This window comes from Solanum verrucosum, unplaced genomic scaffold (genome assembly GCF_900185275.1).
Source record: "Solanum verrucosum unplaced genomic scaffold, falcon-dt-bn FXZP01000261.1, whole genome shotgun sequence".
Classification (NCBI taxonomy): Eukaryota; Viridiplantae; Streptophyta; class Magnoliopsida; order Solanales; family Solanaceae; genus Solanum; species Solanum verrucosum.
In genome coordinates this window covers 8,447,473-8,669,812 of record NW_026019969.1, presented here as the reverse complement: position 1 = coordinate 8,669,812, position 222,340 = coordinate 8,447,473, and the positions used below count along the sequence as shown (strand labels likewise).

General features: G+C 33.1%; 22 protein-coding genes, 1 long non-coding RNA gene and 3 pseudogenes across 37 annotated transcripts; 12 read left to right on the top strand and 14 right to left on the bottom strand.

Annotated features, from left to right (window-relative positions):
- Positions 1-4,923: 4,923 nt before the first annotated feature.
- On the bottom strand, positions 4,924-9,010 carry LOC125816850 (cytochrome c). Its single transcript, XM_049496493.1, has 3 exons — positions 8,811-9,010; positions 7,493-7,626; positions 4,924-5,268 (listed from the first exon to the last, which is right to left on the bottom strand). Exons 1-3 carry the CDS (start codon positions 8,920-8,922, stop codon positions 5,176-5,178), a joined length of 339 nt encoding a protein of 112 aa, XP_049352450.1. The 5' UTR covers positions 8,923-9,010; the 3' UTR covers positions 4,924-5,175.
- A 2,155-nt stretch (positions 9,011-11,165) lies between these two features.
- Positions 11,166-13,124, bottom strand: LOC125816840 (uncharacterized). The gene is made up of 2 exons (XM_049496478.1): positions 12,980-13,124; positions 11,166-12,844 (listed from the first exon to the last, which is right to left on the bottom strand). The coding sequence occupies exon 2, from the start codon at positions 12,577-12,579 to the stop codon at positions 11,383-11,385; it is 1,197 nt and encodes a 398-aa protein (XP_049352435.1). The 5' UTR covers positions 12,580-12,844; positions 12,980-13,124; the 3' UTR covers positions 11,166-11,382.
- Positions 13,125-16,346: 3,222 nt separating this feature from the next.
- LOC125816852 (COX assembly mitochondrial protein 1) lies at positions 16,347-17,290 on the bottom strand. The gene is made up of 3 exons (XM_049496496.1): positions 17,118-17,290; positions 16,677-16,781; positions 16,347-16,571 (listed from the first exon to the last, which is right to left on the bottom strand). The coding sequence occupies exons 1-3, from the start codon at positions 17,160-17,162 to the stop codon at positions 16,476-16,478; spliced, it is 246 nt and encodes an 81-aa protein (XP_049352453.1). The 5' UTR covers positions 17,163-17,290; the 3' UTR covers positions 16,347-16,475.
- An 858-nt stretch (positions 17,291-18,148) lies between these two features.
- Positions 18,149-18,873, top strand: LOC125814972 (bifunctional L-3-cyanoalanine synthase/cysteine synthase 2, mitochondrial-like; annotated as a pseudogene).
- A 1,221-nt stretch (positions 18,874-20,094) lies between these two features.
- On the bottom strand, positions 20,095-57,509 carry LOC125816833 (protein FAR1-RELATED SEQUENCE 11-like). Of its 3 annotated transcripts, none has more exons than XM_049496469.1 (4): positions 57,454-57,509; positions 23,472-24,482; positions 21,419-21,862; positions 20,095-20,899 (listed from the first exon to the last, which is right to left on the bottom strand). In XM_049496469.1, exons 1-4 carry the CDS (start codon positions 57,481-57,483, stop codon positions 20,288-20,290), a joined length of 2,097 nt encoding a protein of 698 aa, XP_049352426.1. In that variant the 5' UTR covers positions 57,484-57,509; the 3' UTR covers positions 20,095-20,287. The 3 variants fall into 3 exon arrangements, with proteins under 3 accessions (XP_049352426.1, XP_049352427.1, XP_049352425.1); XM_049496470.1 differs by having other exon boundaries at positions 23,472-24,439; XM_049496468.1 differs by lacking the exon at positions 57,454-57,509 and adding an exon at positions 25,668-25,814.
- On the top strand, positions 30,037-72,900 carry LOC125816843 (uncharacterized). Of its 4 annotated transcripts, XM_049496485.1 has the most exons (17): positions 64,881-64,930; positions 65,086-65,165; positions 66,701-66,814; positions 67,343-67,402; positions 69,407-69,475; positions 69,554-69,649; positions 70,260-70,343; positions 70,435-70,553; positions 70,635-70,736; positions 71,010-71,126; positions 71,485-71,553; positions 71,710-71,776; positions 72,134-72,187; positions 72,262-72,354; positions 72,468-72,530; positions 72,618-72,653; positions 72,760-72,900. In XM_049496485.1, the coding sequence occupies exons 2-17, from the start codon at positions 65,148-65,150 to the stop codon at positions 72,880-72,882; spliced, it is 1,284 nt and encodes a 427-aa protein (XP_049352442.1). In that variant the 5' UTR covers positions 64,881-64,930; positions 65,086-65,147; the 3' UTR covers positions 72,883-72,900. The 4 variants fall into 4 exon arrangements, with proteins under 4 accessions (XP_049352440.1, XP_049352439.1, XP_049352442.1 ...); XM_049496483.1 differs by lacking the exons at positions 64,881-64,930; positions 72,468-72,530; positions 72,618-72,653; positions 72,760-72,900 and adding an exon at positions 30,037-30,062 and having other exon boundaries at positions 72,134-72,274; XM_049496482.1 differs by lacking the exons at positions 64,881-64,930; positions 65,086-65,165; positions 72,468-72,530; positions 72,618-72,653; positions 72,760-72,900 and adding exons at positions 30,037-30,062; positions 30,219-30,298 and having other exon boundaries at positions 72,134-72,274.
- Positions 30,684-36,862, top strand: LOC125816176 (uncharacterized; annotated as a pseudogene).
- LOC125816857 (uncharacterized) lies at positions 36,978-37,351 on the top strand. The gene is made up of 3 exons (XR_007442244.1): positions 36,978-37,011; positions 37,099-37,134; positions 37,239-37,351. It is a non-coding gene; the product is annotated as an uncharacterized LOC125816857 (long non-coding RNA).
- LOC125816853 (COX assembly mitochondrial protein 1-like) lies at positions 39,233-40,045 on the top strand (annotated as a pseudogene).
- Positions 49,770-50,445, bottom strand: LOC125816854 (COX assembly mitochondrial protein 1-like). Its single transcript, XM_049496497.1, has 3 exons — positions 50,362-50,445; positions 49,935-50,037; positions 49,770-49,831 (listed from the first exon to the last, which is right to left on the bottom strand). The coding sequence occupies exons 1-3, from the start codon at positions 50,404-50,406 to the stop codon at positions 49,770-49,772; spliced, it is 210 nt and encodes a 69-aa protein (XP_049352454.1). The 5' UTR covers positions 50,407-50,445.
- Positions 52,780-57,028, bottom strand: LOC125816170 (protein FAR1-RELATED SEQUENCE 11). Its single transcript, XM_049495761.1, is given in 3 exon segments — positions 52,780-53,487; positions 53,977-54,417; positions 56,051-57,028. Coding segments are annotated over 3 exon segments (1,929 nt in total). The 3' UTR covers positions 52,780-52,977.
- Positions 72,901-73,979: 1,079 nt separating the features above from the next.
- LOC125816828 (pentatricopeptide repeat-containing protein At1g10270) lies at positions 73,980-77,890 on the top strand. Of its 10 annotated transcripts, none has more exons than XM_049496461.1 (4): positions 73,980-75,806; positions 76,482-76,643; positions 76,812-76,836; positions 77,005-77,890. In XM_049496461.1, the coding sequence occupies exons 1-4, from the start codon at positions 74,036-74,038 to the stop codon at positions 77,657-77,659; spliced, it is 2,613 nt and encodes an 870-aa protein (XP_049352418.1). In that variant the 5' UTR covers positions 73,980-74,035; the 3' UTR covers positions 77,660-77,890. The 10 variants fall into 10 exon arrangements, with proteins under 10 accessions (XP_049352418.1, XP_049352416.1, XP_049352419.1 ...); XM_049496459.1 differs by having other exon boundaries at positions 76,921-77,890; XM_049496462.1 differs by having other exon boundaries at positions 76,482-76,836; positions 77,005-77,044; positions 77,273-77,890.
- Positions 77,891-79,316: 1,426 nt separating this feature from the next.
- On the bottom strand, positions 79,317-83,613 carry LOC125816056 (glycosyltransferase BC10). Its single transcript, XM_049495649.1, has 2 exons — positions 82,930-83,613; positions 79,317-80,262 (listed from the first exon to the last, which is right to left on the bottom strand). The coding sequence occupies exons 1-2, from the start codon at positions 83,479-83,481 to the stop codon at positions 79,621-79,623; spliced, it is 1,194 nt and encodes a 397-aa protein (XP_049351606.1). The 5' UTR covers positions 83,482-83,613; the 3' UTR covers positions 79,317-79,620.
- Positions 83,614-91,102: 7,489 nt separating this feature from the next.
- Positions 91,103-92,486, bottom strand: LOC125814971 (uncharacterized). Its single transcript, XM_049494403.1, has 3 exons — positions 92,166-92,486; positions 91,374-91,718; positions 91,103-91,111 (listed from the first exon to the last, which is right to left on the bottom strand). Exons 1-3 carry the CDS (start codon positions 92,484-92,486, stop codon positions 91,103-91,105), a joined length of 675 nt encoding a protein of 224 aa, XP_049350360.1.
- An 11,845-nt stretch (positions 92,487-104,331) lies between these two features.
- On the top strand, positions 104,332-111,191 carry LOC125815547 (chloride channel protein CLC-c-like). The gene is made up of 7 exons (XM_049495040.1): positions 104,332-104,643; positions 105,649-105,849; positions 106,521-106,698; positions 107,515-107,777; positions 108,548-108,817; positions 109,587-110,715; positions 110,963-111,191. The coding sequence occupies exons 1-7, from the start codon at positions 104,444-104,446 to the stop codon at positions 111,050-111,052; spliced, it is 2,331 nt and encodes a 776-aa protein (XP_049350997.1). The 5' UTR covers positions 104,332-104,443; the 3' UTR covers positions 111,053-111,191.
- Positions 111,192-112,501: 1,310 nt separating this feature from the next.
- On the top strand, positions 112,502-126,842 carry LOC125816267 (dynamin-2A). The gene is made up of 22 exons (XM_049495851.1): positions 112,502-112,793; positions 113,318-113,368; positions 113,510-113,630; positions 113,764-113,853; positions 114,247-114,308; positions 114,394-114,508; positions 114,646-114,988; positions 115,281-115,428; positions 115,961-116,062; positions 116,162-116,281; positions 117,193-117,276; positions 117,357-117,484; positions 118,192-118,276; positions 118,911-119,043; positions 121,275-121,351; positions 122,199-122,255; positions 124,250-124,394; positions 124,483-124,640; positions 124,997-125,110; positions 125,187-125,254; positions 125,531-125,703; positions 126,558-126,842. The coding sequence occupies exons 1-22, from the start codon at positions 112,650-112,652 to the stop codon at positions 126,716-126,718; spliced, it is 2,679 nt and encodes an 892-aa protein (XP_049351808.1). The 5' UTR covers positions 112,502-112,649; the 3' UTR covers positions 126,719-126,842.
- A 746-nt stretch (positions 126,843-127,588) lies between these two features.
- On the bottom strand, positions 127,589-134,959 carry LOC125815828 (uncharacterized). Its single transcript, XM_049495383.1, has 12 exons — positions 134,801-134,959; positions 134,270-134,416; positions 133,913-134,086; positions 133,567-133,649; positions 133,259-133,457; positions 132,277-132,398; positions 131,517-131,583; positions 130,594-130,644; positions 129,356-129,408; positions 129,013-129,223; positions 128,627-128,797; positions 127,589-127,870 (listed from the first exon to the last, which is right to left on the bottom strand). Exons 1-12 carry the CDS (start codon positions 134,858-134,860, stop codon positions 127,808-127,810), a joined length of 1,401 nt encoding a protein of 466 aa, XP_049351340.1. The 5' UTR covers positions 134,861-134,959; the 3' UTR covers positions 127,589-127,807.
- Positions 134,960-135,965: 1,006 nt separating this feature from the next.
- On the bottom strand, positions 135,966-142,863 carry LOC125816307 (NADPH-dependent pterin aldehyde reductase). Its single transcript, XM_049495894.1, has 5 exons — positions 142,551-142,863; positions 140,813-140,882; positions 137,169-137,362; positions 136,513-136,685; positions 135,966-136,270 (listed from the first exon to the last, which is right to left on the bottom strand). Exons 1-5 carry the CDS (start codon positions 142,803-142,805, stop codon positions 136,201-136,203), a joined length of 762 nt encoding a protein of 253 aa, XP_049351851.1. The 5' UTR covers positions 142,806-142,863; the 3' UTR covers positions 135,966-136,200.
- Positions 142,864-145,129: 2,266 nt separating this feature from the next.
- On the top strand, positions 145,130-153,079 carry LOC125815910 (zinc finger CCCH domain-containing protein 5). The gene is given in 11 exon segments (XM_049495484.1): positions 145,130-145,556; positions 146,675-146,827; positions 146,954-147,091; positions 147,270-147,428; positions 149,015-149,107; positions 149,791-149,907; positions 150,229-150,303; positions 150,492-150,715; positions 151,900-152,749; positions 152,751-152,821; positions 152,823-153,079. Coding segments are annotated over 11 exon segments (2,481 nt in total). The 5' UTR covers positions 145,130-145,160; the 3' UTR covers positions 153,028-153,079.
- Positions 153,080-155,420: 2,341 nt separating this feature from the next.
- On the top strand, positions 155,421-163,182 carry LOC125815458 (DExH-box ATP-dependent RNA helicase DExH9). Its single transcript, XM_049494933.1, has 14 exons — positions 155,421-155,728; positions 155,956-156,156; positions 156,246-156,464; positions 157,178-157,516; positions 157,853-157,957; positions 158,202-158,312; positions 159,126-159,376; positions 159,766-159,889; positions 159,975-160,257; positions 160,336-160,490; positions 161,091-161,240; positions 161,323-161,555; positions 162,237-162,498; positions 162,779-163,182. Exons 1-14 carry the CDS (start codon positions 155,462-155,464, stop codon positions 163,055-163,057), a joined length of 2,979 nt encoding a protein of 992 aa, XP_049350890.1. The 5' UTR covers positions 155,421-155,461; the 3' UTR covers positions 163,058-163,182.
- Positions 163,183-163,525: 343 nt separating this feature from the next.
- LOC125816111 (uncharacterized) lies at positions 163,526-164,056 on the bottom strand. The gene has a single exon (XM_049495704.1). The coding sequence runs from the start codon at positions 164,009-164,011 to the stop codon at positions 163,526-163,528; it is 486 nt and encodes a 161-aa protein (XP_049351661.1). The 5' UTR covers positions 164,012-164,056.
- A 725-nt stretch (positions 164,057-164,781) lies between these two features.
- On the bottom strand, positions 164,782-165,443 carry LOC125816071 (non-specific lipid transfer protein GPI-anchored 30). Its single transcript, XM_049495665.1, has 2 exons — positions 165,087-165,443; positions 164,782-164,968 (listed from the first exon to the last, which is right to left on the bottom strand). The coding sequence occupies exons 1-2, from the start codon at positions 165,403-165,405 to the stop codon at positions 164,874-164,876; spliced, it is 414 nt and encodes a 137-aa protein (XP_049351622.1). The 5' UTR covers positions 165,406-165,443; the 3' UTR covers positions 164,782-164,873.
- A 3,013-nt stretch (positions 165,444-168,456) lies between these two features.
- On the bottom strand, positions 168,457-175,125 carry LOC125815478 (auxin response factor 1). The gene is made up of 15 exons (XM_049494956.1): positions 174,816-175,125; positions 174,105-174,249; positions 173,490-173,608; positions 173,148-173,243; positions 172,995-173,051; positions 172,736-172,888; positions 172,548-172,632; positions 171,956-172,046; positions 171,695-171,859; positions 171,106-171,225; positions 170,900-170,975; positions 170,336-170,501; positions 169,801-170,258; positions 169,481-169,671; positions 168,457-169,094 (listed from the first exon to the last, which is right to left on the bottom strand). Exons 2-15 carry the CDS (start codon positions 174,148-174,150, stop codon positions 168,953-168,955), a joined length of 1,965 nt encoding a protein of 654 aa, XP_049350913.1. The 5' UTR covers positions 174,151-174,249; positions 174,816-175,125; the 3' UTR covers positions 168,457-168,952.
- Positions 175,126-184,628: 9,503 nt separating this feature from the next.
- Positions 184,629-196,451, top strand: LOC125816087 (mitotic spindle checkpoint protein MAD1). Its single transcript, XM_049495680.1, has 16 exons — positions 184,629-184,921; positions 185,885-185,984; positions 186,617-186,777; positions 188,001-188,198; positions 188,266-188,358; positions 188,690-188,806; positions 189,678-189,925; positions 190,599-190,770; positions 191,102-191,212; positions 191,300-191,503; positions 192,283-192,445; positions 194,280-194,370; positions 194,453-194,522; positions 195,590-195,718; positions 195,907-195,945; positions 196,173-196,451. Exons 1-16 carry the CDS (start codon positions 184,742-184,744, stop codon positions 196,260-196,262), a joined length of 2,166 nt encoding a protein of 721 aa, XP_049351637.1. The 5' UTR covers positions 184,629-184,741; the 3' UTR covers positions 196,263-196,451.
- A 9,977-nt stretch (positions 196,452-206,428) lies between these two features.
- Positions 206,429-211,352, top strand: LOC125816085 (protein NRT1/ PTR FAMILY 4.3). Its single transcript, XM_049495678.1, has 6 exons — positions 206,429-206,761; positions 207,007-207,224; positions 208,074-208,514; positions 209,503-209,636; positions 210,163-210,500; positions 210,598-211,352. Exons 1-6 carry the CDS (start codon positions 206,605-206,607, stop codon positions 211,125-211,127), a joined length of 1,818 nt encoding a protein of 605 aa, XP_049351635.1. The 5' UTR covers positions 206,429-206,604; the 3' UTR covers positions 211,128-211,352.
- Positions 211,353-214,604: 3,252 nt separating this feature from the next.
- On the bottom strand, positions 214,605-220,168 carry LOC125815751 (uncharacterized). Its single transcript, XM_049495299.1, has 8 exons — positions 219,935-220,168; positions 219,014-219,082; positions 218,303-218,419; positions 217,608-217,690; positions 217,405-217,480; positions 216,450-216,635; positions 215,889-216,017; positions 214,605-215,021 (listed from the first exon to the last, which is right to left on the bottom strand). Exons 1-8 carry the CDS (start codon positions 220,007-220,009, stop codon positions 214,857-214,859), a joined length of 900 nt encoding a protein of 299 aa, XP_049351256.1. The 5' UTR covers positions 220,010-220,168; the 3' UTR covers positions 214,605-214,856.
- Positions 220,169-222,340: the final 2,172 nt, after the last annotated feature.

Below are 222,340 nucleotides of genomic sequence, written 5' to 3'. Positions count from 1 at the left end.
ATTTTTATTAAAAAAAATAAAAATTGATTTCAATTCTTTATTCCAATTTATGAATAATGGAACAATATAGCTATGCTCAACTTATTTTTTTTTAATAATCGAGCCCGTCCTTTGAACCAATCACAACCTTCTAAATTCGGGGAATAATGGTTCCGCCCCTCTACCTTTCTCCACTTAAATAGCAGGCTTCACTTTGCATGGTATGAAACTTGAACCTGCGACCTAAGTCATAAATCCTCCACCTTTAGCCACTCAACTTATTTTGATTCCATTTTATTAAATATTCTCAAATGGAAGCATGTATATTAAATAAAATAATATCCTCAAATAAAATATTTCTTTCATCAATTTTACTACCCATTGAAAAGAATATTTTTCAATGATGTGGGATGGAGAGCGTATATTGTTATTACTCCGTGTTTCACTTTACTTGAATTTTGATTAAATTTTAATACATCAAGAGATTTTTTTTTTTTTTAATATTATTATTATTATCATTAACTAATTACATAAAAACATTAGAAGTCAAATGTAGATTTTTAAAACATAGTTAATAAGGTTAATTTAATAAAATAAACCTCTAATAATGTATTTTTAAGGAGAATATCAAGTCAATATGTGTTAAATAAAACAAAACGAATGAAATAATTTCGAAGTTTTTGCATGCATTTTAGTTTTTATCTATTATTCATTTAATGAAAATTTATTGACAAAAAAATTCAGATCTGATTCTCTTTGCATAAATATAAAGAACTTTGGTCCCACTCCACACAAATTATATAAAAATTAAATTTCTTTTACGGTATAATTTGTAAGATATTAATATAAAAATGTAAAGTTATACGTCACATATAATTATTTGTTATTTTGAATATAATATATTTTCAACCACCCAAAATTAAAAGCCACAAAGGCATATACCGACATTTATGCAAATAAATAACCAAGCATTTCTTTTCTTGTAGTATCAATCCATTGATTTTATTCTCACATTATATTACTCCTTTTCGTTCATTTTTATTTGTTATTGTTTGACATATTTATTAAGAAAATAATTATTGATATAGGTATTTAATCACATTAACTCTATTAATTAATATTTAATATTACATCTTGAAAAATGATATGGAAAAATAGTATTTAATGCTAAGAATAAAACAAAGAAAATATTTTCTTTATATATCAAAAGTGATAAGTAAAAATAAAAATTTCTTTTAGAAATAAATGATAAACAAAAGTGAACGGAGAAAAAATCTTTCTTTAATAGTAATAAAGATCCTTTTTGCCATCCCATTAACTTTTTTAGGCAACCTTATTAGATATTTTGTCATTGCACGTGCCTAATAGTAGGAGACTAGAGCAAAAAGGACGATTCTAAAGCTATCAATATGAATTGGTCCACCCCATTTGGGCTAGTCCATGCAGATTATGAAATTTAATGAGCCAGGCTTGGCTAACTCATTTCTTTTGTGGCCACAAATAGTTGGTCCGACTCATTAGTACGTCGGTTGTGAGCCATGTCGAATCAGTTTATTTTTTAAAAGTATATTTTTAATTATTTTTAAATTAAATTATAACTTAAAAATATTAACACAAACATACACGATTACCTAACAGGCTAATATTCTCAAAAAATTGTTGTTAGTTATTTTTCATTTTTATAAACAAAAATAAAATGATATCAATTCTTTATTCCAATTTATGAATAATGGAACAAAATAGCTATGCTCAACTTATTTTTTTTTAGTAATCGAGTCCGTCCTTTGGACCAATCACAATCTTCTACACTTGGTGGATAATGGGTCCTCCCCTCTACCCTTCTCCACTTAAAAATTGGGCTTCACTTTGCATGATATGAGGCTTGAACCTGCGACCTAAGACATGAATACTCAACCTTTTGCCACTCAACTTATCTTGATTTCATTTATTAAATATTCTCAAATGGAAGCATGTATATTAAATAAAATAATATCCTCAAATAAAATATTTCTTTCATCAATTTTACTGCCCATTGAAAAGAATATCTTTCAATAATGTGGGATGGAGAGAGTATATTGTTATTACTCTATGTTTCACTTTACTTGAATTTTTATTAAATTTTAATATATCAAGAGAGATATTTTATTATTATTATTATTATCATTACCATTAACTAATAACATAAAACATTAGAAGTCAAATGTAGATTTTTAAAACATAGTTAATAAGGTTAATTTAATAAAATAAACCTCTAATAATGCATTTTTAAGGAGAATGTCAAGTCAATATGCATTAAGTAAAACAAAATGAAATAATTTCGAAGTTTTTGCATGTGCATTTTAATTTTTATTGATATTATTCATTTAATGAAAATTTATTGACAAAAAAATTCAGATATGATTCTCTTTGCATAAATATAAAGAACTTTGGTCTCACTCCACACAAATTATATAGAAATTACATTTCTTTTACGATATAATTTGTAAGATATTAATATAAAAATATAAAGTTATACATCACTTATAATTATTTTGTTATTTTGAGTATCAGTTATTTTCAACCACTCAAAATTAAAAGCCGCAAAGGCAAACACCGACATTTATGCAAATAACCAAGCAGTTCTTTTGTTGTAGTATCAATCCATTGATTTTATTCTCACAATATAGTACTCCATTCGTTCATTTTTATTTGTCATTGTTTGATTTGACACACTCATTAAGAAAATAATGTAATTGATATAAGTATTTTATCACATTAACCTTATTAATTAATGTTTAGTATTGCATCTTGAAAAATGATATGGAGAAATAATGTTAAGAATAAAACATAAAAAATATTTTCTTTATATGTCAAAAATCACAAGTAAAAATGAAAATTTCTTTTAGTACAAGTGAATAGAGAAAAAAAATTTCTTTAATATAATAGTAATAAAGATCCTTTTTGCCATCCCATTAACTTTTCTAGGCAACCTTATTAAATATTTTGTTGTTGCACGTGCCTAATAGCAGGGGAGTAGAGCAAAAAGGACTATTGTAAAACTATCAATATGGTCCACCCTATTTGGGTTGGTCCATGCAGATTATGAAATTTAATGAGCCAGGCTTGGCTAATTCATTTCTTTTGTGGCCACAAATAGTTGGTCCGACTTATTAGTACGTCGATTGTGAGTCATGTCGGATCAGTCTATTTTTTAAAAGTATATTTTTAATTATTTTAAAATTAAAAATATTAACATAAACATCAACAAAATATCTTCATTTTTATCTACAATATATAAGCAATATAATTAGTTAAACATTAAAAAATAACTAAATTTATGAAGTACGTATAATATTTAAATGTACACAGAAAAATTATTATTAATTTGCGAAAAATCATACAAATCGATTTCGAGTAGCAATAAGTGTTTGAATATTTTTATGAATGATGCAACTTTTATACTTGGTGAAAACATGTCCACCAATGATGAAAGATGATTTTGACGATATAGTAGTAATAGGAATGCTAAGTACATCACGTTTGATGATTCTAAATTTTAATATTTAAAACTTTATATAAATTTTGAGTTTAAACTTTTGTTGTTTTTAATGCTCTATTTTATTTTTTATTGTATTTTTATTTAGCCCATGGGCTGGCCCAATTACTCAAGTCACATAAACCAATAGACTTATCCGGATTGTACTAAAAAAACCTTTTCTAAATTAAATCATGAGTTAGGCTAGGCCGGCCCATCAAGCCAATCCTATATTGACGACTCTAAGGACTGCTAATAACGTTTATATCGTTGTAAATGTACACCAACTTAAAAACTCGTTTGAAAGTAAATACAGTAAAACTTTACTAAATTAATATTCGATAATTAATAATCTTTCTAAGATAATATTTCTCTGATTTCGACTTGGACTAATGGAAAAAATCACTCATTTAGATAAGATAATAAGATTAATATATTTTTAGAAAGCCCCCAATGCATACATGGTCCCATTAAGATTATAAATTAATAATTTTTTAATAGTACAACTATATCTAAGACAATTGATTTTCTTGTGTTTTAAAAAAATTTAAATTTAGTTGAAGTTTATCTATAACTTTTTTTATTACATTCAGAAATTCCAATGTTGCTACGACTTTAAAAAAAAATTTAGTGCATGTGGAATGATATCTTTTGTATTCATATAATATTTTACGTATTTGATATGACATTGTTGATGTTATAACACTTTTTAAATGAGAAGTTGCATATGTAGTTTATTCTCTTATCATCATATATTGAATGTTTTTAGTAAAACTACAATAAATAATATTTTATTATTAAAAAGCAATGAACATTATTTATTATGAATATTTTTTTTACAATGAATTACACAAGGAGATTATATTTTATATGAATTCAATAAATATGATACATAATTTAGTAAGATACACTGATTTTGATATATTTATCATATTTTATGTATAATAAATTTATTTTTTGTGTAATACAATAAATATAATGCATAAACTAGTAAGATATAATAATTTATTAATTTAATGCAATCAAAATGGTTCATTGAATCTCACAACACCGCTTATATTAATAAATGTTAAATTTACCGATTAAATAATACCTCTATAATATAATAATATTTCATAATCCCACCGAGGTTTAAAATTAAGGTTTTACTGTAGAATGATTTCACAATCTTCAACTTAAATTCTTTTCAAAATAACATTCATATCCGCAAACGTGGAAATGATCTTAAAAACTTGCAATACTTCTTTGAATTTGAGCTCAACCAAATATTGTGCATACAGATTACCAGACACAGTAAGACGCCATCGAACTTTTTTACTTGCATTCTAGAAACCAGCAAGTAGATACAGATTTTCAGGCAAATGCTAGAAATTTAAGCTGTTGGGATTCAATCGTGAAATAAGCAAAACTGGTGATAGAGATACCAAAAATTAAACTGGATAAGAAATAAATAAATCAGGCAGTCATAAGTAGGTCAAGATTTAATGTGACAATAAATGACAAACTCTTGGACAAAATTCCTTCAAGACTGGCTTAGCTCAACCAGAAGAATGGCATGACACTGTATTTGGTTTTATTTAAACGGGCAAAATATGCCTTTCAAAATATAAAATGAGAAATGCTACCAATGGACGACTCCTGACCACTAGCAAAAGTATTATAATGTTCCAAAAAGATCATCTTCACGCAGTTGCTTCCTTGAGATAAGCAATGAGATCTGCCCGGTCCTGTGGCTTCTTCAACCCAGGGAAAACCATTTTTGTCCCAGGAATATACTGTACAGAAAATGTCTGAGTCAGCAATTAAGCATAGTGAATATGGAAAGAAATAGTACTTCTATCAAATATGATCCTAGGCACATTCAGTTGTGCCTCATATTTGTACCACAAGAGAACTTAAAGAACAACGAATTGTGGCTGGTGTACAGCGCAAAAGCACAACAAATATAAATCAACATAAATGGTTAAATCTAAAAAAGACACTACACACTTCATTGCAGCAGTTGATTTAACTAATTTTTATTCTTTTGAATCTGCAGAAATAAAACCCGAGATCATTTGAGGGAAAAAAGTACTCCCTGTGTGTAGGTGCCATCATGCATGCTTTGAACTCATATGTAGCTTTGTCCACAATTATGTTCATTTCTAAAGTAGGAAAATAGCATAATCCCAGTCAACTCCACTAAATGAATACAAGCCATCATGGCAAAAAGACATAAAACTAGACTCCATTCCAACTATCCCTTGTTCCAACTTTTCCTTGGAGCACATTTTCACAAAATCTGACCGCATAAAAAAGAGCCTAACACAGTTAAAGAGGCCTGGAGTAAAAAGCTTAAAAAAATGATCAAAGCACACAGTCCTCTACTTTTGCGTTATTCAACCCTAACTTTTCATGGCCAAATTCTTCCTTGGATTTTTCAAGCCAAACACTATCGAAGACACAAGTAAATAAAACCATGCTCCCCTAACCACTCATGATTTTCAATTAGATGATCACACACTTCAACACACTACCAAAACAAGTTTTAGATTCATGTACTGCCACCCATGATCAAAATAATGCATACATGCTTGGTCCATGAAAAATATCAGAAGCCCACTTCTTTATCTTTTGGTTGTGTGTGGTGTGCGTGTGCGTGTGTGTGATGTGTGATGTGTGCTGTGTGGGTAGGTGCTCCACACTTCCACAAATACCTTTAATGCCTTGGACACTAAAGCAACTAAGTTGCTACAGATTAATGCATCTTCAATCTCACTTAGTGAATAGTTAGATGTTGCTATCTCAATGCAAAAAGCAGTACTTACACAAATTGCTACCCAAATTTCCCTATCTATACTTGTCTATAGGTGCAAAGATCTCATAAAAGACTTGCATCTTTAACTGATTTAATCATTATATGGACCCAGGAATTATTTCTTAGATAACATTCCATAGACAAAACCTTGAATCAATCATTTTTCACGGAGGAGAAAGCATCCATACATTTGTTCATCTACATCAATCCAGGAGGTTCTTTACACAGATATCTCTTATCATAGCTTCGTTTCAGGAGAAACCAAATCATAAGCTATTTCCTCTCTACCATAAATTGTTGCTATTTCTGCACCCCTGTCCAGTAGTAGTGTTCCTCCATTTGCTCTAATTCCACTTTCTCAACATCAACTTTCAGCTGAGAGAGCATATACAGTACTTCCATATAAAGGTAGGGTTTCCTCAATGCCCTATCTACCTACCCATCCAATTATTTTCACACATCTTAGCAGTACATTGATATACATCCACATCCTTCACTCAAGTAGGTAATGGGACATGCAAAAACCTGAGATCGTGACTTCTAAAAAAATTTAGTATCAAGGACAACTAGTCATTATGATCTTTCTCGTCTGAACGGGGGGAATCCAAGTTCCGTATTAAAAGAAACAAAAATTAACGGTTATCCAAGTTCCACAATTAATAATAGACTTACAAAGAACTTACGGTTTTCCAAGTTCCTCAAGAATATATGGTCTCTTTACCCCAAAGATCAATGAACAATACAGAGGCTTGCTTTGCCAGCTGAAGTCCTATTTTAAGTAGGCTACGGATTTCGCAAGCATAATCTACATTTAAATGGCTAGCACCTCACTCTACAAAAGAGCCTAATTTTTAAATATATTATTGCAGTGCTAGCACCCAACTATAGAAAAGCTTTCAGCAGATCCAGGAAGGGAAAAAGAAAATCAAAGATTCATTCTTTTAAGCAAATAACAATGTTATCAAAGGCACACTTGAGCCCTGAAGCAAGTCGCAAGACGTGTTGAGCGCTTTGCCTCGCTTAATGTGAGGTTCAATGTAGTCATACTGTCATACAGGAATATATAGACAGCTGAAATCCGACAAACTAAAATAATTGTCAAGGAGACCTCATAGCAAACAGAAAACACATACAAGTGAAGCAGTAAGACCACTCTTCACAACACAAAATCAAAGTCATACACAAGCATAGATGAATCTTACCTTCTTAGGGTTGAGCAAGTAGTCATATAATGTATTCTCTCCCCAGGTCACAGCCATGTTTTTGTTTGCATTGGAGTATGAGTAACCTGCAGTTGTACCAGATTGTCTTCCAAAGAGCCCATTCAAGTTGGGTCCTGGATTTGGAATAAAATTGGATGTGTAAGAAAATTTTGAATGTGCACACATCAGACATAATTCCCGACTCTTTTGCAATAATACATGCACAGGGAGGAAAACCATAAAGTAAATTGTATGCTCTAGTATCGGCCATACGAGAACACAGCAAGAACGAAAGAGGGAAATGACAGGCAGAGACAAAAATGATGAAGACTCAAAATCTTTAGAAAAAGCTTAAAAGGATCTAACATTCTACAGTGATTAGAATGTTAACGCATCCCGAACTAACTCAAACTATCATCCACCCACAACCCGAGCACTTTTAGTCAATTCAACAACTTATGCACACATGAGGATAATTGAACATCTTGCTAGCACAGCTTAAGTAAGTTCGCATCAGTCTCCTATTATCATGACCACCTTAAATTCATTCTACAAATATAATGCACTCACAGTTCTATCAGAAAATCTTGGGACTTATAATGGATTAGAAGGGAGAAATTCTAAAACAAACACAATAAAAGAAATGTCAAGCTAATCAACATACTTGAATTTTACTCCATTCAGGAGCTCATCGAAGGAAACTGATGGACCATAATTATTCACTAGTTACATCCTCCATGTAAAAACTAAAAAGAACAAGTTGTTTAAGCCGTATCCCATATGACCTACTCTGCGAGTTTAAACTCCAGGAGAAAATCCTTTCCTCCTACTCTCACTACCTAAACCAATTTAATCCCTTGTCTATAGATCAGGTCTCAATAACACCACAGCATCAGCAGTCCTCACAAAACCATTTAAAATTAAAACAAACACAAGGACTAATTAGATCAAAGGCGTCTACAGATCAGTTCAGACATGTGAACAATGAATCAACTATTAAAAGCTCAGATCCACGCTATGGATAAGAAGCTGATAATAAAAAAATAAAAAAAAAAACTCCGTAGAAAATCAGGTAGCAAAAATTCATCAAAATCAAAACACCATGATCTTATAGTCAAAGAGATCTATAGCAACCAAAATTACTCATATGTGAAGGTAACCATAAACCGCGCCACAAATCCACCTGACATATAAATCTCATACACATAGAACACAGATCTATAATTAACAATAAGCGATGAATAAACCCTAAGAACAAAAAACACCATAGAAACTCAGAAAACATAAATTCGCGTATACAAACAGGAAAAATATTCACCTTGTTTGTGACCAGCTCCTTTATCGACTGTGTGACATTGAGCGCACTTGGTCTTGAAGATCTTTTCTCCGGCTTTTGGATTACCTGGTGGTGCTTCCCCGAAAGATGCCATTTCTCCGACTTTCTACACACGCAGATGAGAGAGAGAGGGGGGGTTTGGCCGTGAGAAATAAAATAGGGAAATTCTTCTTCAAATGTGAGGGTTTGATATTAGGGTTCAATAAATACTCTTATAGCTTTTCGGGTTAGTGAAAATGAAAAGTGGAACGTGTCTCGAGGGCCGCGGCACGCGTAGACTGTTTTAAAATGACAAAAACGCCCCTAGCTTGTGTTTATTGACTTCCGTGAATTATCAACAAAGTTTAATTGTAAGGGCACGTTTGGACAAAACTTTTATTGTTGCTTTTCTTCAAAGTTTTTTTTTTCCTTCTTCATTTCAAGTGAAAATAATTGCCTTTTTCCAAAAAATAATAAATATCGTTTTTCTTAAAATATATGGCCAAAAAGGGACAAACACTTGCAAAAGAACATTTTTTTATACAAGTTTCTCTTCTTCTTACTTCACATATGTTTTTTAATAAATAATTTAGAGGTACTTTTTTGTGAAAGTTTTATGCGATAGAATTACACATTGTCATGCCAATGAATAAGACTGAATAAATTTAAAATCATATAAATAATAAAGAGTGAAAAAATATGATAGCCAAGATTTAAGATTGTTTTAAATTTCAAGTATCCATTCCCTTAAATTCAAACCAAAAAAAGTAATGTTCAAAATTGACGTTTAGAATATGTTGAGGACTTGAGGTTATATTGCACTTCAAATGTATAAAAATCATCAGTCTCATCATTTTGAACTTATTTTTTATTACGTCTATTGAAATATTTTATTAACTTAAAAATGAATTCGATAAACTTCAAATAAAAAGTTGATATGTTATTCATATTGGCTTCTTCTACTACTATCACTACTACAAAACTCTAGTTTAAAATTGATTAAAAGAAATTCTATAACAATAATTGTTACGTTATATAACAATATATATATTTTGAATGACTCTCATTCTTTTACGCAAAATTTTATGTTATCTTATTAGTCAAACGTTACAACCTTGAGCTTTAACTCAACCTGTTCAATGAACACTTCTAGTAAGTGCTTGCTTATGTATCATCAAAAGAATTGTACATAATAAGGTTTATGGTCAGAATTATTTTATTAAATATTTGTTAAGCTATGTATGTCGGCTAGCCAGCCATATTTCTTCACAACGAAGCAGTGACCAGCAACTTGTTAATATATTTAATTCTTTTGAGTTGTCAAATGAATTTTTTTGTTTTAACTATTTAGAAGAGATATGGTCAGCAGTTTACATTAGTTTCTTAATTACTCATCATTCACCACATTTATTTGAACATTATTTATGGTGGAACTAATGTCACGCTCAAGTTAAAAAAGGAGATGACGAATGATAAACCGTAGTACAAGTAGTTAAAAGAAAATATTAAATACATACGACTTTATGAAAACAATGTTAGTTGATATAACTCTTTGTAAAATGTAGTAAAAACATACGAACCAAATTTTATGATTAATATATATATTTTATTTTTATAGGTCATGCATTAATATTCTTGTATTTGGTTTTCCTTTTTTAGAAAACTTAACAAGAGTGATAATTATTTACGTATAACACTTGACAGTGTGCTACTGCCATGCATCTTGTTTACAAATTAACTTCTTTTTTTTTTATCCATAAACCCCTTTATGCCTTATTATATGCTGCAAAACAAGAGTTCACACTAAGGCCCGTTCGGGCGTAATTATTTTTGAAAACTCAAAACAGCATTAATGTTATATTGAATTGATTTATATAGTTTTGACCAGTATTAACCGCAGACGCAAAATAACTTTTAACTTCCAAGTGCTATTTTTTGGGTTAAATATCACATTATTTAGTTCGAAAGAAAAGGAATGGAGGCAATTATCTTCCCAATTTCTCTCCCCATCTTTTTTACTGAACCTCTTCAAAAACACCAGCAGTACCATATGAAAACACTCGTCTTCTCCTTCCACTATTTTTTCTAATAATTTCTTGTCAAATATTCTACCAAACATTTAATCTGAAAAAAATAACTTAGAATCAAGTAAATATGTGGGGATTTAACATAGATCACAACATCGATTTAACGAGTAATCAGGAAACCTTGATAACTACCTGGAAAAGAAGTACCTAGATGCAGAAAGCCACACAAAGGGGGTCCGGGAGCAAAATTTGGTTCGTATAATAGCCATTCTCCAAAGGTGTATATGCAAGCTACAAACTATTGGTTGACATTCAGCAACTAGGAAGAACACACAAGCGAAAGAACACTTTATACAAGCACCATTTCGTTAGATTTCACCTCTCAAATCTTGTTTGCAAGTCCTAGTTATTAATCAAAAATGTACCATAACATCAAAATCACTCGGATATAATGAACACAAACAATTTAAAACCCAAAAAAGTGACCCTCAGTTATCCACCACCGTGAAAGTAATAAGAGAATACAGGAAAGATACAGCCAAAGAAAACTATAAGGGACCTTGAGCTTGTGAGGGTGGAGGATGCATAGGCCAGCCAAGAAGTTGAGGTGAACCAGGAGGTGTTGAGTGCTGACTAGGAGAGAATACACTTAGTTCCACAAAAGCCACCCCTGAGGTTGCATCCTTGTCCGTTGTTCGAAAGGAGATGGATCCTCTCTTGGTTGAGGCAGCTGAATTTCTCCCAGGACTGCTCACCATACTTCCTCCAAGGGTACTTTGGTTAGCAATTAGAGAAACAGTATCATTTTGTTCATCACATAACCTTCTCCTAGCCTCTATATCCCTCTCTGAGCTCTTCTTCAATGCTAAACAATCTCGCATGGGCATGACAATGAGCATGAACATGCCCATCCCAATACAAAAAAAGAAGGAAACAAAACCCACAAATGCAAGAGCTTGAAAAGGTAAATGTTCTGGCAGTGTTCTAACAGTTAAACCGAGTAATAGAACCCTTATAGGAAAGAAAGCTGAAACTGATAACACTAGCATGTATACTCTCTTCTGCAGACTCCTATTGATAACCAAATGCAGGATTCTTCCACCAAGCCAGAACAAATATGCAGTTAGCATGATGGCAAAAAGACCAAGGCAGAAAGTACTCAACAAAGGGTAAGTGCACAGGGCAACATCATTTTCAAATTGCTTGACTGGACTAGTGAAATAATCTGGCAAGTGTTTCAAGCTATTCTTCTTAAGTTGTGGTCCAGCCAAAATAAGCACGAGCTGTAGAACAAAAACTGGGAGGCAAAAAAGAATTATGTATCCAACTGTTTTGCCATTCCATTTCTGGCTTAAAGTTCCCGACTTCTGTAAGGATGCGCGAAGGAGAAACACAACGGTTAGGTACAGGCAAGGTTCTGCAAAACCTAAGCTCGAAACAATGTAACACTTGCAAACAGTTTCCTGCCATCTGAAACCAAAAGCATTCAACAATCTTCCTTCCCCTCTAATCAAGTTAAGCCGAACAACCTCTCCAAATCCCCACCAAATTGCAAACAATATAAATACAATCCGGATAATCCAAGGACCATGAAAATAACCAAGCTGATTGTAACCTTGCCCACGAATCTTCGTATGAAAGTATATCAAGTACAGTATACAAGACAAGCCAGCAAGTACCAAAATTGAAACAAGTATAATAGTAATTACACCTAGTGCATCAACAGCAAATCTCGAATAGGGCATTACCCAAACCACAAATTGCACGCATGCTCTCTGACAGCATGGAGACCTGAAACCCCTCTACCACCTGAAACCCTCACTCCTCCCTCCTCCACCACCTCGAAATCACAGATTTAACTCCTCTCAATCTCTCAACCTCAAAACTACCATATATCAACAGTCTCGAGATCTGATCACCAACCACCCCGCACACCAAAAACACCAATTCCACCCTCCTTTTTTCAAACTTCTTCAACAATGAACTCTATCTATGTTCAACGTGATTTCCCTAAAAACAAAACCGTACACAAAATGATCACAGTCTAGACATATATAAAGTAGAAACAGTGCATTTATCTCTAAACAAACCCTAAAGCAAAAACAGTACGGATACATGCAAAAATTAGATCAAACGAAAGCTTACCAGACGGAGAATCTTGATCTGAAAAGCGCAAATTCTGAATCTTCTTGTATCCAGTGAGAATCGGGAGAAGAAGAAAAAAACCCTAAGTACAGAAGAAAAAAAAAAGAAGAGAGAGAGGATTGATGGAAGAGAAGAGTGAGGGAAAATGGGGGAGAAGATAGAGGGGGGTGTGGGGGTAGTGTGGTAGGAGAGCTTTGTTGGAAACAGGCTGTCGCCAGCGAATAAACCAAACCCAGAATTGGAAATTATAATTGAGATTTATAATGTTTAAATGTGAAATATACAAAAATATAATGAAAAAATGAAATACTAAAAATAACAGGCTGTATACAGCTGGATGTTCCGAACCTATAGCTTTTGTAATACGTCCGAGTCTAGTTGTCAAACCTGACCCTGGCGGCGTTTACGGTGAATGTTCTAACTTTGATTTTTTTCTCTTCCTTTTTATTTTCTGTTAAAAAAAATAGAATAATCAATAGTAATATGTTTTTGAAGATTATTTGTTTGACGTTAATTTTAAAAATCCATCTTTAAATATTTATTTAATCATAAAATTTAATTTATTTGGAAAATCTAATCTTTTAATATTTTTAAGACGGTGTTGGTCATAATTGTTAAACTCCGAAACACATTTGACAATAAAATTCAAAATTTGACAATAAAACTCAAAATTTGAAGAATACCAAAAAGTCATGTACACTAAAAAATTCAAAAACAATTTTAATTTATATTCATGGCCAAACACAGCTTTAACTTTTAAATACCATCATTTTGAAAATAAAAACTATTTTTTAAAAAATATTTTTCTAAATTTCAACTTCAAAATCTATGAGGATGAAGGACATTGTACAAATATTTTTGGTCATAGAGTTTGAAAAATATTATAAATTAAGTCTACTCATAAAATAGTTTTAAGTATTTATTTATTTTTAATGTTAATCTACAACATGATAAAATAATGAGTGAATTAAATTGTACTGGTGGTGTAAACAATAGTGGCACTATCACTTTGTATAACTTTAGATAAATACGCTTATAGCAAAATGATTTTTTCTTTGCTCATTTAGAGTAGTAAAACGACATTAATTAATGTGTTGATTTAACAAAAAATATGATAGAATTAGTTGAGATACTTTAAAAATGTAGGTTGCGAATATTTCCCTTGATTTGAAAGTATGCTCCAATAGTGGCCAATCATTGGCATTTTATTTTATTTTTTATATATTCTTTTTATATTTGACAAATTTTGAAAGGTTAATCGTGCACGTATTGTGATTCAAATTTTGATACGTAATATATCTATGCTCGATTCTTTTTATTTGAATAACAAGTTATCAATTCATTTTCTAATCGAATAAAAGTGTTCTTGTTACAGTAAGGCATGAACCATGTTGTATGTCCTCCCAATTGAACAACGTTTTTTCTGTTATATCGAACATAAATCATGATGTGCGTTCAACTCACATGTAGCACGTGAACAAATCATGAACGAAATATGTTACTTTCTTACTTAGGAGGAACAAGTGATAATTGGAGATTAATAATTTTTTTATGACAATTTATGTCGTATCAAACACATTAGAAAAGCAAATATTGAAATTGATATAATCTTTAAAAAAAAAAAACTTAATAATCAAAGAAGATTTCTTAAAATATGCTCTATTTTTTAAACACCTAATTCCCCAAAGTAACTTTAAATTTGTTTCCATTATTTCAAAGGAAAAAAAAACAAAAATAGAAAATAATGTAAAATGCCATATGAATACCTTTTTGGAATATTTCTGAGTCTTCCAAAACACTACAAAAGGAGTGATGCTATTCGACTTTGTATGGGGATTTTAGATTGGAAAATGAATTGGTGGCTTGTTTATATGAACTTATATAATCCTTTCTTATGAGCTAACTTTTGAAATTGAGTTAGTCGATATGTCATATTTTTATATAGTATCAGGGCCAAGTCCATTTCTGTTTGGACTCTTAGTACACGCTAAAGTTGGATGGCTTGAGCACGAAGGGGTATTAAAATTGATTGAAGGTCTACTTATATGGACTTGATAATCTTTTTCTCATGAGTTAACTTTTGCAGTTGAGTTAGATCCATGTGTCATAAGTATAATTCTTCTTTTTCATGCAACAATATTTGGCAAAAGACATATCGGTTAATCCAAATCAGATTAATTCCTAATCCATTTCATTTTCTTTTGACACTTTCAACAAAGATAATTTAGCTTGTGGAGGGAACAAAGTTTGGGTTAGTTAGAAATCCAAGACTGAATAAATCCAATATTAAAATTTTATGAGTTAAAATTTTTTTACCTTCCAAGACTAAATTCATTGCATTCTTGATATTATATATGGGTCTAGAATTTCCTGTATATTGATATTATATATCTTATCCTATGTGTGAAAAATGATGTGTTAAGCTTTGACACATTGAACTTTAAAATTTGAATAGGAAGATTCTGTTTTAAGCCATGAAAGTTTCTATGTAGACAGTGATACCACCATAGAGACCTACAACACTTGTATATGTCCCAATTTTGGCATCTCATAATTGCTTTTATATCAAGGCTTAATTTCACTTGATACCTTTCACCTCCTACCAATAACAATATCCAGTGCCCACCAGCAACAAGTATCATGTAACTCTGTCCATCAAGATTAGGACAAATGGGAAAAATCACCTAGTGTTTTTTGTCTCAACGAAATTGAGCATGAGACCTCTTGATTCTCAACCATTTCGTTGACGACTAGGTCACACTATTAGATGCTAAAATTGGTGTTAATTACCAGTGGTGAACTTCTAAAATAGAAACAAATTTGGAACTCTCAAACCTCCATTTGTGTTGCAACAGGAAGAGTTATTACTCACGTTTTTTATTTTGAAAGGAATAGAAATAGTGTTCGATTTAAATAACAGCAAGAGTCCATTAAAAGATCACATTGGTCATCCTACAGAAACTCTATTTTTGTGGTGCAAATTCATGGCAAATATTCATCCAACTGGCCATCAACACGAGCTTAGAGTTTAGCATGCACTGCAGGCTCCAAGTTCCCAAAAAAGAAAAAAAAAAACTTGGCATACAGCTTGTATTAGAACAATTCACATTTGCTTTGTCTAAAAATATTCAAACAAGGTTAATGTTTGTGCTGGATCACCTTGCACGCACCTCAACTAATACTAAGAGGCTAGCTACCTCCCACTAGGAACATTCTATCAGTTCACACAATTATTTCAGTATTTTGATGTTTGACATTTTCCAGGCACCAAAATTGAATGGTCTGATAAGTTGCTCCTGTAATTTATCAATTCTTGTGTCTATACATCTTATTTCACTTTAACTAACTTAAATAATGGAGATCGACGAAAACATCAGAATAGACGAACGACAATTCTATTCACCAATCTTTCTCTGATAAATCCCAGTCGTTAAGCTTTCCTTCGTGTGTTGAAATATTGCACAACAGTGTCTTGTCAACATAACTATTATCAGATTCAAGATTGCATGTCAGCAGTTTCTTTCCTGTAAGCCTGGAGCCTCTCTTTCAACTTCTTGCTCTGTTCAAAATTTGCTTTCCTCTTTATAGCTTTCTGCAGAAGGACATCATATTTTTTTAATGGCTCATACATGAGGAACACTGAAGATATGTTTTCAAAGACATATAATTTCCGAATAGGTAAAGCAAGAAACCTTACTTCCTGCCTAAAGCACCGGTCAAGCTTTACTTTCAGTTCTGTGCATTGCCCAAGGAATTTCCCTAGTGGGTGGTCTGTATGACATTTCTGAAACTCTTCAATTATCTGCACCACGGCGACATAACCATCTTTAGTGTATTTGAGATGTTTTGGCAATTATTTCTTGAAGTTAACCAATAAAAAGAACAAATTAATCTACAACTATGATATACACACGACAAGACTACATGTCAACTAAGTTGCACTGACTCTTCACTTTTGATGTCACACCCGTGTCGGATTCTCCAAAAATACAATACTTTTGGCGAATTCGACACGCACCCGTTGACATTTTGAAGAGTCCGAGGAACATAGCATGTCAATGCAAATAAACACATGCAAAGGCAGTGCTTCAAAAGCACAAGATGAATCTAATCTAATTTAACAATGTGAGAAACTTACATCAGCACATAAAGGGTGTCTATGTAGAGTCAAAGGTGGATGCATCTTCTTCCCTTGAGTTCAAAACCTATAGAAGTAGGAAAAATTTTCAAATAAATATTTCCCCTTCTCCATGAAGTAAGAGAAACATAAAGAAAAAGAAACAATAGAAAAGAGAGAAGTATCAGGAAACAACAGCATTTCGGTTGTACTATCCAAGACCGCCACATTCCAAATGTTCATATTGACTGTCAATCTTCTAGAAAGATTTTAACTCAAGATCTTGAGGACTTAGACCCTTATTTGTATCAACCAATTTTTCAGCCCTTGTGTTTCATGGCCTACTTTCCTCTGCAGTACAATGCTGATAATCGCCTGGAGAATAGTCCATGGCATGGAGAATTTGTTTGATTCTCCATACTTCAAACTCCGATCAAAGAGACGGGAGATGATTAACTGTCCACTCCTCTTGGCCAAATTCCAATTAAACCTAAGCTTATCCGAATAATCAAACCTTGACTATTTTATACAAAACAACAACACTAAAGGACTGCACTGATACCTAACTTAGCACTTGTAAACCTCAATTATATAAAGGAATCAATCATCAGCCAGAAACGTAAGATAAAATGAGGGTTATCCTAAAGTAAAGACATATAAAAGCTACTAAACAAATAATTTTAAGGCAAACTGGCCAATAAAGTAAACTAAACAGCTAAAGCAAAAGAAAATTATCTACTTATGAGTAAATGGAAAAAATATGCAGAATAAACTTATATACTCAGTCAGTCTAAAGCCTCTATTCATATATGAATAAAAATGTATAATCTTCATAACATGATAGAAAACAAATAAGTAAAAGGTATTGCATCAGTCACAAATGAAGGAGAAATTTTCACAAGTAATTACTTATATGTAGTTTGAAAATTGATTAGTTTGGTCTTAAAATCTAATACATCTGGAAATTAAAACAAAACAATGGCAACAGATTGAGCACACAGTTATTTTGATCTCTGACATGCTAGTTGATTATTATTTATAATTAGAGGACGTTGATTGAGCAAACATCAGGAAATATGGGGATCAGTATAGCATTTATGGCAGCAATGAAAGGCTAACAAAATGGTTTTGAAAATGCCTTCGTACACGAGCATGGAGAGGAGAGGGAAAATGATAGCATTTAGAGCCTATTTAATCCTCATCGATCCAACCTAAGGAATCAGAGACCTTGTTAAGAAGGCTTATGAACTTTTGGAATCTACACCTAATGCTTTCATGCTTCAACAATTCTACAACCCTGCAAACACTCAGGTAATTTTAAGAAACCTAACTTAATTAATGTATTCTCTATTTTACTACAGAATTCTCAATTGCTTCATATTGAAAGCAGGATCATTTTGACACAACATACCCTGAAATATGGGAAGAAACTCTAGGTACATATTTTTCATGGGAATACTGGTGTTGGACAATATCTTAAATCCAAAAATCCTAATGTCAAGTTAAATATATACTCTAATGTAGTACTCTTGATTCCTCGAGCGGTACACTTCCAAGATAATCCCATGTCAAGAAATTGAGAACAATTCTATGTCAAAAATAGTTAACGTTGTGCTTATATGGACTCGAGCCAACTGAAAGTAATATGCTGAATGGTGGAAAACCAGGTCCTCATCAGATAACGGGAAATGGGATTGGATTCAAGCAAGATATCCTTGACATGGATCTAATGGAGGAGCATCGACACTGGAAAAGTAGTGAAGGATTTCCTGGCTAAATATAACCAAAGTTACAAAATCCCTTGGAAACGAAGTTTGTGATTAAGATATAACAGAGCTAATAAGTGAATTTCGTGCCGAAGAATCAAGGATTACCTCAACTAACAACCACGTATCAAGTGTAATTCCACAAGTGGGGTCCGGATGCAATGATTATCGATGGAAAAAACCTAGGCTTGAGGAATCACTAAATAGCAGAAGTTGACACATACCAACAGTTAGCAGAAGAACTTTCCTCCAAGACAGGACTAATTCTGTAATTAGTTTGTAACAAAAGATAATACTAACAAAACGCCATTAGGGTCAGCGATTTTCTAAAGCAAAATACATGAGAAAGTTAATAAGTAGAGGCACCAAACAATAATTATCCAAATTAGTAGTTGTCTGTACATATGTATGTGAAGGTCACATTAACATACTCATGTAAGAATCTATTAAAATTTTACCCACAAAACAAGTGCAATAAGAGAAATTAATTGCAGAAAACAATTACCGCGAAAGAAGTAGACACCTGATTACAAGTGAAGACAGAGTATGACAAGGAAACTGAGAGCTTGAGTATCACAAGAACGAAAAAAGTCGGCAAAGTAGCATCGCAGATTGCAGGTAAAGAGTCGGTGAAAAAAATGTGAAATGCCTAAAATACCCCCCGGACGACCAAAGTTACATTGACCGCAATACCCTTGGCCCTTATTTAGAATGATGATATCTCATATCTCATATTATTTGTCCATTTTTCCTTTTATACTGCCCTAATTTTCTTGAAACTAAACAATATTTATAAAATGGATTTTTTTTATAATTATCTCTATCTTAATTTTGTAAATTAACATGTAATTTGGTATTAATATTTTTAGTAATGTGGAACAGAAAGAGTATTTTTACAAGTGTAAATCAAATGTTTATGGCAATTTGAAAATGGGTAAAAATCGTTCACGCCCAAACTTTGCTTTTAAAATGACTTCTACACAAAAAAATATTAAACTGTGTACTTTAACTAGACGACACGACTTATATTGTTGCACAAATGAAAGTTACAACTAATCATAGCAGATTATTGAAAGAGTAATCGATCAATGAGTGCGAAATACCAGATGATTATAGAAAGAAAATAAAAAACTAGTAATACATCCTCAGAACATGAAAAATCGGATTTCTTTTCTCCCATTGTTATTGGAAGAGATTTCTTTCAATTTCAATGCAAAAACAACTACTCCATCTAAAGTAAATATTTGTATTGCCTTTTTCATGTTTTTCCCACAGATCTAGTAAAATCATAATCTGCAAATATGTCATATAAAGGGTATCAAGCCAGCTCCCAACTCTTTATACACTAGCTAGACAAGTTTCCCTACTTTCATCTCTTTTGTCCCTATTTTCTACAAGAATTCTGGATGTAATCAAAATATTTGTCTATCTCTGATTTGAGGATGACTCTCTAATACCTTGTGAACAAATTGGTTGTTCTCTTATCCTAGATAAAAGGATTGACACGTTCTCTGTTGCAATGTCAAGACGTTCCCTGGACTTTGCTGATTCTGTTACTAGAGTAGAAACCATACTCTGCAATAACTGAACCCTCTCAGTGTGATCACTTTGAGTATTCTGAAGAGCTTTTGTTGCTGGTGTACTGATTCGTCGCCACCGGTGTGGCAGATATCTTTCTGGTATTTGGAAGCAATTTCCTGTTGAAAGAACACGGAGAGCATGGCGACAAAGAATTCCAGAGAACTCAAATTGATGGCAGCTGCAGCTTACGATGCCCTCTCTTGGAACCCAGTAAACTTTCCGTCCACCCTCAAGTTTTGTATGATGTCGGACAAGGAAACCATCTTCCATCTGGAATGATGCATAATGGGCAGCCAAAACAAGTTGTTCTTGAAGCTTAGAGAAAGCAAATGGTGTCAAAACTGTAGCAGCATGCGCTTCCATGGGAGCACCTGTTTTAAGGCATATATTTTGTAGATTTTGCTGCATAGTCTGCTGCTCTCCTGTTTGATCCTTGAAATCAACTGTAACAGCCACCTGATAATCAAGACTATGTAATTCAGAATGGAGATCAATTTTACTCAGTAAAAACATATGATGAACCACCCTGAGATGTTGCAGTATACATGCTAACTTTTCAACTATAGGCCCATCTGTAACATTTCAGTAATGACCTCATGTTTCCTATACACCATCAAGTGAAGTGTGTATAAAACTAACCTAAAATAACTCTCAAGGGGCAAGGGGAGGGGTGGGAAGGACCAACCGGATAGCAGTAACGGCATTCATGACAATTGTCATGACTGACAGTTTTCATCCTTATACTTGAGAGTAAGGATTATCAGGAAGCAATCTGTGTTTAAACATCCTGCCAATTTTAACATTATGAGTAACTTTGGCGGCGTTGTAGCAGATATCAAGCTTCACCTGAGATATCTAGTCCCTAACCTTCATCTGGCTTTGAAGTGGTCAAGAGAAACTATTTAGCACTTTAAGAACATTCTACCCCTACCAGTAAAAATAAACAGGAGCACAATTAAGGTCTAGATAACATACTTGTTCCACAAAATGTGCTAGCCGGCTTTGTGCACTCAGAAACCGCTGGATAAAAGCATTGATTGACTTTGAGTGGCCTGTCGTGGTCATACCGGCAAAAAAGTGGCTCCTAAGGTATGGCAGTGCCCACAGTGATCTCAAGGCAAATAGACTGGCAATATGCCTGTTTGTATGCAGTCCGAATGAGTTCACCATGTCTCTCCAACCCAACTCAAAGTCCTCCACAGATTCCAAATTATAGAGTCGGTTAAACTCAGCCTTCCACTCGTTGTAGCGCTCTCCTAAAACAGCATTAAACCATGATGGGTACTTTGCTACGACAAGCCAGATGCAAAGGGCATGCTTAGTCGTGGGCATCTCCAAGTTAATCGCCTCTTTGAGACACATGTTTTGATCAGTTAGTACTGTTTGTGGAGCCTTCCCATTCATGAACGCCAAGAACACCTTACACATTTGAAAACATACAAAGTATCAACAGAGATTCTGAAAAATTGTTAATATACTCATTTGTGGACACCATTTCATATTTGTCTTGCATATTCTCTTCTCTTTTTCTCAAATTTTCTTTTCTCCTTCAATTGGAGCAGGAGCGGATAGTAAGCTGAGAGGCTTTAAAAATATTCCTATATCCAAATGTTAGTACCACAAAAGCTAAACAGTATTAACTGAGATAAGCGATATCAATATTATCTGATCTGCCAAAAAAAAAAACTGTTACAGCAAGCATTTTCCTAATAGAAACTATTTATTAAAACCATTAATAATTCCTGCCCTTTCAAGACACATTTCCATTATTGCAAGCCCATATATGTTGAATTTATTTTTCAAGGAGATGCATCCAAATTTCCTTAAACACTTGCATAGTCTAATCTTTATAATACCAACAATGTTACTCTACGTTCTTAAATACTTGTCATCCTTGCTAAAATTAGATGATCCACAATAGTTGTCATTTTAATAAACCAACACATAATTAGTTATTTGTTTCCACCTTTACCCTTAGTCATAAATATGGAGAGATATTAATGTGGTGCAAAACAAAGAAGTATTCAATAGACAGGATAAGTAAATATGGATAATCTAGTCAAATTACCCTCTATTTAATGTTTATTTAAGGGGTGTGGAAAAAAACATGACAAGTATTTATGAATGAAGGGAGTATATGAGAGTGAATGTTGGGTCGGTAACGTCCAACATATTCACAAGATGAGTGGCGTTGAGGTGTGAATGCTAAGTTGAATGTGTACTCATACATGATAAGAAATGGCCACATTCAACAAAAGTTACGAGTAGCACACATCAAAGCTAACTTCGTTGGTGCAAAACTATGGTGAGTAAAGGTGTTAAAGAGGGTACGAAGTAGACCTAAAATCACATGAGGAAACTGTCATGAAAGACCTACAATCTCTTAGAATCCACACAAAAGATAGAGCACAAGAGAGAGAGATCTATATAGGCGACATTTATTAGTTCGGGTCCTATCCGAGATTCATATGCCACTAGGGAATATAGAAAAATGCCTATTATCCACCAGTTTTATACCATGTGATACTGACCCTCGGGATTTCTCGGTTATCAACAAATTATAAAGAAAATCTGATACTTCATTGTTGTTATTATTATCATTATTTATGTATAATATGGGTCTAAGATGAGCTTAAATGGAGCGGCAGGTTCAATGAGGATTCATATAGTTAATCCCAACTTGCTTGAGACTGAAACGTAATTGTTGCAGTTGTAGTATTTATGGAGTATGATCTTGCAGTTGGTCACTGTTACTTACCTAGAAGCATGGAAATTCTGACCAGACACATTATGAATCATAACAAGAATTTGAATCGTCAGTAACTATAGATATCCAAATGTCATATGCATAAAATATTTCAACTATATTCTGTGTTTATTTTCAATCATTTTTATTTTTTCCTTTACTGGAGAGGGTGGGGAGTTACGGTTTTTAAAGAAGGGTAGGGATATGAGTAAAATTGAAGGCCTCCAAGTAGGCCAATGGTTCAGAAATCAGCAGCATGAAATTGTATATTCCTGCTTTTACCTTCAAAGCCCAAGAGTAGGATCTCAAAGTTTCCTCTCGAAGAAGAACACAACCGAAGAAGCATGGCATACCATAGTTGTTCACTCCAACCCATATCCCAAGTGGCATGTCAAAAGCAGTCAACCGATGAGTTGTATCAAAGACCACAGCATCACCAAAAATGTCATATGACTGGATGGATGAAGCATATGACCATGCAATATTTTCCAATCTGTTGTTGGAATCTAGTGAAAAATCATACTTGAAATTGGGATCCTTTTCCTTAATGTTTCTACACATTCTCAACAAGTCTATGCTTTCATCCTCAGGATCCACCTTCCTGAATGACTGCAGCAAATTTCTGACATCCTTCTCAGTGAATGGCAAATAGCCTGGTTCCACACCCTTCTCTAGCTCCATAAGCCTCATCATTTGCTGCACTGAAATTCCTGTTTTAGCAAACATTAGAATCCGGCTCCTGTCTGCATCTGATATGCTGCGATATGCAGGAAGAAAGCGTACTTGATTTGGCTCTAGAAGTTCATGATTATGGTGGTTCATAAAACCAGTCACTCTCCATTCAGGCACTCCTAAGTCAGTTGTCTTGCTTATCCGCATATATGCTTGGCATCCACAACGGGAGGACTTTCTGTTCCTCTGAGGCTTACTATCGTTAGCAGCTTTGACAGGAGTGTTGCCTGCACGATGACAAACAAAATAGCGTCTTGTAAGTCCTTTGCCGACACCAGCTTTCCCTTCTGTGCGGTGACGCCTGATTGAAAAGCCACAGCCTTTCGCAAATTCAGCATAGAATTCATAAGCAGCGTCATGATTGGGAAATCTTTGTCCTATATATGGAACTGCATCATTAGTTGTCTCCAGAGACAGCCTTGTTTGATCGGGTGATTCCTCAGTGCTGCTTGTATCATCCAAAGATAAAGATCTCTGATCTGAGGGATCACCATAAAGCCCCATCATGTGCCCAGCCTCTTCAGACATTATAAACTTGTCAAGATACTGCTCACTACAAACCTAGAACCATGTCTAATTTTTTAAGTCACGCAGATAATGTAAGAGTTCAACAAAATGGTTGTGTTTAATATGTTACAATATATATGCAGAAATAAATTATGTTATTAGTGTTACAGATATGTAGACCTAGTTTAACTAAATATAGATCAAAGCGGAAGCCAAAAGAAGCACTAATTGAACAACTCAGAGTTCATTTGGGAAAAGACTAACATAGCAGCTCATATCATGACACTTATAGACATTCATACACATAAACAAAGAAATACAGAATAGACCACTTTTAACAGATTATTACATTAATTTTCACATTCTATTTATTGTTTTTCACCATCAACTCCACTCAAAAATCAACAAAGAAGTTGACTTTGACTCTCCGTCTAAATTCAAATAATTTAGAGGTAATGTCTATCAACCTATAGTATTTCCAAAGGACAAAAAATTAGCAGTATAGGCCCCCGTTTTAACTATATATATACACACACACGTGTACACATGCATGCCTGTTCATTGATTGCACACAATTTTCCACGATGTAAATTGGTGAGTCAAAAGAACTTACAATATATAAAGCAATCAGTAAATTTGAAATAGACGGGTGTGGAGGTCACGGATTAGGATATAAGGGTAATAGGTAGCAGAACATTGTCTTGATGTCCATTCATATTAATCATAGTATTGCTCCTTTAATTTCTTATCCTTCGATTTATATTATTATCAGTTGATTACTTGTATCTCAATTATCATATTGTTTTGTTGTAGTTTCTGTTCTATTACTATATGTTACTTTTTGGAACTGCTAAGGACTATTTTTCCTTGAGACGAGGTCTATCGGAAACAACCTCTCTACTACGACTCTACGGCAAGGGTAAGCACTCTACCCTCCCCAGACTCTCACTTTGATGGTAAATTTGAAATAGTCGATTTAACTATCACAATCGATTTAACTTGATCCTCAAAACAAATAAACAAAAAATTAACAATGTGTAGAGAGACCTAATAAAAGCTCATAAATCCTACAATCAACTCAACTTTTTCATACATTTTGATAATCAACCAAGTCCGAGTGCAATAGAACTCTATAACGTTTACAAAAATCAATCGTATAAATAAAAGGTTTCATTATAGAATTCGATGTAATGCAGTCCAAGCATTGATCAAAGCACCGAAAAATTCAGCAGTACTTACAGAATCAGAGAAATGAACCAAACGATTCATCTAAAACATCACCATTCAATGATTTTCCATAAAGCTGCTGCTGAAGAATTTGTGGTTTTTGATTATCCGTTGGGAGTTCTGTTTGAGAGAAGAAAAATGTTTAAAAGTGGAGAAAGAACCCTAATTTGCGCAGGTATGTGATGAGACCCTTTTATACCGCGGCGCACGTTTAAGGGAATTGCTCTATTTTGTTGACAGAACGGCGTCGTTGTTGATATGGTTTAAAATTTTGAGAGAATAACCAAATAGTCCTTTTAAGATTTATCAGTAGATACGAGGAGGTGAATTAGGACGACGACGAGGGCGAGGGCCACGTCCGACGTCGGCTGAACAATGTGTGTAGGCCATATTCGACATCGGTTGAACGATGTGTGCAGGTCATGTCCGACGTCGGCTAAACGATGTGTGCAGGCCACGTCCAACGTCGGCTGACCGATGTGTACAGGCTGCGGACGATGTGGGCAGGCCATATCTGACGTACGTTGACCGATGTGTGCAGGCTACAGACGAGAGTCCGAAACCAAAAGGGCAACAATTTTTTTTGAAAATTCCAAAAGGTCAACTCAATTAATTATGAAATCAAAAGGGTAATAATTTTTAACGCTGTGTAAATCAGGTTTTCTAAAACGAGACTCAAATTCCAATGAGCCTTACAAGGCTCAAATTCCGATGACCCTTGCAGGCTGTTATTTAAAAAAAAAATATTCTCGTTTTATTTTCTTGTGAAATTATAATTTGGTTTATTCACTTGCAGAATGATAAAATTCAGCCTTCTTTAGTCATACGTTATTTTGGTGGAAATGCCCTATTGATGAATATGTTGAAAACATGAGAAAAATTATACTTCATATCAAGGTAAACAAAAAACAATATACTCTTTAAATAATTTATAGTAAACATGAACCATGCATATATGTTGGAGTTCGAAAACTTCAATTTTATATATATAATTTGTAAAAAAATGATAGAACATATAAGAGACATGATAGAAAATATAAAAGACAACACTTTTAGAGATTATCGTCTGTCTTGATGCGGTTGTTATTGTTGTTGTTGTTTATATCTACTGGTTCCACAAGTGGTGGGTACGTGTGGCCTTGTTGTTCTTTGAAGGTTGTTGAAAAAAAAAGTGTAAATGAAAAAAGAGAAAAAATAAATTTAAACAATTTTTTGCGGATATATTATAGTTTATTTTTTATATCTGTAATTTTTTTGGGGCATCTATAATAAAGTTTGCAATAAAATAGGTGAAAAAAATTTGACTATGAAAATAAAAAAAATCAAATTAGCCGTTGAATTAAAAAGTAAAAAGTGTGAGAATGACCAAATATTTATTTCTCTGTAGAAAAAAAAATCCCAAGTTTTAAATTTTTATAATATTTCTTATTGTATAATTTATTTATTTTCTCTAATATTTTATATTTTATATATATTAGAAGAGAGAGTTTCAAAGGCTGCTTATTGGTCATTCAATTGGCAAGTGGGGATAGTTTTGTCATTCCAACTTCTCAAAGTGATAAGTATTGCATAGAAAAAATTATACTATCTGCCTTATTATTTGGACCTTCTTAACATCTTTAGAAAAAACCCTACACTTTTCTACTAAATTACATATTATGCCTTATATCATTGAGTATAGTGGGGTCCATTTAATTTTACAGTTGACACGTATACAATGATAACTTTATTGAGTTTCTATATATTCTCATTTTTATTCTCTACATATTAAATTGTTTAAATTTAATATAGTTAAATAATTTAATAAAATTTTATTATTTAGCTTTTATATTCAAAACAAATTATTTTTTAATATTATATATATCATTAAATAACTAAATAAGATTATTAATAGTCATATTTATATTTTTAAAGTATAATTAATAAAATTATTATTTTTTAAATAAACTCCTAATAAATAATTTATTAAGAAAAATGTCAAATTAATTTAAATTATTTCTTTTTACTTATATAGAAGAGACGGTTTTCAAGTTTTGAGCAGTTTCAACATGACTGTCTTTTGCCATTTTTATAAAAGAATAAGGGTCTGTTGGTCATTTACACTACCAAACTGATCAATAAAGGTTGCATACGTGTCTTAATACTGCTTTGGAAGAGACACGTAGCAATGCTGCCAAACTGATGTGTATTTAGGACATTCCACGAGAGTTGATACTCTGTCTCTCTTCTTCTTTATTTTGCAAAGCAAAAAAAATCAAGTTTTTCTGCTTGGTTTTCCTGCATGTGTTGTTGTTGTATAGGTAAATGATTATATTGTTATTATTAAGAAATGTACAGTTTTTTGTTATCTTTTTCTGCTTTTTGGTAATATTTTTGGGTTGTGGTTTTGAAATTTCTCTCCATCTTTCATAAATTTTAATGAAAATCAAGACCCAATTTGATTTTTCTATTTTAGATCTGTAGGGTTGCCGGCTGGACTATAAGAATTGCGTCTTTGTTGAATTCAGAAATTTGAGATGCTCTTTGCTTCTCTGTTTCGCCTCAAATTTGTCTTCGATGTTGCTGTTGATTTTTAATAAAAACAAGTGAGCACCGTAAGTGATTGCATATACACTATTAGTTAGTCTAATCAATAAACTTGCACCATGAAAAGGTTAATTACTTTCTTTCATCATTATATATGTTTTATTTTTGTATTCTATTGGGGCAAAAAGAAAGTTGAGAATTGCGGAGGAATACAATAAGCCTATCATTGTTGTACTTGTGTATAAGTAGCAATATCATTCCTTTTAACATATTGATTCTAAGCTCTTGGGATGTCCCACACAATTTTTTTCCGTTGTTCGAGTTAGATTTGAGAAGAGGTAAAACAGGTTAAAGTGTTTGACACTTTCAAGACATAGTTCAACAACAGTTCAATGTAAGTTTTTTTTTGAACTCTTGAATGTATCATTTGAAGTGATTCTCGTATGTGCAGGGTGTCTTTACTTTGGACATTATAATCTATTCCTCAAAAGGCCTTCGGTTAAAAGAACACAAAACTATGATAAAAGACTATAGATCTTAAGCCATAATTGAAGTCACAAAATTAGACTATTCCATTATAGTACAAAAAATCTTTCATTTTATAGATTTTGCTGGGACTATATATATATATATATATATCTTCGCCTTTCTGTAGTTGTGGTTGATAGTTTGTTGCATTTACTTATATTACTAGCAGTGAAAGTAGTTTGATTATTGTGATCAATATACTGCCTTAAAGCTCATATAGTTTTTCAGAGTATTAGGATATATGAGCTACTTGAATTGTGTAAAATAACTACGTTTGTCCTTTTCATTTATTAATCGATGGATTGGAGGTAGTTTGGAGATAGTTTTCTGTATCGATAGTTTCTGTACAGTCAATCACTTCTTAGTTTACCAATAAAGACGTGAATGATGAAGGAACTTGAAATCAAAGTAGTGCCAGTCTGCGGTCATTTTCCTAGATGAACCACAAGAAGATTTGTGCTTGTGTTTTCTTTGTGAACTTAAAGAATAAACTCGACAACTTCACTTGTATTTGTGTTTATGAATTTGTCTCTGCTTTGGCCGACCTTAGAAACAATAGCTATCTACCTAGCCTTATCAGCCTTGCAGTTGGTTCTTAAGTCATTATATTGAAGTAATTGTACACTTGCTTTCATGTATGTACATACCTCCTATTTCAAGCAATTGTGATTTGATTCTTTTCCCAATCTTGTAATTTATGAATAATATTTTTTCTTTTTCTCTCATATGTATCAGGTCTTAATCTTTTGATCAAAGATCAGAACAACTCAATCTGCATCTCAGCTAACTTTCTATACAATGTATCACATTTTGTTATTATGTAAAATACGTGTACATAACTATCTTGTAAAACTTAGTTCCTTAAAATATCAACAAACAATTAATATGCAAGGTTATCTTACGCTACATACTTGTAATCTAACTTTTAATTGATATCAAGTTATGATATTTATTATAGAAATCATTTCGTCATTTCAAAAGAAAGAAAAAACTTATTTTATAGAAAAAATATGTTGCAAAAATTTTAGCTCATCAAATATAGAAAATTAACATTTTACAGAACACACCGATAGATTCATCAATTCTTTTTCTCCAATTTCACGTAAAAACAAATTTAACAAAAAAAAAAAAGAATATTACATAATAATATTGGACCCGTACTGACACGAGCCATTACTTTCTAGTAAGTAAATAAAGTAGTATCTGTCTACTTGCTTCATTAAAACAACTTTCTTCTATCTATCTTTATTTATACACCTATATATAATATATACATACAGCAACTGTATGTAGAGGTCTGGTTTCTTGAAAGATTTGAAGAGGAGCGACATCGTTTGAGCGGTTTTGAAAGTGATTGAATATTCAAAACATCCTTTTTAGTTCATTCTTTCTTTAGAATTTGGTTTTTCTGTTTTTGATCCGTTGCTTTACCTATAAGGACTATTCGACTTTCTTTCTTTGAAAAAGTTTATCTTTTTTGTCTTTCTTTTTTTCTTACCCTTTTGTCAGCAAATCTTGATAACAAAGACCCTTGTTGTGGATTGGTTTTTTGGAGCTTTATTCATGCAAAGATGAAGTCTTGGAACACTGTAAGTAACCCCTTTTCTTCTTTGTTGGAGTTGTTTTGGATTAGGGGTGGTGGTGGTGCTGGGGACTAATCAAGATTGTTACAGTTTCAAGAATTCAAACTAATCTTTTTTTTTTCCTCTTTTGAGGTTGTTTCTGTCTTTTAAGTATAAGTGCTGACTTGGGTTTTGTTGGTTTCTTGTGTTTGAGGTTGACAAGGTTAATGCTGTTTTTTGGGTTGGTGAAAAGGAAAAAATATAGATGTGATTTTTATTTTTTAAAAAAGAGAAGATTTTCTTGTATTTGTTCTGTTTCTTTCAAGTTGATGATGGGAATTTGAAGGGGGGAAAAGAAGTAATGCTATTAAATTGGGAAAATTAGACCTGTCTCTTATTAATATAGGATTACATGGTTAATGCTGGTTCTGAGGTTAGTAAAAAGAATACAACAATTGTGGATTTTTGAAGAAGAATTGATTTTTTTTGTTTCTTAAAAAAAAAGTGGTGTTGAAGGGAAAAGAGAATCATTGAATTGGGGGTAATGTAGAATACTGTAGTATATTGGTACGATAGGAAGGGTCAATGGTGTCGCTTTCAATTGAATGTTATGATAATTAAATGGCTATCCGAACTTCTATCGTCTCTAAGTATTTCAGGCTGGAGGAGTAGGGAGGTTTTAATTGTTATATTCCTGCATCTATTTCCCTTAGTTTTTTGTAGTTCCCTTTCACAATTGATCATGGAAGAAGCAAAATTGAATTTGTGCATCTGGAAAGTTGGTTTGTTTCCTAGTGGATCACATTAGGTTGTGTATTCAGTTAGGTTAGAGTTAAATTCTTTTAATTTGGTTCCTGGGCCTAATTAAATTAGATAATGGATAATGTCATTAGGATTACGAAACACCTCTAACTTGAGCTTTGTTATGTGATTACTTCATAAGGTGATTAGTACTTGAAATAACCAAACACATATTCTAGAAAGACAAAGATCAATTTGCTTGAGCAATTTCTGTCTCTCTCAAGGCCTAAACTCTTGAAGCTCCAGTTTGTGTGCAGCAAATTTGTTAGTGATTTAATGTACACTTTATAAGCCTTGTTAGTAAAACCTCTATGGCTTTATACTAATCTGGAGTTAACTTAACACGGGATACTTCACCAAGTCATCCTGGAAACTCATTTTTTACCACTTCGAATAAAAAGAAATATGAGTAAATGATTCATCAAGATACTCTGTCTACTGTCTATCCCGGTTGTAATTTTGTATGACTACCAATATGAGAGTGTATTATATCTCTGTTTAAATTTCTCTTTTTCTATTTTGTGAAAGGTAAAACTAAAATTTATCTGTTTAAAGTTAATAGTAAAAAGTGAGGAGCATATAACTATCTTTAATACAATAGTGCTGGAGAGTTTTCAGTTAAAAAAAAAGTGGATATGTAGTTTGGATGGGGAAAAGACTAATTATTGTATTTCATTGCTAAACATTTGAGACTATGAAATTTGTTCTTCTATTTAACGAGGTTTCTTGTGCTTGTGCTATTTTTCAGGAAGTGCTTTGATGGCTAAGGATTTCAGGGTATAATATAGCTATTACATTCAATTGCAGTGGCCCCATTTTGGTTGTGTAGAACTGATACTGGATCACTTACTTGGAATTTTTTTCTTTATCTACTTGAATGATTTGATTGATTGAAGTGTTAAAGTTTTTATCACTTGCACTCACCCCGTAAAAGCAAGTGAGCTGGCATTAAAGGTGTCATTTGCTTCAGGATGGATGGACTATTATAAAATTTTCTCTTCAGATGCATTTTGGAATTTTCATAGAAGAAATAACCTAAATAGCATGCCCACTCAACTGTTTATCAGATGTATAATATATGTATCTAACCATATATAACCATTGTACAATCTATGTATACTGGCTAGAAAAAGTAAACAATGAATCCGTCTAGCTATTTGTGTAAAAATTCCTAGTAAGGGACATCTAAGTTAACATTAGTGGACTAAGCAGCTATGCTGTTACTTCTATAACCAAAACTATTTTGTGTAACCACTCAGATTTTCTTTTAATATAAGCTTTAACTACTAATTTGAATATTGCGGCTTTTTCAGGTTTTACAATGAACAGTACAAAGCAGAATGGATAATGTGGAAAATGCGAGGTTTGTTTCTTCAGAAGACAGCTTTTAGTAATTGTGTTGTTAGATTTTCTGAAGTTGTTAAGAAGTTGCCTAGTTTCTAGTTATACTTACCTTATATACATCAATTCACATTCACAAAATACAAAAGTGTCAGTTATTGAGTCCTTTCGTATTTACATCCGATCTTTAGCTCGGATCTCACTTAACCTTGGCTACTAATAAAAAAGAAAAGAGAAAAAAAAGGAACCTTAGCTTAATTTACTGCACCTAAAGGAAAGAAGATTTTTTAAAACCTTGTTATCAGTATGAGTTTTACTTTTCCGAGGTTCATTTCACTAAATCACCACAAAGCAGTGTAGGTATTCTTGCCAGTCAAGCTGATGCAACAATCTGTATAAAACCGTATTTATTCTTACACTGAAAGTCTAGATGAAATAAAACATTTCTTCAAGTTTGTCGAGCTCTTCTAGTTTACTAGAAATATCTTCTATTCCTTTCATCCCAAATTGTCTATGAGGGTGTATGGGCTTACTTTCGGTACTCTTTCCTCTCAGTTCTCAATTTCCTTAATCCCAAACTTGCCTAGTCTTTTCCCTCTCAAATTTGTTACTTTTCTTCTCCTTTTTTAAATTCTATTTTTTTATCTAAAGACTAGAAATCTACAACTAGAAACTGAGAAACTTTGATAGTGAAAAGTGAAGTTGACTGTGTTTCTCTTTCGTGTCCTCCCTTCCATTCAGCTTTTATGTGTTCTACAACTTCATATTTTGCTTCTTTTATGTTACCATAGGAGCTATCTGTTTGATTGTAGGGGTTTGTTACTACGTGCTCTAGACTTCGTAAAGTTCTTATAGTGGTTTGGTACTCCTATGGATTTGAAGAGAGGGTGTTGTGCAGGTCCTCTCTTTGCTCTCCTTGAATTCCTTTGCCTATGCTTGCTACCAAAGCAAGAACTCGACGAATAAATGTACAATGTGTTTTGCTATGTTCCTTTAATGATATATTATAAGAAAGCTTAAGCGGCACAACTTAGTTTGAGATTTCTGTTTATGCATCATATTTCTTAGCTCTCTTTAGGACTTCACCTTTACGATGGAGATTCCAAGTTGACTTCTGTAATGATCCTTGGAACAAGCACATATTTGAATTCTGTATCAGGACATTAGATTCATTGCCAGACAATTTTCAAGTCAATTCTCTGGTGGAGAGATTTTCTCTGTGCTGTCAACACATGTACCCTCCCTTCGTACTGCAAACTTGGCGTAAAATATACTCATGCATTATGGAAAAAAGTTCAGTTGAAACCAGTGAACTAATTAATGAGATAAAAAGAATATTTTGGTCAAGACAAGTTTAACTGATGTATCTGGAACACAAGTAATTTGGTTGAGACTAGTTTAATTTCAATTATATTGGGATATCTAGTTCTACAGTTACAGAATTCACCATGAATTAACCTCCAAACATCAATTTTTTTTAGGTAACACCTCCAAGAGAAGAAAAACAAGAGAGTCATGTGACAGAGAATGTGCAAAATAATAAATGCCAGGTTTGAGAACCAGAGCTATTATTTATTTTGATTTTTTATCTTTGGCTTCTCTGGAGGTTCTCATTTTATTCCTCACAGAAAAAGTGCAGGCCATTAGGGAGTGAGGCAGTCCCAGAAGGAGTTGTTTCTAAAACATCAAACCTGGAAATGCGACCATTGTGGGGTGATGTTGAGGTAACTAGTTATTTTGGTCGAAAATTATTCATGAGTTTTTTTACTTCACTGTTGACTATCTTTAATCTTTGATTCCTTGCATGGGAATAATTATGGATGCATGGATCATCCACGTATAGTCCATCCCCTTATATGTTTTTTTGATACTTTTCATCAGTTGATCTGTTGTTGTGTTTAGAAATCTTTAAGTCCTTTATTTTTTCTTCAAAATTTCACGGAAAGTTTTAGGTCTTGACTGTGATGTCAAAGGAGATTATGTAGGCCAGGTACAATTATCCTTAGGTGGTAAAGTGAACTGCCAGAAGGAATATTTTTGTCAATGTGATGTCACTCACATCACACAAATGTTAAATCATACACCAATAGGTGTGCTCTGTGTGTGTAAAGTATGCAGAAACTCTATGCTTATCCAGTGTATAAGGACTACTTGAGTTTCAGTCATCTCAAGAAATATGGCAGTGATTCAGAACCTTTAAATTGTCATGAACTTTTACTATATCAAATTTCTTTGTCCATGAGACAAATCATTTCACTAGTTCAACTCTTTATGATATTTTCCAATGTTTCTTTGGTTGCTTATGATGCAATACTTTTGTATTCAGAAGAAGTCACCACATTCAGTTAACTTATTGGGAATTGCAGTTGGAATAAAGCAAAAAGAGATGGTGAACAAAATTGTTAAATGGGTATGTTTTTTCATCTTCCGCTTCCTGTTTAGCTTGTAAATGTCATTTTAGTTTTCTGTTTTTTTAAATTGCTTTTGTAACTTGTTGCAGTTTCTTGAACATGACTTTGTTGTGATGCTTTTCCACTATGACGGTGTGGTGGATGAGTGGAATGATCTTGAGTGGAGTAATCGTGCCTTACATGTCTCTGCTATGAACCAAACAAAATGGTAAAGTCAGTTCTAATCAAATTTGTTACTGATTGCTAGTCGCCTGCATCTTTTTTTACTCATCTAACTCTCCAAAAATAGGTGGTTCGCGAAGAGGTTTCTGCACCCGGATATAGTTTCTGAATACGACTATATTTTCTTGTGGGATGAGGACCTTGGAGTCGAAAACTTTAATCCGGAAAAGTAAGTCTATCTTACAGCACGGTCTTTAGTATCATTGTGAACACATACCACTTGAAACGCTGATTTCAGAGTAGAGCAACTGTTGGATGCTTACGTGTACACCCGTTTAATTGCTGCACATGTTTTTATGCTAAAAAAGTTAACATCAACTGATGATTGAGCAGATTCAAGGAAAATCTTGGTGTGATGTAGCGTTACATGCAAAAAATAACCAGCAAGGATTAGGCTAGTTGGTAATAAGATAATGTTCTCACTGCATAAGTCTTTTTTCAGGTATATATCTATTGTTAGAGAAGAAGGCTTGGAGATATCACAGGACTTGATGCTAGTAAATTGGAAGTACATCATCATATTACTGTGCGCAGAGGGAGATCCAAGGTGCCAGGTTAGACTCATAATTTTTACGGTTCTGCAAGTTAATCTTATAAAAGATGAAGAATTACTGCGAAGCAGAAGCGTCCTTATGCTTATGAAACAAACTCAAGGACCAAAAGTATTTAATCGCCCTTTGAGTTTGAGATACGAATACTGAAATTTGAACTTCGTTTCCAGCTAGAAAATGAAAAAATTGTTGTAATTCCTTTATAGCTGGCAATAATGCGATTTCCTGCAACCGATAGGGTCATCTCTATGCTCTAGCATTTGGGAAAAAATAAAAATCCTGATATTATTTGTGTGTTTACTTTTGCATGTTCGCTGTTTTGTTCCAAAAGCTGACTGGTATTTTTTTTTTATTTGGTAGGAGGTTCTACAGATTAAATAAAGGTGGCCGAACGTGTGATAACAACAGTACAGAACTTCCTTGTGTGGGGTAAAGAACTGCAACCTTTTTTTCCATTTCAATGTAATATTATCTGATAACAAGTTTCTCCGAACTAAATCTATTTGCTCTGTGACCCTCTTTTTCTTTATGGCTCAAATGATTTAGTATTGTTAGTTCAAAACAACCTTGATTTTTCATTTTTATTAAATCGGTATGCAGGTGGGTAGAAATGATGGCTCCGGTATTCTCAAAAGCCGCCTGGCGTTGTGCTTGGTATATGGTCCAGGTATGGGAACTTTAATTAATTTTAAGCGCTAACAAGTAATCAACCAACTTGTGTGTGGCAGTAAATACAATTTCTCAAAATGTTTTGTTAGTTAACTCAATCGAAACCACAAGCAACTGTTTTGCTTTTTAGTAGTTGTCTCCTCCATGATACTTGATAGTATATGCAGTTACATAAATGTGCACTAATGATCTATTGTCCTTATGATCTTATACAAAGATGTCTATAGAATATCACCTTTCCTTTTCGAACGTCACAAAGACCTGCTAGTGATGATATAGTAGTAATGTTTAACTTGTAAATTTGCAACTCTTCTTTTTGCTCGTTTTTAACTAGTTGTTCTTTTGCTACAGAACGACCTGATCCATGCATGCTGCTTGGATATGAAGCTTGGTTATTGTGCGCAGGCAAATCTAAACAGCTTTCTTCCTACTTCCCATCTCTTCTTGGCATGATTATAGCATGTGTTATTAGTTCTCAGGGCGATCGTACCAAGAAAGTTGGCGTGGTTGATGCAGAGTACATAACTCATTTGGCTGTCCCTTCTCTGGGTGGTAATTTAGATGTAGAAACGGCAAGTAGTTCTTCCCTTGATTAATCATTGATCATCGATCCTCTGTTTGCAATTTTGATCTACTTTTAATACTTGGGAGCAAATGGATTAAGTGTTTGGCTTGTCTTGTGTAGGTGATTAAAGAATTAGATAATTCGCTGCAAGGGAAGAACTTGTCTGATTCTGATACATTGGTATGATCTTCAAATCGTTCATACTTAAATTACATAAATTCTTCGTTTTGTATTTCATCTAAAGTGAATCTCCTTTTGGAATTGCAGACTGCTCCAGTTGAGAAATTTGACAATCGGTCTCTGGTAAGTTCACTATTTATTGTATCTGGTTTACTATGAAAAGTTACCTGTTGTTATACACTGTCAGTGTGCAAAACTTGAACTCTATATTGAATGACATTCTGCAGGTTAGGAGACAATCGTATATCGAAATGATGATTTTTCAAGAGAGGTGGCATAAAGCCATCAAGCAAGATCAATGTTGGGTTGAACCATTTCAAAGTCAAGAAAAAGGAAAAACAGGCTCATAATGAAATTAAACATAAGTTATATACATTCAGTTGTTTGTATATACATTGTATACAAAGAGCAGCTAAGAGTAAATAGCCATACAAGACTGATAGAAATATGCATCAAGAACCACAGTTACTCAGAAGAGAGAGGGGTGGTCTGTGGATGTGGAAAATTCAGTCATCTTTTTTTTTTTTCCCCTTTGGGAATCATTTTTATAGATAAATTTTGTGGTATTTGTAAATACCATTTTTTTCCTTCTTTTCCTTTGTTTTTTTTTTTTGGACTAAGAATAATGCCAAGGGTGCTCTATAGGTATATGTTTATTTATGGCATTCAATTTGGTGATTTGTTTCAGGTCAACAATAAGATTATTGCTCATAATTACTGCCTGTTGGCTCACTTGCACGGATCCCTAATTTTATCTACAACACCATTCTCTCCGGTGCCGGCGTTCCACCTCTACCTCCGGTCTTCTCCGATCAAGTAACTCTTACTTTGCCTTCTTTTGATACGTATTTGAGATTTATCTGAGTTCAGTATATGAAATTTCAGTCTCTAGAACTTGATCACTGTCATAAGCACCAGTCTTCATTCATGGAATCTGAAATTTGTAGGCCTTTTGGCTAAGTTCTTCTGTGACATTGTCGTTGGAATTACAGTTGAATTTACTGTTAATAAATTGTTGAGGTCATTTTTTTCGTTGTCAAGGCAATTTTATCTTTCATTTGGCTTTGAGATGTTGCAGAAAGGAAGTAACGTCTCAGAAGAAGCAATAAATGTCAAAATGTTTGCATCTATGAAGGGTAATTGTACACAGATTAGTTACTGATTGACTGTAGATTAGACCTGACAATACTTACCTTTAGAAAGCATGTGGATTAATATTGCTACTGTTGGACAATTGTAATCTACTTCTACTAAAGTTAAAGGTCTTCGGGCAATACTTACCTTTAGAAAGCATGTGGATTAGTGATTATTTGGCTATCGACCTACTCGACAATACCCAAAGCGTTAGCTCATCTATCTATAATGATGCTAATTGCCAATGAGGTAGTTCATGATCTTCCTTGGTCAAATAAATTGTGACCAATTATATAAGTTTTATTCAAGGAATTAAAAGTAGTGAAAAACATTTCAATCAATGGACATGTTAAGTGAAAACTATGGCTATTTGTCATGATTAATGGGATACAACTTTCACTGTGTTCGTTTAGATATTTGAGAAGGTTCAATAGATTGAACTAGTCAATTTGTGTGTCTTTGCTTTAATAATTTGTTGCATTGTTGATTAATGCAAAGTAAGCCATGGTTGGATGCAGAAATTAATATTTAGTTAAAAATGAGCTGCAAAAATGAAGATAAGTAAAGTAAAAGATAGAAAATATGAAGTGCATTTACAGAATCTTTTGGATGTGGAATATATGGTGCAACGGGTTTGTTAAATCAGCAGAAAAGGGAATGGTTGAAAATAAGGAAGGAAATTTGAAATGCTTTTACCGAATGGTTATGCATTGTTATAGAAGTTTATGTTACCTGATCGCAATGCTATTTGGATTTTGGTGAAAGGAGATGTAATTAACTTGAAAAAGGATATTTTTACCTTTTGTTGTTGTACGTGTAACTATCCCCCACCATAATTCACTTAATGCCTGGGAATTTTCACCATTATCCGTTATTTCTCAAGAACCCAGTACCTGACTTTTATTTGTAACAACAGTTGGCTTTGTTGCTTTCATCTCTTTTTTTTCAAAATGCAAACTTGTTTCCCGATGCTTCTCTCTTTTCTATTGTTTCTTTTTCTTTATGTTTCTCTTACTTCATGGAGAAGGGGAAATATTTATTTGAAAATTTTTCCTACTTCTATAGGTTTTGAACTCAAGGGAAGAAGATGCATTAACCGTTGACTCTACATAAACACCCTTTATGTGCTGATGTAAGTTTCTCACATTGTTAAATTAGATTAGATTCATCTTGTGCTTTTGAAGCACTGCATTTGCATGTGTTTATTTGCATTGACATGCTATGTTCCTCGGACTCTTCAAAATGTCAACGGGTGTGTATCGGATTCGCCAAAAGTATTGTATTTTTGGAGAATCCGACACGGGTGTGACATCAAAAGTGAAGAGTCGGTGTAACTTAGTTGACATGTAGTCTCGTCGTGTGTATATCATAGTTGTAGATTAATTTGTTCTTTTTATTGGTTAATTTTACGAAATAATTGCCGAAACGTCTCAAATACACTAAAGATGGCTATGTTGCCGTGGTGCAGATAATTGAAGAGTTTCAGAAGTGTCATACAGACCACCCATCAGGGAAATTCCTTGGGCAATGCACAAAACTGAAAGTAAAGCTTGACCGGTGCTTTAGGCAGGAAGTAAGGTTTCTTGCTTTACCTATTCGGAAATTATATGTCTTTGAAAATATATCTTCAGCGTTCCTCATGTATGTACCATTAAAAAAAATATGATGTCCTTTTGCAGAAAGCTATAAAGAGGAAAACAAATTTTGAACAGAGCAAGAAGTTGAAAGAGAGGCTCCAGGCTTACAGGAAAGAAACTGCTGACATGCAATCTTGAATCTGATAATAGTTATGTTGACAAGACACTGTTGTGCAATATTTCAACACACGAAGGAAAGCTTAACGACTGGGATTTATCAGAGAAAGACTGGTGAATAGAATTGTCGGTCGTCTATTCTGATGTTTTCGTCGATCTCCATTAAAGTTAGTTAAAGTGAAATAAGATGTATAGACACAAGAATTGATAAATTACAGGAGCAACTTATCAAACCATTCAATTTTGGTGCCTGGAAAATGTCAAACATCAAAATACTGAAATAATTGTGTGAACTGATAGAATGTTCCTGATGGGAGGTAGCTAGCCTCTTAGTATTAGTCGAGGTGCGTGCAAGGTGATCCAACACAAACATAGACCTTTTTTGATATTTTTAGACAAAGCAAATGTGAATTGTTCTAATATAATATGTAAGCCAAGTATTTTTATTTTTTTTTGGGAACTTGGAGCCTGCAGTGCATACTAAACTCTAAGCTTGTGTTGATGACCAGTTGGATGAATATTTGCCATGAATTTGCTGCACAAAAATAGAGTTTCTGCAGGATGGCCAATGTGATCTTTAAATGGACTCTTGTTGTTATTTAAATCGAACACTATTTCTATTCATTTCAAAATAAAAAAATGCGAGTAGTAACTCTTCCTGTTGCAACACAAATGGAGGTTTGAGAGTTCCAAATTTGTTTCTATTTTAGAAGTTCACCACTGGTAATTAACACCAGTTCTAGCATCCAATGGTATGACCTAGTCGTCAACGAAGTGGTTGAGAATAAAGAGGTCGCATGTTCAATTTAGTTGAGACAAAAAATACTAGGTGATTCTTTCCATTTGTTCTAATCTTGGTGGACAGAGTTACATGATACTTGTTGCTGGTGGGCACTAGATATTGTTAGTGGTGAGAGATGAAAGGTATCAAGTGAAATTAAGCCTTGATATAAAAGCAAATATGAGATGCCAAAATTGGGACATATACTAGTGTTGTAGGTCTCTATGGTGGTATCACATGTCTACATAGAAACTTTCATGGCTTAAAGCAGAATCTTCCTATTCAAATTTTAAAGTTCAATATGTCAAAGCTTAACACATCATTATTCACACATAGGATAAGATATATAATATCAATATACAGGAAATTCTAGACCCATATATAATATCAAGAATGCAATGAATTTAGTCTTGGAAGGTAGAAAAAATAGATTGGGATCCAGTCCAGTAAATTTACCTCCTGTATATATCAATAGGGCATTCAGATTTTAACACGTGTCCTACAATAATTTTAATAGTTAGGATCTATAGTTTTAATGGTTAGTCTCCATTCTCTCCTTAACCTTTGTGCGTGCGTGTAGTTATATATATATATAATTTTTTTACTTTTGAGATGATTGTAATGATCTAACAATTTGTTTATACCTCGCAAAAAATAATGTAATTGAATTCCTTAAAATAGTTTAAAGGAACGTGAGTTTAATAAATTTTCTGAATGAAATAAATTACAATAATAACAAGATGTAATATAATAGCAAGAATATAATCAAATCGTGTATTAGATCTTGAGGATCGAATTTTGATGGCTTAAGTACAATGTGTTTGATAAGATTTGAATTAGCATAAAACAATTTGTAAATCAAAGATTTTTCTCCTATAACATAGGCAAGGGTCAAATGATATGATCATATTGACCAACATTTTTAGAAATATTTTTTTATCATATTGATATGAGAGAAAATATAATTTTTAGTACTTTGCTAATAGTTTTTAAATATCTAAATTTTAACTTTAAAATATCGAATTAATTAAATTGACCCTCAAAAATAAACATGACTACTTTTTAAAAGAGAGCAATAATTATTAGACCTCTAAAATAAATAAATAAATAAATAGCAAGAGAGAAAAACGAGAAAAGAAAATACTAAACTCATTGAAATTATACTAGTTACACATGTCAAAAATCTGAAAGCCCCATTGATATGTAAATTCACTGAACTGAATCTCAATCCCAAAAAAAATTAACTCATTAAACAATGCCCACGCCTCAGTTTCCCTCCCATGCCTCAACAACAACACATTACAAGTTGCAGGAGCCATCCTATACTTATTATCAGCAAGTGATCGATATGATTCCATACCCTCTTTTACCTTCCCCTGCTTGAATTACAATTTTTACATTTTAATATGATAAAAAGAAATATTCCTTCGATCCTCATTTATGTGACATTTTTCGTTTTTCGAGAGTCTGACAGTTTAAGTCTGATCGAGAATTTGCTCATGGAATCATCAATCTTTTTAAAATGAAGTTTATATATTTGTAAACTACGTAAAATGTATTATAAGTCACAATAATTGATAATTCAAAATGTTTAAAAATCTATGAAATAATTACAGTCAAAGATAGACTTGTTTGAATCTCAAAATCTGAAAAGTGCCACATAAAATGAGACGAAAGGAGTACATCATAAAATGTTAAACAAGATTTTTATCGTTTGACTCTAGAAAAGAAGGAACGAAGGGAGTATTTACATATTTTAAAAAATTACTCTACTGGAAACATTTGTTTTGATTGTTGAACAGGGTTGTAGTTGATTAAAATTCCTGAAAGTTATCAATATGGGCTGTGGTATAACGGGGAGATTGTTTCATCCTTATTCAAAACTTAACACATCATTTTTCACACATAGGATAAGCTATATAATATCAATATACAGGAAATTCTAGACCCATATATAATATCAAGAATGCAATGAATTTAGTCTTGAAGGTAAAAAAATTTAACTCATCAAATTTTAATATTGGATTTATTCAGTCTTGGATTTCTAACTAACCAAAACTTTGTTCCCTCCTCAAGCTAAATTATCTTTGCTGATAGTGTCAAAAGAAAATGAAATGGATTAGGAATTAATCTGATTTGGATTAGCCGATATGTCTTTTGCCAAATATTGTTGCATGAAAAAGAAGAATTATACTTATGACACATGGATCTAACTCAACTGCAAAAGCTAACTCATGAGAAGAGAATTATCAAGTCCATATAGGTAGACCTTCAATCAATTTTCCAACCAATTTTAATATCCCTTCGTGCTCAAGCCATCCAACTTTAGCATGTACTAAGAGTCCAAACAGAAATGGACTTGGCCCTGATACCATATAAAAATATGACACATCGACTAACTCAATTTCTAGAGTTAGCTCATAAGAAAAAATTATATGAGTTCATATAAGCAAGCCACCAATTCATTTTCCAATCTAAAATCCCCATACAAAGTTGAATAGTATCACTCCTTTTGTAGTGTTTGGAAGACAGAAATATTCCAAAAAGGTGTTCATACGGCATTTTACATTATTTTCTATTTTTGTTTTTTTTTCCCTTTGAAATAATAGAAACAAATTTAAAGTTACTTTGGGGAATTAGGTGTTTAAAAAATAGAGCATATTTTAAGAAATCTTCTTTGATTAATAAGTTGGTTTTTTTTTTAAAGATTATATCAATTTTAATATTTGCTTTCCTGTGTTTGATACAACATAAATTGTCGTAGAAAAATTATTAATCTCCAATTATCACTTGTTCCTCCTTAGTAAGAAAGTAACATATTTCGTTCATGATTTGTTCACGTGTTACATGTGAGTTGAACACACGTCATGATTTATGTCTGTTATAACAGAAGAAACGTTGTTCAACTGGGAGGACATACAACATGGTTCATTCCTTACCGTAGCAAGAACACTTTTATTCAATTAGAAAATGAACTGGTAACTTGTTATTCAAGTAAAAAGAATTGAGCATAGATATATTACGTATCAAAATTTGAATAACAATACGTGCACAATTAACCTTCCAAAATTTGTCAAATATAAAAAAAATATATAAAAAATAAAATAGAAAATAAAATGAAATGCCAATGATTGGCCACTATTAGAGCATACTTTCAAAACAAGGGAAATATTCGCAACCTACATTTTTAAAGTATCTCAACTAATTCTATCATATTTTTTGTTAAATCAACACATTAATTAATGTTGTTTAACTACTCTAAATGAGCAAAAAAAAAAAAAATCATTTTGCTACAAGCGTATTTATCTAAAGTTATACAAAGTGGTAGTGCAACTATTGTTTACACCACCGGTACAATTTAATTCAGTCCTTATTTTATCATGTTATAGATTAACATTGAAAATAAAGAAATACTTAAAACTATATTATGAGTAGAATTATTTCATAATATTTTTCAAACTCTACGACCAAAATTATTTGTACAATATATTTTACCCTCATAGATTTTGAAGTTGAAATTTAGAAAAATATTTTTAAAAAATAGTTTTTATTTTCAAAATTGATGGTATTTAAAAGTTAAAGTTGTGTTTGGCCATGAATATAAATTGAAATTGTTTTTAAAATTTTTAGAGTAAATAACTTTTTGGTATTCTTCAAATTTTGAGTTTTATTGTCAATTTTTGAATTTTATTGTCAAATATGTTTCGGAGTTTAAGAATTATGACAAACACCGTCTTAAAAATATTTAAAGATCAAATTTTCCAAATAAACCAATTTTAATGATCAAACAAATATTTAAAGGGGTAAATAGTGATGCTAAATGACTAGAAAATTTGATCAGAATTTGAGAAATTTTAAAAAATTATAATATCTTTTATATTTTTAAATTAACCTATCTTTTTTCTTTCTTTTTTTAGTTAAAATGCATTAAAGTTAAAAAGATAAAATAATATAAATAAAATACCATTTTGACTATATTCTGACCAAATTTTCTGGCCAAAAAGATTTTTCTATTTAAAGATAGATTTTTAAAATTAACGGTCAAACAAATAATCTTCAAAAACATATTACTATTGATTATTCTATTTTTTTTAACAGAAAAAGAAAGGAAGAGAAAAAAATCAAAGTTAGAACATTCATCGTAAACGCAGCCAGGATCAGGTTCGACAACTAGACTCGGACGTATTACAAAAGCTATAGGTTCGGAACATCCAGCTGTATACAGCCTGTTATTTTTAGTATTTCATTTTTTCATTATATTTTTGTATATTTCACATTTAAACATTATAAATCTCAATTATAATTTCCATTTCTGGGGTTGGTTTATTCGCTGGCGACAGCCTGTTTCCAACAAAGGTCCCCTCACCACACTACCCCACACCCCCATCAATCCTCTTTCTCTTTTTTTTTTTTTTTTCTTTCTTCTGTGCTTAGGGTTTTTTCTACTTCTCCCGATTCTCACTGGATACAAGAAGATTCAGAATTTGAGGTTTTCAGATCAAGGTTCTCCGTCTGGTAAGCTTTCGTTTGATCTAATTTTTGCATGTATCTGTACTGTTTTTGCTTAGGGTTTGTTTAGAGATAAATGCACTGTTTCTACTTTATATATGTCTAGACTGTGATCACTTTTGTGTACGGTTTTATTTTTAGGGAAATCACGTTGAACATAGATAGAGTTTATTGTTGAAGAAGTTTGAAAAAAGGAGGGTGGAATTGGTGTTTTTGGTGTGCGGGGTGGTTGGTGATCAGATCTCGAGACTGTTGATATATGGTAGTATTGAGGTTGAGAGGAGTTGAATCTGTGATTTCGAGGAGTGAGGAGTGAGGGTTTTAGGTGGTATTTCACTGCGAAATAAGAGAAAAAATAGGAAATTGTAATTGTAATGAATAACATATAAATTTGGGGAATGAATCAAAACCTTGAAACCACCACAATCTCAAACCCAAACTCACTTTTACAAACCAAATTGTGATAATAGACCATACTGCAGTGAAGGGTGACAACTTGCTCTACACAATGCTCCAGATAACAATAGTAAAGGTTGGAAATTGGAGACTATTACTAGACACTCCGCCCCACCTCACGGAGGAGCATCCATCCCATCCCATCCCACCCCACATTCATCGGATAACTCATAGATTCAAAGATGAAAATAACCTTTCATCTAAGAATTCCATTAACATTCATAGGTGTTCAGTTGAGAAAGACCTTTCAATTAACACCTCATTTGCATTCATAAGTGAAGATTGAGAAATAGCCTTCCAACCAACATATCATCATAACATTCATAATCATAGAAGCTTCATTCATTCATTCTTCATGTATGAGTGTACAATTGAGAATTACCTTTCAAAAGTAACACAATTCTATTCTAGACATGCTCATAATACTTTCAATGACATCATATACACATGTAATGCACTTTCATGATCATTCATCAATTCATTACTATAATACATAAGCCATAAGTAAACACCTCCAACTTTCAAGTGGATCAACAACTCTAACAATTCTAATTCAACATGTAAATTTCTTCAATAAATCATCTTAAAACATATATTTCATACACAAGAAGAATAGCCTTTTCTCCTTATTTTCAACTATTCCCTTTTCTGCTGATTCAACAAATTCGTTGCACCATATATACTACATTCAAAAGATTTTGTAAATGCATTTCATATTTTCTGTCGTTTACTCTATTTATCTTCATTTTTGCAGCTCATCTCTCTATGATGATGCTAATTGCCAATGAGGTAAATCATGATCTTCCTTAGTCAAATAAATTCTGACCAATTATATAAATTTTATTCAAAGAATTAAAAGTAGGGAAAAACATTTCAATCAATGGACGTGTTGAGTGAAAACTATAGCTATCTGTCATGTCATGATTAATGTGATACAACTTTCACTGTGTTCGTTTAGATATTTGAGAAGGTTCAATAGATTGGACTTGTCAATTTGTGTGTCTTTGCTTTAATAATTTGTTGCATTGTTGATTAATGCAAAGTAAGCCATGATTGGATGTAGAAATTAATATTTAGTTAAAAATGAAGATAAGTAGAGTAAAAGACAGAAAATATGAAGTGCATTTACAGAATCTTTTGGATGTGGAATATATGGTGCAATGGATTTGTTAAATCAGCAGAAAAGGAAATTTGAAATGCTTTTACTGAATGGCTAGCATTGTTATAGAAGTTTATGTTACCTAATCGCAATGCTATTTGGATTTTGGTGAAAGAAGATGCGATTAACTTGAAATAGGATATTTTTACCTTTTGTTGTTGTACGTGTAACTATCCCCCACCATAATTCACTTAACACTTGGGAATTTTCACCATTATCCGTTATTTCTCAAGAACCCAATACCTGACTACTATTTGTAACAACAGCTGTCTTTGTTGCTTTCTTCTCTCTTTTTGCAAAATGCAAACTTGTTTCCTGATGTTTCTCTCTTTTCTATTGTTTCTCTTAATTCATGGAGTAGGGGAAATATTTATTTGAAATTTTTTCCTCTATAGGTTTTGAACTCAAGGGAAGAAGATGCATCCACCTTTGACTCTACATAGACACCCTTTATGTGTTGATGTAAGTTTCTCACATTGTTAAATTAGATTCGTCTTGTGCTTTTGAAGCACTGCCTTTGCATGTGTTTATTTATTTGCATTGACATGCAATGTTTCTCGGACTCTTCAAAATGTCAACGGGTGCGTGTCGGATTCGCCAAAAGTATTGTATTTTTGAAGAATCCAACACGGGTGTGACATCAAAAGTGAAGAGTCGGTGCAACTTAGTTGACATGTAGTCTCGTCGTGTGTATAACATAGTTGTAGATTAATTTATTCTTTTTATTGGTTAATTTCAAGAAATAATTGCCAAAACATTTCAAATACACTAAAGATGGCTATGTCGATTATATGTCTTTGAAAACATATCTTCAGTGTTCCGCATGTATGAGCCATTAAAAAAATATGATGTCCTTCTGCAGAAAGCTGTAAAGAGGAAAGCAAATTTTGAACAGAGCAAGAAGTTGAAAGAGAGGCTCCAGGCTTATAGGAAAGAAACTGCTGACATGCAATCTTGAATCTGATAATAGTTATGTTGACAAGACACTGTTGTCCAATATTTCAACACACGAAGGAAAGCTTAACGACTGGGATTTGTTAGAGAAAGATTGGTGAATAGAATTGTCGTTCGTCTATTTTGATGTTTTCGTCGATCTCCATTATTTAAGTTAGTTAAAGTGAAATAAGATGTATAGACAGAAGAATTGATAAATTACATGAGCAACTTATCAAACCATTCATTTTTTGTGCCTTGAAAATGTCAAATATCAAAATACTGAAATAATTGTGTGAAGTGATAGAATGTTCCTGGTGGGAGATAGCTAGCCTTTTAGTATTAGTCGAGGTGCGTGCAAGGTGATCCAGCACAATCATAGACCTTGTTTGGATAATTTTTAGACAAAGCAAATGTGAATTGTTCTAATACAGGCTGTAATCTTTTTTTTTTTTTTTTTTACAGACATTAGAGATTGGAGTTCATACTAAACTCTAAGGTTGTGTTGATGGCCAGTTAGATGAATATTTGCCATGAATTTGCTCCACAAGAATAGAATTTCTGTAGAAAGGCCAATGTGATCTTTAAATGGACTCTGTTATTTAAATCAAACACTATTTCTATTCCTTTCAAAATAAAAAATATGAGTAGTAACTCTTCCTATTGCAACACAAATGGAGGTTTGAGAGTTCCAAATTTATTTTTATTTTCGAAGTTCACCACTGGTAATTAACACCAGTTCTAGCATCCAATGGTGTGATCAAGTCGTCAACAAAGTAGTTGAGAATCATGAGGTCTCATGTTCAATTTCGTTGAGAGAATTTATTTTTTTACCTTTCAAGACTAAATTCATTGCATTCTTGATATTATATATGGATCTATAATTTCATGTATATTGATATTATATATCTTATCCTATGTGTGAAAAATGATGTGTTAAGCTTCGACATATTGAACTTTAAAATTTGAATAGGATGATTCTGTTTTAAGCCATGAAATGTAGACATGTGATACCACCATAGAGACCTACAACACTTGTATATGTCCCAATTTGGCCTCTCATATTTGCTTTTATATCAAGGCATAATTTCACATGATACCTTTCACCTCCCATCAATAACAATATCCAGTGCCAACCAGTAACAAGTATCATGTAACTCTGTCCAGCGAGATTAGGACAAATGAGAAGAATCATCTAGTGTTTTTTGTCTCAACGAAATTGAGCATGAGACCTCTTGATTTTCAACCACTTCATTGACGACTTGATCACCGTATTAGATGTTAGAACTGGTGTTAATTACCAGTGGTGAACTTCTAAAATAGAAACAAATTTGGAACTCTCAAACCTCCATTTGTGTTGCAACACGAAGAGTTATTACTCACGTTTTTTATTTTGAAAGGAATAGAAATAGTGTTCTATTTAAATAACAGCAAGAGTCCATTAAAAGATCACATTGGTCATCCTACAGAAACTCTACTTTTGTGGTGCAAATTCATGACAAATATTCATCCAACTGGCCATCAACACAAGCTTAGAGTTTAGTATGCACTACAGGCTCCAAGTTCCCAAAAAAGAAAAAAAAAACTTGGCTTACAGCTTGTATTAGAACAATTCACGTTTGCTTTGTCTAAAAATATTCAAACAAGGTCTATGTTTGTGATGGATCACTTTGCACGCACCTCGACTAATACTAAGAGGCTAGCTACCTCCCACCAGGAACATTCTATCAGTTCACACAATTATTTCAGTATTTTGATGTTTGACATTTTCCAGGCACCAAAATTGAATGGTCTGATAAGTTGCTCCTGTAATTTATCAATTCTTGTGTCTATACATCTTATTTCACTTTAACTAACTTAAATAATGGAGATCGACGAAAACATCAGAATAGACGAACGTCAATTCTATTCATCAATCTTTCTCCAACTGTTAAGTTTTCTTTTGTGTGTTGAAATATTGCACAACAGTGTCTTGTCAACATAACTATTACCATATTCAAGATTGCATGTCAGTAGTTTCTTTTCTGTAAGCCTAGAGCCTTTCTTTCAACTTCTTGCTCTGTTCAAAATTTGCTTTCCTCTTTATAGCTTTTTGCAGAAGGACATCATATTTTTTTAATGGCTCATACATGATGAGCACTGAAGATATGTTTTCAAAGACATAATTTATGAATAGGTAAAACAAGAAACCTTACTTCCTGGCAAAAGCACCAATCAAGCTTTGCTTTCAGTACTGTGCATTTCCCAAGGAATTTCCCTAGTGGGTGGTCTGTATGACACTTCTGAAACTCTTTAATTATCTGCACCACGGTGACATAGCCATCTTTAATGTATTTGGGAATTATTTCTTGAAATTAACCAATAAAAAGAACAAATTAATCTACAACTATGATATACGCACGACGAGACTATATGTCAACTAAGTTGCACCGACTCTTCACTTTTGATGTCACACCGTGTCAGATTCTTTAAAAATATATATTTTTGACGAATCTGACACTCACCCGTTGACATTTTGAAGAATTCGAGGAACATAACATGTCAATGCAAATAAACACATGCAAAGGCAGTGCTTCAAAAGCACAAGATGAATCTAATCTAATTTAATAATGTGAGAAACTTACATCAGCGCATAAAGGGTGTCTATGTAGAGTCAAAGATGAATGCATCTTCTTCCCTTGAGTTCAAAACCTATAGAAGTAGGAAAAAATTTCAAATAAATATTTTCCCTTCTCCAAGTAAGAAAAAGAAACAATAGAAAAGAAAGTAGCATCAGGAAACAAGTTTGCATTTTGAAAAAAAGAAGAAAGCAACAAAGCCAGCTGTTGTTACAAATAGAAGTCAGCTGTTGTGATCAAGTAACATAAACTTCTATAATAATGCATAACCATTCGGTAAAAGCATTTCAGATTTTCTTCCCTATTTTCAATTATTCTCTTTTCTGCTGATTTAACAAACCTGTTGCACCATGTATTCCACATCCAAATGATTCTGTAAATGCACTTCATATTTTTTGTCTTTTACTCTACTTATCATTATTTTTGCATCTCATTTTTAACTAAATATTAATTTATGCATCCAATCACAGCTTACTTTGCATTGATCAACAATGCAACAAATTATTAAAGCAAAGACACACAAATTGACTAGTTCAATCTATTGAACCTTCTCAAATATCTAAACGAACACAGTGAAAGTTGTATCTCATTAATCATGACAGATAGACATAATTTTCACTCAACACGTCCATTGATTGAAATGTTTTTCCCTACTTTTAATTCCTTGAATAAAACTTATATAATTTGTCAGGATTTATTTGACTAAGGAAGATCAGGAACTACCTCATTGGCAATTAGCATCATCATAGAGAGATGAGTTAACGCTTTGGGTATTGCCGAGTAGGTCAACAACCAAGTAATCACTAATCCACATGCTTTCTAAAGTAAGTACTATTGTCGAAGACCTTTAACTTTAGCAGAAGTAGATTGCAATTGTCCACTGTAGCAACATTAATCCACAGGCTTTCTAAAGGTAAGTATTGTCAGGTCTAATCAACAGTCAATCAGTCACTAATCTGTGTACAATTACCCTTCATAGATGCAAACATTTTTGACATTTATTGCTTCTTTTGAAACGTTACTTCCTTTCCGCAACATCTCGAAGCCAAATGAAAGATAAAATTGCCTTGACAACGAAGAAAATGACCTAAACAATTTATTACCAGTAAATTCAACTATAATTCCAGCGACAATGTCACAGAAGAACTTAGCCAAAAGGTCTACAAATTTCATATTCCATGAATGAAGACTGGTGCTTATGATAGTGATCAAGTTCTAGAGACTGAAATTTCATATATTGAACTCAGATAAATCTCTAATACGTATCGAAAGAGAAGACCGGAGGTAGAGGTGAAACGCCGGCACCGGAGAGAATGAGGCTATAGATAAAATTAGGGATCCGATTCTCGATTTCCTTTACCCTTATATATATATATATATATAAAAGAGAATCTGCCTACGTGGCGCCACCACAAGCTAAAATTTCCTATTAAATTTATTTATTTCCAAAAATAGTCTTTCCCTTTCATGAAAAAATGTAACTTTCATGAAAAAATGTGACTATTATGAAAAGTTATTATTTTTATGAAAAATTGTGACTTTTATGAAAGATTGTGACTTTTTCGAAGGATTGTAACTTTTTCAGAGTGTTGTGACATTTTCGATAAGACACAATAAACATTTGTTCACACTACCCTTTGTTGTCTATAAATAGAGGGATTTTTCTCTCATTTTAAAACAACAAAAAATCTAAACTTCTTCTTCTGCAAATTAAATATTCATGTATTTTGCCCCTATTGAGTGCTTCAATGACATCATTGTTTTTGTATCAATACACGTGTGAATAAAATCGTTTCATCCTGATAGGATTTATTTGTTTAAACCTCGGGTACTATAGGGGAATAATTTACTTAAGGAAACATTGTGCATTCAGTGTGCTCAATTTTTTCCTTTCTGTTTCATTCTATTTTTATAGATCCTGATATATATTTTTTTACAGTCATTAATTTATTTATTCTTATGATATTAATTGTTATTTTTGAGTACATATTTTAAACTTTGTTGTTTATGTTTTTGTAAAGTTATTGTGTATAAGTATTTGTTAGTACAAATAAAAAATTATTTATTTATTAGAAAATTTAATATCTCATGTTGATGTTCATCTAATTTCCAAAAAATATCAAATAATAACACTTCCCGGAGGCAAAAGGATAAATTATAAAATCAAGTTAAAGATGATTGATTGAAGGATAAATGATAAGATGTTATAATTATCGTTTTCCTTTTTATTATTAATGTTCGTTACTACGTAATCTTGTACATAAGACAATATAGTATTTTAGTTTTAATGACTGATAGAAAGAAAATAAAAAACTAGTCATACATGCTCAGAAGATGAAAAATCGGATTTCTTTTCTCCCCTTGATAGTGGAAGAGATTTCTTTCAATTTCAATGCAAAAACGACTACTCCATCTAAAGTAAACAAATGTATTGCCTTTTTCATGTTTTTCCCACAGATTTAGTAATATCATAATCTGCAAATATGTCATATAAAGGGTATCAAGCCAGCTCCCAACTCTTTATACACTAGCTAGACAAGTTTCCCCACTTTTATCTCTTTTGTCCCTATTTCTACAAGAATGCTGCATGTAATCAAACTATCTGTCTATAATCAGAGATTTCTATCTCTGATTTGAGGATGACTCTCTAATACGTTGTGAACAAATTGGTTGTTCTCTTATCCTCGATAAAAGGATTGAAACGTTCTCTGTTGCAATGTCAAGACGTTCCCTTGACTTTGCTGATTCTGTTACTAGAGTAGAAACCATACTCTGCAATAACTGAACCCTCACAGTGTGATCACTTTGAGTATTCTGAAGAGCTTTTGTTGCTGGTGTACTGATTCGTCGCCACCGGTGTGGCAGATATCTTTCTGGTATTTGGAAGCAATTTCCTGTTGAAAGAACACGGAGAGCATGGCGACAAAGAATTCCAGAGAACTCAAATTGATGGCAGCTGCAGCTTACGATGCCCTCTCTTGGAACCCAGTAAACTTTCCGTCCACCCTCAAGTTTGGTATGATGTCGGACAGGGAAACCATCTTCCATCTGGAATGATGCTTAATGGGCAGCCAAAACAAGTTGTTCTTGAAGCTTAGAGAACGCAAATGGTGTCAAAACTGTAGCAGCCACCTGATAATCAAAGACTATGTAATTCACAATGGAGATCACTTCTACTCATCAGTAAAAACATATGATGAACCACCTTGAGAGGTTGCAGTATACATGCTAACTTTTCAACTATAGGACCATTGGTAACATTTCAGTAATGACCTCATGTTTCCTATACACCTCCATCAAGTAAAGTGTGTATAAAACTAACCTAAAATAACTCAAGGTAAGGGGTGGGAAGGAACAAGTGGATAGCAGTAACGGCATTCATGACAATAGTTGAATTTACTTGAGAGTAAGGATTATCAGGAAGCAAGCATGATGTTTAAACATCCTACCAATTTTAACATTCTGAGTAACTTTGGCAGCGTTGTAGCAGATATGAAGCTTCACCTGAGATATCAAGTCCCTAACCTTCATCTGGCTTTGAAGCGGTCAAAATGATTTATTTGGCACTTTAAGAACATTCTACCACTACCAGTAAAAATTAAGGTCTAGATAACATACTTGTTCCACAAAATGTGCTAGCCGGCTTTGTGCACTCAGAAACCGTTGGATAAAAGCATTGATTGACTTTGAGTGGCTTGTTGTGGTCATACCAGCAAAAAAGTGGCTCCTAAGGTATGGCAGTGCCCACAGTGATCTCAAGGCAAATAGACTGGCAATATGCCTGTTTGTATGCAGTCCGAATGAGTTCATCATGTCTCTCCAACCCAACTCAAAGTCCTCCACAGATTCCAAATTATAGAGCCGGTTAAACTCAGCCTTCCACTCGTTGTAGCGCTCTCCTAAAACAGCATTAAACCATGATACTTTGCTACGACAAGCCAGATAGATGCAAAGGGCATGCTTAGTCGTGGGCATCTCCAAGTTAATCGCATCTTTGAGACACATGTTTTGATCAGTTAGTACTGTTTGTGGAGCCTTCCCATTCATGAACGCCAAGAACACCTTGCATGTATGAAAATATACAAAGTATCAACAGAGATTCTGAAAAATTGTTAATATACTCATTTGTGTACACCATTGCATATTCTCTTCTCTTTTTCTCAAATTTTCTTTTCTCCTTCAATTGGAGCAGAAGCGGATAGTAAGCTGAGAGGCTTTAAAAATATTCCTATATCCAAATGTTAGTACCACAAAAGCTAAACAGTATTAACTGCGATAAGCGATATCAGTATTATCTGATCTGCCAAAAAAAAACTGTTACAGCAAGCATTTTCCTAATAGAAACTATTTTTATTTTATTTTTTGATAAGATAATAGAAACTATTTATTAAAACCATTAATAATTCCTGCCCTTTCAAGACACATTTCCATTATTGCAAGCCCAAATATGTTCAATTTATTTTTCAAGGAGATGTATCCGAATTTCCTTAAACACTTGCATAGTCTAATCTTTATAATACCAACAATGTTACTCTACGTTCTTAAATACTTGTCATCCTTACTAAAAATAGATGATCCACAATAGTTGTCATTTTAATAAACCAACACATAATTAGTTATTTGTTTCCACCTTTACCCTTAGTCATAAATATGGAGAGATATTAATGTGGTGCAAAACAAAGAAGTATTCAATAGACAGGATAAGTAAATAAGGATAATCTAGTCAAATTACCCTCTATTTAATGTTTATTTAAGGGGTGTGCAAAAAAACAGGACAAGTATTTATGAATGAAGGGAGTATTATGAGAGTGAATGTTGGGTCGGTAACATCCAACATATTCACAAGATGAGTATCGTTGAGGTGTGAATGCTAAGTTGAATGTGTACTCATACAAGATAAGAAATGGCCACATTCAACAAAAGTTACGAGTAGCACACATCAAAGATAACTTCGTTGGTGCAAAACTATGGTGAGTAAAGGTGTTAAAGAGGGTACGAGGTAGACCTAAAATCACATGAGGAAACTGTCATGAAAGACCTACAATCTCTTAGAATCCACACAAAAGATAGAGCACAAGAGAGAAAGAGATCTATATAGGCGACATTTATTAGTTCGGGTCCTATCTGAGATTCATATGCCACTAGAGAATATAGAAAAATGCCTATTATCCACCAGTTTTATACCGTGTGATACTGACCCTGGGGATTTTTAGGTTGTCAACAAAATATAAAGAAAATCTGATACTTCATTGTTGTTATTATTATCATTATTTATGTATAATATGGGTCTAAGATGAGCTTAAATGGAGTGGCAGGTTCAATGAGGATTCATATAGTTAATCCCAACTTGCTTGTGACTGAAGCGTAATTGTTGCAGTTGTAGTATTTATAGAGTATGATCTTGCAGTTAGTCACTGTTACTTACCTAGAAGCATGGAAATTCTGACCAGACACATTATGAATCATAACAAGAATTTGAATCGTCAGTAACTATAGATATCCAAATGTCATATGCATAAAATATTTCAACTATATTCTGTGTTTATTTTCAATCATTTTTATTTTTTCCTTTACTGGAGAGGGTGGGGAGTTACGGTTTTTAAAGAAGGGTAGGGATATGAGTAAAATTGAAGGCCTCCAAGTAGGCCAATGGTTCAGAAATCAGCAGCATGAAATTGTATATTCCTGCTTTTACCTTCAAAGCCCAAGAGTAGGATCTCAAAGTTTCCTCTCGAAGAAGAACACAACCGAAGAAGCATGGCATACCATAGTTGTTCACTCCAACCCATATCCCAAGTGGCATGTCAAAAGCAGTCAACCGATGAGTTGTATCAAAGACCACAGCATCACCAAAAATGTCATATGACTGGATGGATGAAGCATATGACCATGCAATATTTTCCAATCTGTTGTTGGAATCTAGTGAAAAATCATACTTGAAATTGGGATCCTTTTCCTTAATGTTTCTACACATTCTCAACAAGTCTATGCTTTCATCCTCAGGATCCACCTTCCTGAATGACTGCAGCAAATTTCTGACATCCTTCTCAGTGAATGGCAAATAGCCTGGTTCCACACCCTTCTCTAGCTCCATAAGCCTCATCATTTGCTGCACTGAAATTCCTGTTTTAGCAAACATTAGAATCCGGCTCCTGTCTGCATCTTATATGCTGCGATATGCAGGAAGAAAGCGTACTTGATTTGGCTCTAGAAGTTCATGATTATGGTGGTTCATAAAACCAGTCACTCTCCATTCAGGCACTCCAAAGTCAGTTGTCTTGCTTATCCGCATATATGCTTGGCATCCACAACGGGAGGACTTTCTGTTCCTCTGAGGCTTACTATCGTTAGCAGCTTTGACAGGAATGTTGCCTGCACGATGGCAAACAAAATAGCGTCTTGTAAGTCCTTTGCCGACACCAGCTTTCCCTTCTGTGTGGTGACGCCTGATTGAAAAGCCACAGCCTTTCACAAATTCAGCATAGAATTCATAAGCAGCGTCATGATTGGGAAATCTTTGTCCTATATATGGAACTGCATCATTAATTGTCACCAGAGACAGCCTTGTTTGATCGGGTGATTCCTCAGTGCTGCTTGTATCATCCAAAGATAGAGATCTCTGATCTGAGGGATCACTATAAAGCCCCATCATGTGCCCAGCCTCTTCAAACATTATAAACTTGTCAAGATACTGTTAAGGACTATTTTTCCTTGAGACGAGGGTCTATCGGAAACAACCTCTCTACCTCTACGGCTCTACAGCAAGGGTAAGGTCTACATATACTCTACCCTCCCCAGACTCTCACTTTGATGGTGAATTTGAAATAGTCGATTTAACTATCACAATCGAATAAACTTGATCCTCAAAACAAATAAACAAAAAAAATTCACAACGTGTAGAGAGACCTAATAAAAGCTCATAAAATCTATAATCAACTCAACTTTTACATACATTTTGATAATCAACCAAGTCCGAGTGTAATAGAACTCTATAAAGTTTACAAAAATCAATCATATAAATAAAAGGTTTCATTATAGAATTCGATGTAATGCAGTTCAAGCATTGATCAAAGCACCGAAAAATTCAGCATTACTTACAGAATCAGAGAAATGAACCAAACGATTCATCTAAAATATCACCATTCAATGATTTTCCATAAAGCTGCTGCTGAAGAATTTGTGGTTTTTGATTATCCGTTGGGAGTTCTGTTTGAGAGAAAAAATGTTTAAAAGTGTAGAAAGATGTTCTATTTTGTTAACAGAACGGCGTCGTTGTTGATATGGTTTAAAATTTTGAGAGAATAACCAAATAGCCCTTTTAAGATTTATCAGTAGATACGGGGAGGTGAATTAGGACAGACTCATGGGCAGGCCCGCGTCCGACGTCGGCTGATTGGTGCACTCTTAGGGCGCACAGGCCACGTCTAATGCATGCAGGCTTTGGTTGATGCCGCCTGCTGTAGCCGACTACACATGTTCGATGCGCGCAGGTTTTGGCTGATGTTGTCTCGGGCGTCATCAGTAGATTTAGTTTGATTCGATTTGGTTAGAAAATTGATTTTTTATTATTAATGATTTGGTTTTTGCTTTAATTAATAAGAAAATGTTTATATGATTATATATATACATTGTTCATAAAAATAGAAAATGGTAGCAAGAATAGAAGTGCAATACAAATTTCTACGTTGATCACTTTTATCTAAGATATAATTGCTCGAATTCCATCTAAAGACTCATTTAATATTTTGAGAAAACAACATTCATTGTTTGGCTTGATTACAATCAAATCTAAAATTGAGAAGAGAGAAGGTAATACTAGTTTGTGTCGAGAAGAAAAAATGTGTCACAATAGAGAGAGCTAGTGCGTGCTACCTATGGCCGGAAGTAATACTAAAATTTAGAAAATAGAATGGGTAAAATGTTAAAGCTATTATTATATAATTAGGAATAAAATAGTAATTTTAATTTAATATAATTCAATTTAATCATTAATCAAAAATCAAACTGATAACCCAATAAAAATGTTTACAAAATCATCTAAAACGAATTAACCTAATATCGATAAACACATAGTATTTTTTCAATTTATTTTATCGATTAAATCGATTTTTGCGCCACTCTTAAATAACCTAAACCTGTAGTACTGATAGATGTGCATGCATAATCTTTGATTAGTGTAATAGCTAAATTTTATAACATTGCAGATATTGGAAGTATTTTTTAAATAATAGTAACTTAAATAGGGCTACTGATGCAAATCTGATTTAGTGCTACAGTCGTTTTTTATTAAAGGCCCATTGATTGTTGATGGTTCCAAATAGAAATTGGATTCTGAAAAAAAGAAAAAGAAAAATTATTGTGGATTAATATAAATTAATTAATTATATAAATGAACTTGATTTAGAATTGTATTTACTGAGAAGTCCATTAAATCAAGTCATATATGACGAATTCATTGTATTTAGTCTAGGATTCATTGGATGATGTCTAGTTTTAAAATTCGAATATATAAAATGTGATACGTTAAATTAAATAAAAAAATTATAAATTGTGTGCATATGTTAGATAACATAACATGTAAAGAAATCAAAAGGTCAGAAAAATATATCATGTGATATTTTTCGACCAATCAAATATGAATTTGTCATTGCTTCATTTTCATTGAACGATGATTCATTTCTACCCATTTAATGAAATAAAAAGAAGATAATAATTCATATGGTCACTCAACTTTAAGTAGTTCACTCAAAAAGTTACTCAACTTTGAATGATTCACATAGAAAGTCACTCATCTTTTTTATAATACAAGAGTCACTCAACTATTGATATTTCACTTAGAAAGTCACTAAACTTTATTTTTATAACTTACGACTATTGTACTAAGTCAAAGAGAAATTAATCGTTCAATCAACTAATCAAAGCACTAGCTTATGTTCAAATTGGTATTTTATTATTTATAAAAAAAGATTAATTTAAAATAATTTTTTTATTTTGAATAAAATTTAATGAAAAAACATATTTAAATTGGTTTGGTGACTTTCAAAGTGTAATACTAATGGTTGAGTGACTTTTGAGGTATAAAAATAAAATTGATTAACTCGATTTTTTGAGTAAACTATCCCAAGTTGAGTGACTTTTGAATTATAAAATAATGTTGAGTGACTTTCCATGTGAATAATTCATAGTTGCGTGACTTTTGAGTGAATTATTCAAAGTTGAGTGACATCTGAGATATTTATCTCAATAAGATTAAAATTGATACTATATAAACAAAGTTTTTTACTCGAATATAGCACTATCGGTCTATCACCTAATGTCATAGCCAATTCCTACCATGGCATAAAAAGAATTAAAATTACCATTGGCGTTATGGACCACATACGTCTCATCGCACCCCAAGGGCCAAAAAAATGCGCATCTCTACCCTTGACTCTATTTTTTCTTTTCGTTTTTTATTATTTGATCCTTAATATTTATATTGATATTGGCTAAATTTAAATTTACATATTGCATGGTTCATTTTTAAGGAGTGCACCGTGGAATAAACTTTTGATATTTATTTTTGACTAAGAGTCTGATTGACAATGTTGTTGGGAGCCCAGAAACACTTATTTTAAGAAAAAAAATTAGGTGTTTGACAAGCCAGTCAAACTACTTTTAAATGGAAGCAGAAGCACTTTTGCGGTTGGTAAAAAGCTAAAAATTTATGCTTCTTAAAATAAAAAACAGAAGCAAAATAAAATGTTATTTCCATATATATATATATATATATATATATATCTTATTAATTAATTAACATATTTCATATGTTTGGTTATGTTCCATTTAATAATTTTTAATAAATTTACGTTTATGTATTATTATTTTATTTATTATTTTATTTATTATTTTACGTATTATTTTGAATAAAGTAACAACAATATTTTTGTAAGAAAAAAAATAACAATTAAAGATTTCAAACCTTCAAAAAAATGTAAAATATTGATTGAAAATTTGAATATGAACATTTTAACTTAATAAAAATAAATAATTTTTTTTGTAATAGATGTTTAAACCAATTTTTCTCTATAAAATAATCTTAATATAAAAGTACATTAATACTTGTCCCTAATCGTAATTCAACTCTCAAAATCATTTTTTTAAAAAGATTAGTCAAACACAATTTGCTTATAAAAAACACTTTTCAAATGAATTAGCCAAACACAAGTTGTTGTTTTTCAAAAGCACTTTTCTGAAAAGTTATTTTTTAAAAAAATGCTTATAAAATAAGTATTTTTTAGGTCAAACAGACTCTAAATCAATAATATTTATTTTTATAAATAAAAAACTTATGAAGGAAATATATATTTTGATTTTCATAATTTGAAATGACAGACAGGTAAGTTATAAAACTACAAGCAAAAAATCCAGCGTAAACCGTAAAATAAATAGTTCAAAACTTTGACAGCCAAAAAGATGTTTTGATTTTTTCTTTTGATAAATATTTTCATCAATGGACTCCGTAAGTGGAGTCAAAAACTAAAATTCTAACCTTTTAAGTTTTTGGATTCTAAACTAAATAATTCATGTATATATAATAACTAAAAAAAATACAAGATTTGAACTAAAGTTATTAAGTCCAGTCAAACTTACATATGATATACCAATATGAATTGTAATTCTTCCATTCTTAATTGAATATCTTAAATTCGAGCTTCTGGAATTTTTTTTAAAAAATTATTACTAAAAAATAAATCCTATAATATACAAATTTAAAATTAATCAAATTTTAGTATAAATATAAAAAAAATTGTGGTATTTTTAGTAGACTCACACGAGGTAATCGTGTTCTATCACTTCTATGTCAACTTGTCACATGGAATCTTATCATTTTTTTATAAAATAAAATAATTTGTTTTCTATTCCCTTGGCTCCACTCCTCAACCATTCAAAAGTCACTCATTTTTGTCACCATCAACGTTTGAAATCGTCTTAACCTGTCGATTATAATTTTTTCTTTTTAATTGATTGTATTATTAGGTGATGGATAAACTACCTTTTAATTATTCATTTACAAAATTAGACGCACCAACTAACAAATCTATGTAGTTTTACTTAATTTAAGCTTGTTGCCGTATAAACAATTGATATAACTAGTTTAGGGTGCGCGTTTTAGTGTGATCAAAGCGTGTATCTTATTTGATGGCAAACACTATAGGAAAAAAAAGTTGGACTTACATACTAATTCATTGTTAATTAAATTGCTTATAGTGTGATCAAAGCGTGTACCTTATTTGATGACAAGCACTACACGGGAAAAAAGTTGGACTTACATACTGATTCATTGTTAATTAAATTGCTTGTAATTAATTTCTTAACTATTTATTTTATTGAAAAGGTAACTATTAATTTATGGACCATGTGAGAAATTAAACTCAAATATCTCATTTTAAATCTACAAGAAGCCAAATATATGTATAGTAATATAAGGACACCACTTGCATAAAATCACAGATATACTAATAACGTATTTTTTTTAATTATATAAATAACAAAAGAGAATTTGTTGTTTCTTGCTTCAACATGGCAATAAAAAAATTTAAGATTAAAAAAATAGATTTTTTATAGATATATATACAATAAGGAGAAGGGGCTTCACAGGTTACTTACAATTATTCTCATCACAGTGTTTTCGCCAGTGGAATCTTTTGGTACAATAATTTTATTCAAATCTTGGTCATTGTTAAATGGATATATAGTTAACCATGCATTAAGGTAATACTGACAAATTTTAGACTAAGCTGTTGTACCTTTTGCTTGAAGTATTTTTATTTATTTTATACAGGCATAATTATAATTGGTTTAGAAGAATTAAATATTATGATTTCTTACCTAGATCAAATGATGATTAAAGTTAATTTTAAAATCCGAAATACTATGATAATAATTATTTGAAAAAAAATAAAAAAAGTTGTTTTATCTGTTATAATTTCTTTTAATGAGTAATAAAAAATCTAATCAATATTTATAAGGACCTACTTTTTAGATCTAAATGTAAAATCAAATTTAAACTCATTAGGTATCTATTTGTATAAGCTCCATGTTTTAAAGAGAATTATGTATGTCAAATTAATTTCACACTCAAACCAGGAAAGGGTTGTCCTAATGATCGTAAACACCAAGATTATTTTAAAAGTGTAATTTACTTTTACAATTAAAAAAATATATTCCATCAATTCAATTTTATTTGTTTAGTTTGAATTTTACATGTTTGTTTATGAATAATGATTGATATGAATATTTTATCAAAATATCTATATTAATTGATATTTAATTTAAATCTTAAAAATAAAAATATAATATAAAACAAATATTTTTTATACACTTAAAATGAAAATATACTTTTAGTATGTAGTAGTAAATAAATAAAAATAAATTAAGAGCTACACAAAAAATGGGAATGATAATGCCTTGTTAATGCAAGGCAACTCATGATTATATTCATGTCACATGCACATTTATATTCTTTAATTTGAATTTGGTATATTTGACCCTTGCTTGAATTTTTGTTAACAAATCCATTTTTCACATGGGAAAGATGATTTAATATGACATCCCCTTGGAAAAAAATAAAATAAAATGAAATGAAATCCAATCATTAATGAGGAAACTTGTTAGGATTTTCAATAAATTTTGGTCAACTACCATGTTAGATTCCACCCTTTCAGTTTTCACCACATGAAATATTTATTTTTTAACTTTAATTCACTAACTATAATTCCAATTTCAAAATATTTGTCATAATTTACTTTTAAGAATCAAATTATATAATATTAGCTATTATTGATATATATATTTTTATAACACTGATATAAAAAAAACGACAATTTAATTTTTTTTATATAATTTTCAAATATTTAAATATTAATTAAAATATTAAATTATTCTAAATTAATCTTATTTAGATTAAAAATTAATCAAATTAGCTTTCTAAAACTAAAAGGTAACAAGTTATTAACAATTAATTACCTGAATCAAATTGGAAGAATATTGGAAAATTAAAGTAAGTGGACATTAAACACTAACAAAATTAACAATTACAACAACTTGCCACCTTTTTTCAAATTAAAAAAATCAACTTTCTTTAAAAGAAAAAAATAATTATGTCACTTTATTCCACACCTGTTTTCAATCAAGTCACGTTAGCTCCACTGTTCCTTTCTTGGAATTATTATTGACTAATATTTAATCATTTTATTAATCTTCAATCAAAATCAACATTTTTTTATTAAGATGTTGGCGTGTTGATCCTTACTTAGAATTAGAATCAATATTTACTAAATCAATAATATCCAATTAATATAAGTGACAGTTATTCCTTGTAAGAATGTCAAACAAAATACTAATAATTCCAGAAACATCAAACAACAATAATTGTACCACGAAAATACCACTAACATTAAAAAATTAAAAATGTCATGATATACATCTTAATTTTGTCATTTAAAAGTAATATACTTTAATCATAAATATTTTTCACACATATTCATATTGGTATAAAATTGATTTATATATACTCCTTACCGTCATAAAAATGACTTATGCATATCTCTATCATCGCCAATGTGATAATTTTTTTATTTTTTTTAAATAATGTATTTAATTTTTTCACAAATAATTTTTTGTGATTTCTTTGATTATTATTTTTTATTATTTGAGTTTCTTATTTTTTTCTTTAAAATAAGAGAAATAAAAAGAAGTGTAAATGAAAAAAGAGAAAAAAAATTAAAACAATTATTCTGCGGATATATTATAATTTATTTTTTATATCTGTAATTTTTTTGGGCATCTATAATAAAGTTTGCAATAAAATAGGTGAAAAAAAAATTTGACTACGAAAATAAAAAAATCAAATTAGCCGTTGAATTAAAAAGTAAAAAGTGTGAGAATAACCAAATATGCTCCTACATTTTAATTAAAAAAATTAATTTAAAATTTAAAGGAAAAAGTTATACATGAGTTATTTGTGTATGAGCCACTTTTATTATAGAGTTAAAGGGTGTATATATCATACCTTTTTTCCATTAAAAAAAATACTCTAATATTATCCTTTTCCTTTTTTCAGATTTCATTAATTTTATTTAATTATTTTTTCCAAAGTAAACTGGAGCATCACTGTCCCACGACCGCCAGTGGGGTCCATTAACCACGTGGCAATAACATAAAAGCGAGTAGAGATGTTTTTACTACTCGCGAGAAGACAGATTGTATCACGTCCAAGCACGACAACACAATCCACCGTCTAACTCGGTTTCAACTTTTTCAACAATCATCATTTATTTATTTCTCTGTAGAAAAAAAAAAAAAATCCCAAATTTTTAATTTTTTATAATATTTCTTATTGTATAATTTGTTTTTTTTTCTCTAATATAAATAAAGTAGTATCTGTCTTCTTGCTTCATTAAAACAACTTTCTTCTATCTATCTTTATTTATACACCTATATATATAATATACATACAGCAACTGTATGTAGAGGTCTGGTTTCTTGAAAGATTTGAAGAGGGAGCGACATCGTTTGAGCGGTTTTGAAAGTGATTGAATATTCAAAACATCCTTTTTAGTTCATTCTTTCTTTAGAAATTGGTTTTTCTGTTTTTGATCCGTTGCTTTACCTATAAGGACTATTCGACTTTCTTTCTTTGAAAAAGTTTATCTTTTTGTCTTTCTTTTTTTCTTACCCTTTTGTCAGCAAATCTTGATAACAAAGACCCTTGTTGTGGATTGGTTTTTTGGAGCTTTATTCATGCAAAGATGAAGTCTTGGAACACTGTAAGTAACCCCTTTTCTTCTTTGTTGGAGTTGTTTTGGATTAGGGGTGGTGGTGGTGCTGGGGACTAATCAAGATTGTTACAGTTTCAAGAATTCAAACTTATCTTTTTTTTTTTCCTCTTTTGAGGTTGTTTCTGTCTTTTAAGTATTAGTGCTGACTTGGGTTTTGTTTTGTTGGTTTCTTGTGTTTGAGGTTGACAAGGTTAAATGCTGTTTTTTGGGTTGGTGAAAAGGAAAAATATAGATGTGATTTTTATTTTTTTTAAAAGAGAATGTTTTCTTGTATTTGTTCTGTTTCTTTCAAGTTGAAGGGAATTTGAAGGGGGGAAGAAGTACTGCTATTAAATTGGGAAACTTAGAACTGTCTCTAATTAATATAGGCTTACATGGTTAATACTGGTTCTGAGGTTAGTAAAAAGAATACAACAATTGTGGATTTTTGAAGAAGAATTGATTTTTTTTGTTTCTTTAAGAAAAAAAGGGGTATTGAAGGGAAAAGAGAATCATTGAATTGGTGGCAATGTAGAATACTGTAGTATATTGGTACGATAGGAAGGGTCAATAGTGTCGCTTTCAATTGAATGTTATGATAATTCAATGGCAATCCGAACTTCTATCTTCTCTAAGTTTTTGAAGCTGGAGGAGTAGGGAGGTATTAATTGTTATATTCCTGCATCTATTTCCCTTAGTTTTTTGTAGTTCCCTTTCACAATTGATCATGGAAGAAGCAAAATTGAATTTGTGCATCTGGAAAGTTGGTTTGTTTCCTAGTGGATCACATTAGGTTGTGTATTCAGTTAGGTTTCAAGAGTTAAATTCTTTAAATTTGGTTCCCGGACCTAATTAAATTAGATAATGGATAATGACATTAGGATTATGAAACACCTCTAACTTGAGCTTTGTTAGGTGATTAGTACTTCATTAGGTGATTATTCCTTGCAATAACCAAACACATATGCTAGAAGGAAAAAGATCAATTTGCTTGAGCAATTTCTGTCTCTCGCAGGGCCTAAACTCTTGAAGCTCCAGTTTGTGTGCAGCAAATTTGTTAGCGATTTAATGTACACTTTATAAGCGTTGTTAGTAAAACCTCTATGGCTTTCTACTAATCTGGCGTTAACTTAACACGGGATACTTCACCAAGTCATCCTGGAAACTCATTTTTACCACTTCGAACAAAAAGAAATATGAGTAAATGATTCATCAAGATACTCTGTCTACTGTCTATCCCGGTTCTAATGTCCAAGGTTGACTTTGTGTGACTACCAATATGAGAATGTATATTATCTCTGTTTAAATTTCTCTTTTTCTATTTTGTATAAGGTAAAACTAAAATTTGTTTGTTTAAAGTTAATAGTAAAAAGTGAGGAGCATATAACTATCTTTAATACAATAGTACTGGAGAGTTTTCATTTAAAAAAAGTGGATATGTAGTTTGGATGGGGAAAATACGAATCATTGTATTTCATTGCTAAACATTTGAGACAATGAAATTTGTTCTTCTATTTAACGAGGTTTCTTGTGCTATTTTTCAGGTTTCTGTGCCTGATGCTAAAAGCAGATCATGTATCTGCAGCCTCTTCTTGACTCTTGCTTTAATTTGTGCGGTCTACTTTACCGGAAGTGCTTTGATGGCTAAGGATTTCAGGGTATAATATAGCTATTACATTCAATTGCAGTGGGCCCATTTTGGTTGTGTAGAACTGATACTGGATCACTTACTTGGAATTTTTTTCTTTATCTACTTGAATGATTTGATTGATTGAAGTGTTAAAGTTTTTATCACTTGCACTCACCCCGTAAAAGCAAGTGAGCTGGCATTAAAGGTGTCATTTGCTTCAGGATGGATGGACTATTATAAAATTTTCTCTTCAGATGCATTTTGGAATTTTCATAGAAGAAATAACCTAAATAGCATGCCCACTCAACTGCTTATTAGATGTATAATATATGTATCTAACCATATTTAACCATTGTATAATCTATGTATACTAGCTAGAAAAAGTAAACAATGAATCCGTCTGGCTATTTGTGTAAAAATCCCTAGTAAGGGACATTTAGGTTAACATTAGTGGACTAAGCAGCTATGTTGTTCCTTCTATAACCAAAACTATTTTGCGTAATCTCTCAGATTTTCTTTTAATATAAGCTTTAACTACTAATTTGAATATTTGCAGGCTTTTTCAGGTTTTACAATGAACAGTACAAAGCAGAATGGACAATGCGGAAAATGCAAGGTTTGTCTCTTCAGAAGACAGCTTTTAGCAGTTGTGTTGTTAGATTTTCTGAAGTTGTTAAGAAGCTGCCTAGTTTCTAGTTATACTTGCCTAATATACATCAATTCACAAAATGCCGAAGTGTCAGTTATTGAGTCCTTTCTTATTTACATCCGACCTTTAGTTCGGATCTCACTTAACCTTGGCTACTAATAAAAAAGAAAAGAGAAAAAAAAGGAACCTTAGCTTAATTTACTGCACCTAAAGGAAAGAAGATTTTCCAAAACCTTGTTCTCAGTATGAGTTTTACTTTTCCGAGGTTCATTTCACTAAATCACCACAAAACAGTGTAGGTACTCTTGTCAGTCAAGCTGATGCAACAATCTGTATAAAACCATATTCATTCTTACACTGAAAGTCTAGATGAAATAAAACATTTCTTCAAGTTTGTCGAGCTCTTCTAGTTTACTTGAAATATCTTCTATTCCTTTCATCCCAAATTGTCTATGAGGGTGTATGGGCTTACTTTCGGTACTCTTTCCTCTCAGTTCCCAATTTCCTTAATCTCAAACTTGCCTAGTCTTTTCCCTCTCAAATTTGTTACTTTTCTTCTCATTTTTAAAATTCTATTTTTTTATCTAAAGACTAGAAATCTACAATTAGAAACTGAGAAACTCTGATAGTGAAAAGTGAAGTTGACTGTGTTTCCCCTTCGTGTCCTCCCTTCCATTCAGCTTTTATGTGTTCTACAACTTCATATTTTGCTTCTTTTATGTTACCATAGGGGCTATCTGTTTGATTGTAGGGGTTTGTTATTACGTGCTCTAGACTTTGTAAAGTTCTTATAGTGGTTTGGTACTCCTATGGATTTCAAGAGAGTGTGTTGTGAAGGTCCTCTCTTTGCTCTCCTTGAGTTCCTTTGCCTATGCTTTCTACCAAAGCAAAAACTCGACGAATAAATGTACAATGTGTTTTACTATGTTCCTTTAATAATATATTATAAGAAAGCTTAAGCGGCACAACTTAGTTTGAGATTTCTGTTTATGCATCATATTTCGTAGCTCTCTTTAGGACTTCACCTTTGCGACGGAAGCAGAGGCGTATCCAGGATTTCCACAAGATGGGTGCACAATTACAAAAAAATGCATCTTAAATATAAATTTGATCGGTTTGACTTTTAGGTTTTTAATATGAACCATTAAATTTTAAAAATTATAGGTCCAAAACATATAATGCTACTAGTTTTAAATTTTAATATACACATTTGATTTAATTATATAAAAAATTTACAATGCTAATTATTTTAGGAATTTTCAATGTAACACACTTGAAAATTTTGAAAGATTAAAGGAAAAAAACAAAAGAATAATTAGTTAAAACGCCAAAAGTGTAACCAATAACCACTTAGAGAGGTGTTAGTAAAAGACAAGATAGATATAAGATTTAAATTTCTATCCTCACTTAGAAGGGTGCACCCAATCATCATCGTATTATTATATGATACTTTGAATGTGGGTTCACACATTTATATTTAAATATTTTATAAAAAATATAAAACTACTATATATGATCTAGAGAGGGGAGCATGGGTTCACGTGAACCCACGGCACCCCCTCTAGATACGCCCCTGGACGGAAGGTTCCAAGTTGACTTCTGTAATGCTCCTTGGAACAAGCACATATTTGAATTCTGTATCAGGACATTAGATTCATTGCCCAGACAATTATTTCAAGTCAATTCTCTGGTGGAGAGATTTTCTCTGTGCTGTCAACACATGTACCCTCCCTTCGTACTGCAAACTTGGCGTAAAATATACTCATATGCATTAAGGAAAATAGCTCAGTTGAGACCAGTGAACTAATTAATGAGATAAAAAGAATATTTTGGTCGAGACAAGTTTAACTGATGTATCTGGAACACAAGTAATTTGGTTGAGACTAGTTTAATTTCAATTATATTGGGAGATCTAGTTCTACAGTTACAGAATTCACCATGAATTAACCTCCAAACATCAATTTTTTTTAGGTAACACCTCCAAGAGAAGAAAAACAAGAGAGTCATGTGACAGAGAATGTGCAAAATAATAAATGCCAGGTTTGAGAACCAGAGCTATTATTTATTTTGATTTTTTATCTTTGGCTTCTCTGGAGGTTCTCATTTTATTCCTCACAGAAAAAGTGCAGGCCATTAGGGAGTGAGGCACTCCCAGAAGGAATTGTTTCTAAAACATCAAACCTGGAAATGCGACCATTGTGGGGTGATGTTGAGGTAACTAGTTATTTTGGTCGAAAATTATTCATGAGTTTTTTTTTTCACTTTTGACTATCTTCAATCTGTGGTTCCTTGCATGGGAATGATTATGGTTGCATGGATCATCCATGTATAGTCCACCCCCTTGCGTGCTTTTTTGATACTTTTCGTCAGTTGATCTGTTGTTGTGTTTAGAAAGCTTTAGGTCCTTCATTTTTCTTCAAAATTTCATGGGAAAGTTTTAGGTCTTGACTGTGATGTCAAAGGAGATTATGTAGGCCAGGTACAATTATCCTTAGGTGGTAAAGTGAACTGCCAGAAGGAATATTTTTGTCAATGTGATGTCACTCACATCACACAAATTTTTAATCATATACCAATAGGTGTGCTCAGTGTGTGTAAGGTCTGCAGAAAATCGAGCTATATCCAGTGTATAAGGACTGCTTGAGTTTCAGTCTGAACCGAATCTCAAGAAATATGGCAGTGATTCAGGACCTTTAAATTGTCATGAACTTTTACTATATCAAATTTCTTTGTCCATGAGACAAATTATTTCACTTGTTCAACTTTTTTATGATATTTTCCAATGTTTCTTTGGTTGCTTATGATGCAATACTTTTGTATTCAGAAGAAGTCTCCACATTCAGTTAACTTATTGGGAATTGCAGTTGGAATAAAGCAAAAAGAGATGGTGAACAAAATTGTTAAAAAGGTTATGTTTCTTCATCTTCTGCTTCCTGTTTAGCTTGTAAATGTCATTTTAGTTTTCTGTTTTTTTAAATTGCTTTTGTAACTTGTTGCAGTTTCTTGAACATGACTTTGTTGTGATGCTTTTCCACTATGACGGTGTGGTGGATGAGTGGAATGATCTTGAGTGGAGTAATCGTGCCATACATGTATCTGCTATGAACCAAACAAAATGGTAAAGTCAGTTCTAATCAAATTTGTTACTGATTGCTAGTCGCCTGCATCTTTTTTTACTCATCTAACTCTCCAAAAATAGGTGGTTCGCGAAGAGGTTTCTGCACCCGGATATAGTTTCTGAATACGACTATATTTTCTTGTGGGATGAGGACCTTGGAGTCGAAAACTTTCATCCGGAAAAGTAAGTCTGTCTTACAGCACGGTCTTTAGTATCATTGTGAACATTTATCACTTGAAATGCTGATTTCAGAGTAGAGCAACTGTTGGATGCTTACGTGTACACCCGTTTAATTACTGCATATGTTTTTATGCTAAAAAAGGTTACATCAACTGAGGATTGAGCAGATTCAACGAAAATCTTGGTGTGATGTAGCGTTACATGCAAAAAATAACCAGCAAGGATTAGGCTAGTTGGTACTAAGATAACATTCTCACTGCATAAGTCTTTTTTCAGGTATATATCTATTGTTAGAGAAGAAGGGCTGGAGATATCACAGCCAGGACTTGATGCTAGTAAATCGGAAGTACATCATCATATTACTGTGCGCAGAGGGAGATCCAAGGTGCACAGGTTAGACTCATATTTTTTACGGTCCTGCAAGTTAATCTTATAAAAGATGAAGAACTACTGCGAAGCAGAAGCGTCCTTATGCTTATGAAGCAAACTCAAGGACCAAAAGTATTTAATCACCCTTTGAGTTTGAGATACGAATACTGAAATTTGAACTTCATTTCCAGCTAAAAAATAAAAAAATTGTTGTAATTCCTTCATAGCTGGCAATAATGTGATTTCCTGCAACTGCTAGGGTCATCTCTATGCTCTAGCATTTTGGAAAAAATAAAAATCATGATATTATTTGTGTGTTTACTTTTGCATGTTCGCTGTCTTGTTCCAAAAGCTGACTGGTAATTTTTTTTTGATTTGATAGGAGGTTCTACAGATTAAATAGAGGTGGCCGAACATGTGATAACAACAGCACAGAACCTCCTTGTGTGGGGTAAAGAACTACAACCTTTTTTTTCTTTTTAATGTAATATTATCTGATAACATCTATTTGCTCTGTGACCCTCTTTTTCTTTATGGCTCAAATGATTTAGTAGTGTCAGTAATCAAAACAACCTTGATTTTTCATTTTTATTAAATCGGTATGCAGGTGGGTAGAAATGATGGCTCCGGTATTCTCAAAAGCCGCTTGGCGTTGTGCTTGGTATATGGTCCAGGTATGGGAACTTTAATTAATTTTAATCGCTAACAAGTAATCAACCAACTTGTGTGTGGCAGTAAATACAATTTCTCAAAATGTTTTGTTAGTTAACTCAATCGAAACCACAAACAACTGTTTTGCTTTTTAGTAGTTGTGTCTCCTCCATGATACTTGATAGTATATGCAGTTACATAAATGTGCACTAATGATCTATTGTCCTTATGATTTTATACCAAAATGTCTATAGCATATCACCTTTCCTTTTCGAACGTCACAAAGACCCCTGCAAGTGATGATATAGTAGTAATGTTTAACTTGTAAATTTGCAACTCTTCTTTTTGCTCGTTTTTAACTAGTTGTTCTTTTGCTACAGAACGACCTGATCCATGCATGGGGCTTGGATATGAAGCTTGGTTATTGTGCACAGGCAAATCTAAACGACTTTCTTCCTACTTCCCATCTCTTCCTGACATGATTATAACACGTGTTATTAGTTCTCAGGGCGATCGTACCAAGAAAGTTGGCGTGGTTGATGCAGAGTACATAACTCATTTGGCTGTCCCTTCTCTGGGTGGTAATTCAGATGTAGAAACGGCAAGTAGTTCTTCCCTTGATCAATCATTGATCATCGATCCTCTTTTTGCAATTTTGATCTACTTTTATTACTTAGGAGCAAATGGATTAAGTGTTTGGCTTGTCTTGTGTAGGTGATCAAAGAATTAGATAATAATTCACTGCAAGGGAAGAACTTGTCTGATTCTGATACATTGGTATGATCTGCTAATCTTACATACTTAAATTACATAAATTCTTCGTTTTATATTTCATCTAAAGTGAACATCCTTTCGGAATTGCAGGCTGCTCCAGTTGAGAAATTTGACAATCGGTCTCTGGTAAGTTCACTACTATTTATTGTATCTGGTTTACTATGAAAAGTTATCTGTTGTTTACACTGTCAGTGTGCAAAACTTGAACTCTATATTGAATGACATTCTGCAGGTTAGGAGACAATCGTATATCGAAATGAAGGTTTTTCGAGAGAGATGGCGTAAAGCCATCAAGCAAGATCAATGTTGGGTTGATCCATTTCAAAGTCGAGAAAAAGGAAAAACAGGCACATAATGAAATTTCTCATAAGTTATATACATTCAGTTGTTTGTATATACATTGTATACAAAGAGCAGCTAAGAGTAAATAGCCATACAAGACTGATAGAAATATGCATCAAGAGCCACAGTTACTCAGAAGAGAGAGGGGTGGTGTGTGGATGTGGAAAATTCAGTCATCTTTCTCTTTCCTTTGGGAATCATTTTTCCTTCTTATAGATAAATTTTGTGGTATTTGTAAATACCATTTTTTTTCTTCTTTTCCTTTTTTTTGGGGGTCTAAGAATAATGCCAAGGGTGCTGTATAGTTATGTTTATTTATGGCATTCAATTTGGTGATTTGTTTCAGGTCAACAATAAGATTTATTGCTCATAATTACTGCCTCTTGGCTCACTTGCATTGTATCTTGCTATTTTGCTGTCAGATTATTCTTGCAATTCTCTTTGAAAACAATGAGGGATCTATCGAAACAATCTCTTTAACCCAAAGGTTGAAAGGTTTGAGTTCATTTTGCTCTTTTCAAAATCTACTTGTGAAAGTAAATTGAATATGTTATTTTTTAACTAATAGAATAAACTCTCAAGTAATCAGTAAGTAAGCAATTTTTTAAAATATAAGTAGGTTATATCTTTCTTTCTTTTTTTAGATTAATTGGTTATATTAGAGATCATACTAAATTCGGATTGTGCACTGTAGCGCCCATTTAAGGTGACACTTTTAACAAAATTTTCTACCGGATTCGAATTCAAAACTTTTGACTAGGATGACTCAATCTCCCCTTTGTACCACAAGCCTACAACCCATGTTGGTCATTTTCAGGAATTTAATTAACTACAACCTTCTTCAACAATCAAAACAAATGTTTCTTCTAATGGAGTAATTTTTAAAAATCCGTAAATTTTCCTTATGTTCCTTTTTTAGAGTTAAATAATAAAAACTTTGACTAGTACTTTATGGTGTACTTTTTTTTCTTTTTGATATATAAAAAATTACAATTTATATTACTTTTAGAAAGTAGCATACGGTGATTGATCAGTGTTATAGGTAATGCAAAAGTTATATCAACCACACATTAGTATTCCTCAGTTAAACCTCTCTATCATCATCTCATCTCATCTCTAGGGTTTAAGCTCGGACATTTCAGTGTTTCACCTAAAACCTCACCGCCATGGCACTCTATGCCATACTCCTCCGCTCTCTCCGCCGTTCCTCCGCCACCGCCGCCGTCGTCAGAACTCAAATCACAACATCCGTTCACAATCCTCAAAACCCTAATTTCCTTCTACCTCAGCGATCATTTGCTTTTTCATCTGCAGAAGAAGCCGCCGCTGAACGGAGGCGTCGGAAGCGGCGGCTTCGTATTGAACCACCAATCAACGCCCTCCGCCGTGATCCACTCCCCAGGGGACCGCCTTCTCCCGATGATCCTCGATCCCGTCTTCCTGATACCACCTCAGCATTGGTGGGCCCTCGGCTTAACCTTCACAATCGCGTTCAATCTCTTATCCGTGCTGGTGATTTGGACTCTGCAGCTGCCGTTGCTCGTCACGCCGTTTTCTCAAACACACGGCCGACTGTATTCACATGTAACGCTATCATCGGTGCTATGTATCGGTCCGGACGGTATAATGATGCTAAGGCACTGTTTCAGTACTTTTTCAATCAGTATAATATTATTCCGAACGTTGTTTCATACAATCATGTAATTGTGTCACATTGTGAAGCTGGTGAGGTTGATGAAGGCTTGAAAGTATACAGTCATATTATTGAAAATGCGCCTTTTAGTCCGTCTGCTGTGACATATCGCCATCTTACTAAGGGATTAATTGATTCTGACCGTATAGCTGAAGCTGTGGATTTGCTTAGGGAAATGCTTAATAAAGGACATGGTGCGGATTCTTTAGTTTATAATAATTTGATATTGGGGTTCTTGAATTTGGGTAATTTAGAGAAAGCGAATGAACTGTTTGATGAGTTGAAAGAAAGGTGCACTGTTTATGATGGGGTGGTGAATGCTACTTTTATGGATTGGTTTTTCAAGCAGGGGAAGGTAAAAGAGGCTATGGAATCATATCGATCACTTCTTGATAAGAAGTATAGGATGGTTCCTGCAACTTGTAATGTGTTGTTGGAGGTGTTGTTGAGGCATGGGAGGGAAACTGAGGCGTGGGCATTGTTTGATGCAATGTTGGATGATCACACGCCACCAACGTTCCAGGCTGTGAATTCTGACACTTTTAATTTAATGGTGAATGAGTGTTTTAGGCTAGGGAAGGTTTCAGAGGCATTGGAGACCTTCAAGAAGGTGGGGAAGGGCCTCAAGACCAGACCTTTTGCGATGGACGTTGCAGGTTACAATAATATGATAACCAAACTTTCTGAGCTTGAAATGATGGAGGAAGCAGAAAAATATTATATGGAATTGTGTAACAAGTCATTGAGCCCAGATGTCACAACTTATAGGACAATGATTGAGGCATATGTGAAGATGGATAGTGTCGAAGGCACACTGGAGAAGTACACAAAGATGGTGGAGGCAGGGCTGAGAGTCATTCCAGTCTATGCTGAAAAGTGGTTTAATTTCTTGATTGAGAAAGGCAAGGTTGCAGAGTGCGTGCCTATTCTCACCAAGATGGGTGAGAGAGAACCAAAACCTGATGTGACAATATATGATATTGTGATTAGGGCACTCTGTGGGGAAGGTAATTATGATGCAAGTTCCAATTTAGTTATTCAGACCATAAACTATGGTGTTGGTCTCACCAGTTCCCTCAGAGAGTTCCTGTTAGAAAGTTTTGGTAACCAAGGTCGTCGTGAGGAGATTGAAAGAGTTTTTGCTACTAAACCTACTTACATTCCACCTTCTACACCACCTCGAGGACAAGTTCCATGGCTTTCACAATTGCCTAGACAATTACCAGGAACTTCTCATGCTGCAGGTACTTTTTTCCATCTTTGGCACATCTCATTATTTTGCATTTTCCCTAGAATCATTAGTTTGAAGCATATATGTTTGGTTTGCATATATACAACTGATTGGTTGGAATGCCACTAACATTTACATAAAAACCAAATCGATTGAAGCTTTTAGTAATTTTCTTGGCCTAACTAGTTTATTTTTTGTTTTCTAAAGAAAAATAACTACTACCACAATTATTTAGTTGTATTAGTTGCAATAATATTACAAGAGATTCTTATTCATACAAATAATTTTTGAAAGTGTGCCAATTCTTAGAATAATATTTTAGAAACAAAGATATCTTATGACATGTATTCACTTTAATGACTTGTTCAAATAATTTTTCTAAGACAATATTCAGATTAATGAATATGTGCTTCACATGATCCAAAGTGGTTGTAACAATTTCACTTCCATCTTATCTAATGGAGTAACCTTTACTTAATGTTTTTGAAAAAAATATATTTTCTTACCGTTTGCATTATTCAGAAGAGATTTACATTTTCAAAATACGGTTTGGTCTAAATATCATATGGTTCACCATAGGCTCATTTGTCTCCCTAAATTTTTAGTCCTTAAATCTCAAAGAGATCTCTCATACAATATTTGTTGTGGGTTTTCCGACTCTTGACAGCTTTTTAATGTCTTTATGCAGGACAACAGACACCACCCGCTTCTTTATCATCACAAGTGCAAGGTCGGCCTTCAGTTCTTAATTCAACGTGGCAACAAAATTCACCTCCCTCATTCGTTGGAGGACAGCAACAAGCTTCATCACCTTCTTTCATTGGAGGACAAGGATCATCACAAATGCAAGGTCAGCAGTCAGCACCTAACCCAAGGTGGCAACAGGCTTCACCACCATCTTTTGTTACTGGACAAGGATCACATCAACTGCAAGGCCAGCAGGCAGATCCTAATCTAAGGTGGCAACAAGCTTCACCACCCACTTTTGTTGCTGGACAAGGATCGCATCAAATGCAAGGCCAGCAGTCAGCACCTAATCCAAGGTGGCAACAAGCTTCACCGCCCTCTTATACTGCTGGACAAGGATCACAGCAAATGCAAGGCCAGCAGTCAGAACCTAATCCAAGGTGGCAACAAGCTTCACCACCCTCTTTTGTTGCTGGACAAGGATCACATCAAATGCAAGGCCAGCAGTCGGCACCTAATCCAAGGTGGCAACAAGCTTCACCACCCTCTTTTATTGCCGGACAAGTACCACAGCAAATGCAAGGTCAGCCATCAACATTTGCAAGAAATTCGCATCAGGCATCACCTTCTTTTATTCAACAAGGAGCTTCACCACCGTCTTTCATGGCTGGACAAGGATCACAGCAGATGCAAGGTCAGCCATCAGCTTTTGCAAGAAACGTGCAACAAGCATCACAACCTTCTTTCGTGCCCCAACAAGATGCTTCATCGCACTCTTTCATGGCTGGACAGGGATCACAGCAAATGCAAGGTCAGCCATCAGGTTTCACACACGTTTCACAATGGTCATCACCACCCACTTATATGGCAGGACAAGGAGGACAGCATCAAAATCAAGGTCAGCCATCAGGTTTCACACAAACTCCTTATAAGGAGGCATCACCTTATTCCATGGATGGACAAAGAGCCCATTCAATGCAAGGTCTGACATCAGGACCTGTTCATACTCCACTAAATGAAATCTCACACACATCCCAATCAGTTAGAGGTCCAGCATCAGCTTTTGCACACGTACCTGGGCAATATGTAAGACATCAAGCAATAGAAAAGGCCTCATCCCAAGGGGACAATATTGAGCAATACCAATACCCCGAAGTGGCACGCCAAGGGAGAATGTAAATTGGGAAGCATAGTTTCTCTGAGGAGCCTGCTTTTGATACAGTTATCTAAATAGGACTGCAGGAATAGAAACATCTTGATGTCAGACTATGGTCATGGATTAATATGCACTGTTAGAAATCATTGACAAATTTTGTAGAGACAATTGATGGTTTTAGGCGATACTTGTGATTTGAGTTGCTCATAAGTGATCGAATAGTTGAGCTTGGTGAAACAAATTAAATTGTACTATTGGTGAGAAAATATATTTATTTACTCTACATCTTGTACACTTGAATTTTTCCCTTCATATCAATTAAATGTACTTGCCTCGTCAAAAAAATATCTTCTTTACTTGTTATTCTTTTTATTACTTGATGATGCCTTTGTTAAATAATGCACTCTATAATTGTCTAAGCCAGTAAAAAAAACACTTCTCATTCACATATCTATAAGCTACATATATTGTCATTATGAATTGTTGATAAGCTGTTACTTGGCAATGTTAAGTATCTGTAGAGACATGGATTATGTTCAGTAGTGACTGCAGATTGTTGCTTTGGGACTTAGTTTGCAGCTTTTGGGGTCTCAAGCTTCAGGACTTCAGTGCAAATGAACTTTGTTGGTCGCTAAGAAGAAAACAATGTTGCAAGTTGCAACATAAGTTCTATTATTTGCAGCAAGTCAATTCCAAGACTGTCTTTATACAGGTGAGAAGCTTTCTTTTTAAGCACCCATTATGATATCATCACCCACTATCTTGTGCTTGTTATGTCTCAGCAACAATGTCCAATGTTGGTTGATGATATGCTCGGAATAAATACCCTGCAAAGGTTTTCATTACAAGCTGAACCTTTCTGAGGTAATGCTGAGGTGTGCAAAAGTTTTTTTCTTGTCTTTTGGCTTTCAATAATACTCCCGGATCAAATGTTAGTTATGTGATCCATCTTGCTGAGCTGAACTTAAATTGGTTTTGATGATTAACAAGCAGCTACAAAACAATCAAGTCTTTTGGAGATACTGGTTATGCTAACTGAATTGCAGAAGTGTTATGCAGATATCGAAAGAACCAGATCCTTGACGACTGCTAATCAGAAGTTGCTACATGCATTTCTGCAAGGAATCTGTGGACAACTAGGAAATATTGTTGCACTTGCATTAGCTCTTGGGTTGGTTAGGTTTGAGCAGTTTGATCTTTGATAGTAGCTCATTTTGCATTTCAAAAGTATTGTAGCAGGTGATAATTGTTGGAGTATGTTTAGCTTTCTAGACTAGGAGTTTAGACTGGCTACAATTGGGTTGATGGTAGGAGTTTATAGTGCCTTTGATTATTGAATTGCAACCTAAAACTGCTTGTGAAGTTGGTGAAAATTTGAGGTGATTTTTAACTCTCCTGAGCAAGAAATTTTCCACATAGAACTGTTTGTATACTTCAATTTGGTGCTCCACTTTCTGCTTGTGCCTACATCATTGATGTTAAATAACCAGGTTCTTTATATCACGAAAATCGAGCCAATTCACCCTCTCATGTCTAAGGTGGGTTGCTAAAATAACACATCCAGCTTTATTGACATATAAGTAAGCATCACCAAAGTTACCTATTCTTACGACATCATGGTTAATTGCTCCAAATATAGCACTGTTTTGCAGCAAAATGTAATAGTTTTCATGTCGAAGTAAAGATGATATCTGGTACAAACTTTAACTGGAGATGAAGCTACAGAACATCTTGGATATCATCAACATGGTAGTTTACCCAACGACAAAAAAATAATGGCAAATTTAACGTCGTCTACACAAGAAAATTAGTACCTCCCCTCAGTTTTAAGGACCTAAATCCTCCCCAAGAAATTCTAAAGCATGTACTACAGGAGTCAAAAAACTCATAATGCAAACCTACACTTGTGAGCAAAGGATCTAACATCAATATAAATCACAAGGAAAGGGTGAAAAAAGATACCCTTGTCTCTCAAAAATCCTCTTCAGTATTCCATCACTTTGGAACTTAGGTTCAGTAAAGGTTCTAGAGCACTTGGATTAAACTTCCTAGCAAAGAGGTAACAAACATGTGTTTTCTCTGAGTTGTATGCACATGCTGTTCCATTGTTCCTTATCAACTGTAAAAAACCTTCAGTAATATTTACCGCACTGAATGCTGCAGGGTGCGGTCCCCCTAAGGACCAGTCAACATACGTCACTGTTCGGTTTGCATTTAAAGGTCCGTGGAACAATTGAATAAAAGTAGGAATATAGTGCTCATCCGGATAGCAAGCAGGCTTGCAAAATCTTCTGAAGATATCGTAGTATTTGGTATCTGAAACTACTCTAACAGCTAAAGTTCGATTCATCTCAAACCATTGCGACCCTTTTCGCCAATCAGGAAGTTTGATATCAGGTTTCATATGGCGGTTATAGCGCCCACGCCCATAGCGAGAAGGATCATCATATGATTCAACAAAACTATGAATGGATCCTATGAGATACTTGTAGACGGTTGGGAAATTGTAAACTGGAATGCAGCTCTCAGAAAGGAGGACAAACCGCTCATTTGAGAAGTCGAGCAGAGCATTGGCCATTAGCCTCTTCTCAGCATCAACAAGTGTTACTGATCCCCATTCAACATGCTGAAAAAGAAGAAGAAAATAGTTAGCTAACTGTTACATCAAAATCCAAAAGATCATTAAACATTAGAGAACTAGTGGATTAATGTCTAGCTAATAAAACAAAGGATTTCAATTCATTTACATAACTCTGTCCAATGTCCCCCTGCTCTGAATCTACATCCTGCATGATTTTTCAATCCTGCTGAAAAACCATGTAGTAGGTTGAGAGGACTTGAGTTCTATATTGATACCCAAATAAATAAATAATGATAGCCCACAACCCCACATTAATACTATGTATCAGATAAGTATTGTTCCTTGCTCACTTCACATAGCACAAGTTTACAAAGAGGAATAGTGTTTGTACTACAGATGGCTATAACAAAGACATGAATAGCAGGGGTGCGCCTCGGATTGTGATAACTTGACTTACCAGAACATTGTAGGAAAAAAAGAGGTCTCCTGGTGTAGGTATTATGAAATTTTTGAGTATACAAAAAGCAAGAAAGAAAGATCCATGTCTCACCCTATATGAACCAATATTATATGCCTAGCCCAACTCATAAATATACAAGATAACTTGGTTCTTCTTAAGCGGTTTCAGTAACATGGCTCAATAGCTTATACTTGCATTGGTGTCATTAGTGACCTGAATGATACTTCTCCTAGCACCTAGGGCACGAGTTTGTCTCCCTCATTTGTTCATAGCTGAAAAGTTTGTTCAAAGAAGGTTTGATGGTTACAGGGTTCCACATGTTTAGGAAGTGAAATTCCAATTTTCTGATCCTTCATCAGTAACCTTAATCCTTTGATTTTCTCTCTGATAGCATTTGAAAGACACACATAAGTGTATTGAGGATATGGGTAACTGCTTTCTGGATGATTTCAGTTCCTTCATAAACCAAGGCAGGGTTGTATTTATATAGTTCAGTAATTGCCTCCCTCAATTCCCATTCCAAACTAACAGAAATCCATATGGGCACAAAGATAGAGGAAAAGGTTAGAGTGACTGTTAATCTGCAACTAACGGGACCTTCAGCTTTTGGCTCCTCACTTGAACTACATACAAGACTGCAACCTGTTGCACCAAATATCACTAGTCTCCTTCTCATCAAACCTAATCTTAAGGAAATAGAGGTGCAGCCAGGATTTGGTCCACGAGGAGCCGAAAATGGTGTTACATACATACTTTTACATGCACACACTAAATGCAGCCCCATAAAGGAAACACATTTTACATATATGAGATATATACACGTGTGCATGAATTTTTTTGGCAGAGGGTAGTGGGGCATTAGTAAGAAATTTTAGTCACACATCAGGAATCCAATCCATATGGAAGATAAAACAAGGATCCATAACATAAAAAGGGGTCAAATGCAAAATAACCGATTGTAATTCTATATATTTTCTGATTTTTATGCCTTTCTCTCAACGAAAAGATCAAATGTCCAATCCATTTTATTTTTCTGGTTTTCAAGCAGGTTGGAATGTGTATTATCATAACAGCAGATAATTTTAAAGCCATTTCAACCAGCAATTTCAGTAAACAAAAAAAAAGGACAAGCCCATATGGCATAGGGATGAATCTCCTTGGAGAGGTAAAAGTGCTTCTCTTCCACTTACGACACCATGTTGACATCGGGCTTTCAAGCCCATTATTTCTACTTGTAACTGTTTACAGTCTTGATTATCGTAACTGTTTCATCCCCTTCCATTATTCGTGATACCAAGCATAGCATATCCATTGCGTCACAGGGTTACTCTCAGATATGGAAGTTCTAGCAATAAGCCTCCCTCTGATTCACATCCCTCACAACATGATCACTCTACGAACTACAATCTACAGCTAGAACAGCATTTTTTTCCTAATAAATTAATCTACCTGTAGAGTATAATGTCTCCCTTAAATCACGAATGAAAAGACAATGAGAAACAGTTCTGACTTTGCTTTTCCAATGCCATTGTAAATTTATTCGCTTGAATATTAAGTTACTGAATCAGCAGTCCAGTCATCTTACTTCTATCTAGTGTCAATTTTGCAGAAAACAAAATCACAGTCACAGAGCTCAATAGTTCAAACTATACAACATTGAAAATTCATTGCCAACCTTGGCAGTAAACAGCAACATTTAATAAATGTTATAAAGTATGTTCTCATCATTTTCCTCAGAATATCTATATGAGAATGTTTCACCGTACATTTTTGCATATTGTCACAAACTGAAAATTTCCTCAAACTCCTAACAGACTGAGCAATTCAACACTTGCATCAAGAGAACTGACGTTACTCTTGTTTGAAATTTCAACTTTTAAACAGCTTACTAACTAAGTATTCTGCAACCTTCCAAATCATCTTGACAATTCAATGTGCTATAATTTTTATTCTTTAATTAACACCTAATAAGAACTTCATACATAAAAGAACTTTGAAGAAAGAGAGTGCATTTCAGCATCCTTCTCAAAAGTTGGGAGAAATCAAAAAAGTCAGCATGCATCTTTTATGCAAATATAAGTCATCTCTAACTTAAAACATTTCACATACTCCATGTGAAAACAGAACCAAACTAACACATTGTTTTATGAAATTAATACAAAAAACATGCATTTGTCAAACTATCTATCACACAATAAGCATGAAACAACATCAATATAACAACCTTGACTTCATGTCAGCAAGAATCATACCTGACTTGGAATTTGCCTCTTGTAAAAAACTGAGGTATTAGAAATACTTAGGACGTACCCTGGGAGGGCATGCATATATATAGAATACTTATTCACATCCTGCCCTTGAAAGAACCTCTCCCACAATGGTATAAATGGTAACTGTCCCCTAGTCAAGAACATAAAGGCCACTTTAGGCACTCTCTTAAATGGAAACTCTTTCTTGTAAGGCTCTAATGAAGCTCTCCAAAACAATTCCTCATCTGACATTCCATGAATCAAAATCTTTGGCCTAACAAAACTATCCATGCTTAAACAATCCTCCTTCTCACAAACAGAACAATTTCCACTCTCCTTGCTCACTGTATCAGCCAATGCATTATTTGCTATAATCTGTTCAGCTTGAAAGGTAAAGTACCTATCAATATGTGAACTTGAAGTCAATCCAATAACTACTCCAATTACAAATACAATCAAAGTTGCCAACACCCTTAAAAGACTAACTGATGAATCTCTTGTTACTGACACAGGCAATTTACCCTCTAGGTCTTCCTTTTCTCCCCTATTCCTCATTTTTTGACTCTCAGGTTGCAAGATTATCTAAAGTTTCAACCTTTCACAAGCAAAAAACAAAACCCAGTTCCCAAAAGTGGGTAAATCAGCCAAGATTCACAGAGAAAACTCAAGAATGAAGTTCCGCTACTCCATTAAGAGTAAATTTCAAAACCCAATTCCAAAATCGTGTAATTCGACCAACCCACCAGAATAATCCATCAAAATTTGAAATTGAAGAAAACCCAGATGAAGTTTCGCTACTATATTACAACCCTTTCAATAATTTGAAACAAAAAACCAAAACAAAACAAAACAAGAAATCTTGATGTTTTTCGATTGTGATCTACAAAATCAAGAAAACAGGAAGAAGAAGGAAAAAATAAAAGTAATTACTGATTTAAAAAAAAACTGAGTTAATTAAAATTAAAAAGTGGAACTACCGGAAACAGTAAAATTGAATGATCGGAGGAAGAAAAAGGGGCAAAGGCGGCAAAAAGAAGAAGCATTTGATACAGTGATTGTTAATTTCTGAGAAGTAAGATACTATATGTATAATTAAGAAAAATTAATTAATGTTTATAATTAGATAATTAATTTGCCACTGAGTTTAATGCTGTCTTCACTTTGAATATTGCGCTCTAATTTTGGTCGTTTTCTCATGGTGATGTTTTTGACAAACTTTTGTTCTTTTCACCCACCATTTGTTACGATAAGAACAAGACGTTTAATAACATTAAGAAGTATTATCTCCGTTTTAATTTTACAGGAGTTTATCAGACGTGTATAATTATATTCAAAATCTACAATTCTCAATTTCAATTAGGATTTTCGAAAGCTACTCAATTTTAAATCCTAATTTATATCTATACAATAGGTATTATATTTCCTTGAAGAGATCATCTTAAATATTCAGTAAATTTCATAATATTTATAAAGAGATTAAAATATGTCGGGTTCTCATATATTCCACAAATCCTTTTTTTAATTTGAGAAATACGTCACTAATGACTCTCGAATCACGGAGAATTAAGGGAGAAATAGAATTGTACTCATATTGTTTTATCAATAATATTCTTGTTTCTTCTAATTTTGTTTATGATTGATTTTTTTTCATATATTTAAAAAATTTGGCTACTCTTTTATCCTAATTCTTTTAACATTTTTAAGACTGCAAGATTATATGATATTTTGGTATATTTCACATACTTTTGATTTATAATCACACGATTCAAAAGTCTTATTTATTTTCTTAAATTTTGTGTTAAATCAAAATCAAACAAATAAATTAAAACAAAAAAAAGTATATCATAATTTATATTAAAATTTCTTGAGAGATATATTACGTTCAAATACGGAGTACTCATATAAATTTAATATAGTTAAATGATGTAACAATTAATAATTCATTAAATTTATGAAAGTTCACGAGCAAAACGATTAAAAGTACGTATTACAATTAACAGAAGTTCAAATGCGTTTAATCATATATATGTAATAATGACTAAAATTTGAATTTATCGGTATTTTAATCATTTGAGTTATAAATTTTCCTATTTAAATTTATGTTTGACATAATTTTCTTTTTTTAAAAAAATAATATGTTTTATAAAGTTATTGAGATTTCTTCACTTATGCTTGGGGATTGTAAAACTTCTTTGATAAGGAGCATATTATTAGTGAATAGTGGTCTTACAAGATTGAATTTAGATTAATCAAATATCAATAGGAAACATTGTAGGTTTATTAATTAATCTACGAGACTCAAAATTCACGTTAATCAAGCAAATAGATTTAAATATCCAATGCTTAAAGTGAAAATTAAATCACAACTTCGATTCTTTCCAACAAGAGAATTTTAAAGCAGAAAATTATTAAAAGAACAAAGAATATTATAAGGAGTTTTTTTTAAAATCCTTTAAAATTAAATAAAAACAGAACTTTTAAGAATATTTAGAAGAAGAAGAAAATAGGTTGCAAATAGAGGGAGAGGAGTGGTAATTATTATTTTATTACTAATAAAGAATAGTGTCATCTTTCTAATTATTTAATTGTACAATAATGTAATCTTTTTTCTAATTATTTAGTTAGTGCATTACCACTACTGGAGCATAATCATTGCAAGCTTCTCTTTGGCATTTTTTCTGAATTTTTATTTGAAATTTAAACACTATTGATGTCATATCCAACATGTAAGCTATGAGTTGTGTAATTATTTATAAGAAAGGCTAATAATATAGATAATTAATATTCTTTTCATTCAGTTTTACTTCATCAATATATTAAAAATTATTTTACTTTTACTAATCCACTTTAATATATCAAGAGAAAGACAATTTTTGTAATAAAATATTGTTCAAAATTGAATTCCGCAAATTAAAATATGTGGTGTAGATATAAAAAAAAATGCGATCATTATGCTAATAATATATTTACACAAGTCATTTAACTTCTTTTTTTAAAAAAAATAAAATAGTGGAATAAAGAATAATTACTACTTTAATTCCATTTTTTTCTTGGTTATATCTAAATGAAGGATTGGATTAAAAACTATGCATCGGAAAGTACAATGCGTCGAAAACACAAACAAACTTAGTTTTAATTTTCCAACCAAATTTCCACATATTTGTGAAAAAATAGTAAGTGAAGCCTTTACAAAAAATGGAGGCAACGATTATAATGTGAGAAATTAAACTATCTAGCTGCATTTGTCGAGGTCATTTAACAAACTCATTAACAAAAATAATTATTGACATAAGTATTTAATTATATTATCTCTATTAATTGATGTTTAATACTTTCTTTGTCCCTATTTATTTGTCCAATTTTTCTTTTTTTATTTGTCTATTTTAACAAATCAAGAAAGGACAAAAAAAATTTCCTATTATACCTTCAATTAATTAATTTTGAAAAAGGTAGAACTTATTAAAAATCTTAAATTTTTAATTCATCTACTTTATAATAATATGAATAAAATGGTAAACTCACTATGTCAATCATTGTTTTCTCAATAGGTGTGTCAATTCAAAAATGGACAAGTAATTAGGAACAAAAGGAGTATTAAATCTTAAAAATGATTTGGAGAATAGTATTTAATGCTAAGGGTAAAACATGAAGAAAAAAATTTGTTTTGTTTTTAATATGTCAAAAGTGACAAGTAAAAATAAAAATATTTCCTCTATCCCTAATAACTTGTTCACTTTTGAATTGAGACACGTATTAAGAAAACAATTATCGACATAGTGAATTTACCATTTATCCCTATTAATTTTGAAGTGGATGAATTAAAAAGTTAAGATTTTCAAGAAGTTCTGCCTTTTTCAAATTAATTAAATGAGGGTATAATAGGTAAAAAAAAAATTATTCTTTCTTGATTTATCAAAATGGACAAGTACTCCTTCTGTCCAACAATAGTTGTCCATTGACTTGGAACACCCCTTAAAAAACTATAAATAGAAGGGTAACTTTACTACATCACCCTTTGAATATACTAATACAATGTCTTGAAAAATGTAATAGAGAAATGACTGTAATTAATAATAAGAGTAATTTAAGAACTAAGTATAAAATTATCCATGTATTTCATAAAGTGGACAAGTATTATTGGACATCTATTTTTAGTATAGTGGACAAGTATTGTTGGACGGAGAGAGTAATTAAGGACAACTAAAAAAGAAAAAGTGGACAAATAATTAGAGACAAAGGGAGTATATTTTAAAAATAAAATGACAAATAAAAGTAAACGAGGGACTGCAATAAATTGTTTTCTGCTTTATTTTCATTTCAAATCAGTTATCAATATCATATCAACCAAACGAAACTATTTAATGTGAGTAAAGAAACATCAGAGCAGGTACTAATTTGACCAATCAACGAAGGTTCATATGAAGTTTCATTTTTCATACTATTATACATTTTGAAATTAAATACAACCGCCCGGTAAAGTTAAAAATTTGAATACATTCGATCAAATTTAATGTATAAATAATTATGAAATTTAATTTATTATTCAATTATTACCATTTAAAATTATTGTTAAATATAACATGGTGTAATTAATTACTTATAAGTGAGCAATTTCTGTTCATTATCTTTTGAATTTTGAAGCCATAAAGATTAAAATGAAACCTTAGAACAAGTTATGGACAAAACAAAGAAACTAGCGCCAAATTTTCACATATGAGAGATATATCTTTAGTAAATGACCATTGTTTTGAAAAAATAAAATTATGGACATTTTAGACCATAATCTAAAAAATCTTATTTGAAAGTTTGTAAATATTATGAGAAAATGTTAGACTACGATATAAAATTTATATTAATCTCAAAGGTTATATTCCGACCGTTTCTAAGAAAGGGAAATTATGTCGAATAACAAGCATTTAGCCTATAGTAGGTACTATAGCTACAATTTAAGAAAATTGTAATTCACAGCTATAGTTTCTCCAATTCTTGTTATTCGCCTGATTTGTATAAATTCATAATTGTATAATTAAGTTCCTAATTGTATAAATCTAAAATCTTGTATATGATTACCCTAGCTATTTGTATACGATTTATGAAAAAATCATAATAAATTACCCTATTTGTATATTGGCAAGAGAAATATACAAACGGAGTTCTGAAAAATTCTTATATGTATAAATACAAAATTTGTATATACTTACCCTATTTGTATATTTACAAACGGGAAGACATATGCAAACCGCAACCTCCATAGCAAACGAAACTATATCTATGGGCACAATTATCGAAAATATAGCTATTGAGCCTTATTATGTCTTTTATGTTTGCTATTTCTAAAATTTTCTCTTCTAAAAATAGTGACAAAAACTAAAGAAAAAATTACGCGGTTAAGCAAACTTATACTACTTAATTAGTCATCATAACTATAATTTTCTATAATTACCAACCACTAATATTAACCATTAATTATGTGGGTTGACTTCGAGTTTGTATAATTAGCTACATTTGTATAATTCACAACTAACAATTCTTTGTTTGATTTGTATGTGTATACGATGGTTTTTTTTAAATATGACGATGATTTCCTTTGATTTTTTCAGTTTTATTACCATATACATTCAATCTTTTATGTATAACTTTGTAAAGGTTGTATAAACGTATAGTTTTCGGATTTTGTGTAATATAATTTGTATATTTGTTTAAAGTTCATATGTTTATGTTTGTATCAATTCGTTATTTCAAATTTTATCATATTTGTATAATTCCAGACTTTATATTACTCAATTATACAAAAAAACACGTGAATTATACAAACAAGATGCGAATTATACCAATTATTGCCCTCTCTCGCTCACCTCTCTCCTCACTCTCCCAATCTCGCTCGCCTCTCTCCCCCTTCTCCCAGTCTCGCTCAACAGATATACAAATATACATGTATATCAGTTACATATATACAATTATCTAATTGATATACATATACAATTCACCTCTCTCCCACTCTTTGCCCTCTCTCGCTCACCTCTCTCCTCCCTCTCCCAATCTCGCTTGCCACTCTCCTCCCTATAATATGTAGTTACGAATCATAATCAACAAACTATATATGGAGCGTAATTAAGCTATTTTTGAGTGGCCATATGCGAAAGTTCCCCTAAACTAAATGGTGAAACTTGAAAAGCCATACAATTTCAAGGTCCATATCCAGTTATCCGATAGTCAGCCCATTTTCTTGGGCTAAAAGTAGTCGTGTTAACCTGGCCCAGACAAACTAAGGCCCATAACCGAAACTGGGGCTGCTACTAAAGCCCAACCGTATGTTGAAAGATTGAGTTTTATCTTCTTCTTTTTTTTTATAAAAAATAGTACTTTTTGGCATGAGTATATTAAGGAACTTTTAGCATTTACGAAGCATAGAGCTAGTGCATGAGTTATTTTTGCTATTACACTCTATCAAACGACCGCTAAAAGATTTATTGAAACATCACAAAATATAAAACTTGATTGGCAATAGATTGAGGCCATGTGGATAAGAATACACAAATTATGATGAAGTTCGATACCTGATATGATCTGGATGAATGTCTTGACCTTGTTGGTCGCTCATTATCCGATATCTAGTAGCAATTCGATTCTTAGTCAGTTGTGTTATTTAAATGAAAATGTTATATTGTTTGATACATTTAAATATTCTCTACTATAAAAAAAAAATTAAAAAAATTGCAGAAATCCCACCTTTTAGTTTACTTATTACCATTATCCCCTAGAAGTTTTACAAATCTCCAAAATCCCTCATTTTCGCGCATCAGATTAGTGTATATCGCGCATCAGATTAGTGTATCTCACGCATCAAATTAGTGTATCTCGCGCATCAGATAGTGTATCATGTATAAAATGTACATCAGATTAGTGTATCTCGTGCATCAGATTAGTGTATCTCGCGCATCAGATAGTCTATCATGTATAAAATGTACATCAGATTAGTGTATCATGTATAAAATGTAATGTATCTTACTTAATGATTAATGTATCTCGCGCATCAGATTAATGTATCAGCGCTTATATTATTGTATCCGTTTTGAGGGATTTCTGTAATTATAAAGTTTTAAGGGATAAATTGTAATTTTGCCTTAAAAGTATGTGATTTCTGTAATTTGCCCTAAAAAAAAATACAATGCCCTTTAATAAATCATAAGTTTATGTACTATAAATCATTGAATTGGAGATTTTTTAATTGGAAAGAGGGATTAATTACCATTTACCATCACAATCTTGCAATATCATTCTAAATAAACTTTACACATGCAAAGTTGGTAAAATATGTTGGGTAATTTTAATGGCCTCTTCTTTTTTAATACTGTCCATTTCTCCAAAAGCTTTAGAAATGTCTCACAAATTATTCCATGTGATGAAATGTCAATGTCATAGAGAGGTGCTAAAACTCCACAACCCTTCAAATCAACATTTACAATAAATATAATGCATGATAATTACATGCTTCATCACATATTAATTGATATATTTCGCTTTTCAAGAGTTAAATTATATTAATTTAAAAAAAATTAATCAAATTAATTTTCAAAAATTGAAATATAATAATTAATATAGGACAAAGGAAATAGTATTTTATAAGAGTAAATTTTAGGAATAACAAAGAAAAAAATCATATTAGCACTCTATAACTACAGTTTTGTTATTTGCGCTCTATAGCCAAATTATATTTGCTATAAAACATCTGATTTCAGTGGCGTGCCAGGATTTTTATAAGGGGTTAATAATTTGAAAAAATAGACACACGAAGTAGTCAAGGGGGTTCGACATCTACTATATAAACCTAAAAAATTATTTTAATCATATATAATTAATAGTATAGTTTTTCGCCGAAGGGCGTTCAGATGAACCCCCTAACTATAAGGTGGTTTCGCCACTGCCTGATTTGTATAAATCACGGCAATTTGTATAAATCGGATGTTAATTTGCCTGCTTCTATGAAAATTGTATTTGTATATGTATATGTATATATTATTTGTGTTAGGTTAGAGTGGCGAGCGAGATTGGGAGAGAGGAGATAAGCGAGCAAGTAGATCTTCTTTACTATTTTTTTTTTGGTAACCATTGTAAACATTACCATAACATCAAAAACGATTACAAAATAAAGAGCACCCATTCCTGCTAAAAGGACTTAGGCCTCCTACAAAAAACAATTAAATACATTATAAGTGCTGAATGAAAAAACTACAGTTTCTTGCCTTCTTTGATTTACTTAAGAAATATAATCTCTCTATCAACTCCTTCTTAATTTGTGTTACTACCTCCTCTCTATGTACACTTTTCCTATTAAATTTTTTCCAGTTTCTAGCTCTCCAAGTATGATAAAGTATCGCCCCACTTATAGCTGCAACGACCTCCTTTTGAAACTGCTTCCAGTGTTTCACCTTTATACACTCTAGTACCTGCTTGATTTCATTATTTGTCAATGTAATACCTACCCACTTCATCAACTCTTGCCATACACTTTTTGTCCAACTGCATTTTTCAAATAAATGCATTGTGGTCTCCATAGTCTGCTCATCACACAGGCAACAGTCATTATCCTCAACTGGAATATGCAATCTCAATTTCTTCTCCTGAGTGAGTAGTCGACCTTGCACTTCCAACCACACCATAAATCTATGCTTAGGTAGAGCCACAACAGTCCAAATCAAATCAACAATTTTCATGTGTGGCCTATGTCCTAATAATGCCTGATAGCTTCTTGTAATAGAATATTTCCCACTTTGAGTCAGGTTGTATTTGCCCTGGCAGTACCATTTATGCATTTGATACTTAATTGCATTAAGTTTCCTCCAATACCAACTACACTCTATAGGGACCTTGTGATTCCATATTGAACGTTCATCCTTTAGATATATACCATGTACCCATTTAACCCACAAAACTTCCTTATTCTCTATGATCTGCCATATCAATTGGCCTATTGAAGTTATATTCCAAATATAACTTCCTTTTATATTCAATCCACCTCGTCTTTTTGGACGACACACTTTATCCCACGAGACCAGTGCAACCTTCTTTTTTTTCTCATCAGAACTGCCTCACAGATAACTCCTACATATTTTATCTACTTTCTTTAGCACACTTTGGGGTAGGATAAACACTGCTCCCCAAAAGCTATGTATAGAAAATAGAACATCATTTATCACATGTAATCTTTATGCATATGATAGCTTCTTAGAGTATGTCACCTTTATCGTCTGAGTAATCTTATCAATCAAGGACCAACAATCAGTTTTTCTCCATTTCTTTGGTAAAAGTGGCAAATCAAGGTATTTGATAGAGAATTCTCCAACCGCAAACCTTGTCCTTTTAATGATCTGATTTCTTGTATCATCATCAATCCCAGCTAAAAAGACACTTGACTTTTCCATGTTGGCTTCCAAACCTGTTGTTGCACTAAAGTGTGATAGTGCTTCAATTACTCTGTTTACAGAAGCCAAATTACCTTTACAGAATATCATCAAGTCATCAGCAAAGATCAAGTGAGTCAGTTTCACCTTCTTACACATTGGATGGTACCTAAAATTTGGTAGCAGACTTATTTTTTGGAGAATTCTTGACAAGTATTCCATCACCAACACAAATAGTAAAGAAGATATTGGGTCTCTTTGCCTATGCCCTCTCCTCCCAGCAAAGTATCCATGATTTTCCCCATTCACTTTCACTTAGAACATAGTTATAGTAACACACAACATAATCCATTTAATAAATTTTCCAGGGAAACCAAATCCAGTTAGCACTTCTTCTAGAAAATTCCAACTCACCATATCATAAGCTTTTTTCCGATCAATTTTCACAAGGCATCTAGGAGACACATTCTTCCTATTGTAGTGCCTCAAAAGGTCATGACAAATCAATACATTATGCATCATTGACCTCCCCTGCACAAAAGTTGATTGGTTTTCTGCTACAATACTACTTATAGTTGACTTAAGTCTACTACAAATAAGTTTGGAGATGCACTTATAGATCACATTATAGCAAGAAATAGGCCGGAATTGGCTAGCATATTCTGGTATGTCCACCGTTAAAATGAGGGTTATGCTAGTGGCATTAATCTATCTCAGTATTCTGTTGTTTTGAAAAAATTCCAGCACTGCACTTGTAACATCTTCCCCCACACTAAACCAAGTTGCTTTATAGAAACCACTCTCAAAACCATCAGGTCCAGGACTCTTATTGCTATTTATCTGGAACATTGCTTCTTCACCTCACTTGACTCAAAATTCTTTATCAGTTCATTTTGTTACCCCTCAGAAAGTGTAGTCCCCTGGCATATTAGTTTACTTACTGCCTTTATTCTATGCTCAATTTTCCTTCCTAAGATGTCCTCATAGTACTCCACTATTAATTTAACAATCTCTGTAGGATCATTTTCCCAAACACCTGATTTGTTCTTCAATTGTGTAGTGGCATGCTGCAAACTCCTGTACTTTATGACTGAATAAAAATACTTTGTATTGTCATCTCCAAATCTTATCTATGTTGCTTTGCTTCTCTGTTGCAGAACAATTTAGCCAAATAAGAAGAAGTTCTAAACTTTTGATAAGCATGACTTTCTAATTGTTGGTACTCAATATTATTTGGATTTTTATGCAATTTTCCTTATACTTGCTTCAGTCTCTCCCTATCCTCATTAGTTTCAGTAAGAATGTTCTGAATGTTTTTAGAGTGTAGATGCCTCAATTTCTTTTTCAGTAATTTCAGTTTTCTCACCACCTGGAACATCTTACAACCTTCTATGTTTACTTTCCAACCATCCTCTACTATCTCCTTGAACTATGGGTGCTCAGCCCATACATTACAAAACTTGAAAGATTTCCTAATCTTAACATTCACTAAAGCTCACTCTTGCAGGGTAGTGATCACTAATTTCCTTAGGTAAAAATATAACTTTGCAGGAAGGCATTTTATCCAGCCAGTCATTATAGATAAAAATCCAGTCAATTTTTGAAAAAATTATATTACAATCATATTTATCACTCCAAGTATACGTGTTCCCTTGAGTAGGAAAACCATCAACCCACAATTTGTCACACATTCATTAAAATCTATCATTTCTGACCACACTACAAGATTTCCTCCTATTCTATCATCACCAGACAATATTGAATTGAAGTCCTCAATCACCATCCATGGTTTTACACATCTTCTACTTTGAGTACCTAAACTATCCCACAATGCTTTCCTATCCTCCCTACTGTTAAAAAGCATATACATATGAAATTTTAAAAGAATTTTGAAAAGGTATGAACATTATCTCACAAGTAATCTGTTGAGCACACTTGCTGATGATTTGCACTTTATAGTAGTCAGGTTTCCAAGTTAACCATATCCTACCATTGTAGTGGTACTCCAAATTAGTAGTATATTCCCATCCTACAAACATTTTCCCAGCCAGCTTTTCTATTTTTTTTCCCTCTTTATCTTTGTTTCAAGTAATCCTATCAAACCCACATTTTCCTCATTGCAAAGAAGTTTGACCTCCTTTTGCTTATTTAGGTCATTTAGCCCCCTCACATTCCAGCTAAGCAAGTTAACCATTCCCAGACCTTTCATTAGTCTGGCCACCCACATTTTCCCTACCCCCTACATTATCAGTCTTCCTCTGCAAAATATGAAATGAATTTTCACTCATTACTTCAGAATTCTGCCCTGTTGGTGACTTAGGTTTCCCTATTCTTACAGGAGTTTGCCAGCCCTCTTTATTCATAATGATCCTTTTATCCCCTCTTGTGTGTTATTGAATTATCTGTGTTGGTTTTTGAACTACCTATGTAGCTTGCTTCTGCTTCACTATGCATGCACCTTGTTCCGCTGCATTCTTTCTATTCATCTGACCCGTTTTTGGTATCTTCTTCTTCACTCTACAGTCCTCCTCCACATGTCCATATTTATTGCAGAATCTGTATAGTGTAGGCTTCCAGTCATATTGCACAAATTGTTCTATCAGTTTTCTTTTCTCATTCTTAAATCTCACCTCGTCTGGTAGTTGTGCATCCATTTCTACCTCCACCAGCATTATAGCAAAATTTAGCCCATTCCTTGCCTCAGTATTATGATCTACCATTAACGGCCTTCCTACCAGGCTCCCTATTTTACTCAACCCTTTCCTGCTCCAGTATTTGAAATCCAACCCTGGTAATTTGATCCATATAGGTACAGTTTGCAATTCCTCCTTTGTGAACTCTTAATCTGGTGTCCATTCCTTAACAATAAATGTCTTGTTATCAAAATGGTAGATTCCACCTTGTAGCACCTCTTGTTTCCCTATTTGCGACTCAAATCTCACCACAATCACTCCATTTTTCAACATTGATACTTTATCAATCCCATGCTTTCCCCATAGCCTCTGAATAAACCCATGCACTACTTGGAAGGGTGGGTGAGCTCCAATCACATAGCATACTACAACATTGCCCCAAAATTTTATCTCAGATCTGATATCCTCCAATTCTATTTCCACTATTTCGTTTTCCCCTTGTTTTGGAGGCTCTACATATTCCAACTTGTACCCTGCATTTGATAACTTTGCTATATCAAAATCATCCCATATCGATTTCTTCTTGCCTTGCGAAACAATTTCCTCCTCCACTTCATTTGCCACGGAGATTGTTGTAGTTTTCGTAGTTGCAAGAATTTATCACGATTGGGTTGGTGTGAAGTCTACCGCCTGTCTAGCCTATGCTTTGCATGAACATCTCAATGTCCAAGATAAAAAGAACGAGGGGAAGAATGCCTGCTACTACTAGATTCCACCTGACTCCCCCCTAGATGTTTGTACAATCTCATTCCATATTCCCACTACATTACTTTGTTGGTGTTCCTGGTTGCATGGCATTGTTCCATTAGTCTGCTCTAGTATCTCCTTCGACATTATCCTTATTTCTTTTTCTTTGTTTTTCAATTGCACTGAAGCTGGATCTACACTGATTGACTTTAGTTCCTCTCTACCTCTGGATTGACCTAATTTTGAACCTGATTCATCTACCTTCATGCCCGACTCCACAGTTTCCCTCCCTACCGGACCTGGTTTTTTACCTCTCTGAGAGTTCTCCTTCATGTCTTGAGCTTCCCTCGCCATTATCGCTTTTTGACTGGGTATCCGAGCTCTCTTACCCATGGTGGGGATAGATTATGCTAACGTGCACCGAGAGAGAAAGCATATCCAGAAAAGCTATCCATTACATTCGCTCTTTTTTTTTTAATCATCTTGAATATGTATAAAAATAATCAAGTAAGATTGTTACTCGTGAGTCGTGACAAGTAAGATTGTTACTTATAAAACTTACCAAACAAATCAAGAGTAACATCTATGTGAATTTAGTAATTATTAACACCAAATCAAGTAGTTCTTCTTTGCTAATTATAAAAATATATTATAATTATTAATTAACAAAGGTACCTTCATTTATATTTTATTTATAGAATTAAGGGTGGACTTAAAAAAAGCCGGTAATATATGGGGCATACATCAACTAAATACAATTTAATAATCTTGAATATATAAAAATAATCACAGTTGAATAAATTACTAGTAGGTGTAATATTTTTGTACTTAAAAGTTGAATCAAACAGAAAAAACGGGTGCATATAAGGTTTGTCAGTAATTTCATTATTTTTTAAGAGTCAGAAAACATACAGAAAGAAAAAGGCTTTAAATATATGTCGGTTTATAAGGAAAAAGTCAAACAAAAGAATGCCTTTCTATTTACTCTAGACACGGGTACCCGTACTAGCACAGATTCGTTATTTTTGTCTCAATTTATGTGATACAAATAAAATATAGTGAGTTATTTAAATTTTAATATAATTTTTTAAATATTTTGAGTTGTTAATACTCTAATTTATATTATTTTTTTATATAATTTTTAAATAATATATATTACTCCGCTTGTCTCAATGTATGTAGCATAGATAAAATTTCAAAAGTCAATCAAAATTGTTAATTATTAAGATTTACAATATTAATTACATAGTTTTCAAATTAAATAATTTCATATTATATAATACATATTACTTCTTTTGTCTCATTTTATGTGTCACCGATAGATTAATTTTAAGAATCAGTGGAACATTTTTATGTGTTTTTTTTTTATAATCATAGTATAATTTGTTTTAAAACCAATTAACCGCTATTTATATATTTGCATAATCCATTTACCTGTTTTTTTTCTTTTTTGATATGGTGGAAAAATAAATTAAATAAAAATCTTAAAATCATTCGTCAATAATGCGGTTTAAGTCTGTTAGGAGAAGAAATTTCATGTTCTTAAATACACTATTCCAAAATATCAAAGACTTTTTATGACTATATCGTTCATTTGCTAGAAAATCGACACACTTATTTTCTTCCTTTCGTATATATATTTAATCATAATTTTTTTATCATATATATACGTCTATAATTCTTAATAATAAATCGATAATTGATTTACGTCCTCCAATTCTACTCTTTCGTAATTCATTTGGATTGCAATATTTATTCCATGATTGATGCTCCACAATTCTTATTTGTATATGTGCACGTTCACCATTGTCTTATTGGTTTCTATAATTAGGGAAGTTTATAATTACACTCAAATTATTTTCTATTTTAATGAAATGTTTTTTTCTTCCTTTTGGGGTGGATGTATGGGGATATTATTTGATATATTTCACTTGCATGAGGTCCATTATTAAGTGAAAAATCCTTTTTTGAGTGTTTTTTGAAAATTAAATGAAAAGTAAAGATTTTGGTATCTTCCCAACCACTTGAATTAATTTGGTAGATTACTATGGTTAAAAAGGATTTATAAATTTCACTTGTCTTATATTATCTCTCACAATTTGTTTTTGTACTGTTAAGAAATATTAATTAGGATAAGTTTTAAACTATTTTATCCTTTATTGATATGTGATTTATAATCATAAATAACGTGACCCATTATTGAGATATTTACAATCTTCGATAATAATTTCTACTAAAGGCAAAATGAGGAATTTTTGCATCAATTTTAAATTAGCTTCTTAATATTCCAAAGCCAAACAAGTACAATAGTATCGACGGTGTATTTATTTATATTAAAAAATGAAGGGATGTTGTTTATATTATCCACATAGCCCACCTACTTAACATGTGTTTTCAATTAACAATTATATTATCTAATTGTATATGAACGACTAATTAATTAATATAAATTATCACGTTAATTAATTTATTAATTCCGAAACAAAATCTTTATTAATTATGGAACATCCATTTTTTTTTCTTTTTAAAAAATCCCCAAACTTGTCCATTGGAAGGGCTAGACTTCAGCTTTATTAAAGACGAGTTGATATTGGAAAGGTTCATATTTCTCAAACATTACAATAATGGAGATAAAATAATTTATCTTTCAAAATCTCTAGAACATTTGACAAAAAAAAAAGAAGGAAAAAACAGAACTAACGAGAATGGTACAAAAAAAAACAAACATAAAAGAACAAAATAATCCAACTAATTAATGTGATAAGACATGACAATAAAATGTAGAAAAACAAAGTTCTTGGTCTAAAATATTTTTTCATTGTAAAAGTTCAAGATATAATTAATTACCATTTATTTTTACTCAATGAATGTTGAGAGAGATAAATATGATAAAAAAATGTATGTTAAAATAAGACTAAAGAGTAAATAAAAGTAAATTAATTAATTATTTTTTAATTAATATTTTCTTAAGGAGAGTTCAAATAATGAAACATAACATATAAAATAATCGAAAAGAGTAACATTAAAATAAAAAATTAAACACTCTTACGATCAGTGACGACTCCAAAATTTTTATTCAGGAGATTCGAAAAAATAATAAAAATATAAACGTGTGAATAAACCAACAAAACACAATTTCAAGAAGTAGTATTTAATATATCAATACAAAAAGTTAGTTCCATTACAAGAGACCTCAAAAGTGATTTAATATTTGACTCCTGAGTCTTGGAGGAAGACCTTATATATGTAGTATAATTTTTTGCTAAAGAGGTTCGGATTAATCCGTAACACCCAAGTAGCCGCCCATGCTCTCGGTACGGATCATCGCACTAAACACTCGTTTATTAGGTACATAAAAGAAAGAAAATATTACTGTACTAAAATTAAAAATAATTTAAGTAAAATTAACTTTTGAATATTGAAATAAAAATAATTATTCCTAACTTCTCGGAGCATCCGAAAGAAAAAAGAAGTGACTTTGCAGATAATGCTGTTTAACTAACACTTTTAAGTATTGTTATGAAGAGTGATCATGATTAGCAAACAATTTAATATAATTTTCTTTTGACTATTTGGCCCTCAATATATAAAGTTGTGGCCACAATTATTTCTAGTGTAATATTCATATTGAAATTTGATTAATTTAAATTTGTGTCACATATGACTCAATTCGAAGAATCGCTCCCTATTAAAAAAATTCACACCTAAACTTAAATTCAATACTTTTAATTAAAGAAAGAAAAGTCTTAATACACTACAACACATTTTTTGATGATTACGTACGTTGACTTGAAATATAATCACATGGATAAAAGTCGTTTCTTTTGGGTGGCATACGAATAAATTAAAGTTATTTGGAATTAAAGTTAGGTGCCTTTTGTGTGTGCGCAGGGGCATGCTTACATATGTGTGATCATAATATTTCTATAAAATTTAGGAAAAATGGATAAGTATCCTTCCAATCTATTCGAAATCTCAGAGACACACTTATATTATATTAAGGTTCTATTATCTTTTCGAATTTATTTTATAAATAATTTTCTACCCTTTTTCGGCCTACGTGGCACTATCTTCTGGGCCCAATGCGTATTGACAATTTTTTCAAGCTATCTGGTTGATAGTGCCACGTAGGCCAAAAAGGGGTAGAAAATTATTTATAAAATAAATTTGAAAAGGTAATAGGACATAAGTATAGTGTAAGTGTATCTATGAGATTTCGGGCATAGGTTGGGGGGTACTTATGCATTTTCCCTAAAATTTAAGGACATTACAAATTCTACTCCCAAATATTGCTAATTAGTCATAGTTTTTTATTGAAATTTTTTTATTAACAATGTTAATACTCTCTCAACCTTAATTTATATGTACTTATTTTTTTAGTCAGTTTTAATAAGAATAATATATTTATATATTTAGTAACAATTTAACTTTAAAATGTTCATATTATCATTAGTAAGATAATTAATAGCCACAAATATTTATGATTTGTTTTAGACTACAAATCTTTTCTCTTTCTTAATCTTCTTAACCAACATTACATAAATTAAAATATTTTATCCTCCGTTTTTCATGATGAATCTCTTGAATACAAATTTAAATTTAATTTAATCGTAATACAAATATGAGACATCAAATACCAAAGGGTGACAATAAAGAAACGTGAACACATGGATTTGTTTAACAATAATATCATCTCAAAAAAAGAAGAGTAAACCACCCTTTTGATTCTTGTGATTCAAAATTCATTACGTATGGGCGGTCATAATTAAATTATTATCTACTTAGGGCAGAAGTCGGTGATAATATGACGATAACAATATGAAGTATACTGTATATATTTAATGTCTTAAAATATATATAATAAAATTAAGTCATAATACATAATAATATCCTTAATTTGACTTCAACTGATAACTATGACCTTTAAATTTGGGTAACAAATAGACTTATTCGTCCCTATATGACGTCCTACAATTTTGTATACTACGTGACATCCTACGTGTATTATGTCACGTAAAATACACGTGTCTACTTATTTAATTTTATATAAGTTTAAGTGTCTACTTGTTTACACGCAAAGTTAGAGGGCATAGATATCAGCTGAATTCAAGTTTAAGAGAATATATGTATTATGCCTAAAATTAAATCTGTTAATAGACTGACAGGGACTTAACCATAAAAGAATTATTATTATTAGTGGTGAAATAAAAAGTTGCCTTTTTTCTTGCTTTATTTATACTTCTATTTTTTATTTTTTTATTTTTTTTAAAAAAAGACTTTCCAGGCTCTAAAAATGATAGATTGGGAAGCTAAATTTGCCACGAAACTTCTAGATTCTATTATGTTTTGGATTAGTTAAAAAGATTAGGTGAATTTAAAAAACCACAAAATGATTAGAAAAAAAATTATAACGTTGAAAGAGAAGAGAAAGTCCAATTAACATGTACTCCTTTGGTTCAATTTGTTTGTTTTATTTTAACTTGACATAAAGTATAAAAAAGTAAAATTACGTTTAAATTTTGTGATTTAAACTAAAGATATATAAATTAACGTACTAACATATCTTCAATTTTAATCTTATGATTTCGAACATGCTACGTAAAAAACTGAAACTAAAGAGTTGCCAAAAAAGAGATAAATCGAATATTACAATTCAAACTGTAATAACACTTATAAATCAACATATTCAATTTTATTTCATGGCTGAATTATATAACAATATATTCAATTTTATTTCTTAAGAATGTGTCAAATCAACGTAATCAGATAATATGAAACCGAGAGAGTTAATACAATATGAAATTTTGTGGTGCATACAAATCTTAATTCAATGGGAATACCTAATTAATATCACATGGATAAAGAAAACGAAAGACTTTAAGCGCTGTATGACCACCTATATCCAAAGAGTCACTTTTGCAATAATGTAGACTTTAATATATGTTTTAATAATATCATACCATATAATATAATTTTAAAATAAAATAAAACTTCAAGTACACTCAAAAGGCACGAGCTATTTTATACTTTTTTGTTACAAATTTTCCGTTCTTTTAAATTATTGATTTTGTTTATACTTATATTTTAAATTTAGTTCCCTAGTTCTTTTGCTTTTACTAAAATTTACGTTTTAATTGCACTCAGATTTGCTTGCTTTTGACTACACTCGAACATGTATTAAAAACATAAATAATATGCACTATGCACTTGATTTATTAAATATGTGCATAATTTAAGATAATTTGAGTTATGAAAATAAAATTATCTTTAACAGTAAATTCTTTATTTTTAAAATAATTTTTTAATATAAATTTAAATTAGTCAAATCAAATGGTTAATATATGAGTGAGATGAGAAATTTTAAAAAAAAGTAGTTTGAATTTTGTAGAATCAACATGACACACTTGTTACTTTGGCATTATGTGTAGTTTATTATTCTTATATTTTGTTGCTTTTAAATATTCTTTTCTGTCACTAGCCAAAGTTGGAATACAAGTAGTAGTAGCAAAGTAGGACATGTATTAAACTGTTTTAATTACGATCAAATTAATATGGGTTGTGATGTAATGACAAAACTGTTTCCCTTATAATTAGAGATCCTCTCAAGTAGAGCTCTGTCGTGCGCGAGTGGGAAACGAAAAAAAGAAGATAAGGACAACCCAAAAAAAAAGAAGATTATTGATGATTTATTATTCGCTTTTTTTTTTGTTTTGTTATAATGGCGAAATATTTCCCTATAACTAAAGATCCCCTAAATAGAGCTCTGCAGTGTGCGAGCGAGAAACAAAAAAGAAGAAGAAAATAATCACAACCAAAACCAAAAAAAGAAGAAGATTATTGATGATTTATTATTCTCCTTTTTTAATTTGACATAATCTCAAATCTAGACAAGAAAAGGCAAAAAAGTACTTTGTCTTGACCAAAAAAAAAGGTTCTCCGTGTACAACACTCTAAAACATAGACAAATATTACTATAACCATTTATTTGTTAATATTGATTATTGATAAGTTCTTATTATCAACACAAATTATATTAAGAGGCTCTTAATAAGCTTATTCAAAATTTGTTCTTATACTATTAAATTAAACATCGTATAACAAATTATTACAATTTAATCCACTGGATTAAGCGTACTAACATAGATATATATTAGTATCACATATCATCTCAACTTTATAATGAAAAAAAAACGTATATATTCCGTGAAAGAAAGTTAAATATATAAGTAATATTTAGTGCCAATAGATTTTTTTAGCGGTAATATTTATTGTCTCAAAAATATTTAGCAACAATTGAATTAACGTCATTGCATTCAGAATCGCTAAAGTTTTCAGTGATATTTATATAAAGTGTTGTTTATAAATATCTATATTTATTATTGCCGCTAAATAATCCGCAAAATTATTTATTTGTTAATATTTTAACCTCTTAGCAATATGAAAAAATATATGATTTCTTCCTATTTTAATCTCTTAATTATCTTTTTTTTCTCATCCCTTTTTAATTAACTTGTTAATTAACAGCCTTATACATCCAAAAATACTTCTATTTTTCGTTAATCCACTTGTTTGGAACACAATCTTGTCTGGTCCTATAACTATTCAAATTGTTTTCTTGATTAATAATTTTCAATATAATGTCCACTTTGCGTGAGATTAGGTTAACCTAAAATACTTTTCTGATATTTGGTAAAAAATATTAGATTCGTTTTATAATAGGGAAATCAAAGGTGGCTATATTTCTTCCTTCCTCCGTCCGTTTTACTCGTTCATATTTGACTTGGTATATCTTTTACTCTTTCTGTTTAGTTATTGACTTTGTATACTTTTCAAGAAATTATAAATAAAAATGTAATTTTACTAAATCATTCTTTGAGTATAATAAATACAACATCTTGAAAACATGTAATAGATAAATGATTATTATTAATAGACAAATATTGTTGGACATCCCAAAAAGTATAGTAAAAAAGTTAGACGGAGAGAATACAAAAAATAATATTAATTTATCATATCATTTCTATTAATCAGAGGTCATATAAATATTGAGAAATGAATACTGGTATTTAGTAATAAGAATAAAATAGATACGAAAAGCTTGTTTGGTACATGAAATAAAGAGATAGTAAGTAGTAACAAAATTAACTTTCGGATGAATTTATCAAAAAATTGCGTGATAAATTATCTCATAGTTAGTTATTGTAGAATTATAATGTTATTTTTATTCACTTGGGATAACTAATTATGCAGGATAATTTATTTCCCATCTAAACGAGCCTCATAGTGTCAAATTATATCTTAATTTTTACCATTAGATAGTAAATAATATTTTATCGCTATTTTTAGCATAATGAATAAGTAAAGATGGACGGAAAGAGTAAAAAAAGGAAAAAAAAAGTTAAATTATTCCAAATACTACGAGATTTTCTCTAATCTTGAATCTAAGAAAATATTAAGGCCACTAAATCTCCAACACTTGTTGCTCAAAATCCGTGTAAATAATAATAATAAAATGGAAATTCAATTCCAATTGATGTATATATAAATGTAATGTATTGAGAGCTGACTGTTCATAGAATCATCACCATTAACGCAATTCCCGCTTCATTCTCTCTTTACATAATTACAGAATTTTGGAAAATTTTAAAGATTAGTCGATTTCTTGAAAGTGGGGTTTTGTATAATTTAATGTATTGTAATATGTAGGAAAAAAGAGGAAATTTTGAGAGGTGGGTAATGATGAGAGATCAAGAAGATATAGAAAATGAAGGAGTTGGGGTAATGGTAATGGAAGATGGGAAAGATTTAGAGAGGAATATTTCATCTGAGAGTGGTTTTAGAGAGCCATTGCTTAAATCAAAGAGTAGAGTCAATAATACATCACAAATTGCTATTATTGGAGCCAATGTTTGCCCTATTGAGAGTCTTGATTATGAGTATGTGTAAATCTGATTTCTCTTTGTTTATTTGTTGTTTGGTTATTTTGTTCCCGCTGTAAAAAACAAAAGTGATGGGTTTTTTTTTTTCTGTTTTTCTTTGATTCTTGAATCTTCTTGAACATTTTCTTGAATTGTTTTGCATGGTATTGGATCATCTGGTTCAAAATCATGGCTTTTTCATTCCCTCTCTTTCGGGAGTGGGGAGGGTAGGGTGTATGTAGACCTTACCCCTATCTTGGAAGTAAGAGAGGTTGTTTCCGATAGAGCCTTTGTCTCAAGGAAGAAAAATAATTATTAAATTCAAAGCATTTCGAAAAAAAGAAGCTAGATGAGTGAATCAGGGGATGCTTATAGAATGTTATTTTAGCAGGTGATTGCAGAGAAGGAAAAAAATAATAATAGGAGGAGGGCTCTAGAAAATCAAGAACCGTTTATGCCTTAATCTTATAGTCTCTATTGTTAATTAAAAACTGGGGTGTCTTGTTTATAATTGGAATCATCCCATTGCTTTAACAACAAGGTAGTAGGTAGTGGTCCCTGCCAGTGAATTTTGAGGGCTGAAATTCTTGGTGAAGTGTGGTAACGGACATAATCTCATGTTGCTTTAAGACTTTTGTGTTGAGTTAGGGTTCTCAAATCTCAGACCATCTGTTCTGATCATTGTTTATCGGTCTACTTCATGGTATTTTCCCTGTGGTACTGATTATAGTTAATGAGATACTGATTTAGAGAAGTAAAACATCCACTTTGTAATAGCTTCAGCCTTTTTAACTAGGAAAAATGAAATGCATAAAGCCACATGCTAAGTACTGTTACTCAAATTGCTTGCTTCTGTTATTATTTCCGTCTTTGATGTTTCATATAACATATACAATACTGTTCCTAAGATCTTCTTTGCTCATATCTGGTGAACAATTTTAACCAAACCTTTTCGTCTGTTCAGAATCGCTGGAAATATCTAAGGGTTCTCTGATTTTGGCATTGCTAATTCATTTTTTGCAGCATTGTTGAAAATGACCTATTCAAGCAAGATTGGAGATCAAGGAAAAAGGTCCAGATATATCAATATATATTCCTAAAGTGGACACTTGTGCTTCTTATTGGATTGAGTACAGGACTTGTTGGTTTCTTTCTAAACATAGCAGTGGAAAATATTGCTGGGTTCAAGCTTCTGCTTGCTAGTGATTTAATGCTTGAGGATAAGTAAGTACAACTTCCATCCACCATAATAGCTTCTCAATATATGTGGTAACTTTGAACTGATTTATCTTGTATAAAACGGCAAACACAAATGTTGAATTTAATAAATTTTCAAACTATGAAAACTTCTAACCGACATTGTTCAAATTACTTCAAAACGGTGAAAGATGCAATTGAAGCTTTTTCAAGACTTGAGTTGCAACTATTGAGTGATGTCATAGTTAAGATGCCTTAGGAGTCTCGACCATCTTACAGCCTAATTGTTTCTGATGCATGACAGTTTTATAGTAAGCAAACTTCACAACAGAATAGCAAAGCAGTTCTGCACACATTTCTTACTATACCTTTAAAGAATAGTTGTTGTGCATCAGGGATAGGAATATGAGATAGATGAAAAAGTGTGCAACGAATGGCGAAAGCAAACATAGTTTCCAATTGCTCCAGCATGCTTGAATCCTTTTAAGTTAGAAGGAAAATGTAAGTAAAATGTTAATTCAGATATCATGGATACCTTTTCTCATTGTTGCGTGGGTACTGATAGTCCAAGCAATTTTTGATATCCTTTCTAGTTATAAGGATAGTAACTGGTTTGTTTCCTGTACTTCTGAAGTAACTTCTCTTTGATCGCTAAACTTCTTTGAAGTTACTATAAAGTGATTTTAATTCCACTGCAGGTATTTCCGTGCATTTGCTACTTTTGCAGGTTGCAATTTGGGTCTTGCGACTTGTGCTGCGATCCTATGTGCATTTATTGCACCTGCAGCTGCAGGGTCAGGAATTCCTGAAGTTAAAGCATATTTGAATGGTGTGGATGCTCATTCCATTTTAGCTCCTAGTACTTTATTTGTGAAGGTGGGTCTTTCTCTCTCTCCCGTCATGTTCCCTTATTTGAATGCCCACATGGGTGATTGGGCATCCTTATCAAACCGATGTAGGGATTTTGACCTTACTTGTCACAGTTCAAATATCAATGCTTAGTTTTTCAGGCATGGCAGATGTACTATGAGAGGAAGAGAGCGCTGGTATAGGGCGGATACCATAGGGAACAAAAAATGAGTTTCTGTATAAACATGGGCTGAATGTGCAAATGGTTGTAACTAGAAAACCTTTCCTAGCTATAAGACTCAGAATCTTTTGTCTTACAACAAAGGGCCTCCAAATAATTGTTTATTCATCATCCATAGAAGTATATGTTTAAGGATTTTATTTTAATACTCTGTAAGCATGCATGTTTTGTATGATACACTCCAGTCTAGTCTGAGTTGTTTTTTGCCTTAGCATGACATTAAATAAGTAATAATAGAATGAACTTCCGAAGAGGAAAATTGACTGACTCAGTTATATATGACCTGTTTTATATTCATTAATCAAACTTTTCCGTTGAATTGATAATCCATCCATGCTTGGTCTTCATTTTTCATCCTTTTGTTTGATTTCTCTGTCTGTAGTATTATATTGAACTATCAAATTTTGATGTGGATGCTTTAATTCCTTTGCTATATATAAATCCAACTGTCATTCCTCTAGCAGACTCAAATGATTCTTCTGGTTGATGTTCTGTGTGTGGGAAGTCTTTGAACCTGTAATGCTTTATTTTAGCATTTGATATTCTCATTTGCTGAAATCTATTCATGGAAACACTAATTCATATGTATTTTATATGGACAGATAATTGGTTCTGTTTTGGGTGTTTCTGCTGGATTTGTTGTTGGTAAGGAAGGACCCATGGTCCACACTGGCGCTTGTATCGCAAACTTACTTGGACAGGGCGGCTCCCGCAAATATCATCTGACGTGGAAGTGGCTGAGGTATTTCAAAAATGACCGTGACCGCAGAGATTTGATCACTTGTGGTGCTGCAGCTGGTGTTGCAGCCGCTTTCCGAGCTCCAGTTGGTGGTGTTCTTTTTGCTCTCGAAGAAGTAGCCTCATGGTCTGTCTCCCTCTCTTCCTCCACCACCTCTCTCTCTCTCTCTCTCTTTGTATTTGATTTATTAACGAGGCAAAAGTGAAAATATCTAGGTACAAGTTCTTTGTTGTATTAAATGGTTGGTCTATGAATTGGTAAATTGAGTAGGAAGAACATCTGAGTAGTTCTATGGGCTGATGTGTGAAGGGTATTCCTAACACGTGTTTTGGTGAAAGCATGCTCAATTGCATTTTGACTGTAAATTACAACTTTTTTCTGTTTTTTTATCTCTGCTTATTAATTCAGACGATTGATGCCATTCAATGGACAATGCTGGAGAAGAACTTCTCTCCGTCTCCTGTGGTTTCAGGAAGGCATTTGACATGTTAGAGATTTTGAACTGTTAAATTCTGAATAGAAGGGGTTTCTCTGTGAATAATCTGAATTTATTGTCTCTCAACCCACTCAAGGAGAGTGGGAGTTACTGCATTGATAAGCTGTGAACTTAAGGTTTGCAGGTATAGTTTCTAACCATGGTCTCCACCCCATTCCCAAAGATACTGTCACTGTTTGATTTAGATGAGAAAACTTAGATATGATGGATGTTAGATGTGCTGTGTCCACAAGGTTGTCAAAGATTCAACATCATGTGGTTCTGTGGTTTTCGTGAACCTTCTAAGGAAAACATACCAATAATCCATTTGAAGATGCTATCGTTTTCCAGTTCTTTTCTTGAAATTATTATAAGAAGGCTTGCAGTCTTAGATATTCAACTACTCTATTTTCTGTTTTAGGTGGCGAAGTGCTCTACTTTGGAGGACTTTCTTCACAACTGCTATAGTAGCTATGGTGCTCAGATCTTGCATTCAATTCTGTCGGAGTGGGAACTGTGGTCTATTTGGTCAAGGAGGTTTGATAATGTTTGATGTGAATTCAGGATCTCCTAATTATAACACTGTAGATGTACTGGCGGTATTGACAATTGGAGTTCTTGGAGGCCTTTTGGGAAGCCTTTATAATTATCTTGTGGATAAGGTCCTGCGGACTTACAGCATCATTAATGAGTAAGTCTCTTAGTTCTACCGTCGCAATATGTTTAGTTACCTCAAGTCCTTAAATCATGTTGCTATTTATCACAAAGCAACTTATAAGTGTGCATGTCCTAACCTTGGGAAATTAACTGCAAAATTTTCCTGAAGCATGTCTTGCGCTTCTTGTTTTATGCTGCTGTTTTTTATCCTTTCGTGCCATTCTTTTGGAGATGGGATTTGGAGTAGATAAATACAACTGTTCCATAACGTGGGTTATGGTGTGTACAAAGGTGGATCCAGGATGTCAACTTAATGAGTTTTTGAGTTTGGAATTCTACCACAGTCCATCTTATATAATGGGTTCCCAATCTATTTTTTGTATTATTTAGTTGATATTTTAACACAGACAGGGTCTGAGCCAAAGCTACTGGGTTCAGTAGAACCCCATAGCTAAAGCACTAGGTTGGCTTGGGTGGGTAAAAGCATATTTTGTCAAGACATATTATCAAATCTCACTAACATTAGTTTTAAAAGCTAACTATATTCCTTTGCTATTTTCTATCAAAACCTACTTCTTAATGTTCTTCCTTTCCCAAGTTAGTTGATGCTTGTCAAAGCTATCCCTTATTTATGTCTTACCTTTATATTTTATATATGGTATCACTTTTACCACTGGTTATCACATTATGTTTGCTTTTCATTTTCCAATAAGGAATTCAAGAATGTGAATATTCTTTGCGCTTGAGCTTTGGCTGCTGCTTTTGATTTTTCCATTTAGCTGATGTCTTGCAATGGATTGCAGGAGAGGTCCTGCTTTCAAAGTCATGCTCGTAATGACCATTTCGATCCTGACTTCTCTTTGTTCGTATGGTCTTCCATGGTTTGCAAGTTGCACACCTTGCCCTGTAGGCTTGGAGGAAAAATGCCCTACTGTTGGTCGCTCTGGAAACTATAAGAATTTCCAGTGTCCAGCTGGGCATTACAATGATCTGGCCTCCCTGTTTATGAATACCAATGATGATGCCATCCGCAATTTGTTTAGTGCAGAAAATTCAAGTGAATTCCACCTTTCTACACTTTTTGTCTTCTTCGCTGGGGTATATTGCCTTGGCATTATTACCTATGGAATTGCTATTCCCTCTGGGCTGTTCATTCCTGTCATACTTGCTGGAGCCTCATATGGACGTCTTGTTGGAAGTGTCTTGGGTTCGGTCTCTAATCTTAATAATGGCCTGTTTGCGCTCCTTGGGGCTGCCTCCTTCCTTGGTGGTACTATGAGGATGACAGTATCACTCTGTGTCATACTGCTTGAGCTCACCAATAATCTGCTAATGCTTCCGTTGGTGATGCTTGTTCTCCTTGTATCAAAAACTGTGGCCGATAGTTTTAACAAGGGTGTCTATGACCAGATTGTGAAAATGAAAGGCTTGCCTTACTTGGAAGCACACGCCGAACCTTACATGAGGCAATTGGCTGCAGGAGATGTTTGTTCTGGGCCTTTAGTAACATTTTCAGGTGTTGAGAAGGTAGGGAACATAGTACACGCTTTGAAGTTTACTAGACACAATGGGTTTCCCGTGGTTGATTTACCACCATTCTCAGACGCGCCAGAGTTCTGTGGACTTGTTTTAAGGTCACATTTAGTTGTTTTGCTCAAAGGGAAGACATTCACGAAACTAAGTGTACTGAGTGGCTCCAATATTTTGAAGAGGTTTCATGCATTTGATTTCGCGAAACCAGGATCAGGGAAGGGGCTTAAGTTTGAGGATTTGTCCTTCTCCCCCGAGGAGATGGAAATGTATGTTGATCTCCATCCTATCACAAATACATCTCCATACACAGTAGTGGAAACCATGTCTCTGGCCAAAGCTGCAATTCTTTTCCGTGAACTTGGTCTCAGACACTTGTGTGTCGTCCCAAAGACTACCAAGGTAAATTTATCTTCACCTTCTTATCCCCGACTCCCTCTAGGATAATTACACATAAGACTAGCATGACATTACAAAATCACCACTCTACAAAACTATCTATCAGAAACCTCTCTACCTCACAAGTGAGGTAGGGGTAAGGTCTGCGTATGCTCTACCCTCCCTACAGACCCTATTTGTAGGATCACACCGAATATGTTGTCGTTCTAACAATACTAGTTCTCAAGATTTGTTTCTTTTGAATTTGCAGAGAAATCCAATTGTTGGAATCTTGACAAGGCATGACTTCATGCCAGAGCATATAAAGGGACTGTATCCACATTTGGTCCATCACAAGTAAACAGGAGAAAATAACTCTTTCAACAAGCAAATGGCAATTTAGGGAAGTGTTTATACACACTCCACCATTGAGCTCTCTGTACAATCTTCCTAAATTTTTATTTATTTCATTGTTAAATAAATTTAGAAGAAAGATGATCTTAGCAGCACATGAATCAATTGCAATTTTTTTCTTTTTTTTGAATTGCTAACTAACAAAAAAATGTGTTCAGATAGATACTATAATTGTTAGTTTCATAAAATTCGCGAGAGGATTAAATTTTGTGAAAATTTGTTAGAAATGATCAAAGAATAACCCGCGGAGTTATCTTGTATGTTTTGAAACTCTTTGGTAATCTTTTTAATGTAGAAGTGCAAAGAAGGTTCAAATTATCTGTCTTCGATTTATAAAAATAGCTGTATCAAATTATGTCATTTTAAAAGTTCAAAGATAAGATTAATTATATTGTTCTTGAAGACAACAAACATCTTAGTGTAACATTCGATGATGAGATGTTACTCCCTGTCCCTAATTACTTATCTACTTTTGACTTGACATACTTATTAAGAAAATAATGATTACAATCTTACTCTTATTAATTATGAAGTAGACGGATTTTTAACTTAAGATTTTTAAGATGTTCTACCTTTTTCAAAGTAATTAATTGAGGGTATAATAAGTAAATTTTTTTTGTCATTTCTTGATTTGTCAAAATGGACAAGTAATTAGGGACAATTAAAAAAGGAAAAGTGAGCAAATAATTAGAGACAGAGAGAGTATATCCTAAGATATAAATAATGGCAAAATAGTCAAAAAATCAATTCATACAAAGCGTGTAAAAGAGAAATACTACAGATAATTTAAAATGGAGGGAGTATGTTTTAATTTGGAATTTAAATGTATCAATAAGAGTGACTGGATCAGTTATCTAGTGTGCATCCCAAATTAAAACGAAATTCAATAAATCATATTTTCTTTAAAATGTCTAAATATTATTTATTTCCTAACTCTTTTAGACCCTTTTAAGAAAAAAATAAATAACCTTTAACTCTAAATATAAAGTAAAATATACATATCTTACAAAATACACGGATATAATTAGATGACATAAATATTAACAATTCGACAAATTTATAAAATTTCACAAATGAAAGAATACAAAATACATTCTCTATTAGTTGAAAATACATAATTTAAGGGACTAAAAATGTAAATTTCTCATGATTTAATATGTCAAAGAAAATAATAGTAGTACTTACGTACAGGCGCATATTAGTCGGTTGATATATATACTAATTTGTAGTAACTGCCGAGATGACAGTCCAACGATCAAAATTCTAAGGAAAAAAAAAAAATTCTCTTCACAAAAATAATAAGTAAAACCTAATACCAAATCAGAAAAAGCATTTCCATTACCGCCATTTTCGGTATCTGTTAAATCTCCAACAACTGTCTATCCCTTCTTCGCCGTGAACCTCCATTGCATTGTTCGGTGCAATTTCAGTGAAGGATTATAATCTGCATGTAATAATATATGCAATTTCAGTGATCTGATTGTGTAGTTTTGGTATTTTATTGTGCGGACGGAGATTGTTTGATTTGGTGGTGAAACGGATCAATGGAAGCGATCGAGGAATTGGAGCAGCTCGGCGATGCGATGAGGCAAGCCGCGGCGTTGTTAGCCGATGAGGATGTTGATGAAGCTACCGCATCGAATAAACGGCCTTCAACGTTTCTCAATGTAGTGGCGCTTGGCAATACTGTATGTTTTATTTCCTCTGCAATTACTACATGATTTGTCGATTGCTTCTGTATTGTATGATTAATGATCTGTCTGTGTTAGTGTTATGTTATTTTTCCCTAGATGCAATGCCACATCGTGTGGGAATTTATGAAGTATTACATGCCTATTTTTCTATAAATGAATATTTGCCAACTTGATAGAAATATGGGCTTATAGTATTTGCACTCACCTGCTCATGGAATCAGCACTAGCATTGTTAGCTGACAATAACAAGCATATGATTGTCCAATAAATTTGTTTTCCTTTGTCCTTTCCACTTTGGTTACTCTTTTTGTCAAGTTTAACAGACTCACAGAGTTTTTTTATTGTGTGTTGAAAGGTCACAGCGTACAGAGTTATTTAACAATGGCTTTAATTGAGTTTGAATTTTGTATATAAACCAAATGTTTATTGCAATATTGTGAAAATAATCTTCAAGTTAATTCTTCATTCACTCCTTGTTACTGTGTGGTTGATCTGTATCTAAATCTTTAACATCTCAGGGTGCTGGTAAATCAGCTGTATTGAACAGTCTTTTAGGACATCCTGCTTTGGTTAGTTTCATTTTTACTGATAATTTCTATATATATATATATATATATATATATATATATATATATATATATATATATGATAATAAATTGTTGCACCTGTCTGTTCATGCTTCTATATTGTTTTTACCTTGATTTGGACAGCCAACTGGTGAAGGAGGTGCTACTCGTGCTCCTATATGCATTGAACTTAAAAAGGATAGTTCCTTAAACAGCAAGTCAATTATTTTGCAAATCGACAGTAAATCCCAACAAGTCTCTGCAAGTGAGGCCTTCTCCCAAGCTGCAATATCCTCTATACATATTATAGTACAGTTCTCTGTGAATCTATTTTCACTAAAGGCTTATAAATTGGTCATACTCTGATCATACTTGTTCACTCTTTGGCCCAACAAAAGGTGCTCTTCGCCATTCTTTACAGGATAGACTAAGCAAGATCTCAAACAAAAACCGAGACGAGATATATTTGAAGCTTCGAACTAGTACAGGTGTGTCTACTTTAGAAGTGGTATGGCTGTATTCGCTTTGTTTTTGCCATGTTAATCTAGTAGTAGTATTCTACACTTAGAAGGATACTAACTCCATAATTGGTTGACATTATTTTTCTTATTGGAGTTTTCAATCCTAGGATTCTTCTGATGATACTGTATTATTTACTTTAGTTGAACTTCGGTATAGTACATGGTCCATAAACTAGTTTTGCGGTGCACCTTAAGTGTAATTGTAATTTTTTTTTTTGTTTTTCCTGCGTTGTTAGTTTAGTTGATGTTGGATCTCATAAATTTGGATTGTCTTCTACTGATGTCTCTCTGTCCAAATTGCGTGAGCAGATAGTTTTCTACTTATCTTTGTTGCTTTTGTGGTTTTACCTTGCTGTACAGCTCCTCCATTGAAGTTGGTTGATCTACCTGGAGTGGATAAGGGACATATTGATGATGCATTGGTTAGTGCGAGATTGCGCATTATGGATTCCATTTTAAAATTCACTTTCTTATAGGTGCTTAAAGGCTGTTCTTTTTTCCTTACAGAGTACATATGTTGCGCGCAGTGATGCCATATTACTAGTTGTTATTCCCGCTGCTCTAGCACCAGAAATTTCCTCGTATAAAGCACTTCGACTTGTGAAGGAGCATGATGGAGAATGTGAGTTGTATCAGCAATGCTTCAATTATTAGTTTCAAGGAAATAAAATTTTCCAAATAAATATGTATTTCACAGCAAATTTTCTTCACTTCTCCATATCTCATAATTGCTGAGAGCATATTTCGCAAATGCTTCAGGTACAAGAACTATAGGTATTATTAGCAAGGTAGATCAAGCAGCTTCAGATCCAAAAGTTCTTGCAGCTATCCATGCGCTTTTGCTAAACCAGGGACCACCAAGCACATCCGATATCCCATGGGTTGCTTTGATTGGTCAATCTGTTTCTATAGCCTCAGCCCAGTCAGGAAATGTAGGCAATGATAATTCACTAGAAACAGCATGGCGTGCTGAGAGTGAAAGTCTTAAATCAATATTAACAAAGGCTCCTCAAAGCAAGCTTGGTAGGGTAGCATTAGTGGAGGTCCTTGCTCAACAGATCCGTAATCGAATGAAAGTCAGACTTCCAAATCTCCTCTCAGGGTAATGGCCTATTCCATTGCTTTAATTTCACTTTCTTGATTTATATTTGGTAAAATTAGTTTCGGAAACAATTTTTCAGTTTTTCTCAATTTAGTTTGCAAAGCAACATGTATTGGTGATTTCTTTTTCCCATTCTTTGGCCTCCACAAAATTATGTAAAAGTTGCAACAGATTGCTCATTGTCGTATGGTATATTTGAGTTTCTAGTCTCAATCTTCTCCCTTTTATCTATTTTTTTTTCATTAGCTACTTGTACACACACAATTTAATCCTTACTTTATAACTCCTGCAGGCTCCAGGGAAAATCTCAATCAATAAAGGATGAACTGGTAAAGTTTGGCGATCAAATGGTTAATAGTGCTGAAGGTACAAAAGCTTTAGCCCTTGAGCTTTGTCGTGAATTTGAGGATAAGTTTCTGGAACATCTTACAACTGGAGAGGTGAGTCTTGAAGTAGGAAAAAGAATGAAAGCCTAATGTCTCTTTTAAAGTTTATAGTCATGATATTGCTAACATGTTGCTTGAAGTTTCTGTCACAACAATTTGTCCAATTTTAAAGTGAATTGTCCTTGGAGAAATCAAGTGCTACTAGAAGTTCCTTTATTTAGTTTTTACCTTTTTGTTGGTATATGTTTATTGACAAGCCGGTGGGAAATCTTTCTCGTTTTTTTTTTTTTTTTAAGTCAAAAATATTTTTTAATGGCACACTTAGAGGGTGTCAAAATATGTCAGTATTGAGTGTGTGATGCAGCCACATCAATCTATCAAGTTTTCTCAACTACCAATACAAAAGAGAATTCATCTGTCAAGTTCCCTTTTTCAGTTTTTCGTTTATTATGTTAACCTAGAAGCCCCTCTGGCAATTGGGATCCATGATTGGTATACAGAAACATGTGCTATTTTAGTTGTTTTGTTTGGTTAGAAGTGTAATCTCTTTGGGTATATACTTACTGCATGTAAGCTAATTATGTAGGGCGGTGGTTGGAAAGTAATTGCAAGTTTTGAAGGCAAATTCCCTGATAGGATTAAGCAGCTTCCTATGGATAGACACTTCGAGTTAAAAAATGTGAAGAGGGTATATTTCTTACTCCATCATGCCTTCAGTCAAGTGCATCTTTATTGAATGATTCCTTATTCTTCATTTTCTCAAGTGAACCTTCCATGTTGACTGAAGGTTGTGCTAGAAGCAGATGGCTACCAACCTTACCTTATTTCTCCCGAGAAAGGGTTAAGGTCTTTAATAAAGAGTGTGTTGGAGCTGGCGAAAGAACCTTCAACACTTTGTGTCGAAGAGGTGATCCCTATCCGATGTTATTCTGCTTTATCAAGGCAGTTGTTTGTTTTTGCTTGACCTATTTAGTAGTTTTAATTGTATCTCATCGTCCCTTCTTTCCCAACTAGTTTCTGATTGAGGCATAATAGTTGTTGTCCCTTTCCCCTGTTCTTGACAATCACCAAAATGGAAAAGATGTAGGGAATCTTTTTGCAACTTTTATCTCTTTTTCCTGGCCTCATGCCACCACCTCATATCCTTTCCTCTTCCCCTTACGATCTTTTAGTTTCTTTGTTCACGGATTTCAATTATTTGGTTAACTAGAAAAAATGAAAATTCTAATATGATGATGGAATCGTAGCTCCCATAAACATGATTCTATCAAGACAACGGTTGTGGTTAGTAGGACTTGTTGACAGTCTCTGCCGCCAGCCTTTTTATACCCTTCCATTGTTTCATTAAGTGATTTCCTTGGGTAGTACTGATTTACTCCTATCTACTATGTTAATCAGAAATTATGCAATTTTGGCAGTACACAATTGTCTTTCAGAAGCATTTTGTTTTTTTCTTCTCCTTTCAATACCTTGGCTGGCCTTTGGCAATACTATACTCATGAAAAATGAACCCAACTTGATCAGAAATTTTGCATTTTTAGCACTATACACTTGTCTTGCAGAAGTATTAGTTTTGTTCTTTAGAAATTATGGGTTCATTTTGCATGAGAGTATTTCCAAAGGCCATCCAAGCTATTGTAGCTGGCCTTTGGCAATACTCTCATGCAAAATGAACCCATGCTAATTGCAATATTTATCTGTGCTTGAGACAGTTAGTGAGAAATTATGCTCCCTTGAACATTTCTCCAAGGACCTGTCCAAGCTAATTCTGTAATGTTCCTCTTTCTACATTCTAAGTCGCTTTAGAAATTTTGGTAGGTGCACCGAGTACTTGTCGATATTGTCTCAAAAGCTGCTAATTCGACACCAGGTCTGGGAAAGTATCCTCCTTTTAAGCAAGAGGTGCCCATCATGCAGATCTGTAATTTTACAAGTTGAATCTTGTGATATTCTTTTCTTCTTATGGAAATAATTCATCTTAGGTAATTGCAATTGCGACTACTGCTCTGGATGGGTTTAGAACTGAAGCAAAGAATATGGTTATTGCCCTTGTTGACATGGAGCGGGTTTATGTTCCCCCACAACACTTTATCCGTTTGGTGCAAAGGCGGTATGATCATAATCTGGCTCCTTTCGTTGCTCTCTTTCCAGAAATTGTTATCATATTTTTGTTTGCATTTTACTCTGTTACCTCGATACCTAACATTTCTTCAGAAATTATCAGCCTTTATGTCAAAATCTCTAATAATCATATTTTCAGTATTATTACAATGTGAGACAAATCAAGCATAGACTCATCTATGGGTTTTACTAGTTGCAACCTGTATTGTCTGTGGATTTTTTTCTAGCGTATTTGTAAAGCAAGTGGACATTGAGTCTAACTCAACCTTAACAGCAAAAATTGAAATTCTCTTGGAAACTGAAATTCACTTGTGCTTCCAAGAGAATTTAGTCTCAAGATGCAGTTAAACTTTTTGTTTTTATTATCATCATCCAGGTACCGTTACTTTTACCTGATGAAAAAGAAAAACATAATCAAGGGGTGTTTCGCATTGATGTTATCTCATTTATAAAAGTTGTTTTTAGACACAAACTGAATATGAGAGAAAAAAAGAGTTAGAACCCTTATACTTCCACTGGGAGCTCCCAGTGAATAACCAAAAGAAGAACAAAAAGAGACATCAAGAACTACTCTTTTGGAAAATACTGGGAGTGAGATGTATGTTCTTTTATGGTGCATTTTCACGTTTCTGCCCTTAACATTATTTCTCCCAGTAATCTGTTGTTCGGTGAAAGTTAAATCCTTGGTTTCTCCAGGATGGATAGGCAGCGGCGTGACGACGGCCTGAAGAACCCATCCTCCAAGAAGGCAGCACAGGCAGAGCAATCCATGTTGAATAGGGTAGGCCAGTCTTTCCAATGAGTACTGATTGCTTGAGTTCTTTACCTTCTGCTGTCCTGAAGCTTTGGAACTACTTGGATTTTCTCTTCTTTTGTTTTATGAAGTAAGTAGTATTATAAATGACATCAAGAAGATGCATATAGCAAAATAGTTACAAAAGAGTGAGATTGCTAGCTTTGTTACAAAGAGTCCTATACTAAGGATAAAGAGCTAAAGTCCAACAACTTCAAATGAGAAATAGCCTTAAGAGAGTGGTTTAGAGTTGATATACTATCAAAACATCTTCTATTCCTCTCATTCTAAACACACCAAAAAATACAAGCAGAAATCATTTGCCAGACTTGTCTGATGGATTTATCAACTTTCCATGAACTCCAACTAATGTAGACCTCCTTGATACTGTCAGGCATGACCCGTATGAAGCCAACAATTGTAATGAACATGTTCTAAATACCAGCAGCCACTGTGCAATGTAGTAGGAGATGTCTGTTGATTTCAAAGTTCTGTGACACATTAGCATCTGTTAACATGATCATCTTCCTTCTACTGAGATTGTCTCATTTCTTTTTCTTCTTCCTTCCATGGTTATTATGAGTAGAAAAATCTCTCCTAATTGCAACTAATTTTCATATAGGCAACCAGTTCGCAGGCTGGAGATGAACAAAGTAGTTCAAAGTCGGGGAAGGATAAATCAGCTCAGCAAGATAAGGATTCACAAGAAGGACCAGTGTTGAAGACTGCAGGACCCGATGGGGAGATAACAGCAGGTTTAAATTACTGAGCTTGTCTCCAATAATTGTTGATCTAACACAACATAAATTCTTGGTTCTCTCCTTTAAAGCTAATAGGTATATGAGCATTATTGATAAACAATCAAACACATAAAAGTCATGATAAGTATTCTGTTGACCTTGATACAAAATGTCATTTAGCTTTTTTATTTTGCCTGTTTTGGGGGATGCTTCTTTATCCTTCTGAACGCTGTAGTCTGAAGTGAAATTGATTTATCTAGTTTGCTTAGGCTTGTTGGAGTATGTTGTGCAAGTGTTTCTCATAGTTTGTTGCATTTAGCAAGTATTTCCGCTGCCAGAAGAGTGTAAGATTAGTTCTTGTTGGTCTTTAAGAGTCGGGTAACCCAATAGTAATCATGATTTACATAAAAATCTCAGTAATATATATAGTTAGCAGGTTTACTGGCTACTTTTAAATGTAGCCTTTAGTTGGTCCACTAATACTAGCGCTGGGCCTTGCGCCAATGTAGGTGAAAGAAAAAACAAGAAAAAGCTAAGTTAGTATACTTAATAAAGTATGTACATTGGTGTAAAATTTTAGATAGAATTAGTTTTAACTCTTTCCGTAGATATTCTCTATATTTGCAACCCAAAATCACTTTTATCATGGCCAGAGAGCTGAAAAATGAGACGAAGTAGAGAAAGAATGAGTGACCATCTTGGAAACACTTGGAGGTCATCCACCTTATATAAAATTTAACTTGATATAACATTGTAGAAAATAAAGTTTTAACAAATCCCCATCTATACAAGCATACCTGCATTTCCATATGCACTATTGATATTGGAGTCGCCATGAACGTTATTGTTCTTGTGTTGTGATTATGACTGTGCTCCTTGTGTAAAGACAGGGATCCTTTTATAGGAACGTTGAGCTACATGAGATAAGACAAGTATTCTGATTTATGGAATTCGTAATAATTATAATTTACACTATTCTTAATGATTCTCTTGGCTTTCAGCATAATAATTAAAAACAATTCATGCAAATATTTTAACTACTCTCCTTATATTCAACCTGTCTTCTCAAACTCAAGGTGGTGAAACAACTTGACTTTGCTCATCTTAAAATCAAGAAATACTAAATCTTTAGGATAATAGTAAATAGTTGCCTATTAAGTGTCACCAATTAGTGAATAATCACAAAAAGAAAGTTGTGTTGGAACTCTTTCACTTGGAAAGTTGCTGATAATCACACAGCTAAAGCGCTTCTTGCAGCACATTCAAAAAATGAACATTTTCTCAGTTACGAGGAAGTATGGTGACACGAATATTTAAGACATCCCTGGCATAGTTCGCATTGGCGGTTGAATAGTAACTGAAGAGTCGTTCCAACGGTGATGGAAAAAAATTGCTAGGTAGTGGTTGGAAGAGGTGTTGCCGCAAGAATGACCATCAAAAAGAGGTGTGGAATCGCTAGTACAATCCCAGGAAAACAAAGTTGTAAAACATGGAAAAGAAAACAAACTTTGGCTTCACGGAACCGCCTTATGCAGAAGTTACCTAAATCTCTACCGAGATCGTAAAGGCTTTGATATCGAGAGAAAAGAAATTGAAGAGAGAAATCCCTTTTGGTACTGCCCGAAACTATTTAGTGTTTTGTTGTTATTACAAAAATAAAAATCTTATTTTATTTTTTTTATGACAAGGGAAACCCGTAGCCGCTACCCTTTTGGTGCACACAGGGTAAAACCCCCGCTCCTATGCAATAGCTCACAAACCACATAGGAGTGGTAACGCACACTAGGCAAGCCCGGTGCGACGAGCTTGACCCAGAAGGCAAACCCCTTGCTTTTGCTGGCAAGGGGTTTCGAACTTGAGACCTCCAACATGGAAGTCCCAAGCCCAAACCACTGGGCCACCCCGAAGGGTAGAAATAAAAATCTTATTTTGAAGTACATGAAATAAGAGAACTTCCGTAATTCCTGAGCTTCCTAATAATTAAGCCATAACCATTAATAACATCTACATGGCATTCATAATAATTCTTTTCACTCTCCACAATAGCATTTTATTAAGGATTTTATATTCTGGATTAGCCCTTTTGTTGCATTGAGAACTTATAATCACATACATTCCTCCAAGCTAATGTGATTATTTGGAGCCTTTGAGCTTTTAACATGGTTCCTCGATGCCTTATTTGAACTTTTTACGGTACCAAAGTGCTAAATTTGTTGAGCTTACAAATAGCTTCCGTCTACATGCAGGGTTTCTACTGAAGAAAAGTGATAAAAAAAGTGGCTGGAGCAAGCGATGGTTTGTTTTAAATGACAAGACCGGAAAGGTTAGCATTGTAGCTTTTTAAGCCATTCTAATATCAGCTGGTGAAAACTCATTGCTTACTGGACCTAATTATATGTATGTGGTCCTTTTATAGCAATTCCTGTTGGGAGTAATTAATTGTAGGAACTTACCATTTAGTTTGAGATCAATAATCGAGTCAACAGCTCATGATAGAAAGGAGGAAAAGTAGTACTTTACTTCCGAGTTTACTGCAAGTTCATATCTTATTTGTAGTTGCGTAATTTGTATTAAGCTGCGAAAAGATGTTACTACTTGTATTCTAGACCAAATGATAAGATGCTTTAGTATTTTGATACGTTTAATCAAATCCGAAATTAGTTTCTTTTCATCTGTATTTGGGCCTGTTTAAATGGAATGTCTACATTTTCGAAGTTTTTCTTTTCTCTTTATTCATCTTTCTAAATTTTCTAAAATTCATAAACTGTTCTGTTCAAAATCTAAGAAGAAGTATATATGTCCAAACCCAAACTTCAATTGGAAGAATTTGGAAGATGAACCGTACCCATTCCCCAAGTAGGGTATTATATGTGCAATAAGAGTGGGAACAGAGAAACCCAGGAAGACTTGGACCCTTTCGTTGCGCACTAATATACATACCTTTGTACTACCAGTAATAGATCGTCCAATATAAGATGACTTAATATTGTTCTCCTTGTGGGTGACCTTTATATATGTTTCTTGTACATGTTATTTTTCCCCATAAAGAGAAAAAGCTAAAGTTGATCCCTCACTAGTAGTATATAATGTATCCATTCTAGCAAAATCATGAGATATTATAGCAGTTAGTTTGTGCCACTGTTTTATAGCTTTTAGTTATGCTTTTGCAGCTTGGATATACCAAGAAGCAAGAAGAACGGCATTTCCATGGTGTAATTACTTTGGAGGTACTAAAAAGCCAATTGTTGTTTTTAAGATCTAGTTCTTTGATATTTACATTTCAATTTTCGATATGTACTTTGGACTCGTTATTTTTATAGATTTATTAGAAAAGCCTTCTGTGAGTTCTATGTGTTTATTCTAATTGTTACTCTGTTAAGATTGCTGGGTTGACAATTTGGTGGTTGCCTTAATTGGAGGTATTTTCAATTCCAAAAGTGTTTTTCAGCTGTTTGACTCGTGTGCTGCTTTCTTTTTCATTTGATAGATTTGATAAGTTTTCTGGCTTCAGTTTGTTTCACCTAGATTGTTCTTTCCATGTTAAAGGTTATATGCAACAATCGACCAGTACAGATTTTACGCAGCTCTTGCTCTAAACTTTTGGGGCATATTATGTTTCATGGTTGTTTACATCACTGAAGGATTTTTTATTAATTTCATGTTCTCTTATACCACAGAAAAGGTTGTCTTTAAGTTGTCAGAAAAAAGTAGGGAAAAAAAGAAAAAATAACTTTACAAAGGTTTTTGTGCATCGGATGTAGGGTTATGTTAGATCTAGGAACCACATCATGTGCAAATCAAATATTGCAAGAGTCACATGGCATATCAAAGTCTAGAAAATGAGATGAGCCACCTCTAGAGCTACAGCCTATAGGAGTAACATTTAGGGTTCCACCCTCTTACCATCAAGTCCTACGAGCACATTGGTTTTTTTTTTTTTTTTGAAGAGTTGATTGATCTTGGTCATAGAGTCTAGGTATCTCTTTTTAAGTCAGATTTTTGAAAATTCAAGGCCTAAACATTGAACTTCACAATTCTCAAGCTTATGATTCAAAATCTTCTGACCTATTAGCCTGATGATGCCCCAGTTATCATAATTCTATATACATCTCTGTGCTTTTCTTTATGGAAATTGTATATATTATTTACTATAATCTCTACATTTCAAGATTGAATATTTTGTTGTATAATTGTCCGTGTTCATGATGTTCAAGAGAATCAAGAAATATTGTATTGAAACTCATGACCCCTGGTGTTAGAGTTATCAAGTGATCCCACTCAAAGGAAGAATCTGAAAAGAAAGTAGATAGTCGTTTGCTTTTCGTGTTTAGATTCTGGGGAACGCGTACAATTTTTTGTTGATGACTTGGTTTGTCGTAGTCTTTTAGGTTGTTGATATATGGATAATAACCTCATCTTATTATTGATTTGGTCCTGGTTATCCCTGGGTTTTGTACGTGCAATATTGCTTAGTTTGTGTGGACTCTCAACTTAGTTAGTTCAGTATCAGCATTCTGTCTTTTGTTGTTTCCTAAAAACTTACAGTGAATAACTGCATTTCTACATGGGTTTCGGGTCAACTTGGAGAAGTTGTAGCTGTATTTGGCTTTAGTTCTGATCGTTGTCAAATTCTATGAAGAAATATAAATTAGTGGCTATGGAGTTTTCAGAGATTATCATGTAACATCAATTAATCAACCTTTATATTCATTTCAGCACTCTATACACTCATTTTATTCCAAGACTAAATAACTTGTCTTTTAAGTAAAATTAAAGGTTCTCTAAAGCTGGAATTCGCTAAATCTCATACTCATCCTCATTAACATTAATTAAACCTTCATTTCACGTAGATGGTATCACTTATATGGATCTTTTGCTTCCATTTATTTGCTTCTAGCTAAATCCATTTTGAGAGACTGTAGATCTTTTGAAACAATTTCCCTCGGTGTGATTGTGGGTCTACCCATCCCTATTTACACCTTCAATTATCATAGTGTGTTGCACCTATGGACCAACTCAAATGGAGATTTACGTGGGATATGGCCATAAAATTTATCTTCTGTGTGTGCTTCTTGCTTCCTTCAGTTAAATATGATCATTTGTGATCTTGTATGACTGACTGGCTGCACATCCACTTTAATATTTGCATTTCTATAGCATTCATTATCTGGATATGTTGGACCTTTATCTTATCGTGTAACATGCTTTGCGAAACTTTCAGGAATGTAATCTTGAAGAGGCTTCTGAAGAAGGCGAACCATCAAAAAGTTCAAAAGATAAGAAGGCAACTGGGCCTGATGGAGGAAAGGGACCTAGTCTCGTGTTCAAATTAACAAACAGGGTTCAATACAAGACTATTCTTAAAGGTGGTGCATATTCCTGAATTTCTTTTTGCAGGGGAATTATATGATTTGTTTTTTCATTTTTTACAACCAATTTTTTTTTGTATTGCAGCCCAAAGTACTGTTATTTTGAAGGCAGAATCTTTGGCTGAGAAGACTGAGTGGTTAAATAAATTAAAAAGTGTCATAAGTTCTAAAGGAGGTCAAGTTATTGCTGAGTCTAGTCAACCTATGAGGCCAAGTTTATCAGAGGGGACACCTGGGACACCTGTAAGTAGCAAAACACAGTTCGTTAAAGACTCAGATTAATTTATTTGCAGGTTCTTCCTATAAATGTTCCTTCAGTTTACTTCATCATAAACAGTTTCTTCAGTTTACTTCATCAGAAACAGTTTCTTCAGTTTACTTTACCAGATTACTGCCATTGTTTATAAATATTTTACTGCACAAAGTTTTTTAGTGCCAGGAGTATTCTTCTTGTCTTACCTGTAAAGAATCTCTTCATATTTTGACTTCTTGATAAGACCATTGAATTTGTACACCAGCATTTTATGGAATATTCTCTTTCCACAATCTGTGTTGTCAAATATCTTACATGGAAAATACTTGGATTGTTTTCTATTTAGGACATGATGACTAGGAAACCTGCAGATCCAGAAGAAGAACTTCGATGGATGGCTCAAGAAGTACGTGGTTATGTTGAAGCTGTTCTCAATAGTCTTGCTGCTAATGTACCAAAGGTCAGTTTAGTGTAACCGTTATTCCCTGCACTTTTGTTCTCCATACCCTGTTTAACTTGGGATAACTGGTTCTCAGGCAGTTGTTCTTTGCCAAGTAGAGAAGGCCAGAGAAGATATGCTTAATAAGTTGTACAGTTCTGTCAGGTTAGCAGCAGTTGTATTTCCTTTCAGGAATTATGGATTCCAGGAGCTCTGATTTTGACCACCATATGTATGCAGAGGATCTTTTTTTATATAAAAAATCAATCTCACAAATTTTACTTAACTCGAAGCTGATCAACCCAGAATATCTATGGCATATGAAAGTGTTATGCATACAGCCTTGTTTGTCTGAAGAAAACTCTCTTTCTTGTTTGTTATCTTTGTTTCTTTCTTATTATCTTCTGATTGCACCCCTGTGTATCAAAATGTGGACTGTAGCGCACAAAGTAGAGCAAAAATCGAAGAGCTACTCCTGGAAGACCATAATGTGAAGCGTAGGAGGGAGCACTTTCAGAAACAGTCCTCTCTTCTTGCTAAGGTCACTCAGCAGCTTAGTGTTCATGATAATCGAGCAGCTGCTACGTCTAGCTACTCAGATAGTGATGGAGCTGGTATTTGGCAAAACCTTTGATAGCTTTAACTTGAAGCCTTATCCTTCAATTCTTTGACTGCTTTCCAGCAATTTAATATGTTGACATCTTAAATTATCAAAACAAACAAACTCCTGTGGTATAATATACTTGCCTCCACATAAATAAAAATGAAAAATGAGTTCCTCTAATGTGTATTTCACCATGACCTAACACATGTTTTCTCATATGAGTTGAATGACTGCCGTCTGGTGAACTATGTTGGATATCCATGGCTAGATCATGAGTTAAGGTGTATTTACCTAGTAGGAGATTTTATAAGTTGCACGGATTTGAAGTGTTTGACACTTGCCGTTACTAACTTCAGTGAGCCATGATAAAATTAAGGAAGCATATGATTAAGATATCCCCGAGAAACATGTTATTTTAGTTCCACAGGACCAGTGGACCACAATTCAGTAAAAGATAGGTCTAGTGACCCTGGTACACAAACCTTAGTCTAATACTGCAAGCTAACGTAGCTGACTTCTAATCTTGTAGGCTTTTAAATAACAAATGCGGTTGATTCAGAGAAGTATTAAGACTTTAGACTCTTTTTGGTATGAAAGATAACATGGTTGAAACATCATTCCACACCATAAGAAAAAAGCTCAAACATCACGTAGAAAGCTTGAACTTACTGTTTGGGAACCTTGTATTAACGAATGCTGCAAAGTGTAAGTTATCAACCACTGTGCTTCGATTTCCAATTCATCCCCTTTCTCTTATTTGTATATGGCTATATGCCAAGGGTTTTCAACAAACTCAGTTTATCACCAATATTCTTTTTACCCTTGATGCCTTGTTGCTTCTTTTAAAGTTATAATCATCTGCAGAAAGCGTCTCAAGATCTGGTGGGCAGTCATCAGGTGATGAATGGCGATCTGCATTTGATGGTACTTCAAATGCCCCTCAAAATGGTGATGCAGGGTCTAGAAGTCGTCGTACACCAAGCCGGATGCCACCTGCACCTCCTGGTTCTGGACAAAAATCCTAGACATTCGATTCATATTCTTTGTAGTTGAGGAGGTTTTGGTTCCTGCTCTCTTCTTGTGCTCTTGATGTCCTTGGATTTTGTCACGAGATCTTTGTATACATAGCTTCCACATTTTAGGTACCATCTCAGCCATTGGTCCAGTGGTGGTCTCCATTTACCATCAAAGAATAAGTTTTCCAGTTGCTGTTCGATCCTCTAACCCTGTTGCTACTTATTGATTTCAAAGCAAGGAATTCAGGACAATCTTCATGTATAATTTTGTTAGGCGCATGGACAGCTGTCTCTAGTGTTGGTTGAGCTTTAGCTGGGCTTAAATTTTGATAACGTTGCTTAGTGAAGTTGGTGAAACACTTCAAAGGTAGATCATACTTTGGTTTTATAATCTAATTTGATTCTTTAAGATTGCATCTGCATCCTTAGGTTTGACCTTTCTCCGGCAAATATTGATCTAACTTCAGGAAAAAAGTTTTTAAGTGAATTTTTTTTTGTCACAGTTCTATAGTTGTTCTCCTCTCATAGTCCTTTTTTATCACTTGCCCGAGTTTTGAGTGGTTGCAGTTTGTTACTTCTTGTCCTGGATCATCTTCAAGTTTCTACAGGTTGTAGCAGGGTGGAAGATAGCTCTAGCTGTTTCCTTTAACGTAAACTATAATCAAACACAAGAAGCTAAAGTGTTAAACATGAAAATTCTTTGAAATTGGTGATTGTGTCACAAGTAACCTAACCTGGAAAGAATACTGAAAAATGGTAAAAGACGCTTGAGGAGATGAAATTTATAACCTGAAGACGTGCTGTCATCTATCTAATATTTGCCTAAATAAGATAATCAGAACAATATTGTGACCAAGTATTGAAGAAAATGATACTATACAGGAGGAACATTGATCGTTCGCTTTTCTATACATGGCTTACTTGGATATTTACAATTTTGAATATTGGTTGAAAGGTCTTATCTGTTCTTAGAAAATGATAAATGCTTTAAACAGAAGATATTTCCCCAGTAAACATAGGATGGGTACTTCTGCCAACAAAAGATGTCACTCTGATTGGTGAATTAGAAGAGGGAATAGCTATAAACGCGCACCATAATCAATTCCATACATTCTCCTTGAAGGGACCAGAATCCTGTAATAAATTCATAACAAGTTTAACCTGTAGGAAAATACAAGAAGATAGAGAGATCAGTGAAGTGAAAGCTACAGTGCCCATACAAATGTGTGGTGTAGCTTAGAGATTTTTGTATGACAATCTAAACTAAGCTACAGGTGGAGTATTTTGGAGGGGAAGAAACACAACAAAAATAGACCGATGGGGAAGATTTCATTAAAGAAAGGCTAGATGTTTTGGTATAATCAGTTATACTCAAATGATATTGTCTCTATAATTGATGTTTTAGACTCAATTTAGCCATAGAGCAGTAAGAATTTGGGGCTTTTGTATATAAGGTTTCAGTACAAGGGTTGTACTTGCTTTGTGATATAATACAACCTTACCAAGTTCAAAAAAAAAAAGGCCTGTTGTCAGACTCTTTCATCTGATTTATTCCCAGGCGTTAGAGAATAACTAACTATTTGTCCCAGAGATAAGCATATTGATCATCATATCATTACCCATCAACCTCAATAAACTAGTGTTTAATACTAATTGATTTCTAGACTCATATGCCCCTGATGGAGAGTTTTCACTGCCTTGGGATTGTCAGCAGACGGTTTTTTATGTAGTCCCCAAGATGGTCACTTAGCATCATAATATGAGGTTACATACTAGTCAGAATTCTGAAACCTATTGACTTTTAAGGACAGGAACCTATTATGGGAACATAAATTTTTCTTTTTCCTTTGAGGAAAGAAATATTCAAGAAAAAGGCAACAGTCATCCAAAAGGCAAAACATTGGAAAGAATAATCACCTGAGCTGTTTCTCGTACCAAGAAATCATCAATGATTCGCTTAAAATCCTCATCTAGAATATAGTGACAGCTGTAGGTAGGTACTGGCATATATCCCCTTTGAATTTTGTGTTCACCCTGAGCACCAGCCTCTACTGTGCTAAGATTTAGTTCAATTGCCGCGTCTATGGCCTGAAAAAAACAGATCAAGGGAACTTAGATATGAAATTTCATGCAGGAAAATACTAAAAGTCTCAAAGAGGAGACTGATTTACTTCTGAACCACTAAAGACTAATTCTTGAAAACATACGAGTCTATACCATGAAAAACACAAGTAGATATCTCTGTGGACACTCTTGTCATAAGTCAAGAAAACCTGCAGACAGCAATGGATGGTTTAAAATACCTGGTAATAGCATGCTTCAAAATGCAAATTTGCATAGTAGGTTCCTGGGAGACATCCCCATAGTCGTCCATACAAGGTATCTCCTCCAATAAGATTCAGGGCAGCAGCTACAAGCTCATCACCTTCTTCCGCAATGACAAGCAGTACATTGTCGCCCATCTTTGCACCCATACGATGAAAAAAATCTCTCGTTAAATAAGCAGTACCCCACCTAAAGAGACAGAGAAATCAGATTAGATAATGCAGGTAATAAAATACAGCTGTAAAATACACTAATATGGCTGACTAAAGTTTAGTTAAGATAAAGAGAAAAGGTTTATGGTCCAAAGAAAAGAACTCCTACTTGTTATCGGTTGTATTTCTGTAGAACTTATAAAATGTGTCCCAATGACTGGCCTGTAAATACCAATAGACAAGCATGAAATGAGAATTTCAATCTAATTCAAGGAAATAATAATAGTTGCACATGACTCGGGGTTCATGTGCCTTAAACCCAGAAATCAGTTTCACGTCAAAACCATAATTAATTTGAGGGGATGTTCGGTGGAGGAAAGTCCAGATGTAAAGGACCTCACTTGTTCACAAGATTTAAATAGTTCTCAGCAGCACCAGACCAACACGGAAAGAAAGAGATAAACGATATGCACAAAATATTTAAATCCTTTGGGAAAGGATACAGTAGATCACAATCAGGTCATTAATCCCCAAAAAGATAATAAGTAGAAAATAAATAAACATTAAATAAATCAGGTACCAATCCATTCTTTTTTCTTTTTTGAGTATTTGCACAACTAGTCTATTTATGGTTGAACACCATTGCTCTGAATCTGACATGATCACCTAATAGCTCCATTACTTTATCTGTCAAAGTTTGAAGCAAAAGTACATAATTCTGAATCTTTCACTCTATCACAACCATTACTTATCAAAGTTAGAATATTAGTACCACACTAATTTAAAAGAAATTCTGCCAGCTCCAATTTTAGAATTTTTATTGTGGTCCAACATGATTTGAGTATTAAATTCCTGTAACCTAAGTCTACTCTTCCGAGAAGAAAAGGAAGCAATTTAGGGAAGAAATCTTTCCTATCCACTAGAAATCTCAGGAGAAAATAAAGGGTTTAAACTCGCTGATAGGAAAAGAGAGAAACAAAAGCAATAGCAAGAGCACCGCCAATCTGCCTTTTAATGATGAACGAAGCTCTGTTATTAGCATGGGATGCCAAAACCATAGGTTCAAGGAAAAGGGATCAGTCAAAATACAGTCAAGTTTTTTTTTGTTGAAACATCACCCAATGCTCAACTTAATAGAAAGGACTCATGAAATAGGTCCACATATAGGATCATATCCTAATATGGCAAGGATGGTATGGTCCCTTGATCAGTCTCTATGATATCACATAGTTCTCAAGCAAGAAATACAGATTTGCATCAGCATGTATGTACTATATGAACAAGCAGCAATACATCACAACAAATAAACTGTTGTTACTGCCCTCGACAAAAATGTTACCCTATTCCAACAGTCACCTATGCTCAAGAAACTAATTTAATGGAGAGTCAAAAGCTGCAAAAACACACCTTGATTTCATGTCCTCTTAAGCGTTTCATGGTCACGTTTTGAGCCGATATCTGAAATAAGAAAAGATCTTATGTGCATTTTGCAAATTTGAAGACATTGAGAAGAGAGCGAGGAGGTAAGCAGTGTTTAGTCAATGACAAAACTAAAAGGAAACATTGTACTGCTCTAAGAAAAATCTTGATGTGATAGAAATAAGAGACAAAGGATGAAGAAAAGATGGCAATGCAGCAATATGCAACATGCCAATAACGTGACGCTGCAGATGGGGGATAAAGTAAATAAACAATAATAGTGCCTTGTTTATACAACAATAACAGATTCGTTCTTGATTGTAAGAGAGTCAATAAAAACATGTTCCCAGTAGGATTAGATATAGTCTTGGAGTAGGACCAAAGTCCTCCAGTCATTTGGTTTTCTGAAGCAAGGACCTTTATATGTTCCAGTACTGCAGGCATGTTCTTCGTCATGCGATAAATTCTTACAAACTCTCTATGATACATGTTCGGGCATGTGCAACCAAAAGGCATGTCTAATTACTATTATACACCACATTCATTTTTAAGTTTCTCAAAGCTTTCACTACTGATAAAACAACTAAAAGGGCCTATCAAATGCCCCAATGCCTCATCCCAGAAATAATCACTTGAACTTTCTAAGGTTATTATTGACAAAACAAATATATAAACGTGTTTCCAGTAGGATAGGATATAATTAAGATATAGGACCAAAATCCTCAGGTCATTTGGCTTTCTGATGCAGAGAACTTGTAATGTTCGGCATGAACATGTGTGACAAAAGGCATGTCTAGTTAGATTTTCTTTTGATACAAATACCTTTCATTGTACAACCTTTTTTTAAAACTTTATAGAGCTTTTGACTGACCAAGCAATTTCTAGGAAAAAGAACAAATACTTTTACAAACCTTCTTGCGTTCTTGACGAATGTTTTTCCTCTTGCTCTGCTTCATGTCCATCAAAAACTCATCAAAGCTGAACATGCAAGAACAAACTTATAACAATCAAGAAGAAACAAATACTTGTTAACAACTTAACATGATGTAATGGTAAATATGAACACATAGAAATGGGGACAAAAAATAAAGGTCTTCTAATGCTCTTCAGATGAAGCAAAACTGGTAATGTTAGCAGTTTCAATTACTTTACTGACTTTTTCTTTGTTTGGAGATTAATGGTGGTGTCTCAGGCAGGTTGCGCACACCTAGACTTGTTCACCAGGTACCTTTTACCTCCCCCCAAGACAAGAACAAGGTAACTCTGTCTATCAAGGTTTAGGAAATGAATACAATTCACCTAGTGTCACCTATGCGAGATCCAAACCTTGGGAACAAGGTTGATACTGCAACTCTAAGACAGCGAGGCCAACTCCTTCCATGGCTTTTGTGATAGAGGTACTACCAGTTCTAAAAGGAACCCCATTCAACCAAATTAGTAAATACCAATAAGGCCTTCCTTATCATTAAGCACCAAGCTCCTTCATCCATAAATCAACCAGGAGATGAAGCCTTCGGAATCTGTAGTTTGATAGGATGTAATATGACTGAATGAAATAAGATAACCTATTAAGAAGAAGAAAAAGAATAAAATACAAGCTACAACTATGTGGAATCCATTTCTAAGTCTCAGAGAAACTATCTCAAGTAAGAAGTTGATCTACATACTCACTTTTTATAATTACGATTTTTCCAATGATACTGCATTCCGGTCCTTTGCAGAAAACCTTTCTCCTCCAACTTGTGCCACTCATTTGAAGTTGGAAAAGTAATATGTAGAGATGAAACGTTGAACTGTCAAGGTAAAATGTCATCAGAATACAAGAAAATATGCATGTGAAATTATTAATGTATTCCAACTTATGGTTGTTGACAGAAATAAAAAGGAGTTCCAGAATGTAATCTTACTAATAAACGTATGGGCCATATGGCAAACTATGAAATCATGTACTAGATTCTCCAGGTAATCACTTAGCACAAATTACTTTATGAATCCCTTAAACAATGTAACTCAACAGTTGTTACAATTCAAGAAGCCAAAAGAAGGAAACATCTTAGGACGAAAGATACAGAGGAGCTAATTCATAAGCTTTGTCGCTCAAGAAGTAAATTCAACAAAATGAGAATTTTAAAGATTTTAACAGACCAATCACAATTTTTTCTCTAATTTGGTATGGTACTGGTCACTTTATGTCATGTGCCTAAACTTTAGGAGCCATGCAAACACGGTTCATTGACCACACTAACATTTCTGTTCTCAATCAAGCTGTCTGCTAGCATGCACATAGGGAACAGGTAGAATTGCAAATTCCTCAATTGCCTTTTGAGCTTGTATAGTAAGCTCTTACCACCAAAGGCAGCATTGACATCACTAGAAAGTAGCATATACTTAAAAGATCTCTTCCAAAAAACAGACATATCTTTTGGCTTCTTATAACTCACAAATCTTTATCAAGTCGGACAAAAAGAAATGATGCATTCCGTTAAATAATGATAACAGAAATATTGGCTTTAATACGCAGGATCGTCCATATCCAGTGAGCAACAATTCATAAAAATAAAAAAGAAACAGACTTACAACTGGATGAGTTCATAAAAGTATTTATGAAATCCAAAGTACTACTAGGTGTGTTTGGACATAAAGAAAAGCATACCTTGACTGCCAAATCCTTCATTGCAGAGACCAGGATGTCAAAGACTTGATCTCTATGTGAAGTGTTACGGACCAAGATCCTTGGGCCAGTAACTGGAGTGAAAGGCACCGAGCATTGCAGCTTTGGATAATAGCTCAAACCATAATTGTAATAGGCATTTGCCCAAGAATTATCGAATACATATTCACCATAGGAATGGCTGCAAATTTGGATAAGAAGGAATTAGCCAATGCATGTTGATTACATAGAGTAGAAAACTTATCTAACAGAAAAATAAAGTTCACATATAGAATTGACAGATTCTGAACCTTTTGAGATAGAGAGGAACAACACCTAAAATATTTTTACTTTCATCCTCAGCAATGATGTGTTGTGGAATCCAGCCAGTTCCCTGAGAGAGGACATAAGTTTTTATTCCATCAAAATGAGGTCATAACAAGAACAGAGGCAGCATAAACTGAAGATAGATGATAGAAGAGATACAAAATTTGCTCCCTAGGTCTCTTATGAGTTCACCGAATGAGAATTAGGCTCACAGCTATTCCAACAATAGTATTGAAAGATATGGAATGAATAAACAAAACAGTAAAAATAACCATGCAACAAATAACCATTAAGGAAAGCATTTTCATGTAGAAGGTGATAATTGATAACCTCCACAGCAGAGCCAGACTCCTCTAAGCTCGAAAGAAAACCGTGTGAGAGAAAGGGATTAAACTGCTGATGGCCTGTGGCATCCAGACTGCAAGAATCCCAATTATCTGGTGAAACCTCTGAGATTGAGGAAACCACAGAAACAGATATCTTTTCAGGAGTTCCTGTATCCCCCTAAAACAAAAGAGAAATCTAATGACGTTTGAAGCAATATCACAAGAAACTATCACTACAACTACCATAACTTTCAAAAGGGAAACTATATAAATACTAGACATTGTTTTCTTGATTTGTTTTGATAATGTCAGTGGTATGTTTCAACTACCCAAGAAAAAGAAAGGGAAATCCAAGAAATACCAGTGAATCCGCCTCAGATAAAGTGAATTCCCCAAGCGAAAGAACCTTGTCAGCAGGCTTTACACTTCTTCTTGAACCCCAAAACAGTGCTTTTACTTTGAAAATACAAACTGAATTGTGGGTAAAGTACGTAGATGAAGATTTCCCCTATAATACAAACAGAAAACAAGAAAACCATTAACCCTTGTTCTTGATACACCCTCAACCTAGATATCATTGAAAATACAAAGTGAATTGTGGGTAAAGTGCCCAGATGAGGACTCCCCTACAATACAAACAGAAAACAAGAAAACCATTAACCCCTTGTTCTTGATACACCCTCAACCAAGGAACCAAGAATCGGACTTGGAATTTCTAATTCTACGAAAGCAAGGCTACCTAGATATCATTGAAAATCCATTATACAACCAAGAATCGGACTTGTAACTTCTAATTTTATGAAAACAAAAATATTCTGAATGAACTCGACCTATCTAAGCGAGTAAAAACCGACTATATCATTATCAAGAAAAGAGAAGAACGAAGAAGTACAAGGTGGAAAGGAACATGGCCCAGAAATGGTGAAGAAGGAAGTGCCCCTGTAATGGCCATGGCTTCCCACGAAGTAGATAATTAATTGGTTTAATTTGTATATTTATAGCGTGAAATTGCAGCCACCAAATAGTTGCAGACGTCGACTCCTGAAGGAGCATTTTAATGGTGTTTCGATTTATTTTTTCTTTATTTATTTGAACAAACGCGGGATTTTTTTTTTCTTTCTTCAACAACACTTTTTTATTCGAAATTCCATGATGTATCAAGTAATATTTACTTCGATTTAATTTTTTTTACTTAAATCATATAAAAGCCTGAAAATATGTTTTAGAACTTGATGATAAAAAATCCTCCAAACAATAAATTACTAGTACTTGGTTGGTGGGATAAGAGCAGTATTCTTTGATATCCTATAAAATTATTTTATTATGGGTTTGATAGTAGTAGAAATTAGTTCGAGAATTGTGTATCCCACCACTTTAGTATAAATGGTGAAATAAATTATATACTCATAGATACTCCCTCCGTCCACTTTAATTGTCATGTCGGCTGCCGCGCTTTTCGAAAGTCAATTGATTAATTTTTAAAGTTAAATTATATTACATTAATTCAATATTTTAAACAAAAAAATAGATATTGAAAAACTATACAAAAATTACTATAAATTGTAATTTTTTGTAAATTACTATGAAAAAATACATTATAAAATGTTAGTCAAAGTTTTTATAGTTTAACTCTAAAAAAAAGAAACTATGACAATTAAAAGTGAATGGAGATAGTATTTGTGTGGCAAGAAATCATTTCATTATTAATTATCATTAAAGATAAAATAGATATTTTAAAGTTAAATTGTTAAAACTATTAAATATAGAAATGTGTCATTTATTTTAAAACTGACTAAAAAAAAAGTACACGTCATATAAAGTGAGACAGAGGGAGTATGAGTTTAAGATAAGCTCATATAATTGATAGATGTGATGTTGGCCAACAAATTATATATAGACTTTGTTGAATGAAAGAATGCACCTCATAATTATATCCCAAAAACAACATTGGGAATGGAGATTATAGCAGTGTGGCAGTAACTACAGGGATCAAGTACTAGTTATTAGGCAAATCTGGTTATGTTATGGATCATATTCATAGGAGGATGACCAACTGATACATTATCAACTTTATCAAACAAATAGACAAAAAAGAATTTACCTAAGCCTAAACTCCCTTTGACTCCCTATTGAAGTTGTCAAAACATTACAAATGTTTCAAATTTCCTAAACTCACAAAAACATAAGACAACTCTGGGGAGAAGAAGATATCACACTCAGAGAAGGTAAAAACTGGTGGTTTCCATCATTCTGCTGCCTGCTAAAGCTAGTCTGTCACGTTACTGTGTAAACTTACACCGAAAGAGATGCTCCATTATCAGCCATGGTTAGATTTAGTATCATATTAGCCGCCTTTGGAGCCCTGACAAGGTAGAAGGATTTTAGACATAAGCAAACTTCCAGAGGAATATGAAATTCATCTTGAAGCAAATGCAATAACTTCAAACTTGAAGCCTGAAGTGAAACATTCCAAGACAAACCCCAAATACCAATTGTATTAAGAAGTTGAAATTGCATTCAAACAGCCAAAGCAATCGTATAGAAGTAGTTCTTAGTTCTTGACAAGTTTGAGGAGGGGAGGGTGAAGTGAAAGGCATGAAGTACCATGACTCAGGTGTCTGGTATAGGGATGCTGAATTGCCAAAGCATGACTGAAGCATGTCCGTGTAAATGACACCAGGATTAAGTGCAACAGCTGCCATTCCAGCGGGCAACTCCTTCGCAACTGATGCTGTCAAACCTTCAATCGCCCATTTTGAAGCACAATAGGGTGCCACCTGTGAAAATTTAATAACCAGGTCTCAACATTAGTGATATAAGCTAGCAATGGAAATCCAAATAATAGGCTTTTTCATCATCCATTTGTATCTCGTAATCCTACATACATTAAGTTTCTTCCTCGTTAACTTCCAAATCTTGAAGTGCCAGTTTAAAGTTCACATTTAAGACCCAAAAACAAATGCAACTTAGGTTCTTAAATGCTTAAAGAGTCATGCTTGAGTTCCATGGTCACTACAAATCATCTAGTGCAAATGTTCTCAAATGTCACAGAGATTATACAGCAAAATTTAGTTCATCAACTCTTTACATACTTTGAAATCCCTCAGTTACTAGGGACATAAAATATGAGATCTGATGCACAGCTGGCAACAAGAACCATCATTTTGGTAAATCATCAGCAATATGACTAACAGACTAGAATAGAACTACGAGAACTTATGGATAAAGTTTTGGTGATTTCAGTAGAAACTGAGTTTTACCTGTGCCGCACCAGATCTTCCCCATCCAGAAGACATATTTACGATCACTCCTTGCTTCTTCTCAAGCATTAGGGGAATAAAGTGACGCAGAACATTTGCAGTTCCTTTCAGGTTAGTATCAATGACAGAATCAAACTCTTCAGCTGGCACTTCCCAAAGTTTGTTGTTCCTATTAATAGTTCCCGCACAGTTCACTGAACGAGGTTCATATTTTAGGTTCGTTTGAATGTGAGATAACAAAGACCAGTACAAACAGCAGATTGCCAATTTAAAACCATAAAAGTGTAACCTGTCAATTCAGCAAACTTCAATAGGTTGGGTGAGTGACATGATCATTCAAGGGTTAAATTAGGTCAACTCAAATTAACACATCAAGAAGACTGGGTCAACATGGGCTAGTTACTGACCCATATAATCCTGGACCTTTGTCACATCACATTGTCTCCAAAAAAAAAATGGACAAACAAATGGCTTTGATGAAATATATATTTTTACTTTATTGCACAATGAAGCATTTTTAAGCAACTCAACTTTACAGCTATAAACTAGAAAAACATAAGCAAATAGAACAGTAGTGTTGAGTTAGGCGGTTTGGACTATAAGCCGCTAGTCAACCCATCTTGATCTAACTCATTTCGACCTAAACAGACTTCAAAGAAATAGAGTCATTAACCCATTCATTGATTCAACCAATTTTTCTACCTAAATCAACCTAACATTTCTATTCAACACTCTTAGCTAAGAGTAAATATACATCTAAACAGCCCACCTTTATCTTATAGCTAGAAACTTACCGTCAACGAATCAATCAACCACATCTCCATCAGAATCTAGAAAATGAACCTCGTTCATTATAAGTTTTCAATTTATTATAAGACACAAATTATATCCCCAGTCCCAGCAACTCGACTTGAGACACATAAAATTTTTAAAGCATGTGTCAACAGGCACATCAACTAAAGGTGCATGCATATATAGCTAGAAGTTTGATATACCGTGAATTTACGGTATCTTTAATACATTTCACTTATGAGTTGTGTGTGTCTAAAGCCATTTTGTATTAGTATTAATGTGTTTTTACCTTGTTTGCAGGAAATAAGTTCGGATGTGGGAGTTAGTGAGACAGTTGAAGAAATGTTGCAGAAAAGGCCACCTACGGACGTGGCTTACGGACCGTAGGTCCAGTCACAGTCCGTAGGTGAAGGGCGTAGATCGATGGGGAAGGCTGGAAGGAAAAATTAGGGAATTCTTGACCAAGTGTGGAACCACGACTATGACTGACGGACCATAGGTCGACCTACGGGCCATCCTGCACGTCCGTCATCTGATTTAGAAGAGATGTTCCAGTACCTGATTTTAAGAAGCTAAGTATGAGACTACGGAGGGGTATCCACGGACCGTGGATCGAGTCGCGGTCCGTGCTGTTAAGCCGTCATTCATGTCTAAGAAGTGGAGTTCCGAGCTTCTGAAAATTTGCCCAAGTCCCAAACCACGAAAGGGACCTACGGACCGTAGGTCAGACCACGGTCCGTAGGTCAGTCTCATCAATGGCAACCGCATCCAGAAACTTTATTTCCTTATTTCGTTTCCTTTTTATTTGGGACTTGTTTTTCTATATAGAGGGCATGTAAACCTCGTTTTTGGGGGTTAGACACTATTACTTTAATTCTAGTTTTTGGCTTTGGAGATTAACTTGCAACTTTAGCAATTCTTGATTTCCTAAGTTGGTTTTGAAGATTTTTACGTTGAAATTCAAGTTGAGATTCTGGGTTTCTTCTACTTATTACGTAAGTTCATGATTTCTTCATCTAAAAATATGAATTGTGTTCTTGCTACTATGGGTAACTAAATCCACAACTAGAGTTGTGAGAACCATGAGCGATTAACAAAGTATGAATAGTAGCTAAGTAATTTTTGAATAGTGTTGTTGCATGCATTGATAATTCTTTCGTTTAAAAGTCTTTTTAGCGGTGGCCAACGTTAGATTTCGCCTTGTTGCTACTTGCCAGACCAAGGAGGTAGTTAATAAGAAAAGAATTATCAACATAGATTTAGTGTGATACTATCTAATAGTCTAATGTCAATTGGTGCGAGGGTGAAAACTAAGTCATACATTGATGTGATGTCTAATATGAGGTAAAGGTAAGGGTTAGTAAATCATACACACATAGCCGGACCAAGGTGCGGAGTGAAATTCTCTAGTTGCTGGACCAAGGAATTAGAGATATATAATGTATCACTTTGCATGTAATACACTAGGAAATGATTTGCTATTACTAGGATTACCGCGTTATGAGCTTATGGGGAACACGTACACCCTAGTTTCTCTCTCTCATTTATAACAACAAAGTTTGAATCTTGCTTACTTGTTCTCTAAACAACAATCAATTATTTGTTTCACAAACCCCCCCCCCCTTTACTTACTTGTCTCGGAAATACGTTTACTAAACGAATATAATCGTGGGTTAAGTTTAAGTCTAAACCATATTCCTCGTGGGATCGACCCCAACCTCCAAGTTGGGTTCTTTACTTGATAATGATCGCTTATACTTCTTTAGGGAGGTGTAATTTGAGCGTATCAAAACCCTTCGGGGTGGCCCAGTGGTTTGGGCTTGGGACTTCCATGTTGGAGGTCTCAAGTTCGAAACCCCTTGCCAGCGAAAGCAAGGGGTTTGCCTTCTGGGTCGAGCTCGTCGCACCAGGCTTGCCTAGTGCGGGTTACCTCTTCTATGTGGTTTGCGAGCTATTGCATAGGAGCGGGGGTTTTACCCTGTGCGCACCCAAAGGGTAGCGGCTGCGGGTTTCCCTTGTCATCAAAAAAAAAAATTGAGCGTATCAAAGCTGCAGCATTTAACTTCAAGTGCATGAATGCTCACTGCCACACTTTAAAAATGCACCAAATGCTTAACAAAGGCAAAAGAATGAAGGTACAATATGGCATAATACATCTTGATGAACAGCACAGAGCCTAGGCTACACTGGTCAGTCTTGAAACAGCTCAAGAAATACAAATAGAGAATATATAAGCCACTTCAACAATGAGAAGTCAGAAGCACTTGTTTTACCCTCTTCACTAAGAAGAAACCAGAACCAATATGCTCCCTCAATGCTAAGAAATTTGATTATCATCTTCAGAATAATTGTCATTCTTAAAGTAAAGATATCATCAGGTAGTGATGCATAATCAAAGCGCAAAACATCAGAACTCCAGTACTTAAATTAGTATGTATGTGAAGATTAATTTCAGATCCTCATGGACAAATATACTTTTTGCGTTTTTTTTTTTTTTCCAAAAAGAATATTTGTATTTGAGGATCTGAAATTCTCAGACAAATATGTTCTCATCTATCAGTGTGAAGATCTGACAGGAAACTGAGAAATAACATCCTTAAATAGGATCAACTTTCTGCAATTTTTAGTCGATCCACCGCAGAGTGCTTTCAAAAGGGAAGATATTCTTTCTTTAAATTAGAAGAACTCCCAAAATTTCAGAAAAACTAGTCTGAAATATTAAATATTTAAAAAAATAATCAATTCTGTGTTGTTGATAGGGTGACAGGGAGAAAAAAAAAAGATCATTACGTCCTTCGATATTTTATTTTAAAAAAAACTGTACAGCAGCAGCAAGGTTGTAAACCAAGTACCAATGATATCAGGAACGCCCTTTTTCTCCATAACAGCCCGTGCGAAATCTTCAACACTGCTATTTAGACTCTGAAATTCCAAGGAAAAAACACAAACTATGTTGATAGATGCATGTAGGCTGATGAGTGATTTTGATACACACGAACACACACATATATTCATTCTTGCAGTCAACCAATATGTTTATTCACCATAATAACATTCAACTATGCCAAACACCTAAGCTTCAGATGAGAGCAATATGGACAGAAAGTACTCAAGAATATAAACAGGGTACAAAGCATTGATTGGGGAGGTGTTAAAAACTTCCTTACTCCCTCTCTCCTTAACCAACAAGGGTTTTTAATTTTTACTAATGGTACTAGTGTCTTTTCTTTTTCCACTGATTGGACATCCTACCACTTGGCAATACAACATTGAATAGCTTGGCAAGTCATCCTACACCAACCTGTCCAAGACACTTCCAAAACTCAAACCTCTATAAGGATACCACTTGGACCACAAGCCCTTCCAAATATTATTCATGGCATCCTTTACCTCAGGCTACCTGATTCTACGATTGTATCTAAAAAAATATCAGAATGGGGAACTGGTGTATCTTCATTATATATTTGGGTCATTTAAAGTTATCATTTGAGTTCATGTCCCATATCATGTTTGTCCAATCCTATGTTATAGCCCTGAAGTCAATCAATTTGTGCCTATAATTGAGCTTTGGTACCCAGTTTCTGTCTAAGGGCATGTTTGGATTGGCTTTTGGCTTATGACTTATAAGCTTTGCCATAAGTTAGGATTTCTAACTTATGGCTTGTGGCTCATTTTTGTTATTTTGGCTTTAAAATAAGTGCTTATAAGCACTGTTTAACTTTACGCAAACACTTCAAAACTGCTTAAAAGCTATTTTGGCTTAAAAGCACCTAAAATAAGGCAATCCAAATGGGCACTAACTATATTCTCAATGTACTTCTCTCCAATTAAATAAGTAAGGAATACACTCTTCGACCCGAGAGATATAGCCTTTACATTTTCCTTGTTTTCCATTCAACTCATCTTATCAGTCTTCCACTCAATTCACCCTCAGTTTATAAACTAACCATACCCAGAACAGTCAAAACCCCACTTCAACTAAAGTAGTTGATATTTGTAGGATATCCTCCCCTTAGTCTACAGACCTTATTTTCAGCCTATCAACTTGTGCATATTTGCAACTTGGATTTGTCGACTATATGCCCCACGATGTCTTAATTAGCTAAAGAAGTAACAATAATGCATTGAAGCTATTAGTATCCAGTTCAAAGATAAAGGGCTTCTTCTCTGTTCCCAATCTTCTATGTATGTTTCTTTATTACTTAAACTAAAAAGTCTAAAAGAGCCTGCAGGAAGCATAAACCCTACTCTAGATGGATATATAAGTCCTTATATCTGCAACTACTGCTGAATTTCTAATGCATAATTGAAGCCATATTCCAAGAGAAGCACAACAATTTTCCAAGGAAGCAACCCCGTACCACAGTAAACACAATGAAACAAGCAGCAAAACCAACAACATTACAAAGAAATATCATTCCATTGACAATTGAGTAATCTCTACAACGGAATTATTTAGTCAATTTTCCTCAGTAAACTACACTTAAACCAAAAGGGAAAAGAAAAACATGAGGTACAGATTTGAAATGCAAATACAGCTCACACGTAACCGTATACAAGGAGAAGGGAGAATGTGAAATAGAGGATTACCACATCGACGCTCATGAGGAGGTATTTGTTCTCTGAAGGAGGATTAGTAGAGGAAGCGAGCTCGGTTTGAAAGGCATTGAGCTTGTCCTGAGAACGAGCGCAGCCGATGATGTAGTGTCCTCTCTTTGCCAATTCTAGAGCTAGGGCTTTTCCCAACCCTCCGCTCACGCCGGTGATTAACAACGTCCGTATCGCTCCTCCGGCCGATCGCATACTCGGATATCCTGCCGGAGTAGGCATTGGCGGTAGTGTCATGTCTTTATTTTATTTAATTTTAAAAAAATTAGCAGAAGAAATACTCTTCTTTTCATTTCCCGGCTGAATCGACTCTTTTTGTTTGTGTTTTTTACCACCTACTTTATTCCTAGCTTTGCTCAACTTTTTTTGTCAAAATTATCTATTTGAAAAAAAATAAGTAGTACTCCCTTGGTTCATTTTATGTGAGTTAGTTTAATTTGGTACGGAATTTAAAAAAGAAAGGAAGATTTTTAAAATTTGTGATCCAAAATGAATGATACAAATTTGTGTGCCAGTAAATCATTTTGTTAATGACAAAATAGATATTTCATAGTGAAATTGTTACTTAATATAAAAATGTGTCATTTTTTTTATTGACTAAAAAATAAAGTAAGTCAGATAAATTGAGAGAAAGGGTGAAATTATGATGAAAAATATATAGTACCTATTCAATGCGACCAAATTCGACTTGTAGATTTGTATGGCAACAAGATGCCAACTCAGTCATTCGAGATGACTATTACTTCCTCCGTTTCAAAAAGAGTGGTCTAGTTTGACTTGATACGGAATTTAAGAAAATAAAGAAGACTTTTAAATCTTGTGCTTCTAAATTAAAGTTATGTTAAATGTACTAAATTACCCTTTAATCTTGTGGTCTTAAATATGTCATGTGAAAAACTGAAATTAAAATATTATCAAAAAAGGAAAGAGGTTATTTTTTTAAAACTGACTAAAAAGGAAAAGATGTCATTCTTTTTTAAATAGAGGGAATACTAATCATTATGTCTTCACTCAGTTTTTTTTTTTTTAAAAAGGGAAATGGTAAGAACTTAAACAAAGGGATTTTAGATATGTTATTTGTGTGGGTAATGAGTGTATTGAGTGGGTTAAATGGGTTATGGATGGGTATTTAAATTTTGGATTAATTGATTGGTCAAATCGGATTGAGCCATATGATCGTGCCATGTGTACCAAATAAGTCTTCAGTTTGTTAGAATGAGGGGTAAATGTGCATGAATTTTGGACGGCAGGGGCATTAATGAACGAAAAATATGATTAAGGGTATTATATATATTTTACGATAGTTCGGATATATTTGTCATTTTTCCATATACTAAAAAGTAGGTGTTTGACCATGCGATACCATATCATGATATGGAATCGTGAGATGAAATCAGCGTTTGAACATGCAATTTTATGCTGATTCTGTCTCATGATTTCATATCATGAGATATAATTTCATATTTTCCAAAAACCATGGTATGAGAATTCCATATTATGATTTGGAATTTTTAAATATAAAATTTGACCAATAAGTTTATATATTATTAAAACAACCCACATTTATATCTACTAACTATTTATTTCATATGTAAATAAAATTTATAATCACATCATTATTTTTTAAAATTTATTATTCTCACAAACATAAAATTTATTATTACTTTAAATTTGGTGAATATAAATGATAAAGTAGAAATTGATTTGGTGAATATAAATAAGAACGGGGGGAGTAATATTTTTGATTTTTCATAATTTTAAAAAACGTCTCTTTTGGCTACATATGAAAATGTTTAAAGCAATTTAAAATGATAAAAGACGAAATTGGTGATGTATGTTTGATAACCATTACTTCCAATATGTTTGATTTTTATCACGAAATTAATGTACTGGAAATGTGTAATTGCACACAAGCGTGACAAGATATGAATCATTATGATATTGACACACAAGTGAAAATTGTCATAGTTTGTGCAGTGTTACATAATTATTTGCGAAAATATCAAAGGAGTGATGAAATATTTATGGTCTATGAGGATGAAAATATAGTTGTGGATGATATTGACCAACAAGTGGCTCAAAGTAACAATGTTGGTTCGTCTTTTCGGCCATATGATTGAGAAATGCAAGTTTAGCGTGAGGAGATTGTTTGTACTATATGAGAAAATTATATTAAAGACTAATACACTATAATTTATGTAAAGTTAGATGAAATATTTACTTAAATGGAGAACAAATAGTTTTCTAATAATTTATTATACAATTTTATAATTTTTCTAATTTATTTGATAAGATTGAATAAACAATTAGAACTATTTTAATAATTTTACAACTTATGAAATTCTTATATTTATGAGAAAATATACAACACAAAAATTTAATATTCCATATTTAAACAAAACTTGAATTTTTATAATATGAAAATCATAATTCATATCGCATGGCCAAACAAACCCTAATTTTTTTTTATGACGAGTGCAAAAGTCAATATGACCCTTTTTCCGTTAATCGGAACGACAGAACTTTGTGATCGCTCAATAACAATACTACTTACCATTGGAATTGACACTATTGAAACCCTAGACGTCGACGATGACGGAACCGATAACCGTCGAAGAAGACGGCAAGCAAGCACCGGGACTTCAACGACGCGGCGAACCAATTTCGTCGGCGGCGGAGGATCAGATATGCAACAATCGCAAGGAGAAAAGGAAGTTGACGAAGAAGGAGAAGAGGAAGCAGAAAAGGAAGGAACTAGCTGAGAAGACGCGCCAGGAAGAGGAGGCTAAGCTGAATGATCCCGAGGAGCTTCGCAGGATTCAGCTGGAGGAAGAGGAAGAGAAGGAGAGATTAGAGAGAGAAAGGAGAGAGTTTGAGGAAAGAGAGAGGCTCTTTCTCGAAGCACTGGCTCGAAAGGAAGCTCAAGAGGTAGAAGAAGAAGAACGAAGGAGAGTGGAAGATGAGGAAGAAAAGGCAAAACAAAGCCAGGTACACATAGTTGGCGCCAAATGTACTTTATTTGCATAGCACTAAACTTTGAGTTATGTGGGTTGTGTATAATGTATTTACTTTATTGGTTATAGTTGCTGTTGCTTATTAATGGGGTTAAATTGAAGGTTAATGGATGTTTGTACAATTGACATTGTGTGAGGTGAAACAAAATTGAGGAAGTTATGAAAGAAGTCAGAAGTTCACTAGCATTTTTTTGGTTATAAAAGCTAATCTGAAGTGGTTGACTCTCCCAATCCTAGTATGGCAGTCAATTTTATAACAAGCAAAGAGAATCTTGCATTTTTGGGGATTAGGTTAAACTTTTTAGCAGTTGGGAGACATTGTGGTGGATGCTTTCTAGAGACGTAAAAGCATGTTCTGGTTTGACAATGATCACAATGCAGAGAGAATGCACATAGGAGTTGGTCAGTGGAGACAAATTGTCAAACAAACTATTCTAATTTAGTTCTAAATTAGTTCTAAATTTTGAATATGTCTACATAAACCGAGTGGAAAATATAGCATATCATGTGCATCTTTGACTGCATAAATTAGTTTGTGTTTTCCAGATTATTGATCTCAGCCTGCAGCTTATGATTGCGCACAAAGTTAGTTCTATTGCCACATCTAGTATATCAGGTGTTGGTTAAATATGTGTGTGCATGAATTTCTTTAATTTGACATCCATAGAGGTTCAGGTATGGATCCTTTGATCCAAATCATGCTACCCATTTTATATGGTCAACAAACTAGTTCTTGGGTTGTTGAGACAGTTCTGATGTCTTGTTTTGCAAATCATTATTCTGTCTTATCACGTAAGGAATAGTTTCATTAATATGGGAAAACTCTTACTTACAAGAGATATACCAATAAATAGAGGCCTAAACCAAGACACAGTTCTTTCAAAAACACCCAATCTTCTATTGTTTCTTAAAACTTTCACTCTGGGGGTTTGAATAATTTAGCAGCATATGCAAATGTCTGCGACTCTTTCTCTGTCTCCCCCTCCCTCTCCTTTTCCTACCTAGACTTATTGTGTCTGTCTTAGCTTGGTTCTTTAAGTGCTGTGATTTTCACAGTCCACTGGTATTCTTCATATACATACATCCTAGCAGGTTGCCCTTGAGAATGAGCCAGGTGGAGATGACGAGTGGGAATATGTAGAAGACGGGCCTCCCGAAATTATATGGCAAGGAAATGAGATAATTGTTAAGAGGAATAAAGTGAAAGTGAAAAAGAAGGATCCAGATCCTGTGATTTTGAAAGAGGTACTAATCTGTAATTCTCTGTACTAGTGTATTTCCCAATTCCATCCTTTGTCCTCTTTGAACAATCCTAACACCTAGCAATTGCCAAAATGAATGGGATGTAAATACTATCCTTTGTCCATGCAGGATCCCAATAGACCAACATCCAATCCACTGGCTCCACAATCTGAAGTCTATGCTGACTACAAGAATGCTTCGTCTCTTTCAGCACAACAGTTGTTGCAGAATGTTGCTGTTCAAACTCCAAATTTTGGAACTGAGCAGGTAAATATCCATAATTCCTAATTATAATGTACTCTGTGCGTAGATCTCCCTAACTAGTGATGACAGGTTATTGCTATTTTCTTATGTCCTAAACTTCTAATATTCAAAATAGCTAGTCTCTTATATCCTCTCATTTGGTCTAGCATGACCCTCTGCTTTCTTGGTTATCACGTGGCAGGATAAAGCTCATTGTCCTTTCCACCTAAAAACTGGGGCTTGTCGATTTGGTTCACGCTGCAGTAGGGTTCACTTTTATCCTGATAAATCCTGCACTTTGCTCATGAAGAACATGTACTGTGGACCTGGATTTGCTTGGGAGCAGGATGAGGGGCTTGAGGTCTGTTAATGAAGTCTTCATGTGGCTCTAGTATCCTGATTTTAAATTTTGCTAATCTTTAGTAGTTTCCAGTTTTCTTTAGAACGTCTGTTATGAAATTATTGGTAAGTTCTTCCTTAGGTTGCTTATGCTTCTCTTTACTTGAGCGAAAAAAACTATAGTCTGAATAGATAAATCGTTCAATTTTTGGGCATGTCTACTTTTTTTGCTTCTTTACCTGAATTAGTACTGATCAGTGTTGGTTGTCGATTGTCAATATGTAATGAAACATTATGTCAAGATGTGGCTCCAACATTAACCCTCTTTTTTACTTTGTGGTAATTTTCTTCTTGATCTTATTCCCTTTTCTTTAAGTGTGGTCATTTCATTTGATCCAAGTGATGGGTAGTGTATTATGTTTAAGTTGTAATATATTCTTATACTCAAAAGTAATTTATTTTTCTTCACGGTAGAAGCTTTCTGTTTGTTCTTTAACTCCCTTAAAACAGAATATCTGCCCTGAAAATTCTGGAGGCACGTGTTTCTTCCGCCGATTCAGCTGGAGACTCTTAGCGAACTGTGTATCCTGTTTTGCAAAGTGAGCTAAAGAATCTGAATAGAACAGTTGTATGTGTGTGATTTCTATTTTTCACATTTCTTCATCTTATTTACCGATCTATTTTTAGTAATAGAGAAACGGAAGACAACCACGATTTTTTTGGAATGGGAATTGTGCTGCTTTTCTTGCATAATAGGTATTACTATTGCGTGTAATTGGTAATTTAAAGATTAGTGATGAAGCTGTGGGTTAACCCTTTTAGAGATGTATCTGGGATTGACAATGTTCTTTGGTACCTGGTGCAAACTATGTAGCTCTTTGGTACCCATTGACTATTGAAGAGATCCCCTTTCCATAGTCAAGCCGATAGAGGAGTTATCTAATGTCTTAACAATCATCCAAAAATCTAGTCATCAAGCTTCTGATTCTCTTGCTCATTTTACATATGCCGTGACTATTTTGCGGGAAATTCGTAGTTCACAATTACTTAATGTTTAGGTTCTTTTTCAATAGTTTCAAGTAGATGGCAGTGGTTTTAGTGTCAGGTTTTTTGTATCTTAAGTTAAACCTCCGGAACTGTATTACCATTATCTAGGAGAGTATATTCCTATTTACATAACTGACAAAAGGGACTTGTTGGAGCTTAGTTCCTTGCCTAATTACTAATTTGCTTCTATTTAATAAGCTTCACTATAATTATGTTTTCTGCTTTATTTTTGCAACTTTAAGGGTTAATTGATTTATCTCTTGAAAATAGTAGTTTGTCCAGTACTAAATGCTCAAATGCGGATTTTCATGTATGGGATTTAATTCGTTATACCTGCATAGTCTTTATGCATACATGAATGTTTTCTGAATTTCTTTTTGGTAGCTCTATGTAGTTTCAATTTGCAAAATCTTAAAGAGTTTTTCCAATTTATGTTTGGTTATCTGTTTGTTATTTAGTTGCTAAAGTGCTTGCTAGTTGTATTTGCATCTCTATTTGGATTTCGTATACTCTGCATATGTTTATGCAATCAATTGTTGTCTTCTGTTCTTCTTTCTACAGTATACAGATGAGGAAGTTGAATGTAGTTTTGAGGAATTTTATGAGGATGTTCACACGGAATTTTTGAAGTTTGGAGAAATTATAAATTTCAAGGTAGTGAATTTCTTTCTTTCCGTTGTTGACGTATTGCTAATTATGTCCTCACATTAGGATGTAAGTTCCAAAATCAGTGACAGCAGGAATATTTCTTGGAAGTGAGCAGTGTCCTTTTCTACTCTTTTAAAGCATGTTGCTCCCCTGTATGTTGCAAATAGTAAGAACTCATGGAAATAATAGAACACAGTTTAGCTACTCCGTGCTGAAAGAAGAATGATGTCAAAGGCTGAGTTGTTGAGGTGCCTTACAATATTCTAGCCTTTTCTCTTAGGTACGTTTGGTTCCCAATGAAGCAAGGGAAGTGTTAGAAAGTGAATTGCTTTGCGCTTTAGGTGTGTTTGTAAGCAGGAACAATGTGGGAATTGGAATGACTTTCCCACAGGAAAAAGTTTCCTCTAAAATAATTCCTAAATTTGCCTGATTTATTTTTTAAAGCACTCCCCTCCTCCTCACCCCCCTCCAAAAAAAAAAAAAAAAACACAAACTAAAAAAAAAACTATCTTGACATTCTAGAGGACCCTTGAGAATCATGTATCTGTAGATGTAAACCACGGACATCTTTTTCTGTAGAGCTGTGTCACAACAATGAAAGGTCTTATTTGCAACATAATACTGTTAGTAAAGGCTTGCTTCTTTTTCTCCTTTAATTGCATAACCAACTAATATGTTCCCACATATAGGTGTGTAGAAACAGTTCATCTCATTTGCGAGGAAACGTTTATGTACACTACAAAGATATAGATTCTGCAGTGCTTGCTTATCATTCTATAAATGGCCGTTACTTTGCTAGCAAACAGGTATTTTCAATTCCATTTAAATTAATGGTTTGCAGTTCAAATGAGATGTGCATTTTGCTATCTGTTATTCTAGTAACTTTCTTTCAAGAAAATCGATCGCATGGAAGCATATGAAAATTCTCCTTTTGGTTATAGCATATTGTTTCTTTTTACCCTGAAAGAGTCGATGTTGATAATACTAACATCCTAATGCATGCAAATACACACTTCTAGGGCACAAACAATAGCCTATATATGCACTTTGCATCCTTGCATTTGAACCACGTGGCTAGAATGTAATGATAATTGCTTATTCTTCTTGGAATGTCTGATTCTTAATAGATCACATGCGAGTTTGTTAGCGTAACCAAATGGAAGGTTGCCATATGTGGGGAATTCATGAAATCAAAGCTTAAGGTACAACTTGAATCTCACTACTCTTGCTTGAGTTCTGTGTTAATGATTTTGTTACTCTCTGTTTTTTGTCAGCAGTACTTGTAGGGAGTAAATTAGTTAACGAACATCTTTACTGTTTACATGATTCTGACATTAAGATCTTCTGTACTTCCTATCTTTTAACATGAATTATATACACGTGTTGACAGTCATGCTCCCGTGGAACGGCATGCAACTTTATCCATTGTTTCCGCAATCCTGGTGGAGATTATGAATGGGCGGACTTGGATAAACCACCCCCAAGATACTGGCTTACGGAGATGGCTGCTTTGTTTGGTTATGCTGATGAGTCTGTCTATGATAGACGGCTTGAACGGAAAAACTCAGAACGGATGTTGAATTCCTACAAGATGCTTGCAGCTGATTTTGACAGGTCCGTTAGTTTATGGTATCTTTCATGTGAACTTGATAACGTAGTGAACAATATCTTTATACTTCCGTCTTTTATAAAAGAATACGCTGATGCACCCATCTCAAACATGATACTTCAGTTATGGCACTCTGATCTTAAGAGATTACAGTAGGACACCTGTTGGATCTGTAGTGGTGGCAATCAGGTCAATCAGATGGTTGTGTTGAATTTGAGCTGGTTAAGAACCAGCTAAAGAAAATTGGCTCAAACTAACTCAACCTATATTTAATATGTGTCAAAAATTCGACCAGTAAAAATATGGGTTGGATGATAAGTAATTTGTCTCAGACCTGCATCTTGTACATGAAATGAGAACAGAAAAGTAAAAACTCTTTGGAACTTATCATTAACCAATCTACAAAAAAATGTCAAATAGAAATTTTAATTCCCTAGTATGAAGATATTTGTAAAAATATGATTAAACTATATTCCCCAGTATTCCAGTGAAAAAAATAATCAAACCAGAATACCCTTCGGGGTGGCCCAATGGTTTGGCTTGGGACTTCCATGTTGGAGGTCTCAAGTTCGAAACCCTTGCCAGCGAAAGCAAGGGGTTTGCCTTCTGGGTCAAACTTGTCGCGTCGGGCTTGTTTAGTGCGGGTTACCTCTCTTGTGTGGTTTGCAAGCTATTGCATAAGAGCGGGTTTTTTACCCAGTGTGCACCCAAAGGGTAGCGGCTACGGGTTTCCCTTATCATTAAAAAAATAATAATCAAACCAGAATGCAACCAATCGTGGACATGCAAATGAGACAACCAATTGACATGATTAAAAAGAAAGAAAAGGAAAACTGTCTGTTAAGTGGTGAAGGGCTTTAAAAAGATGAATAATAAAAATGCTTGGTTCGGACATGATTTTTACTATTCATATTGAATGTTATTTCTGTACCCCTTCTCTTGTCTTCTGCGCATTCTCAGATGGGCAGGTTCTCTCCTTTTTTTGGTGATGAAACTATCCTTTTTTCTTCTGTAATATAGGCATAGAGTGCAGAAAGTATGGTTTAACATTTGATTTCAATACCCTTATAAAAAAAATTATGCTATAATATATGACTTTCTTGCACCCAGAAAAGGCGTAGGATTTTTATTAGCATGAATTTTTATTATTTATAAATAAAACATCTGCTAAGTTCTCGGGAAATGACAGGCATCGCTATGATTCAAGGGAGAGAAGGTCTCGCTCAAGGGAGAGCAGAAGTTCAAGGATCCACTATGATGATTATGATTTTCATAAGAGGACACATCAAGAGAGAGGCGACCGTACTGATAAAAAACGGTGCAAACCTCTTGATAAGAAACAATTCGAAGAGGGGACGGGAAAACATGAAGAGGAAACAAATCATCATGGTGAAAATAGATACCACAGTAGTGACTCTGATTGGGATTTATCTGACAGAGAGAAAGAGGGAGTGAGACGCCACCATAGCACAGGGAGAAGATCAAGAAACCACCATAATGAAAAAATGGGGCGTCAACATCGTAACGGTGACATCAAAAAACGAGTTTGCGGTTCCGACTTTGGTGATGATTTGCCGGAAAAGAAGAGATGTAGAGATGCAGGATCTGGTAACAGAGAGAGTGGCTCAAGACATAGGAAGGAAGATCGCAATACAGATTCTAGCGGTGAGTGGTTGGATGAGACACGAGACAGAAGTTTGCATCACAAGAAAAGAAGAAGCAGGTCTAGGCGTCATGACGGTGTTCCATCATCACCTGATCGCTGGGATAAGAGAAGCAAAAGCCATGATAGTAATACCACTGGTGACTGGACTGCTGCTATCACAGATAAAAGAAAGCCAAGTTCTGACAAGAGTGTCGATTCAGATATGGAGTACCCTTATCACCATAGTGAAGACATTGGGGAAAGGGGCCGCTGGGAACCTGATGAAGGTGCTACTGGAACACACTCTAAAAGTAGTAAGAAGTCTGTAATTGATGATTCTGAAGATCACAATGTGGAATCTGAGTTGAATGATGATGGGGACTATAATGGTACGTAGTACAACAAGGGGAAGTAGCCAATCAATCAATCAAAAAAGGAGGGGGAGCAGTGATAGGATGGACTCTGCAAAGATCTAAAGAGAATGATAGGGCACGCAATGGAAAAGACAGGATTTACACTGGACACTTAGTTAAGCTCGTGAGGCAGCCATTGCATTACTATTTTCACGAGGTTCATACCATATATAATCTCAGTTGTACTGCTGGAAAGAACTCGAGGATGACGTTACATGCATCAGCCATTGCTAAGTTTCAGTTCTTAGATTGTAAATAGTCAACACTTGTTTGTCTGAATGAAGATCAGGTTATTTTCTGATGCATTCCCAACTGCAGTTGGGAAAATTGCCATTTATTCCAATGGATGCAGAGGAACACATTGGTCTCTCCCTTAAGGTGTTAATCTACTTGTGACTATACAAGAACAAGAGATTATTCCTTGCTTGAATGATCAGTGTGTTAGTTCACTTCAGTTAACAATATTCAGTGCGACGAGCCTTCGGGCACCTATGCTTGTGGGTTATAGCATATTGCTTGATAAATTAGTAGAGATATGTGCAAATTATACATCGTCTTAAAAAGAAATATCAAAACCTCAACATTTTTGAAACCCATAAATTTGTCTTCAATAGAATATTCTATCACGGCGGAGCTATTAATTTGACGAATGTTATGTGAACAATTTGAAGGAATTGGTTGTAATTACTAGGGTAGTAATTACCAGCCTAGTAATTACACTGATCTGTTTGGATGCCACAGTGTAATTACACATGTACTGTTTGGATGCACAATTGCAATTATAAAATTATAATAAATTTTAAAAATAAAAATTAATTATTTAAAATTTATACTAGACAAATAAGAAACTTTATAAATGACATTAAATTAAATATTTAAGATATATATTCTTGTTTGAAAATATATTAATTAATAAACATATTTTCTGTAACTACTATTATGAAAAAATAATTGATTCAAATTAATATATTTCAATTGAATTGATCGTAACAACTAAAAGTATGAAGTTTCTACGAATATCGTAAAATGCATGTTTGATAAAAAGAATAATATATAAATAAAATGTCATAAATTATTAAATGTTTGACATAAATATAAATCTATCAAGTCTAATTAAAAAATGACGTGCAATGTAAATTCAATATTACTAAAACAAATGAAACTGAAAATATAACATCAGTTATAAATTCAAAACAAAAAAAATTAACATAATACTCTTATAATAAATTTCAACATAGCAATAAATATGATTTATTTTTATTTTTTCTTAATAAAGAAAACGTAAGTCTATAACCTTACTTAACAATAAATTCTATTTTAATTTAAAAATTAGATTACTAATAAAATTATGCTAATGAGAAAATAAGCATGACATAAAGAAATAGATAATACGACAAAATTACATATAATCATGTGTAAAGTAAGGTTGAGAACAAGAAGAAAATGAAATATAATAATATAAAATAAAAAATAAACTTTTACGAATTTTTAGAATAATAAAAATAAAAAAAGAACTTAAAATAATAGAAGTAAAAAAATTTAAACAAAAAAATAAAAATAGAAATAAAAAAAAAGAAATTAAAAAGTAATCAGGTGGTAATTACACCCTGTAATTACCAACAATTCACAGCCTCTGCCTGTGAATTGTAGAGTGTAATTACCTCTTGCCAATTACACCAATTACATGCTAACCAAGTAATTACATGTCCTTCCAAACAGAACAAGACAGTGTAATTACATCAATTATACCAAATTCAATTACTAGGGTGTCCTTCCAAACATGCCCTAAGTTACTCTAACTTAAACTTTGGCATGATGAACTAAGTTTTCAACTATCATTATTTTTACTGGTCAAATAAAAATTTAAGATTCAAATATTATCGATTGTGAAGGACTAATTTATTGTTGTGAGAGCAATCAATAAAGTTCAAATTACGGCATATCTATATAATAAAAAATAATATGCGGATGAGTATGTGTTTGGATTTTAATTCCTTTGGTTTATTAATAATAGTTAGATCAATAAACTATTGTCAAAGGTTCAAAATGGATTTTAGTGTCAGTAAAATTTAGAAAGAAAAAGAAATGAGTATGTGTTTCAATTTTAATTCCTTTTTGTTTATTAATAATTGTTACATCAATTAACTATTGTCTATGACTCAAAATGGATATAGTGTCTGTAAAATTTAGAAAGAAAAAGAAATTAAGAGAACTAGAGAATAAAATGATAAGCTGTAATTTGATTTGAAGATAATTCTATTTTTTTTAAAATTATGCTCCATATTTATGACTTCCTAAATATTTTAACACAATTTGTTTTTTAATTAAAATTGTAATAAAAGTATCATCTGAAAATCACAACACCACCTAAAAACCCTGAGGTTTATTACTAGCCAAACCTGCGGTAGTGTAGTCTCTTTTTTCCTTTCTCCGCCGCTTAAAAACGAACGGTAGAAAATCGCCGCCACCAGCGCCGGCAAATACAATCGCCGGCCGCCGGTTCTGATATTCGTTCTCGGTCGACCACTTTATTCCAGTAAAACCATATTCCCTCACTTTTTTTCTCTTTCTAATTTCTTGTTTTCTATCTGTTGTGAAATAGTTTAGGTTTTTCATTGAAGTTGATAAATGTAACTGAATATAGTTTAATTTATTGATTGAATTGTTTTAGGTTTGTGGAGTGATAGTGAAAGATGGGTTCTTTTAAGAGGAAGTCGCAAGAATTCTCCAATGAGGGTGATATTCCTCCAAGTAAACAGCTGAAACAAAATGATTTACTTGGTGTGGATGAGCCAGTGACATGTCTGCATGATGTGTCATATCCAGAAGGGTATGTCCCCTCTGCTTCAACTTCTGGTTTGCCTCAACAAGATTCAAAACCTGCTAAAGAGTTCCCTTTTCCACTCGACCCTTTTCAATCTGAAGCAATCAAATGTATTAATAATGGCGAATCCGTCATGGTAAGTTTTTCTAATCCCAATCAATCTATCAAAGCATCTTCTTGATTTTCTTAATATTAAACTGTTATTGGGGTCCCTGTATCATTCCAGTAATAAATCATTTGTCTTTTATGGAAAGTTGCAGTTTTGTCAGTTTCTCTAAATTCCACAGTTATCTTAAGTAGACCTTAGTTAGATAAATTGTATAATTAACAGTGGTGTGACTGAATTGGAAGTTGTGCCTGTAGGTATCAGCACACACGTCAGCGGGAAAGACAGTTGTGGCATTATATGCAATTGCCTTGTCATTGAAGAATAACCAGCGAGTAGTATATACTTCACCAATTAAGGCTCTTAGTAATCAGAAGTATAGAGAATTCAAAGAGGAGTTTTCAGATGTGGGTTTGATGACTGGAGATGTCACAATTGATCCAAATGCTTCTTGCCTGGTATGCCCAGTTTGTGCGCGATGCTTTTGCCCTTAGCTTTTCCTTATCTGTCCTGGGTTTCAGTAGGCTAAGGTGTGTTTTGGTTTCAGGTAATGACTACAGAAATCTGGCGTAGTATGCAGTACAAAGGATCAGAGGTTACAAGGGAGGTGGCTTGGGTTATTTTTGATGAGGTACACTACATGCGTGATAGAGAAAGAGGTGTGGTTTGGGAGGAAAGCATTGTTATGGCCCCAAAAAATTCCAACTTTGTCTTCCTCTCAGCCACGGTGCCCAATGCTAAAGAGTTTGCGGATTGGGTTGCAAAGGTACTTGTCTATACTCATCAATATTGATCAGTATGCTTGATGCTAGAAACCATCTGATATGTTCATGGATATGACTTCTACTTTATTATTAATGACCTTCATTGAAAGTTTTCTGGAATTCTTGAGATACATTTGAAAAGGTATTTATTGATTGCCTTTTTAAGAACTTGTTATCATAATGCTGCTGCTTAAGTCTTGAAAGTAATATATATATTTAAAAAAACTTTGCTGCCTTTATAAACAACTTCACTCTTCACGAAGTAGATAGGTTTTGCATGTCTTTAGATGTTGGGGATGATGGCATACACTAGTCTAGGATGATGCTTTGAGAGAGAATCCAAGCAAAGAGTGTTGGACTAAAGATTGACATAGGGGTACAAAGCAATTTTTTAGATCCAGCTGGATCACTGTTTTCCCTAATCCTTCACGCCTCTTTCCTTACCTTTTCAGGAATCCCATGTCTCATGAATTTCTTTTCTCTTTTGTGTGCATGCAAATAAATAGCTGTATCTACCAATTACTCTGGTTAGTCCAAACTAAGGCATCAAGTTATCCATAGTGTCAGACGATGAGAAGAGCTTTTATTACCAGAATATTTCACCACTTAGAAAGAACAATCTTGAGTAATCCTATTTTGCTGAGATTCTAATGTATGAAAGTTTAAACTATTTGAATCTTATGGTGGGATAATAATTTGGTTTGTCATGGTGCAGGTCCATCAGCAACCATGTCACATTGTTTATACGGACTATAGACCCACACCACTTCAGCATTATATATTTCCTTCTGGTGGTGATGGGTTATACTTGGTGGTTGATGATAAAGGGAAGTTTCGTGAGGATAGTTTTCAGAAAGCTTTGAATGCTCTTGTTCCAGCCAATGAAGGGGATAAAAAAAGAGAAAGTAGCAAGTGGCAGAAGGGTCTGGTTGTTGGCAAATCTGGTGAGGATAGTGACATATTCAAGATGGTTAAAATGATTATCCAGCGGCAATATGATCCTGTAATATGCTTCAGCTTCAGCAAAAGAGAGTGTGAATTTCTAGCAATGCAGGTATGTTTTCTGTGTATTTTACTGAAGTGGATAATTCTTAGATGGTTGTATTGCTCTACTGTGATGTTGGCAAACCAGCGTTCCAATTTCCTGATTTCTTCTCTATTATACCCCCTTTTCACCTGGTTCAGAGAGAAGAGACCATGCCATCAACCTTTGACATGACATTCCATACTGTAGAAGTATATTTTTTTTTCCATCCACTTTTAAACCAACTCTTTGTGTTGAGAGTATATGGATTTTTTATCTGTTGGCACATGAGAACATTTAGATCTGTCTAAAAACACTGGTTCTTGGTGAATAGGCTAACTGTTCTGCCTTTTGAAATTGGAATAGATGGCTAAAATGGATTTAAACAATGATGATGAGAAGGTGAATATTGAAACTATTTTCTGGAGTGCCATGGACATGTTGTCGGATGATGATAAAAAGCTGCCTCAGGTGAGCGTCTTATATTTATTTTTGATTAGACGTATAGCTGAGATTTATTATGTGGTTACAGTGAAGCACTGAATACTCTTCCTACTAAGTACAGTTTCTACTTTCTACCATTATTTTCTTTCACCATATGTCCCTGGGATCAGGGGTTGCAGTTTGTTTTGTTATTGGAAAAGATATTGTTTCACATCTTAGATCTTTGGGAAGAGTACTTGCTGATAACTGATGTCTATATTTGTAATTGCAGGTTTCAAATATGCTACCCCTATTGAAACGTGGAATTGGTGTGCATCATTCTGGTTTGCTTCCTATATTGAAAGAAGTGATTGAAATCCTGTTCCAAGAAGGATTCATCAAGGTTGGAGAAAATATTTCTTTAATTGCTTCAAAGAATTATTCCTATGAGGAGAAGGATTTTATGTGACAACATGACTTCATTCACTCTAAGAAGTAGTTGATTAACTTTATGTTTGCTTTTAAAGATCTATTTGTCTTGTGTCCTGAAATTTTGCTGTAGTTGTGGAGTAGATGAGAATGCTCGAAATATGTGAACTTATTAATCCTCTAATAGAGTACTACTAGCTCAACTAAGTAATGATGCTTTGGTCGTTAAGGTGACCTTCGGTTTTGGTGAGAAAGTTCTTGTTCGTACCACAAAGGTTGTGGTGGAGTGGTAAGTACTCCACCATCCTTAACTAGAGATCTCGAGTTCTATCCCCGAGTATGGAGTCGTCTTTGATAGGGAGCGCTTTACCCCCCGAAAGTGGGACTTCCCTGCGCAAATTCGGATTATCGGGTCCCAAAAATTGAGTACCGGATACCGGGTGGGACCATAAGTGGGGACAAATACTCCTGTTTAAGTGTCCAATGCCAGCTTAGGCTCTACATGTGAAATATGGTTTCTGCCATCATTCTATGAAGGTGCCAGAGGAACACTTATAAAAGAATAGGTGCCAGAAGAATGTATATATTATTATTTATTTATTTTTTCTTCAGATTTGTTTACCTCATCTTTAAGTACTTCTTCTGAAGTTATAGGATACACAAATTCTTACACATGCAAACTTTGCAGCTATCTATGCATAAAAAATTAGGTATTTACTTTATTCCTCTGTAAGAGACTCTTCTAAGCTCAATTCTAATCAAGTTGCGTTATATGATTTTCTTGTAGTGTTTGTTTGCCACAGAGACTTTCAGTATAGGGTTGAACATGCCTGCAAAAACTGTTGTCTTCACAAATGTTCGTAAATTTGATGGAGACAAGTTTAGGTGGTTATCCAGTGGTGAGTATATTCAGATGAGTGGTCGTGCTGGCCGTCGGGGGATTGATGATCGTGGGATCTGCATCCTTATGGTTGATGAGAAACTTGAACCTTCTACAGCTAAATTCATGCTAAAAGGAAGTGCTGATGCATTAAACAGGTGCCAATTTTGAATTCTCATTTAAGTCTAGACTCTCTTGAGTAAATTATCTTTCTTCAGAGGAGGAGGATCAGAAATATGTTCTCTTTTTTCCCATATTAAGATGTTTCAACGAACAGGAAAAAAGACAAATAGTGCATTGATGACAACTGTACTTCTATTTGGCACTGCTGAAAAATGAATAATTGGTTAAATAAATGAGTATGGCGGTGTAGAGGGTCAAGCTCATTATCCTCCGAATTTTAAAGTGCGCACCACTAGCCCCAGAGATTTCTTGGTGACAAAAATAAAAATAAAAACGAAGCCCCCAAACCCAACCAAAAAAAACTTGTTTTATCATCGTATAGAACTTTCAACTTTGTATTTGACTTATATTTTGTGTATATCAGTGCCTTCCATTTAAGCTATAACATGCTTTTAAATCAAATACGGTCTGAAGATGGTCATCCTGAAAATCTGCTGCGTAACTCATTTTATCAATTTCAAGCAGATCGTGCACTTCCTGATCTTGAGGTTTGTCAATTGACTCAACTCCCGGCTCTCTCTCTCTCTGAAATTCTTCTGAGATTTGCCTTTTTTTTTTCCTTATTCTTGCCAGAAACAAGCAAAGATTCTTGAAGAGGAGAGAAAGTCAATTGTGATTGAAGAAGAAGACAGCCTTGAGAGATATTATAATCTGCTAGAACAATATAAGAGCTTGAAGAGGGATGTACGTGGCACTGTTTTTTCTCCAAAATATTGCTTACCTTTCCTGCAGCCTGGTAGGCTTGTATGCATTGAGTGTACAAAGGTTGATGTTGATGTTCCAACCTTCTCCATCAATGAAGAGGTCACATGGGGAGTAATAGTTAATTTTGAAAGGGTGAAAGGGATTTCTGAAGGTGAGGATTTGATTCGGCATCAGTTGAGCTCTTTTGTTAGTTAGATTCCTTAACCTTTAGTTCAACGTTCATGTTCAGATGATGCAAACAAAAAACCGGAGGACGCGAACTATACAGTAGATGTACTCACGAGATGTATAGTGCAGAAGGATGAGGTGGGTAGAAAGACAATTAAAGTCGTTCGGTTGAAAGATGCTGGGGAACCAGCTGTTGTCTCTCTTCCTTTGTCCCAGGTAAGCTCCTTAGGCTTATTTGGCAACTAGAAAATCTGATAATGAGTATTAGATTTAGTAATTTAAGATGATGAATTGCGACAAGAGTCTTGAAACTGTACCAAGCCTTCGTGTGTGTTCTACTAGGATAACTTCAAACTTACACAACCAAGGGTGTGGCCTAATGGTCAGTGAAATGGGATGAAACTATGAAAAACTGAGGTTAAATCCTTGTAGAAAGGAGTAAGCCCAAGAACCACCATTAGGACCCTAACAACAAGAAACAAGGTCGGGATTTGGTGCAGCACCTTCAGTTCTTGCACCTTTGGTTGAACTGTGAAAGGAAAGGATCCTTGGTGGAAAGGTTACTTTCAATTGCATGCCCTTTGCTTTCTTTCTGCATGTGAATGCTTTGATTTTCATAGATTTTGAAGATCTTCTCATCTGTTCATATGTTGCATGTATCATCTATCTGGTAGGTCATGAAAGAAAATATAGAAATGGTCGATGACATACATTTAGGTCTTTTACACTGACAATCACGCAACTTAAATGTATGCTTGTTGTTCTGTTTGTGTGGCTTAGCTAATGTGTTTCCTGCTATAAACAATTAATTGACAGATTGATAGTTTGAGCAGTGTCCGTCTTGTGATACCAAAGGATCTTTTGCCTTCAGAAGTTCGAGAAAATACACTAAAGAAGGTTTCTGAAGTTCTCAATAGATTTTTAAAAGAGGGCATGCCTCTTTTACACCCAGAAGATGACATGAAGGTCAGATGCAGTCTATGTCTCTCTCTCTCTCTCTCATTTGATAATATATTAGCTTGGTGTTCATTCTATGCATGTTCTGCAGGTTCAAAGTAGCTCGTACAGGAAGGCTTCGAGTAGGATAGAGGCACTGGAGAGTCTGTTTGAAGAGTATGAGATAGCGAAGTCTCCCCTTATAAAAGAGAAGCTTAAGGTTTTGCATAAGAAGAAAGAACTTACTAGCAAAATCAAATCAATCAAGAGAACATTGCGTACTTCAACTGTCTTAGCTTTCAAAGATGAACTTAAAGCAAGGAAAAGAGCTCTTAGAAGACTTGGGTAAATTTACTTGTCTATCTTACCGACCTCGTATTGTTTTTGCTGATTGGCTCTGTTTCTTCTTTGAAGCTGCGCTGTGTTGGCTATTGCATCTGTCAAAATTAGAGGAGTATACATGCTGTTAATATTGTTATTGCTCTTGTATCTTACTGCTATCTTTCCATTGTTGAACTGCTTTATCTTCTTCTTTTTTTCTCTTTCTACTTCAGAATTACATTTCCATTTTGTTGTGCCCTTTCTAAGGTGTAGTAACATTCAAAATGTTTCTAGTGTTATAATAAACCCATCACCTCCTGAATAATTACTGTAATTCTGATCCTTCCTTTGATATGTCGTTCTTTGGTGGGTGTATTTGGCTTTGACAATGTCGAAAATGAGCCACAAATCAGTAGCCTTCTTTGAAGAGAAAAACCATGGGGAGAAATGATGTTATCCTATTTCTCTGTTGCAAGGAAAATGCTGTTTAACTTGGGATAATAATCAACGCAAGAGACCTCAAAAGAGTTATTAAACCATATTTGTTTCTGCAACGCACTTTGGTCCCTCTGTTTGGTATCATACTTGCTTCTTCATCATGTTCTCTGTTCTCTCGGTTTCTTGCTCTGGAATTCTTCTGTTCTTTATGACTTTGCTATTTTTGTGGATTGCATGGAAGTGCTTATAAGGTTGGGGTTTATGCAGATACATCAGGGATGACGTTGTGTTGCAGAAAGGGAAGGTAGCCAGCGAAATCAGCAGTGCAGATGAGTTGACCTTGACTGAATTGATGTTGAATGGGACCTTCAGAAATATTAAAGTGGAGGATATGGTCTCTCTTCTCTCTTGTTTTGTTTGGCAAGAAAAGCTTCAGGATGCTCAAAAGCCCCGGGAAGAGCTTGGGTTGCTCTTTGCACAATTACAGGATACAGCTCGGCAAGTGGCAAAAGTTCAGCTCGAGAGCAAGGTATGTGTAATCTGAATGATTGTGCTGATAAAGCTTTGATAATTATGATATAGAATACCATAGCTGAATGAACATGTTTTACTGTGGTATTATCTTTCAGTTTTTCGGGTTCAATTGAGCACATATGTATATCCACACTGCTTTGAATTTGTAACATCTGAATTGAGAAGCTAATCAACGAAGACCCTCTATATTCCACAACCAAAAGAACAATTATTGTTGTTATGTCAAGTATAGATTTCTTGTATACCATTGTCTTACTCTGTTGTGCTTTCAATAGGTTCAAATAGATGTTGAGAACTTCGTGAGTTCTTTCCGACCTGATATCATGGAGGCCGTCTATGCCTGGGCTAAAGGATCTAAGTTTTATGAGATTATGGAAATGACTCCGGTGTTTGAAGGCAGTTTAATCAGGGCTATCAGGAGATTGGAGGAAGTTCTTCAGCAGCTAATACAAGCTGCAAAATCCATTGGGGATATCGTGCTTGAGGCAAAATTTGAAGAGGCTGTTACCAAGATCAAGAGGGATATTGTCTTTGCTGCATCTCTATATTTGTAGATACAAAATTGAAGTATTTCTGCAAATGCTCCAGTTACAAAGGTTAGGTTAGATGGGTGTGGTGCCACTAAATTATGCCCTTAAATTGTTGTATGGTAGCTCATTATTTATATTTTATCTAAAATCGAAACCAAATTAACTATGAGTTTACATCTTTTTTTGTTTCAATTTTGTTGTTTTTTCGGGGAATTTCCCCACATGAAAATTCAAATTTATTCTCTGCCATCTACTGGAGCTAAAGACACTACATTTCTGACATACATTATTTGAGAAATATGGGTATGAGACATGGCAATATTCACCTTCATAAATAAGAAAACAACCTTACCATCCATATATTTATACAACTGTTTTATTACTTGCTATTAAATATATTAAAAGTATGTTGCCAACAATACTGAGAGTTTCCAGATGGAGGCAAATGCAATGACAAACCAAATCTTAGCTTTGCTGAGTCCATTATACAGCTTACTTCAGTTCTCGAATATGGAAGCAAGGAAAGAAGCAACGGAACAAATGAGCTCCAAAATTGATCACACATCCAAAAGCTCCACCAGCTCTCTCTGTTCTTACAGGTACGCCATACACTTGATTCTGAACCATATACTGTTGAGGCAAACTATGATCTGACAGTGTTGGTTTTGGTTGATTGATTTCACCAACATTATCGATGTGCTGAGAAATAGTACTACCATTAGGTTGATTTGAATTGTCTGATGTTGAACCTGAAACTTGCTCTGTTGTGTAAATTGAGTTATCATATGGCTGCACGTACTCGAACCAAGGTGGCAAGGGCGGTGCAGACGGCTGAACTGGGTAATTATAAGGGCAGTGGCAATAGCATGGGAGGATTGGTGGTGGCGGTGATGGTGGTCGCTCAAGGAGAGGAACTCTCTTTTTCTTCTTCTTTTTTGACCAGAACTTGAGCTTCTTCATGGCTTTTGTCAATTTCATAGGCTTAGAGGGTGTGTGCCAAAGATGATTTTGGTATAATGTGTTATAACCAAAGTGGCTAAAAAGGGGACTTGTATCCGTTTAAAAAGAGAATGAAATGATACATAAAGGGTTTTTTTTTCAAATTTCATGACCGTTACCCTTTTTGCCAAGCTAGTAGCTCCACCAACTTTTTGCAAATACTAGTAAATGTTAGGGCTAATCTTGGATTATTTTGCTCACTTTTTCGGCTTGTGATTTAGAGTGAATATGCATTTTTTATTTTAAAAATGTCACGTGACTTTAAAAAATTATCTCACTAAATTTTTTACTCTTCCAAACCCGACCCAACTATAAAAACTCAATTCCTCATTTATGCAGTCATAGTTGTGATGACTGAATAGGAAAGTGATTGAGATTTTTTATTTGGGTTGGGTGTGGAGGAGTAAAAAAAAAAAATAGGGTGAGATAATTTTTCACACAATTTTATTAAAAAATCAACTTCAGGATTTTATTTTAAAAAAAAAATCGGTTAATATAGGTCTGTTACCAAAAAGAAGCACATTTGTTAGATACAACCGATGTATATATGCATCATTTGTTACCCAATGAGTATATATATATATATATATATCATTTTCTCCTATTGAAGGATATAGCAATCGCATAGTTAAAAGGGTATATTTATCCTTTTTCCCTTTAAATTGGAATTCAACAGCTTATACGAAAGATTAGATAGTAACATTCTACAATAAACAATTTTTTCCTTAAAAAATGGAAAAAAACATATTGATAGATCATACAAGGGAGATAATAATATAACACCAAAATTAATTCAATATTCAACAATTAATACAAAAAGGTAATAATATAATGATGATTATCACAAAAATTGAAATGAAATCAGAGAAGCAACTGCTAACAATACTGTCATGCTTATAGTGATCCCCACTGAGTTTCCAGCAGAATTTGATGCACCTGAAACCAACAACACAAATTCCAAATCAAATATAAGAATTTTAATAGTAATAGAGAATCGTGAAATTATTTTATCGTATATTTACAATTGAAACATGCTCTAATTCGAGTGACGTACCTTTAAGACACCCCATATAATTAACAGGCTGCCCACATTTAGCAGGCAACATTTGTGCCTCATTAACATCAATCCCAGCTTGTTCTGCTGCTTTACTCCCTTTAACACTTACCATTTGACATAAACATTCAGGCATTTTTCTAATTACTTCTTTTAATGGATTGCAACAACTTTGTGGTGGATCCCCTTTTGCTCCATTTAAATAATTCATACATGGGAGTAATTTGCTCATACATGATGAATCCCTATTTTGACTCATTCCTTCTTGCACCATTACTCCAAAAAACAATACTATCATCATAAAATATTTCATCTCCATTAATTTTTCGATACGATTTTGATCTTTTCTTCTTTGATTTTCTTGGTTATATGTTGTGTTTATATACTTCTTTTGGGTGTTATATGTTTTATTTTTGACTTTGGATGTATATGCATGGTTGGAGTTGTTGATCTAACAGTGTCTCTATGAGTTTTGACTTTTAAAAATATAGTTAAGATAAGTTGAGCTACTTTTAGTTGTACATATTTTGTTTATTCATTTTTTCTATTCTTAGGTTACCACCAAAAATTGGTAATTTAGATCTAGAACCTGTTTTAGATTGACTTATTTTACATCAAAATAGTTTTTAAGTACTTCTTTAATGTTTGGATAAATTTAAAAAATAATTGTAAGCATTTATTTTTAAACTAAATGATAAAAATAAGTCAAACCAAACAGACTCTTAATTTGATGCACACATTGATAAATATTGACATCTACATACAACTCTAAAGAGTAATTCACAATAGCTTAAGATCTGATTAAAGAATAAAATTTAACAAAAACATTATAATTTTAAAAGAAGTGTTTGGAAAAAGCTTCTCTTTTTCTTTTCGGGAAAAACTATAATCTCTTCCCTCAATAATGCATGTGATCATTATTACGCGGCGTATTAAGACTAAGTGAAAACACGACTGATCCTCTTAGTATTGAATTAGGGGAAAATGATAATTATATAACACTCTAAGAACTAAAAATAAAATGATTTTCAACAATCATAAAAAAGAAAGATTAACATAATGTTTTCTAGCAATTTTCGGAGTAAAAAATGGGTATTTGGGTCGAACAAAAGTGGGTGCCGGCCCATAAGCTGTAGATGATAGACTAGATCCATTGGGCCTCAAGAAGGAGCCCAAAACGAATCAGCCAATCACAAGCTTTAATTTGCTTGACTACTGAATTTACCTGAATGCCCCAAGCAGTCACTTTCATCATTTTGGGACCAAAATTTTCAATTATTTAATGTCGTAATTATTTGTCGTTTTGTCTCTTAATTTTCTTACTTTTGTTTGATTAGTTTCTCTTTCTGTTGTTTTTGTCCCTTTTATATATTTCTATGTGTTGCACGTGGGATGAGTTGTGTGTTGTGTTCTCTTCATTTTAGTTTGTCTATATTTTTTTTTTGTCCCTTCTGTTTTTTTTTTTTTTGTTTTTTTATTTGTTAGGCTATTATTTTGATGGACGTCTATTTATGTCAATTTCTCGATAAATAGTTATGGATCAAGGTTACTAAACAAAGGCCCATTCTTTGTGGACTGAGGTTACATTGTATGGCCCAAATCCAATCATGGGTTCAACTGTTCAAGTAAGGAGCCTAAGATGTATTTTTTGAGAGGGCATATTTAGAGCGTTGTTTATGGATTCGTGTGAATTTGATAGTTTTTGTATTGATTATGTATATATATATTAGAAAATCTATTAAATATTTGTCTCTTAATCCAGATACTAGTATATATTAACTTGAAATTGTAATAAAAACTTATAAACTCCAAATTATGAATTCACCTCTAATTCTAAAGGATAAGGTATAGAGCGTAAATTGTTTATCTGTGAAAATATTTTTTTAATCATATTAAAAAGGTTGTAAAGCTATAATTCATTGTTCTAAGAATATAACCATTCAAGAATATGGATAGTAAAGTTGTTTGACAATTTGAACGCTCGAACATTTTACTTTAACGTGATAGTTTGATTCCTCATCTTATAATGTTCTCTCCATAAACATAAAATAAAATAATCATATGGTCAAAGAAATTTATGTTTACTAAGACCTCAAAACTTTGTACCGACTACATGTTTATAAATTATACAGATCGAATTATGACAATAAATCAACGTAACTTATAAAGATTAAATTATATGTGCCACTTCATCACACCATATGTCATCTCCTTTTTTTCCTCCTTTCTCCCCAAAATAATGTATTGACGCGGAAATAATAAAAAACTTTGACTTTATTCGAAGAATCTTAATGGCATAATTTCTTTTGAATAGTATTTTGTCAAAATTGCTACTTCCTCCATTTACTTTTTTTTCATATATAATTTTTTTTTTTAACAAGGAAAAAAGGTTTTTCTTCTTTTTATATATATGTGTGTGAGAGATCTTATTATGTTATAATATTTTGAAACGTGTAATTTTAAATATGTCATATAAGGTGATATTTTTCTTTCGATAATCATTTGTTTTATGTGAATATAAATCATTGATTGGTTTATTAGTGAAGTGCACAAACCGGGGCCGACATCTAGTCTTAACTTGTTTACTTATTTTTTTGAAATTGCAGGGTTGGTGAGATGTGACTTGTAATACTCTTTATTCGATGAATATTTCCATAACCTCCTTCTTCTTTACTTTTATTTTTTTTTCTTTCTCAAATACATCATTTTCATCACTCTGTTGTTTTTATCAACCATGTGGTAAACGATATCTTATTACGAATTAGTCAATGTTCAGTTACAACAACCATATATTAATACAAATTTAGGAAGACTTTTGAAATGTGTGGTATTAATATAAATCTTACACATTAATATGACTATAATTAAGAGTTAAAAATAAAAATAAAAAGTTGAATTAAATGTGGCATTTTTTGTAAGACGACTAAAAGAAAGTGTCACATAAATTGAAATCTTTTCAAAGTCAAATCACCATTATTTCAACACGATCGTAGAGTAGGGGACCACCATAGAGAATTGAGGGTTTTTAGGAAAGAAGAATTAAAGACTAAATACACGAATTGCAATTTTAAAGAAAAATCAATTTCAGCTATCGACTGGATTGCGGTAACATAACAAACAATACAGAAGTTGAAAGAAAAATGGGAGGTAAACAGTAAGAACCAAAGTCTATAACTGTGTGTGTTAGTTATTATTAGAAGAATATTTGACCATGATCCTTTCAAATGAGTACCTTTTACTAAATATCTAGAAACGCGTTTTGTGAAGTAGAAGAGATGGGAAAAAGAAATGTGAGGATATTGATTAATCATGAAACACACATCTGCATAAATAATACTCCTAAATCATGAAAAAGATACCTAAATAAATACAAATAATAATGTAATTGCAAAGGCTATTTTTTTTTATAATAATATATACATAAGCCATCTTTGTCATAACATGACTTTATATTTAAACAAAAAGGCATAAAAAAGAAATGCAACAGAAAGTATCTATCTCTCCACATCTCCCATTAGATTAGAGATGGGTGCAGACAAACTTTTTTCTGAGGTCCAAACAAGCAAAGCATCATAAGATTCTCCTTTCTTGACGAAATCATAACAATAAGATAATACTAAGATGGAGAATCCTATCTGTTATGGCATCACTCTCCTCAGAAAATACATTAAAAATCAAAAGCCGATCCTTTTTTTTTTGTCTTGCCAGCCAGCCACCATCCATAACTGACCACCCATATGCCAGTATGGGATAATTGCATCACTTACATTCCCCAAAAAAAAACCAAAACTATTGACTCATGTCAGATCCATTCTTTCCCCACTCCTCTACACATTATGGGTATATCAAGTACCTGGACCCACTTCCTATGCTTTCTCCTCGTTGCTAACAATACCAGCATCTGAAACTGGTTTCACGTCGTCAACAGGAAGTTTGATCTTTGGTGAAAGTTTTTTCGCTTCCTCAGCTGTGTAGACGTAAATTTTTCTAACCATGCTGCAGAATTCACTGTACCACATTTCCATTACACCAAAAGAATCAAAGTCAGTAGGACTTGAGAAACTACATCTCAGAAGTAAATTTCTGTAATCCAACTATGTAACAAGTAAATTTAAGAAAGCATTAAAGTAAGATCACAGTGGATTAAATATGAAAGACAACTGATGAAACTGATTGTCTATGAGCCACATTACTCCGAAGCTATCTATACGCAAGGAATATTGAATGTTTAAGCACAAAATGTAATGCACCCCTCACTTTCAACCCAAAGGTTGCGAGTTCGAGTCACCAAGGGAGCAAAAGGAGTGGGAGCTCCTAGGGAGGGATTAAAAATAAAATAATAATAATAATGCAAAATAGAACAATGAAAATATAACTAAGGTTGTCAGACTTACTGCCATGGGTCATCTCCAACCATCATCATGTCGTCCTCGTTATCCGTGTAGACTACCTGCCATTTCTTGGTTGATCCACGAAGTTCACCTTCAATCTCGAACATCTCCTCCAATTTCTTAAGCAGATCTTCATAACTATCTAATCTTGTGAGATCAACTGCCCTCCCAACTGCCTTCCCTTGCATATGCACCTACGGAGAATACCAAGAAGCTCAATCAAACAATGAACTCCAATTTGGCAAAACAAGGGCACCACAATCATTTACTTGTGGAAGAGAGAATTCCGAACAGAACAAAATATAGACTAACGTTAGGTGTACCTTAGTGCAACTCCGGATTTGTTTGCTTTGAGACTCGTGGGTAGACCTCAGAGATGACTTTTCAGGCTCACAACTTACTGAAGGAATTGGATTTGATGGTTCGGAGTTTCGGTCAGAATCAACATTTAAAAATGGAGCTGGCAGATCCTCCATTACAGCACTTGGCATGGCAACCGATGAGGATTCGTCTATGGTTGGACAATCCCGCAACTCAATTCCGAATAACCTACATCCATTAGCCGGTCTCTTTTCACTAGCAGGTGCAACAGACTCTGTACATGTCTCCGATTGACTTGACCAGTACATCGTTTTGGTAGAAAGAGGCATGGAACCATTCTCACCATAACCCAGGCCCTTTGCGGCAGAAGAAAGTTTGGGTGAAGGGTAGAGATCTCGCCCACGAGACGGATCACAGTACGAGAATGATGAAGGAGAATCTACAGGAGACTTCCACATTCCTACAAAATGAGTTGTCAATGAGAATGTGTGTACATTAGAAGTAATAATCATACAGCACAGGAGAAAGATTTCAGACCTAAAGCAGGAAGTTCTTGCACTGGCGACGGTAAAACTGACGGTCGAGCACGCTTATTTCTTTGAGGAGGCTGGGTGTTTGTAGGTGTTGCTGCGACAAGTGGTTCCATATCCCATGGAGAAACCCTATCTGGACGCAAAATTGAAGATGGTTCATCCCAGTGAACCTGAACGAATCAAATGCACAAAGCGGGTTTATTAGCTATTGTCTATAGGATAATGTGGCAAAGAAAATGGAAACGTGAAAACATGGTTAGAGCAACAGATGACAACTTTATTTGCAGAATTCTATAATCCCTAGTAAACCACATTGCAGTAATATCTAAGTAGATACCGCAGGACACAATGACATCACATGAAGAGAACCAAATACTTAAAAACTAGACAGGTTGCTCTCCTTTCTATCCAGGGCACATAAACAAAAACATAAGTGGGTTGAGAGGAGTAAATTTCACGACCTCTTAACAGCATCCAACAACAATAACAAGATCCTGGAGAGGCCTAAGATGATAATTAACAGCAAGCTTGAATGGTCACTCATACAAATTAAAAAAATAAAAAGTACCTTTAAAGATCTCCATTCAGAATCAGGCCATCTAGATGATGGGTTATCACCAACACCAACAATTGTTCCACTAAACCTATAATACAGATAAAGTAGCCAAGGGTTAATTGAGTTTTAGCCTTTTATAGTCCTCTTTTAAATATAATTAGAGCTGAATGTAATACAGATCTCTAAGAACTGAAAGCTATTATATTCTGAAGCTTTACCTTCTTTCTGGAACTTCCTCACCCTCAAATCTCATTTTAAACCTCATCCCAACAGAAAGCTTGTGATTTCGTGCTTCAAGATATTTGTTCACACTTACAATGAATTCTGACTGACTAGTCCTGGAAATCAGCAGTTTTATTACAGTTAAATCCACATGGCAAGTGAAAGAATCTAGATCCGGAAGCAAGAAAATATTCAAAAGACTGGCAAGACAATAAGAACCAAGTATCAAAACATGCATACAGAAACAGAAAAACTGGATGACGCTACTCAAGTCTCTTAAAATCTTAAATCCATCACTACTAATGCTAGCTAAAGATTATACCAACCTGCAAAATAAAAAATTCAAATTTCCTGTACCACAGAGCTTGTATACAACAATTAACAGAGATGAAACTAGAGAGACTTAATGCTCACAGTACGATTAATTACCACACATGATTTTTGTTGTTGCCAATCTCGATGAAATCAGACTATCATCGCCATTGGTTGAACAGCAACCCAACAATATTGACATACAGATAGAGGAAGCTTCATCCTATAAAATAGCGATTATATGCCCGTGTTGGAAAGGGAAAAAGGAACTACCTAGGCTTATAGAACACCGAGAAGAGGGTCCCAGTTGAGATGGCATGAGATGCAGTTGCAAGAACACCCAGATGCATACTGTGACTTGAAATCACAGAAGATGGCATATTATTTAGCTGTCTCATGAGTCTCCTAACACCAACTCTAAGCTCCCCACTGTCTCCCCTGCAGAGATAAATGAAATGATGGAAGGGTTATGAAAGAGAGTTTTTATAAACACTTCCAGTAAAATATGGCTGGATATGTTACTCGTAAACTTGCCTGAGAAAGATGAAAGCATCTCCAGCAACCAACTTCTTTGCACTGACAAAAACACTCCACCCAGTTGTGAGCAAGTGTCGCCTAGGTTGACCTGAACGTGAAGTCAACATTTATTATGAGAACTAAACAAAAGACTAGACGTAATGAAGAAAGAGTCTGTATGCCATAACCACAGGCTTTGCTCTCTTAAATGACAAAACACAAGTTATACAATACAGGTCTTACACATCTGATTTGAGAAAAATGCATCACAACAAAGTTAAAAGGCCTATTTTCAGACAGAAATATCCAAGCAAAAAAAGGGATCTCCCAGCTGACGTCTACTTAGTACTGACCAGTGTTTTAAAAAACTCTGTTACGCCTCGCCTCACGCCTCCGTCTTTTAAAACACTGGTACTGACCAACACAAAAAGAACCAAGTCTCCCACTCAGACACCACAGCCTAACAGAAGTGTCACCAACTAGATTGAAAGTAGTTTTTCTCTTCCCCTCCTCACTACCTCTATGAACAACTCTACTGACCCAACTCAACAATAACTTTAATCTGAATCTCCAAGTTATACCGACTGCATGAAAAAAATTGATATATAACCTCGAAAAATGTGGCGGAAGTGCCATTCATTGCCATGTAGATCACTAGCGACCAATTCCTGCCATGGTGGTTGTTGCGACATGTCCTGAGTATGTAGCAAAAATTAATGAGAAGAATAAATGGATAGGGGTAGAGGAGTTCAGAAGGGTGAAGCCAAGGCAAGGCATAATTATGAAATACAAGCTTACCAGTTGAGGCAAACATTCATCTGCATGCCTTCGGAGAACAGAAAACCCACCATGGGTGCTAGTATCAGATGCAGTAAGAGTCTTGCAAAACGAATGGACAGTGCACTTTTCAGGTTCAGAGGGAGGAGGATCAGGGCTTGTGATCTCGCCTTGCTAAATCCACAGAAGACAAAAGGAGAATGCAGGATGTTAAGTAAAAAAGTATGTTTTGGAAGTCTCATATGATCAAAACCTCAAAGATTTAAAGTGCGGCACTCACATCTTGTTCAGGAAGCAGAGTTATCTGTGCATACACCTCATCTGTCTCCGACTCGGCCTAAAATTAAAGATGGTACTTATAACCATGATTCAACCATAGGAAGGCAGAATTAAAAATAATGTTATTTTTTTAAAAGAAAAATAGGGCACTTACCCGAAGTTGGACATTCATCACTTTGCATAAAATTTTAGCTGGCAAATTGAAAGACGGAAGGTGTTGGTCTACTCCCTGGTGTGTCGATGCTTCAAGCTGGAAACAGATTGCAATCATAAAGAATCATAATGAGAAATAGAGAGAGAGAAAAGCACCATTAGATATCACATGTCTGTTTGATAAAACTGTTGTAGAAAACGCAATAAAAAAGACAGTATGAAACATCACACTATAATTGAGGTTTTATATATCTTCAACGTTTGCACGAGAAAATTAAGAAGTGTACATAAGACCTAAAAAGATAAAAGAGGAGGGAAGAAAAATGTAAATTAAAAGATCTACCTGTTCCATGTGACCCTGTGGGAAATAATAAACTCTTTCCCCTTCACGAGGAACTGTTACGAGAGGTCCAGCACAGGCATGCCAAAGTTCCTTGTATAATGCACCATTTGCAGACACCCCTACAGAAAGATCAAACAATTATATATATCACTTTCACAAGTAACAAATTTTACATTTATTGGGCTAGGCAGTGCGGAAGCACAAGAATTGGCTACTACCATACAAATGACATACAAGAGCAATAGATGTCAATGTATTAAGGGAGACACACATAGGACAGTGTTATGTGCATATATTATAAATATATGACTAAGTAAAATGACCAAATGGAAAAACTTATAAAAAAGCCGGAGTGAGGACTAATTCATTAGAACTTGCATATAATTGGTTCATGTGAGATGAGTAAGATAAATAGGAACAAGGAGAACCAACATCGTGAAAGCTCCAACCAAAAGCAAATAATGGGCAAAAGAGAGCATTTACAGTCTACAGGTACATCATACTACATGAACTTGGAAAAAATAAATGAGCAATATCTAATTAAAGCATAAACTACTAGTAATTATAGATTATAAACATAAAAGTGTTGGAATTGAAAGAGGAAATAACTCAAACCTGGATGAGTCCCGCCACCGAAATGATTTGCAGCAACGTGTGCCATAAGAAAATCAATTTGAAGTCACCAACTCTTGAGTGATTATCTGTGTCTTCAGAAGACTATACCTCTCAATGAATTCCCGGCAAAATTAACTAGATCCAACTGACATAACCCACGAGAATCAGAATAAACCAAGTAATAGCGAACAAATGCAGATGTGAACTTTAAAGCCTCAAAATCTCCAACTGTTCTTGCTCTTCTTCAACAAATCTCTCCAAAGGCACAAAATTTATCACCCCCTCTCAAATAATCTGCACAACTTAAAAAATTGGGCACAAACGCCTGCTTGAGCCCCTTTTACAGTAAAACATGAGAACAACCAAATTGAGAAATACAGAGGCATAACTTAAACCCTTAATTAGATCCCAAAATGGAGATTCTTAAGTTCAACACAGATGAAAACTCACATCAAAAGAGGAAAAGATGAAAAAATCAAACAAGTTGTACTAAAAAACATAGAAACCAATTACAGATCGAAACACTTATGACAACTCCGAGATCTAACCCAAACTCTGTCAGCTAAAATTTATATATCTATAGAGAAACCACCTACCATATGGAAATTCACAACTTTCTATATATAACAACAGCGATTTTTTCTATATAAAACTAGAAGAAATCAACCAAAAAGGAACAAAATCAGAATTCAAAGCAAACCAAAAGATTACCTTAAGTATTCACCCGGATTTCGCTATTTCTCATCATAATCCACGTAAATAACATTCATTTCCATGTACAACAACACACACAATCGAAAAAACTTCAGAAAATTAACTAAACTCTGTCACAGAAAACAGGTCGAAGATTAAATTGACCGATTAGCTGAACAATAAAGAGATGAAATTAGGGTTTTGTGTTCTTGACAAAGAGAGAGTAAAGCTATATAGGAAGAGAGAGAAAATGGTGATGGTGTTTGCCTGGTTGAAGCCGACAGTACTCCTTTTGTTTCTCTCTCTACAAATATTCATGTATCTCTATATGTATACACATTTTTTTCTTTATTTCCAAATTTCTTTTTCCTTTTTCTTTTTCTTTTTGGGTTTATATGTTGGACTGTGTGGAGCAATGGTGTCAACTGTCAAGCAAGTAGACTTTGAACAGCCAAAATACGCATTGGACTTGGAGATTACACATATAAATCCAAAATAATTGCAGAAAATAAAAAAAAATAAACACTAATTTAATTAGGAAAAATTTAAATCATACAGCAGCCTAACAAAATCCACAATGAAGGAATAACTTTATTTTTAATAATAAATTTAAGTAACTAGTATGAAAATTATTAATGCAACTTTTACATTATAAATTTATTACGCGTTTATTACTGATTGAATATAGGTTAGTGAGTTTGTTTAGCCAGCAATTTTAGCTTACTAGCTAAGAAGCGAGAACGTTAAATCTTACTAGTGCTCAAGCTATTTATCATGTATTTCAATTAATTAATTAAAGATATATTATCTATTATTGCTACAACAATACCACATAAATCTACCCCTTAAGATACATATAGTGTGAAAATAAATGTCTAGAGCTTTTCTATTTTGTAATAGAAGACTAAGGTAGATGCATTATAAGAATTATGAAAATAGTCGAATTTAGTAATTCTAGTTGAAATTTTGTAGTCTTTTAAAAATTACAAAATATATATAAATTACTAATTTAAATTCTAGTAACATAAAGTAATCAAAATTCTAAACTTCATAAACTTCAAATTCTGACTCCACTTATGTCTCAATATGTTATATATAATTTCCTTTTTAAGTAAAAAAAAATGTAGGTTAATGATAATAAAAATTAGCTATAAATAAAAACCATACAGAATAAAATAAAAATTTGTTATTAATAAGATATTTATATATATAAAAATAGACAGAAAATTTATTTGATTGGGTATTGATAAATGTATAAATGAAGTCAAAAGAGTGGATTCATTTGTACTCATAATTAGATCCGATCTTTGGTAGGGGTGGGTAGATGAAGAATAATAATAGAGGGAAGAGTAAATAAATAAATAGTATCTTCGTTGTCCACTATACTAAAAATATAATTGTTCAAAATATTTATTTAATTTAAAAAATTAAAAGATAAAGTAATTTACTTTTTATGTCTATTTTGTCCTTACTATTAAAATAGTATCATCCAACATATTTTTCAAAGTATTAAATTTCATAAAATAATTAAAAAAAAATTATTACTATTATTTATTAATTTTTAAAGAGTATACCAAGTCAATAGTGAACAATTATTATTGGACGGAGGGATTGAATAAATAATAAATGTATAACACTACTAATAAATAAAAAAGAAACACAGAAGAAAAGCGTGCCCCGAAACGCCAACAGGTTTCCCATCCAGTGTCCACGCGCGTTAAAGCTAACTCTATTGGGAATTGCACGATTTTTTTAATTATCTTTTCTTATTAATTACTTTAATTAATTAATTAAATTAAAATTAAGCAGACAAGAAGTGCTTTTAATTGTTTAATTGATTAATTATGTGGGTGTGTTTCATTATTGATGATGGCTGAGTGGGATTTGACATTAATGTCCACATATTTTCTGCTTTAATGACATCTCAATCCCTTCATTTATTGTCCCTTTCTTCTCTTGATTGGTCATTTGCACATTTCACTACGAGATGCAATCGCCTACAGCTTATCCATTTTGATTAAATCTACAACGGAGCAACACTTGTGTTTTTCTAACACATGCATAATACTAAGTTTATTATAGGAAAAAGAGTCAAAAGTATCCCTCAACTTTGTTTTATTGATTGATTTTATCTTTATCATTAAAATGAAGTTAGTTTTACCCCTATCGTTACTAATTTTACCATATATATCCCTCATTTAACAGAAGTCCCAAATTACCCGAATTTAAAAAAAAAAAACCTATTTTTAACCCAATGCCCGACCCCTCTAATCTCATGACCAAATTTTTTTAACCCATTCTCAAATGAACATTCTTAGGGCAAAAAAATTTCCAAATCCCCTCCTATAATTCAGTAGATAATCTAATTATAGATGGTCGTCGTTGAGGTGAAGAATTTTGGTGGGTTGAGCTCATCTTCCAGTTCCGATTTGGATTCGCCAATTAGCTTTGTATCGCTGAGCATTTCTCTACCGGTGAATTAGAGTTCAAAAAATTCACAGCCCAAGTCAGCAAAACTACTTGTTGTTCGTGTTTTTCCTATCTTTAAAAGCACTGGGAAAATGCCAAAAGCTCCCACCCCGAATTTAAGGTAGAATGCACATGATCTCATCAAGAGTGTCCTAGAAAATAAGCAAATTAAAGAACAATGGTACTATTGTTTTTCAATCTAAATAAATAAAATAAAAAACTTCTTAGGCAAGTGACTGAGACTTACGAATCATCATTTGATACGAAACGATCGACAAATGTATGTGGATCCTCAACATAACTGGAGCAGAATTTAAATTTTCAGGGATAATCAAGAAGTTAACCATGTGCAAAAAATCACATCATGAAGATAACAAATCTTCAAGAAGATTATTTAAAAAAAAAAAAAAAAAAACTTCAAGAAGCCAAAATCGGGTTATGATTAGAGGGGTTGGTCATGGGTTTGGGGTTTTAATTTGGTATGAATTCATTTGATTTAGCGGGTTGGGTTATGATTAAAAGAGAAAATCGGGCTATTTTAATTAAATTGGGCAATTTAAGTCAATTTGGAGTTTTCCGTCAAATAAGGGGTATATATGGTGAAATTAGTAACGGTAGGGGTAAAACTAACTTCACTTTAACTGCAAGGGCATAGTCAACCAATAAAATAAAGTTAAGGGGTATTTTTTACCCTTTTCCCTTTATTATATTATGAAACCAAGGGAGAATAGTTTACTCTAGTATTTGGGCAAATGTATAAATCACATTATACAATTGTATTTTGATTTGAAATTTCAAACTCATTATTTAAACTTTAATTAATGTTTTATATCTTTTTATATATTGAAAAACATCTTTATCGATGTTAATGAGTATGTATGTATGCATGTTGCGTACATTTCTATAGGGATGGAGGCATTTCGACTCAAGCGATGTGATTCAACATCATTTTATATATATATTGAATACTAAAAAAAATGACATCATTCAAAAAACAACTCATATAAATAATAAGTGAAGCGTTTCAATTACCATGTTGGTGGTTTGACCCGCTATTTGCACGTTAATCAATTTTTTAAAATTAATTTAACATTTATTCTAAAAAAAACATTGAAGCAAATTAGGTTCAAACATATGTACTACTCGTTCAATAAAGTGAAAGTAATCAACCATGACAACATTTAGTGTTTATATGCATGTTGTGTACATTCCTCTGAAACGAAGGTACGTTGATTTAAGGTATGATTCAACACTAATTTACATATATATTGAATACAAAAAGAATGACATTACTTGATAAAACAACTTAAATAAGTATGAGGAAGCGGTTCAATTACCATATGATATTATTGATGGTTTAAACTACTCAGATTAATTTAATTAACTTTTAAAAATTGATATTGCGTTATTAAATTCAAACAAATCAAATTCAAATCTAAGATTACTCATCTAACAGAGTGAACGTAATTCAACTAAGACATGTTTGTTTTTTTTATTTCTACCAATTTAATAATGAATTTTAACTTACAAAGGGTGACTAGTCAAATGGAGACACATCAATAACAATTTATGATCCTATTATAAATATATTTTAAAATAATAAAAATTCATCAAATAAAAGTATAATAGTATATTTAAATTGTATTTCCAAAATGCAATGTCATTATAATGATTTATTCACTCCTTTACATCTTTAAATGTCAACTTCGTTTATGATTTGTATTTCTAACACATGTATAACATGTTTTATTTTGAAATCAAGAAAAAAAATGTCTATTTTAGTAGTTGGACAAATGTACAATCACATAATATAATTGCATTTTGACTTTGAAATTCCGAATCTATTATATGAACTTCCATTTATTTTTATTGAAAAACATTTTTATCGTTTTTAAGAAGTATGTATAAATGTATGTATGACTATATATTGTACACATTTTTCTTAAGCAAAGGCATAACGATTTACGTAATTTGATCATACAACATTTTACCTATATATTGAATAAAAAGATGATATCACTCAATAAAATAGCTTAGATAATTATAAGTGAATCATTACAATTACTAATGTCGGTGATTTAAACATTTAATTAACTTTTTAAAATCAATTTAGTATTATTCGAGAAAAACATTAAAACAGACTAGTTTCAAACCTACTATTACTCTTCTAACAAGTTTACATACTTGAACTGTACTTTTAAAATACAATGTCATTATAGTAATTATTTATTTATTTACTTCTTTAAATATTGACAACGTTTATGATATTTTTATACAAATTACTATTATGTTTGTTAAATTTGACCATAACAACTTATAATTTTATAATAATTTGTAGCTAAAGAAGTAAAGTTACATCCTATAAATTTAATACATCCACCAAATTTACGTACCCTTTGTCAGTCCTCCAAACCACTATATTAAATTATTTTAAAGATAATTTAGTGGAAATTGTATTATAATTATGAAGAACCTAATTTTGTCATTTTCTTAAAAACTTATAGTGGATTGGGTCGAAATAATAAGATAACGAGGAAATGGGAAAAAGGGTCCCACTATAGTTGGGGAAATTGAGTGCATTGCCCACTCAAACAGTAAAGCCAACTCTCACACACAAAAAAAAAAAAAAAGTGTAAAATATTAAAGGATCATTTGATTTGAAGATAAGTTCGGTTGTTATTTTGAATTTAACTATATTAAATATTTTATCTTGTATTATTATTTATTAATTATTTACTTTACTATATTAAAAATAATACATACTCCTATTTCATAATTTTTAAAAAATAATTGTTTATTTATAAAATACATTTCACCTTATTTTGTAGAAAAAGGGCTTGATGGAACTTGAAAATCTCTATCATTTTCATTATTTATTTTTGATAATTATTATTTCATCTTCTTATAGAAATAACTTCTTTCGCTATTAATCTCAAATCTTCATATAGCTTATTTCAGAATTAGCCTAATTAAACAAGTAATAAGACATTACTCCATTTCATATTTGAATTGTTGAGACATTTTTCATTTTTCAAATTAACTCAATTGTTTAATTTTCAAGACTATTTTTAGAACGTTCTTCCAATTTTACCCTTCATTAGTTAGTATTGGAATTAGTTATTAATTAATATTTAGTTATTTTAATCATAAATTTGACAATAATTAATAAGGGTAAAAATGGAAAGCTATGCTTAATTTATGTTTTAATCTTCTCTTCTTAAAGGATGCGAAACACCTCAATAATTCAATTAATTTGAAATGGAGAGAGTAACTTTTATTTAATAATTCAGATATTATGATGAATTTTTCACATCAATCATTTTTTTTTTGAAATATCTATAAAATTTAAAATAGACGAGTAAAATTGAACGGAGAGAAGCGAGTAATAATAAAAAATAAAAAAGGGAGAGACATGAGAGGATGGAGAGGATGGAGAAGCAATAATGGAAGTGAAAGTATGGAATGGTGGCCCAATAATAAGAGCCGTGAAATGAACTCCACATGTTTGTTTGGGTTAAACTTTAAAAGAAAAAAGAACCTTAGCTACTTTCAATTAATAGTAACTAGACAAAACTTTTCTATGTTTGTTGGAAGGGTACATTTGTAACTTTATACCTACATTAGTCCAGACAACTTAACCATAATTAACTACGGAACAATAATATTTCATCCGTTTAAAAAAAATGACCTCATTTCATTTGTAGTCTGTTTCAAAAAAATGACCTATTTTCTTTTTTAGCAACACTTTAACTTCAACTTTTCACATGACATATTTAAGATCACAAAATTGAAGGACATTTTGATATATTTGACATAATTTTTAATTTAGAATCACAAGATTTAATATTTTTCTTTTTTTTCTTAAACTTTATTCGAAGTCAAATTAGGACAAAGACAAAACTTTTCTATGTTTGTTGGAAGGGTACATTTGTAACTTTATACCTACATTAGTCCAGACAACTTAACCATAATTAACTACGGAACAATAATATTTCATCCGTTTAAAAAAAATGACCTCATTTCATTTGTAGTCTGTTTCAAAAAAATGACCTATTTTCTTTTTTAGCAACACTTTAACTTCAACTTTTCACATGACATATTTAAGATCACAAAATTGAAGGACATTTTGATATATTTGACATAATTTTTAATTTAGAATCACAAGATTTAATATTTTTCTTTTTTTTCTTAAACTTTATTCGAAGTCAAATTAGGACATTTTTTTAAAAAACGGAGGGAGTAGTACAATACTGATAAATAAGAAGAAGCAAGTCGATTTCTTTGGTATTTAGGATATTTCTATAAAAAGTATTTTTGACCATAGTTAATTCACACGTACCGATTTGCCGGCCCATGTCTTTTATTTTTTTCTGCGCTACATTTTTGTGGACAATTTTGCACGGATAATAGTTATGTAAGGACTTTATGGGCCTTTTATGGAGACTCTACTGGACAATTTTTGTTACTTTTTTCGGGTTATTTCTGAGTTGTCAATTCGATATATAGTTACTATTACTATTTTATTTTAATTAAGAAAATAAAGATAGAATTGTTCTATTTTGTTGTCGACATTCATTGTCGTTCAAATTACTACCTATTTAATTGATATCATTTTAGATTTAATATCCCTTAAAAAAAATTAGGTGAGTTGACCATTAAAATTCTTATTTAGTGTTCTCTTAAAGTCAAATTTTCAATAAATTAATTTATTTTGACTAATTAAATTGATCAATGAACATGAATAAATCATTTAGTTTTCCTTTGTTGGTAAAATTCACATGTTTAAAGGCTAATAATTCTAAAGTTTAAAATAGGAAGAATAATATTATTTATGTATTGGTTTTGTGAAAGAACATTTATTTTTAGTAAGGACACATATAAATAAGAACGGATAGAGTATTATTCTAGCTTCAAATAAAATAAAAATAAAAATAACAATTATCATTTTGAAAGTTCAAGACTAAAGTCGATTTATATCCTAAATAGCACAATTTTGTAAGAGGATTAAATTAATTTACTTTTATTAAATAATGATAACTTGATGAACTAGATGTTATATTTATTATTTACTTGATTGGCGTAAAAAACAATAATTATTTTGACCCATCGCTCAAATACCTAATTTTCTTTTTAAAATATTATATTTTTTATTTATATATGTGTTATTCGGTTTACTGTTAGTTGGAGTGATCATCGAAATAGTATTTGAGGTAAAACTATAGTTACTCATTATTTGGGTTAAGAAACACGTTTGTAAACTTATAATCATGTTTATAATTCAAGCTTAATATTGTTTAAGACCTTAAAGATAGTCTAAAAATGATGCTGCCGTAATTGTTAAACACAAAAAATTGAAGTATGTTACATTCATATTGCACTAACTTAAACGTGTTGTAATAAAATTTAACTTTTGTCAAACTATAAGTTTTAACTTTTATAAGTCAGTGTTCTTTTTTTCTATAAACTGATTTTTTTATTTTTTATTTTATGGTTTAATTTAAGGTGGAGCGTCAATTAGATTTCAAATATTCTTATGTCCCATAAATTTCTATGCACGTACATCTAAATTTTTATTTCAAATGTCATTATCATATTAGCTCAAAGACATTAACAAAAATAAAATTAGGAGAAAATTACGAACTCTTTTTCCCGGGTCCTTGGGGATAATGGAGACAAAAACAGTAAAATTGTTAGGAAATATTTTAGTATGGTCTTGAATAACATTTGTAGGTTGATATTTAAAAAATTATATATTTAATTTTGAATATAGATAGGGATAGTTTAGGTAGCTAAAGAAAATAATATATAATTAAGAGACGAAATTTATGAAAAAGTAATAGTTTCAATTTATTTTTTATCATCATCTCAAAAATAAATATTATTCATTTTTATATGATGACTTTATTTCAAAATACCTATAGGACGACTACTATGGGCATATTATTGTTGTTGAGCTTAATTTCAATATGCCTAACATTACTAGTCAACATAATATATATTAACATTGACAAATTTAGTGGCGAATCCAGAAATTTTATTTCATGGGTGCTCAATTATTTTTAGTTTGAGAATTGCTATATAGTTAATACATTTGAATAAATTATTAGATATTACAAACAAATATTAGTGTTTATTGCAAAAAGCAATGGGTGCTTAAGCACCCATAATTCATAACATACATCCGTCACTGGACAAATTACTTACCGTTTTAAATAAGAGTATATAATATTATATTCGATAAGAGTCTATTTCACTGACTTATTCTGGACGCTTGTAAGTCGAAATAATTTTCTTAAACACTTTTGTAGTGTACAAATAAAATAAAAAAATAAATTTAAACACTTGTTTTATTAGTTAATCTCATGTATTTGCTGGTTAGTGGTTAGTTATGTTATGCTTACAACAAGTTCAAGTTTTTGCATAGAATACCTTTGTTTTGGGATGATTTTAAATTTTTGTTCCTTAAATTTGTGGTCTTTAATTTCTGCGTCTATTGCCTATTTAATGAAAATTTGTGGACCTAATAAGTACTTTTAATTTTGACCTAAATTTGTTGGGAAAAATTAATATCACAAAGCAAAACTTTTTAGAGAATGTTTAGCTAAGTTCTATAATATCTGATTCTCATGTGCCTTGAGTTTCTAATTTGAGCCATTGAAGCATAACTTTTAGTCCACTAAACTCCTGTCTTGGAGCATAACTTGTGTCTTGAACTTAATATTTTTTGTCTTGGGAGCATAATTTGTGTTACTTAATTATTGTTCTAGAATATAACTTGAACTGAACTTATATCTCATGCCTTTTTTACGCTCTAAAAAATAAAGGAAAAATTACAGAAATTTCACCTTTTAGTTTACTTATTATCATTATTCCCTATAAGTTTTACGAATCTCCAAAATCCCTATTTTCGCGTATCAGATTAGTGTATTTCGCGTATCAAATTAATGTATCTCGGGCATCAGATTAGTGTATCATGTATAAAATGTACATAAGATTAATGTATCATGTATAAAATGTAATGTATCTTACTTAACAATTAATGTATCTTGCGCATCAGATTAATATATCAGCGCTTATATTATTGTATCAATTTGAGGGATTTTTATAATTATAAACTTTGAAGGGATAAATTGTAATTTTACCTTAAAAGTATGTGATTTCTGTAATTTGCCCAAAATAAAACATAATTATTACTACTCCTATTTTGAAGAGCAAAATTAGCAAGAGGCCCAAAATAAGATCATTTGCACCAATGACCCACACAAGTGTAGCAGTAGCCCAAAGGGATTCGGGTCATCTCTTACGCTAAGTAAAATGGCGACGGGTTATTTGGATCCGATTCACCAATTGGCGCCTCAGTTTTCGAAACACTTGCAGTAGCTGCTTCTCTGCAAGGCCTCTTACATTTTCATCAATCATCAGAGCTTGATTCAATTACTGTTGAAGTTATCAAAACCCTAGTATTTGGAAGAATCATGATCCTGAGAACACCACCATTCAAGCGAAAGGCGCAGAGCAATCAACCGGAGGATGGAAGTCCCAGCTCCGGCAATCGGCAGCTTGTCATCTTCGAGGATACACCGTTGCCGGAATCATCTCACCATCACCCAGAATCTTCCGACCAAATGCTCTGCACTTATCAATGCCGCCAAATGGTATTCATTCATTAATTTATTCCCCACTCTCTTCATTACAGTTCCAATATCGAATTGATTTTTCAACAATTGTAGTGGATTCAAGGTTTTAAATCAGTGAGTGCAGACATATTGAGGCTTGTACCTATTTTTCTTCTTATGTGGTAGTGGAAATTGCAACTATTTATGTATATATCTTGAGATAAAGACAGTAGGTGCACCGATTCCCTTGACTGTGACTGCTTTTCGCTTTGTCCACTAATGAGATTTTCCCAGACTAAACATTTCTATGATTTTATTGCTATCGGAGTGCTAATTAATCCATGTTAAAACACTTAAGGCATTGGTAAATGGTCTTTCGAACTTGGGTTGATTCCTTAATGAGCTTTATATTCAAACTTTATTCATATGTTGAGTGAATTTGGTCTTAGATGTGTATACCAACTCGTAGTTGATTCTTGAGTCAACTTGAGGCTGAGCTTCTTCACAATGAACTAATCACAAACAAAGTTTTTTATATAAATTAATTAGAACATTGTTTTCTACTTTTTGGTATACTACTTGCATACAGGTGTTTTATGCCCTCCATTAATATAATCTACTTCATCTTTTTGATAACACAAATCTACTTACTTCACTAAAAAACAAACTTACAAGTACATCTTAGATGGACTCAAATTGAGCTACTCTTGATTAGCACGTTTGGATAGTGCAAGTATTGCTGAAGGATATATATGACTTCCAAATCGGTCCGAATGGTGGGACCTACCTGCAGTTTTTCCTTTCAGGTTTGATTACATAGAATGACAGAAGATGATGGAAGATCTCCGAGCTAAATAATATATTCCTTTAAGTTAGCATTCTTGTGTCTCTTATATTGGTCAATGACTTATCAATGGCTCCCTGTTTATTTATTGTACTCAGTTCTTGTGATAGCCTGCACGATTTTGCTTATATCTATATAAAAACAAATTCTATTATCAGGTGAAGTCAGAGTTTTTTGATGCCTTAAGCAGTGCAGAAAAGCAAGCTCGTGATAACCAATCCAAACTTGAAGCACTAAACAATGATTATCTTAAAGCCGGTGAGTCATAAATATCCAATTCTGTGAAATATGTTTGACTAGTTACATGATTTTGTTTCTCCTTGTCCTTTCAACAGACATTTTAGAAGTTTACCTTTGACTGCTCAATTTAATGCACTTTTGTACCAGAGAATGAAAATTCTTTGGTAGAAACATCTATAGAGCACAATACAATTGTTCCTTTGCTAAACTAATCTTGTTTGTACGGTTCAATTGCTCCACTGATTTCAATTGTTAAAAGGCTGTCTTCTTTATTTCAAAATTTATATGTGAGAACTAGCAACTTCACTGAAGCAACTTTACAACATACACAGATGTGTGTACATAAATGGATTCAGGCATACATATATAGATACACATGAACATACATCCATTCATGCACACATCGGAATGATATTATTTGACTTCCTATTTTTTGTCTCCTAAATCAGGTGTTGACTCCTTTAGCAACTGTCATGCTTTTTCTTCGTTTTTGTTAATTTCCTTTGTATTTTTTTTCTTTCTGTTCACCATTAACCCTTTACTCCACTGGAGGGACAATGACTATTTGGTTTGTAATTCACCTTTTCTGGAAAGTATACTCCAATTCTTATTGATTTTAATTTGCATGATGACATGAATTACACGTGCAGATGCTGAAAGGAAGAAATTCCATGATCAATTTCTCAATGCAGAGCAAGAACTAGCTGCTGCTAAAGGGCGCGAAGAGGCTCTGCAGGACCAGCTAATGAAGGAGGTCAACGTTTCTCAAGAACGGCTCAGAAAACAGTTGCAGTTGTACAATGAACTTGAGGTGCTAGATGTTAATTGTCATTTCCCATTATATTTATGTCACATTCTTGAGAAGAATCAATGGGTTCTCTTTGGTTCACGTCATGTTTTTATGCTGATGTATGAGTTCATTATCAATAATTTGGTCTAATCTGTAAATTTAACTTAAATATAAGGCAATTTGATTTGGTAAGTGTGATAATTTATGCCTAGGAAGAGAGTACTCTCTCTTTTTGACAAGGAAGTCTTAGACACAGAGATGGAAGAGATCAAACGGGAATAAGAAGCAATCCCACTTTCCTTTTCGATCATTTTGATAGAGGGGGATGACAAAAGTGGACAATACAAATTAGCATTTCTCATTGAAAACGCTCCTAACCCAACCCCTTCATCTGTAGAGCCCGTGTATAAGTGATCTGAACCTCTTTGCAGTGACCATAGAAGCAAGTGAAGTTGGTGAGCCATATGGAGGGCAACTATCTCCTGCTATTCGGAGAGGACACCCACTTGTGGGGCTATACTGGGTATGTTGTTGTTGAGGACAATAAGCAGTTTCCACTTATAAATCACTTTGAATATATGTCAAGATGAGATCCTGCTTAGATTCTACATCTTGAAACCAAGCCAATTTTGGCGCTCTGTGCTACACAACAACTGGAGTCCTCACATTTACCATGCAAAGTTGCGGAACCAACCAAGACTGAACATGGCCTCTGTAAGAAGCGAGCCAGATACTATCTTAATCTGATTAGACTGCATCTCAAACTTTATCACATTTTTTTTTTCTTCCCAACTGAAACAAAAAGTAGCAGAGACCATAATTTTCAAGTTATAATGGTAATGGCACTGATTTGTGACTAATAATGTGTACATCTATCTCCTGATAAAAGAAAATGTGTACATCTATCTCATTTGTTGAGGTGTGCTGACTTGGTTCTCAATGCTCAGCACAAGTCATGCTTTGGTCGTAAGTCCTAGTATTAGAGTAGTTTTCTGTTAGTTCCTTCTTTAAGTAACAATTTATAGCAACATGTATACATCAGAGTGTAAATGCATAGGAGGAGATTTACCATTTAACTGCTGAATGAATGGTTGGGGACATACCTCCAGTTATTCATGTTTCTATTGGAGGCTTTCTTTGCTAGCATTTATCAATTCTTGAGGTACTTAATCTGTATAACTTTCTTAATTATCTCCTTCGTGCCATCTATGATATAATTTATCTACCATCTCATTGTCTTCTAGGTGAAGTTCCAAAACGAGATGAATCTTCGTAAGAAAGTTGAGACGTCAGCTGCTGCAGCAGAAGAAAAAGCAAGTCTTTTAGAGAGAAAGCTTAGTAGTGTGTCGGAAAGCATAGAAAGAGAGAAAAGTCGTTTGCAGAATGATCTTGAGCAGCTCAAAAGTGAATCCAAGTTTTCTATCACAAAAATAAGTAACAATGTGAGAATTGTTTCTGTGAATGCTCTGTGTGAAGTGCAATAAAATGTTCTAATATGCTTTTATGCAGCTTGAAATAATGGAATTCAGAGCTACCAATGCTGAGGAAGAGTCAGTGCTGCTGAAGGAGCAGCTGGAAGAACTAAGGAAGAGACTTGATGAGGTCAATGCATCTTCTATCCTAGAATTACTGCTTTGTTTGTCTTAAATGTCACCCATGAGTCCGCACAAGCATATGCTGGAGCAAGGAGAGTGGAGGCTTAGCTATTCTTTTTCAAATTTTAGGTTCTTTTGATGAAGTTATTTTTTGACATTTTAAAATATAATTGCATAAGTTGTTGAACGTCATCAAATGAGATCCTCTATGGTGGTCTTGCATGTTTTCTTCTGTCTATTTTCTTTTTGTCATTTGCATCATTTTTTGTCTGTTAGTTTATCATTTTTGGCAATGTTGAATTATAATGAACTTACAATTTTCTTTTGTCTTTTCCCAGTGCATGCAGCAGAAGACTGAAGCAGAGAAGAAACTGTCAAGTTTCACATTTCAAGAAGGTTGTTCTAGTGACAGCAACATTTTGGTGAAACATTTGCAGGAGGAACTTAGAAGCTATGTAAGTTACATCATCATTTGTGATAGTCCAATGTGCAATTAAATGCTTTTTGTTAGTTCTTACTAGCACTTACAGTAGTGAGAAATTCACGTTGTCTGTGCCATGACTGAGATAATCAGTTTCAAGCTAACTGTACGATGATTGGGAAAATAACTTTATAAACAGAGTAATTCCACTATACGCTGTGTATATCCTGCTAGTTTCTGGATTAGCTTCTAAACTATAGGAAGCTTTTTCCTTTTAGCTTTGATGAGATTGTTATAAAGGAGGTGAAAGATTGATCTTTTATGTTGAAGTTATTTTGCTCTACTAAATTTTAGTTATGCCACTGGCTTAGTAACTAACTGGCATGACTATCCCACCGGTTATCAGAACATATCTTTTCAGTGCCACATTTTACTATAAAGAATTTGAACTTTGGTTTATTTCTCAAAATAGAAAAAAAGTTAATACATAAATAACACTCTGAACTATCAATGTTTTGCAAGATTGACACTTAAACTATAGGGTGTACTGTTACCCCATGAACTATAACATATACTATCTAAAACCTCTCATTAGTGCCAAGTAGTATGGAGAATGACTTCACTCTCTTTGTAATGTGTGGTGGCTAGAAGGTAAGTCAAAAAGAGCATCCATGTGACATTTTACATTCAATTTTTTAAAATTAGTTATTTTTTATATTTTATTTGTTATTTTTGCCTTCTTCTTTCTTATTTATTCTTTATGTTCTTCAAATCTCTACATCTTTTGCTAATAACAGTAAACTAGTTGAAACTAATCACTTGAATATTATCAAAAATAAAAATAAAAACAAAATTTAACTTTGGGTTAGCAGATGTTTGATTGATATATCTTGATTCCTCATCAGGAGGCTGAAGTGCGTGAAGCAAGAAAGCTGAAATTGTCTCATGAAAACATTGAGTTATTGAAGGTAAAGATACTTGAGGAAAAAGGCCGGAGGGAGAGGGCAGAGTCAGAGCTACTAAAACTAGCAATGCTTCAAGGAGATATGGAGAAGTTAGAGGATGAACTAAATGCTTGGAAATCAATGGTTAAAGACATTCCTGGTGCATCATGTGCTGCTGATGTGCCTCCCAAATTTGCAGCTCTGCAGAGGTAACCTGTTGATTCAGTTTTTCCTTCATTTTGGTGCTTACTAAATTTTTTCTCGTCCTGAAGCAAGTATGTTCACTGATGAACTCTGTTTCTAACTTCATGCTCCTCATTGGTGCTTAATAGTAGGTCCATTAGGAGTTTCTTTTGTTGATTTAATGATTGACTTTAATGTGGAAAGCTTTCTAAACTTCCTCTTAATTGTTTAATTCTAATCCACAGAGCGAATTCTGGCAGTTCTGTTCTTTTTCTTTGGGTAATCATTGTTGTTTTCGCTTGAGTAGTATAATGTGCACTGTCCTGCAAATTGACACCAATTAACCTAGATTGAGTAGAAACATTCATAGATGTAAATATAGGAAGTGAACCTGTATATTCCGTGCATGTTAAGTTAATAAAATGATGCACATCTTTCACACCTTAAAAAGATAAATTCAGATTCTTTGATTTCCTACACTTATCGTTAGTCTTTTGTTACAGTAGCTAGTATTGAGAGATATAACTGCTTTATGTGAAGCTTGACTTATTGTAAAATGGAACTTGGAAAAAGGATGAAAATATTTCTATCCCCTTTCTCTCAGATGAGTTGTGGTGGAAATTGCTTGATTTTGTTGCTTTGCTTCCATCCCGAACTAATTGGTATTCAAGAGTTTTTGTTTCCTTCTCTGGGAACCAGAGAAGTGCTTGATAGCATGACAAATGTGGGTGAGATCCAGGCTCGACTTAAACAAATGGAGGTGGCTCTCGACGCTGCTGATCTTGAGAAAAGGGAAGTAGAGAATGAGGCTGTACTTGCAAAGGAGAAAGCGGAATCTTCAAAATCAGAAATCAAGAGGATTGAGTTGAAGGTTAGCATATTTTGCATCTGCTGCTTCAGAAATTAGTTACTGTAAAATTGCTTTTCCCTCTTCCTTGTGGTCTCTGTTTCTTCTTGATTCCTTGCTTGGGAAGTACACCATAAAAAAATGGATTTGAATTCTAGATAAGTAGGCTTTTATAGACCGAGTTCTCATTAGTATTTGTGTTGATATTACTCTTCCCAAACAGTGGAATGCATATATAAAATTATGGCTACCTTTTTTTGGTGATCATATGCCTCTAGTTTCAGAGCTAACCTTTTTCCTGTCCTTCTGTGTTCTTTTTAACTTGTTATGTATTTGATCTCAAATTTCTTTGTAGCTTGCTTCTGTTATGGAGGAAACGGACCGCTTAAAAAATGTCATTGAGGACTTTAGGAAGCAGAAGAGTGTTGAAAGTGGTCAAGAAGTGGTCAGTGGAGCTATTCTTCAGGTTATAACCCCTGCCCTTTTTTCCTATTGACAAACTACCTTATGATTTGTGCTTTAGCTAATTGTGGTAGTTATATCCTGACTACAGGAGCTTGAAACATCTCTTGCCAAGAAAGAGAACTGTATAAAGGAACTGGAGAGCTATTTATCTGAACAAAAAGAAGTTAATATTCGCCAGCTCAATGAAATAAAGTTTCTCAATGAGAAACTAAATAATGAAGCTAGAAGAATTAAATCATTGGAGAGGGAGGGTGATGGCTTACGTTCTCAGATAGCTCTCTTGGAGTCCAAGGTTACTTCTGGGTTACATACTTTGTACTGTTGTATTTTTTATGTTTCTTAAAATATATGTTTCAGACAAGTGATAAATCTCTGGCAGGAAATGCTAATGGGATGTTGTTCATCCACGACACATAAGAATTTCATGTTCTAGATATTTGTTAAAGACCTTTAGAGATACTGGTACATGCATTTGGTGGTTATGCGGCTTATGACTTCTCAGTATACTTGCGCGAGTTAGAATATGATCTTTTTTTTGCTATATAATTTTAGAATTGCATGTCTTGTTTTTCCTTCTGTTTTACATCCATCTTATCATATCCTAAATCCCATTAATGATGCTGATATTATACGCTTTGTTTTGCCTCTTTCGTGGAAAATGGAGTGGCATTTCTCCTATGTTTCGTTGATATGCTTTATAGGTCTACTTGGCTGCTAGGTGAACCTTTTGCCTGATGAAAATACGTAATATATGTCGATGCAAAAACTGCTTTTGAGTACCATGCTTACTTGTATGCATTTGCATTCATTGTTATCTACCTAATGAAATTTTAACGTCAGTGAGGATGCAATCAACTGCAGAAAAATACTTTCTTTTCTATTTTTTTTTTTTGCGAATGTTTTCTTTTTTATTTCTTATGCCGTTATGGAATGCACACGTGTATGTCTCTTACTAGAAATGAAACATTATTGGTGCTTCAGATCATTGTTCCAATGAGAGTGTATAATTTTAATGTTGTAAGTCTGTAGCCCATTTTTAGTATCCTTAGGTTACTTTTGGTCCCCTTGCAGTTAGGTCATGGGGACTATTCATCTGCTAATACTAAAGTCTTGCGAATGGTCAACACCCTGGGAGTTGAAAATGAGGCAAAACAAACAATAGAGGCACTTCAGAATGAGTTGCAGAAGACAAAAGAGCAGTTGCTGGCTGTTCAAGAGTTAAAAGGGCAGTCAGGTGCACATAACTTCAATTTTAAGTACATGTATGCCTGTGATTTGTTGCCATTCAGTGCCTTTCCTATTATTAAACAGACTGCAATTGACTTATGTTACAACTATTCTAGTCTTGTGCTCCCTGGCTATCATTTTGGTTGAGGCTTTGATCTGTTATCCAACATTGTTATAAAGTGTTAGAATAGTAATATGTATATACAATCCTACTTAGAATAGGAATAGGAATAGTAATAGCAATAAGAATGGTATATAGTGTCCTACTTAGAAAAGGATTGTATTGTAGTGTCCTAGTTGGAAAAGGTGTCTATTGTAGTGTCTATATATAGGGTCTGTCTGTAATAATGTAGAACAACAATTCAATAATATTCTTCTCCAATATTTCTGGTCCTTTTTAAAAAAAGATAAATTGTCTGGTCCTTTATTAAAAAAAGAAAGAGATAAATTAATGATTACTATAATGAAATAGGTTCAAACCAATTGAAATGGATATTGAAGACATTTATTGCAGACCAAGTAGTTTGTGATTGAGTGGTAGAGGTCATTTCAGAAAAAGAGATATACCTAGGAATGTACATGCCATTGTTGCAGTGCGTGAATGACATCCAATAATCTTTATCAGTTAGAAAATTTTGAGTACTCCTGAAATACAAAAGATACATGTAGGATTAAAAAAGTGGAAAAAGAAAAGAAGAAGACAATATAATCTTTTTATCTTTGGATAACAAAAGATTTACTTCTTTCTTCAACGTGATTTTATATGATCCCTAAGAATTATTATTTGATGTTTCCACTTTCCAAATAGCATCACCAGTTGAGTTATATACATTGAAGCATTGATAGGAAGAAAGATAATGGGGAAGATCTTACACATTAGGCCTTTTGTTCTATAGGAAGTTTAGTAACAACCTGTTTCTAGGTTACATCCAGTAGGATTTAGTGCTTAATATCTAATAAATAATAAATCTGAAGTTTACATGATAGCTTATATTCAGAAACTATAATGATGAATTGCAACTAGGGACTACAGTTTCAAAAATTGCAACTAGGGGCTATATATCTTTTTAAATAACAAATAAATCCTCGAAGATCAGTGGCGCACGGTTCGGATCTTGGTTGGTAAATGGGCCTTCCCTTTACCCTTCTCCACTTGAATACTAAGCTTTTACTTAGAGAAGGGTTCAAACCCGTGATGGGAGACTAACCCACACATCACACATTTCGATGTTACCCCTAGACCAAAACTCTGGGGTTAACTAGGGGCTATATCTTTTATGATTTTTGAGAATGTAGGGACTGTATTTATTTTTTATCCTAATATCCTGTCTAGTCTGGGAAAAAATTGTGCAGACAACGTTATTAGTTTTATGAAGCGGAATGGTTTTAGTGGGTTCATATATTCAGCCCCAACTTTTTTTGGATTTAGGTATGAATCACTCAATATGGATGGTTCTTCTTGATCATAATCATCCTTTTTACTAGTTTGGAATAGTAAAAGGGGAGCTATTTTGATAAAGAAGTATAAACTATTTATCACCCATAATATACTTCTAGATGTCTAAAGAAGTATATAACTCTCTGGTTAATGCTCTGCTCATTGGAGCTGTTAAACAGTATTAAGTATTAATTAATGTGAATTTGTATTTCTTCCTCTTTTCATTCCTCCATTATCTTCCTCCTTTCTCTGGTCTATTTACTTGTGAAATTTTAAGTGCCTTTTGTTAGTTTCTATAATCCAATGCTTAATGCATTTGAAGTGTCAATTGGGACATATAAGTTTTTAGAGACCTTTTCGTCACCTTTTATAATTTCTAATTCATTACCTCTCAATTATGCAGCTGATGCGGGTACACTTGTTGATTCTTATATTTCTGGAAAGATTATGCAGTTGAAAGAGCAAATAGCAACATTAGAAAAGCGTGAGGAGAGGTAAAGGCTTCAGGATTTCTCAGCATTTGTATTGTCGATGGTTTGTTGTTCTTGTCAGAAACTAAGTTTAATCATTCTTCAGGTACAAGACAGTTTTTGCTGATAGGATCTCTGTTTTCAGAAGGGCATGCTGTGAACTTTTTGGGTATAAGGTATTACATTCCTCCTGGGTTATGACTATATTTTGAACTAATATATTTTGCCACTAGAAAATATTGTCCGGAGTCTAGTCGGTATCTCAACCAATGTATTATAATTCCACTAGTTTGAACATAAGTTTGGGGGTTGTGCATGGAGTTGGGGTGGTTGTATCTTATTGGAATTTCTTCAGTAGCATCTTTCATTTAGTGCTCGGTGAATCTTCCTTGGGGATGGCAACAGTACGGGTATGGTGCGGGTGTGGGGCTAACCCGCATAAACCCGCAAAGACTTTGTCCCGCCCCGCATAGAAAAATTATTGATTTATTCCCCGCCCGCCCCGCATTAAACCCCCCCGCAGAGCTTCAACAATCTCTCACTGCAAACATACCTGCGTCTGATTTTGACACTTGAAAGTGTAATGTTATACTATGTTTCTGTTTCTCATACACTTTAGTATTTGGTGTATACATGAATTATGATTGTAATGAAATTCTTTACATGATAGAGTGATGAAAAGATTTCTGGTTTACATGAAAATAATAAATCCAATTTGTAGTACATTTACATTTTAATGTCAAATTGTATGACTTAGCATTTGGTGAATACATGAATTATGATTGTAACTCCATTTTGCATCAATTAGATGTAACTAAGGTTTGAGTAGTACCAAACTACCAATAATTATCAAGACAATAGAAGTTTTGAGTAGTAAAAAAGAAAACACCCCAACCCGCACCCGCCCGCCCCCACACAAAATTAAAGATTCTAATTGAGACCCGCCCGCACCCGCAAATATAAAAATCTGCCCCTCACCATAGTTGACCAAACCTGCCCCGCCCTACACCCGCCCTGCCCCATTGCCACCCCTAATCTTCCTCAATAATTTTCTTCTACTTTGTGGCTTGTGGGTTCTTTCTTATGGACCAGAAAGAGGTGTAGTTTGAGTTAAATGTCACCTAAAAGTACTGAGTTAGTGTCTATAGTATGTATTGCAGAAGCTTCTAGCTAAAGATAACACCATTATTACCATTTCAGCACTTATTGGTCAACCTAACAATAATCGGAATTATGTTGTCAGATTGTGATGGATGATCACCAGCGTCCAGATGGAATAGCAGTTACACGGTTTATACTTCAATCAATTTATGCTCAAAGTGATGAAGAAAAGCTTGAATTTGAATATGAATCAGGGAACACAAACATTTTGGTAAGATGCCATGTTTTCATTTTGTGGGTTTAGGATGGTTGAAGTATTTTTGACAGACTTGTTACCATCAATTTCAACATTCATGCAATGCCTTTGTGCTTTAGTTCAGCACATAGCTAGCACAGTATGTAAACGTTATACTTTTGAAGAAGCATGATAATAAACTTTCCTTCTTTTTGATCTTTCAGACGAACAAGTATACCTCTCAGCCTGAGATATCCCAACAGGTATTTAACAACAATTTCTAGAAAAGCCTTTGTGCAAAGCTAATTTTAAGTGTCATTATTCCAGTTTGCTATTATTGTGATCGATTAATCTTTCTTGTTTATCCGTTGTCAGCTTTCATCTTTGAGCAGTTAGTGTTTTCTAGCTTTTATCATTTTAAGCAACATACAAATGGCCAACGTCGAGGTATTCAGCCTTCTGAAGTGTTGGGGTATTCTGTTTTTTGCAGGTTGAAATTTTCATTCGAAGGATGAATTCAATACCTGCTTTTACAGCCAATTTAACTGTAGAATCTTTCAACAAGAGAACACTGTCTTGAAGAAACAACACATGACGGTTTCCTCATTCCCTTTCTCTTGCTGGCAATTGTAATTTGGATTGTTCTTCTTTCGGATTTGTTGGGAAGTATCAATGTTGGTTCCAATTGTGAGTAACTAAGTATAAACCGTATAAAGTGCATATTCATGTTTCTATGCTGTTTGGTGTAATTAATTGGTATTTCTATCTAGGTGAGGGTATAATATGGTTTTTTTAAATTTAAAAGTGTAGAGGAATGATTTTCAATTTTTCCATTTTCGGTTTGGCCAAATTTTTTGGCAAATGTTTACTCTAGGAAAAAAATTTCTTAAATGACTTTCCTAGTGGAATTAGAAAAACCAAGTTTTTCGAGTCACATTCCACATTGATTGTGCCTACATTCCACACCCTGTCTCCACCCCACTCTCATAGCCTCATCTCCACCATTACTTTTTTGACAGTATTTATCTAGATTATAAATAAATGCTTTTTGTTTACATACTTAACACAAAAAAGTAAATAAGAAATTCACATATTTCTTCCAACCAAACACACCCTTCAATCTATTTCTTCCCTTTGAGCAGAAAATGCTTTTGGGTAGGGGTCAATTTGGTTATGAGGAGTTTGGGATAATATAGAAATACCCTTATCAACTTGGAGATGTTTGTTTTACATATATCCCATGTTGGTTTTAGGAAACTGTGAATTTAAATTGACACTTGGCAGCATTACAGGCTATACATATAATAAGCCCCTACATAATTAAAGCTTATAGGTAACATGTGTCAATAAACAATTGGTTTGTCGGCAAAAAGTAGTGTAATCAAACAATATAACATACGATAATCCTTTATTGTCATTTCTTGAAAAACTTTTTATTGTATTGAATGAATGATGATGATGCAGTACAATGTTGGAAATTTTTGGACAATGTGGGAGACAATGAAGAGACATTGCTTTTGAATTTAGGTGGTGTCTGTAGATCCCCATTAACTTATTAGCCTTCCATTCCTTTCTCTTTATGTACCTCTCCATCAACACTCCCAAATTAGATTATTGATAAAAAATTATTCGTACTCGATATTTTTTTTTCTTTTTTAATTATGGTTAAATGATACTATGTATTCTTATTTGATATAAATATTGTGAGTGATGGAAAATATGGATGTTATGAACATTCTTAACTGATTTAATTGATGAAATTAAACAAGAAAAAAAGGTTGAGATCTTGGTCCAACAGTATTGGATAGTGTTCCTTATTATAAATATTGTTCCTATTGTTACTCTTTTACTATCTTATTAAAAAGGATAGCGGGTGCATTGAAGCTCTTGCTATGGATGGTTTCAAAAAAGAGCCGAACGGCAAGAGTTACGCAATTTTTACTATCTTATTCTTTGATTTATTATTATATATTTATTTTTAGCATGACTTCTTCACTATTATATTTCTTTTCAATATGTTTTACTTGACCTTCGCAAAATAAAAGTAAGGTCGAATACACACTACCCTTTCAGATTTTATTTATGAAATTACACTAGATATATTATTATTATTGAAACATGATGAAATTATATGTGCTTGCAATATTGTAAATTCAAAATCCACCTGCCACTTCTTAAAGTAGAATAAAATAAAAAGAAATTTCTCATATTTGCTGTTTCCAGAAAAAACAAGGATTACTGGATAATGGATAAAGATGCTTTCTTGGATTCCATTAGCACCATACACAATGAGTCAACTTTTGTAAATTCATTTATTTTCTTTTTCTTTTAGAAAAAGGCAGATATTAAGCAAATAAAATTTACTCTTTTAACCAATTCAACCAAATCTTTTTATATTAGATCCACATATTGCTCTTGGGGCTACAAAATTGTCAAAAAGGTTAAGTTAATTGGTTAGTTAGATAAGCACTCAACATATATACCACATCAAATTCCCATTTTCCAGAGGTCAAAGGCTTTGAATGGTGATAAGAATATTTTTTAATTTTTAATGAGAGGCTGCGAGTTCGTGTCTTAAAAATAAGCAGTCTAGTGAGCTTTTTCTTGCACTAATTACATGAATAAAGATATATCATTTTTTCGAATACATTTCATAGACATCCTCCCGATATATTAGCCTACTAATAAAGAAAGTATTACTTAAATGTGAAACTTGCAGACCTCATAAATTATAATATTTTTCTTATGAGTGAACAAAATTAAAGAATAGTATATAAATTAGTAAAGACCTTCTATATAATTGTCTATCCAGACGCGCTTTACTTTCAAAATAAGACTTTTTTGATGAAATCAAAATTAATTAAGTCTCAAAATAAGTACCAAATAAAGGATGAGAAAAAAAAACCAACGAAAAAAATTCCTTTGTTTTTTTTTTGGTTTCCTTCCACCCACTTCCATCCCTTTCTACTTAATTGTTGAATGTATGCACATTAAAGCATTCAAATTTTATAGTCATTATTATATAATTTATATTTAGAAAAAGCTTTTACTTTAAAATGAAGGTTTCTTCTCTAATTGCTTGCATACAGAAGTAGTAATCATTACAATTACAAAGTCCATGAGCCAAAATTCCACTAATTAATACAACACCTGTTTTTTAAGTGATATGATATAAGTCTCCATTAATCTTAAAATAATTATGTAATTTTTCTACATTCCTCAAGAAGTTTATTTATTAATGGAACTAGATTATACAAGATTATAATCTAACAATGGCTAATTTTTTCCCCTCAATTTGCCGACAATGATACGTTGACATTGGCCAAAATATTTGAGGAATAAATAAATAAAATAAAAATACAGTTATTTACGTCATAACTATAAGTCACAAATTCGAATCGTGAAAATAACTACTTATATTTGTATTAAGGTAGACGATTGACATCAACCACAACCCTTTTCAAGGCTTGTTAATGCGAAATGCTTTGTGCATCAAACTGCCCTTTTTACGAAAATAAAACAACGCGTACATGTGGACACTATATATATATATATAAACTATTTTTCATTATGCTCTTATATAGTAATAATTCGTGCACTAAATTATGTCATCATTTTACTGTAACAATTGTGTTCTATTGTGAATATTCTGAATAGACGTTAGATCTCGTTATTTCTGTGTGTTTGTACATAGTGCAAAACTTGTTGTACCTGCACTATACATGTATATGCTTTTCATCATTTCTTATTTTGTTTTGCATTTAAATTTACTGTTTACTGCAACTTGTGTTTATAGTATATATATTCTTTAGTGGATTTCTTATTTTGTTTTGCATTTAAATTTACTGTAACTTGTGTTTATAGTATATATATTCTTTAGTGGATTTATATTTTTATATATATATATATATATATACACGCTGAAAAGATTTATAATCTCTTCATTTCTGGGATTTGTTTTATTATTGCTTAATCCAATGTCATGTCATACGAAAAAGATTATGTTAATATATTCATGAAACAACATACCATTATAATAATAACAACAACTAAAACTCCTAGCGCTAATTCATCGATCGAGCAATTCGCTTACAATTTGAATTAAAAAAAAATAATGCTATAATTTTTTTTTCATTATTTCAAAAAATTAAAATTCTCTTGTATTTTTTTATTTTATTTTATTGATCATCTATGAAGAGAATCATATAACTGAAATAACGTTTGTAATGGACTATAAAACAATATCTAGCTTTCAATGATCATCATACATTATAAGTTTTATAAAAATTATATCTCATTATGGTAAATATTTTGAAGGAGATATTATTGGGAAAGAAGTTTTATTATTAACCTTATGTTTAAGTCAGACTTGTATTAAGAAAAGGAAGGAGTTGAAATGTTAAAAAGTCAAAATTAGGGCTTGATGTCATTCTAAATTTTTACTACTACAGGGCATTATAGATTGAAATTGCAACCATAAAAAAAAAGAAGCAAAGGTCAATCCAACTATATATCCAAGAAGTGGCAAATAATGTGGTATGAAGAAGAATTTCTTAGAGTGGAAGAAAGGACAACCCCATAGTCCATAAAAATCACTTACTATATACCCGCTCCATCCATGTTTACTTGTTCAGTTATTCATGTTACTTGACACATTTTTTAAGAAACAATAAATAAAATGGTACTATATTATTCCTAATAATTATTAAATAAGTCATCTCGCTCATTGAGAAATGATTGAAAATAATTATTCATTTTGTTTTAATTTGTTTGTCTGGTTTTGATTAGACACATAGTTTTAGAAAGTAAATAATACTTTCAATCTTGTGATCTTAAATTAAAAATATGTCAAAAGTATAAAAAATATCCTTAATCTTGTGGTATCAAAAATGTCGTGTGGAAACATAAGAAGTAGTATAATAGGGTAAAATAGGTATAAAATGGTCAATTATTTCTTAAATTTTCAAACTAAATAAATAATCGTGAACATTAATTTTAGCATCAGGCAAGTAAAAATGGATGGACATAGTATCATATATTGACTTTCCTTTTCCTTTTTAACCTTAATTTCAAAGGGACAACAAAATGTACTCAAAGCCTAAGCTTTCACTTCAACCTCACCTTGTGTGTTCGATGCAACATCACTATACTTTGTACTGAGAATATCTTTTTGTGACATTAATTTCATGTTGAAGATCCCACCAGTTCCTTCATAAGAAAACAACATCAATGGCTGTGAATTTCACATCTAAATCACTCTAGAATTCAAGTTACACACATTAAATAGTGTAAATATTTGTTAGCTGATATCTATTGCTGGTGGAAGGTGACAGATATTCAATGAAATTAATTGAGGTGTGCGAAAATTGGTTCAGACACCACAATCATAAAAAAGTAAAAATGTAAAGATTTGTTTATATGGCCCATAGGCTAGTTTTAACAAATATACCCCAACTGATCAATTATAAGAAGCAACTAATCATATATATATATATATATATATATATATATATAAAAGAGAACCTAAGTCCGCCTACGTGGCGCCACCACAGATCAGGATTTCCTTTTAATTTATTTATTTTCAAAACTAGACTTCCATTTCATGAAAAGTCGTGATATTTATGAAAAGTTGCGACTTTTATGAAAAGTTGCGACTTTTATGAAAAGTTGCGACTTTTATGAAAAGTTGCGACTCTTATGAAAGGTTGTGACCTTTCCGAAGGGTTGCAACTTTTTTATATAGTTGTGACCTTTCTGATAAGACACAACAAACATTTGTTCACACTACCCTTTGTTGTCTATAAATAGAAGGATTTCCTCTCATTTTAAAACAACGAAAATTCTGAACTTCTTATTCTTCTTCTTCTGCACAATTAAATATTCATGTACCTTGCTCCTGTTGAGTTGCTCCCTGACACCATTGCTTATGTTACAGATCTTGGTATTTTTTTATAGTCATAAATTTATGCTTATGTTATTAAGGATAAATGATAAGATGTTATAATTTTCATTTTCCTTTACATTTTTAATGTTCGTTACTAGATAATCTTGTATGTAAAATAAATAGTGTTTTAGTTTTAATGATTGATAGGTTTTAAATATTATTTTATAAATTTCGTGATATTAAGTTCCCGCGCAAAGCGCGGGTAATTTTACTAGTTAGCACTATAAATTTTAATCTCAAATTAAGATCAATTAATGTCATGATGGGAGTTGGGAGATTAGGTTTTACTTATCATCTTTTAACTTGTTAATTAATTTTGTGGTTTAGAAAGTTCCAAGTTTCTTTTTTTCCAACACATAAACATAAGAAAAAATAGAATATTTCTAGACATGTCATGTGCATAGCAATCCAAACGCTAGCTATAGACTCTGCACTTTTTATACACACACACATATATATATATATATATATATATATATAAATCGGAGTCATGCCTTTCTCTATATATAACAATCATTTTCTATATTAACGTTTCATTATAATGATCAAGTGATTTTTTGGAACATTGTAAATTTTCATATTATATGTTTTTTTATTATGATAACATTAACAATAAAATTTATTTAAACAAACGACGTTGTTACGGAGATTTTTGATGGATATGAGATTCTTATAAAAAGTAAAACCATTGTACCAAACAAGATCCATAAGATCTGGACACCCTTTTAAAAGAAAGAAGACTAAAAAGAATAAACCAATTGAGAATGATATTGACCAAAATTATATGCATTATTATTCTGAATTGATGAAGCTATGTGCACAATCCTATTTGTACAGTAAATAGTACTATTTATATAATATAAAGTTAATTGGGTGGCTAGATACTTCCTCCTAAAAACAAATATATGTAGTCAATAAAGAAAACTTGGATAAGAACACTCTACATCGACAAATGCACTAATTAAATTTGTGATAATTATAAATTTATAATATGGAGTAACCTACATAAAATTAAAACAAAATCACATGAATCAAATTGATCTTTTTCTTTCAATTTTAATTATATAATACGTATAGTCAAAATAATTCTCCTAATTTCCTACTACTAAAGTTTTCTAGTACCCACCCATGAAAATGATAGTTCATAACCAAAATGTCTTAAAATTTTATTTTCTTGAAAAGAAAAGGATCTTTTGGGTGTGTTTGGTACGATAGTGGGAATTGAGTCTACGAGATTGAGGTAAAGATGACGTATATTGGAGGCTAATCAATATTGTGGAATGCTATTGGTGAAACTTGTTTTTTTTTTACTGTCATTAAAAAAGTCAGTTTTTTCATTTTTAATGAATATATTTTCAAAAAATTTGACAAATTGAATATGAAAAAATTAAACAGAAAAAACATTTTCTAAACACACCCTTTATTCGATAAAAAACTATTAGTATTTGATATCTTATATTCTATATCTAAATCAATCTTATTTGAATCAATATAATGGACAAAGTGAAAAGTATACTCAAACTTGATGTTTTGGAATCATTTGAATAGATGAAAAATTGCGTAAAAAAAATTAAAACAATATATGTTTGCATAGGACTATAAAATTAAATCTTAGACCTAGTTGTAAATTAGAACACGTATCTAAAAGAGAAAAGAGAAAAATAAATCATTGAGCGTATATTTCATCAAAGCTTTAGTACTATAAAATTCACCAACCAAAATTGTTTGGATACATGATTGCCAATTGGAATCGGAAACTAAATTATTGATAGGGAAGTTGTTTATATAATCCCTTTAATTATGCCCAAAATAATAATAAAAAATACATGTCATTTTTTTTTATCTACATAAAAAAAAGGAGAGACATACGTGATATAAAATTGAAAATGAAGCTTAATTTATTTTTCTTTTCTTTTTAGGGAAAAATGTCTGAAATATATTCGAACTTTGATCGAAATTGCTGTAATAATACCGAATTTTGGGAAGGACCTTTTACTCCCCTGCACTATATAATAGTGCATTTTAAAGCTATATATGTGCCCACGTGGACATCATAAATAGTAACGTGTCCACGTGGGCACATATATACCTTTAAATACACTATTAAATAGTGCAGAGGGGTAAAAGGTCCTCCATAAAGTTTGGTATCGTAACATCAATTTCGGACAAAATTAAAATATTTTTCATACTCTTTTCCTTTTCTTTTTATAATATAGTAGTACAAAGTAATGAAATATATGTACCAGTACTATTTTTCAGAGTTTAAGTGACGATCATCTATATTATTTTTCATATAAAAATGATATGATACTTACTAAATATATATTCCTCACGTGTGATGTGATGTAAAAATCAGCACTGACGATGTACGTGATTTAATTATGTAAAATTTAATCACATAATAAAATAATAATCTTAATTCTTATAATAATAAAATTCACATCTAACTCAATTTTTAACAGCCGTTTTAGACGTGTGAATTGTGATGATTTAGTTCACTTACTTTAAAAGGACTATTGAATAAAATCACCTTTTAAATAAGTTTCTGATTCAGAATATCCAGACGTTATATTTGACTTACAATTTGAAATTCTAAAAATAACATGTAACATGCACGAGTCAACCAAAAAGATAATGGGAAAATAAACTGAATATTCATACCACAAAAATAAATTATCAAAAAATATTTATTTTAAATAATATAAAACTTTTTATATATATATAATTAGAGAGAAATAATTTACAAAGTGCGAAGAGCCGGGGCACGTTGTATACCTTCGGGATAATACAAAGTCACATGTTTACTCTCTCTGTCCATATTTTAGTCGATCTCAAAAAAATGACATAATTGAAAAATAAAATTGCCTTTCAATCACATTTTTAAAGTAATATTGCACGTATATATATTGAAGAAAATATTAGTAATTCCCTTTCAAATACAACAAAACACTTGTATATGCTTGCATATTTTAGAGAATCATCATATTTATAGAAATTTAGAGAGATAACTTTTCATAATACTCATGTTCTTTCATGGATGACTTTTCATTATAGTCATATTCTTTCATTAACAGATATGTCTGTTCAATTTAAGACTTGTATATATAACAAGAAGACTTTTCATAATAATCATGTTATTTCATGAACTAATATAAATAATCGTTATTTTCTGGAAATATATAACATATATATATATGACAAAGAAAATCCACAGAAGCTATGTTTTGGATGTAAAACTGCCGCTTCTATGCTATAGCTCACAAAACCACAGAGGAAAACCGAAAATTCTATAACGTATATAAAACTGCAGAATATAATCTTTTGGATAACTCTCTTACTGCGCAAGTCCCAGAAATAAATGGCCAAAAAAAGCCCATATTTTTGGTGCAGAAAGTAGATGAAAAGTTGAACGCACCTTTGACACTTATTATTTATTTGTTGTTTGACATGTGAAGAATTTCCAAAAAGAATGCTTTATCAAAGTGAAACGAATAGGTTGACCTTTGCCAAAACAAAATATTATTATTAAGAGGAATTTTTTTCCATTAAAAGCTACTATACATTTGTTTATGTACAACTTTTTTGAATATAAGCATTAAACTGGTGAACTCTCAAGTGCTCTTCGCTGAGATTAAATTGTTTGAGGATAAGCATTAGCATGCATGACTTTTTTTTTGAGTTCATATTGATATCAATCGAATTGAGGGTTGATTAAATTAACAATACTTTTAGACGATTTCATATTTAGAGCTCAAATATGAAATTTTTATTATTAAGAAGGTAAAAAATGCTTAGTATTTATTTCAGAAAATAAAGGCGTTTGACCAAATTTCAAGGAAAAATAAGTGCTTACGAGAGAAAACAAAGTGTTTTAGTGAGTAGTATAAGTTATTTTTGTTTTTAACAAGTTAAAAAAGTAGTTTTTCTGATAATAAATTAAATTCAGTTCTTGTTGACCAAAAAAGGAAATTAAAAATTAGTCACTCAAGCATTTGAAAAAGTTGAAAGTAGTAGGTAAGACCATAAGAGGAAATATAAATAGAGTTTAATTATCATACATACACAAATAGATTTGATATTAAAAAATATTAATACTACAAAATAATATAAAAGACAATTATATATAATTTTTAAATTTGACTTATTTGTGTGATATGACAGCTTAATTGGCGAATCTTTAATATACACTATCACTACAATTTGATTAATAATTTTACATTGTAGATGATTAATTAATTTTACCTATTATAAAAACACATATTTGTAAGTATCGAATAATGAAAAATACTTTTACAATACTAGTTAAACTCAAAACCTTTTATAGCAAACATGGGTTGGTAGCTTTATAAGATCAGTAAATAACTTGTCAGAATTATACGAATGGTAGTGGTAAAATGGTAGGTACATATAAATAAAGATAAAATAGGTATAAAATGTTAAATTATTTTTGATTTCTAAATTATACAAATAAAAATAAATATTTATTTTTAGTATAGTAGGCAAGTAAAAAGTGAATAAAAGGAATATAAGCTAAAGGTAAAGGTGAAACTCACGCATTACTTTTTTTTTGAAGAGATGTAGAAAAAATAATTAGATAACCGAACACTCACCAATAAAATTACGGATATTCTCCTTCTTTTGATGGGACAAGTAAAGAGGTGTATAATGTGTGGGGAAGTGATAATAAATAGTAACTAGAGAGTGGTGTCTGTTTGTCTAAAATCTCAATATCCAAGCAATAAGGTTTGATTTTTTAAATATAAATAGAAGAGGCCACTAGCCTCATTTTCAGCACATTAATAGAGCATGAAACTACTTTAATTTCCCCCACGCCCTCTTCCTACTTTTCCCACAGAAAATTCTCTTTTTCTACTCATAATATCATTTTTATTAATCTCTTCATAACTAAGAAAATTATAAACAACACACATATTCATAGAGAAAACTTGGATCATATATATATATATATAGTAATTATATGGAGATGATGGAGGCTGCAGCTAGAGGAGACAACAACAATAATAACTCATGTGAAGATGTCATCATCACTACTACTACTACAAGTGTTGATTGGAGAGGAAGACCTTCAAATCCTATCAAACATGGTGGAATGAAAGCTGCTGCCTTTGTTCTTGGTACTTACTACTCATTATCTTTTTTGTTGATCCGACTCTTCAAAAAATGGTTGTGTCAGATTCGTCAAAAGTAGTGTATTTTTGCAGAGCCCGCGCAACTTAGCTTATACATATTACATACCATGTGTTTTAAGTTATGTGCATTTTGACGTCTGTTCATCTGGACTCATAACTTTTGACGTGAAGTACTATAGTTATATATGTTTAAAATTAACACATATTGTTTGTGTGAAATGAAAATGCAGGATTACAAGGATTTGAGATAATGGGAATAGCAGCAGTTGGAAATAACCTTATAACATATGTGATAAATGAAATGCACTTTTCATTGTCAGAATCGGCAAATATCGTGACAAACTTTATAGGCACTATTTTTATCCTTTCATTGCTTGGAGGCTATCTATCCGACTCTTATCTTGCTTCCTTCTGGACCATACTCATTTTTGGATTTATCGAACTTTCGGTACGTACCTATACCTTTTTCATTTTTTTATATCACGAAAATAAGACAGATTATCTGTTACGTTACAAAAAGATAACTTGATGTGTAATATTTATCATATGAACGATGTATATAACTTAAACACGTTATTATTCTCCTTTTTGTCTCTTTCTACCTTCTTAGCTTTCTTATCTAAAATACCATGTCAAGTTGGTCCAAAACTCATAGCACAAAAACTAGCTAGGTGGTCCTTTGACTAATAATGAAAAAGACGTATTTATACTATGCTTAATTGAATGTGTTTTGTATGAAATAAAGCATGAACATTTAATTTATTACCTACTTTTTGCTAGCTGTTCATAACCATGCTTCTATTTTACTTGTCATTATCATGTTCTAGCTAAAAAGGAAGTCAAAATAAGGGTACTCTAAAAAATTTTATTTAATAATTTGGTTAGGTTGAATATATATATTTGTTCTTCACTTCATAAGAAATTAGAATGAGAATTTTTTTTTTCTTGAAACCAAGAACTCATACCCCATGAATTCATTCTCTATAAAAATTATTTATTTATTGAGTTTAAATTATATACACAAAACTTATATCCGTCTAACATATTATAACGTATTATTATTCTATTTTTCTAGATTACCATGTAACACTTAACTTAAAAAATCGTCTGTTATTGTTGTAAGTCAACTTAACCTGTACTTGGTGATGGGTGATGCATGCATGTGCCGAATTAATTTGAATTCATTACTTTTAACACAACAAGAAATAGTAGATTTTTGAACCTTAAAAATCGTAATCCATATAGTAGTTTAAATTTTGAATCCGCCATAATTATTCTTTTTTTTAAACTTGTGTAGGGTTTCATATTACTGTCAGTTCAGGCTCATCTACCACAACTAAAGCCACCAAAATGCAACATGCTAACAGATGGAGACAAATGTGTGGAAGCAAAAGGCTTCAAAGCCTTAATATTCTTTGTGGCATTATATTTGGTGGCATTAGGGAGTGGATGTGTAAAACCAAATATGATAGCCCATGGTGGTGACCAATTTAATCAAGAAAATCCAAAGCAATCAAAACAACTTTCAAGATATTTCAATGCTGCTTATTTTGCATTTTCAATGGGTGAATTAATTGCACTAACAATACTTGTTTATGTGCAAACACATTCTGGAATGGATGTTGGATTTGGTGTCTCAGCTGCTGCTATGGCTTTGGGATTAATTTGCTTAGTTTGTGGTACTCTTTTTTACAGAAATAAACCTCCTCAAGGAAGCATTTTCACTCCTATTGCACAGGTAAAAATATATATCATCAGTGTAAACAATATTTATATATACTATCATGTCACTTTTACACGATAGGTAACTAATTTTTTAGGCTCGGACTCTCCAAATATGTTATTATACTCTAAAAATACACTATTTTTAAAGTATCTGACATACACATGTTGATATTTTTTAAAGAATCTGAACAACAGGGTAAATATCCTTTGGTTACGTGATAGTGTCAAAAATTCTTCCATGAATTGATAGTGTAAATTTTTTATACAAGCTAAGATTGATTGATAAGTGAGATAAAAAATACTTAATAAATTTAAAATAAGATATGGAATTATTTTATCTCGAATTTAATTGATCGATGGGACAAGGATAATAGTTCGATGGTCCCATTACGCGTACGAATGGAGCATTGGAAAACTTTTTAAGGTCTTTTAGGATAAGAAACAACAAGTTTTTTGTTTTTGTATTTTTATATTCCTTCTTTTATGTTTGACTTTTGTTTCTCCTTTTAATATTACATTATTACAGGATGTCTAATAATGACGATTTAGAATTGGGTTGGCTGCCATTTTCTCTGTTTGCTAATGCTACAATTTTAAAAAATAATTATATTTGTGAATCTTTAATATAAATAATATTATTTGATTATGTATGCAATTTTGTTAACTTTCACCAACAACATTAAAGTAATCCTTCCATATATTAAATAAAACAACTTAATTAAATCAACATAACCTATGTAAGTTGTCGTATTCTAATTCATGCATATTCTAGGAAAGAGCCTCATCATTTTTTTATTTTTTCATCCCTCGTTAGAGTATCCATCTTTTTCTCCTTTAATGACTCGAACATAGTAAAAATACTTGATATCCGAACAATTCTCCATTAAAGATTGAATTTTAAATTGTCAGTATATAAAACTTAGAATAAAAAATAGTTAGAGAACTATTGAATAAGTGGTGTTAACTATTGTTATATTTATTTTTTTGTGGTTTAATGGCAGGTAATGGTGGCAGCATTTTTAAATAGAAAACTTGTTTCTCCATCAGATGCACATATGCTTCATAAGGCCCACCCCACAAAGGCTCTTCCTAATGCCAATCCCACCATTAATCTTCTCCACACCAATAGATTCAGGTATTTTTTTTTATTTTTTTTATATATATTGATATTGCAAGTATATATATTTTAAAATTATTATTGTGTTATAATATGTTGTAGCAGCCTAGCAGGTAATATACTTTATTTTTTGTTTGATAATGTATAAATACGAGGATTTGTTCGAAACAAACTTTCTACCTTCTTAAGATAGGAGTAAGAACTGTGTACACTATCCCTCTTGTTTGATAATGTAAAGATACGAGGATTTGTTGGAAACAGTCTTTCTACCTTGTTAAGATAGGAGTAAGATTTGTGTATACCATCCTTGTTTGATAATGTAAAGATATGAGAATATGTTGGAAAGGAAACAAACTTTCTACCTTTGTAAGATAGGATTAAGATTTGCGTACACTATCCTTCTCAGACCCCTTCTATGAGATTACACTGAATTAGTAATATTATCATCATAATGTTCTATAGATTAACTTAATACACATCATCATAAAAATTATATTATCAGATCATCTAAAAGATATTTACGCGAAATAGTTTTTGTTTCCAGGTTCTTGGACAAAGCTTGCACAAAAATGCAAGATGGAAATACCACAAAAGAGATTAGTAGATGGAGACTTTGCACAGTAACACAAGTAGAGCAAGTCAAGATCTTAATTTCAGTCCTCCCTATATTTGCTTGCACTATAATTTTCAACACCATTTTAGCACAACTTCAAACATTTTCAGTCCAACAAGGAAGTACCATGAACACTAAACTAACTAAAAACTTCCATATCCCTCCAGCTTCCCTTCAATCAATCCCTTACATAATGTTGATCTTCATAGTCCCTCTCTATGACACATTCTTTGTCCCGTTCGCTAGAAAATTCACCGGTCATGAATCAGGTATGTTGAATTATGTGACTGTACATCTCATTAAAATGTTTGAACTGTTAAATAGTCTATGACTGATTACTATTTATATTATATTATGTCTCAACAGGTATCACACCTCTACAACGTATAGGTGTTGGGTTATTCTTCGCGACTTTCTCCATGGTATCAGCAGCCTTAATGGAAAACAAACGTAGAATTTCCGCGGTGGAATCGAACGAAACCCTGTCAATATTTTGGATCACACCACAATTTTTGATATTTGGAATATCAGAAATGTTCACTGCAGTTGGACTAATTGAGTTCTTCTACAAACAATCTTTAAAAGGGTCAATGCAATCATTTTTAACAGCCATAACATACTGTTCTTACTCATTTGGATTTTATTTAAGCTCACTTCTTGTTTCTTTAGTGAACAAAATCACTTCATCTCATCATGGTGGTGGCTGGCTAAGTGACAACAATCTCAACAAAGACAGGCTTGATCTATTCTATTGGTTGTTGGCAATATTGAGTTTACTCAATTTCTTCAATTATCTATTTTGGGCTAAATGGTATTCCAAAAATGGATCTTCATCATCAGCAACAACAAATCAAGAATTAAATTCCAAAGTTGTTGGAGAAGATGGTATAGTTTAATTTAATTAGTGGAAAATTAATTATTATGTACTTCTAGCTAGGGGAATAATCATTGTCTCTAAAATTCTAGCTCTAAGGTGCCTATGGCAATTATGGGGATACATAATAATTAACTCTACTACTTAGGTGATGTTGGAATATATATATATATGTAAAATGTCTATAAATGTTCCACTAATTATGGAGGTATTATGTTATTGGTTGGTTATATAAAACCTTTTTTAAAAGTTATTAAGACGTACTCTTTTTATCAGTCACTACAACAAAAATACCTTTCAGCGGCAATAACTATACACATTAACAAAGAGTGTTAAGATCCGCTACAACTAGAAGTCGATCCGGTACCTTCCTCAGGGTACTCAACAACTAGAGTCATCTCCCTTTCTCCTTTTAGCTTTAGTCGGTCGAGTAGCTTATTCGAACGTTGTGAACTCATTCCTGCTTTTGCAATACCAGCGCATCTTGTGCCACAGAATCGGTTGTGCACAAGAAAAATAAATGCAATAGCTAAATGGTGATGGGCCATATCAGTCAGCCATAAACTTTGCGTTTGTGGGTGGAATCCCCCGAGAAGAGTTAGAATGGCCGTTCCCGCCCCTTCGGCGGTACCAAATAAATGACTACTTGAATCGGGGTTTTGAGCATAAAGATTCCATTGACCTGTAAAAAGTGGGCCTAACCCTTGGGGATGCGGTAATACATCTAAGAAATTATTCTAAAGCCTTTACCGACATTAGTTAATTGACATTAAATCCAATGTCGCTAAAGGCTTTAGGGATATATACAAAGAGTGCTAATTGCTGCTAAAAGTACATATTTTAGTGGCAATTAAGCTATTGACGACGTTAATTAATTGTTGCTAAAGATTATTTTTGATGTAGTGAGTATAGAACTTTAACATGTGACATAACATGATAATAACAAATTTTATCTATCAGGTTACATCGTTGGTGATAAATATCATAAAAAAAATGAGAAAATAAATAAATATTTAGATCGAGACATTGATATCTCACTTTCTTTAAAGAGATTCAAGATTAATGCGGTATAATCTTCATTCTTTACTAATCCATTCAGTATAACTGTTGACCTATGTCCACTAAAAATAACCATTGATTCAACAAATAATATTCTCTTTTGTTGAGAATAAGTTGAAAACATTGAATATTTTTCTGTCTCAACTCTCTTTTATTTCACCAACCTCAAATTAAATAGAATAGAAAGAACATATGATAGTGATTACCTGAGTCATAAAGAATAATGACATCACTTTCTAAAATTTATGCCCCCTAATGTCAAGTACTTTAATATTTTAATTTGTAATGTTTGTCCTAGAGATTTACTTGTATTTACCTTGTTAGAAACTTGATCATATAAATATATATTTATTAAATATGCATAAAACTTACTCTTAAAAAGGAACCATTTAATAGTTTTATAATAACATACTTTTTGCTAAAAAAGGAGGTCTCCTTTTCAAATTAACATGATAATAAGTAACAAATTTTATCCATCAGGTTACATCGTTGGTGATAAATATCATTAAAAAAATGAGAAAATAAATAAATATTTAGATCGAGACATTGATATCTCACTTTCTTTAAAGAGATTCAAGTTTAATGCGGTATACTCTTCATTCTTCACTAATCCATCCAGTATAACTGTTGACCTATGTCCACTAAAAATAGCCATTGATTCAACAAATAATATTCTCTTTTGTTGAGAATAAGTTGAAAACATTGAATATTTTTTGATGACAAGGGAAATCCGCAGCCGCTACCCTTTGGGTGCGCACAGGGTAAAACCCCCGCTCCTATGCAATAGCTCGCAAACCACATAGGAGAGGTAACCCGCACTAAGCAAGCCTAGTGCGACGAGCTCAACCCAGAAGGCAAACTCCTTGCTTTCGTTGGCAAAGGGTTTCGAACTTGAGACCTCCAACATGGAAGTCCCAAGCTCAAACCACTGGGCCAACCCGAAGGGTTGAATATTTTTCTGTCTCAACTCTCTTTTATTTCACCAACCTCAAATTAAAAAGAATAGAAAGAACATATGATAGTGATTACCTGAGTCATAAAGAATAATGACATCACTTTCTAAAATTTATGCCCCCTAATATGTCAAAGTACTCTAATATTTTAATTTGTAATGTTTGTCCTAGAAATTCACTTGTATTTACCTTGTTAGAAACTTGATCATATAAATATATATTTATTAAATATGCATAAAACTTACTCTTAAAAAGGAACCATTTAATAGTTTTATAATAACACACTTTTTGCTAAAAAAGGAGGTCTCCTTTTCAAAGATTATTTTTAGTCGGTCTTCCCAAACCTCTGGCTTTATAAAATTTAGGTAGCATTCCATTTACAACATTCAATGTATCTAAATTTCTTTGCCGCATCATTATCAATCAAAAAAGAAAAAATTGACCTCTATATTCAAAATAATAGGTTTGGTTCCTTTCCTTTCACTTATTTGAAGGAATTGTATATAGAAAAAAGATAAGAATGTTACATGCACTAAGAATTCAAATTAGTGATTTAAGACAACTTTTGAATAATATAGCACTACACTAGAAACTTCATGTGAATAGTTTATATACCTTTTTTTTGGGCATAGTGTAGTTGTTTTGGCTCCCCTCTAAAGCAAAAATAACAACTCCTATGTGATGAATATTCATGGAACATAATGAAAGCACATATAGATAAAGTCAAAAAGAGAAGTAAGTGAGAAGGACAAGGTGGGGCTTTTTTTAGGTGGGAAGGGGAAAATGGGAGACATATATAGATATTCCAATGGAAAATCTAGTAAGCTAGCTATATATATAAACATGATGACCTCAATTTTACTGTTTTTACCTCAATCATTTAGTCTTCTCAAAACAAACATGTCTTGGACATGTTTTTCATGTTGGAGCTTGGCCCCTCTTATATTCCCTTAAAAAAACCACTTCTTCAAATGCTCATTAGTATGTTAACTAAAAGTGTATCATAGCTTCCATCCTTTTGGTCATCATATGTATCATAGCTTCTAGCAACACAATTTGAATCAGTGTGACTTTATTTTATTTTTTTACAATTATTACTATTATTCACTTTCCTAGATGGAATAGGATAAGCCTAGCCTATAATGTTGATGGAAGTACATTTTTATGAAATAATTTCCTAGAACACTTTTCCCATGTAAGTGCATTGCTATGATGATGATATACTTACATATGACATCAAATGAAAGGGGTATTTTTCAGCCAACACTTGAAAGATAGCCTCTATGTCCCTTCAACTTATTGACAAATGTAAGTTGTAATCAGCAATTGAGTCTATTATTTGTTATTAATTTATTTTAACATAATGAATTTCATTTAGTATAGTTCAAGGGAATAACAGCAACACCCCATACTTTGAAGTATGAAAGTTGGTCTATGTGGTTTTTTATGTATTAACCATTAGCTTATTCAAGATTTGCCAGTAAATGTGACATAATTATAGTAGATTAAGATGACTATCAGAATGAATCAACCCAGTCGAGGAGATAAAGCCAGGAACTAAAATCACTTGGTCGATACACGAAAAAAGACGGAAAAATAAAAAGAAAGTGAAAAGTAAACCCTGGCGGAGTCATCAAGAACTCTGTACTAGGGAGAAACATCAGATTACATATAGGTAGAGAACATACTAAACATAAGGCAGCCAGAAGATGAACGGACAATGGTGTGGAGACCAACATCTACTCATCAGAAGCCTCAGAATTTGCGCCTTTTAGATGCAAATGCTTTTCCCTCTTTTGAAAATCTGTCAAACCTTTGCCACTTCCAGTTACACCAACCTTACCATGAGGATCTTCCGGAGACTTGAAGATGCTCTCACGCTTTCGACCAGAGAAAAAGCCCACCTGAAAAATAAATAATATGCATAAGAAACACCAGCTTAAAAGGCTCTAAAAAAGATGATACAAGTGTAATGCCACACAAATCTGTCTACTACTTTGAGACCACAAGCAAAACTATGAATAACTACGACAACTATGGGATAAAGAAACCCCAATAGCCATGTGAAATCTTTTGCAGAATAAACACAGCTTTTAACAAACACAAGTAAAATTATGGAGTTGTTTATTTATATACATGAACAGCATTTGATAGAAGTAACAAAATATAATTTTCTGATAACATAGAAGTGAGAAATATAATATAGACAGGGCAAGGCGGTACAAGAACTCTGTGGTAACTGAGTACCCATTATTTTCATAAAAGGCACAATCATATTTCTTTATTCCCCAAAAGAAGCAATGATAAACAAGAAGATGCATGCCATATAAACAATACCATCATAACCCCACCCCTTACATACACTCACCTTTAACCCAGCTTCTTGTCTTAAGTTACAATCACTACTCAACCTTTTGTTTTATTAGATCCTTAATTTATTTGAATTTCAAGAGTTGGCAATAAGAGCAATTTTTAGAGGTAAGCACTGCGTGAAACAGTTCAAGGATTCTAGGAGCCTCCGTTTATTTCAACAGTTTGTTTTGCTATTGGCAGTCAAAAGTGATTACTACAGAAGACGATCTCAATACCCATCGATGTTATGCTGCCAGCAGATTAATTGACAATGAGCCATTATCTATCATATTGCATAGTACTTGACTACTTGGTACTTATTCAAATTAAAAATTATCCTATTGAATAGTAAGCAGCCTCTCTTAAAATCCCGATTCATACATCAGGTTAGCAAATCTGAGAATAACCGACCAGCATACCTTCTTAGTCTGGCCTTTAGTTGACTGAAACTGTTGCCAAGCGTTTTGCCTCTTGTTTTGAGCAACCTCAAGTTGCTCTATCCGTACCTTAGACTTGAAAGCATGAATCTTTTTCTTTTTGGCAGCTTTCTATGAAATAAAGATGAGGTCATGAGCAGGGATGAAAACAAAAACAGACAATTTCTGAATCATGAAACCAGAGAACGCAAGAGGTGAAAGCAAGTAAAGGTGGATGAGTAACCATGTAAAAAATCAACTATCCCCTGCTCTAATTATTTAATGAATCCTTTAACTTTTATACTTATCAGTAATGTTGGATTACTTGCAACTGCTTTGAAGTTATAGTACCTAGACCAGTCTGCAAATGGTGCAGAGCTGATCTCTCTTTCAAGAAAATAAGGATTACTTTAAGCAGATTAGACCCCAACCATATAGCCTGTCCTATCAACATATCAAGTAAATTGATGAGGAAAAATACAACAGAACACATGGAGGAATACCAAGTTGGTTCTCAAATATCATTTTCCCAACCTTCAACTCTAAAATTGACTTTTAACATACCACATCTTCTGGATCATTAGGATCAATGAGAAGCTTTGCTGGCAAACTTCGAGATTGGATATCACTAGATGCAGCTTGAGCTATCTTTCGTTTGAGAGCTTGTTTAGTGGCCTCAGCTATCTTTTCTGCTTCAACTAAAGGGTTGACAGATGCCTCTTCAAATGGTCTTATATTAGCATGATCCACCTGAAATTACAAGTTGTTGACGTTACATTAATCTCACATTAACTCCGACACTTAACCTACCAGGCATTCTATTTATCTGCCTGGGTGTGACAGTATGACATTGGCATATTGATACACATCTCACTGTACTTTCAACATCCATATGAAAGGCCCGAAAGAGAACGCTATTTTTTAATTACTTTTGGTTGGGGAGGGGGGTTACAAGATTAAAGGGATTAGTGCACCCATCAAAACAACATAATAACATCCCATTGGAAAAGAAAGAAGAATCTATTGGGGGGCTATGAGAGATTTCATTCCACCACAAAAACTATTTTATTCTTCTCTTTCAGAAAATTTCCCCAATACACCTGAAAATAGACTCAAACAATCTATACTCCAAAATCTCAAAACAAACACAAAATACACTAAACCTGAATATTCGAGACATCGTGTTTTTGCATTTGTATATCAGAGCAAAAACAAGGCAAAAATTTCATAACGCCATAATCCAGAGGCCCAGAAGTCCAGAACAGATCAAAAACAAGGGAAACAATCATTTCTTAATTTCAATCGGAGAACTAAAGATAGCCTGGCAACATAGAAGCTGGAAAAGAGAAATGGTCTAGCCTAGTTAGCAGAAGTAACAAGATCACAGGATTATTTAGGCCAAAAACAACATAGATATAGTAGTTAAAAGAAAAGAAGAAAAAGAGAATGCTCAAAACTGAAACAGGCTCCGGAGCGAATCAAAACAATTCCCATAAAAGCATAAAGAAGAAGGCAATACCTCTTCCTTGTTACCCCATTCATCATAACAGACATAATAGCCATTTGGAGTGTGCGCATGAATAGTAGCATCATACCTGGAAAATCAACTAAATCAACAATAAGAAAGAGACATAAAAGGTAAAGAACAATTGAAAATAGTAAAAGATCTTCATAAGTTGAAAAAGGAAAAAAGAGCAATTCACCACAGAAGTTCCTACTCACCACTCTCCGTCTTCACTATAAACAGCTTGTACTTTAGTGCCCACAGGAAACTTATCAGCATGGTCCAATATTGATCCTAATTCCTGTGGAAAGAGGAAGTTAGGAACCAAACAAAACAAAAAGGGCCACACACACACACACAACTCTTTGAGACAACTGTATGGGAGTATAAGGCATAAGTAAATGAAAATAAAGATGGAAGAAGCCTATCAACAAAACACTTATGGCCATTAGCCAAAAAAGGATTAAATCAATGATACACATGACAGAAGAATGAGATACCAATTTACTCACGCTTACTATGTAATATATATATATATATATATATATATATAAAATCCATCAAAAGGAAAGAAACACAATATTCTATGTTGACCAAACAGAGTATTTATGATATTGAGGATTCATACAATCGATCTCAAAAGTACAAAAAGATAAAGCCTTGCAAATTACATCCATGGAGGCTCCTTACCTAAAACGGGTTGGGAATTACAACCATTTTTAGAAACTAACATCAAGAAAGGGAGCCTTTCTTTGGTAGAAATTAGCCAGAAACCACTTTAGATATACAATCATTAACAGCACAAGATAATTCCATCTTTTTCAATTAAAAATTAATGCTTTTCAAGAATTATAGGGAGAGGAATATCCACCAAGGAATAATATACTCTAACAACGTAATTTTTATGATATACCATATCAGAATTCTCAGAATGGTGGAAACCATGAGATGCATCAGCACTGGTCCCGGTACCCATCCCATCTTCACTTTGTTTTGCAGTTACAAGGAGCTCTTCTGTTAAGGCAATTACCTGCAATTCAGAAAGTCATCCTGGTTTAGTACTATTTGCTTTACAAGAGCCAATAAACAAATTAATTTTTTAATTCCAAACTTAGATTCACAGAGTGACATCTGAAATCATGGGATAGAGGTATGCTGGCCACCATCACATATCGCAGACCTGCAATAGAATCAAGACAGGGAAGTGATGGACACCTTGAGAAAGTTGCTAGCTCCAAAATTTTACAATCGCCACACGCCTCACTACCAGTGGGGTAATATTTACTCTATGAAATAAAATCCTCACCTTTAAAACCAAATGATAAACTTATGTTTCTTCAGTCACGAATAGTTCCTTCACACTGCTTGTTTATCGGCAATATAATGTTCGTGTGAGAAAAAGAGAGAAGAAAGTGATACTGGTAATTAATTCAGAAAAGAGAGATAATATTTATCTACAAAGAAGACATAACCTTTTGTACTAATGGATTTCTCAGAGAAATGACAGGATAGTGGTAATAAGCTAATGGGAGATACCATTAAGAAAACGTTTGAAAGAAATTTTCTCAAAAAGAAAACAATTAAAAAAAGAAGAGAAGAACCACAAACAAGTACAAAATGTCACCTCAACAAGCTCTTTCTCCATGTCAATATATTCAGAGTTGTCTGGTTCATCATGTAACAGTTGTCGCACCTGGTAAAAAATAAAGGAAATTTTGTAAATTTGAAGTACAGAAGCTGCAACATTTTATAAATGAGATATGCTTGAAGTGAAAGAGTGTGCAACAAGGAATAACATAACCACATTTCCTTTCCACAATATTTGGAAGTTTTCATTGCTACCAGTTGATAAACCCTTCTAGTAAAACCCGCAGGGACCATAGACAGCATCAGTCAGAGACTCCAAAGTACAGTGAAGTCTCTTAACATTCTAATGTTACCAAGTCAACTTAATATCTATAATCACCCAAAAATCAGACATAGCACATTATCAACTAGGACACTCCATCTCTTATGCCTTCTATTAAATAAAATTGTCCTTAAGCAAAGTTAATTCTAATGCGACTTTAGGAATTGCTTGATTTGAGTTGTGGTATCTATATAGGTTGGATCACCAAGCTGACTTCATCATTTTCCAAGGCTCCTTCAACTCGAATACTAATGAAACTTGCTTAAGCTATTTGTATCTTCAAAAAAATTAAGTTGTAAACACACCAGAAAAGTAGAACCCAAGGATATTTTTTTAAAAAGAAATCCCCACCCCAAAATCCTTTTTTTTCTCTAGTACCCTTATCGAACAACCTAATTGCAGCTTGAAGGCTGACACCAATCAACAATGTGTATGTGTACATAAGCTTATGAGTTTCTCTTAATTGGAACGAACACTTGAAATTAAGACAGATGATCAATATAGTAATCGTTTGAGTTCAAGAAAAAGATAAAAGGGGATTTGAAGCTGGAAAAATAAACAAAATTGAGGAAGAAAATTCTTCAAAATTACAATTACAATTCGTTAGGAAGAAATCTTAATAAATTAGGGTTTTACCTGCTGAAGTTGTTCTTTGTAAGTAGAGAGATTCGAGGCCAATTCTTCAATGCTAACTTCATCTCCGCTTTGCATCTTTTCTCTATTAATTGATCAAACTAATTACAATTCCACAGAACTGACCGAGTATTTCCGGGAACCAATTCGATTTACCGGTGCACGCCGGAGATAGAAAGAAACCCTAGGCTAAAAGATTTATCAGGTCAATTTGAATCCAACTTTCGGGTATTTTTCCGCTCCGCTTTGTTCCCCTGTAGTATATATAATAAGAATTTTGGAAGTCACAGAGCACCCTTCTAAGTTTCAAATATTTGCATTTCCACCCCTTAAAGTTATAACACTACTCGCAAAGTCGTTGTTCTCTTATCTTTTTTGTTTTAAAAAAATTCTGCCTAGAAACAATATTCCACTGTTTAATCATTGGGATGATGATAATTTGGACCATTGCTATTGAATTAGCTTAAGTCGTTGATTGGTATCGTGACTCTTGATCAATTACATGAAGCTATCATGATTCTATGAGAAATTTGGAAAGCTAGAAATAACCTTGTGTAGAAGGAAAGATTTCTACGGCCTAAAATTATTATCCAAAAGATAGCTTGATTTTGGCAAGATTGGACTAAGGCAAGAACACTGACCTCTAATTCTATTTGTGATAGAACCTGATTTTGCAACAAAATGCTTTTCTTCTTGGGATTTTACTTCGAGAATAACAAGAGTCGGCATGCTAGTTCGGAATTCTCATGGAAACTTCATCAGAGGTTGCTCTAGTTGGTTATGGAGACAACATGACTCATTTATGGCCGAGGCTTAGGGTGTTCGAGAAGTATTAAGCTGGCTAAAACAACACTTTACAACAATATCAATAGTTGTAGAGATGAATTATCTTTTGGTTAAACAAGCTGTGGAAAGAGACTGCGGAAACAACTCCTACTTTGATGTTATTTTTCATGATTGTAAAACACTTTATGTGTGGCTTTACTTCTATTTCTGTCTTTCGTTAAAAGATCAACAAATCATTGTGCCCACCAGTTAGCTCTGTCTTTCGTTAAAAGAGTAACAAACCATTGTGCTTTGATGTTATTTTTCATGATTGTAAAACACTTATGTGTGACTTTATTTCTATATCTGTCTTTCGTTAAAAAATCAACAAATCATTGTGCCAACTAGTTAGCTCTGTCTTTCGTTAAAATTTTGTCTTTCGTTAAAAGATCAACAAACCATTGTGTCCACCAGTTAGCTCGGGCTTCGGGTTATATGAATAATGCTATGGAATGGATAATAGATCCCCATCTTTGATTCATGATGTACCCAACTTTGGACCCGTTTGGCCATAGATTTTCCAAGTAATATCTGGGGGGAAATTTAGCAAATAATGTTTGTCCATACAATTTGTCATTATTTGGCAAATATCCCAAATTTCCAATTACTAGTTTTTTCTAGCATTTGGGCCAAATCTCATTATTTGGGATCTTTTAAAAATTGAAATTTTACACCAAACTTTTATCTTTTACAAAACACCTTCTATAGTAGTTGTTTGTGTTGTATTACATAACTTTTTACGCGAACGCCAAAGTAGTGATGAATTATTCAGTGAATATGAAAATGATGATATGATTGTTGATGAAAATGATGAACACTCGGCTCAAGGTAACAAAGTTAGCTTTGTCTACTTCACAATATATGGAATGATGCTTGTTTCCAAACTACCACATTGCTCCGGTGTCATAGACACTACTTGTTATTTGTTGTAACGAAGATCCAATTGACAAATATGTTACCCAAATACTATGGCCAAACACATGGTGAAATTTTACCAAATAATATTTGGAAATCTATAGCCAAACGTTAGCTTTGATTTGCCCAATAATTAATCAAAATATTTGTTTCAAGAAAAACTGTTCTAACTAGCAGATATTGGGAATTTCTATTTATGATGGTAAAGCACCCATAGGTGGCTTTACTTCTATTTCTTAGCCTTCCGTTAAAAGATCTTGAGGTTTATTGAGCACAATATGCATGACGTATTAACGATAATGCCACTATTTTTACTGCAATCTAAATTACTTGCGCTCAATAATATTTCATGAGATTGTTAGTTAAATAGATTTAGGATTAGATTCTTTGTTCAGACTCCTTTAGGATACAATACCATTATTTTTAGGAACAAATAATATACACACTTAAAATACAATTAACTGCTAATATATATATAACAATCAAACACTTATACCCCTCATATAGCTCTTCGAGTCACATCCAGAGCTTTGCAAACCACCCCAACTATAAGCCCGGAAATCCAACAGTATTAATTAAGAGAACCCGTAAACATAGCTATTATAAGTATTAGCATGAATAATAGGTGTTTCAAAAACACTAAAACAGGAAAAATATCTCATGAATTAC

Excerpts from the sequence above, each read along its gene's own strand:
- LOC125815478 (XM_049494956.1), bottom strand. The coding sequence starts at position 174,150 with ATGGCACACGTTGCTGCAAATCATTTCGGTGGCGGGACTCATCCAG. Across the intron at positions 173,244-173,489 it reads CACAGGGTCACATGGAACAG|CTTGAAGCATCGACACACCA; the intron begins GTAGATCTTTTA and ends ATCTGTTTCCAG. Across the intron at positions 171,860-171,955 it reads GATGCTTTCATCTTTCTCAG|GGGAGACAGTGGGGAGCTTA; the intron begins GCAAGTTTACGA and ends TTATCTCTGCAG.
- LOC125816085 (XM_049495678.1), top strand. The coding sequence starts at position 206,605 with ATGGAGATGATGGAGGCTGCAGCTAGAGGAGACAACAACAATAATAAC. Across the intron at positions 206,762-207,006 it reads AGCTGCTGCCTTTGTTCTTG|GATTACAAGGATTTGAGATA; the intron begins GTACTTACTACT and ends ATGAAAATGCAG. Across the intron at positions 209,637-210,162 it reads CTCCACACCAATAGATTCAG|GTTCTTGGACAAAGCTTGCA; the intron begins GTATTTTTTTTT and ends TTTTGTTTCCAG.
- LOC125816071 (XM_049495665.1), bottom strand. The coding sequence starts at position 165,405 with ATGGAGATGAAATATTTTATGATGATAGTATTGTTTTTTGGAGTAATG. Across the intron at positions 164,969-165,086 it reads TTATATGGGGTGTCTTAAAG|GTGCATCAAATTCTGCTGGA; the intron begins GTACGTCACTCG and ends TGTTGGTTTCAG.
- LOC125816828 (XM_049496453.1), top strand. The coding sequence starts at position 74,036 with ATGGCACTCTATGCCATACTCCTCCGCTCTCTCCGCCGTTCCTCCGCC. Across the intron at positions 75,807-76,481 it reads AGGAACTTCTCATGCTGCAG|GACAACAGACACCACCCGCT; the intron begins GTACTTTTTTCC and ends GTCTTTATGCAG.
- LOC125816850 (XM_049496493.1), bottom strand. The coding sequence starts at position 8,922 with ATGGCATCTTTCGGGGAAGCACCACCAGGTAATCCAAAAGCCGGAGAA. Across the intron at positions 7,627-8,810 it reads AGGAGCTGGTCACAAACAAG|GACCCAACTTGAATGGGCTC; the intron begins GTGAATATTTTT and ends TTCCAAATCCAG. Across the intron at positions 5,269-7,492 it reads ACTTGCTCAACCCTAAGAAG|TATATTCCTGGGACAAAAAT; the intron begins GTAAGATTCATC and ends TTTTCTGTACAG.
- LOC125815458 (XM_049494933.1), top strand. The coding sequence starts at position 155,462 with ATGGGTTCTTTTAAGAGGAAGTCGCAAGAATTCTCCAATGAGGGTGAT. Across the intron at positions 159,890-159,974 it reads GTGCACTTCCTGATCTTGAG|AAACAAGCAAAGATTCTTGA; the intron begins GTTTGTCAATTG and ends TATTCTTGCCAG. Across the intron at positions 161,556-162,236 it reads AGAGCTCTTAGAAGACTTGG|ATACATCAGGGATGACGTTG; the intron begins GTAAATTTACTT and ends GGGTTTATGCAG.
- LOC125814971 (XM_049494403.1), bottom strand. The coding sequence starts at position 92,486 with ATGTGTAAGAAGGTGAAACTGACTCACTTGATCTTTGCTGATGACTTG. Across the intron at positions 91,719-92,165 it reads AGATTACTCAGACGATAAAG|GGCAAATACAACCTGACTCA; the intron begins GTGACATACTCT and ends TGGTACTGCCAG.
- LOC125816854 (XM_049496497.1), bottom strand. The coding sequence starts at position 50,406 with ATGCATTCATCTTTGACTCTACATAGACACCCTTTATGCGCTGAT. Across the intron at positions 50,038-50,361 it reads GACACCCTTTATGCGCTGAT|ATAATTAAAGAGTTTCAGAA; the intron begins GTAAGTTTCTCA and ends ACCGTGGTGCAG. Across the intron at positions 49,832-49,934 it reads TGATTGGTGCTTTTGCCAGG|AAAAAGCTATAAAGAGGAAA; the intron begins AAGTAAGGTTTC and ends ATGTCCTTCTGC.
- LOC125816843 (XM_049496485.1), top strand. Across the intron at positions 67,403-69,406 it reads GACAATGCGGAAAATGCAAG|GTAACACCTCCAAGAGAAGA; the intron begins GTTTGTCTCTTC and ends AATTTTTTTTAG. Across the intron at positions 72,188-72,261 it reads AGCTTGGTTATTGTGCACAG|GGCGATCGTACCAAGAAAGT; the intron begins GCAAATCTAAAC and ends ATTAGTTCTCAG.
- LOC125815751 (XM_049495299.1), bottom strand. The coding sequence starts at position 220,009 with ATGCAAAGCGGAGATGAAGTTAGCATTGAAGAATTGGCCTCGAATCTC. Across the intron at positions 216,636-217,404 it reads AATGGGGTAACAAGGAAGAG|GTGGATCATGCTAATATAAG; the intron begins GTATTGCCTTCT and ends TTGTAATTTCAG. Across the intron at positions 215,022-215,888 it reads CTAAAGGCCAGACTAAGAAG|GTGGGCTTTTTCTCTGGTCG; the intron begins GTATGCTGGTCG and ends TTTATTTTTCAG.
- LOC125815828 (XM_049495383.1), bottom strand. The coding sequence starts at position 134,860 with ATGGCCATTACAGGGGCACTTCCTTCTTCACCATTTCTGGGCCATGTT. Across the intron at positions 134,087-134,269 it reads TATCTGAGGCGGATTCACTG|GGGGATACAGGAACTCCTGA; the intron begins GTATTTCTTGGA and ends CTTTTGTTTTAG. Across the intron at positions 128,798-129,012 it reads TTGAAGCATGCTATTACCAG|GCCATAGACGCGGCAATTGA; the intron begins GTATTTTAAACC and ends TGTTTTTTTCAG.
- LOC125816840 (XM_049496478.1), bottom strand. The coding sequence starts at position 12,579 with ATGCCCTATTCGAGATTTGCTGTTGATGCACTAGGTGTAATTACTATT.
- LOC125815547 (XM_049495040.1), top strand. The coding sequence starts at position 104,444 with ATGATGAGAGATCAAGAAGATATAGAAAATGAAGGAGTTGGGGTAATG. Across the intron at positions 104,644-105,648 it reads ATTGAGAGTCTTGATTATGA|CATTGTTGAAAATGACCTAT; the intron begins GTATGTGTAAAT and ends CATTTTTTGCAG. Across the intron at positions 105,850-106,520 it reads GATTTAATGCTTGAGGATAA|GTATTTCCGTGCATTTGCTA; the intron begins GTAAGTACAACT and ends ATTCCACTGCAG.
- LOC125816833 (XM_049496469.1), bottom strand. The coding sequence starts at position 57,483 with ATGAATCGTTTGGTTCATTTCTCTGATTCT. Across the intron at positions 24,483-57,453 it reads TGGTTCATTTCTCTGATTCT|GTTTGTAGTGAGCAGTATCT; the intron begins GTAAGTAATGCT and ends ACATGGTTCTAG. Across the intron at positions 20,900-21,418 it reads TAGCACATTTTGTGGAACAA|GTGGCTGTTACAGTTGATTT; the intron begins GTATGTTATCTA and ends CTTGATTATCAG.
- LOC125816111 (XM_049495704.1), bottom strand. The coding sequence starts at position 164,011 with ATGAAATTGACAAAAGCCATGAAGAAGCTCAAGTTCTGGTCAAAAAAG.
- LOC125816852 (XM_049496496.1), bottom strand. The coding sequence starts at position 17,162 with ATGCATCCACCTTTGACTCTACATAGACACCCTTTATGTGCTGAT. Across the intron at positions 16,782-17,117 it reads GACACCCTTTATGTGCTGAT|ATAATTGAAGAGTTTCAGAA; the intron begins GTAAGTTTCTCA and ends GCCGTGGTGCAG. Across the intron at positions 16,572-16,676 it reads ACCGGTGCTTTAGGCAGGAA|AAAGCTATAAAGAGGAAAGC; the intron begins GTAAGGTTTCTT and ends GTCCTTCTGCAG.
- LOC125816307 (XM_049495894.1), bottom strand. The coding sequence starts at position 142,805 with ATGACACTACCGCCAATGCCTACTCCGGCAGGATATCCGAGTATGCGA. Across the intron at positions 140,883-142,550 it reads TCCTCATGAGCGTCGATGTG|AGTCTAAATAGCAGTGTTGA; the intron begins GTAATCCTCTAT and ends TTGGAATTTCAG. Across the intron at positions 137,363-140,812 it reads GGGCGTTCCTGATATCATTG|TGAACTGTGCGGGAACTATT; the intron begins GTACTTGGTTTA and ends AACCTCGTTCAG.
- LOC125816267 (XM_049495851.1), top strand. The coding sequence starts at position 112,650 with ATGGAAGCGATCGAGGAATTGGAGCAGCTCGGCGATGCGATGAGGCAA. Across the intron at positions 117,485-118,191 it reads ATCCGTTTGGTGCAAAGGCG|GATGGATAGGCAGCGGCGTG; the intron begins GTATGATCATAA and ends TGGTTTCTCCAG. Across the intron at positions 122,256-124,249 it reads ATGGTGTAATTACTTTGGAG|GAATGTAATCTTGAAGAGGC; the intron begins GTACTAAAAAGC and ends CGAAACTTTCAG.
- LOC125816056 (XM_049495649.1), bottom strand. The coding sequence starts at position 83,481 with ATGAGGAATAGGGGAGAAAAGGAAGACCTAGAGGGTAAATTGCCTGTG. Across the intron at positions 80,263-82,929 it reads AGAGGCAAATTCCAAGTCAG|CATGTTGAATGGGGATCAGT; the intron begins GTATGATTCTTG and ends CTTCTTTTTCAG.
- LOC125816087 (XM_049495680.1), top strand. The coding sequence starts at position 184,742 with ATGATCCTGAGAACACCACCATTCAAGCGAAAGGCGCAGAGCAATCAA. Across the intron at positions 188,807-189,677 it reads AGGAGGAACTTAGAAGCTAT|GAGGCTGAAGTGCGTGAAGC; the intron begins GTAAGTTACATC and ends ATTCCTCATCAG. Across the intron at positions 189,926-190,598 it reads AAATTTGCAGCTCTGCAGAG|AGAAGTGCTTGATAGCATGA; the intron begins GTAACCTGTTGA and ends TCTGGGAACCAG.